This window comes from Halichoeres trimaculatus, unplaced genomic scaffold, assembly GCF_033239565.1.
Source record: "Halichoeres trimaculatus isolate MK-OKI-2021-1 unplaced genomic scaffold, fHalTri1.1 fHalTri1_scaffold_6, whole genome shotgun sequence".
Classification (NCBI taxonomy): domain Eukaryota; kingdom Metazoa; phylum Chordata; class Actinopteri; order Labriformes; family Labridae; genus Halichoeres; species Halichoeres trimaculatus.
Genome location: NW_027437184.1, coordinates 26,137,230 through 26,418,954, shown reverse-complemented (window position 1 = coordinate 26,418,954; position 281,725 = coordinate 26,137,230). Strand labels below are relative to the sequence as shown.

At 39.9% G+C, this 281,725-nt stretch overlaps 10 protein-coding genes across 18 annotated transcripts; 1 reads left to right on the top strand and 9 right to left on the bottom strand.

Annotated features, from left to right (window-relative positions):
* Positions 1-15,981: 15,981 nt before the first annotated feature.
* ckma (creatine kinase, muscle a) lies at positions 15,982-19,401 on the top strand. Its single transcript, XM_074671926.1, has 8 exons — positions 15,982-16,087; positions 17,253-17,460; positions 17,579-17,733; positions 17,843-17,975; positions 18,095-18,266; positions 18,393-18,516; positions 18,598-18,787; positions 18,902-19,401. Exons 2-8 carry the CDS (start codon positions 17,268-17,270, stop codon positions 19,078-19,080), a joined length of 1,146 nt encoding a protein of 381 aa, XP_074528027.1. The 5' UTR covers positions 15,982-16,087; positions 17,253-17,267; the 3' UTR covers positions 19,081-19,401.
* A 7,588-nt stretch (positions 19,402-26,989) lies between these two features.
* Positions 26,990-75,326, bottom strand: mark4a (MAP/microtubule affinity-regulating kinase 4a). 4 transcript variants are annotated; one of them, XM_074671728.1, is made up of 18 exons: positions 74,701-75,326; positions 66,539-66,736; positions 63,463-63,516; positions 48,979-49,027; positions 48,602-48,667; positions 45,428-45,498; positions 45,272-45,328; positions 44,486-44,722; positions 39,047-39,166; positions 38,859-38,958; positions 38,656-38,765; positions 36,067-36,253; positions 35,243-35,454; positions 34,397-34,500; positions 32,937-33,221; positions 30,013-30,095; positions 27,566-27,610; positions 26,990-27,190 (listed from the first exon to the last, which is right to left on the bottom strand). In XM_074671728.1, the coding sequence occupies exons 1-18, from the start codon at positions 74,752-74,754 to the stop codon at positions 27,126-27,128; spliced, it is 2,097 nt and encodes a 698-aa protein (XP_074527829.1). In that variant the 5' UTR covers positions 74,755-75,326; the 3' UTR covers positions 26,990-27,125. The 4 variants fall into 4 exon arrangements, with proteins under 4 accessions (XP_074527829.1, XP_074527828.1, XP_074527831.1 ...); XM_074671727.1 differs by having other exon boundaries at positions 30,013-30,108; positions 32,938-33,221; XM_074671730.1 differs by having other exon boundaries at positions 27,055-27,190; positions 30,017-30,095.
* Positions 75,327-115,855: 40,529 nt separating this feature from the next.
* Positions 115,856-134,622, bottom strand: exoc3l2a (exocyst complex component 3-like 2a). Of its 2 annotated transcripts, XM_074671489.1 has the most exons (13): positions 134,404-134,622; positions 130,699-131,267; positions 129,434-129,654; positions 127,080-127,824; positions 126,869-126,983; positions 125,871-125,981; positions 125,639-125,739; positions 125,413-125,523; positions 125,180-125,315; positions 123,970-124,092; positions 123,719-123,874; positions 121,684-121,805; positions 115,856-119,023 (listed from the first exon to the last, which is right to left on the bottom strand). In XM_074671489.1, exons 2-13 carry the CDS (start codon positions 131,241-131,243, stop codon positions 118,702-118,704), a joined length of 2,808 nt encoding a protein of 935 aa, XP_074527590.1. In that variant the 5' UTR covers positions 131,244-131,267; positions 134,404-134,622; the 3' UTR covers positions 115,856-118,701. The 2 variants fall into 2 exon arrangements, with proteins under 2 accessions (XP_074527590.1, XP_074527589.1); XM_074671488.1 differs by lacking the exon at positions 134,404-134,622 and having other exon boundaries at positions 130,699-131,818.
* An 8,249-nt stretch (positions 134,623-142,871) lies between these two features.
* On the bottom strand, positions 142,872-156,497 carry ppp1r14aa (protein phosphatase 1, regulatory (inhibitor) subunit 14Aa). Its single transcript, XM_074672562.1, has 4 exons — positions 156,248-156,497; positions 148,822-148,902; positions 148,673-148,705; positions 142,872-143,149 (listed from the first exon to the last, which is right to left on the bottom strand). Exons 1-4 carry the CDS (start codon positions 156,458-156,460, stop codon positions 142,973-142,975), a joined length of 504 nt encoding a protein of 167 aa, XP_074528663.1. The 5' UTR covers positions 156,461-156,497; the 3' UTR covers positions 142,872-142,972.
* A 4,424-nt stretch (positions 156,498-160,921) lies between these two features.
* Positions 160,922-166,305, bottom strand: dlb (deltaB). The gene is made up of 7 exons (XM_074672472.1): positions 166,077-166,305; positions 165,748-165,987; positions 165,504-165,561; positions 165,105-165,362; positions 163,552-163,913; positions 162,912-163,128; positions 160,922-162,360 (listed from the first exon to the last, which is right to left on the bottom strand). The coding sequence occupies exons 1-7, from the start codon at positions 166,125-166,127 to the stop codon at positions 161,651-161,653; spliced, it is 1,896 nt and encodes a 631-aa protein (XP_074528573.1). The 5' UTR covers positions 166,128-166,305; the 3' UTR covers positions 160,922-161,650.
* A 13,973-nt stretch (positions 166,306-180,278) lies between these two features.
* Positions 180,279-188,956, bottom strand: LOC141791715 (flavin-containing monooxygenase 5-like). Of its 2 annotated transcripts, XM_074672356.1 has the most exons (9): positions 188,825-188,956; positions 188,227-188,415; positions 185,996-186,161; positions 185,755-185,897; positions 185,435-185,631; positions 183,417-183,552; positions 183,088-183,307; positions 182,879-182,951; positions 180,279-181,424 (listed from the first exon to the last, which is right to left on the bottom strand). In XM_074672356.1, the coding sequence occupies exons 1-9, from the start codon at positions 188,954-188,956 to the stop codon at positions 181,034-181,036; spliced, it is 1,647 nt and encodes a 548-aa protein (XP_074528457.1). In that variant the 3' UTR covers positions 180,279-181,033. The 2 variants fall into 2 exon arrangements, with proteins under 2 accessions (XP_074528457.1, XP_074528458.1); XM_074672357.1 differs by lacking the exons at positions 188,227-188,415; positions 188,825-188,956 and adding an exon at positions 186,826-186,896.
* A 2,737-nt stretch (positions 188,957-191,693) lies between these two features.
* Positions 191,694-196,609, bottom strand: LOC141792276 (uncharacterized). 2 transcript variants are annotated; one of them, XM_074673146.1, is made up of 5 exons: positions 196,236-196,609; positions 195,360-195,581; positions 194,755-195,174; positions 194,497-194,550; positions 191,694-193,510 (listed from the first exon to the last, which is right to left on the bottom strand). In XM_074673146.1, exons 2-5 carry the CDS (start codon positions 195,493-195,495, stop codon positions 193,101-193,103), a joined length of 1,020 nt encoding a protein of 339 aa, XP_074529247.1. In that variant the 5' UTR covers positions 195,496-195,581; positions 196,236-196,609; the 3' UTR covers positions 191,694-193,100. The 2 variants fall into 2 exon arrangements, with proteins under 2 accessions (XP_074529247.1, XP_074529248.1); XM_074673147.1 differs by having other exon boundaries at positions 191,695-193,510; positions 195,369-195,581; positions 196,236-196,587.
* A 670-nt stretch (positions 196,610-197,279) lies between these two features.
* Positions 197,280-207,275, bottom strand: LOC141792209 (calpain small subunit 1-like). The gene is made up of 10 exons (XM_074673062.1): positions 207,144-207,275; positions 205,123-205,185; positions 205,006-205,042; positions 204,823-204,915; positions 204,447-204,504; positions 204,234-204,298; positions 201,807-201,954; positions 200,980-201,096; positions 199,206-199,264; positions 197,280-199,111 (listed from the first exon to the last, which is right to left on the bottom strand). Exons 2-10 carry the CDS (start codon positions 205,173-205,175, stop codon positions 199,085-199,087), a joined length of 657 nt encoding a protein of 218 aa, XP_074529163.1. The 5' UTR covers positions 205,176-205,185; positions 207,144-207,275; the 3' UTR covers positions 197,280-199,084.
* Positions 207,276-224,229: 16,954 nt separating this feature from the next.
* On the bottom strand, positions 224,230-267,596 carry nova1 (NOVA alternative splicing regulator 1). Of its 2 annotated transcripts, none has more exons than XM_074672004.1 (4): positions 266,940-267,596; positions 255,919-256,062; positions 234,104-234,270; positions 224,230-232,893 (listed from the first exon to the last, which is right to left on the bottom strand). In XM_074672004.1, the coding sequence occupies exons 1-4, from the start codon at positions 267,112-267,114 to the stop codon at positions 231,874-231,876; spliced, it is 1,506 nt and encodes a 501-aa protein (XP_074528105.1). In that variant the 5' UTR covers positions 267,115-267,596; the 3' UTR covers positions 224,230-231,873. The 2 variants fall into 2 exon arrangements, with proteins under 2 accessions (XP_074528105.1, XP_074528106.1); XM_074672005.1 differs by lacking the exon at positions 266,940-267,596 and adding an exon at positions 258,508-258,875.
* A 3,701-nt stretch (positions 267,597-271,297) lies between these two features.
* kptn (kaptin (actin binding protein)) lies at positions 271,298-281,191 on the bottom strand. 2 transcript variants are annotated; one of them, XM_074672296.1, is made up of 12 exons: positions 280,684-281,191; positions 280,227-280,309; positions 280,035-280,119; positions 279,896-279,950; positions 278,796-278,874; positions 278,583-278,656; positions 278,311-278,417; positions 278,016-278,120; positions 277,861-277,927; positions 276,796-276,931; positions 274,833-275,006; positions 271,298-272,356 (listed from the first exon to the last, which is right to left on the bottom strand). In XM_074672296.1, the coding sequence occupies exons 1-12, from the start codon at positions 280,907-280,909 to the stop codon at positions 272,195-272,197; spliced, it is 1,353 nt and encodes a 450-aa protein (XP_074528397.1). In that variant the 5' UTR covers positions 280,910-281,191; the 3' UTR covers positions 271,298-272,194. The 2 variants fall into 2 exon arrangements, with proteins under 2 accessions (XP_074528397.1, XP_074528398.1); XM_074672297.1 differs by having other exon boundaries at positions 277,861-277,924.
* Positions 281,192-281,725: the final 534 nt, after the last annotated feature.

The window sequence follows — 281,725 nt, the reverse complement described above, 5'->3', positions numbered from 1 at the left end:
ATTTACAGCATATTTGTTCAATCCAAAGATCTGCTTGGGCATAGCCCTGTGATCATCTTTTTAGAGGGTGCTGGGGTGAATTTTAGGGGTGCTTCAGCATGCTAAGAAAGGTCTAAACATGCCCATGATTACATATAAAACTGGTAAAACCAGACAGCATAAAAGTAGGAGATGGGGTGGAGCTGGGTTGCGATGTGGTTTGCAGGGGAAGCAACAAGATAAGACAGGTTAAGCCATTTGATTAGAACACCCTTTTCCCTGTTTGCCAGTTGGATACATAGATGTACTGTGGATGGAGCTTGACTTTGTTCATGCCTCATTCTCACGGTCACCTGACAAAGTATCGTTTTGAAAAGGTGGTCTTTTAAGGCTGCAGGATTTTCAGTCTCTGCTTTGCCACTGTTTCCCCCCTATGGTAGTACGCACAAACTTTCTACCCAACCAGAACCCCAGTATCTACTTGGTTTTGACTACCTTCCTCCTTTCCCCTTTAATCATCATTTCAAAATTATGAATTAGTCATTAGTACGTGATCCATTGACTTTGATCACCTAAAGTATTAAGATAAGATCACTGTCTTTGTTTTAGAGTGCCAGCAAACAGTACACATACTTCCACACTCATCAGTGATGTGTTCTCGAGTCTGAGAGTAATGTAGAATACAGCTGCGTGTTTTTGTTTTTTGATTTAATTTTTACAAAACAAAGCACTTTTGACGAAGCCTGTTGGCTTTTCAGATTGTTTGCAATCTAATATGCTTACAAATAAATAAAAGATAAAGAACACAATGATAAGTACTGACAGTCTCTGACACTCACGGTTTAACATCAGGAATACTGGGGGTTGCCGAGTGACGATTTGGCACAGCAAATATCCAGGAGCTTGAAGTTACCTCATGTATTCAAGGTAAGTAATTACCTTGAATACATGTGTATTTGTGAGATGAGGGAGACACAAAGCAGCAGAGTTTAATTCTGCAGGAGGGCAGCAGGGGGCAGCAGACACTGACAGCTGAGTGAACTGCTGCAGTCAGAGCATCACACTTCACTGTGGTGATTCAGTTTCAAAATCCACTCAACAGTAAAATGTCGAGGGTGGAGCAAATTTAAATTCACTGCCAAAGTTTTGCATATGGAGTGTGTGTTTTCAACCTGTAGCTACAGGCTGTGGTGTCAAAGTGGGACAGCAAATTGTGCATTACATAACAGACATTTGATGGTAACAAGATCCCAGCCGTCAATTGTTACACATGTGACTTCAGGGGAAGGTGTGATTTTTTTAAGTAATAGATTAACAAGTGCAGCACAAACAACAAAACCAAAACTCACAACTCTTCCACATTTTTTGTGAACTTGAGGGAGAGATTAAACTATGTTTTATTTTATTTTTTAACTGTAGCTCAGAAAAATGAACTGTAAGAGCTCTTTAGAGCGGAAGCAAACCCTGAGGATTGGAGCAAAGTATGAAAACATTGATTGGAGGAAAGGGTATTTATTTGTAATCTTTTAATTTAGGACCAGAGTAAGAATATCTTTGAATTTGATGTTTTCAACATTTAGTTTTGCTTTAATACAGACAACTTGGTCGAGACACTTGGACATGGACATGGACACTTAGATTTTTATTCTGGACACCTACATAATCCTGGAAACCACAGGTTTGTTTACAACACTTGAACTTCATGCAAAACTATTTGACTTTAATTTTTAGAATTTAGTCTTGTTAAGTCTAAAAATGCAGTTACAAATCGATGTGGGAAAACATTATTCTTGACCCTTAAACTTAATGCTAGGCTGTTGAACTTAACAGTACTGATACATTTGAAGGACACCAAGAATGAAGCTGATCTCACACAGAACTCTGCATCATTTGCCTGCACACGATCTATCCACACTATCTATGTCAGGGTCAAGCTCACAAAGCATATCACCTTATTCATATTCCAGCATAACTCTGACTATGTAGTTCTAAAGCTCTGTGCCCTCTCTCTAAATATACGTCTGATTGGGGGATAAGAATACTTAACACTTCACCATAGAGTTCCTCAGTTCAACCGCATATCAGTGTCCTGCTTGATTTCATCAACTTGTGCCAAAAACTCTGCCATGATCGATGACCAGCTGACCTTAAAGGTTCATGTGGCCTCCATTGCTTGATCTTGTTGATATGCCCTCTATAACATCAGGAGGACCAGACCCTACCTGACACAACAGGCCACGTAGCTTCTGGTACAGCCCCTTGTGATTTCACACATTGACTACTGCAACTCCCTCCTAGCAGGCCTCCCTGCGTGTACATCTAAACCTCTGCAGATTATTCAGGATGCAGCAGCATGTCTGGTCTTTAACCAGCCCAAAACAGAGCATGTCACTCCACTGTTAATCTCTCTTCACTGGCTTCCAGTGGCAGCTCCAATCAAATTCAAAGATCTTCTTTTGGCTTATAAAACACGGACAAGAACGGCTCCTGTCTACCTGGGATCCCTCTTCCAGGTCTACACTCCTTCTCTCCCGCTACGCTCTGCTTGTAAAAGACAAAAGAAAAAAAATCTCCTTGCACTTAATGGCAACACCTATAGCCAAGTAATTTTTAGCACTTTGTCTCACTAACTAGGCTTTTCCTGCCTTCTAAATTTTTGCTTTTGTTGTATTTAACTTTGGACAAACGCGTCTGCTAAATGAACTGTAAAACTGTTAAGTCCTAATGAAGACAATCATCTGAACTCAGGATAAAGAATACAGTATAACCTAAAGCTGGAAGGCATGTATCAATAATCAATTATCAATCAATGACAGAGGTTTGTAAAAAAAAAGGCAGTGTGGGAAGACATCTTTTAAAGGACTAAACCAGGAGTTAGGCCCCCCTTGTTGAAGCGCATTTTAGTATTTCAAGCACCTTCTGTTAACACACACACACAAAGACAATGAAACCTATTTGGTATCATTGAAACATTTGGGCTTGGTTATGAGACCTCCCAATATTACTCTAAGACACTCTGGCAGGCCACCGCTTTTGTAGCTATTTATCCCCCGTTTCTAAGGAGGAATAAAACTTTTTTTTCTGTGACTACAACTTTCTGCATTCTTTTCTTGATACTTTCCATCCATAAAAATATGCGGGCTGTGTGACTGGCTCCACCTGGTTGTGTCTGTAAGTCTGCACCTGTTGTCTACCCCTGTGCATTATGGGTAACAGTGTGCTAGAGGTGAACTCTTGCTGCCCTTAGATTCACAAGTTGATCAGCTCAGGCGGAGCAGCAGTTGAACAAACAGATTTACAGGAGAGAGCTTGAAAACATTTGCTCCTGTTGGATGTAGGTAAATCCCTTGTAATGGAATTACTACTTTAAAGGGTCAGGCCACCAATTATACACAGAAATGTCAATCGACTCACCACAGGGAGGACTGCACAGCCTGTAAAAGCCGGTCTTTTAGACTGTATTAACTGTTTTATCAAGGTTGTTCCAGTTAACATCACACAAAACTACAGATGGATTAACGGATTAAACATGCTTAAGTGCTTATAAACCCCCAAAACATGTTAACCCATGTTAAATTTATTTTTTAATGACATAAAAGTCTGTTTTTTGGCTTGGTGTGTGGGTGGTTTCTGGTCTTTCTGCAGCCAGCCTCAAGCAGACAGTCAATGACCTGCAACTCTCAGCTCCTCTTCATCGGTTTCTTTTTTTAAAGCCAGTGTTGCCCTTTTGTACACAAACCTGAATATTTTAATTCCGTTTGACACAAAGTTCATATGACTTTTGACTTATCAACTGAGCTAGCAGAGAGTTTTCCTTCGAAGAGACGTGTCTTTCATTTGTGATGCACAGGGGTGTTATTTTCTATTAGGGTGGTAGCAGGACGTTGCTTCAGCAGCTTTATCACAGTGTCTTAAAACAGGGATAAAATGTCGTATTGGATGAAAAAGATGAACATTTTAGACTTCAACTTTGATTTCAGGTCTTTATCATAGTACAGTTAATAGCCAATGTCAAATATGTGTTTTGTAAAAGCTGTATAGGCTATCATTGTGAGAGGAATGTGATCCACTGGTTTCTGGAGATGAATTATAAAATCTGACGATTGTTAGCCGTAACGGAAATACCGACTTTAACTAACCTACATTTAATAAAAAAAATAAATAATAATAAAATAAAAAGATTTAAAGGTACAATGAGGGGTTTAAAACTGAATCTGAAAAAGTGTCACTCTTATGCTAATACCGCTCCATGACCTTGTAGACTAGTGATGTTACGATCCTAAATATTTGTTCAAAGTGAATGAATCATCTTAGTGAACGAACTGAACCAAATCTCTTACTGAGAGGATTCATTCATGTCTGAGCTTCTGGTGCACTTTTGTCTCTTCCTCCTTGTGTTTCTCTCTCTAGACCGTGAGGTTTGCCCAATCACTCACTGACTGTTGTTCAGTGACTGGACGCACTGCACCTCCAACAGAATCACTCAGTGACAGTCATTCAGTGTACAAACATACTGAATCTCCCCCCTCTTCTCAATCACACAGTCAGTGAGTGATTTAAATACTGAACGTAATAAACAGAATACCGTAAAATACCAAATAGTAGCCAGGGCGTTTATTTGTTTCAATCACTGAGCAGACCAGGCGTTTATTTGGGAACGGGCATTTATTTGGAACAGGCGTTTAATTCCTTTCCCAGAAAATAACATTCAGCGGAAGTGGTAACGTCTTCTTCTTTGACTCTTCAAAGCCTCCTCATCTTTACGTTGTTATTGCATAATTCGTCCTGGCAGACTACCTGTGTTTGTTTATATCTAGCACGCCGCGCGTGGACTGATACACTGAGTGGCAAGTGCCGATCGTACCCAGCTGTGGCTCTGCAGCGGAGGTAGCGCCATTTTACGACACAATGAGAACTAGAGCCTTATTTAGCGGTGTTTTTGTGTGAAAGTAACGCGCTGAAAATTCTCTAAATAAAGAATGAATGCAGACTGATATCAGATTTTTTCGGTGGGAGTCCGTTTATTTGTGTTTTGGGTCAAGTAGAGGAGGACGAGCAGGGAGGGGGTTTTTGGTGCAAGCGCTCTGGGCTTCTGCTGCACAAAATCACTGCTGTAGGGTCATGTGTGTGCCGAACCGATTACGTCGATCCGAACGGATCACAGACCAATCATGATCCGTTGCGCCACTACTAATAAGGTGCAGTCTGATTATGTTTCTTTTACAAAAATCAGTTTTCAAGAGTCAACTGTCAGTTGTGAGCTCAGCGTTTGCATGTGTGTTCTGTAACTACGACTGTGGAATGAAAAAAAAAAGAAAAAAGAAATTAACTGTGGCTCGTAGGCTGTGCCGAGTAACTTACCATACCCCCGGCGTTTATTTGGAACAGGCATCTATTTTTCTAAACGTGCTGCTACACCGGGCGTTTATTTGGAACCCGGCGTTTATTTGGTATTTTACAGTAGTAACAGTAGGAATTTGGTTGTTTTAGTAGCTTTCAGTAAGCAAAATGTAGCTTTATCCCACTAAATTCTCAGCTCATTGGCTTATTATTCATCACCGGTGGCGTTTCAGCTTATTAAATTCTGATTTACACGTAGAGCTGCAGAGAGTACTGAACCTTTCAATGAATGATTCATTGTACTGAACTGATTCAAATGATTCAGTACACCAAAAAAAAACTGCTTTTCACTTCCCATCACTTTAACAGGCTGACTACTGGTGACAAATCAGAGTTTACAAAGTAAATTTGTTGTTATGTTACAGTTGATAATTTGATGTAGCTACAAATCAAAAGATGAACTCATCACTCTCCAAAGCTGCCTTGAATAAAAAAAAACTAGATCTGTATTTATTCATCTGCTTCCACATCAGCAAATGTGTGATTTAGCAAGAGCCACACCTTCTCCACAGTGAGTAATGGTGCTCATGGGAAATGCAGTCTTCCTCCCACAGAAAACATGAAGTATTTCCTCCAAAAGGGTCACCAGAATGAACTACATATGGCGCCTTTAAGTCAACTTTGTTGCATAAATCACGAGTCATTATCCACTGATTTTATTAGCAGCTTTTTTCTACAACATTGACACAACATGGAAAGACGTCATATGTAACGTATGAAACTGTTACATCACTGAAATGACATCAGACCACATATCACCACTACTACCACATACATCTGTGACTTTTGCCTTTAGTCCCACATTTCTGATGAGAGGAGTTAATCTTCAGCACTTCCTGTCAGACAGACTTTGGTAAGCAGATGATGAATTTGAGGACTAACAAAGATCACTTAGTGGAGGTCAAAGGAGATAAATGAGTTAAGCACAATTCATCCTGGGGACTAGGGTTTGATTCCTCTCAGAAACAGGATTATCCACATTAAGTCAATAAAGACAATTACATCTGTTAAACAAGAATAATGAGATTATTAGTTCTGAACCACTTCTGCAGATATTTAAGGTTCAATAAATGTGAAAATCACCCTGTGTAAAACAAAGTGAAGACAAATCTATCAAGGTGAAAAGTACAGTCTGTAAAAATAAATTTTCCCCCCGGGGTTTGGCTCAGAGCCGGATGAACATGCATGTTCTGTACAGTGCAGCGTGTCAAATGTGGTCACATCACATGTGCAGTGATCCATGGTAACATACTGTACTCCCAGCCCTGGAATGTGGAGACTTTATTCATTCAGATGCACTGAAACATGCTTGGTACGCTTAAATTAACATCCCCTACACACAGCACATGGTGTTCATATATGTTTGGTTCAGTTAATCCTTCTGAGAAGACCTCATGTGTTGACTAAGCAACATCACCAGAATGACTCATGTGTTAATGCTGTGATAAAGGGATGAAGAGGAGGACAAACGCCACGCGTCTAATCTCACTTTACCCAGCGCTTCTTAGAAAGCTGGTCAGTACAAACACAAGTTGTCTAATCTCCCTCCCAGCACAATGGCTACTGTCTGGGTTTGCTTTTAGCACAGTCCATGTTATTATCATCAGGTAATGTTGTGTTGATGCCTGAACTGATAAAATAAAACAAAATAAAACAAAATAAAACAACATAAAATAAAATAAAAATAAATAAAATAAAATAAAAAATAAATAAAAACTGCCAACAGGGAAAGAAAAAAATTGCCTTTGAAGCTCCTTGAAGTAACAATTACAACTTAGTACAAGAAACTAACAAGATATTTTTCCTTTTACAGTTTAGAAGCAATATAAGTGTAATTTTGCCTTTTAATGTGTAAAAATTAGATACTTTTTGTACTTTTTAGGCGAATGTCAAAGTCAAAGACAACTTTGACTACATATAATTAAATTGGAAAAAGTGGATAGGGTGATTGCAGTGGACAACTATTTAAAATTAATTTTCTCCTAAATCCAATGGTCTCTATAGTGGAACTGCTTACAAGCCTCAGATTGCTCTCTGCTGCTCCACTCCATTGAGGTCCATTCAGTGGTCAGTTCTTGTAACTGCAAGTAAATTTTCTCTGACTCCAACAGACTGCAAAACTAGTGGATCCCTGCTGGTATATCCTGTTAGTCCTTCAGTTGCAAAAAGAATCCTGGAGGCACAAAAATATGACGGTACAGTAACATCTAAAAAATGGTATTACTCCATTATTTTTGACAATTTTGTTTCAGATATACTGTAAATTATGATGAAAATTATAAACCATGTGCAAAAATCACCAAGTATATTTCCAACACCAAGTTAAAATGTGTGAAAATATGAAAAAAATAAAACATAAAAAAACAATTATCAATGGAATTAACAATAATAAAAAAAACAATTAAAAAGAATTAAAAAAAAAAAAAAAAACACAATTTAATTATTGAGTTCACATTGTTTTAGGTTGAATGCTCAAGTGCACAAAATTCACTGGAGTGGATATGTATATTTGAGCATGGTAGTATCAGTCCTGCATCCTTAAAGAACTATTGATCACATTTTTTTTTCTTGTTAGACACGTTTTTAAATAATCACTTGGCTTGGTTCTAAAATAAATTCAGGCAAAGACTGAAAAGTGCTGAAATAAGTTTGCTAGAGTTTAAAGAAAAAAAAGAAGATAAATAAAGTCGTTGTAATTTTTAAGCTGCAAATCATTCAGTGCTACATTTTAATTGGAAAATTAAAGTAGAAACAAAGTCTCTGCTTTTGGTTTATTAGACTGACTGGTACACATTTATTATTATCATGAAGGAATTTCAGATTTTAATCTTGCTGTATTTAATTCAAGCTTTCTCTGCTCCAACTACTGGTCTGCATGTTTGATCCTAAGGGACAAAGTTTACATTCACTTGTGCTCACTGGCTTCCAAAAAAGATTCGCACAGAAGTTTCTGACAGATAAGAAAAGCTAAGATGTCTGCCCACCAGTACAAAGATATAAAAACACAAAGAAAATATTTTTAATTTTTTCACAATGGCAATGCAAAAATATCAGTAAAAATCAACAATACTAACTTTGAGCGATTGTCAGGAGTTCATTTCCTTTTTGTTTTTTTTTTGTTTGTTTTTTCAAATAGTACAACTTCAAAGATTTTTGTCCAGCTTAAAAAAGGATTTTTTTCTGTCTCTGAGAAAATACTATTGGCTCTTTATCTATTTGTTCTTGTTCCAAAGAAAATTCAATTTATTCATTTGTTTCTTACTTTTTAAAAGCAGAACACAAATAATCTTTCTCTGCACTTTTTTCTAAACCCTGACCAAACTTTCTCTAGCTCAGAGCAGCTCAGTTTTATGAGAGTTTAAGGTTTAGTTGATGGGTTTACCTTCTATGGAGAGTTTGGCCAAAGCTAAGAGAAGTTTGTTCAGGTTTTATATGGATAGATAACTGACTCTGTGAAATTGAAGCAGGGTCTTGGTTTGGGAGGGGGCTCCTGTTTGACAGGGTGCAGATGGACCTCTGAGCCTGATTTAATTATAGCCTCCAGCGGACCACACTATGTACACGAGACCCTGCTGGGTTGGGTTTCAATGGAGTACGACCAACGAGTTACCCACCTTAGACCTGTGGAAGAACGTTTAGCTTGCAGAACGTTAGACAGAGACAGTTTAAAACCAGGACATTTATCATTTAGAGGCTGAATTTTCATCCCTCAGAGCAGCATTTGTGGATAACTATATTTCATAGATAGCTATATTTGATAACATTTTCAGTTAATGGTGCTAAAACCCTCAGTTATCTTAAAATATGTCTCTCTGAGGATAGAAATTTTCACTTTATCATGATTTGGGCTCTTGATCTGTATCTCCAGGCAACCTCCACACAGACAGGTGTTGAATTTAATGTGGGAGAGAAGCTTTAAATACACACAGCCATAAAGGCGTTATTTATAGAGGCTCTCCCTGTCATTGTATGTGGTTGCCAAGCACATAATGTTACTTTCCCTGTCGAGTGTCATAATGAAGGAACTGCTGACCACTCTGACTCCTCGTGGCAGAAATCTGAATGATAGATTTTTCCCGTTCCTGTCCGGTGTGACACAATTTTCTCTCACCTAGTGCTCGCGGTGTTTCGCAGGACGCAGCTGCAGCCTGACACTGAGCTATTCTGACGCAGGTCAGTGCAGTTGGCGTGGATTCTTTTCACAGGGGTCAAGCTGTATATGTTTCAAGTGGTGTCCTGCAAGGCCATGAACCAATGCTCACTTCCTTTGACACACACTCTGAGGGAGGAGAAGTCAGAAAGTGTTTAAGGTCAACTTGATAAGGTTTCAGAAACTCTGTTCTGTGTAATGAAAGTGGACACCGTGCAGCCACAGGGCCTCACCACCAATGGAGCACGCTTTTAAACACTACTGTAATGTCACAATTAAAAGCTAAATGTTCTGCAGACGGTCTAACGCTGTACTCACTAAATACCTGATCAGGCTGATGGGTGTTTCAGCATCTTGTGAAGCTGGAGGAATCCCTGGCTGACATAAGGAGACGACACATCATCATATCAGTGCACGGTTGCATAACTGTTCTAGACCAGTACCAGTCAATGGCTCTGGGTAAAATGTCAGCTAGACACTCGATCTGGTGTCTCATTTGCAGGTGATACTACTTCCTTCTACAGTTTAAAAGTTTAAAGAACCTTCATGAGCCTGCTTTTACATGTGTACGTTTATCATCATAGTAGCTCATGATGGGAGAAGGTTTAAAGGGTGAACCTGCACAAAGGCCCTCTGCAAGCACAGCTTTAGATCTACTCAGTGCAATCTGTATCATTTCCTAACACATTTTCAAAATGCTGATCCCACTTTGTGGACCTTTAGGACATGGTTAGCGTTTTTTTTTAATTTTTTTAACATTGGTTCAAACTGCCCCAAAAGTATGCAGATCTAGTTTCTCACCTGATCATTCAGCCATCTCGTAGCCTCTATTCATTTTTACCAAAAGGCTGTTGTGTTTCAGAATACAGATTGTAATAATGCATGAATCCAGATCAGCTGTTACACTCTTACTGCTAGGCTAACTGAGAGACAACGCAATCAAAATTTGGGTCCATATTTGAAGGTGAGACAATGACATTTATACTGTACATGTGGATCTTAGGTGTCTCATGTCTGTGCGTCTCCAACTCCTGCGTCAATGAGTTTCCAAAACTGATTGTGTAAATAATTTCTGTAGGTTGCCTAGTCTTAAAAAGATATTGTTTTATAAACACTGCAACACGGGTAAATGCGATCCTCCCAAATTTACACGCAGCAGGCCTCAACATATTGCACAACAAACTATGCAACTACTACCCAGGCTGTAATTATGAGGAGGGGGTTGCTTATTATCTCCACCAAGAACATTATGTTTTAGGCAGAGTTTGTCTTTACTGTGAACAACATAACTCAAAAAGTAACGAACAGATCTTCATGAAATTTTCAGGAAATGTTCAAAATGAGATAAGGAAGAAGTAATTGCATTTTGGAGGTGATCCGGATCACTGTCTGATTCCAGGATTTATTTATTTTTTTAAGGATTCTTTGTCATTGTGAGATAGGGCTGTTTTCCCCATGTGTGCATATAACTTCATCATAAATGGTTGCATTGTTTTGCAAAACAACACAAGACAAGGTCACCATAATTTCTGACAGATGTAAAAGTACGATCCAGATCCTGGCAATATTCAGGATATCAAGATCTGGAATATGAAATATGAACTGGTTCATCATAATTTTCAACACTGTCAGGAAACAAATTATCGTACAAACCTTCAATTAACACCAAAGTGTAGCAGACAGTCTGCTGAAAGGGAGTATAACATTAAAGTAGGACTAAAGTGTTGCGTGACAATCACAGTATGCTTGGCGGAGGTCTGCGCTCTCTGAGTGCTTTTCTAGTTGGCTATGTGAATTGAACCTTAAGACAGAGCAGATGAAAGAAGACACATTCTTGGTGCTTTGAGTGGCTGAAATCTATTCTCAGTGAGGATCCTCCTGAGTCCTTTCTTGCCAAGAACCAAACCACACAGAGGTTAATTGCTGTGAAAATGATCAGCCACAGAAATTTAAATCAACCCATAAAGAAGAAAGAATCAAAAAAGTGAAGACAGTTATTAGTTAATAGCAGATGTTAGTAACTGAACCAGCAATGAAGAGGCTCTCATATCTCACTTGAGACAGACCTGTTGGACACAACAATGCAAATGAAATGGACACCAGGAGTTGATCCAGGAGTATAAATTGTGCAGATTCATACTTAATCAGTAGCACAGATTTGGTAAAGTCCAGTATCTTCTTGGACCATGTGGACCAGGTTTTGGGCTAGTATGACAATTTCAAGAGATTCTTAACTGGTGTTAACAGCTTGTGTAGGGATTCACTGGTTCATGTAGGTTGGACTAGCTGGTTATGAAACAAACAAGAAGCTGTTAGTATTGAAGTAGACTACTTTAATGAAGTAACTTTGGATGTTAGAAACCACTGGCAGGGGTAGGACCCAACTGTAGTGATAAACGGCTCACAACTGTAACATTTTTTCAACATAATCATAATAATTTTCAATATAATCAAGCTGTACTGAAACTGAAGAGTGAAATCAACACAAAGGTTTCAACAAAGATGTGAACTCAGTGATTCATAAAATCCAACTTTTTTTCTTTTTCTTTTTTTTTCAGTTTTTATGTCATATTTTGAAGTTAAAAGAAATTCTTTTTATTGAGTTGGAAAATCAGTCCCTGTCAGGGAAGCACTGAGACATCATGTTGTTAAGTAAAGAGGACAGGCAGTGGACAGGTGTGTAACAAGAGACAAAGTTTCAATTTAGGGCAAAGGCAGTGAGAGCAGCCCATACTCTGCTCACCAGTTTCTGCACGCTGCAGAGTGGAAAACAAAAAAAGGGGACAGAGAGTGTCACCGTACGGCAGGAGAAGTGTGAGAGAACATAAACAGACGCTCAGAGGGTGTGCAGTGTAGGCTTTAGACATGTTGCAGGCAGCACTCTGTTGTATATTTGAAGGAGTGGGGGAAGGTCCTCCTTGCTGGGTGAAGAGGGGGCTGGTTATGGTCAGTGGGACTGGAAAAAGCAGGTGTGAAGCAGTCAGCTGTCTGTCAGAGACAGCTGGGACGACCCACAGAAGCTGCTCCATGGGAAGACCCCTCCTGGAAATGTGCCTGAGATAACACACCCATGGGTCCTCAGTGTAATCACTAATGTACCAGCACTATTTCACACATGGACCCTGATGAGTTTGATCTTTGTCATCCACGTTCAAGCTAACTCCTGTGGGGTCAGTAATTTGTGTATGTGCCCTAAACCTGTTACATTTCTAAGGACCAGCAGGGGGCGACTTCACTTGTTTAAAGGAAAATGAAAGTCTATGACATTTTACATTTAACATCAGATACAACATCAGTGAAGGATACAAGGTTTTCATCAGTGGTGTGACTGTCAGCTGATTGGCTGACGTCTATCACCTGACAGTCAGGAGAGCTAATATGCAGCGGAGAAGAACACTGAAATACCCTTGGAAAGTCAGGAACATGCCCTTCCCAGGTCAACTTATCGTCTAAACACTACTTTTAGAAAGCAAACACCTCTTCCTAAGAGAAGTAGACAGTGAGTGACATCCTGATTTTCATCAGTATAAGATGACCTGTGAGCTGGACCGTGGACAGTGACTTCTTCCTACAATAGGCTGTGACTTGATGAAGACAGAACACCTTAAAAAAAAAAAGAAGAAAAGAAAAGAAAGAAAAAAATGAAAAAAAAGAAGAAGAAAAAAAATTCTTTACTGCTTTCTGAGGTCGCAGGAGACTGGAGCCTATCTCAGCTGTCACTGGACAGGGCCATGACCTGTACGAGCCCTGAACAGATTGTAGTCTATTACGTAACATCTAGAGCTAATATAACAATGTTCCTGGAGAGAACAAACACATCCACAGGAATAACATGCAAACCCATCACACAAAGGCACCTGATAGAAATTGAACCAGAGCCTCCATTGCTATGAGGCAAAAGCACTAACCCCTGGACCGACCACTTTGCAGATCCATCCACAAAATGACTTACTTAAATAATAAAAAGCAATCAAAATATCACATTTTTATAGCCTGGATTAGTGTCATGTAAAATAAACACCCTCTACATGTTATGGGTCTTCTACTAGTTTATGACAGTTAACTTCAGAAAATATAATTTTACAAAATTATGGGTTTACATCTTATTTTTGAAACCCATGTCACTCCCTATCCGCTGTGTTAAAAGTTGCTTTGAGACAATTTTGAATGAAGTACATCTTCTTTCCTTAGAGTAGATTCACAGTCAGTGAGTTTATAATATCACTGACTTTCCTGCACTTTAACTTGACAGTAATGTTTTAGTGCTCTGTCCGTACCTGCACTGTGAATAAGTCTACGTCTTGAGAAAAAGCAGAGGCAGTTAATTTTGTGTAAAATGTTATTGGAACTAATGAACTAGTGCCAAAAAATCTGATAAACAACTGAACCCATTAGCCACTTTAAAACATGTCTTCTTAAACTAATTTTATCACTAATTTCTTGAACATACTTATTATCATGTATATTTTTTCATGGAAGTTTGTTAAAATGATTGTAAAAAATTACCATACACAAGTGAACAAAGTTACAAAGTTTTTGTTAAAGTATTAACTGCATAAAGCACATTTCAGTGACACTACACCACGACTAATAATCCAACCGAGAGATACAGGAAGGAGTTTAATCTTTGGCGCTTTTGTTTCCACTTTGATCATAACAGCTCTGAAATACTAAGGCTTTAGGGATGGGTAACGAATTAGGTACTTTTATAGGTACCAACCGAATTCTGTCAAAAGTACCGGGTACCGATTCACGTAAAATCAAAATGCATCCTTATGACTGAGAGAAGGTGGAAGAGCAGGTGATCTTTCATGCTGGACATGAACACAGCATTGCAAGGTCATAGATTATAGAATAAAAATCTAAAATTGAATTTATATATATACATAAACATATATATAAAGTGATATTTTTACCCCATAAACACAAAACAGTACTGAAAAATTGGTACCAATGAGTACCAATATAGATTGCAAGGTACTGGGCATTGGTACTGTATCATTTCAAATGTGAAAGGTGCCCATCCCTAGGCTTAACTAACACAAAAACTGCAACAGGAAAAAAAAAGAGAATGCTAATGCTACATTTATGTCAGAGAGAGCATCAGCTTTCATATAAACAGCATTCATTGTGCAGTCTGTGTTTCCATCTGAGCAGAAACAGTCATATCATTGAAAGAGGCACTGGTGCAGGGTTGGTCTGAGATGATTTGCTCTGTTATTCAGTAGGAATGGAGAAATGAATTGACTGTAAAATCCTCTATCAAGTCACTGATTTATGTGGTTTGTCTTCAGAGCACTATATGTATATATACTGGTTTCAATTTTTTTTTAAATACAAATCCACGAGTAAAAGTGTGAAAGCAGTCCATGTGGCAGGCAGAAGTTGCAGAACTCAAACCTCAGAAACACAATCCTGGCAGCCATCTAAAGATAATTTAGCTCTAATTGATGTCCATAAATAGATGGCTGCATAAAAGTGCAGCTAAAAAAGTGCTCATTAGATTTTGTGTCTCTACACGAGCTGAGCGTTAGCAAAAGGAAATGCAGGGGAAAACATGTTTTATCTTTATCTGCTGGCTACATCATAAGCCCTGGGAATTTCTATACTTCTTTTCTGAAACTATGGTCTCCACAAAGAGCTTAGACTCTCTATTCAGTCCAGTTTAGTTTATAGTGGAATTTGCATGCATACAAGCATGCAGCCCAGGATGCTTTACAAAAGAATAAACATCAAAATTGTGGCAACCAATAAATGACAAAAGACAAAAGCAAGACAGATGATGTCATAATAGTATATAATTACATCAATTTATGATGTTATTAGTTTACATAATTTGATTTATATGTGTTCCTTTTTGGTTGAATTGGCTTTAGTTTGTGACTTTGTTTAACTTTATTTACTGAATTCCCATCAATCAACTGTTAAGAACAGACCGATCTTGGTTCAGATGGTCTTTAATTATTATTAAATAGGTATCACTTGAATGCTAACCAGCTGAGATTAGCAGCATCCACAGCTCAGAGTGATACCTGCCTGTCTAAGTGCCTCTGGGCATGGCAGTCACGTAATAAGTTCAGAAACACCAACTCTTCCAACCTTCACACCTGACTCAAGGGCCCCTGGTCTCCACAGTGTACTTGGCAAGAGTGAAGCTCAGCTTCTAACTGTTACTTCAGCTCCCCCACGCAATCGGTTAACAACCCTTGTGACCCCCCCTCCCCTCTCAGATACTCCCACAGTCCAACTGGCGCTATGTATGGGCCAGAAGGGGGAGGGGGTGACAGGGGTGAGGGGTGGTGGGTACAGCTGCAGCACCCGTCTTGGATGACTGAGATGTAAATGCGTCCCTTTCATAAACTGTTCAGAGTATCAGTGCAGACGAACTGGCCAATGAGGGCGCAGCAGGCACTAAAATGGCAAAGCCAATGGCTGAGAGTCTGCCTGGTATATAAGCAGGGAGCAGAGACCCCACGAGTTGGGTGACCCCTATTTTGGCCGTGGTGAACAGGATCTGATCCCAAGGACTGTTACCTCTAATTCTTGTCTGGTGTGCAGGTAAAGAAATATCAGAGATGATTCATTTCGTATGGAGAGAGGAGCAGATATCTGAAGCATGGGTAGAATTTAAGACCATACAGACTTTTGAAACAACAAATATGACTCTTTATTACCATAATTTGTTTCTATACTGAAGATGCTTGACACAAAGTTAAAAAAATGCACAATAATTATCTAATTCATCTATTATTAGATTAAAAGTAATCTGATGAATGCCAATGACTTTGACTTTTTTCTGGATTATTCTCTGTGATGAGATCTGTCACAGCAGGAGGCCCATTGCTGTTACGTTAGCTTATGTCGCTGCATGTATTTATGCTCTGTGCATGTGATCTGTCATGTGGACAGTGATTTATGTGGACAGGTGCCTCACAGTTTGAGACATGTAAGCCTGCAGGCCGTTTGTGTCCTGTAATTAAGCTTAGCCATTTAAGGGTGACACACTTTACAGCAGATTTGAAGGCTTAAGCTTTCAGGACAATTAGCTTTAGCAAAATGAAACTTGCTGCAGAACAAAATTAAAAAAAAAAAAAAAAAAAAAAAGAAAAACGATTGTTGCAGAAAATGTTTTGGCTTTTGAATTTCATGTCCTAGGTGTGTCATCATTTGCGTCATTCTTTCATTCATAGGAGTAATTCTAAAAAGTTACACATATAGGATAAAAAATGTGATTGACTCTTGTTGGATCCTGGTTGAATGCACTGCTGCAAAGCCTCTACAGCCTGTCAGACTTGTTCCAGGCGTTTAACACATTTTACAGTGTTTGGTCCTGTAGCTGGTTCAAGTGTGGTTAAAAGAGGGTGTGAAGTAATTAGAAAGATAAGTTGTTAGAGAAATAAGCCTCATTTGTATTCACATGCTAACTCCATGCAGCTAGAAAGTTAAGAAGCTAATGGCACAGCTGATGGCACGCTAAAGAAAGGGAATACAGTCAGATGTGCAGCTGCTAAAAATACCCGACCAACCCTACCCCCAAACTCTATTTCAACCAGACACTTGAGCCTCTGCGAATGGAGTGACACTTGTTACCAGGATTCCTCTGACGACACCCACTAAACTCTGCAGCTGTCTCACAGAATATTCCATGTCTCCATTCAGATTTTTTAGGATCACACGGAGCTTTTGTTGAATTCGCCTCTTCTGTCTGTTTTCTTTTCCACAGTGTTAGAAAGCAATCATGCCTTTCGGAAACACCCACAACAACTTCAAGCTCAACTTCAAAGTTGAGGAGGAGTTCCCCGACCTGTCCAAGCACAACAACCACATGGCCAAGGTCCTGACCAAGGAAATTTACGGCAAGCTGAGGGACAAGCAGACCCCCAGCGGCTACACCCTGGATGACGTCATCCAGACTGGTGTGGACAACCCCGGTAAGACTGTGATAGCGTTAAATCTGGATAAGGAGCTTATTTTAAGAATCAAAGAATCATTCAGACACAGATGCTGCTGAGTTTGCTCACATCTTCTAACTCGTGCTGCTCCATGCAGGTCACCCCTTCATCATGACTGTTGGCTGCGTTGCTGGTGATGAGGAGTCCTACGAGGTCTTCAAGGATCTGCTGGACCCAGTCATCTCCGACCGTCATGGTGGATACAAGCCCACTGACAAGCACAAGACCGACCTGAACTTCGAGAACCTGAAGGTGTGGTACCTCTGTTTAATGAAGTTGCACGTTTATGCCTTTGCCTTGATGACCCATCCCCATTGTTTGTGGACTCGGTTTAACATTATTTTCAACCATTATTCGACAGGGTGGTGATGACCTGGACCCCAACTACGTCCTGTCCAGCCGTGTCCGTACTGGACGCAGCGTCAAGGGATACACCCTGCCCCCCCACAACAGCCGTGGCGAGCGCAGACTGATTGAGAAGCTGTCCGTTGAGGGTGAGCTAAGAAAATCTTGAAAATGCTCCTCAAGCTAGGTCTTTGCAAGCAATAACAAACACTGCAGAGGAACATTCAGTCCTTAATGTGTCCTAATGTGTCCAAATGTGTCTCTCCAGCTCTGACCAGCCTGGATGGTGAGTTCAAGGGAAAGTACTACCCCCTGAAGTCCATGACTGATGCCGAGCAGGAGCAGCTGATCGCTGATCACTTCCTGTTTGACAAGCCCGTCTCTCCCCTGCTGACCTGCGCTGGTATGGCCCGTGACTGGCCCGACGCTAGAGGCATCTGGTGAGTGTGGTCACGAACTATGAGTAGCAAAAAAAAGTATACGTTTCTTCAACTGTGAACATGGGTTTGATGATGTTTGCATGACATTAATGCCCTGGGTTTAACATTTTCTCTTACTTTATCCAGGCACAACGATGAGAAGTCCTTCCTGGTCTGGGTGAACGAGGAGGATCACCTGCGTGTCATCTCCATGCAGAAGGGCGGCAACATGAGGGAGGTCTTCAGGCGTTTCTGCGTTGGCCTGCAGAGGGTAAACCTAAAAAAAAGTCAAACTTGGTTTCCCTGAGAGTGGAGGGCGGATGTGTGTCTGACTCTGCTTTGTTTCTACCAGATTGAAGAGATCTTCAAGAAGCACAACCACGGCTTCATGTGGAACGAGCATCTCGGCTACGTCCTGACCTGCCCCTCCAACCTGGGAACTGGCCTGCGTGGTGGTGTCCACGTCAAGCTGCCCAAGCTGAGCACACACGCCAAATTCGAGGAGATCCTCACCAGGCTGCGTCTGCAGAAGCGTGGCACAGGTACTAAAATGTTAAGCCTCAGGTCTAAGCTCAGTTAGACCTCGACTAAGACTTCACAGCACACTGAGCTGCAGAGTATCACGTATCTCACGCCTTTCTCTTTGTACTCTCCAGGTGGTGTGGACACTGCCTCCGTTGGTGGCGTGTTCGACATCTCCAACGCTGACCGTCTGGGCTCCTCTGAGGTGGAACAGGTCCAGCTGGTGGTTGATGGTGTCAAGCTCATGGTTGAGATGGAGAAGAAGCTGGAGAAGGGAGAGGCCATCGATGGCATGATCCCCGCCCAGAAGTAAAGAGGGACAATGTTATGTTTTTCTCGTGACCATTCATGTGCAATCGAGCCAGCTGACATGGCGTGCAGAGAAAACAGCCGCTCACCAAGAGACTCTTGACTCTGCCCACCTCTTTTTCTTCTTTCCAATTTTTTTTTTCTTTCTCCGTCCTTTGACTTTCTTTTTTCACGTTCTCCAGTGCTAGTTGGTAACATCTTGGGATCAGCCTCCACTGAGCTGGGCTCGCCTGGCAGACGTGGCATCACCTACTTTTTGTTATAAAAAGTAAAAAGTATTGAAGCTGTTCATACTGTTCAATAAAAAGTGCCCCATTTAAACAAACCAGTGAATCATTTTGACCTTTTCTTCTGCTGCATGAAAAACGAGAAATTATCATTTTAACACAAACTTTCCAGCAAAACTCAGCATAAAGTTGCTTCACTCATTAGATAACCCTAAATTATGCACCTATCAGCTGAAATTACTATATATGGTGATAGGTGATGTATTAAACAAAGCTTAAGTAGCTGGGGGTTGGCAAGTCTGCAGCACATGTAAGTTGTTGGTGGTGTGCACTGGTATTGATTCATTACATACAAGAAAACCGTCCGGATTGCAGGACAAGGTGTTGCCCCACTCTTCCCTACCAGAGATGATAGGTTGCTCTCACATCTGTGTCTGATAACTACCATTTTCCCCATCTTTTAAAACCAGCCTGAGATAGAAATGAATGATTTTGCTACAGTGTCAACAGACAGAGCTTGAATATGTTGGACTCCTTTCTCCAGTCAGATTTTACACACTTTAATAAGAGAAATTAGTTCATCCATAACGCCTTCTTTGCCATCAAGAATTCATTTTTGTTGTAATGGGATCTGAAACAAACACCCTCCCAAGCTTTTATTATATATTTCTTATCATTTTGTGACTTGGCATTATGTAAATATAGATAGGTTTATTGAAACATGAAAATGAGAAGAAAACTGCCTTTGATGAAAGAAACAACAGGAGAAAATTTTATTTGAGTTGAAGGAGACGTCTCCTCTTTGTCCTCAGGGGTACTGTACCAGATGGCCAAGCCCCATGTAGTAATATAATTACTAATGTTGTGGTAAATTTGTAAATTGTACAATTGTTGTAGAATTTTGGCTAACACTTAACTGTAGAGGTGCGCATATTTCATTGCGCTTAGGTAATAATTAGACAAAGTATTTTCTTATTTCTTTGAAATTTCATAAGAATTTGGTAAAAATTAGCACATAACTTCTGTCCAGATTCTGTTTTGCTGTGCGCCTGTACTTGCTGTGTTTATCAGAATCAGGTAAGGCTAATTAACAATCCCACTCTTCGTGAAAATCACATCTGAAGACTTCAGTTGTATCATGTCAAACATTATAGGCCAAATCATAAAGGTTTATCATTTTACATGTGATCTCATTTATGCATATCAACAAACTGGGTACTAAAAACTTGGTGAAATTAAATAACAAATAGCTAACTATCAACTGCTTATTGTGAAACTGAATTATTCACTTAACATTTCAAAGGTAATTTTCAGAGGAAACAATGAACCTAACTTCTGTTTTCAACAACTAAGCAGCTATTTATCACCTGCTTCTCTGGAAATAGCAGAAACATTGGGATACTTCTAAAAACATTTAGTGGTAGGTTGTGATTTTATTTCAAATAAATTATTTGCTATATCCATTATTTTAAAGAAGTTATGTGCAAATTTTAAAGAAATAAGTAAAAACTTTGTCTAATTGTTCCCTAAGTGTGATGAAATTTGCAGACCTCTAAAAGAAAGTGTTACCCAATTTTGAATTTTCAAGTCAGCCCCATGTCCCATCTCGCTCTGTGAACTGCACTAATTCCAGCTGCAAAGGGGCGCTCCAGATATTTTGGCTTTGCTTTTGGAGAGCTGTCATGTTTTTTTTGTAACCCTGAAAAAAAGACAGACACATGAAGGAAAAAAATGCCAACATCAGTGAATTTTATTAATCTTCAGCTCCATGTTCTCCTTATTTACCACAGCCTCTCCATCTCAGTTTACAGTCTGTTTCTGAGGGGAGGAATTCAACAGTAGAGTATGTAAAATTACTCGTACAGGTCAAACTGTGTGTTCCTCAGTCTCCTTTACAACATCAACTGTTTCCAAAGATGACAGTGCATGTTCAATACTGTGCCCTCTGGGGTCCTAATACTGTACCATCCACCATCTAAACCAGACCAGTAACACACTCAGGTACTCCACAAAGCTCTTTTTAAGAGGTTTCACAGTAGATTCCACCTTAAGAAAATGTTAATCCATCTTATACTAAGAGTGAGTTGTTGCACACCTATTTATTAGCTTTTAAGCCCATTTCACAAACAACCTGATTCAAATTGTCAAACAGGGTCAGTGACAAAACATTTCTATGGCTTGAATGCAACCCAGGGTTTCACGCATGTCAGGGACGTTTTAGAGTGAATTCAGGTTTATTTACGACCAAACAACAACTTCAGCTTTCAGTGTCCTTGCAGGACGTTTTCCTCCTGACTAAACGTTGTGGTTTTGTATTTCATGGCATTTTAAATTCTTAGAAGAACTCAGGAGCCCTCTTTAGCTTACCGAATCAATCCTGAAGTCACTGTTATATCTGTTGCTGTAAAAGGGGAAAGGACCTGGTGCAACATTTGGCACCATTTCCACGTTTTAACTCATATTGAAAAAAAATCACAAAGCTTCCAATCCTGGGTGTGCATCTTGTTTCATTTTTTCTTCTTTAACCCAAACTCTGAAGTCATGCAGGATTGCAGGTTGGTTTTGTTCCCCATTGTCACTGACAGAATCTGCTTTAAACTAGAATTACTTCCCTTGCTCTAGCTATAAATAAACCTTGAGCTCTAAGATATATACTATATTCATATATTTTATATACAGCCATAAACTGACTGATATAAATCCTGTTTTTTTAAATGATATTATTCTAAAAAATAAATAAAGTACCTGTGCAAATATCCACAAATTGAAGTGTTTCACATTTAAGACATTGGCGCCCTCCAGTGGCTAGTTCTGGGTATTACCTGTACAGGTACACTGGAAGGAGCTGATTCAAGTCAAAGCAAAGTGCATTGAGGTCTATATTACCTAATGCTAATATACACCACAATGAGAAACGTCCAGGGAGAGGACAAGGACAGACTCCTGGCGTCCATGTTGGCGTGTGCTTCGTGACACAGCACACGCCAAACAGGACCATCGAACATGGGTCTACAGTGTAAGAGTGAGGATGATGGCTGAGTGCTCTGTGAGAAAACAGGCTCTCAGGCAGAGGAGACGCTCATTGTGGCAATAGAAAAAGTCGGTGTTACATATGAAGGTGGAGGACGGCCTAGGTGTGCGTCCCGGTTCAATGTGAAGGAGGGTGGGAGGAGATGGGTCAGGGGGATGTCTGGGTCACCATGAGCAAAGCCACAACTGAGAGATAGTATCAACAGTAAATCAGCAGCCAAACAACATGATCTCTGTAGCCTACGTAAATATCACAGTACGTTATTCACTAAAAACAGGGAGGGAGAACAGAGAGCGTCCTCACGCTTCTCTGCCTCTCTTTTTTTAATACATTAAACATGTTTCTGAATGAAGGCGCTGGGGGTTGTTCACTTTAAAGGCAACTGGACTAAGAAAAGAAAACACTGTGCACACGCTGCCTTCATCGTGCCTTTTCCAGCGTCAAAACACTCCCCCCTCTGATCCCCACAGATCAAGGACAAGGTGGGCATGTGGAGGTGCGCGTGTGTGTATGTGTGTGTGTGTGTGTGTGTGTGTGTGACGTAAGGAGATTTCCCTGTTTGGCTGATCTGCTTTTGGTGTTCCCCATTAACATACTGAGATGACGACTGTGAGGTGAGATTACGTGGCACAAGATATCAAACCAAAACAAAACAAAGTCGTATCTGCACAGGACGAGCATTACGTTGGTAATTTGAGTTATCTCACCTGGTTGGTTAGGGGTCGTATTTTTCTTCTCTTGTGCAAGATTTTTTGTTTTGTTTTGTGCATTTTCTTGTCCTCTGTCTCAGTAAAGAATTAAAGAGGCTGTGCTGGCAAAACAAAAAGTTCTGACAGGGCACTCTTCTTGCTACAAAGCATCAAGACAGACTTGGACAAAGTGCAAACTCAGAGGATCTTAAAGAGATCAGGTGGATAAAATGATCAGATACGTCTTTTTTAGGGTAACGATGTAAACTTGTGAATTTGCTGTGCAGGATAGATCCCAGGTAATACTCATCCTGTGCTTTACAGTGTTCCTGCCATCAGAGGACTTTAAAGACAGATGTTTTCAGCTTTGTGTCTCTGCTGTCCTGTCTTCAGCACACTGATCTGAAGACAGGTAAAAAGGTAGAAACAATGGAGTGGGACATTTAAAAATCTGAAAGCTTGGACAAGTTAAATGATAACAACCAGCGCTGATAGGCGATGACCTTAGCCAATCAGAGAGCAGCATGTGTGCTTTAGTCTTTGCAGGTCTCTATTTACTCTTTAGGAGAGCCTGAAAAAAAGTAATCAGTTCAATGTAATGTGATAAAGAAGCTTTGCACCAATAAAATACTAAATCTCAACGGTCACAATGAGGAGTTTGATTGTACTTAAGTCTACTAAACTGGTTTATTATCTTGTGATTTTCTTTTTTAGAGAATTTAGTTGGCACCTAAAGCTATTTCAGTGACTTACTGACTTTGCAGTTTGTAAACTTTTGCGCGTTCTGTCACCAAAACAGACAGCGCAACTTTTGCGGCCACTAAACCTGTGCAAATGAGCCAAGGAGACATGGTCTGATCACAAGGCACGTGCAAAGGGTTATATGATCTACACACTGTTCTGCAACACCAATACTGTCTCTAGCATCATCAGGAAACATTTAAATGAGCCATCCTGCATTCATTTGAGGCAAAAATACACCTAATTAACCGAAACGTAGCACTAGCAGCCTCAGCTGGAGTGAGATTTTGGCTCGTCTACCTGGGTGGTGGTGTTTGCACGGGAGCTTATATAAAGGATGTCATACTCAGTGAATGCAAAATATCTATCCATCCATAAAGCCTGGTAAGATGGTTTTCTAGTACTATTTTCATAATCATTGGGGTAAATTAGTTTCTAGCAGTCTATGCAGTCTGTGTGAGATCCATTTATCTTAAAGAGCTACTTCTAGCTAACTTCCTCAGAAAGTAGCTGGATATTAACTGTGAAATCTGTTTCCTAACTGTTGTAAATGGACTCCTGCTAATCATACGTGTGCTGTAAGAGTAAGCGCAAAGAGCAGCTCTACACAGCAGAATGTGAAAATACTCACTGCCTGTCTCCAAAATAAGTTGTGAAAACATGGGCTTATTGTGCTTGATTATCAGCTGAATTTGCTTTGTGTATCAGACATCAAGACTAAGTCCCGCCCTCAAGTGCAATGAGCCAATCACAATGTGAATAGCTATCCCCATACACTCAGACATTCTCTCGTTTGGTTTTATGAAATTCCTCTAAGATTTCAAGTTAAAAATGGTTAAACAGTGTTTATGTGGTACATGCAGTTCAATCCTGAGGTATCCTGAGAGGCCGGGCACTGGGGTGTATTTTTTTACCCTTTCCTAAGGCCCCGTTTACACAACAACGTTTCATCTGAAAACATTAAAATGCAGTGAAAAAAATCTGCGTTAACACGGAAACGCTAACAGCTAAAAAACGCTGTAGTATGCATGCCAGGCCTGCAGGTGGTGCTATAACTGTCTTGTCCAGAAGCAGCTTTGGGGAGATCTACACCGAAGTAGAGTTGAGCCGATTATCTGGTGTATTGGGGAATACGAAGTGCAAAAGTGGAGCACATTTTGTGTGAAGACAGTCGGCAGATTACCGGCTTACCGTCTACACGTCACCAGTGTAGGCAACGTTTCAGAAAAATCCCACTCTGGAGGCCTTTTTCAAAAGTTTGCATTGTAGGTCAGCTGAAACGCTGTTTCCGTGGAAACGCGAGGCTGAAGCGCAACAAAACTTTTGCGTTTCACCCTAAAACCGTTGTCATGTAAACAGCCCCTAAGCCTCATCTCAACTAAAAAAAAAAGGTCTTCTTCGAATAAAGTTGTGCGGGAGACCACAACATCAATTCAACATGAATAAAAGTAGCAAGAATGTCATCATTGTATTGAGGCAACATATTGTCTCTATGCTGGAAATATCGCTAACGTTAGCTCCTAGCCGTGTTGTTCATCATGTCACTTTGTTTGTTGGGGGTTCATTGGCCTGTTGTGTTCTAGTTTTTGTACTCTTGCGATTGTGCATCATTGTGTACAACAATGCTGATCCTCTGTCTTGTCTGAGATGGTGACAGCAATAGGATGCGGTGTATTACGTTGTATTACGCACTGGGACCTGTAAATTTTGTCTTGTAAGCTCTTTTATCGGCCTTCTCAACAATAAAATGATTCATTAATCCCTCCAATGTATAATTTAGACCCTTTGGTGACTTCCAACTGATATGTGATCTTTCTGTCTTCAAAAGTCATCAACCGCCTCCTGTGAAATGTCTTCTACTGCGACACCTACCACAGCGCCTTTAAATGAATGTTTATTGTTTGTGCAAGTGATAGAAGGGGGCGTGGCTTAGCCATAGCTGCAATCTGTTCTCAGTGTACGTTTTAGGGTAGACTTGTCTCTAAATGACATACTCTAAACTGTGATTTTTGTCTGCACTTTAGAAGCAAGGACAGTGTTAGCATTGGCTAATAACCTGGCTTTAGCTAACAACTAGCACCTCTCCAGGGCCATCTTTCCACCAAACATCAAATTCTGGCCATAAATATAAAATAACTGGTGGCACAATCAAAAAGCTTGTAAAAAAATGACAATGTTAGAAGAAAAAGATCCCTTCCTTCTTGGCTCACTCATAGAAATCTACTTAAAACCAAGAGATTTTTTCCCAACTTTGTCTGTTTAATGCAGGTGAACTAATGTGACCGGGAGGTGATGAGTTTGTAAGCTGATGAAGTGGAAGATGTCACTGAATTTTACTCCAGGTCTGCCTCTGATTGGCTGCTTCAAAGCCTGTCAGCGCTGCTCTCACTGACCTTAATCCAGTGCAGTCGTCACTGCTTGTATGTACAGGAATCAAAGCAATGCAACCCTCTGCGGCTGCTTATCTGATCACTGAGTCGCACCATCTCCGCGTTAGCGTGCATGTGATCGTCCCCAGGTGATGAAGAGTCAGCAGATAATCAGGTCATCCGTACGGACAGGAGAAATGAGCGCTTTGTGTAAAGGTGACATATAAAAGAAGAGTTTAAAAAAGGACCGAGGGGTACACAAAGAGATGGTGTTTTCTGTAGCTGTGGAGGTGACAGTGGGTAAAAACAATGATCAGAGCAATAAATAACAAAATAAAGAGTCATTATGGCTAGAGTAGCGATAAAAAATATCAACTAGATTCTGTCTGATCCAGGTCCAGTGGGTGCAGACGCTCAGTGAAGAAGTTGGCTGAGCTCGGTGGGGTGGATGGGTGGAGAGGGGGTGCCTCAGTCTGCGTGACTTACGGGTCTGATGTGTCTGTGTGTGTACGTGTGTGTATCTGTGTGTGTTTGTGTGTGTGGGGGGAGGGGGGTAAGTCATGAAAGAGACAGAAGGAGAAGTCTTTTCTCTTGGGTCCAGCCCCTCGCCCCTTCTCCACAATTTTTTCTTCGATTGTATCCACCCCCCTCCCTGTGTGCACACACATCGACACTCGCTCACACAAAAACACACACTTTTACGCAAACACCCCCTCTGGTTCAAAGTTCAAGGTCCTTAGAGATTTGGGTGGCAATGTCCCGAAAAGCCAGGGGCGCCCCCCAGAGTCTTGTGTAGCGCACCCCGTTAGAAGTCTCAGAGGTGCCCGTAGAAAGATGGCATACCTCGGCCTCGAAAGCCACGCGGCCCCCCGCCACGCCGTGGGTGCAGGACAGTAGAAAGGGGCCGGCGAGGTGGACCTGGCAGCCACATCCGAGCGCCGCCTCCCGCAGAGCCAGTACCACCTCCGCAGGGTCCCGCCGCCCACTGCTTCTCAGATCCCAGCCACGTCCGACGGCCCGGGGCTCGGACGCTTTTTGATTCCCAGGTAGATGGCAACTGAAGAGGGGAGGGGAGAAACAGGAAGTGGTTACCATAGCTAGCTCTCAAAGGGCAAAAAGTGAAAACTCAAACATTTTATCAAACTTTTAATAATTTACTATAATCTGTGGACTAATATTTGGTGTTTTCAGGGATCTATAAACCTAAACGTGTACATTTATCAGTTTCACGAATCACAAGATGAAATTTTATTGAAAAATGACCCATTAACTACCTGAAAGGAAGAGAAATCAAGTTAGACAAAAATTGACAAAAATGACATAAACTAACATATTTTACTCAGCTTGGAGCTAACTTTTTAGAAATCAATGATGAACTTTCATCTTTTCTGCCAGCTGCTGCTGCTGCTGCAGTTTCCACACATGTACTGACCTTGTGACCGCAAATCTCCTGATTCCCTCAGATTCATTTGTGACCCTGGAGGATAAACAGGCAGGGTGAGAGGTAATCCACACGAGTACAACAAACCAAAACTCTCAGATGAGATGGCATTCAGTGAGACTGAGCAGGCATCAACAACAAGCATGTGATGAACTGAGCAAAGAGTCTCCATGGTAACTCACTCACCTGTGCTCGCGTTCACTATTCTATGAGCATGCAGGTACAAACACTGTCTGCTGACTTTTTATCTTTTTAGACATTAACATTCATTGTGATTAAAACTTAAGAGGCAAGAGAAAAAAAATCTGCCCATCCATTTTTTAAATCCCATTTATTTTCCTCTGGCAATGGCCCACAAACAGGTGAAAAAATTAAAACATGATCTTCCTTTTATTCCTTTTTTAGAATAAGTCAGTAAAAAGATTGTGCTAAGTTAGGAAAAAGGTTTAACAGAGAAAAACACGAGTTGATAAAATGACTTCACAGAATATGCAGGTGTTTACAGGGTATTTTAATTTTCTTTTACTTTTTGGTATCACAGCTGACCAGATTAAGTTTTCAAAGATTTTCGCTTTTTTAAAAAAAGACAAAAAAACAAAAACAGTAGAGATGTTAAACTGCACCCAACTCATGACTCACATTTCTGGGCTTGCTGTCTTTTTCAGGCATATATAATCCAGTTCATACCCAAGCCTGAGGAAAGATGCCTTCACTGTCTCACAAGTAATCTTTCCCTGTTTTGATAAAAAAAAAGTATATTTTTATATGGAAAAGATGGAAAACGTATTTCCTAGAGAGTGTAAAGTCAGGTCAGTAAATGGCCTTAAACTACTTTAAAAAAGACCACAAAGGGCAACAGTTGGCTCAGGCTAAAGTTCTTAATGCAGTGCTCAACTTCTGTCTGGACCATTTGCTGGAATCATCCCTCTCCTTCTCAACCTCCCACATTTTTGTTTTTCTTCATCTGTCTTGTTCAACACAGGAAAAAAAAACACCCAGAAAGTAACTTGAACAATAAAAACGTGGGATGTATTCACACCTCTGAAAGAGACAAGAGCTCTTACAGCGTAGTAACGCTGTCTGTCACATCTCTTTCTCTCTCCTACTTTATTTCCTCTAAGGCAGATGCCCAAATACTGGCAACACAAAATTTATACGACTATTAGACGTTTTCTCTCATTTATCATGTTTTGACTGAGGGTTATCCTGTTTATCATATTTCATCCCGTAACGTCTGTTTGCAAAAGAGGCTAATTCACTTACAGGTACAAATACAGTAACCCTGAATGTTGTGGAAACACTTGCACTGCATCTTTAATAACAATATTATTTGGTTTAAATGTGATACAAGTATTTATTCCAAAAATGAAATTCAAAAGCAGTTTTGACTTTTGTTACTTAAAAGGGGCATTTGATTTCAATTAGTATTTTATTGTTGTGCATTGTCCCTTGTTTGAGTTTTTGGTTTTAAATGTCTAGCAAGGAACCTTTTCACGCTAAGAAAAAAGTTTATAAAGTTTTTAGGAGCTGATTTTTTTTTTCTTAAAAAAAGGTTATTTTCTTTTTCTCATTTTCAGTGAAAAGGGAAAAAAAGTTAAATTATAGTAATAAAAATGAAAAAAATAATATTAATTAAAAAAAAACATTTAGAACACTTAGCATCCTCCAAGCTGTACTCTTAATATCTAAAGCTTGATTTTTCTTAATCTTATCAGTTTTAGTTTTGTTCTGTTTTTTTTTTTTTTTTTTCAATGAATAAGTTAATGGGTATTTTGTGTAAGTGTATACATATGTGTGCATGTATGTTCGTGTGTATAAGTAAATGTAAATTTGAAGTATGGCTAAAATTGCCTTAGATTTTTATCTTATTTTAATGTATTTTATTATTATTTTTGTCTCTGTATTTGAAAAAAGGACAAAAAACAAAAAATAAAGAGAAGTAAAAAAAAAAAAAACTTAGCTCTGTGGAGAAATTTTTCACCTGTTCTTTTTCAGCTTTTAAGATCAGACTGTTTGAAAAAAAATGGATCAGCACTTTCTTTTTCTCAGTTGCCTCTCAGGACTTCTGTACATTCTTCACAAACACAGAATAAACATTCAGTGACTTCAAACCACAAATACAAAATCCAACACTGTTTTCGAGGGACTTTGTGCACAGGCTCATAACAGGATTTTTTTTTTTCACTGACATAAATCCTGAAACTGTAGTCTAAAATATAAAATGAAATAAAATAAATCTCCCTTGATTGTAGCCATGCTTAAAAACCAAGTGTGTGGGATGTTGACAATATGAATTAACATTTCATGCAGACAATAATTCATAGATACAGAAATGAAAAGGTCGAGCAGGCACTTTGCACAGGCTCCTGTGAGCAGGCAGACAGGTGGGACGGCACAGGCAGGCAGACGAGAGAGAAGCGAGAGACATGGGAACTTACTAACTGTTTTTGATCCTTGTGGAAGAGTACAACCCGACACTGATTTGTTTGAGCCCTGGCGCTTGGACGGGTCAAGGTTGACCCTATTGCCATGACAGAGGGGAAAGCACAACAAGATAAAGATGGAGAAAAAGAGGGGATTCAGGGTAAGGGGGTAGGGTAAGAGAGAATAAAACTGGATCACAGGAGAGCAAGTGGAGGAAAAGAGCGCAGCGAGGGAGCTGATTGGCAGGGATAAAGCTGAGGTTTGATAAGATTAGACATGTGTGATTATGACGACCGGGAGGGAGAGGGGAGCAGAGGATAATCCAGGGCCACACAAGGGCTTGCCAAAAGGCCTGGGTGAATAAAATGTCTGATAAGCAGGGATCCATACCAGGCTGTGCACAGGCTGAAAGGAGGATGTGCACAACAATGCTACACGACATCATATCTTAATCTGACTCCTTTTGTTCCGAAGATATATTTTCACATTTTCATGTTTACGAACAGAAACAGAAGAAAAGTCACCAAATTTTACAGAAACGTCAGTAACAAAATCAGGTCTTTGAGTCTTTTTTCCCTGTGCCTTTATACCAACTTGTGAACACAAGAAATATAACAGGATGATCAACCAAACGCAGGTATAAAGGACTGTTGCAAAAAAAAGGCTCATAAATCAAGATCTCGGATGATGCCACAAAATGCAGAGTTCTACAAATTTCGGTAAAATTTTGTAGCTTATTTTTCACTCACATTATCATCAAGTGTCCTTCCTCTAGAGTGAAATCTAGAAAAAAAAGTAGCCCCCAGACAGAAGTGGGGTAGGTTTATGGGGGTCTAACTTTGGTGGGGTGTATAGTATGTTTTGGACACACTTGATTCTAGCTGTGAGATAATTACTGCACATACAGATACAAGATATGAGTACCTGTATGTACAGGGTCTCAGGTAAAATGGTGTAAACTGTGTTTCTTGTGTAAAAATTTTCATTACATTCAACAATGTGTGGCTTCTATGCAGATGTGTAGCTTTTGTGACACCATTGTGCTGCGACATGACTGCTTTTGTCAATTTACGTTGGCTGCATGTTCAGTCCAACAAGCAGCGTGACTGACAGACAGCTGGAGTCACAGACCAAGGAGTCTTCGCGCTTCCCACTCCATTGGTAAGTTTCTCTAGAATCATGTTGGGCTGTAAAAACCTCAAACCTGTCGACTCCTGGTCTGGCTCTGCTCATTATGTCCATTCGCTGTCAAAGACAAGCTGAATACAAACTGATTTTGACATGGTTTGTTTTATTTCGACAGTCATTAGGTGTTTTTGTGCAAATTCTAGTCATGACTTCCTGTCCCGCTTGATCTTCCCTTCGCTGAATTTATGCATCACAGCTCCACGTCAGTCAAAAAGAGCATGGCTGTGTATTACCTTTAACACGACGGATCAGCCACAGAACGGATCCAGTGTAAGTTGACACATTGATTTGAATGAAAACTATTTGATCTGTTTGCTGTACACTGCAGATACATCCGGTGTTCTTTAGCCATTATCTTCACCCTGCTAACTACTGTGGCAGCAGTTGCTCAGACTAGGGATGGGTACCAAGTTAAGTACTTTTATAGGTACTGACCGAAATTTGTCAAAAGTACCGGGTACCGATTCACATAAAATCAAAAGGTACCATGTTTAGGTACCTAAATGCATCCTTGTGGCTGTGAGAGAGTGGAAGAGTAGGGGATTTTCCATGCTGGGCATGAACACAGCATTGCAAGGTTATATATTGAGTGATAAATATGTTTACTTGAAAAAAAAAATTAAACAAATTGATATTTTTACCACATGAACGAAAAAAAAGGACAGAAAAATTGGTACTGTTGAGTACCGGTACTGATCGCCAGGTACCAGGTATTGGTACTGTATCCTTTTTAAATGTGAAAGGTGCCCATCCCTTGCTCAGACGCAGTCATCTCGGAAGAAGAGAGGTCAGGAAAGACCCACCCAGCACGCAACCCCTTCTTTACTTGACACCAGGTGTCTTAAACTGAGGTGCCTTTTCAATCAAACCAACTTGAACTTTATTAATAGCGCATAACCCCCTGCATGATTAAAATGGAATACAGGAACAAGAGGGAAAAAAGTCATATCATTGGAAAGTTCATAGACACACCCGTGGTACCCAATACTAAGATACACTTACAGTCTAACAGCTGTAATTTAATAGTAACTGCACAGATATGTGGGCTGTATTGATCCCATTTGAATCAAGTAAACAAGCGAAAGAGACTTCACAGTGTGAACTTCACTTGATTTGAAAACCAAAAGTACTGTTGCAATGTTAGCATGAGTCAAACCTATGACATCTGCAGCTAAGAGAGTAGTTCAACATTTTTAAACAAGCATGAATTCATCTTTTGGTAAATAATGAGAAAGAGACCATTTCCCCATTGTGCGGCTTAATCTGTTTAGCTTAGCTTCTGTTAGGAACAGAAAAAAACGCTAGCTTGGCTAAATCCAAAGTTAAATATAAAGACTTTGAGGGTTTACTTTATGTATCTGGTTGGTTTGGTGTTGAAATATTGTAAGTAAAATAAACAAACAAGTATTGTGCAAATCATGCAATAAGCAGCTACATTAAAGCAGAGTCAATATTAGTTATGACATGTTCAGTTTGAGGAAAAGTTTAGAATCAAAGAAAACAACTTTTAACTATGTAAGTTGTAATAACTCTTTGGATGAGAGTGAAATGATCAGAATGGTAAAACCCCCAAGTTTGTTTTGTTAGTATGACACTACAGCCAGGAGGGGGTTAGCATAGCTTAGCATAAAGACAGAACACCTGGCTTGTTGCTAGATAACTGAAATCGGAGATGGTTTTTTTGTCTGATCCAGAACTTAGCAAACTACTGAATCTTTTACACAAGGTGTGACAGGTTTCTTATATCTACCTGCGAGTGAGTTTGGAGGTCAGCTTGGTGAAGAGGTTGGAGGTGGCCCTGGTGCGGGCGTGGGGCAGAGGGCTGGCTTCATGGTGGGACAGGGTGGGTGAAGTAGGAGGGGCGGAGTAGACCGGGGGCCCACGGTCCCTCAGCTGTCCTCCATGAAAGGTGCTGCGGATTGTGGATCCTCTGGTCAGGCGGCATCGGTCTGAGGAGGAGGAGGAGGAGGCGGCTCCAGCTCCAGAGATGCTGAGCGTGGAGGGAGACGCTGCAGGCATGCGGTGACCGAGAGAGCTGAAGAAAGAGACGATTCATTTATCTCACAGACGACCATAAGCATGATTCTTTGGTTTAAGCTTCAATAAGTTTTTGATTTTAAAACTTAGGATAGCTTATTCATTTTAGATTTTTAAATTATATTTACCTCCCCCAAGGGGGTTAAGATTTTGAAAGAGTTTGTCTGTTTGTCTGTGAACAATATAACTCAAAAAACAAACAGATCTTGATGAAATTTTCAGGAAAAGTTCAAAATGGGATAAGGAAGGAGTGATTAAATTTTGGAGGTGATCCAGATCACCGTCTGGATCCAGGATTTTTTTTAAAGAATTCTTTATCATTGTAAGATAGGGCTGTTTTCACCATATGTGTTTATAACTCCACCATAAATGGTCAGATTGATTTCTGACAGATGTAAAAGTACGATCCAGATCCTGGCAATATTCTGGATACTAAGATCTGGAATATAAAATATGTACTGGGTCATCATCATTTTCAACACTGTCAGGAAACAAATTATTGTACAAACCTGCAACTAACACCAAATTGTAGCAGACAGTCTGCTGAAAGGGAGTATAACATTAAAGTAGGACTAAAGTGTTGCTGACAATCACAATATGCTTTCTGAGTGCTTTTATAGTAATTTATCAAATTAATAAAAGAAGATAGAAATAAAAGAAAAAACTAATGTTGAGACAAGTCAATGAATTCAATTTTTTTGAGCAATTTATGTACTTTGTTTTCTTATTTTACAGGTTTATCCCTTCTGATAGCATTCATTGGACTCTTTGCTCATTGACTTTCTTCAGTCTTCGGTATCAGAATCTGCTATATTTCAGCTTTGTAACACCCCAGCGCGTCAGATTTTACAGAAGGGAAAAAAATGTGTCGCTCTGTCTTTGTTGATTTTGAAGACGAGTGTTTAATCTTAGAAGAACTGCAAAAACTGAGGCGGCAAATTTCCAAGAAACGAAATGTTCTGGGAAGTTCTATTTCAGATTTTCACACGTCCTCCAAACGAGAGATGGACTGAGGGTGAAAAACTGCTTCCTCTCTTGAGTTTTAATGCTTGGACAAAAGGATCACCCATGTAATGAAGTGGATGTCTGATGTCAGCCTAGGTAATAGTTGTGTGTGTGTTGAAATCTGTATCTACATATGTCAGTTATTAGACATGAAACTCAAAGTGTTACCTGTTGTCTTTGCCATTCTGCAGAAGAGAGTGTCTATCACCACCCGAGCGATCTGTGCACACGTAAGTGTTCCTGCGTGTCATGGCGCTTCCAGGGATGTTATTCTACAGAGAGAATTAAGTAAGATGCAGATTTTACCTGACTGGGTTTTAAGATAAAAAAAGGATGGCTTAGAGGAAACAAGGACAAGTCTCCATCATAGAAACTACACAGACAAGTCATGTGGCACGAGAAGTTTTAGAGAACACATTACGCATGTGAACATCTTTCTGCCTGGATTTCTGAGCAGATCATGTGATTAGTAAGGGATCCCTTCCAAGACACCAAACAGACGGGTACATGAAGGTTGGAGCAAGGGAGCTCATCCACTACTCCACAGAGAGATTAAAAACAAAAATAAACCTCTAAGTGCTGCTGAGATCAAGATTTTTCAAGACATATAAAAGACAAGAAGCCACTGTGACCTTTGACCTCCAACCACTGATCACGTTTGTTCATTTCAGCCGTTTGTGCTAAATTTAGAGACACTTTCTCAGATGTCTATAAAACACTTCAAGTTCCTAATATTCAGTGGTCTTCCTTGGGACATCACGGTGATACAGTAAGATTGACCTTTGACCTTTTGGATTTCATCACCTCAGAGTGTATTCTTTAAAACTCTGTGGGGAATCTTATCTGCAGCTCAAGGTTGAAACTAAAACAACACCTGGATGAAGAAACCTTTCAGTCATTAAAAAAAGAAGATCCTAGGACTCAAAGATCCTGGTACTATTAGTAAAAGTTACAAAAACATCACTTGAGATCATCAGTCTGCTTCCTGTCCAAGAGTGGAATGCACATGGTTACCGTGGTGGCAGTCATGTCTTTGCGGCGGTCTGGGATCTCAGACTTGTTGGGGTTGTTGGCACTGCTGACCATGGGGCTGGAGGGGGGGAGGCTGTGGCTCCCCATTACGCTGCAGCTGGCCTTTCGTGAAGGCATCCGACCCTCCCGCAGCTCCCTGTCGCCCGTGCTGGTCGGGCTCCTCTTGGGGTGCATGACGGGCATGGAAGGCCCGCCTTTGTTGTGGAGGACAGCAGAGCAGAGACACAAAGGGACTCACATAAGGAATATTCTGTAGCTACAGGGACGTGGAGGATACACCTCATCCATACAGCCTTACTGGTTGTTGGGAGGATCCTGGTGAAGATACTTCATCATCCAGTACAGCTTACCATGTTTTTCTTTTACATTAACCAGGTCACAGAATCAAAAAATATTTAAAGAGGGGCTATTGTGCTTTTTTCAGGCTTTAATTTGAGGCTCCTAGGCCTGCTTGGGGCAAAGTTATGAGCAGACCTTGATGTTTGAGGCCCACGCCTCCTATGTGTCATGAACCAGTGAGGAGATCCTCATCATTTCAGCTAGCCTCATGAAGATCTTTTGCCATTTTAGGGCAACCATTTAGAGCACTTTACAGACAGATTTGGGGATTTCAATAACAGTTGAGTATGCAGTAGTTTGAAAATCTGCAGTTTATCAGTGTATGAACATCCAGCATTGTTACTTTATATCCATGTTTAAAATATGGGAAAGCTTAATACCCCCTCTTTAAATAAACTAACTGATATTTTTAAACCCGTGTAAGGCTCAGAAAGGGTAAAAAGAAGGAAGTCAGAGAAGAGGCTCACAGAAGTCGCTGTGCCGTCGCTGCCTGTGGTAGGTGGAGGCACTGCGCTGGGTCTTGCTGTGTGAGGAGGAGGTGGAGGAGGAGGAGGAGCCGGTGGCTGAGGAGTGCTTGTTGGTCCCGTTGGTGATGGGGCTGGGTCGCACCCTCGCCAGGGACAGGCTACTGGCTGAGCGGGCCTCGCTGCCCTCCTGAAACATCACAGGGAACGAGACAGGTGTCTGAACTTGGTATGATGTTCGGATACTGTGTGGTGACGTAAAAACTGAAGACTACATTAAAAATAAAAACACTGATGGTTTGAGTATTGTATAAAACCTTAATACTTTGAGATGTGACCGCTCAGTGCTTTAAGGAAAAAACTGCTTGGTACAAAAAAGGGAACTAAATGTAAAAACTTTAAGTCTGATTTCTAAATGTGAGTCATATCTTAATTAAGAGCTTGTGTTTGCGCCTCTGCAAGAGGTCAACGACTTGTGCCCTTTATTTCTGTTACAAACCAGACCGAGCTTACACACTGGTTGATGATGGGGTTCCTATACATCCATGTTGAGCTCTGCCAAAAACAATAAAGGTTAAATTAAGGTGGATCTTGATGGAGCTGTGCAACATTTTTTTCTATCCTTGGCTCCTTATAGATGATATCAGGCTGTTAGCAACAAGCAAACATTAACAGTGTCATCTGCTCTGCAAAAAGTTAAATCAAAGCAAATGTTTTTCTTTTTTTTTTCATCTTAGGCATTATATTTTGTATAATACTTTATTGTATCGCTGCTGTGACTCTGAACTTCCCTCCAGGGATTTATCAATTGCAACGTATTGTAAAGTGTTGTATTTACCTGATGTATAGAAAAATGTGAATATATCAAAAGACAATAATAAGATAAGATAAGATAAGATAAGATAAGATATACTTTATTAATCCCCGAAGGGAAATTCATGTTGTTTGGGCTCTCTTCCAAGCAAAGAATAATAACACCTGATTTGCATGAGAGGGTGAAAAAAAATCTGCCAACAGGTAAGAAAATATAATTGTTAAGTTTTTTGTATTCAGATGTAATCCTATATCAGGGACCTTGAACTGTCCTACTCCATGGATGTATTTTTTCTGATTTAGCAGCAATTACCGTTTCTTATTTTGAAACAATACATTTTTCTGGACTTTTCAGGTGAATGTGGCCCCTTATAAGTGTTCAAAAAATAAAAAGTGTGCAGCAAAAAAAAAAAAGAAATAAAATAAAATAAAATAAAATAAAATAAAATAAGATAAAATAAAATAAAATAAAAATAAGATAAAATAAAATAAAATAAAATAAAAGGAAATAATATAAAATTTGATAATATACAAAAAGAGAAATAATGTGCAATAAAATAAAATAAAATAAATTAATAAAAGGAAATGATACAAAATAAAATGAAATAAAAAAGAGGGAAAGGCATTGTGGTGGACTTTGAAGTAAAATGTCTTCACATTTCTGGAGAGGTCTGTGTCAAGCTATAGCAGCTAGTGGTTTATTACTTTGATTTATGATTTTCTGTTTTCTATTTCCTGACCATGCCTCACTTCAACTATATCAAATAAACAGTTATACATTCTTCTTAAAATACACACACTGCACAGCATTTACATGTAGCCTCACACCACCTCAGGTCTTTGGTCATCTGACACATACTGGCCCAGTACCTCCATTAATGTCCCATAAACTCAACTTGTTTTTCTACCTTGTTGATGCTGCTTCTCTGTAAAATGTGGTTGGATTGATCAGACCCTAAGGCTTTGAATGTGACAGAAGCTGAAAGGACATTTTGTTTGATTGGCTTATTACCCTCACCAATCAACATTTTGGGCCTTTTTTTGCCTTTAGTGAATAAGAGTAAGAGTCACAGCTCAGAGTCAACCAGCTGCAAGGGCTTAAGTGCATGGGGGTCACACTTTTACCACCTTAGCAAAAGCAGCACCTCATGTTTGCCTTTTTTGTCACTTTATAACTGGACTGAATTCTCATTTTCCCTTTTTTATTTTTTAAATAAACAAAAAAGTATTTCAAGATGAGAAAACTGCATTTGTATGTGTCCAAGCTTAGTTTAAAAAAGTACTACATTTGGCAAAACCAGTGAAATACCTGATGGCTGCCAATTCCCAGGATGAGTAACTGATTATTTATAAATGAGGATGAATGATTGGTCAGTCTGGTGTTTCATTTATTGCCAACTTTTCCAGTAAAAAAGTTGAGTCAGAGAGTATAAAAACTTCATGAGGGACATTTTCCCAGAAAAAAAGATGAGAAGATGTTTCTGAAAAATTACATTAAAATAGATATATCTGTAAGTAAATTTGGTCAAAGCAAAGGTGAATGAATAGAACAAATTTTCTTTAAACTCTGTAGGTGGAAATTCAGTGCGCTTTAAATAAAAGTTAAAAAGGTAAAAACAGGTAAACAAACATGGAAAAATAAAAGAGCACTTATCTAACTTATCTAACAATATGAGTGTAGTATTTAAAAATGTAGCTTTAACATTAAGGTTCAGGAATAAAAAGACAGTCAGTCTTGAGTTGCACACACAGAATATTATGCAGGAGTGAATAACTCACGTCTCCTTTGCGGCCCAGCAGTAAGTATGTGGCTGTGACCTCGTTGTACTTCTGATTGAGCAGAGAGTCCTTGATTTCCTCTGGAGTGAAGCCCATCCCCACCATCACCTCTGAGGAGCGCAAACACACAGGTGTGACAGGTGAGGAGAGGCTCAGAGAGAAAAACAACACCCTGAATCAGACAGATGGCCTCCGTGACTCACCGATACGAGCAGGATCACTGTAGTCCTCCACAGGCTCTATGTGGGGCTTCAGGTCTTCCCCGTCGTACCCTGCGTTGATCCACTTGTCCTTCATCACTTGCTGCAGAGACAGAAGCACAGGAGAGCTCCAGCTGTGGGTTTTAGCAGGTGAGTGATGCAGCTTGTTGTGTTTTTTGGGCATGTTTTACCTCCAGGGTGCAGCGCTTGGAGGGGTTGAGCACCAGGAACCTGCGAAGGATCCCCTCACAGTCTGTGGACATGTAGAAAGGGACGCGGTATTTTCCCCTCAGCACGCGCTCCCTCAGCTCCTGTTAGACACACACGTCAGCAAGTTACACATACACAACTTTATTACTTATTTTTAAATAATGAGCACTTTTGGAACTCTGGCATAGAAGAAGACTTAGTCGTCATTCTGCTTCATGTTGATTTTTGTATAACAGAGTATTTTAATTTGTAGTTTTTTTTAATCCCTGACTGATGTGATGTCGTGTGCTGCGTTAAAACCTCAGAGTTCCCTCTCTGCAGGCAATCTGCTGCGCTGCAGTCAGACAGATGAGAGGGGTTAAACACACATTAGTCTCCTCCCTTTGGTGGAGCTTTAGGGGGCAGTCATTGCCATCTGCTGGATTTTAGATTAAAAATAATGTTTAACTCTTTTTTTAGGCAGCAGGTTGGATTCACGAGTACAAGATTATAGGAGGTGAAAACAGAGAGGACCGTTTTTCTACAGAGATATTTACAATGGCCTGATACTACTAATATTATTTTAAAGTTTGATCTAAGATTGTTTGAGCATCTGTTGTAGATCTCGAGAGATTAAAATAAAGAAAGGGCAGGATATTAGGGACGGGCTGATATTTGGCATTTTAAGGCATAGCTGCATCTGCCTTTTTTTTAATCTGACGGTCTATAAGAAATCAATTGAAACTAGGTTATTTGTCTCTGATTCAAAAACAGAGATATGAGGACCATACAATATAATTCGGTTCTATCAAAATTTTGGAAAACTTTTTTTTTTTTTTTTATCGTAGATAGGGATAGGTACAGAATTAGGTATTTTAATAGGTACCAACCAAATTCTGTCAAAAGTATTCTTTTAAAGTCAAAAGGTACCATGTTTAGGTACCTAAATGCATCCTTGTGGCTGTGAAGAAGTGGAAGAGTAGGCGATTTACCATGCTGTACATAAACACAGCATTGCAAGCTTATACACTGAAGAATAAATATATATTAAATTGAAAAAGTATATATTTTATTATCAAACTAATTGACCGATTGCCAGGTACCAGTCATTGGTACCGTATTGTTTCAAATGTGAAAGGTACCCTTCCCTAACCGTAGAAAACTTTACGGAGCTATTTGTTTCCTTAAGTTTACTTTTGACTTTTTAAGACATGCTGCTGGGAGCTGTTCAATAAACATATGCTTAAATGTTTTAAAACAAAGTTGAATGTTCAAGTTTATTTTAGTCAAAATTTTGACGCCAATATTTTCACATTTACCACAAATTAACATTGGCTCTAAATATCATTTATCGACCTCCTTGATTAACAATAGGTATTTGTATCAGCCCTGAAAAAAAAAATATCAGTCTATCTCTACAGGATACACTGCAAAAAATAAAACTGAAGCAATCATTTATGTCTCTTTTTATAGAAAATCAAAATAAGTCAATAAACCAAAATAAAAAAAATGAGATAATGAAAATGTGTTTTTTTTTGAAAGAAGAATAATGTCGTTACAAACACAAAGGAACACATACATTCTTGAACGCTTATTTTCAGTAAACATATGCTCTTGCCCACATCCCTAAAGTATCACCACTGGCGAGCCAGACCAGTGTGGGCATTTTTTTTATTGATATGAGAACAAAAACTAAACAAATGTACATCAAAATCAAAAACATAACTAATTCAGTGTTTCATCATCACCATGTAGCTGTCAGGCTCTGCTACAGACAGTGCCGAGAGAGATATAAACTTTAGGGTCATAGCAACTTTCTGTCTTGACTCTATAGACATCAACTGTTTTCATAACGAAATGTAAAAAAAAAAACATATTACTGATGCACAGTTCAGTCAACTCATGTTGTATTGATCAGAAATCTGCTGCTGCAGCCAAACAAGGATACAAAGTAACCATGTTCACACTAAACTTAAATATTTAAAACCTCTATGCTATGCTGTAAAACCCCTAAATCTGCAAACTGCTCAAAGTGGTCTTTTCTAAAAATACCTTGAGATTTTCACAAGACTTGCTGAAACATAAGGACCTCCTAACTGCTTCATGACACGCTGAAGCAAAAGGCTAGAACGCCAATGTCTGCCCCAACAGACCTTGAGAGGGAAGGGGGTTTGTGGAGCAGGGAGGCTTAAAGAGACAGCAGTTAAACAAAACATTCAGGCTGACATCAGGGTTTTTTACACCAGTGTAAAGGGAAGAAACTGATTTTTATTTTTAGCTGTAAACCATTTAAAGCAACTATGTGTATACCAGAGGGATGGTATGAAGCCAAAAAGAAAACCCCTCTTCAGATATCCTGGAGTCTGACTCTCAGATGCTGAACTTGAAAGTCTGAGCCCAGGACTGAGGCAGGGGCCAGAAATCCTGCAGCTTGAATAGAGAGTCTGACTTCGAGGACACTTTGTCAGGTGGTTGTGAGAATGTTGCGAGGCAAACATGAAATTAGTGCAGCTAAGGTTGCTTGCCTGAACTAGCTTGCAGGTGTCACACTTACTTGCTGCAAAAGGCCAGGATTAGTTGATACAGATTTCAAACAATACCATACAGGCTCTCGTGTCCTGTTCATTTTATGACCTCAGGACAGATGTAAAAAAAAACACACAGAAAAAAAAAGGAAAACATTTCGTAGTAATCTTCAATGCTACATTCTTTGAACTGTTTGTCTTGACCAACAGAAAGACTAACACACACACACAGAACATTCTGTGTCTGCTGTTTCACAGAAATCAGATTTTCTGCTCATGGTAAATTTCTGATTTGACACAGGACATAAGGACCACAGAAGATCAGCTACACGCTGATCACTGCTCTCTGAAATCAACAACAGAAATCAGAGCTAAACTGTGAAAGAACGTATGTCACAGACAAAACATTAAGGACATCAGAAAGTTAACCTCAACTTCCAGTCTGTCTATGTTGTTTCTTGAAAAAAGTCTCACCAGATGTGATATAAATCTATTATTCTTTCTCATCCCCTGGGCAGTGTTTTTTAATCATCACGAGCAAATCCAGCTTTATTTTTTACTTTTAATATCTTGAAATAACATCTGTACTAGCCAAGTACAGATTAAAAATATGAAGCAATGTGGAAGTGCTCACATCTGCAGTTTGTCGAGTGTCCGCTTGGAGCTGGCTCCAGAAGCACTAAAAACCACAAACACACCAAACCAAAAAAACTGTTTCTAAAACAGAAATAAACCTGTTCACAGCTGTTAGAAATGTTTCCTGTCTGAATAGTTAGTTTCTTTAAGGGCACAGACTGTACGGGGGATGAATTTTGTTCTTACTCAGCGGTTTAGAAGTAATTAAGATTGCAAGTTCGTCCAATCAGAGGCACAGCTCAGCTGATTGACAGGCACCCAAAGCTGTGGAGGCTAAAAGCCCGCCCCTTTCTAATTTGTCTACTTCTAAAGATTTACTTCAACTCTCTGTTTCAGAAAAAGACGGGTGACGCCACAAAGACTTTTTCCATTGAATGTATAGTCTATAGTACTTACTAGATGAATCTAGCCTGGTTAAGTCTTTTGAGACAAAAACACTCGCATAGTGTAATCCTTTTTCAGTGTATATCACTTCATGTTTGTGTTTCTGGTACTTTTTTTGGTTCTACAACAAAATTCTGCCATTCTGCCAACAGGCAGTGGTGCTTCAAAACGCAGACTTTCAGTATTATCCCAGAAATGAACATTCCCAGTAACTCCATCATTAAAGTCTGAATATGTTTAATTTTTTAAGTGACCAAAAACTTGATGTTTCCTCACTGAGCTTTGGTAGATTTGGTACCACCTGTTGGTTTAAAGGCTTTGGTGTACTGTCCATGCTTTTACACTGTTTTAATGCAGACTACATCTCAAGCTATCATTTAAGCTATCACTTAAGCATACAACAACATGTTACCAGATTATATCCAAAGCTATTTTAACATGAGAGAGAGTGAGTGTGAACTGAGAGGGAGAGGTTTTGGATAGACAAAGGGTCTATGTATGATAAATGAGTATTTAGTTATGTTTATCTTAATGTGCTATATGACTCTAAAGGAAGCTGAGTAGAAGATGAGTTGAACAGGGTAGATGAAATAAGCAAAGGCTTCAGCCTACACCTTTTCGGTCCTGTTTTGTTATTTATTGTGTTGATTTCTTTTTATGTTGATTTTCTTTCTCAACTCAGCATTTGTTCATTTTTCACCTCAATGTGCATATAAGTCTTTATGTTTAAAGTTACCAAAATAAACTAAACTAAGCTAGGTAAGATACTGTACTCTGTTTCTAATGCAGAGGTGAAAACTACTTGAGGGGTTTATTTAGATTTGAGAGGATTCAGTTGGTTTTTGTTGAAAAACTATGCTATCAGGTGGCTCTTTTGTAATTGCACTCCCTCGCCACCTTCTGGCACGGAGTTTGTCGCACACTGTCATGAATTACTTTTAGCGAGGTGTGTGTTTGTTTTAGAATTAAATGGAGATCGGATTGAAACAAATTTTCTTTGTTCAAGACATCTTTTTGTTGGATGCAACGAGCCGAGGTAAGGTATTTGTCAGTATAGTTACGTAGCACTACGGCTTGAAACGTAACATCAAGCAAATGTTGTAGTAGTCGGCTATATGGATTGCGATCGGCAGCGGTGCTCTGATGTATCTGTAGGCTAACGTGACAACAAGTAAACACTGTCAGTTTGTGAGTAGTTTAGTAGCCGTCTAATAATGTGTATTGTTAGTGAATCCTGGTTAGCTATGTCCTGCCAGTCATCTACCAAGGCTAATGATGTTTTAGCTCGGGCTGTATCACTCTCCTGTTTAGCTTTCTTCTGCTCTTCTGTCCTTTTTCTGTCTGACAGTTAGGCTCCTGTGTCCACCATCACTACAAAATTAGTCACAGAAATCATTTTCAGGAGAGGAAAACACAGATCTCTGTGTTTTATCTCTTCTCACTACCAAACTTCGTCAGCTGGCGTGGAGTTATCATAGCGACCTAGACATGCCGTAAATCAATCCAGTCCTGGACAACCCGATCAGGAAGCTAAGAAGTAGTATTTTAAAATAACCTGTAACCAGCAATACTAGCGCTGATAATCTCATTTAAAGAGTGGACTACCATCCCCCTTTAAATAGTTTCTCTGTAATATTTGATGTTTTTGTCACATTTCTGAGGAATGTGTTGAAAATCACATAATTTTCCTTTGGAGATCAGATGCTTGTTGGAGACATTTTGACATAACTTAATAAACTGAATGTTTTGCGAACACAACCTGTGAGAGTATCTTTTCTCTCAAACACACACACACACACACACACACACACACACACACACACACACACACACACACACACACACACACACACACACACACACACGCACATAGACCCCTCCTCCTCCTCCACTTGCCTTCAGGTTCTGTCCATCAAACGGCAGCGAGCCGCTGACCAGCGTGTAGAGAATCACTCCCAGGCTCCAGACGTCCACCTCAGGTCCGTCGTATTTCTTGCCCTGGAAAAGTTCGGGGGCAGCGTACGGCGGCGAGCCACAGAACGTGTCCAGCTTGTTGCCCAGCGTGAACTCATTGCTGAAGCCGAAGTCGGCGATCTTGATATTGGCGTCGGCGTCCAGCAGAAGGTTCTCCGCCTGAGTCACAATTACATTGAAGTAGAGGAAGAGGGGGAGGGAGGAGGGGAGAAGGATGCCAGGGAAAGGGTCACATTCAAGGAACAAGGGGTTACAGAAGGAGAAGAGGGAGCAAACAGTTGGATGCGGAGGGCGAGGAGGAATGACAGAGTGGGCGGGAACAAGAATGTGAGTTGAGATGAAGAAGAAGAAAAAAACAGGAGCGTGAATGAGCGACAGATGGGGAGGGGGTTGGAGCTTGTGTGTTGTCCAACAACACAGATCCTGGACATGAGTCATACTGTATATATGTCACTGTGTGTGTTCAGTAATGTAATCATCTATTAAAACAGGAGCAGGCTCCCACTGCTCGGTAAAAAGCTGCATTTCCACTCATCACGCGATTAAGATGCTAAAGGGCTGTTTTCACAGACACAGATTAAGACTAGTCCCAGATTATGAATTTCTCTTTCACTGTAATCTGCCAGTGAAAGAAATGTCCTAGTCTTGGACTAGCCTTAATCCACTGCATCTGAAAGCAGCCCAAAAACACCCACTGAACTGCCTCACCTTCAGGTCTCTGTGGACAATGTTCTTTGTGTGGCAGTAGTGGACAGCGGACACAATCTGTGAGGAGAGACACAACAAACATGTTTTAAAAACCAACCAATAAATGTGAAGATTTTCAAACATCTGAATCGAGAGGTTTTTTTTTTTTTGTCATACCTGTCGAAATTTGGCTCTGGCTTCCACTTCCTTCATTCTACCGTGAGACACGAGGTAGTCGAACACTTCACCTGAGAGCAGAAACAGATCATCAAAACCAGCGCTGTTAAAACAGTGTCGTAACTTGGAGAGGATCCATCAAACCAAACACTGGACTCCACCTTAAGTAAACATTTTTACAATAATAACACGAGAACTATAAAACCACAATTCCCTCTGTCTATTTAAAGTAACGCTTTGAACCTCCATGTGTGACACCTTGGCATAGGAACAGGAAACAACGAGCCTGGCTCTGTGTGACGGTCCAAAAATCCACAACCAGCACCACAAAGCTTCACTTTTAAAGCCATGCATCATTTTTTCAGCTAAGAGGATGCAGAAAAACATACATCCGTCTTTTAAGGTTAAAAATGTTGAATCCTTAGGCAATCAAAATATCTTCCTTCAGTTCACCACCAGTCAAACTGATGCCGTCCAGTCATAACCATCAACAGTCACATCGATTTGAGACACACCACAGGTCAGAGCATGGAAAACAAGGTTGGTGACATTAAGTTGACACACAGAAAGGCACAACAAACTAAAAATGGAGAGCAGCACGAGATGGGCTGTGAGCTGGTTTTCCTCCTGATATTGTGTCTGAAGAGCAGCAGCAGCTTCACTGCACTGAGCCTGCTCAGTTATTTATGCTGAGGCTCTATGCTCTATTAAGTTTGAATACAGACCAGACAACACCTAATGGAGGAGTTTACAGTCATCCTCTGGTGACTGCAGTCCACATAACTCAGGGGGAGGATGGGCAAATAGTGAATGAACCGCAAGGGCTGTGAGGATTCTTGAATGATTACACTTAAAAAAAAAAATCAGGGGATAAAGTCATCTAAAAAGACTTCCTTTATTTTTTCCAAAGTAAAGTCTTCACACTATTTAACCTGCTCCTTCTATTCTTTTCTTTTCTTTTTTTGTATCTAAAAGGCCTTTAGGTCCAAAAAGTGTTTGAATAGCTCCAGCAGACTGTCTCAGCCTGCAGCCATGAGATGCACCACAGCAGCTGAGACACGTTCCTTGTATGATGAAACAGGCTTTATTAGAAAATAACATATTAGAAAACAAGAGCTTCAGTTCAACCTTTCTGTTTAACCTCTCTTTAGATACTTGAAAGTGATATTACTCAGTGAACTGCTCTCTTTGGAAGCTCCATGAAGACTAGCAGTTTGGCATTGCTTGTAATGATGTCTGTACTGCAAAAACTGGTTCTCATCAAGTGTTTTTGTCTTATTTCAAGAAAAAAAATGTCTTATTATACTCAATATAAGCTACATTCAACTGATCAGTCCAGAAAAATGTCTTGTTTCACGTTATTTAAAGACTAAAATGAGATCTGAATTGTTTGTAACAAGTAAAAAAAAATCTGCCAACGGGCCAGCGGGACAAGAGAAATTTGCTTGGAAAATTTGCTTGAAACTAGAATAATGTCTTAATACAAGTAACTTTTCTCTTGTTCCATTGGCAGATTTTTTTAACTTGTTAAAAGCAATGCAGACCTCATTTTAGTCTTATAATAATTTCGAGCAGGACATTTTTCTGGACTGGTCAGGTGAATGTGGCTCATATTTAGTCTTAAAGGACATTTTCTACTAAAAATAAGACAAAAACACCAATTGTTCAAGGAACACCAATTTGTTCAAGGAAACTTTTTAAAGGACACAAAGGGAGACGGTAATTTCAGTCAGGAACACTCTCGTCATTGAACCATTTATTGCCAAATGGATACAGTTAGAATTGGCGTTAAAGCTCTGCTTTTCAGAGTACTCCCTGGGTTAGCCGAGCAGCCTGCTCTAGCTTTCCAGGGGGTGCATAGCAAAACCCCCATACGTACAGATTAAAAAGAATGCATACAAGTCAATAAGATACATATATGGAGCCTTAAAGGAGGAGGCTGGGGTGGAGGAGGACGCAGCAGCAGCTTGGTAGCAAAGAGGTAGCAGGGATAACAGAGGGTGAGGACGAGATTTAAATACGCAGCCTTCGCGTAAGACACGCCCTGTGATTGCCTGAGGGGGGTCAGCTGACATATGACTGCATGAACTTTTGCTAACTCCATAAATTGTAGCTACATAGCGCTTTTGTTTGATACATGACAAAAAGAAATCTTTGAAAATCCAGCTTGTACCGTAGTTTAGTAGCCGACTATATTTAGTGATATTCACAGCCCAGTGCTCTGAACTGTGTTTGTAATGTGTAACTTTGGTGAATCCTGGTTATGTACTACCAGTGCTCACACTGCAAAAAACAGAAATCTTATCAAGTGACTTTATCTTATTTTCAGTGGAAAATGTCCCTTTAGGCTTCATATGAGCCACATTCACCTGACCAGTCCAGAAAAATGTCTTGTTCAAAGTTATTTATAGACAAAATTGAGGTCTAACAAGGTTTAAAAAAAAAAAGATTTTAAACATAGTTCTCTGGTCCCATTGGCAGATTTTTTTGTTATGGTTACAAGCAATTCAGACCTCATTTTAGTCTTAAAATGACTTTAAACAAGACATTTTTTCTGGACTGGTAATTTGAATGTGGCTCATATTGAGTATAATAAGACAAAAACACTTGATGAGATTTCAATTTTTGTCGTGCACCTACCAACTCCAACCTCACCAAGCAGCGCTAACATAACCTCACTCTTCATTTTATTGATAGACTCTCAAGTTTGAACAGACCACTGCAGAATAACTGCTGACTGTGGGTTGGAACAAACATCATCTCAAACAGTTTAGCCCGTGTTTTAGCCTGTGTTCTATCACTCTACTGTTAAACTTTCTCCTTCTCTTCTGTCGTTTTTCTCTTTCTTTGTCGACCAGCATACAAGCTGTGAATGGATTCGTATCCTCCAGGAAATACTAAGAACAGCACTTATAAAAAAAAAAAATCAGTGCTGATTTACTCATTTTAAATTATGGATGATGAAAGTCAAAAATTTAAAATTCAACTATTTTACGATTGTAAAGTCCTCACAGGGCCTTAATAATCATTTTTAATGTGCCTCTAAGAGTGCATAATATCTTTTATACTGGTTTTTCATCTCACCCATGATTGTCATGAAAGTTTGTGATCTTCTTGTGCAGGATGTATTTTACAATAAGGAATAACTTCTTCTATTCCCATTAATGTGCTCACCTCCACTGGCGTACTCCATGACAAGGTAAAGGGTCTTATCAGTCTCAATCACCTCGAACAGCTGCACTGTAACCCAAAACAGAAACAGATTAAAATCTCATGGATATAAATAACAACAGTTCCTGCCCACATTATAAATTATTGCACAGCCGTCTGCTCGTCTGTCTTAATACGAGGGGAACCTGCTGCTGATGCTGTGGGGGAGTTTTGATCCATATGGCACTGAGCTTTAGAAAATCCAACCCTGTGACCTCTATAAGGCCCGCAACCACAGCTCAGTCAATGAATCCTGTGTGTCTATTATACTTATATTTCACACACACACACTCACAGACATAAATACAAAACACTGCCAATGAGATGAGTGTGTGTCTTACCTATGTTGGGGTGATTCAAGCCTTTCATTATTCTCACCTCCCGAAAGAGCTGCAGAGAAAAGAAAAGAGTTGAACGTCATTATGATACCAGACAAAAAGTAAAATCTTTTGTTCAGCTGCTGGGTGTGAAAAACTATCTCCATAAATCTGTATTTTGAGAAAATAAAGGTCATTTCAAGGAAAAAAGGGTTGACATTAATTGAGTAAATGAAAAGCAGATAAGAAACAAAACAAAAAAATGCTGAAAATATGAAAAGACAAAAAGCAGTTAATGAAATATTTGACATAAGAAAAGTGAAAGAGAACAGGCATAATAAATTTTGGAGTCATTTTCAGCTTTTTCTCCATTTTTCAACAACAAGAAACCAGATCTAACACCTGAGACAAGAACTGTCATTACACTAATACAATTCCTACTATTTAAAACTGGAATCTGAAAAGATTGAAGTCCTCTGACTCTCAGATGTGAATCATCCTCAAAACCAGTCTGTCCAACAGAATTTGCTGAGATGAGAAGCTGTGCCGCTGACACACAAACAGAGTGTTATAATCTTTTCGTGGGATGAACAGAAACTGAACTCGATGTCTAATAATGATTACTTAAATTCATTCTTTCCACTATCAATGGACAGATCAGCTGAATGCACACCATGTAGGTGCAAGGCCATGAAAACAGCATCAATGAAAAAAAATCAACGCCTGCACAGTTAAATCATGCCAAAAAATATTCAATAACAACATGTGATCCAACTTGGATCCTCACACGATCTGATGGGAACATTTTGCACACCAACACGGACAAGCTCTGAGAAGATATGTGCGGTTAACATCCAAATCATCTATGCTGATGGGAAGACAAGTCATCTTTTGATAAGGACATTTATAAAAACCCAGAGAAACCAGGAGCATTATAGAACAAGGTCCATGTTTCAGACTAACAACATTACACAGACCTGACTTCAAAATCTACATGCATTAAGTTTAAGAGTGCCAAATCGGAGAGTATGAAGAGAGTCAGACTCAAATAGACTAAGGACTGGTGCACACGGGGGGCATTTTCAAAAACGAATATGCCCCCCTCATTCATTTTTAAAAATACGTTTGTCCATGGGCAACAGGGAAACCCGCCGATAAGTGCAGCTTGAAGCATGACAAAACCCATATTTGGCTGTGTCTTTCAGACGCCAAACCTGTGGCAGCCAATCAGAGTGAACCCCTGTCATTCAGCTGTGACATCTGAGAGCCAAAAACTCTGTTTCCCTGCATCCACATTAAACCATGAACCAGAGTTTCCAAAAATCATCACTTTAGCCAAAATTTTCAGAAGACGTTTTAGTGACATAAAGCTGCGGTTTCATGTGAATGACAGGCGTAAATGTCTAAAAATACATGCAGTTTCCCAGACATACAGCTACATGGCCTGAATCTGTAGACCTATTTGTTCACCACACAGAAACAACCATCATGCCATTTTTTCACAAGTAAGTATAGTTTCAGAGTTCTGAACCCATGCTTTTGCAGAAAAAAAATTCCAGCCACTAGGAAAAGTTGAGATGGAAGCTTTGTGGTAGATTATTTCTCATGATAGAGGCTTATTAAGAGGTGTTGCCTTTGTAAGATCTGTGTGCACTTTCACGGTTTATCAGAAATTTTGGAGCATCACCACCGGGCTCAACAATGTCACTCTTCCACTGACCAATCAAAATGAAGAAGGGGTGGGACTTTTCGCATCAACTTAGTCCACGATAATTGCAGAGTTCCATAGGGAGGAAAAGCTTTTTTGTGACAGGGTCCTGATTCCAGGTTTAGAGCCTCTGGCAATGCTGCAGCTTAATTTTTAAAGTTTTCTCTTATTTTTTAGGCAAAATCAAATATGAAGCAGAAAGAGCTTCTTAAAACAGATTTTAGACTGACTGCTAAGTGAAGTGAAAGTGCTACAAGACAACTTTTCTTTCCTACTGGAGCTAAGAACCCTGAAAACTAGAAAAGCACCCAGAGAGCGCAGACCTCCACCAAGCATATTGTGATTGTCACCAACACTTTAGTCCTACTTTAATGTTATACTCCCTTTCAGCAGACTGTCGGCTACAATATGGTGTTAGTTGCAGGTTTGTATGATAATTTGTTTCCTGACAGTGTTGAAAATTATGATGACCCAGTGCATATTTTGTATTCAAGATCTTAGTTTCCAGAATATTGCCAGGATCTGGATCGTACTTTTACATCCGTCAGAAATTATGGTGACCTTGTCTTGTATTGTTTTGCAAAGCAATCTGACCATTTATGGTGGAGTTATATACGCATATGGTAAAAAACAGCCCTATCTCACAATGATAAAGAATCCTTTAAAAAAATCCTGGATTCAGACGGTGATCCAAATCACCTCCAAAATTTAATCACTTCTTCCTTATCCCATTTTGAACATTTCATGAACATTTCATCAAGATCTATTTGTTATTTTTTGAGTTGTTCACATACAAACAGACAAACTCTCCCCAAAAACACAACCTTCTTGGTGGAGGTTATTAGGTTGTGAGAGCTGCCAGTGCAGAAAATGCTCCCAGTGTACTGAGGCCCTAAATGACCAGATCAAAACAGAAGAAGTTGTGTCTGGATCTCTTCACTGTGACGTAAAACATGAAGACTCTTGACTCTTGCTGCTGCAACCCTAAGCCTCCCCTACAGTAATTCACAGTGTCATTTCTGAATCTTTATTTTCATCAAGTCATTTTTTAAGTGTACGAAGATGAACAGAGGGAAGATGAGGGATGCCCTTACCATTTTTGGGGCGCCGATTGGATTTAAATTGCAATTCTTCCATATTTATGATTTTTTTTTTATTCTTAGTTTGCTTTTTTAACACCAGACCATGTGAAAAAGTTAAATGATGATAAAAATGCTACAGACCGTATCAGGAGCCATATTTTCCATGAAATGCACATTACGTCACGTGAGTCAGAGAGAAACATTTCATCCTCTACTGGAGAAAAGTGGAAACTCTTTTCCAATCCAGTTTAGATCAAAGACTGAAATGAAGAATCTAAATTTGGAAAAAAAAAAAAAAATATTATTTTTTAATATTGTCAAACAAAAAATCCTGTTATATTGATTTTCGTTTTATTTCTCCCACCCGTATTTACCAAAGACTCGCAGTTGATCTGTTAAGCTTTCTACAAAACTTACACAACACAAATTATGCTCCTGTTTAACAAGCTCTCTGCGTGTGTCCCCTGTAGAGGGGAGTCCCCCCTGTCAGACCAGGGGGGTGTTGGGGGTCGCTTTCATGACATCAAAAAGCGCACAGTGGAAGCCTCAGTGTAATGTTTACAACAAGCTGATAGAAGCAGTGGAGATCTACACTATGGTGACAGTTTTTGCCAAGTGTAAACAGACAAACATCTTCACTAGTTATCCTCCTGATCATGATTCTCCATCTTCTTCCTCCGATGTTCGGCTTCATCCTGTCACATGGTGCTTTTGTCGGGTTCACACTGGTTGGGTGACATAATCACCATCACCCCCACCTACTCTGTGAATTTCTCCAAATACCTCCTGCTCCTCCTTCTCTCACACTGGCTTTCTCAGACTTGTAAAATCACAGACGGGCTGTCAGAAAAACACTCAGGGTGAAAATATTCGTCTGCTCGCGTTCACACTTCACACCAAAAATTTCAGGAAGTTTCGAGGAATTTTGTGAATACAACTCTCACCTCAAAACAACAGACATCTCTGAACCTTTCCATTGTGAGGTGAGAGGCTGGAAACAGATTTCTGTCTTTTATTTCTGTGCTTAGAAAACAACATTTGATGCACCATTTCAACTATCTTTGATTGGGAATAGAAAAAAAAAAGACATTTTGGGGACATAAAACAATTCTGGGTTAATACTAACCATCTTTGTTTTATAGTTTCAACATAAAATTATTGTATTTTTATGAATCATATATAAAGTTTTCATTTTAGAAAGTAACAGTTACATAAAACAAATTTTGATTGGGTTGGTTGTCGTGTATTTTAACACCCGCTTCACTTGCTATCGTCATCCAAATACACAGCGCTTAAAGCCCTGGGGGAGGGGCAACGCAAGCAGATAAATTGATGCTTCCGTCCAAAAATTTAAGCATATTAGATTACTATTACTACTATTTTGGTCTGAATGGGATTTTGTGAGCACAAAAAGAAAAATGCATTATAAAAAAAACAAATAGCCCTCACACACAAATGTGATGAGCCAAAAACAGACCAACTTCCTCTGTGTGTCAGTGTCCTCTCTGCGTGTGATACTCCAGAGGATATATTTGTACACTTTGTCAGAGCAGAGCAGAGCAGGGGATTAAATTTGAGCCAGATTTCCTGGTTTTATGTTTATAACATTTAGACACTCTCTTTACAAAAAAAAAGGGCCATTGCAAAAAACGCGACACTCTCCCCTCACTGTGAGCCTACACTAAGACAACATGAAACCATCCTCTTTCCTCCATCCTCCCCCTCTCTTCTTCCCTCCAGTGTGTATCTCCTCCTTCATTCATTTCCTCCTCACCGCCTGCTCCTCTAGCTGTGCCCCAACGTCACTGTTGCCATAGCGACCCAGGTATTAAGACCAGGCTCTTTTTCCCAGCTTCTCCAGCTGTGCCAGAGGGGGATCTTGGGATACGTAGTGCCGCCAGAGCGTCTCATCACGCAGGCGTCCCAGTTAATTCCTTCACAGCCGGGGTTGAGCGGTCAGATCCGTCAAAACAAACAATCCCCATGCTCGGGTCATGAGTAGTGAATAAATAGTAATCCCGCGGTAAAGCTGGTGGACTCACATCTGTGGAAAAAGAGCTCTGTCCTGGACTGCAGTCAAAAAGTTGTGTTTGGTTCCTGACTGAGAGAAACAATCTGAGCGTGTCAGCCGTGGTGAGAGGTGCAGGAACTCTGTATGATGAGGAAAGGTTTCCTTTATTATCCCTCTTCACACCAGACACTTGACCTTCCTTTACAAAGCAGAAGATAATAATGATCATTATCCTTTATGACGCAATTCTCAGCCACTAATGAAAACGAGCCACCAACATAACAGTATGAGAATACCAAAGGAGAATTATCTACTGACAAAATGATAAAAAATAAGAAGAGATGCTGAAACTGTTGGAATACTGAATGCTTACATTCATAACTGGGATTACAACGAAATGTTGGACTAGATTTAGGTGTTGGGCTGCAACGACAAATCAATAAAATTGATAAAAATCGATTAGTAAAAGCGTCTAGAACATGTTTCCATAATCGATGCACTGTTGCATCATGACTGTTAGTTTGTCTTCAGTTTATTTGTCTTCTTCCTTTTTGTTGGATTATTTAGCGGTTGGCAACTAGCTGAAGGTGCATTACCGCCACCTACTGGACTGGAGTGTAGGTTACCTGGGCTGCGGGGCTGTATGTGTCACATGTAAACAGATCAGCGTGGCGGAGGAGAAGCCGAGCCGGCAGGTGAGGGAAAAAAGTGAACACGGGAATAACGGCAGAGCCGGAGAAAACCAAAAAACATCTGAGTTTTGGAGTATTTCACGCTGAGTAAAAGCACACAGCGTGTTAATTGACAATAACGACCCTAATGACGGCAGTACGACTTCAATGACCCAGCACTTAAAACGCAAACATGTTGGGTTCATCGATGACGAGCCGGGGAGCTCAGCAGAGAGGTGAGGAGCTACAAAATCTCACATACACTCCTTTGTATGTTGTGAAACGCATGGTATGTCTTTTAGGACTCGTTTAGTCTTTTTCTTAAATCGTCGACCTGTTTGAAAACCTCGAGGAGTTCGTTAAACTAACGTTAGCATTAGCATTAGCTGCTACAGATAGTGGTAGGGCAGAGGAGGTAAACTGTTTGACCTGCAGATGAAAAGATTGAGGACACATTTTTATTTATTTGCCTTTTTGGCCCACTAAGCTTTTAATCTGATGACATAATGTAGTTTCCATTATTTTGCCCAAACTGTTGCTCATTTGTTATACTTCATAAATGTAGCATCTGGTTATCTTAAACTATGTTCAAATATGTTTTTTCTTTGCATATATCTTAAAGCAAAAAGTAGTCATTAAGTAAAATAACAACACATTTGGTTTTGCGAATTTTACTATTGTGCATTCTCATCCTTTTTTCCCTAGTTCATTGATTAATCATAAATATAATTGTCAGAGTAATCGATTACTAAAATAATCGTTAGCAACATCAAAAAAAAATAGAATATCATGAAGATGAAGACTTTCATTATCATCTGGTGTAACTTGATTTTACTGGACATCAAGCTGTTTTGAACATTTTTCCATTTTCATTTTGATAATTATGGCCTCCAACTGGCTTTGTAACAATGCTCATCTAAAAATATATGTATTAAAAAAGGTTTTACCCTTTGAGAAAATTACTATTCAAAAACAGTCTTTTTTATTTTAGTCCAGAACGTTTAACCATAATCATAGGAAAGACGGCTAACTTGACAATCGTCCAGAAGATGATCGTGGACCCAGGCCTACGAAAGTCATTGCTGAAAAGGTTGACTGTTCATAAAGTGCTGTTTCAAAGCATATTATTATATAAAAGTTGAGTGAAAGGGAAAATGTGGTAGGAAAAGGTGCACGAGCAGGGAGAACTGCAGCTTTGAGTGGATTGTCTGGAAAAGTTGAGTCAGTAGCACCTCACAGGGAGGGACTGAGGCTGGTGTCAGGGCCTCAAGAGCCACACGCTCATACGTGTTTGGGAAAACAGACACAACTGTTGCATATGTAAAGCCAAGCCACTGCCCTGCTGGAAACGACAGGAGAGTCTTTCCAGGGCTGAAGAGTAAAAGAGCTGGACTGTTGCTTTGTGGTAGAAAGTGCTCTTTTAGAGTAAATTTTGTGTTTTGGTCAAAATCAAGGACCCAGGGTGTGGAAAAGGGGGGCACAGAATTCAAGTGTCTTAAGTTTAAGTGTAAAATTTCCAGTGTAAAGTGATAATTCCGGGTGCCATGTGATCTGCTTGTGTTTGTACACTGTGTTTAAACAACTTGAAAGTCAATGAAGCCGTTGACCAGAAAACTTCACAGCACTTGATGCCTTCATCTAGTAAAAAAAACTAAAAAAATCTAAATGGAGATGCTGATTTCCTTTTCCAGCAGGAATTACAGCCAAAATACACCAGATATATCTCCAGTCTGGCTCCAGTTAACACTGGGTCCACTCTATTGTGGTCCTGCTGCATCCCTGCTCCGGCAGGCTGCAGCAGATACGCAACAATCTTATTTTTGCCAGACGCTGGAGCTGGGACGTGTCAATTCACTGTAGAGCACATCAAGCGGGACAGGAAGTCATGCATTGAAACTACCTAGAACAGCCAGTGAATTTCAAAATAAAACAGACTATGTCAAAAGTAGATCGTATTTAGCTTGATTTTAACAACAACGGACTGACACAGTGAGCACAGCCGGGCCAGGAGTCAACAGGTCTCAGGTTTTACAGCCCAACATGAATGAAGAGCGGCTTATCAAAGGAGTGGGAAGTGAACTCCTTGGTCTCAAGACTCCAGCTGTCTGGTGGTCATGCAAGGTGCTGAACTGCATACCCAGCCAGTGTGAGTTGGCAGTCAACCCTCAACAGAGCTGAGACAGATTGGAGATGCAGCTGGTGTACTCCTGGAATTGGTTCCTGCCCACGGCGCCAAAACTTTTAACAAAGCTTCCCTTACCATGATATTGCTGCCCTTAATTGGTCAAGCCAATTGGCCTGACTTGAACCCCACGGACAGTCTGGGGATTATATGTCAAAGGAGAAAATGAAAGACTAGAGACCTGGTAATCCAGAGGAGTTGTAGGCTGCTTCCTCAAGATCAGAGATGGCTGTTTGGCTACGGCTAATCAAAGGTGAACTTTATACATAAAAAATTCACTTATTTAACCGATTTGAATCTAAAGCAAAGCTGCTGATTTTGAAAGTTTATGTTGAGGGAAATGAACACTTAAAAGTGTTTACTGATTTTCACATGGATAGCTTAAAGCTTTTGTGAGGAGCTTTTGGGTGGTTGGGAAAGAAATTCAAATCTATAATCTTGGGGCCACTCAGAAAAAGAGGGAAGGGACTTTTTTTTTAAACAGCCTGAGAGCAGCCCTGGACTTTTAAAATAATACATAGGAGAGGAAAATAAAAATACACAACTCTGCTTCATGGTGTTCATTTGAAGAGGTCGTTTAAAGGAACCTCCTGCTGTGATACAATATGTCCTCTTAAACAAATCCCTCCTCTTGGATGTTGAGGTTTAATTTCTCATATGTGATTTCACTCCCCCCTCTTATACTCATCTTATACAATACATCTCCCTCCCCCACCCCCCTCTACATACATTACAGTCCAGATTATGCTAATATGGGCTCTTTCATGTCTCAACTACTCAGGATTTTTCTAGCCCACGGGTATGTAAAGAAGCCTGCTATCATCACTGGCCAATTGTTGAGTATTCTCTCCAACCAGTGGCCAATCCTTCTTCTCTCTCTTCAGCCTTGTGCTCAGTGTTCAAACACTGTTTTTTTTTTTTTTTTACCGCTATTGCTACTGGATAAAATACAAAGCAGGGTTATAACTTCTGAAGCTAATAATCCAGCCAGGTGAGGTAGAGAAACGTAATCTATTTCCAGTCATGATAAGCTGCAGAAATGTGATGAGTCAAAGTATCGGGATTACAGAAAGCTAGTATTCACAAGGGCAACAGACAGCGACAGGAAGGAAAACAATGACGATGTTGTATTCAGAGCCTTGATAATGCTGCAACAACACAAGGTCACTGCTTTCATTATGATGCATGTGGCCTTCGAGTGCATGCATTTACACTTGTGGGCTGATATGTCTGCTGCTTGTTCAGTAATAACCCTGCCAAAACACTCGCTTTCACTGGATTTTTTTTGCCACTGGCAACTGAAAGTGAGCTGATGGAGCTGCAGTTGGACAGGCTCGCCGGTAATCTGGTATTTTGGGTGAATGCCAGAAATGGTCACTCCACCTAGAGTCAGGCACAAGGCTACTACCAGATATGGGGAAAAAACAGACCATCTTCCATCTGTAGCTTATTTGATGTTGACACTGCCTGTTTGACCAAGCAACATGGTCCCAGAATGTCCTTAGTGTACCTGCACTGTCAGGCAGGTCAAGTGGTCTATGAAGCTCAGAGGTCCAGGAAAAGATTGAATAAAGACAAAACATAATAGTGACAGAGTGGGAAAAAAACAAAACAACTAGTTGCATTAAACTTAAAAAGTGCTTCAAATTTAAAGCTCAAAGTGTTCCTCGTTTTATGACAGGGGTAGGCAATCTGGGGCACTGTTGCCATAGCTGGAACATGAGTCTATTTATGTTGGCACGGTGCAAAAAAATTACAATGAGGCAGAAGACAAAATAAATAAATTAAAATAAAAAACAATAAAACTGTTGTGTTTTATTCTATTTAACACTTCAGAAGAAACTGAGCACAGTATAAATGTTCTTACATAAAAATTGACCAAATAAAGTTGAATAATAAATTTAAATCATGACGCTACAAGTGCACAAATGTGTTCTGCAAGTGTGTCACCATAAATCTGTTGTGAGGTCAGTTTGCAAGCTTGCAAATGCATTTAGCAGCGTTATCATGGCAAACAAACAAAGTATCAGTTATCCTTTAAGCATAGTTGGTCAAGGGAGTATGCAGCCTGTGCTGTCAAAGTGTGGTCTGTAGGATATCAAGTGGGCAGTGTCTTTTTGAGATCAAACATAAAACCATTGTTAGCAAAGTTTGCGAAACAAAACAACACATTCAAAACTTTCTGTACTGTAAAAAAAACAGGCAATGGGAGAGGTTACACCATTTCTCACTGCATTGATAAGCAAGGAAACCATTCAACTAGACTTTCCCATCAGCTATCCATGACTTTTCAAAAGAAGTACATATTGGCACTTTGGGTATGAGTGTATTTTAAAGTGGCTCCAGTCATGGAAAAGGTTACCTACCCCTGTTTTATGCTTTTATGCTACAGTGAGGAATATTTGTTATTTTGGCCACGTCAGGCGCCCCTCTGAGGTTAAAGCAGTGTGCCAGTAGAGTGTTTTTTTTGCCGAATGAGGCCTGAAGAGTGTAAGGAGTGTAGAATAAAAATACAGTCAAAAATGTCTCAAACTGAGTTTAATGTTACAATAGTTGAAATACTTTAAAAGTAACTCTTAACATGTTAAAACCTGGATTCAGGGGAGAGGAGTAATTATCAAGACAAGAACAGAAAAGATACCAATGTCTAGTCCACTAAATGATAAAGCATTTTTAACACTGCTAGTTATCAATAGAATTACTTATAGATTCATCAGGCCCAAATGGCCACTGCCTTTATTTTATAATGCTCTAATCCTCTACTACCCAGATTTAAACAAGCACAGGTGAATGGTGGAAGCTAATAAAATGGTGCAGTCTGCCCCTTTTTTTGGCAGTTAGGCATTTGATAAAAAGGTTCCTTGTAGCCTGTGTATGATTAATCTAGCAGAACCAGACACTGCTGATGCGAGCCCTTGTCAGACATCATTAGCCCGTGGATTATGTGATGCTGTGTTAAGATGTTTAAAAACAACACATTTTAGATGTTTTCTGTTTCTTTCTAAGCTTTTTTCTTCTCTTTGGAGCAGCAAGTCAGGCACAGTTTACATGCAAACATTTCACCCCAACTGAAAAAAAAACAATGAAAAAATTCTGCATTTTTTGGAAACACTGAGGGACCAAAAAATGCTGCAGTAAGCATGCCAGGCCTGTAGTTGGTGCTTTAACTGTTTTGTCCAGAAGCAGTTTTAGTAGATCTCCATCGAAGTAGAGCTGAAGTAGTCATCTGGTGAATGCTAATAGCACAAGCACAATATGGTAGTCCACAACAATCATAACAACAGGAATGTTGTATTGTTGCATGTGCAAAATGGAGCGTGACACCAGTGTTTCCACTAAAAACTACTGCTTGCGTTTTAAAAAAAAAAACACTCTTGTGGCCATTTCCAAAAGTTTCAGGTCATCTAAAACACTATTTCCATGTACACAAGAGGCCAAAATGCAAGAAACATCCTTAGACTGTTGTTGCGTGACAACTTTATAAAACTTGGGAGGCAGAACTCTTAAACAGCTCTAGAAAATTTCAGGTGTATAAATGTGTAGAGGAGGCTGTTGTTGCTCGTAATATTTCCAGCAGTACGGCTGAAATAACTAATGGGGTTCACCCTTTCATGCACTGAAAAAAACCTCTGTGGCCATGCTACATCTTTCAAAGACACACTAGTCTTCACATCTTATGTATAAAGGCATGCAGACATCTCCCAGTTAAACTAAAATGCACAAACACCACACAAAGAGCAATTACTTCATCCCTGATTTGATCCTTCTGCTCCGCTCACTTCTTGCCCACAGGCAGAGGAGCTAACGCAGGCTGATGGAGGTAGAAAGAGATAAAAAAAAAAAAGAGGAAGGAGCAAAAGGAGTTACAGCTAAATGAGGGAGACACTTTGGCCTACATGTGAGGAGCATTCTGGGAAAATATGGGTTGACTGAATGCTCCTCTGCATCCTTTGACTCTTTTGCTCTTCTCTTTGTAAGTTTTTTTCACTGATCTTGCTTCAAAACTACATCTGAACAGAAAAGCTCCTGGTTGATTTGCGGAGACAAGGTAGAGACACAGGGGAGCCCATGATCAAAAGGACTTCCCTTCAGCCATGTTGGATCCCTACCAGTCCAGATGTGAACAATTTCAGCTCCTGAATCTGAGTGATGGGAAACTGTGTCACTTAGCCCAGATAAAAACAAGAATCCTTGGGCTGCTGAATATCTGTTCACAAATGGTGGGGCAGAGTGTTCAGAAATGCTTTCTTAGCAGCTGCTCCGAGGAAACCCTCAGACTGGCTGACAAGATCATAAAGGTTCCTCTCATGTGCTCCATGAGGAGGATCAGTTTTTACCATCAGGGAGATGTCTGAGGTGCCAAAGCGTAAGAAAGAGAAGTTCTCATTTGTTCCTATATGTTCTCTATATCTTTGTTAAACTAACACATCTGACACAGTTTTTGGAGATTTTTGTATTGAGACTTTATTTGTGCTGGGACTGTAGTTGTATGATTGGACTTTTTGACTTTTTATGACATGTCAAATGTGATACTCTTATTTTAAATGTAAGGGACATTGTGTTGTTGGATGAACTGGATGTTGCAAAACAAATTTTAGACTAATCGGACAATAAGTATTATTTTATTTAATCTTATCTTATCTCTGAAGCTGCTCTTGTGGCTGCTGAATCCAAAATGTCCACTGCTCTGCCTCTGACCTTCATTCACAAAAAGCCTGTAAGCTGCATAAAGGATGGACAGCACAATAGCTCCCCAAAAGCAAAGCCAGAACACTGAAAGCTCCTCCTTCTGTGGGGGCAAATAAGTTGTTCTCTAAAACATGGTCTTTTATTGTGGACAGTATTTATTTTGTTGATTTATGTGCTCTCCCCCCATCCGATAATCCTGACCTGTGGGTGGCGATTCTTTTTCAGAGCAAGGACTGATGTAAAATAAAATTTAAGGTTTGACAGTATTGGAGCTTGATTTCTTTAATTTAACTCTTAATTGTTGAGAAAAAGTTCAGACATCTTTTAAAAAGCAAGTGCAGAGTAGGGGGACTTTACCATTGATATATAAACACACTGCTCATAGTCTGTCAGTATCACCTTTGGTCTAACATGTTTAGGGATGGGTACCGAATTAGGTACTTTTTTAGGTACCGACCGAATTATGTCAAAAGTACCGGGTATCGATTCATGTAAAATCAAAACGTACCATGTTTAGGTACCTAAACGCATCCTTGTGACTGTGAGGGAGTCCAAGAGTAGGCGATTTTCCATGCTGGACATGAACACAGCATTTCAAGGTTATATATTGAAGAATATATTTGTTAAATTGTAAAAAATATATATTTTATTATTGAACAAATTGATATTTTTTACCACATAAACACAAAAAAGTACCGGAAATTGGTACCGTTGAGTACCAGTACCGATCTCCGGGTACTGGGCATCGGTACCGTATCGTTTCAAATGTGAAAGGTACCCATCCCTAAACATGTTGGTCAAAGTTTTACGTCAGTTCTCAAGGGGTTGATAAATTCACCTGCTGTATGTTCAAATGTACACGAACCGCATACTGAGGAAGGCCAACCAGTTACGTTATGGTCAAGCCCCTTTTTTGGGTTGGAGTGGTCATTATCCTGCTAGGTTGAATGCCTATTAGTTATTATTGAAGTAACACCATAATTGACAGCTCTTCAGCTCCTGCAATTTAGCCTGGCAACACCAGACCCATCAGTTAGCTTATACTCATTGGTGATGGATCCGGAGAAGCTGCCATTCTAAAAAATTTCCCTCCAATCGCAGGACCAATCAGAGCTATCTGCTGTCTCTTAGTTCACATATGCTTCAACCTTTTTGTGAACAGCCAAGATGGCACCATCTACAACACATGATATGAGGATTGTGATTCTTTGCCCTGCATGCTCATGGCTGTGTAAATTTTATGGTGTGTGACACGTCACATGCAGTTGCTCCTTATTTCACCTGAAAAGAGGAAATAAATCCTTTGGATCCAGAACCATTCACCAAGGTAAACTGGTCTGTCTCCCGCAGCACAGTGTGCAGCAAGTTTCAGTGCAGTGGAGGAAAGGCAAATGTACTTCACATTACTTTGAGTGTCTCCTAAAAACCCATGTGACAATCTAGTTTGCGACAGACTGTACCAGCTTGACAGTTATACGTTGTACTGTTAAATGCACAGCTTGTCTGTTCTGCAATAAATCACCACCTAGTTTTAGCACCAGAGACCAATTATTTTGGCTTCACTTTATTACTTTGCAAAGGGTCCATCTTTGCAGTACATAAACACACCAATCAGACTCATTCTGCAGCCTAGCTGGAAAAAAACAATGAAATCTCCACCCTGTGAAACACTCCTGAATTTCCCTCAAGGCACCAAACCTAAAAAACTCCCTGACCACCACACAGCGACAAAGAGATGGAGTTTTCTACCTGAAAGCCACAGCAACATGTCCAGGAAAGACAAATTAAGAAAACAAACACAGACAGAACGACGGGTTGGTTAGGCTGCAGTTTCTGAGATGAGTCACTTCTCTCAGGGCGGAGATTAACTCAGAGAGAGACGAGAGATGATCTCTGGAGCAGAGGTCTCCTCTCTCGCCTATCCAGTCTGCAGCACCTGCCAAACAGCATCACATCCCACAAACTCCATCTCTCTCTGGCTTTGTCTCTCCTTCAGCTGAGGATGAACCTGAACCTTCAAAATCTACATCACAGGAGGTCTTTGTTGACTGAACCACTCACATATCTGGTACCCGGTATCCACTCATGGAGAATCAGGGTTTTAAATGATGAGGCACTCATTAAACTTTCACTTTTGTGATGATGCAGCAACAGGTCAAACTCACCTTTTGTAGGCTGGTTGGGTTCAACTGAGTTTTGTCGATGATTTTTATTGCAACCTGGTGGAGACACAAAGAAAAGCTGTGAAGAAGAGAGCTACTCTGTGCTCGTGATGCTAACTAAACTGTACCACTTCTACCAATAACACCAAAAACATCCTCTTCATGACCCCATAAAACGCAGCACTTCTGATCCGTCATCAAAGTTTTTCAGATTTTAACAGAAAACTTACACTATGTCCTATGTATTTAAACTTCAAAGATCAGTTTGCATTAGTTCAAAATTAATTTAAACCTTGAGGAGTCATTCAGGGTTTGCCCTTATTTGGGTATAAAACTGATAAACAAGAACAAAAAAAAAACAGACAAAAAGAATTTGATCAAGGGTCACTGGACAATAAAAATTTAGAAAATCAGAGAGAAAAAAAATCTCTTGCAGTGAAAATAAAGCTCAAAAGAAAGAGTCAAACACTTTGTGGATTTGATTTGAAAAGGAGTGTGAAGACGATTTCATCAAATCCAACACCTTCTCTGCTCATCATCAACTGATTTTTATAAAATCCTCTCATAAATAAGCCTGGATGTGAAAGTTTTTAAATGAAATAATTAATATTTCCAATCTAGGGATGGGTACTGATAAGATTTTATTGATACCGACACCATTATCTATTCCTCCTGTGAATTTTCTTTGTACCAAAACTAGCTTTACAAGTTTTCTTTGTCAACTTCATTGACAAAGCTCATGACATTTGCTGTTTTGTTGTGTGTTATTGACTGAAGTAGGCCATCTAGTGTCTCGAAGTGTTTACCACAGTTGTTTAAGTTGTTTGGAACCTTTCCATAGTTATGAAGTCAGCCATGAGTCTGCACAAAACTTTTCTCTTTTTTGCCTGTTAGTTTTTTGACATTTTAAGTTTTCTGTCCAAAGAGTAGCTGTGATATGTCTCTGTGATGAAAGCTTAAATTCCATTCTGAAGCTGAAGTTATACCAGTGTATGCTAATTGCTAGCATATTGGCGCAATTTCCAATATGCATAAGCATCAAGCTAGCGTTAATTTGTTCATGCCGTTCATGGTAACTGAGGAGATTTATACCATGTTCAGTGTATAGAAAATGAATATCTTGTGGGAGAGTAATGTACATTACTTTGTGTTCAGTTCTTCAGTAAAATCTCAAGCAGAAAATCCTGAATCAAAGTTTTCTTGGGAGACTGTTATCGTCTGCTAAGCTAAGATGCTGCAGACTAGCTGATGTAAGGTCTGGCATTTCTGGCATAGTGTAAAGAATTGAAAAGGGAATTGTTTCGCATGAAGGCTAATGATGTCGATGGATTTAAACATTACTTATCAATGTTTTTTCTCAACAGGAACCGGTTTTCTAAAGAAGAATAAAGCCACTCTAGCTGCTGCAACACTGGAGGAAAATGGTGATACCACTGCACCTCTGTAGCTCAGGTCTGGGGTACCACCTATGAACAAAGCATACAGGTGGAGCTCATCAGTGGCAACCACATCACAGAAGGCAGCACGGTGATAAAAGTCTAGGGGGTGTCCTGGGGCTGGCATGTTGTGACCAGTAACATGACTGACTTTCTTAAGTATCCAAGGTTTCACAGATACTGGATCTGTATACGCTCTTTCCTTCCTCTAAGTCAGTGATTGCAGCATTAATTAAAAAAAATATCTTTATATTTAATATCTTTAAATAGTCTAAAATTTAAATCAGAAAGTACAATTCAATGCATTCATTTGATTTATATGTAAAAATACAGAATGATAAATATATGGAAACTAGAGGTCGACCGATATGGGTTTTTTGGGGGCCGATGCCGATGCCGATGCTTTCCAAATTTGGGCAGCCAATGCCGATATGCATAGCCGATTTTTCCAATTTGATATTCAGGCCGATTGTTAAATAAATATATATTTATCACATTTTTGTGAAACGCAGCAATTTCTGAGCAACTAAAAGAAATCTATTACAACAAGTCGTGTCCAGTCCTCTGAACATTTATTCAGCTTTCAAAACAATGAAATATTTTGTCTGAGTAAACACACAATGTAACAAGCAGTAGCAAACATTCACACTCTTCTTAAAATGTCAAAAAAGAAATTTAAACTTATTAATATAATTTGAACAAAAGTATGTAATGTATCCAAGTGGTTCCACAAGTTTGAGGTGCTCATCTTTTTTGTGCCTGATCAAAAATTGCGTCATTTTATACAACGGATCAAAAATTGGCTTTTTAAAAGAAAATACGGCCGATGGCCGATAGAGACAAATGTCCAAATATCGGCCCGATATATCGGCCGGCCGATATATCAGTCTACCTCTAATGGAAACCAGCACTGTTTAAAAAATGAGAAATAATGAAATTGTAAACAATTTGTTTTAAATGTGATAAATGGAGGTTAGCTTTCAAAATTCAGTGGTTAATTACAGTTGAAAAAAAAAAGTCCTGGTCCATTCTTATCCATTTTTGTCCGGTTAAATATGTACTGTGAGACAAGCTATTTGTTTATTTTCTTGTCTTACTACCCTAAGAAATAAAAATTGTTCTCCAAAATCTTATAAGCTTAAACTGAAGGTACATTTTTATCAAGATCCTTCTTTCCATTTAGTTATTACACAGTTATAAATTCAAGAAGTCCATTAAGAGGATGGCAAGTATTCAGACTGTGCAATCAATAAATTACCTTTTATCTTGCTGGTTGGTATTAATGGTGTCTGACAGATCTATAAAGCTTTATTAAAAGACACATTAATACTGTCCTCAGAACATTTAAATCATTTCTCTCATATAGTTTGCAGTTTCTTTGATTCCTTGAAGATATTACACATCTGCTGATGAGTAGGTTAATTTACCAAAATGATGTTACCAACACATACAGGCTGAGGAGTGCACACTGGAGGTGTCTGGAGGATTACTTTTTTATGATGATAAGAATGAGTTTTCAGAAAATATGACAATGCAGTGTACAGTGGCAACCAGCATCAAGAACTGCACTACTTCACTTTTCTAAACCTCTCTCATCTACTCATCCACCTCCCCCCTCAGGCCTCTGCTGCCCTGTGTCTCACCTCCCTGCCCGTCAGGATGTGGCGGGCCAGCTTGACCTTGGCGAAGTTCCCCTTGCCGATGGTCTTGAGCAGGCGGTAGTTGCCGATGTGCGGCTGCTCGTCAGAGCAGGAGGCGATAGAGTTCCTGCACCGGGCGCCCAGCGAGCGGCTGGACTGACTGGTGGCCTTGTCTGCCCGGCTGGACCCCAGGGACACATGCTGGAAGACAATGTGGAAGAGGTTGATGAGAAGAGAGGGGTCATTGACAGTGAAAACACAGATCTCAACAGTATCAAACAGAGCAGCTGCAGCAGGGTGCGGGAGCTACAGGACTGCCTGCAGTGAGGTGCACCGACAGTCTCACGAAGGCCAATCAACAATCTGATTAGTAGGTCCTGACTCTTAAAGCTGGTTACCATCCCCGCTCACCAAAGAACTCTCCAAAACCTTTTTCAGTGTTGGCTGTTCAGACAAAGAGCTTTTCAAGTCTCTCCAACTACCAGAAACACTTTCACATCATGTCACCTTCACCCGTTCAGAGGGTGTTACACTTAGTGAACATCAGTATGAGCTCATCCCATTCACACACACACTCACATACTGCTGGTTATGCCACCAGGAGCAATATGGGGTTTAGTATCTTGATTTTAATAACTTCAGCATTTACTCCAGTAGCTGAGATCAAAGTGCCAAACTTCTGATCAAGAGGTAACCTGCTCTACTACTGAGCCACAGCTACTATAACTCCCACTTCATGAAGTGCACATTAGGACTGCACACACATCACAACTCATTGTTAGTGTGATATAATTATTACCGGTTATACTTAGGGATGGGTACCTTTCACATTTGAAAGGATATGGTACTGATTCCCGGTACCTGGCAATTGGTACCGGTAATCAACTTGACCAATTTTCGGTACTTTTTTGTGTTTATGTGGTAAAAATATCAATTTGTTTAATAATAAAATGTAAATCTTTTTCAATTTAACATATTTATTCCTCAATATATAACCTTGTAATGCTGTGTTCATGCTCAGCATGGAAAATCTCCTACTCTTCCACTCCCTCACAGTCACAACGATACGTTAAGGTACCGAAACATGGTACCTTTTGATTTTACGTGAATCAGTACCTGGTACTTTTGACAGAATTAAGTTGGTACCTATAAAAGTATCTAATTCGGTACCCATCCCTAGTTATAATCACCTCACCACAACAGTCTGATAGTTTTCTATAAGAAAGCAATGCTTCGTCACTCAGCATGTGAACTTTTTACCTGTAAGACAGGGCTCTGGATATAACGCTTATCAACTGAAGCTGTTTGAAGAAACTAGCTATCCCCACTATCCTATATCTTTAATGAAGTCATTTATTTATGTAGTTTATTTTTTCCATTTCAAATCATTGAGCTCACTTACGTTTGTACATTTTAGTTTTTTACATGACACTTACATGGTGTAATCTCTCCCTCATCTAATTGTCATAACTCTGTATCAAATCACAGTTTGTTGATTTTAAAGGTCTTTTATCCACCTGTCATCTGAATCTGTTAGAGCTTTGTTGTCTATCTTTTAAAAGGCTCAATAACTGTGAATGAGGAATGGTTTCTTTTGATCTTTCGAGTAGAAGTAACAGCTGAATGACTGATTGATTGATTGGTTTATGTAATAAAAAAGAAAGTTATTGGTAAAACATACATAATAAAAATATGAATCACAATTAGACATGAAACTGTGATTGTAGCTAATATTTACTCTCAGATTTGGTTTCCTCGATTTACCCTACATCATCATCCAAATATCCTGAGGACTGTCGTATGTTGTCCCAAACGCTGTCAGTATGAAGTTGGTACTTTGGTAGCTGAGCCAGCAGTATGTTAATCGTTAAGTTAAAACAGAAAGGTGCCTTCCATAGCAGCGTCTGCCATCAATGTGAAAGTGTAGTGTGGATGTAGTCTGCAGTGAATAAGATATGTAATATTTCAGCTCTTTAAGGGGTTAGAAGATGTTGAACAGTGCCTTTGAAACACAGCACATTTCCTATGGCTAATGGAGTTATTTTTTTATTTTCATTTTTTGATTCAGCAGTTTTCATCTTAATAAGATATTGATTGATAGGATCCAGAGATAGAGCTTTAAGTATGGTTGGGTAGAAATACTAATTATTCAATGCATTGCAATATTTCCCGACTCAATTCAATATCGATTCAGCAAATCCTCTGAATTGATTCACCTCCTGACCAGTAGGGGGCGCTGTGCGTGTTTTGCACGTTGTATGGACGAGGGCTTCACTAAACCAAACAACCACAAAATGGCAACCAAAGCCAGCAGCAGCGTACAGCCACTTCCAACTTTCAAGTCTGAGCTTGGGTTGTTTTATTGGTCAAAAATATGAGTTGACATACGACATATGTTCACATGGGCATAAAAAAGGAAAATCTAAATTGTGTGATGAGATCAAGCTATGTGCCGGCTAAGAGGCTGGTACCTCAAAAACATGGGGGATATGCAAAGCTGTTCCACTCATGCACTGATAATAACGACGAAACCCTACAGACAGAATAGAGCTGAAGCAAGACGTGCAACATGACAGTAAATAATGCAGAAGTTTTATAAATCTCTGAAATCATTTGACAAGGCATCAACCAAATACAGTTTTCCATCTGAGGCAACGGCAACTTTAATAATGCAAGAATATAAGTCTTGTTTGTGGCTAATGTGCAAACATTTGAATGAAGCTGCCGTCTCAAAATTGTATGTGATGAAAAGCTAAAAGTCTAACAAAGTATTAAATACTGTGTGTGTTATACAAGGAAGACGAGCAGCCTAAAGTTGCCTTATCTTACAGGTGTTCATGGGTTCACAGAAAAGTTCGTCTGAAGAATAAAACTGTTTTAAGATCTTGAGAGTGTTCTTCATAATGTCAAATGCAAAAATAAAAGGAAGGAGAGGGAATGAGTCATCATTTGGCCAATTAGTAAACTTTCTCTCTCCACTGGCTTCAAATCTGGTTTTGTTTCCCTTAGTTTGTCACTTGTTGTGATGAATAAACATTTTCTTGGTTTAGTTAATGCGTGGTCTCTGTTTCATTGCTTAGAGTTAAGCCAGATTCTGACTTTCTCTTTCTTCCCCTTTTCTTTTGGTGTTCTGGTCACTATTTACAGTCCAACTGGCTGCTTTAGACACACTGAGTCCTCCCGGGACGCCGAGCTCAAGTCCAGTGAGGACTTCTACAACTGCTGAGATTATGAGTCATCAAACATGCTAGGTTTGCATCAAGGCTGGTAAGTTTCTGCCTACACTTCAAATATTAAGAAATCTTGAACAGATTTGACAGAAATTGGTTAAAAGTGATGGCCACATTTACAACCAGCCCATCCTGGACAGCCATACCCTCAATGTAAGCATTTTGAGCCTTATTTCACTCTTACTGGAACATAATCGAACCAAAAATCACACTGCATTGGTCTGCTAATCAACGATTGGTGTTTTAGTGTTGCAGTGCACAATCTGTCCAGTTACTTTGAGTTTTTTCATTTTAGATTTTATTTTGTTACTAATGGAGAAAACTTTGTTTGTATGGACTAAAAACATACCCAGATGTAAACATGACAATGCAATAGATTGTTGAGTCTACGGTAAAATGCACATTGGTCGTCAATAGACTTGACACTAGATTAAGGGTACCGGAAATAGAGGTGATTATAGAAACAATGTTAAAAGATGAACACTTGCCAAACTTATGTTTCGAGGTGTGTCAACTGCTAAGCTCTGGACAGAAGAAGAAAATTAAATGAGGAAAGACATGCTTGAAAATTCCTGCAAATGTCTTGTTTCACCTTCAGTAGAAGTATGTGGTTTAATGTGAGTTTGGACAACTAAGCTAAATGGGGTCTACATTGGATTTAACTGTAAATTGAAGTTTTCAGTGAAATGTTTTTGAGTTCTAGACGCAGGTTCTTTGCACCCAAACTTAAACCAGATTTGCGGTGGTTTGGCTCTGTGCTCCCTCTTCTAGCCCACCTACCAGCGGCGTTTTCAGAGCACAGGATGGAGTATCATCTTCAGGCACTAATAACTGTATCATTATCTTCTGCCTCCATTATGAGCTACTCCTCGCCCATGTCGTCCTCACTGGCCTCTGAAAACCTTTAACCTGTTGACTCCTGCCTGGCTCTACTCAGCCTGACAGCCTTTGGTTTTATTGAAGTCAAACACCATCCATAGCATAGCATACCATTAGGGATGGGTACCTTTCACAATTGAACCGATACGGTACCAATGCCCGGTACCTGCCAATCGTTATCGGTGCTTAACGGTACCAATTTCCGGTACTTTTTTGTGTTCATGTGATAAAAATGTCAATTTAGTAAAAGTTAGTAGTAATAAAATCTCAAATTTCTTTAACTTCACATATTTATTATTCAATATATAACCTTGCAATGCTGTGTTCGTGGCCAGCATGGAAAATTATCGACTCTTCCAGTCCCTCAAAGTCACAAGGATGCATTTAGGTACCTAAACATGGTACCTTTTGATTTTCCATGAATCGGTACCCGGTACTTTTGGCAGAATTCAGTCGGTACCTATAAAAGTACCTAATTCAGTACCCATCCCTACATACCATAGCATCAACATAAGGTGTTTTAGTCTGAAAATCCAACAGATATTTAGTTGTTGTTTATGAGCATGACTTCCTTTATCTGATCTGATTGATGGTTGCTGATTGATGCTTCATGCTCCAGCATAGAGAGAAATTAGCAGTCTCATTTATCTGCTATGGACAGATCTGGATTGTAAGAACTGAAAAGGAGAAGAAACCAGGGATGGGAATTTACAGCGATTCCTGTTTTCGATTACTCTAAATATCTAATGAAGGAATACTTGGGTACTTGCAGATTATCATTAATATTTTTTAACTGTAAAAAGTTAAGTTGGACACAGACCACCCGAACCATAATTAAAGACTTAACATACATCTTTTTCACTCTTGTAGATGTTGTTCTCCATGGTGGTGGCTCGTGCTCCGGCTCAACAAACTGCTTCCACAAAACTTAATGGGAGCATATCTCCAGTTACCACTTTGATTAATGGCAGGCTAATCTTCACTCTGGTTTCGTCACAACGACATGTGCTAACAGGGCTAACAGGGCTAGCAATTGATGTAATGCAGGACTGCCTGTTTTCTGTCTCCGCTATTTTTTCGTTGTCCTTTGAGCTCATGTGCTTAAGCATCAAGCTAGTTATTATATGGCATGCAACTTTAATGCCACATATCTTTCACTGCACATTAGCTTCATGGTTTTTGCCAAAGTACTTGCAGACATCACTTTTGTTGACTGACATGTTGCAGGTGCAGCATTTTTTAAGCTTTTGCTGTTGGTGTAATAGTATGTTCCTAGAGAGTTTCCGTTGCTGCCGTAAAACAGTTGATTTGCTGAACTCTGGCTTGGTGTGCTGAAGCCGTGGCCGGAGAACTCGCAAGTTTGTATCCTTTTAATTATTATTTCCCTACCTAGTATCTTCGGTTAGGTAGAGACAAAAAGCTGGGTCACACATGTAACGTTGTTTTGTTCAGGTTCTGTTGCCAAAAGTAGTGCAGTTACTAGAACAACAGTTACTAGGGTCAACAGTGAGTATTCAATTACTCGTACCCATCCCTAGAAGAAACCCAACGTAGTGGAGCCAAAAGCCAACACACACTGACTATAACAGAACCCAATCAGCTCTGAAGCCATGGCAAAATGGAGACGGACTGAACAAGGATCTGGTGAAAGTCAGCTGTGAGGATGTCCTGTCTCGCCAGGTCAGAATTCTATTTCACATAACAATATTCCAATAGGCTACAGCCAGCACAGGCCCTGGCAAAAGTGATAAAAAATGAAGAAAGGAATTCCGGTAGCATGAGCTATTCAAATTATACAAATGGTCAACTGTGAACACTGGTAGCATCTGGTTCTTGTTTCTCGGGGTCAGAGAATCACCTAGTTTAGGACGTCTCCATGCAGCATGACAATGGTATAAAGGTGACACTTTGGGTTCCGATTTTATTGTTAACCAGGAGTTCAAAACCCAAAGATTCTTCACTGACAAAACAACAAGAGCTGCAGGGCTGAAGGCAGCTGGATCTAAAACATTTTTGCTATATGTTGGAATAAAATCAGGACAACGATCTGTCGTTCACGAAACATTGAGCAGCTTGTTTTCTGTTGACCCACTCATAGGTAAACTGATGGATCTCTGCAGCTTTTTTACCACCTTGAACTGGACCAGAATACATCTGGGCACTGTTTTGCTGCAGTGATTAAGTTCAGAGCTAGCACTGATAGTTTTGAGTCAGGAAGCATGCAAGTAGAGAAAAAAAAAGGACAAAACATGCATTTTTTTCATCCAAAGTTTGATTTTTGATGCCATTAGAAATCCATTCATCAATCAAAGACAGACTCAGCCAATTATTTCAATTGATGAATCACAGGTGACTCCAAGCAACGATATCAAGCATTTGGTATTTGCTGATTTTGTAAATTTCCAGATTTCAGACAGTCTACTGTTTTACAGCCATGGGTTTGACAAGAGGAGTGGTTTAAAAATTGGGGTTAAGAAAACAGTGATTAAGCTGTAACATAAATTACTGCAATATTTAAGGAAATACTTGTTAGATGTAGTCATTTGGAGCATTTCCTTTAAATGTTACATGTCAAGCAACAGCACAAAGGAAAAAACAGAATACCATGTGGGGGTTGAGGGAAATGAATGGCAAAACCAGGAGATGGAGGAGGGAGGATGTCAGGTGTGAAAGGGTCAAAGACGGTGGAGAATGGCTGAGATGAGAGCGAGATATAGGAAGAAGAGTAAAAAAAAAAAAAAAGGAGCAGATGCCGGCACAGTGGTCCCTGGCCTGTTTTAGGCCCTGAGGCATCACACTTCCATCCCCCCAGCATGTCATCCTGCTCTCACAAACACAACCACACAGCCTGAGGCCCCACCCTCAGACACTCCCCTCCATCACATGCCTCCATCCCTGTTCTCACGCCCCACCTTTTTGAACCCCCACCTCTAAACAGTCAGGTGGATGAAGAGGAGTGCAACACAGTGAGGAAGAGGAGTGCATCGAGACTGTAAGGCCTCACCTGTGCCAACATGGCAACACATCACACATCACTTCACTCTGTCAATCCACTCCTCATGGCTTATTTGTGGAGTGATCACAGCCGATCAGACTCATTCTGATGGAAGATCTACATTCATCATCCATCATGTAGCTCTTAAACACACACATGATAACACACACACATGTACTGGCTTAACCATCCCTCTGTGTTCAAAGCTCTGCTAACAAACAGATGGGGAGGGAGGGGTGACTATTGCCATTACTGTTTAGGGGAGAGAAATGACATAATGCAACGTCAATCAGTGCAATATCTGAGAAGGTAGATGGATAGAATAACTGAATAGAAGAATAGCTGGATAGATAAATGTGTTATTTTCTGTCTGTCTCACATGAATGAATCTTCTCTGTACAGCAGCAGGCCTCTGCTCTGGACGTATGGCGCTGCTGTCTGACACCCACTGGCTGTGGGGTTGGGCGCTTTGAAGGCTGCGCAGCAACGGACTGCACATCATTTTACGCAGTAATCCCCCCTCGCTTCATACCGACAACCCAGATATTCTCTATACATTTATTTTGGCCTTCAATGCGCGCGACCCACCCATGCAATTTGAAGGGGAAACACGCACACTCACACACATGCACGAACATGCACGTTTATATAGGCGGCAGCAGCAGCAGCAGGGAGTATAATGTGACATCACTATCTCTCCACAGCCTTATAATCAGAGGTGACGGCTGGTTTTCAGGCTCTCTGCGCATATCCACCGAGTGTTATCGTATGCGGATGGACTCATTCCGGGCTGTTTGCCTGCCATCAGCTCTTTCCCTGCGCAGACACTCAAGGTTAGCCCATTTTGACAGAGCCTGTTCTGCTTTAACATCCGTCTAATATCACCCCCAGAGCCCTGTCACCTAATGAAGAAAAATAACACCCTCATCTGAACCGTGAACATGCACAGAGGATGCAAAAGGCCACACATACTTAGGGGGAGGTTTTATCATAAGGGATGCACGATGTACCTTCTGCATGCACACAAACAGACAGAGGCTATAGGCTGTAATTGCACTTACATGGTCTCCAGTACTCCTGTCGTTCCCAGACGGTAATGCAGATCGAGAGGACATGTTGTTTTCTTGCTTTTTTCCCTGAGTGAGATTCACTGTGTGTTCGCGCGGATGATGTTTTCAGGCTCCACAGACACAATAACATCCGAGGATGAGACCCACCGTCCCGAATCAATCCGCCTCTTCCCCAGCCGGCCGAGCCGCGGTCGAGAGGAGACCTCTGCCTGTCATGGCAGCAGCGAATATCTAGAGGGAGGGTGTCCTCAAACAGGCTGCATTTTCCACCATGCACCGTGCAGAAACAGAGGCCGATCAGCGATGCAGCAAATGCAATGCAATGCAAATCCCGAGCATCGAATAGGTGCTAAAATGCGGTGATGTTTGGCCGGAGCCCAGCGTCTCTGTGGCGGCTCTCCACCCTTTGCCTCATATCGCCATACCAAACAAACACGGCTCCACCAGGTTGATCCCCATCTCCGTCTGTCATAACACTGACCGATGATCTGTCACTCTAACCCCGCCACCGCCACGCACCCCGCTCCCCCTGCAGAAAACACGGCTTCACGGTGCAGCGGGGATCAGGCCGAGATGTTCACAAATCGGTATTCCCGGTCGGTGAGATGCGCACCAACACCAAGTGTGCTGGAGCGCAAGCAGACACGACTTCCGGACTGAGGTTTCAAAGTAAAAGCCCCATTATTATATATTTTTTAAAAATACATTTTTCAGTGGTTTTATATATTTTCTTCTTTTGACAAGTTTGCCTTGTCTTGGATAAGGCAAACTTTCTTAATTAAATTACTAATTAGTTTACCGTTGTTTATTAATTCATTCAGCTACTTAATTATTTGGATGTTTTTTTTTTTAAATTCAGCCATTTATTTCATAATTTTCATTTAGCCATTCAATACATTTTATTGATTCTCTCATAAATTGTATTTTATTCAGTTATTGATTTTTATTTTTATTTATTTATTTATTTTTATTTAGGATATACAGTTGTGGAAGTGTTTGTGAATGGTTTATTTATTTGTTTGTTTGGTACTGACAGTAAACACAGACAAGCTGGAAATAATCATCCAAGGTAATGATCACAGTGCTAATACCATTACCTATAAATACACTAAGATACGCGTATTTAGCGTATATATATATATATATATATATATATATATATATATATATATATATATATATATATATATATATATATATATATATATATATATATATATATATATAGGTTATTCAGAAAACACACAATCTGAACCTAATTTTAATATATGATATGAATTATCAATTTCTGTAAAAAAAGAAAGGTTTTGACGTAAAAATGACTTCTTATAACAATGTCTGTTTGTTATGCAACATGAGAAGAATAACTGACTGAGGCGAATTTTGTATTTGGATTTACACAATTTTAAACCACAAGTCTCTCAAGAATATGTAATGAATCAGAATCACAATTAGAAATACTTCATTTAGTCCTAGGGGAAATTTGGAGGTAATAGATTTCTTATGAACAGTAAAGTAAGACTATTTTTGTAGTTATGGACAGCATTACAATACAATACAATATAAATTAAAATGAATAAATAATTAAAGGAATAAATAGATTAATAACATACTAAATGAAAAATGCAAAGAGGCCCAGACTTGTTGGAATAAGCTATGTATATAGAACTAAGAATGAAAGATGTATAAAATGATATATATATATATATATATATATATATATATATATATATATATATATATATATATATATATATATATATATATATATATAATTTTTATTTATTTATTTATTTATTTATTTATTTTGACATTGCAGACATTGCAGACATTTCAGTGTATTAAACAGACTAAGGTATAGTTAGACTGTTGTTATGCCAAACAAGATGATACTAATGTATAAGAGCACCAAAGATCCCGAAGAACTTTGAATAATGTTTGGCAAATATATATATTTAAAAAGCAACCATTGAGTATCAGCATGTCTTGGAGTGTTCTTGTCAGCTTATCTTTATATGTTTGGGTTAAAAGTTGTATTAAACTCAGATTTTCTCTTTAATGGAGTCCCACTGTCATCAGACTGACCTCAACTCACAGTTCCCTTTTGTAACATTTATGTGTCTTCAATTTTCTACCATCTATTGCGATGTCCATTAGCCCTGAAGCGGTTTGTGCATTTTGCTGAGCAAACCATGCCAAGAATTCAGCATGATCAATTTTGTGGCCTGAACATTCAACTCATGTCACCCCATCACTGCTTTTATAACAAGGAATCCAGAGAGTGAATGAATCAATGCCCCATTTTTCCCCATCCCATAATCACACTTTTATTTTGGAAAGTACTCCTTTCTTTTCCTATTTTGCCCATCAGACAGTTTGTGTCTTGACGCAGCTGAGATGCGCCACATCAGAGATGCTTACAGGTCCACACACATCTCACAACCCACTGCCGGTTCTAGCAGCGTAGATTTGTGCGTAAATTTGCATAAAGTCTCCAAAGATGGCCGATGTACGGTCTCATCATCAGAAACTGTGATGATTTTGACCTTTCCTGTGATCTGTTGCTCATGATGGCCTGCACAGAGAGGAGAGACGTCTACATGGGAATCACTGTTCCTTCTCAGAGTCCAATGATTAAAAATAAGATGCACCTCTCAACAATAAACCCCTGAATCCTGTGTCTCAGGTGAATCTGTAGGACTGAGGCTAAACAGTGTGAGGTAAACAACAATAAATACTATCTGCTGCTTGATCAGTTCACTGTCCATGGTTATCCTCTACAGCTGCCTTCAAACACTAGCGCTTACCTCTCTTCTTCTCCCTGGAAACTCCAGACAGGAGGCGGGCTTGATCACCTTAAAATAGAGGAGCAACACGGCTTCTCATGTACTTTCCTCCACCTCCTGAAATCACAACATTTCCATAGATTCTTATGTTTTCAACCTGTTCCTGTCAGGCTGCCTGCTGTGCTCAGAGTACAGGCCCTCTCTGACCTGCAGATGTCATTTCTGTAGTTGGCAGATGGGAGAGGGATGAAGATATCACATTGAGATAGAGGGTGTGATCCAATCAAACAAATATCTTTCTCCTATAGCTTTTATCCTCTTTTCACTATGTTTGTTACTACTCTTCTGAAATACTTTCACCATTTGTTTAACTGGTTGACTCTATTCATCTCTGTTTTTGTGGTTGCTCACTGTGAGTTTGGTTCCGCTCGAGTTATCTGCCTGGCAAGAGTAGTTTTGTTTATGCTGGGGTTGTGAAATGTTGTGAGGTGTTTGCTCATGGTGGATTAATGTTGAGCCTATGTCAATAATAAAACTGAGTGTGGCCTGGCCAGCTCTTTTGATCTAGTGAACAGGTATGGTCTGTTTGGGCACTTTTTAATTACACTTAATCACCTAGCTTAATGATGTGTCAGACCACAGTTTAACTATTATTTGGTCAGTGCAGTGTTAGAGTTACGGCTCCAATCAAATGTTACTGCCTTTGACCAAATGTTACCCTTAGCTCAAGTCGAAGTTAAGATGAGGCTTTATAAAACTAAGTGCCAAATAACTAGAATTGTATTTTCTGTTTACAAAAGTAACTCAAAACCATAACTCAGAGAAGGTGTCTTTAGCTTTTAATTTTGTCAATTTAGTTTACAAAAGTGACACTAATGCACTGGTAACCATAATACACTGAAGGACACATCCTCAGATGTCCTCTTAACCAAAACAGCTCGTGAGGATGAGTCAGACAACTGATATGTGAGTCTTTCAGAGTAAACCTGAACTGAAACTTCAGCTTTAAATCAGAGGTTTGTGTAGACCTTTACAGCTTGACATCTGTAGGTAGCCTGCAAATACGTGACATATGTATCCTAACATGCACCTCCTCCTGAAATGTAACGGCATGTTGGAAAAATACATATCCCAAACCCTGTGATTGGTCCACTGGGTCCCATCACATTTCCCGGGTTTACAACATTTAGAGTCACTACCCTCATCCTCTGCTCACACTGAATCCACACTCTCCTCTGATGTCTCCTCACTTCTTTTGGGGTTAGAGTCTGCAGGTGTTACCTAAAAAGCAAAACATCAACTTTTACAGGAATAATCCTGCTTAATCAGCTGCTATGGGCCTGTATACAATTGTATCAGTGTCTGTGTCTGCCTCAACCCTCTCCTCAGCCTGTATGTTAATGTTTGGGTTGTTTTGGGACTTTTCTGGGCAGAAAGTAAGCGTGGTTACCGCAGCCAATCACAGCACGCCAAATGCATGAGTGACTTGGCGTGATAAGAAACTAGCAAAGAAGCTATGGCTGTGATAGTGGAAGTAGCTTGGAGAAGGAAAACACAACCAAGGTGACGCAAAAATGCCAAACAGATCAAGCTTTTTCCCAAACACCTGTGAGGCTTGGCTAAACTTTCACTCTCTTTTAGGCATTAGGGGAGCAGCTTAGGACAAAGAGTGATGTAAGTTAGCTTTTTGCTAACCAGCTTTGTGTCAAATACCTATAAATAGCTTGTGCTAACATGCCAAGTCAGGCGCCCAGCTCTCGAATCTCTCACACTTAGAAACGTGATGATGCAGGTGGTTGTTGGGCTAGTGAGTGTGTTCGTGTAGCTTTGGTTGGAGGTAGTGGGTGTGCGCTGCAGCTGGCACTGAGCCAAGGAGGAGAAGCCCAGTTTGAATGTTGTGTTTACTTCAAGTAACAAAAATTCCTGCACAACCTTTAACAGTGTGAACTATAGTCAGAGTCAGAGTCAATAAACGGGTGCAGTTCTTCAAGTGTCCACTTGGGCTGGCACTTTATGCCAAGAAATGTCCATTAGGTGTCATATTTAAACATTGATTTCGACAGCAATATGACACGTTTTCTTCATGGCTTCATTAGGGAGAAAGTTTAGGGAGGATGACCCTTTTTCTTTGATGCACATGATTTGAATCGAGGCTTTTGCGTCAATTTTCAGCTGATGGTGGGTGCATTACAGCTATTTGCTAGGCAGCTTGGGCCCCTCTGCATCACTTTTTTAGAAATCTATTTGGAGAGTAATTTACAAGGCACCGTGAGGAGTTTTTTACCGATTTTGGAATAATGTCACTCTTATACTGATGTCTCTTCATGACCTACATGGGGAATGAGATTATCAGCCATAATTTGCGCTGAATATTAAGGGATGTATTTAGATTGGATTTCCTGTGAAAAAAGCTGAGTTGATTCACTTTTTTATATCTATGTTGAGAGCCCTGCTGGAAGAGTAAGAGAGTGAGAATAGAGAGTGGGATATATATATATATATATATATATATATATATATATATATATATATATATATATATATATATATATATATATATATATATATATATATATATATATGTGTATATATATATATATAAAATTTTGGCACTGCAATACCACTGCACATCAAGGGTTTTGTGTGTGTTTGCATGTGTGCGTGCGTGCAAGCGTGCGCATGTGATGTGTGTGTCAGAGTAGGTCTGCCACCCTGCCCACACCTATTAGCCTACACCACTAACATTCAGCTAACGAGCAACTTTACAAAATGGCCAACGTTGAGGGTCCCACACAGTCAGAGGAGCAGCACCCATTGGCTAGAGAAGCTCAGTTATTTTCATCTGTAGTCCCTTGGTGTGACACTCACAATAACGCAACACTTGTACAGTGAGAAACAATTGTTGTCTCATGTGCTATTTAAAAAAAAGTACTAAAGTTGATCAAGAGTTGGGCCAATGAGCATGTTTTGTGACACCATAGTGTAGAAGCTAATCCTGGACCAAAGTTCAGTGTTCAGAAGTGTGATGTGTTAACCTCAAGAGTGCAACACAATTGCCTGAATCACTGTACATACATTAGGATACTGTAGGCAGGTAGTGTTTGTTTAAATTAATAACCTTGCTAAAGTAGATTCCTGTAGTTTGTGGCTGTTAATTGTACAATAAAAATACTTTTTACTTTTAAAAGTACCTTTGAGTACATTTGAGAGCCTGTACTTTTAACTTTTCCCTAAGTAGATATTTGGTACTTTTTTTCTTTTAGCCAAGTATTGTTTTTTTTTTTTTACATAGGTATTTACCTCTACTCAAGTAAGCAATCTGGGTACTTTTGCCATCTCTGAATACTTGAAATGCACTTGTATATCTGCTAAGACCGTCAAAGCCTTACCCCTTAGCCCTAGGTTTTGAGCATGCATGTCTCGTGAAGTGGTGTCCCAATTCTTCGTAAGGAGAAAGGGAATGGCTACACAGAACTTGAAACGAAGACAAACAGAGACTCCACTTGAAACCAAGGGGTATGACAAATTTCCCATGGTATCAAGGTTTTTTTTTATCAGATATCCACTCCTTTGCTACTTCCAATGAATATTGTCCATGTTTTGAACTGTTGGTTGTATTTAGAAATCACTCGTTACAACGATCTACGTAACACTGCCATAGCGACATCTATAGCTAATAATAGCTACACCGATGTCAGACCAGGGGGACAAACTCACAGCAAACAGACGTCACTACAATGAACTGCATTTCATGAATGATAAGACAGCTAAGCTGCATTCAGGAGCTGCATTAGCTACATTAGCTATGATAAGCAAACATCACTGTATTCAGAAGGTACATAATGTAGCCTCTGAGTACTGTAATGTTGGCTACATGTTTACATTTCATGGCATAGCTATCTCACCAATCATGTAACGCAGAACATCATAGTGAAGTCTGTTTGCTGTGAGTTTGTCACCTTTATCTGATATTGGTTTATCACTACTTTGTAAAACAGTGGTCGGTTTGGAAGTGAATACACAGTCACCCTGCCCAACACAGCTAGCGAGCGAGCGACTAGGGATCATGATGTAGCAGGAACTGAGTGGCACCTTGTTACTAAGAAATGTATTTTCACCTCTTTCCCTTGTTCCTTAAAACAGAGGGCCAAGGACAAAGGGGTAAGATGAAGGAGAAGGGGAAAGTTTACAACTGGGCTTGGCCCTAAGTTTCCTCATACTTTGAAGTATGTTTTTACACAGAGTTATAATCATGTTTTGTCCTCCACCTCCAAAGAATGTACTTCAACACTGCGTGTATGTTTTTCTTTTCATTATGGTAGAGATGTGTGACTGGGTATACCCTCACAAGTGTTTCTCTGTTTATAAACTGTCTGCTCACTTTTTTTTTTTATCAGAACCAAGGGATTCTGTTGAAGGAAACACCCATACTTCAGATGGTGCTCGGCCTAGTTTTGCCTCAGCAGTTCTCCACCTACACTCTCCACCCATTCCCAAGATACCAAGGTCTCTCATTTCCACTGCCGGTCTCGTGGCAATACTATGATCTTTATAATGGTAGACAAGTTCAGACAGATCCCTTCACTCCATCTGTCTGACTTCTGTAAGCTCAGGATGCAGCGCAGCCAGTGATTAGCATGCTCTTAGGTTAGAGAGTAGGGAGAGGATCCAGCAGGTGTTTTTTGTTCTCCAACTAGAGAGCCACCAGCGTATCGCCACGAATATCCCACCTGAATGTCCAGTTTCCAGAGAAACTGGAGAAGTAAGCAGCAAATAATGAGAAAAGAGTTTTAACAGTGGGCTCGTCCTCCTGGGGCGAAGAACATCTAAAGAAAATATCAAGCACATACACTTCATGATGCCAACCGTAGTCAATGACTTGGTAATTCTTGACCAAGGAGGCCAATGCAGAGGTGCAAAAAAACTGCAGTTCCTCAAATGTCCACTGGGGGCTGGCTGCATCAGTGAGTCAATTCCCACAGACCCCCATGTACTGTATAGATATTTTACTTTACAAAAGGACATGCCCATTCACAACTGGCAGTGTACACAATTTTTTTTTTTTTTTTTTTGCTGTGGACAGATCAACCTGACAAATATTTGACAAGCTGTGATTAAGATACATGTGTGCTCTGGTTATTGGAAAGAACACAGACAAATGTTAAACCAACAAAAGGAACAATTTATGCAGCTTGACAAAATGAGTGAACAGCATGGGTACCTGTTAATCTACAGCTAAAAGTAACTTTAAGTTGCTCCGACATGATGTGTACACATGAAGAGCTACATAACAAAAATGAAATTACCAATAAACTGTTGAACGAACTGTCTGAACAAACAAGCATACAAATAAATAGTCATCATTTGGAAATGTGCAAAAAAAGTTTTGTTTTGTTCAGTAAGAATAAGTTATATTTGAAAACTTCCTGTGGAGGCTTCCACCTTATAGTACCATGTTTATACTAAGAGCCAACATCCGGTTAGTGAAAATGAAGCCTATGCGGAAGTACTAAAAGTTGCTGTTCATTGAGAATCTGCTTGAGGCTGGCTGCAGAAAGACCAGAACTCACGTACACACCCAGCCATAAAAACAGACTTTTACTGCATTAAAAAGCAAACTTACAGCCTTGTTCAAAAAACGTCTTGGGTCAAAAACGCTGATTTTACTGTCAGCACACACTGCACAGTAAGTGATTTTTTTTTTTTAACTCGGCAGTTTGGAAGTTATTAGGATCGTTTAATTGTCCAATCAGAGACACAGCTCAGGTCACGGGACAGCCGAGCGCCCTGTAGCTGTTTGAAATGAAACTCACAGCTAACGTCATAATGAATGTGGCTGCTTTCGTGTACTGGCTTCATTTCACAGTTTTAGAAACAGACGGGTGGCGTCACGAAGGCTACGTCCATGTTTTATACAGTCTATGATTAATACACAGTGAGTGGTTACACAATATGCTACGGATTGATAAAATGAGGGAAGAAGAAAGCCCAGTTTTTATCTATGTTGTTTTATTTTTTGTTGTTGTTTCTTTCCTGGATTTTAATTCTTAACAGACCTGACTGCTAGTTTGCTTTAATGTGCAGACACTAGATTCTTAAAAGAAGGGTTGTCTTTTATTTATTTTTAGGTTTAAACTCCTTTTTGTTTTTTGTCCCAATAGGGTCCTACAATGTAGTTCTTTACCCATTTTTGTGCTTTTAAACCCATATTTCCTATAAACCCTGAGCTCTAAACCCTTACAGAATTAACCAAGTGCAGCGTTCAGGTATATGAGTTTCTGATGATTTAATATTGTATAGAAAGGAGGGGGCACATGAAATATCACTAACAAACTGGAAACAAGTATCAATGGTACTATAAAAAAAATATCAATCCTCTATTTTTCTTTTAGATGTTTTTATTATTTTGTTTATCATTTTGCTTTAACCATCTCAGAAAGAGTATAACTCTCATACAGATTTAAGATTTTCAACTCAAATCAGAAAACAGTACATCAAGTGTACATAAAAAAATCAAGGCTCTCATGTTTTTCTCAATTTAAGTTAAGCTTTTTATGGTCTTTGTTTTGTCTGTTCAGATTTCAGCTCTATAAGTGTTTGTGTTAATTTTTTCCGCATTAAAGCAAGAAAAACTATTTTGTAACAAAATCTCAAACATAGAAATTCACAAAATATAACAAGAAAAGATGATCAGCTGTAACACTCCACATAGTCAAACCACTGAATATGTGTATCACTGGGTGTGTCAGGATACTTGAACCATATTTAAAACAAATAACAAAGGCTTAGGACATTTCCTCTTCAGTTTTGATTTATATTCTGTATCAGTAACAGTGACATCGCTAATAACCACAGCATGGAGTCACTCAAGGGTGAAAATAAATGTTAAGTTCTATTACAATTGTCATCTATGCTTGCTTTGTTTACATTTAGCTGGGGATGGACATTGAACACTCTGTACGTTTCTCTTTGTGACCTCTATGACGCAGATTCACAGAAGTTCACTTTCTGGCAGCTGAAAGTTCTTCCTCAGTGCACAGCGGAGCGGCTTTAAGCCCCCACACACTCAGCAGGAACGTGCCTGAATGTCTGTGAGAGCGTGAGTGTGGAGGTTGGGCTCAGGCCACGGATTCACACACTCAAGCACTTCACTCCGGACGTCATTTAGGTCAATACGGGTTTAGTGCTGAGGCCTCAGGGTGGAGATTGGGACTGGGCCAATGACAGGACACGCAGGAGGAAGTCATGTCCCTGAAATCAGGTGTTGAAAGTTTTTAAAAGCAATGTTCATACTCTGTCATCATTTTGAATGTTGCTTTCAGTAAAGCGATTTAGTGATCCTGGGTATGTTAATACTGTTCACTCTAAATAAAGTTGGTTCACCCTCCCTCTTTTTATTTTTCTAACTTTTGTTTAGTTTTGTTCTGAGTCTTCAGCCTTATATGGGCTGAGCAATTTGACCTGCAATCTTGTAATAACACACAGGAGCCACAAGAGGGAAGCAACTAGCAATATTTTTCACAGCTCATGAGCATCTAACCGGGTGGTAGTCATAGAAAACAGAGCAAAGGTTACTGACCAAAACATTACTTTACTTAGATCAACAGGTAAAATATGTAACACCAAAAGTAATAATGAAGTGTATTCATGCTCTGGATAATAAATTAAAAATCCAGCACTTTTAGCGTTCTGTCCAATAACTACTGTGAAAAGGGTTTCACAGTTAACAGTCCCACAGCTTTGATTTTGAACCCACTGTGAACACTGCTTATGTGATTGACTAAGGCAGGTTTGAAAGGAATTGCAATAATCACCATAAAGGAGAGCATTTATTAGATTTAGCAATATTTCTGGGCTACATGAGGAGGTGTTTCCAGATTCTTGGCAGTAGGTTTGAAACTTGGATGAAAGATGAAAGTAAAAAGTTCAGCACCAGTGGAAAAGATGACAGGTCAGATAATGAGCATTTCCATTATGTCTTGATGAAGGGTGTGTTTTTTTTTAATCTATTTATTTATTTTTTGGGTCAGTGTGACAGTATGCTCTGTTAACAGACTTTTCAGAGTAGTGCTCAGAAAGCCTGTTCAATTTTTATATTGCAGACTCAACACATATAGGTTCTTCCACCTGCAGAGTGCTGATCAGCTGTTCAGGTGACACCAGAAGGACATGTTCATGGACCAGCGACTCAGTGGACTGATGGGGAGAGGGGCTTGACCAATACGGCCAAGCAAAATGGTCTTTTTTTTTTTTTTTTTTTTTTTTACAAAAGTTGGACCTGAGACCAAGCAGCAACCTCCGGTCCAAGAATATGAGACAATGCTGAGGTGCTAAAATCTGCTGTTTCTGGAGTGTTTGCTTGAGGCTGGCTCTGGTAGTACCAGAAGTCACATACACACCAAGCCAAAAAAAAAAAACATTTTCAAAGCAGAAATTAACCTATTTACAGCCTGGTTCAAAAAACGTCTCCTGTCTGAGTCGCTAATTTTACTACCTGCACCCACTGTACGGGGGGGGAGTGAATTTTTTTCTAACTCGGCCGTTCAGAGGATATTAAGATCGTGAGCTCCCCCAATAAGAGGCACAGCTGAGGGTCACGTGACCGACAGGCGCCCTATGGCTGTAGGCGAAGCCCTTACTATCAATAACGCAGCTATAGCCGATGTGCTTCATTTTCCATTTCAGAAACAGATGAGTGATGTCGGCGGGACCACGTCCATGTTTTATACAGTCTATGCCTGAGACCCAGTTTTGGAAAAAAAAAAACACTGGGGACCCTCCTAGTGACCTCACAGATGCACCCCAAAAGTTTCAGAGGCCTCGAGCTAGGTTTTGTGGAGTTTCAGCCCATGTGGTAATAGGCTAAAAAAAAGCCTATTTTTCCTTAAAAAGTGGCATGGCATAAAAGCCTTTTTCCGAAAGTTGGACCTGAAACCCGGTCTCAGAAAAACCCACTGGGGATGCTTTTCGGGACCTCAGCAACCCAGTTTAGGAGCCCTTGGGCAACATTTTGCAGAGATACAGCCCATTTGGTGAAACTAAAATTAGGCCTTTTTTCCCTGTAAAGTGTCTCGGCAAAAAGGTCTTTTTTTCCCCCAAATTTGGACCCTAAACTTAGTTTGAGAAAACCACTGGGGACGCTCCTAGGGCTATCACAGACAGACCTTAGAAGTTTGGGAGTCCTGCAGAGTTACGGCTAATTTGGTGAAAGGCCAAAAACAGGCTTATTTTTCCTGAAATCTGGCCCAGAAAAAGCCTTTTTTTCCAAAAGTTGGACCCATTGAGGATGCTTCCAGGGACCTCATGGACGCACCCTAGAAGTTTCAGAGCCCTTTGGGCTAGGTTTTGTGGAGTTATGGCTCATTTGGTGAAAGGCTAAAAACAGGCCTTCTCTGCCCTTCCAAAGTGGCCCCAGCAACAAGATCGTTTTTTCTGAAATTTGGACCCAAGAACTTGTTTTGAGAAAGCCCACTGAGGACACCCCTAGGGACCTCACGGACGTGCCCCAGAAGTTTCAGAGCCCTTGGGCTATGCTTTGTGGAGTAACAGCCCATTTGGTGAAAGGCAAAAAGGCCTGACCAGAGCAATTGTAGGTTTCCTGGTTGTTCAGGTGTGTTTATTGTCAGCTCATGGACTCTTGATCTGGACTGAATCACACCAGTACTTCAGGACCAGAGAACACCAGGGGCTTGTTTTTTTGGTAATGGTACACTGTAAACAAACTAGGGTTTAGATGTCTTAGAAGCACACTCGGTAGACCTATAACAGTTTTACCCCACAGGAACAGTTCTCTTTAAATTGAGTACCATAACTCTACTATTTAACTTTATCCTCTACCTTCCATGAGGTGTCACCACTGAGCTTCTACTGGAAACACAAATCCTCCAGAGTTCATCTGGTCCTCTGAGTCCCTCACCACCCAGCGGCTGGTGTCGTGCTCCTCATCAGTCAAAGTTAGTGTCCTGTTACATAACACAAACAGAAGACAGCGGGAGGTGTCGCACTGATGAACTGATGGGTGTGAAGAAGATGAGTGAGTTCATGTGCCAAAGGTCAAACACGCTGATTGTTAAGTGCAGAGAGGGCAAGTCTAAGGCGCACCGTCAGCAGGAGGGCAGAGAGGATGTGGAGTCATTAGGCCCAAACTTCAACTCTCTGCTGGTGAAAGGTGGCAGGAGGTTCATGAGAGGGTGAGGGAAGCTGCTGAGACTTTAAGATACATTCACAAACCTTTTTAATCTGAGGGGTCAGAGCAGCAGGGTTTCTCTTCTGATCTTCTGATGGCAGCAAAGTCATCCGAGGCTTGAGTTCAGACTTCTCAAAATTAAAAAAAACTGAAAAAAGAAACAATTAAAAGGTGATTATGTTTATTACCAGAGTGGTTTAAATACTTGATTCTGGTTGGTCCAAAAGTGGCAACATTTCAACACTCTGGTATTTCTGAAGCTGTGAAAGAGAAACCCAGCTCCAATCACAGACTCAGGCAGACCAACTAATAACTTCCACAGAAAACAGTCTGCTTCATCTGAACATGGACTTAGACATGGGAGAAAAATCCATAACACTGACGGTGACTCTGAATAGAATAAGGTTTAAGTGTTTACAGCAGCATTTAAAGGCTGCTAGGTGAAAAAAAAAGTCACAGGCAGTGACAGAGAGTGGAGAGAAAAACACAATGAGCTGCACTGATTCACGAGGTCCTGTCCTCCTGTCATTTCATGGCAACATCAGTTAAAATATTCAGTTTGATATAAGGCAAGCTAAGGCAAAACAGCTCAGTAAGGCTACTGAGTTAACTCAAATCATAACAGATGGCTATCAACAAGGGACATAAAGCTATTGTAGAAGAAAACACTCATTTTAACACATTTGTTGTAATTTTGATGATGAATACTCGTTAATCTGTTGTTGGAGAAAATGTACAGTGTGTCTGATGTGTCAAAATACAAGCCATGTGTTTTCACTGCCTCCATAAATCTTGTTTTTTTCATTGGGGATTTTTTCCACCTCTGGTACCTGGTAGCCTCATTCAGAAACCAGGAAGTGACAGGGATGTTTTTAACATTTAGGCCATTTTTTTAAAGTGTCACCTGCCATTCATCAAATATGGGTGCACTAAATGTTAATCCAGCACACCTGTCACCACAGACACAACTATAGACCACTATAAAACAGCAATACCGTCTTTATTTTATCTATAGTAAAGGGTCTGTTGTGGCTGAGGACAGAGTGTTGGGGTAAAGATATTTCCATAACCAACTTTATGTGTCGGATGCACTCTCCTTACAATAGTGGATTAATAGGGACAGCACAGCAGGGTTACATTGTGGAGAGTCCAGGATGAATTGTTTAACTGATGTGTTACTAACTGAATCCACACAACTACTTTAGAGGGCAAAAACACAAAGATGTGAGTTCAGCCAATAGGAATTTCCCTCAACACCCAGACAAATTTTTAAATAGCTGCTGAAATGACACATTTGTTTTACAGTAAGTGAGAGGTGTGTATCCGTTAGGTGCTGCACGTTTACAGGTGAGTCATACTCAGGACCAGCTCTGACTGGATTAATCACGTTTGAGCAGGATTGGCTGGGCAGAATGAGAGGTCTACAATAGAGAGATCCTATTGTTTTTGTTTATGGGAATCTTTTATGTGATTCATAATAAGTGTTGGTGAATTTCAATTTAGTCACCATGCCATCCCGGTAATATCGTTAACATAGTTTTTCCCCTCAAACAGCTGAGATCAGAGTCAGGATGAGGATGTTAGGCCATGGTTTTATGTTCACGTGCAGAGAAATGGGTCATTCATTTATTCAGAAACAGTGGTTGAATAAGAGGAAAATGCCTGAAACGTAAAATGAAAGAGAAATAGCCTTGGGGGAAAGTCCTAAGGGCAGAGGACCAATAAAATCAATAAAAACATCTTTAAAAGGGGCTGTGAGGAGTTTCTAAGTGAAAACGTCTCCCTTCTATATGCCTGTTTGTAATCCACTCTGTAAAATGAGATTATCAGCCCCAGTATTACAGGTTACAGGTTATTTCAAAATGCTACTCCTTATCTTCCTGATTGGGCCTAGCAGGACAGGATTGATTTATGGCATATCTAAAACTCTATGACAATACCACACCGGCTGATGAAGTTCAGTAGTGAGAGGTCTTTGTTTTTCTTTGCTGGAAACAATTTCTGTGATTAATTTTGTAATGATGGTGAACACAGGAGCCTAACTGTCAGGTAGAAGAGCAGTAGAAAGCTAAACAGGAGAGTGATACAGCCTGAGCCAAGGCTAATTAGCCTCTATCTCTGGATGTATCACTCTACAATACGGGGGTTAAGCTGTTTGTGATCATGTCCATTCCCACAGTCAGCAGTTATTCTGCAGTGGTCTGTTCAAACTTGAGAGTCTATCAATAAAATGAAGAGTGAGGTTACGTTCGCTCTGCTTGGTGGAAGACCAGACAGCTATTTAACTACTGCACAAACTGAAAAAGTTTGCTCGTCATCACGTTACCCTACAGACGTGTTATACCACCAGGCTGCTAGTAGAGCTACATATAGCTGGCTTCAGGCGTATGGTACAAACTTACAACAAACTTATTTTGTTGCATACTTGTCATCCTTGCTGCAGGATAAGTGACTGATGAGGTGATTAGCCTGCTACAGATGCAACCTTTTCATTAAGATTTTTCACAGTGAAGGTGTATAGTGAGTCACATGTTGGTGCAAGGCCTGATGTTTCCCACAAGGTGAAGAGAAGGAGGTGAGGACAACGTGCTGGTTCTCAGGTGTGAGCTAAGAAGTGACAACATGGACCTGTCCTTCCATCCATCGTTATTGGGAACATAAGATCTATCTCCAATAAGTTGGACGAGCTAACTGTGCTAACTCAGCAACAAAGGGAATACCAGAGGGTAAAGTAGCATCATGCTATTCACAGACATGGCTAACGGAGCTAACATCAGGCACCAACACCACATTGGAAGAACTTCACCTGCTGTGAGCAGACAGGATCCAGGAGACAGAGACTGAACAGACTGATGAAGAAGCTCAGTCCTGGACCCTGTGGAGGTGGAGACTGGATGAACTGGACAATGATGGACAAGCTGTCATCATCTGTTTTCTTATGGACCTTTTTGAGCTTTCTACACACTTTCTTACTTTTGTTTTCTTGATTGCTGCTGTGACTCCCCCTGAATTTCCCCTCAGGAATAAATGAAGTATATTTTATTCTATCCGACTCTATCCTATTCTATATTTTAACTTTCAAAATGAATAAAATTGAGTTTTTTGTTTTTTTTGTTTTTTTTTGGGGGGGGGTGGGGGGTGGGGGGTGGGGGGGGGGGGGGGGGGGGGGGGTGAGATCATCAGAGACAAAGGCCTGACTGTTTTCTCCACAGGGGACAGCAAATCCAAAACAGCGCAAACAATTCTTCTCAGGGGCTTCATTTTGGTTTGTGGTTTTTGGTTTGTCGTTGAGATTTTATTGTGCAAAGTTGTAAGAAATGACACAACTTGCATTTGTTATGTCATACAAACACACTCCAAAAAGAGGCTCAGGGTTTTCCATGAATTGGTTCAAATCTGGCAGCTCCTGCAAAGTGGGGAAAAGGTTATCCCTCTGTGCAGGGGGAACGTGATGAGAAGCCTTTTTTTTTTAAGTCACTGTTTGTGCTGATCACATTTATGAGATCATGTATTTTCTTCAGTCCAGTAAATAAAGGATTCTGGTTAGAACCTCTTTGTGTGGGGAACAATCATTAAGTTTCTTACGTTCAGTCTATTGTTTGCATTGTTCAGCATCGTACCAGTATGTTCTTTGAGTACAATGATTTAATATTTCTCTGTTTTAATGGTCTTTTGATGATGTTGTTTACTTTTTTCTAACCTATTGCTGCTGAAGGTTTAGAGTTCATCGAAAGCAGATTAATGACAGGTGTTCTTAGAATTCAGCACAATAAACAGGTTGTATTGTAGGTCAGTGCAGCCTCTGAGCGATGTGAAAACACTAAAACAGCACAGTAAAGTGAAGCTTTGGCTCCCTGTGGTGCACAGGTCATGCCTGTGTTTACCCTTTCTCTCACCTCCCTGTGAGATCAGACAAGCTCTCTTTTGGGGTCTAATGTTGTGAGTTTACTCTAAATCCTACCTCAGAATCGGTTTCCTGCAACACCTCTTCCTGATGGGGTACAGAACACAACCTGCTTACGTAAATAAGCCTGGGGAGAAGGCACAAGGAGCCAAAGGTGAGACCCTGCTGCCATATTTCACAAGACGAACCATTGTTTAGCTGCAGACTTATTCCTTGCCATGCAAAGTAGTTTCCTTTCTTGCAAATGGCCTGAGCCAATAAATTTGTTGTTAGCGGTAGGATCTGACTACTTGCTGCAGAGATCATGACAAAACAACGCGGGGGAGGCTTCTTCACAGAGACGCTTTTAGCCAGACAAACAGCGCTCACCTTTGTTCGTAGGAACGTACAAACAAGCTGTCATCAGGGAAACATCCAAGGACATTTACAAGTGAAATGAATGGGTTTGGTTTGTGGCTTGACTGAGCAACTCATGCATTTATTCTTTATTTTAACACTATACTAGTCCGGAAAAAAACACCCACTGTTTTTTTTATTGTTTTTTTTTCATGGGTTCTTCATGTCTTACTGTCTTTCTTTATTCTCTTTGTAAGCCACCAAGTTTGACACTCCCTAAATTATATAAATTTTGATCAATTTCATTTCTTTTGTTGTGATAGTACAAACGCCTTGAAAGGCATCTGAGGAAGAAAACAAAAAAAAAAGGGGGGGGGGGGGGGGGTGACTCAGTTTTTAATTCTGATCAAGTATTTTCCCTATGTTTTCTTCCAAATGTGAAAGACTGAAGGTTTTTTATCAACATGACTTCTCTCAGCTTGGTGCCAAAGTTTCTTGGATGGATAAACAACCTACAGATAAACCAGTCGATGACGAGGCTAAGTGACCTAAGTGACCACCTCCTGGCCTCATCCTGACCCAAACCAGGTTAAACTGAGTTAAAGATTTACAATATGGCACCTGCTGACAATAGACTTCAAGACTCTAGAATAAAAAACAACATTTGACTCGTGATAGATGATGATGCAGATCTAAAAGTAAAAGAAAAAAGAATGTACAAAAACAAAAACACATTTTATCACAGTTTATGTTTCCTCTTAAATTCAGCCTCTAGTGCCATCTCAAAGCTTGACATGTAGCATTGAAGAGTTGACTCCACAGCAGGCAGTGTTGCCAAAAAAGAGAGGGACATGAAGTAAGCTCAGAATCAGTGGTGTGCACAGGGGGTAGGCAGGGGGGACAATGGCCCAGATGTAAAAAAAAATAATAATAATAACCACGAAAGTGCCCTCTACCTTGGGTTCCAAAATATATGCCAAAGTGCCTTCTTGGGAGCTAAAACAAGTGCTTAAGTGCTCTCACAACAGATGGTTATTAGTGCCCTCTTCAGGGCAAATGTGCTATATGTGCCGGTTTTTATTTTCCTTTCTGCCCCTACCCTTAAAAAAGTCTGTGCACATCACTGCTCAGAATTATTTTGATGGCAATTTGTTTGTAGTAAGCTGTAGTGAGGAGGGTGGTCTCCCGGGTTAGAAGGGTCGAAAGCACGTCTCAAAACAGCTCGTTGCCGTCACACTGCACATTTATTGTTTGCAGGAGAGATCAGACATCCTTCATGTGATCTTCTAAGCACACGTTTGTGAGGGTAAAACAAAATGTCGAACAGCATGTCGATCCCTGGAAAACTCCTCGAAGTGTGTGTGTGTTACGTCGTTACGTCTGTATACATCACCATGGTAACCCAAAAGCATTTAAAGACACACTACACAGAGAGGCGATCATTACAAAGCGTTAAGACAAACTGAGAAGTTGATCAAACTTGTGAGACTAGGATCACTTAAGAGATCCCTTTTTTCAAACCATTTTCTCCCACTCCCACTCCCACTCTCTCTCTCTCTCTCACACACACACACACACACACACACACACACACACACACACACACACACACACACACATATATATATATATATATATATATATATATATATATATATCTGTGTGTGTGTGTGTGTGTGTGTGTGTGTGTGTGTGTGTGTGTGTGTATGTGCATACAGTTTCCTCACTTCAAGGATATATTTGTTCCTTAAACTGCACCTTATATTTAAAAGAGAACATGAGATTTGAAATGAAATGTGATTTTATTGTTTAAACTTACTTACATGTCTATGAGGTCAGTGGTCTACCAAAACCAAAAAATGTTGCTTCCTGTGTCAAATGTTGATATGCAATTAAAATGCAATTTCAAGTTACAGAGCCTCTAAGGCTAAGGTTTTTTTCTTTTCAATCGAGTCCCACCACTAATTTTAAGTAAGCACTTGTGCTCTGTCCCACAACAAGTAAACAACTGTTTAAAACTTTTCATTTTTTGGTTCGACTCATCTCTGATGCAATCTCAAGAAGTCAGAAGATTCTTGTGCTGACAGGCTTTCCCAGCACATCACCAATCAATAATATTACTACATATACTTATCAACAGGGGTGACTTTGCCTTTCCATCCATTTTCTTCCACTGATCCAGAGTCTGGGTGTGGTGGCAGCACTTGGAGCATGTTGACCCAGACGTCCCTCTCCCCCCCCGTCATACTTGTTACTTCTGTCTCTTCCTGAGGGACTCTGGGACACTCCCAACTAAATGGGGTGGATAATCTCAGTATAAATGTGAGTCAATCCCTGGAGTCTTCTCCCAGTTGTATGGGAAAAACCTAAGAAGGGAAGTGCAGGGCATGCATCCTAATAAAAAAAGTAGCAGTGCCAATGGTTGCAGGTTGCAAGAGTCAATGGTTATGTTACATCATATTTGGAATAATAGCAATAACCAAATATTTGGTCATGTATACGCCTGTTAGGATATCCCCATCCAAAGGAACATTAATTTATGTTCTGCACATGTTCTGTCCACAAGGAATCTTGGTCTTTTGAGTGCAGGAAGTCCGCCGTGCTGCTGCTGCTGTTGTTGGTGTTGTTGTTGCTATGGTTACATGAAGAAAAGGGGCATTGCGTAAATTTGAGTTTAGTACACACAACAGTTATAACTAAGTTATATAATATATATATATATATATATATATATATATATATATATATATATATATATATATATATATATATATATATAGAGAGAGAGAGAGAGAGAGAGAGAGAGAGAGAGATAGAGAGAGAGAGAGACAGAGAGACAGAGAGACAGAGATGAGAAGTTCAGCCCCTGGCCAATATAAATGGTGACATAGTGGATCTGATATGAACTTTGGTTTGTGTAGAAGAGTGTTACCCAACCCTGGTCCTGGAGGACCCCCTGCCCTGCATGTTTTAGATGTTACCTGACTCCAACACACCTGATTCAAATGATCAGCTCGTCATCAAGCTCTGCTCAAGCCTGATAACGAGCCGTTCATTTGAATCAGGTGTGCTGGAGTGGGGCAACATCTAAAACATGCAGGGCAGGGGTCCTCCAGGACCAGGATTGGGTAACACTGGTGTAGAGTATGAATCAGTAGGTAATAATGAGATACAAAAGTCATTTCAGTGGCATCAAGACCTGACAGGATATGTCACAAATATGTGACAACAGTTATCATTGGGTTGATATATTGGAAAGGTGGAAGAGGTGTGTTTGAGGAGCAGCTTTGCTCCTAAAACTTTACTGTAAGCATCTCTTGACGTGGAGTATAGCAGCCAGAGGTAGAAAGAGTACTAAAAACTTGTACTCAAGTACAAGTACTGTTACATAGCTTGATTTTACTCAATTACAAGTAAAAGTACTGGTGTTAAAATAAGTAAAAGTACAAAGTACTCTTCCTCAAAATCTACTCAGAGTATTAATTTCCAACGTTTTGGGAATTGATTTGACAAGATGTTGTTGCCAGAGTGATGTCATGGTGCTGCTCAGTCTTTGATGGTTGTTTCCACTGCAGAAGTTTACTATCACACTTTAGGTTCAAACACTCAGGCTAACTGATGCATCTGGAGGATGTCTCCTTTTCTCCCTCTGTACATGAAAAAATCCTCCATGTACGGCCACGCCCACTCATTGAGTATCAACCTGAGTATCAACTCAAGTTTTGTTGGTATTTTACCTGCTAGCAGTGACACAGTTTTCCTTTCCTTACGTCGTTGGCACTGTGGCAATCAGACAGCTTTATTGGCTCCAATATGCAGATGGAAAGTTTGAACATTAATTTAAACGGTGGGCGTACTCAATGAAGAAGATTACATGGTGTAAATTGTACTCAAGCATGAGCACAATTTCACACTTGGAAAAAATACTCATGAAAGTGCAAGTAACAAAAATATCAATTTAATTATAGTAACTCGAGTATTGGGAATTCATAACCTCCAGCCCTGATAGCAGCTCAAAGTTCCCGATGCTACTTTTTTTGGCTGAGTTTGGATTTTGCCATTTGTGTCTTTGCAAGATCTTGCATTGGAAATTTACTGTTTAAAACTTCTTCTTTTTTTTTTTTTTTCACAAAAGTGTGAACACCAAGTATTCATTTTTCACTGTATCCTCACAGGGTCCATTAGCAGAGTGAAACATGTGAAGATGAGTGACTATCTTATCCAAACTTTGTCATTTTCCTCATATGATAACACACACAGAGAGCTCAGCATATCAAAACATCAACTCCTGACGCTTTGTCTGTGAGCCGCTGCTATGACTGTGTTTGTGTTTGAGGTTATAACAACAGTTTCCTTCAGGAGAGAGTAAAGGTGAGGCCTCTCAGATGGACAGGCCGTGGACTTCCCTCACAAACACACAGCCTTCAAGGATGTCCGTTTGTCCACCCTGTGTTTTTTTCCATGAAAGGATCCGACGGCAGTCACCCACTGTCATCCCCGCTCCTCGGTTCTCTGCCTCTCGTCTATTTTTAAACACTTGTTTTTGTGGCGCTACTGTGGGAGCTGTGGAGAATGTGACAACGTGTTAAACTTGTTCTAACCATGCATCAGATCTCTCTGTGAGGAAGTGAGATCTTTCATTTTGGACTGAAAACAAATCTTTTAACATGATGCACAGTGAGTTTTCTCCACTTACACCAGCAAAGAAAAAAATGAATGTTGAGTGAGTTAATGTAAGTCTGTGTTGCATGTTCAGTAACAGAAATGCATGTAAATGTCATCATTCACAATTAGGCATCAAAAGTGTTTGTCATGCTCTCCCTTTCCTCTAAGGAGGAATCACTCACGCAGATTAGAGAAATGACGGCTGGTTTTAAGGCCAACAAAGGATACAGAGGAAATACCATGAATTCTTAATAAAGACATGGATGCTGTGCACCTCTCAGAGATTTTCTTCAATTGCCAAGTTGTTTTTCATCAAAAATGCAAAAGGCATTCTCCTCACGTACCCAAAATTTATCAGGACATCTTCAACGAGACTAGGAGGGCTCCTAAAACCCCAAACAAGGTGAGTTATGACTCCATTGTGAAATTGTCATCCATTGAGGTCTTCCTGTTTGTAATGTTCTCATCATTATGTAACATCTCTGAGCTGGAAAGCACGTTTCAGTCCAGACCAAGAAACAAATTCAATTAAGGTTTTGATGTTTCTCAATGTTTAAGTGATTTTTGTAGATCTAGTGGACTTTTTCAGGTCAGAGTCAGGTATGCAGGTCAGGAAGAGAGTGCCCTGAGGTACTGATTCTGTGATGACAAAACCCCAAACTAATAGTTTTCCAGGGGATTTATGTTGGGGTGGTAAGTGTTGGTGATCTGTCCACAGGGGGCGCCAAAACTATCACAGAAGCTTGAAAATTATAATAACATTTTCTTTTTCCGTGTAAGTTATTCTTTGGCCATATTTGTCCATTGATTGTAAAGTTGTAGAGAAGACAAGCAGCAAGGAGTTATGGTCAGGAAACAGACCAGCAACTGCTGCAAGGGTGATAACTACCTACGTTCATGAGGCACACGCTGACTCCAAACCGGTCATAAAAATACCCTCGCCGGCCACTTTATCAGGTACACCTTGCTAGTACCGGGTTGCCTTCAGAACTGTCTTATCCTTGGTGGCATAGATTCAACAAGGTACTGGAAACATTCCTCAGAGAGTTTGGTCCATATTGACATGATAGCATCAAACAGTTGCTGCAGATTTGTCGGCTGAACATCCATGATGAGAATCTCCCGTTCCACCACATCCCAAAGGTGCTCTATTGGATTGAGATCTGGTGACTGTGGAGGACATTTGAGTACAGTGAACTAATTGTCATGTTGAAGAAACCAGTTTGAGATGATTCCAGCTTTAAGACATGGAGCGTTATCCTGCTGGAAGTAGCCATCAGAAGATGGGTACACTGTGCTCATAAAGGGATGGACATGGTCAGCAACAATACTCAGGTAGGCTGTGGACTTTAACCATGCTCAGTTGGTACTAAGGGGCCCAAAGTGAGCCAAGAAAATATCCCCCACACCATTACACCAGCAGCAGCAGCCTGAACCGTTGATACAAGGCAGGATGGATCCATGCTTTTATGTTGATGACGCCAAATTCTGACCCTACCATCTGAATGTGGAGCAGAAATCCAGACTCATCAGACCAGGCAACGTTTTTCCAATCTTCTATTGTCCAATTTGGTGTTGCTGTGTGAATTGTAGCCTCAGTTTCCTGTTCTTAGCTGACAGGAGGGTCACCCGGTGTGGTCGTCTGCTGCTGTAGCCCATCTGCCTCAAGGTTGGACGTGTTGTGTGTTCAGAGATGCTCTTCTGCAGACCTCGGTTGTAACCAGTGGTTATTTGAGTTACTGTTGTCTTTCTATCAGCTCCAACCAGTCTGTCCATTCTCCTCTGACCTCTGGCATCAACAAGGCATTTTGTCCCACAGAACTGCTGCTCACTGGATATTTTCTCTTTTTGGGACCATTCTCTGTAAACCCTAGAGATGGTTGTGGGTGAAAATCCAAGTAGATCAGCAGTGTCTGAAATACTCAAACCAGTCCATCTGGCACCAACAACTATGCCACGTTCAAAGTCACTTAAATCACCTTTCTTCCCCATTCTGATGCTCGGTTTGAACTGTAGCAGATCATTTTGATCATGTCTACATGACTAATTGCATTGAGTTGCTGCCATGTGTTTTGCATTAACAAGCAGTTGGACAGGTGTGCCTAAAAAAGTGGTCGGTGAGTTTATGTTTTACATTTGTTATTATTTCCTCATGGTCTCATACCAATATCATTTTTGTTTTCTGCTCAAGCCATTTTAATTCTCATAAATCTAACTGTATCTAACTTTAGCAACAAAGTTGCTAAGCTAGCACTTCCTTCTCTGTCCGTCTGTCTCTCGTAAGCTGTACCACAGAGCGCCTCCACAGGATTGGAGCACTCCCATTTAAGGCTGTACATGCAGAATTTCTGTGTTTGCAGTTGTTTTCTCATTGTTTGTGCTTTTTGACTTAAGTTTCTTTTCGGTACATGCTGCACATTAGTTTTGCTTCTTGCAGCCTGTTCGTGTTAATGCAGTTGCTTCGCCTTATTTTAGTGCATTTGTTTCCTTTGCAGAATTTTTTAACCTTTGCATTTGCTTTTGAATGTGCAGCAGTTCTGAATAGGATGCGCGTTTATTACATGGATGCCATTTCAGCTGTTGCAGCGGCTATGACCTTTGTCAGCCACCGTAGACAGACATACAGGAAACAAAAGTACAATTGACAAGCAGAGAAGAAGATAAACCATGAGTCAATGGCCTGTCCAAGTGAAATAAAAATAATATTACTGTAAAGGATAATCTTCTAGGTCTTTCATTTTAGATTTAAAAAAAATTAATGGCCCCAGTTCCTTGAGTCTCAAGTTAATTTGGAAAAAGTTTTGGGTCAAGGGTGCAGAATACCCAGAAGCCCTTTTCTCAATTTCCATTCAAGCAGTGCAACAAATGCCTTCCAGTACTTTTTTGTGTGATATAAATGGAGAGATAGAAAGGCAACAGGCCAATACTCACTTTATAAGTAAAGGAGTACCAATGTATCAGCCTACAGGTTGTCAGAAACGGCCATCCAGCAGGAGTACAACCCACAGCAGTGAGTCAGGCTTTAAAGTTGTTAATGACATTATGGACACGTGGTAAACTGTATCAATCATGTGGAGACGTTGTGCAGAGGTATCAAAGTGCAAGCCATCACCATAATCCAAAATAAGACTCCTTCAGTCAGTGACCCTCAAAGAACCCCGGTCTTTGTAGAGACTGATTAATTAGCACATTGTCTTTTGGTATGAGACCATGTTAAACATTAGTCTGTTAGTCTTTTAAAAGTTGTTGTACTGTTGTTATTAAGTACATTGGAGTATTGCTCATCACTTGCATCAGCCATTCGGTTTTTGTCTTTTCATTACCGTTAAAATCAGTCCTGTAGTGAGAAATTTTCCATTCCATCGTTTACCTCTGTATCACTGGCCGATTGGCAGGGATGCCGAGCGCGAAACTGTTATGTTGAAGGGTCAGTAAGGTCGAGGGATGTGCTCGAATAAATACAGACACTCAGGACAGACCAAACCTCTCCTGTTTTTTTCTCACTATTATATAGACGTCAAAATCCTTTAAACAAAGGAAAACAAATAACCCTGCAGGTTGGGATGTTTACAGTCTCAGTGGCATCAGGCCAGCTCAGACCTGAGCAAAATATTTATATCAGTGTGTCCACCCCGGGTAGCATTCAGCGCAAATCAAATGTCTCAATATTTAAAGAAAAAGAACCACAGGATGCAAACTTTTCTCATAATTCTTTGGAGAGACAAATGATTTAAGAATTTGAGAAAGTTTATTTTGGATTATAGTCCCTGTTATAAACAGCTGTGAACTTCCTGAGCTGCCGCCTGAGACAGATGATTAAATGTTACCACTGATAACGAAACAAACAGGTTGGCGTGTCTGCGCAGTCTGCTCTGGAGCTGAGTGGGCACTGGCATGCAGGGCCACACACCTCCTCAAGGCTAAATTAAGATCCACTTGCTGGATAAACTGGGATAACATAAATCAGGATATCCCATCAGGAGTGACGAAGTGCACCATTGTTTTGGTTCAAGTGGGCAGCCATCCTGACAGACAGTGTACCGTGGACATGGGAGAGGACAGGAGGTTCTCTATTTATTCTTTTCCTGATGGGTCATGTCAGAACAGGTCGTCTGTACGTGGTTATGCAATGTGACGGCTGACAGGGACACACCTCGACCAAAAAGACCCAGACAAACCTTTGTGCTCAAATGTCACTCGAATGAGAGAGCCGCACAAGGGACACGTGAACATAAGGGTCCGAAAACTGTCCTCCAAACTCCTGCGTGTTAATTTAACCAATCATCTCAATTATTTTTTGTATCTACTGTTCAATATCTGATTGATTCAGTTGAAACTTTGTGTTGCAGGCATTCATGACTCCAGTACCTCCCTCCACCAAGCCCCAGCACCACTTGTGCCCAGCTTCTGATCTGCTGTTCAACCTGTGGCAGAAATATCCTGACAACCCATTCCTTGGTTTTGCATTTTAAGTGTCACTCAACTTAAATCAGCACAGATGCTTTTGCAAAATAAATGTAAAGAAAATGCATTAAACAAGAGTTACTGATCATAGCTTGCCCTTTCCTGTGATGACTGAACCATAGATTTGAACAAAGTAGTGTGATATAATCTATACCAGAAGATACACTAATGCCCTAAAAGTGCTGATACTTACTTCTTTCATAAGACATTTTGGAAATGATCTGTTTTAACAGTATTTTTGCAGTATTTAAACGTGCTCAAAGTGGAAAGTTCCTCTCTCATAACATGAATGTCGTAACATGAATGTTTCTGTTATTTCTGACTCACAAACCCTCATTGTTGGATTTATTTCTCATTTAGATGCCAAACGTGTGACAGAATCATTCCAAAAAGTTATGTTATTCACTCCCAATGTGTCCTGGATGTTCATCTGCCTCCATGAAAGCCCTTTCACGAGGAGGACTGGTTTTTACAAACTGGTGAAGGCTCTCACAACCTTTTCTCTTTTTGGTTTTTGTTTCGTTCCTCACTCTGTCTGCCCTTTAAATGGATTAAAGTACCTCTGAGCCCCTCTTGTCTGAGAAAATACAAGATTCTTTTCCAACCAGATCTAAGACCGTTTTTCTGTCTTTGACCCCTGAACCTCTCATGAACTTATTTGACCTTCTCCATCCCTCGAGAACTCATGTATGTGTTGGATATTTTACGCTCTAACAGACTGTTCTGTTGTTATTTTTCTGGACGATTCTGCAGGGTTGCATGGCAGCACCTTGCAATCATTTTCACATCAAAGTTGTTTTTCTTTTTCAGGGTTCTGTTTGACTTTGTCTGACTTCTGTTCTTTTCATCTCAGAACAAAATGGACTGACAGCATAAGATCAAATATTGCAACTTAAGAGAAGTGATGTTTCCGTTGATTGAAAAGAAGTTCTGTCTTTCATTTGTGACGAGAAAAAATCTGTGAAAGTCCACAGTGTTAACTTCTTAAAGGGCTTTCTTAAAGGGACAGCGTTTGTATGTCTTTTAAACTGACAAAGTCCTCTGAGTACATTAAGTAACAACAGAAAAATGTCTTCTTGTGCCATTTTAGAAAAAGTGTGAAAGCTTTTCATGGCAAATACTGTCTGCAAAGAGTGCCAAATAATCCCATACTGAGCCAAAAGGCAGCCAGCCTACATGACTAAATGTTAGATCACTGGAATGGTTACGTCCCATTTCCACTCCCCTTGAAAAACATCACCCTAATTGTATGATGTTTGAGCTCATGCACCATTATTGTTATGCTGCCAGTCTGTTTTCTGCTTTTGTCAGAGAAACATCTCAGAAGCAGTATATTTTCTAAATGAAACACTGTTGATAAACTGACAACAGCTACTATGGTGAGGGAATGAGAGGATTTTAAACGTGTCATTGTTTTTATTCTTTGTTGATTTGGACATTATTCATTAATAGATTTAACGGTAATGACTATTTAATGTAACTGTAGTACTGTGTTTGTAAAAGAAATTCAGTGAGTTGTGTTTTATGACTCGTGGACTACCAGTGAAGTCAGCATTTCAGTGTTAATAATTGAATTGTTTTTTAAAGATTATTTTTGCGACGGCAACAAAGAGTCATTATAAATGTTCATTTTAACATCACTTGCCTCGTGTTTCTTTTGTTCTGCACCCTGCCCCTCAGCTCCGGATCACCCCAGAGAAAGGTTGAGGGTTTATATAATTGCAACCAACACATTTCTATGAATAGATCAACATTTGGAGGGCTTTTACCATGAACAATGTCTGTCTGTAAGAACACAATGCTCTAATAACGAGAGATCAGATTACAGAGCATCAATTACTGAAATGATTTTCACACCTGGATTTCTCCAAGAGGTGAGTTTGTTTACCGCAGGGTGGAGTGTGAGATGATGGATGTGACATTAGCTACAGCTAAGCATGAAGAGAGGTTAAAGATGAGACGTTACCTGTGGATTTCACCACAAACTCAAATAAAACAGCAGCTTGTTAGCATGTTTAAAGAGAGGGTGTTGTTAGTCAGAAACCTGTTGACCTCACGGAGACTACATCCATGATTTATTCAGACACTTCACACACGTTAGATAAACAGATACACACACTTCATGTGAAACTTCAGACTGATTTGATCCTAACAACCCTTATTGTGTAAGTGTTACTCTGAAAGAATAAAGATTTATATCTCTTAATGATAAATCTTTTTTTTTTTTTTTTTTTTGCTTTTTATTCAGGGTACATTTAAGAGGAGAATGTACAGAAGGAGACATGGGTCTCCAGTTTAAGCTCTGCTCTTTGGTTCAAAGGCAAAACTTGGTAACGCCTGGAGGGAAACAGCCGTGCCCAGAAAGAGGGACCCTTGGTCTTCTTCTCTTCCTTCTTCTCCTGTTTTACGACGTTTTCAGCTGAATCCGTCTTCTCTGGATTCTCCTCTTTATTTTTCTGAAAGTATGAAAACAGACACAACAGACATGAATATATGAAGCTCACAGTTCAGAAAAGAAAAAAGGACTGACCTCTTCGAGTGAAAAATAATATTAAAATGATGCAGCTACAGCACAAAAGAATCTTTACATCGAAATGTGCATCTTGAGCCGACAAAATGATTTTTAGCTTGGATGTATATTCATCCTTACCTTTGAGAAGACTTTTCTGATGTCCTTTAGGAGGGATGTCTTTTTCCTGGGTTTGGTTGCAGGCTCAGGGTCTTCAGTCTCCTCATAGCCCTCTAGAGGCTCAGGATAGCTGGGCTGGTATTTGTCCATGTGTGAACTTGTCTCCTCAGCCACTGATGTGTCCTCTGACACTTCCCATGATGTAACCTGAGGGTCTGAGCCAGTCTGAGTCAAAAACGGCTCCACAGGTTCAGCTTCTGATTGTGCCTCGTCATCAGTCTCTGTGAAGTCCTCCAGGACTAAAGGAATGGACCCGTGGACTGCACCACTGCAGGAAGGTGGCTCTTGTGGACAAGCACAGTCCTGTTTGTCATCGACAGACCTGCAAGCTGTGGACCCAGGACTGGCTGAATTAATTTCACCATCCACGTTATTCTCTGGAGCTGGATTGATCTTTCTCCATGCTCTCCATTTTAAAAAGCTCCTCTTCCTCTTCCTCCTCTGTAAAAACCCTCCTTCCTCTGGTTTGTCTTTAAAGACCACAATGACCTTAAGGCTGAATGGGTCAGAGTTTAGCTCCTCAGTGACCCCTGGTTCTTCTTCGACAGCGTCCTCGACCGCGTCCTCTTCAAATTCAAGGACAGCGTCCTCTTTGGGGGCAAGGACAGTGTCCTCTTTAAGGTCAAGGAAAGGATAACCAAGGTTGTCACTGCTGGTGATTGACTCATTGTCCTTCATTTTCTGGTAAACCTCGGGCAACGTGTGGATGGAGGATGAAGAGGACCATCTGGAGGTAGACCAAGATAATGCAGACTTTACTGAGGCCCATGATGCCTCTGATCTGATGGAAAGTCTAGAGGCTGTCTCTTCTTCCAAAGTTTGGTCTTCCTCTTTATCTTTCAGGTCTTCTGCCTCAGTCTCCAGGTCTTCTGGGAACAGGGTTCGGCAGGCCTTTGAAATCTCCTCATCGAGATTCTGATCGAGACATGAAATGGTTTCAGAGATCTCGTAGTCAGAGGAACACTCTGAATTGGTGTAACCATCCCAGCTATCTTCACTGTCTGACCAGGAGTCCCCGTCCTGTTCAGTTGGTGAGGCAGCATGAGAGCTGGTGATGTCTTCCTCATTCAGGACAGCGTCTGGGTTCTTGGACTCATTGAGCCCAGCTGTGGTTTCCTTCTGGACGGGGATGCTTGTCTCAGCCATCTCAGAGGTTGTGGGACATGCAGTAGTGGCGCTGACTTTGTCCATTTTCTCTGTTTCTTTGTTGTTGGAGTCACGAGAAACAGGAATCTAAAGCAGAAAAACACAAACATCAGAAAACGTTGGACTGTGCTGAAGTGATGGAGAGGAACTCTTTGAAGGGGAGATATCATGTTCCTCTCAGGCTTCATTTTGTTCCTCTGAAGCTTTACATGATTCACAGCTTAAAAACCTCTTTTATTATCTGTTGTCTTTGTAAACCAACATTTTAGCTGCTTTTGTTTTTAGCTAAAGCCTTTTGAAAGACCCCTCCCTCCCCCTACAAACCCACTTTCTCATCAGTAAATGTTTGCTGTGAGCAACACATTTTGATCAGATCTGATATATATGTATTTTTTCTGTTGTAGCATCTACAGGACAAGACCAAGAAAACAATATGATGTGAATCTTTGCCCACAAGTGATCCAAAAAACAACGCAAACTTCAAGTTTTTAACAGGAGACTGACAATGATTGCAACGATTGGCTTCATTAATTTTGATATTCAATGCAAATATAGATGTCAGTGAAAAATATTTACAGGTAATATGAAAGACGGTTGTTGGGGAGAAATTAAGAAGCTGAAACAGAAAAAAATGTAGTTCATTTTGTGATATAGTGGGTTTATCCTTGTTCATTGAATCAGATTCGCTCATAAAAACACTGGGTATCCAGAAGTTAAAGCTCTTCAGTTTACACCTCATCCCCAAATCAATCAGATTAACTAACTTATTAACAGCAGAGTAAACTCAATTTGTAAACTATTTACCTCTTTTGAATGTATTTACTCAATAAAAAAAACTTAAACAACATGACCTTAAAGTGTGGGCACAGCTCACTAACTTACCTGTCTAGGATCAGACGTCGTCAAATGAATTATTTTTTGAACAAAGGTTGTTTCTCTTCCTCTGAGCTTTCTGGACTCAGTCAGTCAGTCTCAGTTTAGGTGGAGGAAAATGTTCAAAGTTTCACTGTAAAGCGTTTGTACTTCGTGCAGGTGAGGGCTCGATAGAGATCGTCTCTGTGAAGAAATGTGAGCTGAAATGCTGGTCTAGTCTAAAAACTGTAGAACATGTTCTGTGATGTCACAGTGCTGCTGGAACTCCTCACTGTGACCGTGTTCTGACGGAACTCTGTGTTTACATTCAAATCTCTCAACTCAGTTTAATGAGATTCAACTCAACTCAACTCAGTTTAATGTAATTCAGCTCAACTCAACTCAGTTTAATAGAATAGAATAGAATAGAATAGAATAGAATAGAATAGAATAGAATAGAATAGAATAGAATAGAAAACACTTTATTTAGGGGAAATTCAGGAGTCACCGCAGCATTTAAGAAAAAAAAGTAAGAAAGAGTATAGAAAGTGCAAAAAGGTCCATAAGAAATTAGATGACGACATCCCGTCCACCACTCGTCCACCACTATCCAGCCCAGCCAGCCTCCACCTCCACAGGGTCCAGGACTGAGCCTCCCCAGCAGTCTGTTCAGTCTCTGTCTTAATTATTAATGTGATTCAACTCAACTCAACTCAACTCAACTCATCACAATTCAGCCCTAAAGGCATGAAAGTAAAAACAATGTTTCCAAAACACCAGTTATATAAGACAATAATACACAATTATGTACACAAGAAAAGCAAAGATGGCAGATTTTTTTTACACAGAAAGTAAGGCCCCTTTGAAAATAGAATAGAATTTCATTGTCATTGTAAAAAGTACAACAAAATTGAAGTCACAGCAGCAATCAAGAAAACAAAAGCAAGAAAGTGTATAGAAAGTGCAAAAGGTCCATAAGAAAATAGATGTTGACAGCTTGTCCATCATTGTCCAGTTCAGCCAGTCTCCACCTCCACAGGGTCCAGGACTGAGCTTCTTCAGCAGTCTGTTCAGTCCCTGTCTCCTGGATCCTGTCTGCTCACAGCAGGTGAAGTACTTCCAATGTGGCGTTGGTGCCTGATGTTAAATCTTAGATCTGTTTGCCATGTCTGTGAATAGCATGATGCTACTCTGCCCTCTGGTATTCCCTCTGTTGCTGGGTTAGCATGGCTAGCTTGTCCTTCTCATTGGAGATAGATCTTATTTTCCCAATAACGATGGATGGAAGGACAGGTCAGTGTTATCACTTCTTAGCTCACACCTGAGAACCAGCACGTCGTCCTCACCTCCTTCTCCTCACCCTGTGGGAAGACATCAGGCCTTACACCAGTTAGCATTGACATGCTACAGGCTGCTAACAGCTGAGTTCACATGTAAACAATGCAGCCATGGTTACATGTAGGATCTCCAGACAAACACAGGAGAAAAAGTACTAAAAATATCACTGAAGTTTGGTGTCCATGACCAAAACCTGAGCCATACAAAGTAATGATTGACTCCAAATATAAAGATTTCGAAAAAGAGACATTGTATTCTATTCTATCCTATCCACCCACACCGGGCATATCCGGGAATAAGTACGACTCAAAGCATGCCAAACCCATTTGGCAGTGTTTTCAGACGTGAAACCTGTACCATCCAATCAGAATGAACCCCTGTCATTCAGCTGTGATGTTTGAAGACCAAAAACTCTGTTCCCCAGCGTACACATAAAACCATAGAACCAGAGCTTTCCAAAACCATCACTTAAGGCTGAGTTTTGCGGTTTTGTTTGGATGACAGGCTTAAACGTGAAAATGGTCCTATCTCACAGTGATAAAGAATCCTTTAAAAAAAATCCTGGATCCAGATGGTGATCCAGATCACCTCCAAAATTTAATCACTTCTTCATTTTCCCATTTTGAACATTTCCTGAAAATTTCACCAAGATCCATTGATAATTTTTTGAGTTATGTTGCTCACAAACAAACAAACAGGCGAACTCTTCCAAAAACATAACCTCCTTGGCGGAGGTAACAAGATAAAATACATTTTAAGTATCACTTATAATTTATTGTGTGAACAGCCAGATTGAAGGATTTTACAAGCTTTGAGAGACAGGACAAAGGAGAGCAATACTGAACAACAGACTGGTGAACCCCTTTTTAGTCAATGATAAAAAATGAACCAACTCGTGATTCTGAGGGTGACCAGGGTTACTCAGTTTAATCACTAAGTCAAATGTGCACATCTCTAATTATTAAGTGGCTTCACAGATTCAAGGCAATGTTTGAGACCAGGTGGAGAGAGAAAGTTGTCCGCCTGGAGTCAAACATCACCTGAGAGAAGGTGACACAGTGCAGCCCCCTGCCTCATGTATCCGTCTCACTCAAAGCCAGGTGTCTCTGTTGTTTGGTGAGGCTGTAAAAAAAAGAAATGTAACCTGGTGTTCCAGGGTACAGCCGTATAGGAAGCCCAATCCAGACTAAACAAGCCGTATCGCCCAGAGCTGACCTGACACATGTGCCCCCCTCAGCCACAACACACTCTGTATTCAGATCCCTGCGATATAAAGATGTCTGCATGAGAAGCAAACAAACAGAAGAGAGTGAACCATGAGAGTGCATGTCAGTGTGAACAAAGACAGGGCACGGCGAGCTTCCGAAAACAAACAGCAAATGCAGCCAGATGGATTTTCCATTGCAGCGCTGTGTTAATGAGAGGAAGCAGGGGAGTGCTTCCCAGGGATTGTATTGTGATACTCTCCACCGTTCCACCTTGAACAGCTTGATCGAGGGAAACCTCCAAGAGTTTGGCCCTCATTCCTACCTGCCGTCCTCAGTCACAAAGGTAATCCCTGCTTGAGCTACCTGGAAAACAGCGGTCCAACATCCGCCTTCAGCTGCTGTATGAAAGGATGTCTGATTCACCTCAGATATAGTTGTGACTCAGATGTCACCCTGCCAAACTTAACATCTAACTGATGCCAACTTCACTTCTTGTTCTTCCTGCTCTGTCCTCAAATTCTTGGAATGTAAAAATAAAAACAAGTGCAGTTCAAGGTCAGAGATATCTCCCATCTATTGTTGGCAACAGGGAAACAACCCAAAGAAATATTTTGAGGATGTTGGAAAATTTTCAACGCAAGAATTCCAGTTTATTGAATCATTCATCAAAACAGATCTACAGGATCTGAGGCATCCACGGTGGAAAATGTGAATGTGTTATGAAGATCTGTATTACGTAGTCTCCAGTGACTATTAATTAGCAGCGACTGCTTTCTGTTTCTGATGTCCTGCCCTTTATTTTCTGCTGTGCTAATGTTTGTAACTTCTCGTCTTCGCAATGCAAAATTTTCCACAAGCTAAGGTCAATTTATCCTTTCTCTGCTCCGAGCCATCTTAAACAGCAGTCTCTACTCTACAGATTAACATCTTGGAGGTTGAGAGGCATCAAACTAAGACTGGTGGGAACTGCTTTAAATTGCTGATAGTCTTTAAAAAATGAAATCATGGGATTAAAACATGATTTATTATGGAGTTCAATAACTAATCAGGATTTAAAACAGTTATTGTTTTGCCCCATATTATTATTATTTTACATATAGTTATGTTGTTCTGTCAACCCCAACTGTCACGTTTTATTCTTGATTTTTTTTTTTTTTTTTTTTGTAAGTGGTCATTTTAAGTATAAATCAGAAATTTTTAATATATTTGTGGTTTTATAAATTCAGGCTTACACAAATCTGCAAATGGATCATTTAGTACAGTATGGAGATGTTCTGCAGTTTACAGCCACACTAGGCTGAATTTCTTTTACACTGTTGCTCATATAGTTGGAATAACCTTTTTTTTTTTTTTTAACCTCTTGTCACAAAATAATTTTGGTTTGCAAAATTAATTGTGGTTTAAATTTCACAGTGATATGGAAGAGATCAATCGATAAAGTTTGGAGAAGATTTACAGATATACAATGATGTATTACTGTGTTTTCAGGTGAGCAAAAGTGAGAAGATGCTGTATAAACAAAGTCACACTGAAGAGTGATGTGTACGAGGGAAACTAGACCTATGTTTAAGCAAATCAGAAACTTTACATTAAATTATGGGAAATTATTATTATTATTATTATTGTTATTATTATTATTATTATTATTATTATTATTATTATTATTATTATTATTATTATTATTATTAATTATAATAATAATAATAATAATAATAATAATAATAATAATAATAATAATAATAATAACAATTATAATATACATTTTATATATAGAGCGCTTTTCAAAAATTCAAAGAGCTTTACAAGGTAAACAAAGATAAAAAGCAAGTTAAAACAGATACAAATATACAAAATAATAAAATAAAAGTAAAATCCATGTATAGAAAAAGAAGACGAGACAAAAACAGTTAAAAGGTGCAAAGAAAAAGCAAGGGCAGGACCGGGCTTTGTTAGTTTAAGTTAGAAGCGGTGTGGAATAGGTGAGTTTTGAGTTTTGTCTTGAAGGCGGCAGGGTCAGCAGTATCACGGAGGTGTTGTGGGAGTGACTTCAAAGGGAAGGCCAGCGACAGAGAAGGATCTGTCCCCCCAGGGTTTGGTGCTCGGTCTTAGGGACGATCAGGAGGTTTGTAACTGAGGAACAGAGGGTGCAGGAAGGGGTGTAGGGGTGGAGCATGTCTGTAAGGTATGGAGGGGCTTGGTTGTGGAGTGCTTTGTGAGTAAAAAGGAGGATTTTGAACTTGATACGGTATCAGACAGGAAGCCAGTGGAGATCTTGAAGGTGTTTTTGGTGTTTGTTTGTGTTGCCTTGTCCTGTTATAAACTGTGAGTTAGCAGAATATTGTATGGTCTGAGTGTGAGCTACAGCACTAACAGACCTGCATTATAGTGGGTTTGAGTGAACATCATTCAGTAGACGGTGTTTCTGTTTGTGCAGAGAAATGAGTTGTAGTAAAAGTTTAAAAAAAAATCAATAAATAAATCTCATTCACACCTGAAAATTCTTTCCTGTGTCCAATTGTGTAACAGTGTTTTCAAGAAGGTTTTAGCAGTGGACTCACTTGTAACACTAATTTCCCATTGCTGAAGTCATATGTCTGAATAGTATCTCAATATTTATCTCACACAGAATAATTCATCTCTTGCTTCTTCAGCCTTTGCTGCATTCTTCCCTTTTATTAAAGATAGATTTTTTTCTCTGCCTCCCAACCCTAAAATTATCATCTAGGATTTAGTGTTTTGCTACCTCACCATCAGAAGGTTCAAATGAGTTCCACCTCATGCACAGGATGCTAAGTTACAAATTGTCATAACTTCTGTCAGCTAGCAGGAATGGGGCTTAACCACCCGAACACAGAATGGACAAAACATTTAGCTTGTGGAAAAAGTAGGTTTACACCAAAACTTTATGTTTTGCCGTGCTTTTAAACGGCTGACACTCTAATTAACACTATAATAACACAGGGAGACACACTGCTGGTTTGCATGTCTGTGACTCTCTTTAGAAATGAGACCGTCAAGAAGAAGGGAGGTGGACAGGAAAAATTCTTGCGTTATCTTAAACTGTTATCATTCTCTTTCAAACATTATAAAAATGAAGCAATTCAAATGAAATCAAAGTATTTAATGTGAAACACTCAACTTCAAAAAAGTTTGAATGGGCGCCTGCTGAAGGGGGTCCAAAGACTGGAAGGCGCGACAAAAGGTCCATGGCCCATTCTACACAAAGGAGCTCTAATTAGGATAAAAGTTTTACTTACCAGAAAGGCATCCAAGGGTCAAACCCAGGAAGCCAGTGAAACTTATCCAACAGGGTCAATCATGAGTCTGTGGATCAAGCAGCAGGTCAGGCAGGCAAACAAAGGCTGGAAAGCCGGGCGGATATAATCCAGACATTCTGGCACTGAGTGGAGAGAAGAGGCTGGTACAAAAACTTATAGGTTGATCGGAGAACATGACGCAGGTTAGAAGATCAGGTGTTGGTCAATGGCGGGAAAGAGGTAACTTCAGGGCAGAGGGGTAGTGGCTTGGTGGCAGAGATGGTTGGACAGTTTGAGAGCCCCCTGGTGGACAGGTAGAGAATTGTAATAAGAGATAAAAGGGAAGTGTGAGCAACAGATGGGAAAGAGGTAGAATTTTATTACATTAGATTGTAAAGTCTTTATTAATCCCAATGCAGCAATACAACACATATGATTTAAATATGAAACTTCCTGGGGTATTATCATGAGAAATGAGTCAGATGTAACACCAAGTCCACAGTCCTCACTTTTTGTATGAAAGCAACAATTTCCAATAATTTCAGGAAAAAAAATGAACAAATGAACTCAAGTGTCAGTTTGGTTTGGCCATCATAGTGTTATTATTTATTTATTTATTTACTCATTTATAAATAAAAATCGATACAAAGAAAAAAATAAAAGATCCCCAAAACTGAATGAAAAGGAGTAGAAAGAATAAAAACTCTTATTGTATCTGCCCCTTCTCTCACAGGATACAAATCAAACACTGACATAACAATAATGTAAGTAAATAATGAAACAAAATATCTGCGGGCAAACATGCCTGTTAACATTTGATTCTTTTCAAAAAAAGAAAAAGAATAACAGCCAAAAAAAAGATAAAAGAACACAATTTTTTCCCCTTTATGCTACTCAACAAGACCTTATTTAATGGTGTCATTGGCAGGATTACCCAAGCAAGATGGCGATTTGACCCATGTAAGATGGCGATTTGAAAACCAGCACAGCCCCTCCTGTCCTGTGTTCTCTGACATCAAGCCCTCACACAAGTTTAGCCCCTCCCACAAGAACGCGCGCGACTCAGAGACGTGCATAGTTTAATCCCCCATACCAGTCAGTTTGCGGGACATCTTGAATATGACACGAAGTGGATTTCACCATAAAGGATCACGGAGAATGGTTGCGGGGGGGGCTTTCTACGACATTACATGCCGATATCTTACTGTTTTAGTCTCTAACAGTGAATCTAAACACATTTGTTTGTTTTATATTAGAAAACCGAGTCAACAACATAACAGAAACAACAAACACTTACCTGGCCAACAGAAATGTAGCTAGCTCTGCATCGGATTGGAAGCCCTTCAGATCCCAAAGGGTCCTCCATCTCTCGAGCGCAGCGCCGACATTGAGTCTTGTTCAGTTTCATGCGCGGTCCTCCTCCTTCTTGTAAACTTTCTTTTCAGTTAGCGTTTTTACGCTCTGTGACTTTTTGCTGGAAGCTGCCAGGGGTGAAGGGGAAATCGGGACCTTGCCGCCGCCTGCTGGATGATCGCTGACCGCCATTGTTCGAGTTTATGGTTCTTCTTTTTACTCTTCTTCTTCTTCTTCTTCTCCCTCTTCTTCTTCTTCGTGCTGTCCTCGTTTAACTCCTTGGTGTTTTGGGGGTTGAAAGTCCGACAAGGCAGGTAAATATGCGAGCCAGAACTTCCTCATGCCTGTTCACGAGAACGAAGAGCTTTGCAACCAATCGCAATGAAGGACGAAGCGCCGCCCCTTGGTTAATCAGGATAGAGCCTCAGGGGCTCTTCTGATTGGTCAAAGATACCTGAGCGGTCGAGAATTCTTGTCAGCTCATAACAGAGACAGATGGAAATGCTGCGGCCTCACGGTAGTGCAATTATACTACACTGATAAAGGGTTATCAATGAATACTCGTACATTTAATACAAAGAAAACACTAAAAACAATAGCATTGACTTGCTAAATCCTGCCAACGGCACCTTTACTTTCACTGTATCTAATGAGAATTTTTGATAATTTTTCAAAGATATTGATTAAATTTAGGTTCTTTAGTTTCTCTGTTAGGATCATTTTATACACTGACTCCCTTAACAGTAAGGTAACCCTCTTTTGATTTTATTCTGAAACTTGGTTTTTTGAATACTTCGAATCCTTTTAAATTATAACAACTTTGTCTTTTTTGAAATCTATCCTGAAAGTTGATTGGTAAAAGTTTTTTGTGAGCCTTGTGCATAATCCCTTGTACATAATCATTTTATGAGCCTTTTTTTTCACAGAAGTACCACTGCAGAACTAAATTGTGCATCAGCAACAAACAGTTTCCCACTATCCCACCAATTGGTAGAGCTGTGTCACTTCCAACATGGCTGCCTCCTTGGTTTCACCAAAACAGATTTCCAAGGCATCAATTTCATGTAAGTTTCACTACCGACCTCCATTAATTTGAAAACAAAACTGCATAAATAAATATATATATATATATATATATATATATATATATATATATATATTGCATGTGAAGGTCTCACTCAAATAAGTCAGAATTGTATAAAACTACCCGATCTAATATTTTTCCTCAAATATCTGATTTTTTTTTTTTGTCACTAACACTTAATTCCAGCCTGAAAGGGTTAATCTGTTTCAGACCCCATGTTTTGTTGTTTTTTTTGTTGTTGTTTTTTTGTCATTCAAATATTTATTTACGCACATGTTGTCACAGCTCAGAGTGGTACATCATACAGAATGCAGTAAGAAAAAAAAACAGGAGGGCCTCCATCAAAAGGGTACATTGTCCAAAATGTAGGTAGAACCTGTCAAAAGAAGTTGAACAGCAGAGAAGTCGAAAACAAAAACAAATAATATAATATAATAGTATATATGTAAACAAATATATATACAAATGTACCGTACAGATAAAAAAAATAATAATCCGGTAGTAAAAATGATAAGAATAATAAAAGGAAAAAATGAGGAAGACAGACATTTCATCAAGCAGGCCTCGCCATCACGGTTCTAGTTCAGACCCCATGTTGGTAATTAGGTATAAATGCAGGTTTAACATACTAACTTACTAGCATTTAGAATGCAAGGGGGCTGCAAGCACAGTATGTGGATCACGAGACAAAATGTCAGTCAAACAAACAATTAATTTTTTAAAAGCTTACATTTACTAATTGTGTGCCAAATTTATTACATTTCCTGGTGCACAGAGATTAGCTGCATGCAGACAATGAGGTGTGCAAGTTCTCAACTTTAGCCTTGTATATGCTCTATGGCTAACGGGACTAACATCATCTGGATGCATGTTTTAAAACTGACTGGAAGTTTAGGAACAATTTTTTAACTCAATTTGAATAATCTTTAAAATTTGGCTCTATTTTAAAAAGAGACACGTGTTAAGTCTCTAGTTTTTACTCTGAGCTTGTAAAAGAATATGCATCATTCTTGCAGCATCCGGAGGTGCAATGATTCATTTGTTGAGCTGTTGAAAGAGAAGATATCTTTTTCCACTATATGTCATTAAGCTGTTGCAAAATCTTGAAATCTTCTTTTCAAAACACCTCTGTACAATCTAACAACCTGGCAGCAGACTCCTCAGTTAGTTTTACATTTGAAGACAGCCAGCTGGTCCCTCTCTGTCCAGATCCACTAACTCTGAGCGACCAGTGGGCACAATGAACCCCGCTGAGGCCGGCTGACTTTGTTTTGAGAGGTCCACGAGCAGCTCTGACTTGAAAAAGCGCCGCTCCTGCTGCACCTCCACTGAGAACAGCGGAGGGGAAGTTCCCTCCTACTGCACAACGTAAACTTGGCTCCAATAAAAGCATCCGTTGGCACCTCGCTGACAACAGGAAATCTTTGTTTATCGAAAAACATCCCGTTGTTGGCCTCGGGGTGTATGACCCCTCTGGCTGTGGAGCTTACACAGCGTCACATGGCAGCCCTGTTGGAGCCTCGTATTTCATTCTCAGAGTTAGCTGAACAAAGCTGCCATATCCTTAAGATAAACAAGCACTTCATAATGTATGTGTGTATATGTAGTGACTTTACATTCTGCGTCAGACTCTCAGACCCTCGTCCGTTTCTTAAAGTGTCTTTTGCAGTGCATTGTTTAAATGGCACTCCCATATTCAGGGGCCAAAACTTCCGAAGTTTGAAGTTAGAAAAATACCACTGTACAATAACACTTCCATTCGTATGAGTGGAAATTACCCATGACAGTATGTATTTCCCCCTGACAAACACAGCACTGTATTTATAGACAGAACAACAGAGCAGCTGATCTCTTCAGTCTACCCAGTCAATGGGCTTTTATTTATGTTTCCAGCAACAGATCCATTTCATTCACAGTAAGAGTTCAACACATTTACATTTCCAAACAGTATATCCTTACATACATATGGACTATATACCAGAGAATGGGTTTATATGATTGGGTAAATACAGTTTAAAAAGAACAACTTCTTAAATCATATTGAACTGTCTGTGAAGAGTTATTTCTGCAGAGGAGTGGAGCAGAAAAGGCAAGAGAGACAACAAAGTTACATTTTCAGGATAGTCAAGACTCTTGTTGAGTGGTGAGTATCAGTGATGGGGAAGAACCAGGACAAGCTTCAAACTTTCTAAACCTCTTTTTAAAAGCTGAGAAGACTGACAGAAACAGAGCAGCATGACATCTGACAGGCTAAGGCCCCGTTTACACGACAACGTTTCATCTGAAAACGCTAAAACACAGTGAAAACACAGTGAAAAAAAATCTGCGTTTACACGGAAATGCTGATGGACTGAAACGCTGTAGTAAGCATGCCAGGCCTGTGGGTGGTGCCATAACTGTCTTGTCACCGAAGTAGAGTTGAGCCGGTCATCTGGTGTATTGGGAAATACCAAGTTAAAAAGTGAAGAGACAGTCAGCAGACACAGTAGATTGAGCAGCACAACACGGTAGTTCGCGACGGTTGTGACAACGGTACTGTTGTCCTGTTGAATGCTCGCACGAGGCAGAGTGTGATGTCAGCGTTTCCACTTAAAACGCCAGCTTACTGTTTACACAGCAACGGTGTCAAGAGCGTTTCAGAAAAATCCCACTCTGGAGGCCATTTTTAAAAGTTTGCAAAGGTCGGCTGAAACGCCGTTTCCGTGTAAATAGCAGACTGAAACGCAAAAAAACTTGTGCGTTTCACCCTAAAATCGTTGTCGTGGAAACAGCCCCTAAGACAGAGCTGTGTGACTACAGCCTATGGGCTCCCTGTGTGACTCCCTCTGCTCTAGCAACAACTTCTGTTTAAAGATCCTGTGTAAGAAAAGCAGAATCTGAATGTACATGACTTATTTTTAATGCCCAGTTTTGTTTTTAATCATCCTGTGACATTCCAGAAGGCTCCTACTGTGTGAAGTTGAAACACCCAATTTTGGACATAATTCCTTGACACAGTTTTCATTCTCGTGTTCCCGGTTTCTTATGAGACTATAAACAAAGGCAGAGCTCGGGATACAGAAATGTTGGCCGTAGGACCTCAACACTCATGACTCAGAGGCTACATCATCATCTTCATGCTAGCTTAGGGTTGAGGCATTAACTGGGCAGCACAGCCAGTCTATGTGAAGCTGAAATGTATGGAGCTCCCCCTGGTGACTGGCTGCAATGGAGGTGGAGGAAAAGAAAAGATTAAATACATTTTCCTCAAACAAGGTTTCTCTCATGATAGTTAATTTATATTTTACTGATTTATGTGTAAGCTTATTTTTCTGAGGTTTACTTTGAATAACTTATGTTACATTAACAAACTATTGACTTTATGATGATAAATGAAGCTCACTCTGTGTTATTTACCAGATTATCAAAACAGAGGAAGATAGAGGAAAGAAAATGTAACAAACATTGTATTAAACTTTTGATTGACCTTCAATTGAAACAATGACCTGTTCAATTGTAGAGTGTACCTACGTGGTAGGTCCTTTGTCTTTTTATAAACTCAAATACATGTTCTGGGTGAAAAAGGTGTGAATTCATAACCAACTTGGCTTGACTAGCCTGATCAGTTCTGTGAACCAGCACATTATGTCAACACACAATGGAAGGAGAGGTCAGTGTGCTGCCCATATCAATATACAGTCAGTAGTTTGAGGATTTAAAATTTTAAGTGGGACAATGGTAACACTGTATCACAACCCATAGTGATGCCTGAGATGGTAAACTGTGCTGTAATTTCATAAATAAGTACAAACAGGATGTAGATTTTATCTGGTTTAACTGTGTAAAAACTAGCTGTCCCATGCGAGATCATTTTTAATGCATCAACATGGCAGAGGGCATTTATTTCTGCAGCTACACAGAAGGTGAGTGTCATGTCAGTTCATACGGGACACAAAAATCATACGCCCCGCCTGTAATCAGCCAACAGCCTGATGATTGATTCATCACACAAATCACAGCAAACTCACACCACAAGGCGGTCCCTCTAAAACAACTTCCTTCTCACTCATCCCTGCTACACCTATGCTCCACACACATACACGATGATGCTCCTACAGCTTGCAAAGCTTGGTCTCCATCATCTCAGAGTCCTGATGCTTTTGGTCACTCTGTGCATAGAAGGGGGATTTATTTCATTTTCATTAGAAACAAAATTGTCTGAGTTGCATTTAGTTGCAGGGTACTGTATTTCACAGAGTCAGTTGTGTGGGGAGCCAAGATCATGTCAGTCCAAGTCTGATCAGCCAAGCCCAAACCGTCTGGAGTAATAGTCTAAACAGCAAAATTAGATTAACTGTGTTTTTAATCATTTAACATCTATTTGTACTTTTAGAGTCACTGATAATCTACCAGACTTAACTTTACCTTGTTGGGCAGGATTAGCACAGAGTCCTGGATGATGGACACTAGCTTCATTAGCTTGCCAAACTCTGCTTAATACCACTTATCTACTTCTGAAGTTCAACACCAACATACTAAAACTTATAAAGTCACACAGCCTGTTTCACATTTCTGTTAAGAATGCACATCGAAAGGTGGGAAAGATCAGGAAGCCAGAGTGTGTACAGTACGTGCAGTACCTGAGGTCAAGTCTCTTTAAGTGGCTGGTAGCAATACATGGTACAATCAGTCTTTCATCAAGGTGCATGTACATCTCATCAGTATCTTCACTCTGAATGCAACAGCTAGTCTTCCCTGTGCGGTTTATTCACGTCCTCCATGTTCTGGCCCTCAGCAGGATGAGGCGCTGCATTTCTGGCACTGGTCCTGCGGTTAATCCTCAGACGTTGCTCTGAGAACCAGTTAGTGATGGTCATGGCGAGGCGGAGGAGACCCAGGCTGATGCAGTGAACCTCCGAGGTGATGGGGATGTCAGAAAAGAGGGCGTGGTCCCGGCTCATGAGGGCACTGCGGCACTCAAAGTCTTTGACGATGTTGAGGATCTCTTGGCGCTCTGCCTGCCGCATCATGCCCCGTATGTTGAGCAGGGTGGAGACGTGCTTCTTCCTGTGGGAAGGAAGGATGCAGAGAGGAAGAGGGGCAGACTGGTGTTAATGGAAATCAGGTCTGTTTGGTGTCGTCAAAGGTTGCAATGTCTCTAAATGAGAATCACTTCTCTTTGAGTCATAGCAGATGTTTCTGGGAAACAGGAGTAAATTTAGTTCCACTTTCTGAGAAAGTAACCCCAAGCCATGATGGTGTTTCGTTATCAGTGTACATATGGAAAAACAAAACTTAAATGGATTAGTTTGAGGCCTGTAATAACAAACTGCTGAATCTTTACACACGAGGAAACAGTTTAAATGTGTTTGTTGTTGTTTCTCATTTCTTGTTCCATTTTTAACTGAAGTCTTTGACAAAAAACTGGGACCAGGTAATACTTTACAATCACTATCACATCCACAGGTATCATAAAAGGTACAAATAACCCCTAAGCGTGGCTTCTACTGCAACGCAAAACATGTTCGAGGAGATTACAAGTCTCTACCTGGAGAGGTTTCTTCATTATTTTTTTTATTTTTTTGTGAATTTAAAGATGCTGTGAGAAGGATCTGTTTTAAAAACACTCCATCGCCACCTTATGGTCCAGAGTCTCCGCACTCTGTCGTAAAGTACTTTTAGCCAGACGTGTGTTTGTTTTAAGAATTAAATGGAGATTGGATTGAAACTAATTTTCTTTGTTCAAGACAACTTTCTACTATATACAACGCACCGTGGTAAGGTATTTATTAGTAAAATTACGTAGCGCTACAGTTTGAAACATGACATCAAGCAAACGATGTAGCAGTTTGATATATGTTAGCAACATCTGCAGTGCTCCAACGTATCTGTAGGCTAATGTGACAAAAAGTAAAGACTGTAAGTTTGTACATAGTTTAGTAGCCATTTATATTTAGCGCAGTTAGCAGCCCGGTGCTCTAAGACATGTCTGTAATGTGTAACGTTAGTAAATCCTGGTTAGCTATGTCCTGCCAGTCATCTACCAATCAGAGCTAACGTAACCTCACTCTTTATTTTATTGATAGACTCTCAAGTTTGAACAGACCACTGCAGAATAACTGCTGACTGTGGGCTGGAATGAACATTAGCACAAACAGCTTGGTCCCTGTGTTATAGAGTGATACAGCCTGAGCTAAAGGCTAATTAGCCTTTATGGCTAATTAGCCTTTAGCTCAGGCTGTATCACTCTCCCTTTTAGCTTTCTTCTGCTCCTCTGTGCTTTTTCTGTCCGACAGTTTGGCTCCTGTGTCCACCATCACTACAAAATTAGTCATAAAAATGAAACAGGTCTCTGTGTTTTATCTCTTCTCACTACTCATTTTCATATGTTGGCGTGGCATTGTCATACAGACCTAGACGAGCTGTAAATCAATCTGGTCTTGCTCGACCTGATCAAGACGCTAAGAAGCAGCAATTTTAAATAACTTGTAGCCAGCAATACTGGTGGTGGGTTGTGATCAGGCATATATCTAGAAGGGAGACTTTTTCAAGATCACTTTCAAACTCCTCACAGCCCCTTTAATAAGAAAGGCGAGGTGTTGGTAGGTTGTTTTTAAGATTTTTCAAGAGGACTGGAAACTAAAGAATTAAATCATAAACTTCAAAAGAAAATGTTTACTTATATTTCTAAATCATTAGAAGACTGTTCTTTATTCCAATCTCAATTTCTACAGTAAACAGATTCTGCTGTGCACTTAGTTTACTAATACAATTGGCTGACATCTTTGGGCTCACCAAAGATAAGAATACACAACTTAAACATGTGTCTATCTTTAAAAAAAATGAACAAAGAAAGACAAACAGAGAGGCTATTGAAATGATAGACTAAAAGGAATCAGCTGGTGTGAGTTTTGGTAAATAGAGTTCACTCACACAAAACCTAGGTTGAGAAAATTCCACCATGTGACACTGTGACCTGATTTTCGCACTGTTACATGACTGTTTACTCATCAACAAGGCTCAAGCAGAGCTGTGTGTTTAGGGGATTGATTAAATACCCATGTGTAGATACAGCCATTTGTTCATGAATGGACTCAAGGAAGGTCAGCAGCCTTTGATCTCCAAAAATACCAGCAGGGGATGCCATACAGTAAACAAAAGGGGTGAGCCAAGCAGTGAGTTAGCATGTCTGCAGGTCTGAACTACTACGTTTTGCTCTCCTCCCCACACCTCTCCCCCTTTGATTCCAAGTGTGGCACCAGTCTGTCTCCTGCAGGGTGGCAGGAACAGGAAGTACTCGGCAGCAGCTTCCTGTCTGCTCCTCTGAGGGTAGTGCGTCACACGCGGTCGTAGGTTGCCAACCGTCACCTGAGTCTTAATCTTAACACAAACAGCCCGAGTGGCTGGGACTCCCCCCATGAGGCCTCTCAGCCTCATCCATTCTCAAAACAGACCCGCACTCTGCTCCAAAAATAGCAGAGTTAATGTAGATATGTTTCCGCGCTTCTTTTCCTTGTTTTGATCCATTGTGACAAAAAAAAACATCCATGCTTTTACATTTTTCTTCACTCTGGCTTTCGGCCAAAAACAGCACTATGAATGTGTAGCAGTAAGCAGAAAAGCAAATGGGACCTTTGAGGGTACAGTGCAGTGAATATCTGTTTTTATAGATGCATCCTGGTTGCAATAAATATGTCCCAACTCTGATAATTTGTTAAAGCCCCTACCGAATATCTGGAAACTCTTTGACCAGCACAGCAACCTCCATCTGGATAGAAGGAGTGTCCTCCAGCAGGATGATGTCAGCAAGGTGGCTGATGACGCTGTCCAACCAGGAGGAACTCGATTCCTGAAGACATGCATGAGACAAAAACACAGAGAGAACACATTTAGCATGCAAAAATAATTTTACAAAAAAGTTCAAACTTGTCATCGATTTCTGCTCTCTGATTAAAAAAAAAAAGTAACTTGTGGTGGATATGACCACCACGATGTCACCTAAAGGTGTCATAAGGACCTGAACAGTTTATGTCACTAATTTTGTCTGACACACTTACTAAATATGTTTATACACTTCAGGTTTGACTTCCAGCCTATTTCCAGCAAATCAGGACTTCTCCTCACCTGCCAGCACCCTTTCCTGCCCTCTCCATACAAGTTTCTCTTGATGATTCATGGTGGCACTATAAAAACATTTCCCATAGTCTGTGATTAAGCAAGTTATTTAAAGCGTAAATCTAATAAGTTTCGAAAAATGTCATACTAAGTGGAGAGAATGAGAGGAATACTGGAGCTTATGTTTCTCCTCTTGAAGCTCTGAATGAGTGGCCACCTGTTAAAATTGTAAGAGTTGCTATGCAGCAGCACTGTAGGTCTTAATGAAAAATATATTCAACCCATGTTCTGAACCTCATTGTTCAGTGTTTTCCCGACATTATGCTGTCTTTTAAGCCAATAGTTACCATATTTAGACGATTGGGTAAATACCCATTGTTTAGTCTCTATCCTGGTTGGCAGACCGCCGTGGAAGCGACTTGTCAATCACAGGTAGTTTTGCTCGAATGCATGCCCTGCATACTTGATGTGACGGACAACATCCGGAGAGAGAAATTCCACTATCCAGTGACTTTTTTGTTATGCGCTGTTGTTTGAAATGGGTTGCTTTTGAAAGAAACCGACATGATGCTAATGCAAGGTCACTTTGGCAAGGTGCCTCCAGAGAGAAAACAAAAATAGCAACCTTGGGTCTGTCCAAGAGCCAGAGAAAAGGGCTGGAAAAGTGCAATCAATTAGAGGACCAAAGGAAGACAGAAGCTGGAAGTCCCCTCCTGTCTGTTGTCAGGTCTCTTGTTTTTACTTTTGTGTTACAGAAATCATCAGAAGCTAACAAAGGTGACACACAAAGAATACTTAAATGCATGCAAGAATTGTTTACTGAGGACATACAGAGGCTTATTTTCTGTTAGACTAACATAAAATCACTGCACTACATCTATCTCACTATTCTTCTACTGATAACTGGAATTTTAAGATAAGCCAGGACGCACAGTGAACAATCAAACCTTCAGGGGAGGCTCAGATTAACGCCTCTTCAGGCCAGAGGCCAAACATTAAGATGATTTCTGGGTGGAAAACAAAACCCCACCTCTGTTTTTCTAGGTCCTGTTGTTCCTTCACACACAGCGGAAGAAGAAAGCAGGATTCTTTGGCCTGGCATTCTCTAAATATAACAACGTCTTTTTTAGACAGCCATTAAAAAGTCAACCCCACCTCCCACCCACAAGCTTCCAGTTTCCAGAGACACTTCTTCCCTCTCCTCTGCAGAAAAAAAGGCCATCAAGGCCATCCCAGAGCCACATCAAAGCTGGCCAGCTGACAGGAACAGGAAGTTCCTTCTGAACACAGCGGCTTCCTGTTGTCAGCCGAGGTGACGGACACTTGTTTGAACTCCTCGCAGAAAAGGGGGCAAATGCCAGGCTGTCAGGCCTGGATGTTTTACAAACTCTTCCCCTGCTCCGGCAAGTGCTAACGTAAGCGTAGTCCATCCATCTTCATCCCACTGATGGCAGCCATTTCTCAGAGCTCACTGTATCAACACTGTATGAGTTACTCCTGACCTGGGAAGTTTGAGGGTCAGGCTCCATTCACAGCCTTCACACTCTGCATCCCCTGTGCCAGCTCTAAGAATCAGTCATTCAGGAAAAGTGGTGAAGCTCTGCTTTGCCTAAATGTGCAACAAACACTGATAGAGAAAAGACTCACCAGATCCTTGAAGAGTCCTTTAAGCTGTTTGGCTTCATCTTGCAGACGGATTGCCATCCTCTTCCTCATCTTAGAAGATGTGCAGATGACCCGTCCTCGCATTATGGCTCTGACGTACTCCACCAGGACCCTACGGTGCACCTCACCCACCAGAGTCTGTACGTGGTTTGTAATAATCATTGGGTGAAGAAGTGTAGAAGAATAAAAAAACATGTAAGTCACCGTGTGTGTGTTTGTGTGCTCTGCATTACCTGATACGGTGGAGGGTCCATCCTCCTGAACTTCTTGAAGTGCTGTTTGATGCTGGCTTCGATGGCTTCAAATGCCTCTGTGTTGTTCAACCATTTTCTCTTGATCAGTTTGTCAAAGAAGGGCTGCAATGAGAACGAACCAACTCATGAACAACAGTTCTCACAAATACACAAGTTTAGTTCCTGTTAAGGACCATTGGGCTTATTGCACTGGTTGTAGGCACTTAAAGCAAAGAAAACGGTCAACTGGAAAACTCCAGAGAAAAAAAGTTTGAGACAAGCACATACTATTTGGTGTCCATTATTACTTAAAGAAAATCATTTCTATCCTCACTAAGTTTTGGGGTCATCTTTGTTTAAGTCCTGTCTTAACTGAGGAGAATAAGTAGGATGTGTACCTTTGTCCCCTGTTGCCCTGCCTATTCAAGACAAGTCTGTTATACTTTGCAAAGTTATTCAAACATTTATCCAGCATCACAAATGATAAAAGGGCAAATGCAAACACCCAAATGGTCACCATGACTTTATCTGGGCCCTTTCTTCCAGACCCTTTTGCAACTTTTGCAGTAAGTTGGGAATGAAAGCCCTGGTTTAGCCTAGTGTTGAAGTCAAGTACCCATTGTACAGTGGATATAGTCCTCAAGTGTGCGACCAAGGTTTAATTCAAACCTGCAGCCCTTTTCCCACACAAACCTGTAAAAGCCCAAAAATGTAACCTAACATTCTGGGATACTCACACTAAATGAGCAGGCAGAGATGTAATGTTTACATCACACAACCTAAAGTAGGAGCATGACCTAACAGGATTACCAACAAAAAAAGCTCTTTTTTTTTTTTTTTTAGAAAATAAAGCTAAAGACGTCCACACCTGTACTTTCACATGCAGTACTGCAAAAAAAAAAGAAAAGAAAAGGCAATATAGCGCCTGTCTCTTTTACTTCATCTGCCATCACACGGTACAAAATAGTGTTTGTTTGGACCCTCCCTTCACCACCACTTAACTCTGTATGTCTGATGCAAAGAGGAAAATGTGTGAGCATGCAACTTTTGAAAAGAGCCTCTAAAAACATCTTTAAACACTGAAACACTGATATCATGCTGATGCAGAGTTCAGTGTACAAGTTTTGAAGCGATGGTGCTGTGGCTGAATCTTATAATTCTTGCTCGTGGTGTGAGTCTGGTTGAAGGACAGCTGATGAGGTTGACGTACCCTGATGTGGTCAAACAGTCTGTCACAAAGCACCCTCACTGACTGGTTGAGGATCCTGTCCAGGGATGAGTTAGCTCTCTGGGCCGACTCCTCGCTGCACTGTGGGTCACACTGCCTGCAGCGCTCTACCAAGGACCTGAAGGATACATGAGATATGAGCTAAACTTTCCACATCTAAAACACTTTAAAGTTAATAAATTTGAATCAATCCAGTCAAATAAGTGGTTGCTCACCTGAGAGGAGGGCAACAGTTGACCAGAGCGATGGTCCTGGAAACATATCCATCTCCTCGATCTCCAAATTCTGCCTGAGTCTCATGAAACATCTCGACCTTCTTCTGGAAACTGGAGGCAGAGGTTTTATTAGAACAGGCGTGTTGCAGAAGAAATATTTGCTTGAATGAGATCAATAATTCTTCCTTCTTCCTGATTTGAATCCTTTCTTGAAGCATCTACTCACTTGTAAAGGAAATCTGCCAGTCCAATGAGACTACAGCGGGCCACTCTCGCTCCAAGAAACTGGTTCACAGATGTAGATCTGTCCAGGTCCAACTTTATTCTCTGGAATCACAACAAACATCATGGATTAGACAGTTACATCATGAACAAGTGCTATAGTTTATTATACTAGAATAATAAATAAGGTCTTTTTCTGAGAAGTATTTCATTGTGAAAATGAGGTGTTCATGTACCTGGATGACTGAGCGTGCCAGATGGGTCTGAAATTCTTCTATGTGCAGAGTTTGGGCCCATCGTCTCTCCTCTTCATCCAGAAGCTGGATCAGCTCCACTGTCACCTTTTCCTGAAAGTCACAGAATGAATTCAGCAAAATGAGTGTGAGAAGCTCCTTAAAACGAAGAATTTCCCTCAACCTGCAGATCTTCCATTGAATCCACATCCTGCTGAAAATATCAAGTTATGTTTCCCCTACAGGAAACCTAAAGTGGGTGCTTAGAGCATTTTAACCACGGTAACCAATGTTTTGATAAAGTAATTCCCATAAATACATTTTTATATTTAAGATGTTTTTCTTCCAGAAGTTCTTGGGACTTTTAGTTCCTGAAACCAACAGGAACCCCAAGGAATGCCACTCCAAGGGGCAGATCAATTACCCCAGAACTTCAAATAAGTCCCAGTTCCTGTGGTCGAAAAGCCCAGAGTTTGGAGAATATTCCTGCAGTTGAAAAGCTACTTTAGTAGGTTTTCTTGAGAGTGAGGCAGTGTAGCCTCTGGGTGCCTTTAGGCATGGGCCTGATGGTAAAGGTCTTGCAGTATACAGGGCACTCTTTGACATAGCAGCAGAACAACTTGTCTTGGCCTTTAGACCTCAATCAAATCACAGGCAACCAGGAAGGTAGTTTTTTTTTACTTTTTTATTGTAATGAAAAGTAGTTACCATAGAACAATAAAGATCAACATAAAAGTGTATATTCTTACCAGGCCAGACATGACTTTCTCTGGGTTAAAAAACAGTTGCCAAAATGACACACCTGTTGCTTTGAATATGGTCCATGAACTATGACATCTCAGGTACATTGTACATTTATACATCTTTTTAACCCCTTCTGTGTGTGTGTTTTTCAACGCTGCTTTTGCAAAGATCTGCAAAACAGCCTTTTTTATGCCAATAACTGAAACGACCGATGTATACCATCCAGTTTCTTAAAGAACAGCGCTGAGGTAACTTACCTGAACGATACTGATGCAGTCTTGCTCCAGCCTGTCCACCGTGCCTTGGGGCAGAATGGGCTCCAGTGGAGAGTAACTGATTGGTGTTGTTGTGCTGATGGTTCCCAGGACATCCCTATGAGATAAACACAGGTGATTACCTAACAAGTTCAGATTTCAGGTCTGTTGTTTCAGTTTAAAACTTCATCAGTCCAAAGAGATGATACCCTACCTGTTGTAGATGTTGTAGAACCAGTCCAGCAGGGAGTAGACGTCTGTGATCTGTAGCGGGCCGCTGGTGATGGTTCGAAGGCGTTTGGCTACAGCTCGATGGTAACTTTCCACATAGACCTGGAAGGCAGCAAACTCCTCTGGGTAAATAGACACAGCATTCCTCCTCGCTGCATCCAGGTCATCCACCATCCGACTTCTCAGTCGCTCCAGGTATGACGCCAGCTGGCCCGCCTGGGTGTCCACCTGATGGGGTAAGCTCCAGTCTGCAGCCTCCGCCACAGCCTGCCTCCACTTCATCTTCAGTCGCCTGGGACGATGGCTGGGCTGCACCTGAGGAGCCTCTCGCTCCAGTTTTGTCTCCTCTCTCAGAGCCCAGGCAGCGTCAGCATGCTCCTCCTGCTGGATCACCAGCACCACCAGCCCGAGGTTGGGCCCAGCGCTTGGTTGGCGGAGAGATTCCCGTACCACATCCCACATCTCCCTCTGCAGGGCCTCGTACAGGAGCTCCACATCCTTGGCTTTACGCCTGCTTGAATCCAGAGTTGCATTAGAGCTGAGGGATTCTTCTAAGGATAAGGAGGACATGATGCCAGGAGGCGGGCTGGGACTAAGGGTTGGAGTGAGGCTTGGAGAAGATGTACTTGGAAGCAGAGACAGCAGCTCACACTCCCGCTCCAGCTCCTGGATGTGTGTGTCAGCCAGGAGAAGGTCTCTGTGATTGACCAGCTGCAGGATCTCCAGTACTGTGGGGAGCAAGTTAAAAAAAAATGTGATAAATGGCTCATGAGTGCCTGTTTTTATTTGTACTGGGTAGCGCTACATGTGTCTGACAGATAAAGCTGTTGTTGCTCATTCTTCTATTCTCAGGAGCTCCCCTGTGGAGTCTGTGAACGGTAGCTTGGTTGAACTTCTATCTAGAGGAACCTCAGAGGCTGGAGGAAGTGCAGTCATTTCCTGATTTCACAGTCTGGTGGTGATTGAACCCAGTGACTCAGGGACCTTGGGACCTCTCAGCCTCATCAGAGAGTTGTCTAGGATAAGGAGGAAGTGCTGCTGAGGCTTAATCAGGACGCACAAGTTTATCTAATGTAATTGAAACTCCTTGCAAAGGATGCATCATGCTCCAAGATTTTTTTTTAGGTCTACCTTGGTGTGGTTTCTGTTGTTGATTTGGGAGGAAAAAAACTGGTGCAAAAGTGAGATAAATCAGCAGATGAAAGATGGTTTCTATTTCACTTGAGTTTGTATATCTCTAGCACTTTCCACTTTTTGTTTTGAGAATAAAAAAATCAGAGGATGTTATTAAATCAGCAGTAAATGTAAGAGGCATATTTTGAAGATATATTGCTGTGAAATTTTGAAGAAGAATAAAAAAAGACAAAAGAGAAAGGTAAGTTAAAATCATGACCAAACCATAGACTGTAAAAAAAACATGTAGTTTGTGTGATGTCAGTCACTGTTTTTGGGACATTTTGAAGTCCAGTATTATCCCTTTGTATAACCTCAATACGTATAGAAATATTTAAAAACAAAACCTTAAGTGTGCCATGTGCACTAATACGTAATCGATTCAAACAGCCAAAATTGTGGGTTTATTAGGTTGTTGGTGTGTCGGCTGGATAAATGGTCTTTCTAACATGGCTCAAACTGGGGCTCCTCAACTTTTGGAGCTAGCCTTTAGTGGACAGTTGAGGAATTGCAGCTTATTTGCACTTCAGCATTTGCCACAATTTTTAACATCAGAACTTGCTGCTTGATACTGACAAAGGAAAATTAATGCACTGATTGAGGGAGAGGGGTGTGATGTACGCACAACCTTCAGCCACTTTCACTTTTGATACTTGAATTATGTAAGGTTGTTTGCACTTGCAAGCAAATCTACCAGTCCTTAAAGGTAAAGTCCGTAGAGCTTTTTCCTAAATAAGGATGAAGCTTGGCTTGACTTCCACTTGCTTTCTGGCACTTGGGGAGCAGTTTGGAACAAAGAGCGTTTCGAGCTAGATTTCCACAAACCACGTATGTGTCAAATAAACCATTGATTAGCTTGTGCTAACATGCCCAGTCAGGTCCATGGTTCTCACGTAGAAACATGATGCCACAGGTGTTTGCTGTGCTAGTGAGTGTGTTCATGTAGAGAGGCAGTGGGTGTGGGCTGCCGCTGGCACTGAGCCAAGGAGGGGGAGCCAAGTTTGAAGGTTGTTTACTAACAAGTAACAAAAATTCACTCGTCAAATTCAAAAAGTTTTTTTCCTGATATGATATCTGCACTTCTTACTCAAGTATAGCATTTGACTCCTCCATCCAAATTAGGTTCAGTCTGATCCAGATTTCACTTCTCGACTTGTCTGTTACCTGAGAGGGGCTCTCTGGCTTTCACCACCGGCTCCTCTTCAACGCTTTCCTCGTCAGCCTCCTGGGAGGATGCCTTGTCTGACATTGACTCCCTCTTCAGCTTGCCCAGACTGACCATCCTGAGGAAGGAGGGCCGCCTGGAAGCCTCCACCTCATTGTCAGCGCACAGGTTTCCACATGGCAGGCTCTCTCTGCGCTCCTCTTTACGTCGACCTGTGAACCTGTAAAATGCAGACACACAGCAGAAAGAAACACCATGAATGACCGCAGCTTGTAAGAATACATAACATCAAGTTACGTATGCACCCCTGGGCTCACAATAGGACTTACTGTTTGTATTGGACAGTTTGCCTTGTTAGCAGCTATGTTTGGAATGTAACGCATTCACACATCTGTAACTGTTCCTAAATATAGCCCCATTCAGCAGGAACACAACATGTCAACGACAAACAAAAGAGGTTCCGTTTATCTACAAGTTACTATAACACATTACATAACTCTGCAGGAAATAAGCACACTATAGGCTGTTCTATTATTGAGCTACAGCACTCAGGTTGTCCCCTCTAAGAGCTGGAGGTTGACTCCTCACATTCACAGAGCCCAGCTGTCCTCACAGGCCTCCCGTCTCTTATTCATGCAGTGATTGTTACTTAACTGGTATTTCCTGAGGGTGAAAGAGTTCTACTGATTTCACTGGATGTTTTTTTGTTTGTTTATTTTTTCAATCTTTCCAATATTTATTGGTTACCACTTTCTTAAACTGTGGTTTTTGGACCATAGGATGCGCATTAAAAAAAATCATTCAACCCTTTCATGTTATTTTAACTGCTTAATTATGAGCATAGATTAGTTTGGCAGTGCAATTAAGAAGGCATGTTTACAGCCTGGTACAAAAAAAAAGGTTCAAATTTTGTTGCTGATATAGTCGTAGCACATTGTATTAGGCTATAAATGTGTTTATTCCATCTGCAGAGAGGCATTTTTTTATCATGGGTGTTTTAGGCGAGCCTCAAGTGGACACTCAAAAAACTGCAGTTTTCTCTTTCACACTGTCATCCTTTTAAACAATGCAGGTTGCCACTTTTTTATGTAATGTATGCAATGAATTCTAGATTTTGGCCTGGAACTGAGTAACAGCTTTTAATTCTGTACAGTGTTCTTATTAAGGTATCTCAGGTCAGACTCCGAAAGCCCTCAGAAATTATGACAAACGATTCGTAAATCTTTTAAGACTTTGACTCCTCTTCCTCCTCACTTCTCCTTACCTTAGTAGGGTCATAATTCCTTCAGAGCTCCTGCGTATTCCTTTCTTTTTCTCCTTCCCATGCGGGAGCGTGTTTGAGTCTCCTGGACTATAGTGAGGAGTGTTGTGCCCCCATACATTGCGTCCTGATATGCGAAGCCCCTTCCCAAGTTTCCCAAGGGTTTTCAGAGGCGATGATCCACAGATCCGCTCCAGAGTCCCCTTCAGAGGCTTCCCTTTAGGGTTCCCGGCACCATGCCTCTCTGCGTTCACCTCGTTCTCCTCCTCTTCACCATCACGGGAGGACCTGAGCTGGAGGTTACCCCTGACCTCCCCCATGATGAGGCCCATGTCCCCTTCATTCCTCTCGTCGTCATCCAGATCCACATCATCGAATGGGTTCAGGCTCTTGTTCAGGTCCTTGAGGTCATTCAGCTCCTTGAGATCATTCAGGTCATTCAGGTCCCTTAGGTCCAGGTCCAGCCGGGGGAGGATCAGTTCTCCGTTGACTCTGGGGAACTCATGGCAGCTCTTAGACCGTCCTGGGAGTTTCTTCAGAATGGGCATGGTTACAACTGATTCTTTAACAAACTGAAACATAAAGATAACGTCAGATTAATTAACCAGGTATTAGTTGGTCGAAGGTCAAAAGGTTAAAAGCATCATCTGATTATCAAAACTATTGTAGACCTCAAACAAAAGAATGAATCACTCCATTGATAATTCCGGTGCAAAGGTCTGAAATGTGACGCTGGAAGTTGAACTTATGACTTTTGGCAGAGACGATTTTGGCTCCTCATCCATCAGACGGTTTATATAACCAGAATCTAAAACATCCTCTCACACAGTTATGTAACGCACTTCACTACGCAAATAGGAAACATGTGCTCAAAATATTGTCGTGTTTACACGTGCCTTATGTAAATAATATTTATTGCACAGGAATTACGTGAATGAAGCAAGAGAACAAGCGCAAGGAAACTCCTCCACCGTTTACTGAGCCAATGATGGATGTCTTCAACAGTATTAACTTTAAATTAAAGAAAAGCAAAATAATCGGCTGCTCTGACCAACTTGTGCTCACTTCGTGGAGTCCAGTAAGTCTGGTTGTTGCTGTTTTTTCTTCTTAAATGGGCCAACAGTTTTACATGCAAATTACAATAAAACTTTTTCTTACTTTACATAATCTGGAGAATTCTATTTCTGCTCTTTTTTTTTCTTTCAGTTTTTTTGGGGGAAGCAAAATTCAAACATACAGTTAATGGTATTTTGTTCAAATCCAACCTAAAAATGTCACATGTGTGGAACTTTACAAGGGGGTATATGGTGAAACCAGTACAGATTTTTAAATGTCTCCGATGAGGTTTTCTTTTTTTTATCTAATATTGTGATAAAAAATCTCAATTCACCATCCTGTTTTCACTGATGATGCTCACAGGGATGGCACATAATGATTACATAGTTTTCAGTGCATCTGTTTTGAGTCATCAGTTCTGGACTTAAGTTTGCCAAACAATGACGGGTCAACATTTCGTAAGCATGTCCTAAAAACGTGTCTCCTGTGTGCTCCAGGATAAAAAAAACATACAAAAGGGAATACAATAGGTGGTATTTCATAACTTTGGATGATAGTCAATCAGATAGAGAGCTGAAGTCTGAAGTTTACTCCTTATATCTAACTCAGGAAAGCATTTAGAGTTATCACAACATTATTAAGAGTCTGGATGGAGAGAATCAACAATAACTGTTTCTGTGTTCCCATGAGCACGTCAGTAAACTTTGAGGATGGGTTTGAAGCATGTGAACTTGTCTTCACCCATGTCTAACGGCGCATTATCTCTACCCTACTGAGGCAGTTCCTTTGGTTTTGAGCTGGGTGATGGTTTCTTTAACAGAGCTTCAAAGGAGAACAGACTAAAAGCCTTCACCTTGGAAAGTAGGACAGGATTTGTTACATCATTTCAGGCTTTGTACACAGGACGCTCTAATAACTGTACTGTCCCTCACTGTCACTCACAGGAAGGTCTACCGACATTGTGAATAACACGTTGTGTAAAATGCTTGGTATGTTGGTCCAGTTAGCAACGTCCTTGGCATCGACATTAAAGCATCCCCGCTTGTTACAGTTTGTGCTCAGTTAGGAAGCCTACACGCCCTCATACCAATATTCTGAAGACTAGTTTTACAGACTAAGGTGAAGATGAAATCAAGACTGGGACGCCCCTGCCTCTGCGGGGCTCTACAGTCAGTTTAGGGGCTTGGATGCTGCTTTAGTCAGCACAAAAATGCTAAATTCAAACTTTTAAGGAGAAAAACTGTGTTCTTATCTCCACTGCTTTAGATTTTATACTTACTGGTATTGATTTATTCCTTTTTCACATTCTTACTTTAATTATAATCCAAAGGTTTTTTCGGGATTGAATAAAGTATTTCTGTTTCTGATTTAAAACACCAAAGCCACTTCACCATGCTCTGAGTACATATAGGGCTGTACCTCCCTGAATTTACAGTATGTAATAATAAAAAATACAATGCAGGATAATATTCATTCTTAAATGATCTAACTGGACATTTAAATGATGAAAACTCAAACTTATGAATCACTGCTTCTTTTGAAGCCAGCCTCATAAAACCAATGTTTCAAGTCTATTTTAGGCTTGTTTTCTTTTCTCAACGACATTTCCACAACGCTTTGTTTCCCGGTGTCAACACAGTGTCCTGCTGCTGTCCACTGAGCAGATTGAGTCTAAAAAGTTCAGATTACTGATTTCAAGTATTTAAGGGACTCCAAAAAATGTCTCTGCTTCTTCTACTGAAATCATGCAATAACTGTTAAGTATTGACTTTAGGATTATTTTGTCTCTATGTGAAGCGGTACATTAATATCCAAGAGAAGGAGAATGTATTGACACTGTCAACCACAAATACACACATTTTATAAGTCTTCTATTTTCAGGGAAATTCAGAGTACCTGTGTTTTTCGACTTACTTTTTGATGACTCTTGATTGACTCTGTTTGTTGCAACTGTAACCCAAACTGTGCCAGTTTGCCTATATGCATAAAATGATCCCACTTTACCTCTTACACTTTCATGAATGAGTGGTCAAAGCGTGCTCCATGAGCTTTTTCTTTCTCTACATTTTCATGCATTCAACTTTTGTTCCGTGCATTTTGAACTCCTCTTCCTCTGTTTTTCCTCAGCCTCAGACACTGAGCTGGAACTCCTTGTTACCTCCACTTTTACTGTCGATCAGATATCTCAGAAAAGTGCACGACAGGAAAACATTTGCAAACGGCTGTGAAGGAGTTTACGACCCCCCCCCTCCAAAGCAAAACATCTTCTGGAGCAAACAATAGGTGATATGAAGAGAGCAGACATCATTAAGAGGTCTTTACACAACAGGATGCTGAGAATGTCCCACAATAAACTATGATTGGTTTTCTTATGTTACAAAATTAATGGGGTTACACAATTTTTTTAAAACCCTATCAATGACAAAAACATATCAAATCTAATTAAGGAGCACAACAAATGTTCTGGTGTTGAATTCTAATTGGCTTCATGACACAGGAAAAAAAAGCAAACATAACCTCCTTGATGGGCACAAAAAAATGATAAACTCTGATAGTATTCCTGAAAGAAGCCACATGTTTCAAGAAATACATTTAAAAGCATTTGAGCCCAAAGTCAAGGACTTTTTTCTGGATTCAGAGACTGAGACTCACCTGATGAGATCTCCTTGCAGTCTGTCAGCACAATGTCATCCTGGAGTGTGCTGTCTGTGCGGGCTGCCAGGCTGTGGAGTGTGTGCATGTGTGTATGACTGATGAGTGTGAGAGCGTGTCTGAAAGTACTCGGTGACTCAAGAGAGCAATGTGGCTGCCTGTGGTTTCCTGACGGGCTCTATTGTGATGGAAGGTGATATGTTTTCCTGAGGAAAGGCCCGTCCCGTCCTCTCTACCCCATCCTACGCCATGGACCCCCCCAAACCCTCCCACATACACACACAAACACTCACACACACACACTGGGGACCTTTATAATTGCACTAATTGCATTAACTGTACCGCAGACGGACAGAGGAGGACAGAGCATTCCCGTGCAGTTTTAACATTTCTGTCTGCTATAAAACCTCACTCTGTGTGTGTGTGTGTGTGTGTGTGTGTGTGTGTGTGTGTGTGTGTGTGTGTGTGTGTGTGTGTGTGTGTGTGTGTGTGTGTGACAGTGTATAAGAAATACTGGGTTACAGGATGATTCAGTGTCCATGGCCTTGAGTCCAGATTCCATTCCTACAGCAGCAGCCGTGGATTTTTCCTCAGCGGAAGACTTGAGGTGCTCTGACCTGCGCTGAAATGACCATCCACTCGGCTATATTGTCTTTTCTTTACAGCAGCTCCAAGGTCAGAAAAGCCATGCAGGACTCTAAAGGCACACAAACAACAGATAAAACAAGTGACGGATATATGGGAGTCACGTGTGTCCATTTGTGCGTGTGTATGTACCTACATATGTGTCTGACTCGCATGCAGTTATAGAAAATTACCAGTCAAAGCAGAACATCAGCAAGAGAAAGAGTCCTTAAACATCCTTACATTCAGCATATGGCTTCTCCTGCCCCCTAGTGGACAGTCAGGTGTATGATGACGGGTGGAGTCTCACTGTTGTGTTCGTATAAGACCTTTTAATTAGGAGGAAATACCAGTTCAAGTGGGGGTTCAAATTAGACTATCAAAATTTTCATTTTGTCTTTATTAGGTATTAAAGCCTTTGTGAGGTGCTTTTGGTCTGTGTTTCAGTGACCATGAACAAAGTGATTCTCTTTCATCTCCTGTCTAATCCTGTCCTGTACATGATTAGAAAGTGCATCTAAGCTGTTGTAGGAGGAAGTGGAGCTGAAAAAAAGCACTTAAAGACTCCAGTTCTGTAAAGGTACAGTTACTTTGAGGAAAATTAACAGATGTAGATATACAAGTCAGTGAATCTACAGGTAGGGATGCACGATATACTAGTATCAATATCTGTATCGTCCAATATGTTATCAGTATCGGCTGATATTGACTCATTAGCTGCCAGCATTTTCAGAGCATCTTGAACTAAAATGGTTTTCATGTCTATGTAAACACCAAAACTATCTAAGAAGAGCTGACCCTCGTCTTTTATGTGTCTCTTCCCGTTTTTGATCCAAAAAACAGACAAAACATACTTTTTTGATGGCCTTCATCTTGGGCGCTCCATTTTTTGATCCTCTCCATGGTCGTATTATATCATGATTGTGCCGCTCTGAACTACCTCAACACATCATCTCAGATTGTTTTTGTTGTTTGAATCGATATCCGTAAACATCCGTTATCGGGCATGACAATAATATCAACATTGGATATCGTATCAGCAGATATCTAGTGTGAAAAATTTTCATATCGGTGCATCCATTTCTACAGGCAACTGAGAAATGTCATTGTCTGACAAAAAATAAATGCTCAATTTAAATAGACGCCAGCAAGAGAATTGTTTATCATTGTGTTACGTCTCCTCTTCTGTAACAACCACAGATGGTACAATAAACAGGCGTGGTCTCTGTGACATCACCCAAAACAGAGTTTAGAACAAATCAGCTGGCATGGCCATATTGGAAATGGGGCGGGCTTTGGATCTCTACACAGTTAATGGGTGCCTGTCAGTCACATGAGCTGAGCTGTGCCTCTGATTGGGCAAACTCTCTTTTTAAATGTCTTCTAACCTGCTGAGATAGTTTTGTTTGTTTGGGTTTTTTTTTTTTCTTTTTGCTTGGTGTGTATGTGATTTCTGGCCTTCCTGCAGCCAGCCTCAAGCAGACACTAGACAAACTCCAGATTTTAGGACTTCTGTATTGTTTCATATTTTCAGACCGGAGGTTGCCATTTGGTAACAACACTGTTCTACATGTTGGGGAACCAAGGAAACTAGCTCCTGGACGTTTGATGGTGAGATGTTGTTTCATTCTTGTCTAACAGTGTTTCAGCTGCTCAACTGTCTCTATTTTGGTGTTCTTCATTTTATGGTGCCACAAATGTTTTCAATAGTGACAGGTCAGGCTGGTTTAACACCCAGACTCTTCAACTACTGAAGAACGTGGTTTGGTGTTGACTTGCTGAAATTTGTCAGGTCTTCCCTGAAAAGGCATGAGTAGTGTGTGTTGTTCTGACATGAGTTGAGTGCTGATAACATGCTGGGTGGTTTCTTTCTTCTCCTGAGTGAAGGGTACAACATCTCTGAATGTTTTTAAGTACTGTATGTAATGAAATTTCCAAACTCTAAGATAGTATGCTATGAAGAAAATGGCCTGAAATTGTTCAATAAATTGCTCACACAGTCTTTCATCCGACCTTTAGTTTGGAGAGATTCAGACTCAGGAATGAGTTCTTTTTTTAATAACTAGTCATGACACAGCTTTTTCAACAGTCTGTTGTTCTTTCTTCTTTCACATACTGAAACTTATTTACAGATGTATTCCCTATAATATCACAATCATACCTGTTTGCACTCATCCTGTGCAGGAAAAGGGATTAAGATATCTCTTTCATATCTGTTTAGCCAAAGTATTTGTACTTATTCTCAAAGTCTTCCAAAACTTGAAAGGGTTTACAAAAGAGGAAGGACAGAGAACAACATAGCTCTCTCTTTTTTTTTTTTTTTTATTTATTCATTTTTCATTTAAATATTTCATTGCCCACACAGCTACACATAACCATTAGTTTTAGCTAATACCTTACCTTAACAATCTCCCCTCCACTGATCCAGGTACGCTAAATAAAGCCCATAGCTCCTTATTGCCTTACACACCTGGACCTGTGCTGTTGTCAAATCAACTCAGTGCTGCCCTCTCCTGTTCCCTAATGTAACTCTCACCATAACAAGATCACTTCTGTCTCAAATCGGTTTCACCCGTTACACTACATACTTAATAGCGAAGTGCACAAATGTTTACAGGGTTGTGTTTTCCCAGTTTAAACACTGCTGTTTTGCACGTACCATAAATGAAGACCACATTTCACGACCAATCACAGGCATTCTTCTTCTCTTCATCATTTGCAACCATGGTGACCGTTGAGGATGAGAAGGGTCCAGTGTTCTGCACTCGGCTTTTTGACCCTTTGGACTGCGCTGTGAAGCTGTGCAAATAGCAAACAGTTGTGAAATATAAGTGTAATACAGGAATTGAGACACAGCCCACCTTTTGCAGGCAGAGCTGAATAACTCAATGAGTAAGCAAAAACAAATGTTACTCAATTTTTTTTTTTTTGCCATTTCGTGTCTATTAAGAAAGAATCTCACTTTTTATGTCAACAACATCATTTCAAACATGCAAAACATCACTTTCAAACATGCTTAAAGCTGCTATGAGGAGGACCAATTTAATTGGACTGCATCACCACCTCCTGGCCCGGAGTCTCATGCATACTGCCATAAAGACATAACTTTTGACCAGGCATTTGTTTGTTTTTGGACAGATTTTCTTTGTGCAAGTCAACTTTTTTCTAGATACAACACATAAAGGTAAGGTATCAATCAGAACAGTTATGTAGCACTACAGTTTGAAAAGTGACAACAAGCAAACTTAAGTTTGTATCGTACATCAGTAGCTGGCAGTGTAGCACTGCTAGCAGCCCGGTGCTACGACATATTTGTAGGCTAACATGACAACGAGCAAACTGTCAGTTCATACTGTAGTTTAGAAGGCGTCCATATGTGGTGCTACTGACAGCCTGGTGCTGTGAGACGTGTCGGTAATGTGTAACGTTAATAAATCCTGGTTATGTTCTACCAGTCATCTACCAATCAGAGCTAATGTAACTTCACTCTTCATTTTATTGATAGACTCTCAAGTTTGAACAGACCACTGCAGAATAACTGCTGACTGTGGGTTGGAATCAACATTAGCACAGTTAGCTTGTGTATTAGCCTTTAGCTTGGACTGTATTACTCACCCATTTATCTTTCTTCTGCTCCTCTGTCCTTTCTCTGTTTGACAGTTAGGCTCATGTGTCCACCATTGCTAAACAAAAAAATGAGTAAAGAAAGCTTTTTTTTAGCAGAGAAAAACACATTTGTCTCTTCTCACTGTTAACCTTCATCAATCAATGGTGTTGTCACAGAGGCTTTGATGTGCCGTGGATCAATTTAGTCCTACATGACTCAATGGATAAGCTAAGAAGTAGCATTTTAAAACTAGCACTAATAATCTAATTTTAAGGTGTGGATTACAATCAGGCATATATCTAGAAGGGAGACTTTTTCAAGATCACTGTAAACTCTTCACAGCCACTATATTTTTTTATCCTGAGCTGTTATGAAAGATTTGAAAACATATCAAATGTAATTATCCCCAAAAATAATCATGAATTAGGTTTTATTGCTAACAGAATAAAAGCAAATATCTGGATACCTTATCATAAACTCTGTGATTTTGAAAAAAAAAATTCCTTTTCTTGTTTTTCATAGTTAAAATTTATCTTAAGACCAAAAATAAATTAAGGATGCTTGTGATACATGTCTGTAAAATGATATGATAGAATGACATAAATCTGATCTTTAAAGACACTCAAAAAGTTTGCAGTTCACTTCCAGGGGGCAGGTTTTCCATCCATCTCTTTTTGGTTGCAACAGATTTCACACTAAAAGGACACATTCTACTGAGATTTGTTTCACTATGCTTCAAATCACAAAAATCTTGATTGGCAAAAATATACCACATTAAAACCAACATCTCAGACCTTTCTCAAAGTGATACTCCGGGATGGAACAAGTTGGGTCGTAAAACGGCACTACCTCCGCTTCAGAGCCACAGCTGGCTACGAGGCGCTCGCCGCTAAGTGTATCTGTCCGCAAGGTGTGCCCGATATAAACAAACGCAGGTAGTCTGCCAGGACGAAGAGACATGATGAGAACTAGAGCCTTATTTAGCGGTGTTTTTGTGTGAACGTAACACGCTGAAAATTCTCTAAATAAAGCGTGAATGTAGACCAATATCTGATTTTTTCAGTGGGAGTCAGTTTATTTGCATTTTTGGTCAAGTAAAATATGGCCCCGTCTGAGTGCAGAGGAAACCGGCAGAGGAGCAGGGAGGGGGTGTTTGGTGCGTGCGCTCTGGGCTTCTGCTGCACAAAAACACTGCTGTAGGTGTAATTTCTGCCCTAAACCTTGTGATAGGACCCAACTTGTTCCATCCCGGGGTATCACTTTAAGATCAAACAAAGGCCAAGTGACACTAATTCAAAACCATTCAAAGTCTCTTGAGTTATTGTGTCAGAGCATTAAATCATACATAAAACATGGACGCATGAAGAAAGAAAAGTTTATTAACTGTTTCTTTATGACTTCAGACTCTAAAGTAAGTGAACATTCAGACAACAAAAAAGCAGTAACAACACATCAGAATGGCAGAAAGACAGTGAAATATTTATATTTAAAAGCCTAACTGTGTTACAATGCAATGGTTTCCAGTGTCACATCGTGCTGTTAAAAAGATCACTCCCTGTTCTCTTTAATCATGACAATAAATAATATTCATGACCTTTACAACAAAACTGATGTTCTTTCAGTCTCTATAAAAATGGTGAAGCTAAAACACATTCAGTGGAAGGTGTAGAGGACTGAAGCTTTGTCACAGTTAGTGTTTAACTTGATAAGGTTTTATTTTACATGAAGTATCTCCTCTGTTAAACTGCTCAGACTCTACTCAACCTGATGTGTTCTCTGCTGTTAGTTATTGCCATAAACGGTTGTAGAAATGATGTGCACGATGAAAGAGTGAACGTAAAATGACTTTCAGCTTTGTGACAAATTTTTACACTGAATCTTTCTGTCTTTGGTGGATACTGAGTGGAGGGTTTAAAGATTGTTTTTCAGTAATATTGATGATTTTTGTATTCAACTTCTTGAGTAAAGCTGTTTGATAAGCTTTTATTGTTCAGTTATTGACTGTTAATCAGGTATGTCAGCTCACTGATAACTTGTTAGTATCACAGTCAGTGATAGTAGTGTGACCAGAGTGATAGAAAGGTTTAGGGGCCTGAATCTGTTTAAAACATAATCTACATACCAGCACCTCTTTGCTCACTGATTCACACTTCATGTTTGGTATATCCGTATAAAATAGTGAGATGGGAATATTAAATATTAAGGTTTAATAGCATGTTACTGTAACCTATGAGCGAGACTTCTCCACGTCCTCATCAAAGCAGAGTCAGCCTTGATAAAACATGTCAATGAGCTTTCTTTAAAGAAGGGGTATTATGTGTGTCATATTTTAAACAGGATTATAAGGTAATAATGCTGAATCTTCATACTAAATCAGTGAAAAATTTTAAACCGCTACGTGTTCTAGAAATCCCTGATTCTGTCTGTAAACTCAAACAGTCCACTCTAAAATTATCACCAAATTTTCAAGAGATTTGCTGAAATGATGAGGTCATCAGGATCTCCTTACTGGTTCATGAAATGTTTGAGGGGCAGGCCTTAAACACCAAGGTCTGCCCCAGACAGGCCTCCAGCAGGGAGCCTTAAAGCAGTGTTTCTCAATTCCAGTCCTGAGGACCCCCTGCCCTGCATGTTTTAGATCTTACCCTACTCCAGCACACCTGATTCAAATGTATGGCTCGTCATCAGGCTCGAGCAGAGCTTGATGACGAGCTGATCATTTGAATCAGGTGTGTTGGATTCGGTATGGTATGACGAAAAACTGACCCATTTATCATTAACCATGGGTAACAGAAATTTTAACATTAAACATAAGAATATACGAGTAATTGAATAAAATAACGAATAAATTAGAAGACCCAGAAAATAACCAAAATAAATCGAATAAAAACAGCAGGAGGGGAGTCCGGAATGGACTGATTATATTGGAGATTTTAGATGCATTCTGATACGATACCAATACTTGTTTTTTTGCTGATATCGGACCGATATCCGATATCAATATCGGACTGGGACACCTCTAGTCAAGACCCAATATTTAAGCTTGTTTTAATGCTTAAAGCAATTTTCTTTCATTGTCCACAATGTCAAATAGATTTCAGTGCCATCAAGTTAAACTGAATTTTTTTTTAAATTAACCCAACTCAGCATTTCAGCATTAACAATAATGACAAAATACATGTTGGATTCTTTTAATTACCTCTGTCAAGGAAGTTGTGTTTTTTAGAGAGTTTGTTTGTTTGTCTTTGAACAGTATAACCCAAAAAGTAACAACCGGATCTTCATGAAATTTCAGGAAATGTTCAAAATGGGAAAAGCAGAATGGATTGAATTTTGGAGGTGATCTGGATCACCATCTGGATCGAAGATATTTTTTAAAGGATTCTTTATCATTGTGAGATAGTGCCGTTTTTACCATATGTGTATATAACTCCACCATAAATGGCCGGATTGCTTTGCAAAACAATACAAGACAAGATCACCATAATTTCTGACAGATGTAAAAGTACGATCAAGATCCTAAGGATATTCTGGATACTAAGATCTGGAATATGAAATATGAACTGGGTCATCATAATTTTCAACACTGTCAGGAAACAAATTATCGTACAAACCTGCAGCTAACACCAAACTATAGCAGACAGTCTGCTGAAAGGGAGTATAACATTAAAGTAGGACTAAAGTGTTGGTGACAATCACAATATGCTTGGTGGAGGACTGTGCTCTCTGGATGCTTTTCTAGAGTTTATTATGATTTTCTTGTTTCTTCCATATCCCATTAGTTAACATGGTGGAGGCAGCCTTTGGTAAGCATACTGCTGCCAGTCACCAGATAGAGCTTTAGGGGTTTGCTTCACTCTTCAGGGGCAGTCATGTTGTCTATCCTACAGTGTGTGGGTGAAACTCTTACTATCAGATGTTCTGGGGCTGAACTAAACCATATGTCATAGTCCCTACCAAGAAAGCAACCTTGAATGGTGACATAAATTGAGGGTAGTGTGTGTGAATGCACACTGGTGTCATACTTCTGCCTTTAACTTGTAGTCACATCTGACTTACGACTGACCTGAGCAGAGCTTCAAAAGTGCTGGTAGGTAGATTTTGTTGCACAGAGCCTGCTTCCTGTTTAGCCTGTATGCTAAGCTATAGGGAATTGCCCATTGCTGTACTTTTATGGTTAGTGTTCAGACATGACACTGATGAATTATCATCTTGACTATTTTCTTTACTTCCACGGTGTGTGTGTGTGTGTGTGTGTGTGTGTGTGTGTGTGTGTGTGTGTGTGTGTGTGTGTGTGTGTGTGTGTGTGTGTGTGTGTGTGTGTGGTGTTGGAAGGTGTCAGAGGGTCTGGTTCTGTCCTCGGCTGTGGTGCATGTGTTGGTGTGGGCTGTTGAAGTGGTACGGCTCGTGGCGGTAGTGGCTGTGGCTGATGATGGGATGTTCGATGCCTTCGCTTTGCAGCTCCTCCTGTTTGTGGACTCCCTCCAGCTTCACCACCAACTCTTTGATGAAGGGCTGAGGAGGAACACAGCACAAAGAGTGACATAAAAATCAGTTTTGTCAGGACTATTGCAGCGTCTATTGAAGATGCTAAAGTTGCTAAACATGCTGTTTTGACCAACCTGTGAACAGGCCTTTGCCGTTATCTAAACTGGTAGAAGTAAAAGCATGTATCAACATCTCAAGGTTTGTCTGTGACATCATTGCTCTTATTCCAACTTTAAGGCCTTTGCACACCAATGGAGACACACAATAAACGGCACAAAATTGTAAACAATTAGGAGGCATCACATTTAATCTCTGCAGCTATTCTCCTTCAAACAATGTCTTTGTAACTGTCGTCTTTGTAGTTTTTATGTCTTTTGTCCTGAAGAATTGGGTGCTGGGACACAATCACAATCAATGTTGAATGTTTTGGACTCGTCAACAATGAGCGTTTGGATTGGTCAGATGCGTACTCGTCGCAAGTGAAACTTTGGAAAAATCGACCTCGGTCCGAATCGTTAAATAATTCATTGTGGTGGCGCAAGGGTCAGTGCTGCAGCCTCACAGCAAGAAGGTCACCGGTACGATTCTGAGCTTAGCCTGTGGGCCTTTCTGTTGAGTTCATGGATACCTTAAAGAGTTCTGTATTTTTGAAGGTCCCCACAAAGCAGTTTTTCTCCCAATTAAGCAAATAAACACTTTAACAAGGATTTTTTAAGGAAACCACCAAGGTTATAATAGTTAACTAAAACGAAACTAAAACCGAAAACTACAATTTAAAGTACATTGCAGTTAACTCAAACTAATAAAAACTAGAAAAGAAAACAAAAACGATAAGTAAACAAAAACTGTATCTTGTGTTCACAAAACTAACTGGAACTAACTAAAATGATAGACAAAATTCCCTTAGTTATAGTTTCTGACAATGTTAATAGCCTTTAGGATTTAAATTAGTCCGACACATTATTCCAAACAATTTTAAAGAGTTTTCGGCAGTTGTCAGTGCCGCGCAGCACCATCATAGCAACATACTGGGACGAGCTTGTTTACTGCACTGACTGGCTGTGCACTGTGCTGCAACGAAACGTAGTGGAGCAATGAATCAGAGCATCTGTAATACCCTTGGAAACCACAAAGCCTATTAAGATCAAAGTACAGGATACTTTGTTAAATTCAAAGCTAATGAGTTTGGAGCATAGACTGTATAAAGTATGGACGCAGTCTCCGAGAATGTTCCTGAAACAGTGAAATGAAGACTAACAGCTCTAGGGCGCCTATCAGTCGCTGAGCTGTGCCTCTGGTTGGACAATCAGATAATCCTAATATCTTTGAATCTGCTTAGTTTGAAAAAAATTAAACCCCTGTTCGGTGTGTGCTGACAGCATAATTAGTGTTTTAGACCCAATGCAGTTTTTTTAAAACCATTCTAAATATACTTTTTCAATGCCGTAAAGGTCTGCAAACTGCTCCAGTGCGAGCTGGAGATCAGTGTTTGATGAGGCCAACAGGACCAGATCATCTGCAAAAAGCAGAGATGAGATCCTGAGACCCCCGAACCTGACTTCCTCTGCCACTTGACTGTGCCAAGAAAAAAAGTAAAGTAATGTCACATAAAGGTCTATTTTTTGGCTTGGTGTCTACATGGTTTCCAGTCTTTCTTTAGCCAGCCTCTATCGTGTTCTCAATGTACAGCAACTTCTATCATTTCTGCACAGGCTTCATTTTTCTAAACCAGGTGCTGCCCCTTGGTTTGGAGCTTTGATAAACAAGTTTCACAATACTACGGGCCAACACATTATTGGTTTTGTCTTGAGGATTTGGCAACAGGTCAAAATATATGAGACATTATAATTCTTATTTTCTAAAATGTTTTGATTCCAAAGCTTTTAATTCATTTTTCTTGCTTGTGAATGTTTACCCTGCACCCTGAAAGCCTCACAGGCTGATGACGGGCTGCCAGTTTGTTTGAAATGACAATGCTGCAGTGTGGGTTTGTGGACTACTCCATGGCCAAGTAGTTAGTTGATGGGATGAAAGGATGAAAACCTGTAAAGAAACCCTTTTCTCTGATCAAAAGTGAAAAGAAATCCCCCTCCAGATATAACTTAAGAGGAAACAGCATCATTTCTTAGTTCCTTTCTTTCCCTTCCTTTTTTGGTTCCATCAGTTTGTGTCTGGTGAGTCAGTTTCACTGGAAAAAGTATGTTTCACGGAGCTTCACAAGCATCTTGACTCACTTCAGTGGTCTTAGTTAAAACAGGAACAAATCCTCCTGTGGTTTATTTCAAACGGGAGAAGTTAACATCTTTGAGATCACTATGGGTGGTTTGACAGTTAGAGCAGGCGTCACACGTACAGAGACACTACTGGGAGGATAAGTTCTTGGTCCAATCATGATTTGATGCATGTCAATACAACCAAGACTGCAAGTATTACACAAGTACAAACTAGAGCACTTTACATAGTAAAAAAAAATGTCTGCCAACACTTTCTACATTTTTGTTGAAAATTTGGGGTCCGTGAAATACAGAAAATAATGAATCCACTTATTTAAAAAAAAACAGCTGATATCTTGTTATTCTCAGTTGTTGACTCGTGTTTTTCACTATTTCCATTTTTTCTCTGGAGTTAAAGGAGTTCAACACCCCTCACTTTGGCCTGACCTGAACTTTGAACAAACAAGCAATCAGGAGTAGAGTTACAATAATCTTTCCAAATGAGTGCTGTATCAGTCATTCTTCAGCTCTTTTTGTTGGCTGTAAAAGTGTTTCCATAACTGTAAAACAGACATGGGGGATCAGAGAGGTCTCTGAGTTCCCAGCTGTCTGCTGTCTGCTGCTGTCTGCTGCTGTGTTCGTTTAAGTGTTGCAGATAATTTCCTGTTATAACACAATAAATAAAAAAGAAAGGGTAAAACTAAGTCAGCAGACATGAATCTAAATGTCACACATCATGTTTCACTGCCCATTGGTTCTGATGGTGTTTTAGAGCTTTAAGAGCATGGCTGAAATAAACGAAGTAAATATAATGAGTTTAGTAAACAATAAATACTCAGTGACTGTAAGCAGGCTGGACTGTGGACCAGTGTACTCTCTTTTAAAGGAAGTGATCAGCAGTATTTGTTTAGGTTCATTCCAGTTTTTGCTGCAGCTGATTTTATTCAGACTATTTCACAATAAAGAAAGATTTACTGGGAAGTGGAGGCTGCTGTGGTGAAATCTCTCATTAGTATAATTTCTAAGAAACTCAAGGCAGTGAGCTGCCAGAAGCTTTAGAGGGGAAGATTTTCCAGCCAGTCAAGCACAGCAGTCAAAATTCTCTCTTTAAGCTGCTGTGAAGGACTTCCTGTTTGTGTTGATTTTGGCGCCCCCTGTGGACAAAGGTGGACCTGTTTTTGCTTGTACATCCACAGGTTGTGTGTCCTGTCAAAAAAAGGCTCATCCTTCTGTCTTTAAACTGAAATATTCCACCTGACGTGAATATTTGCTGTTGACAGTACTTTTTTTTGCTTTTTTTTAACTCAGTAAGAGCCATCCAAATAACAGTTGAATCGCAGGATTTTCCTAAAAATTAGAATGTCAGCTTTTACAGGAATACCCTCCTCAGTCGTCCCTCCTCGGCCTCTATAAATGTGTGTCAGTGTCTGTGTTTGCCTCAAACCCCCTCCTCTGCCTGTATGTTGATGTTTGAGTTGTATCAAGATGTTTCAGGGCAGAGGGTTGACGTGGTTACATCAGCCAATCAAAGAACACTCAGTGCGCAAGTGACTTTGCCTGTTGGATTATCGTGTGGAAGAGGCTATCCCCAGCGGCTACGGTAGTGGATGTAGCATGGAGTAAGAAAAACAACTAAAGTGAAACAGATAAAGGTTTTCATCAAATGAGGGTGAAACTTGGCTTGACTTTCACTCACTTTCAGGCACTTGGAGAGCAGCACAGGACAAAAAGCTTTCTGCTAACCAGGTATGTGTCAAATACCAGTGATTAGCTTGTGCTAACATGCCGAGTCAGGCGCTCGGGTCTCGAGTCTCTCCCACGTAGAAACACAGTGCTACAGGTGGTTGCTCCGCTAGTGAGTGTGTTCATGTAGTCACTGTCGGAGGCTGTGAGTGTGTGCTGCCGCTGGCACTGAGCCAAGGAGGAGGAGCCCAGGTTGAATTTGTTTTTACTAACAAGTAGCCAAAATTTCTGCAAAATTCTCTTCAAAATTCAATACCTTCATAAAGCTCTTTCTGAAAGTTTGATTTTTGAATCTTTCAACCCAACTTTATCTTAAATTTTGACCTTGCGGCAAATATCTCAGTCTGTTTACTGCGAGGGAAAAGGGTGGGCAGGGTACATTTACTTATCATGTGAGTGGTGTAAACCTTAAAGAGCAACATCTAACAGACATGCAGGACTCATTTTCTGTTTGTGCTTGTTTATGTCTAGCATTAATATGGCTACTTAAACTGTTTACACATATCATAGGCTACTTTTGCTGTGTCACTGTGTTGGAAACATGACACTTTGGCTAACACAGCCTGCTACTGATCTCATGTCCTGATCCCCCATAAACCTCTCATTCCCAACGGGAAACATCTCATAACATATTTAACATATTAATTTCTGATTATTTCTTGATTGCAGAGGTCCTGAGAAAGACCTAAAAGTGACAAAAAAAATGTTGGCGTGTATGTGTAAAAGAGGCTTTTATTTGTTTACTCAGACTGCTAAAACCAACAGAGGATTGTCAGGATTACAAGTGGGGAAATTTTAATCTCTTAAATTCACTACTGAACTGCTGAAAAAAAAGATCATTATGGATTTTATAATTACTCCTGTCCATTAAAGTCCTGTGTAACAGAATCACATTAGCTTCATATAAACCTTTACTTGTAGTTTTATGTGCAGGGTCAGACTGTTAATCACTAACTATGACCTGTGATGTATATTAAGAAGAGGTCTGTTAATGTTCATAGTGTTGATATTAAAACATAATGAAAAGAAGAATGACATGGATACTGATTTTTTTATGATATTTTGAAAATAAATATGAAATATTGAGAGAAATGTCTGACTTGTGGTTTTAATAGCAGGTATAAAACAGAGAGGAGAAATCCGACCCTGTGCTTTCTTTTACCTGTCCTTGTAGATTTGATTTCTGAACACTACAGAAAATAATTTGTTTACAGACACTGCACATCCGAGCATAACAAACACAAAGTGTGAGTTGGACACACAGCAGCCTCTCTGACCCTCCCTGCTCTTTTGCCTGTGTTTGCATCCCCGAGCAGACCGCAGCGTGGTCGACGTCTGAGTCCAGAAAGACTCTTTGTTTCTGTTCAAATGTGAAGACAAACGCAGAGCAGCACAGAGAGCCTTTGTGGTGGTGGCATGTGGAGGGACTCTGAGACGAGAGGTCAGAAGATCCAGATTCAGTTAATCTCCACCAGTGTTTGTGTGTGTATCTATGTATGTGTGTTTATTTATGTGTACCCTCAGGTTCACTGTGTATTTGCATGTGTTAAGTGCAAACCATAACTCAGGCTGGGAATGTAAAGTTCAGACGTACCTCTGTGTTGTTTCTGCAGTTTTGAAGAAGCTCCTGTTAAAGACAAATATGTGTCAAAAACAGGCCGTGAGGTTATACAAACACTTTTCAATGACCCAAAAAATGTCCATAAAATAATCTTTACAGAGTCACCATGCAGATAAAGTTACCTGTAACTTCCTGATTCTCTCATCATCATCAGGCAGATCAATCAAACCATCAATGTTCACCTCTTCTGGCATGTCTCCTTCCTGGAGTAAACACACAGACACACAAAATGCACAGAGAGCATTTGTGAGTCGTTGATCGTACACTGAGCAAACATTCATTATTCACCTGGATCAACCAGTTAAACTCCAAACTTTTAACCCAGACATGCATCTTTAAATTTCCTCCTTCCTCACAGTCCTGAGCATAGAAACAGATTTCTCCCCACATTTGACCTTAACCATCTGCAACTATGTTTGTTTATTTTCCAGTCTTTTAATGACTGTTTATTTTAGAAATTTATTTCAGTTTAATTCTCAAATCCATTATTACAGTACAAGGTCAGTCAATAATCTCCATCCAGCCTTTTCCAGGGCTTCACTCTCGCAATTCTCAATCAGATTTAGAGGAATTTAGGGGAACAATTTACCTAGTCACATCAGAAACACCACCAGTTTCAAGTCTTTCAAGAAACAAACATCACAGTTTTTATTGGATCAATTAATCATTTTAACACCATTATATTTTTCTTCTTTTCCCATATTTTGCTAGCACTATATTGATTTTTTTCCCCTGTTTAACAGTATTTCACTTGTTTGAATTACTGTAATATATTTGTGAATTTGCGTGAATGTATAGATATATTTCTTTCTTGGAGGGTTTTAGGGAGGGCACTCGACAAGCCCCTATGGGTTTTATTGGCCCCTCCTGAACATTACCTGATGTTACTGTTTGTTGCTTTGTTCAGTTTTGTTTTGTTAATTTACTAAATCATTATGCATGGTTCATTTCGTGTTTCATTTCTTATGTGCAGTAAATAAATTTAATATATAAATAAATTTAGACATGATTTGGACAGGCAGACAAAAATTTATTCGAAAATTAGGCAAGTTTAAGGAGTTTTAGCTGTTTTCTTTGAATTACCTGTTAAAATACCAATAGAATGAATAAACTACATACAAAGTCATCATTATGCCAATCTGCTTTATATACTAGAGAATAGAGCTGTCACACAGACATTTGGTCATTCTCCTTATAAAAGGAACACTGAAAATGATGGAATGACCCCTTCAAGTCTGGGCCTCAACCCCATCCATCAAATCAGAGACGAGTTGGAAAATAAACTGGACAGATCTATTTTAGATTCAAAGCAAAGCCTTCGGTTTGAGTTGAAGAAGGCATGAGATAACATTATTGTCTAAGTTCGCAGGAATGATATTGACACTATGCCAGAGACATGCTCTACTATAATTAGAGATGGGTACCAAATATGGTTGGGCACATTTCGCATTTTAAATGACATGGTAACCCTGCACAGTACCTGGCAATAGGTACCAGTACTCAACAGCACCAATTTTCGGTACTTTTGTGTTTTTATGTCGTAAAAAATATTAATTTGTTCAATAATATGTATTTTTTTCTATTTAACACATGTATTCTTTAATATATAACCTTGCAATGCTGTGTTCATGTCCAGTATGGAAAATCACCTGCTCTTCATCTCCCTCACAGTCACAAGGATGCATTTAGGTACCTTAACATGGTACTTGATTTTACATGAATGGGTACCTGGTACTTTTAAAAGAATTTGGTTGGCACCTATACAAGTACCTAATTCGGTACCCATCCCTAGTACCAAATTCAGTCATTTTATAGAAATTGACCGATTCTGTCTGTCGTACCAATACATCCTTGTGACTGTGAGGGAGTGGAAGAGTAGGTGATTTTCCATGCTGGACATGAACACAGCATTGCAAGATTATATATTGAAAAATAAAACTGTTACATTAAAAAATTTTGCAATATTATCATTAAACATTTAATATATATAACCACATTAACACACACAAAAGTACCAAAAATTGGTACTATTAAGTACTGGTACTGATTGCAAGGTACTGGGCTTGATACCATATCATTTCAAATGTGTAAGGTACCCATCCCCAACTGCAACTGCTGCAAAATATGGACAAACCAAATATTTAAATTAAAGTAGATTTTAAAAAAGGAAAACTTACATCATTTGATATTTAATGTGCTCAGAGCAACAAGACACATGTTTCATGATCATGTTTATTAATGCAAAAAAAATCAGATCTGTCAGGTGTTCTAATAATTCTGGTCACCACTGTTAATGTGTACATGGAACAGAAAACAATACCCAGAATTCCAACATAATAAAAATAATTAATCAAAGTCTTTTTAATTATACAAACTCACTTTACAACTATTGAGGCCTAGGATTGACGAAAAAGTCAAATTTAAAGTCTTTCCTTGGTAATCAAAAACAAAGTCTGTGTTCCAATGACAAAGTTATAGAAATGATCAACATGCACAGAGATGTGTACCCGTAATGGATCAAGGATCCACAGGAGCAGATCACATGCATGAGACATGACATTTCAAAGGATTTCCCTCTGGGGCTTATTTTCACGTTTGCTTTCAGCTGCTCAAAACAGTTTCTGTGTAAAAGAAACAGTTTATAGTCTCTGAATTGTTAGCCTGTTAGCAGCCTGTTAGCCGTACAAGCACACTGTCACACTGACTCTGAGATTCCCAGCAGATGTTATTATTTTGACATATTTAAAGCAGAATTCTGACCATCATATTTTCAACATTTCAATACTTTCAGATACACTGAATGTCACAGGGAACCCCATAGGAATGACAGGTCTTCTGTATGACTCTGTACTCATGAGGAAGTGCAAAAGAGGTTTGAGAACTATGTCTGAAATATGAGTTGTTTGTAATAACAAGACTTTGCTTAAGTATCATTTAAAGGGCAACTCCAGTTTTTTGACACCTGGACCTTATTTATAGGTGTGTGTATGCTCATATACTCACTCAGACAAACATCGTGCAGCTCTGAGTCCTTCAGAAGTTATTTAGATCCAACCGTTTTTAGCCGCACTTAGCGGGGGCCACGGCAAGGGAGCTTCAGCGCGGGACGTGATCTCTGCAAAATCGCTCATTTCGGCTATATTCTTTCATCCATCGCCAGTGTTATCATAAAGTCAGCTCGTCTACCGTCTTCAGACTACGACTTCGAGTTTGACGGTTGTCCTTACCGGTTTGAGCCTGAGTACAGGGACGAGGAGCTCCATGAAAGAAGGATGCAGAGGGAGAGAGACGAAGAGCTGGCTCGAGAACAACAAACAGGAGCACGTCCACGACTCAATGCCAACAGGTGGTGTGTTTGTGGACCGTGTTCGCCTATGGCAACAGAAGAGGAGTGTGTTTGTGATAACGATGGATAGCGATGGATGAAAAAATATAGCCGAAATGAGCGATTTTACAGAGATCATGTCCTGGGCTGAAGCTCCCTTGCCGTGGCCCCCGTTAAGTGCGGCTAAAATCAGCTGGATCTAAATAACTTCTGAAGGACTCCAAGCTGCACGATGTTTGTCTGAGTGAGTATATGAGCATACACACACCTATAAATAAGGTCCAGGTGTCAAAAAAACGGAGTTGTCCTTTAACACAAGCCTGTGTTGCCAACTTCATCTCATATAGAAGCAACTGTGGCAGGAATTTTTTCACTTTGTTATTGATCATGATATGTGGCCTGAAAATACACGCGTGCACAGCCAGGATCCTACAAACATTTATCGATGGAGAGACATCAGAGTAAGGGGGCTGTACCCCTAGCAGTTTCGGTTTCTGTGCCTTGCTCAAGGGCACCTCTACAGCCCTACCCATACTTGCAGCTTCATCACCTCCCCACCTCCCCAGGTAGACACATAATGTACAGACTCAAAATGTTCAATCTCACAGCGCTTGTTGTTTGGGAGTATTCACTTGTACAACAGTAAAAGGTGAACACATGTGCTGCATCTCTATAAACAGAGCTAACTACTCAAATGTAGTCCAGCAAACTTTAAGCTCTCTGTGGGGCACACTTAAAGCAGATACTGCGTGTGTGTGACATGTATCTACACCGAGTATTACTAGTGGATATTTTCTGCTGTAAAAGCTGAGTTCAGCCTGAACTTATTTCCTGTCCATCATTTGAGGCAGAACAGAACAATGTTCACGTAACACTGTAACAGTGGCTCTTTCTGTCCAAACAAACAGCCATTGTACCAGCTAAATGAAGGGACAGAGCCAGCCGCCCATCCACAACACGCCACACCATATCTCTGCTCTGCTCTGCTCTGCACAGCCTGCTTCATTTATCAGGCCCCTGACACAAACAGGACACCAAACATCTCCACAGCTTACTCAGGCAGGTCAGTCCTTCCTCAGGACGACTTTTTAATGTCTCACATGACTTCGTTCAACTACACAAGCAGCTATTTAGAGATACCAGATGATTCTGTTGATTCTTACGACACATTTACTAAAAAAAAAAATCCTTCAGTGTTTTGAACAAACAAAGAATCTCTGCATTACTATGCTCCTTTCAAATTTACAATTAGGCTACATTGCTTTGGTTACTCTTGGTAAGATTAGTTTAATCTCAGGGGAAAACAGATAAAGGAGTGTCACACCAACAAAAGGACACGAGCATCACCCAGTGCACAGTTGGTGAACTTTAAGCACAGATAACAAAGCAGCATTGCTACATCAAACAGATCTATAACTTTTACATCATGTTCTGAGGATCAAGCTTTTTATTCACCCCCCTATTTCTTCAGATCAAGCAGCTACAAAACATGCACTCTTCAACAAGTTTCTAGATGTTATCAGTGGCTTTGCCCCAAAATTTGATGTAATGCCCCCCACTCAGCAGCTCAAGGGTCGTAGCTCAAGTGGCTGGACATGACTTCAAATAGACTCTGTGGCTTTAAATTTCACAATCTTATCTAAGGCTAAAACTGCTGGTTTTTTAATTTTACTCCATCAGTTTACTGTTTTAAATTTCTTTCTCTATAGTTTTCTTTCATTTACCCCCCCCCCCCCCCCCCCCCCCAGACCTCCACCAAGCATAGTGTGATTGTCAGACATCACTTTAGTCCTACTTTAATGTTATACTCCCTTTCAGCAGACTGTCTGCTACAATTTGGTGTTAGTTGCAGGTTTGTACGATAATTTGTTACCTGACAGTGTTGAGAATTATGATGACCCAGTACATATTTCATATTCCAGATCTTAGTATCTAGAATATTGCCAGGATCTGGATCGTACTTTAACATCTGTCAGAAATTATGGTGACCTTGTCTTGTATTGTTTTGCAAAGCAATCCGACCATTTATTATGGAGTTATATACACATATAGTGAAAACCGCCCTATCACACAATGATAAAGAATCCTTTAAAAATCCTTGGTGGAGGTAATGAATAAGTGAAAACTAGTAAGCAAAAGGCAGTCTGAGACGGTCTGGCTATGTGTGGATGTTTTGTCTTTATCCTGTTGAGAGTCAAGCTTTCTGACCACACCTGTCATTCACATTCAGACAGCGCTTACTGACTGTGTGTCTGACTGCTGCTTTGTGCATACACTCGTCATCACTTGGAGCACTGTTTGATAGATAATATCAGAGTTTCCGAAGCCAGGTAACCTTCTCCTGAAATAAAGAGCACTAAAAGACACTTGTCCTATTTCTACAGTACTCACACCCCTGTGTGAATGACACAGTGATGCTGCACAGCAAAGTCTGAGGAACAGACCCACACTTAACCAGAGCCTTTTCAGGGATTCTCTTCAGTTCCAACCTCCCCCCTCTTCCCTCTACCTCTCTTCTCAGTTTTTCCCTGTCCTCTTCTCCTCAGAGCCCCAGAAGGGATTTCTGTGTCCAAGAGCAACAGATCCTCAACTTAGCTCTCCCAAAATAACAACACCAAGTTAAACAACATAGACAGATTATGAAATAAAATATAAGTTAGTATCTCTACTTATGGAGCACCTTCAAAATCTGCATCACAAAGTGTTTTACAGTGATGCAAAAAGATTCAAACTAGGTCATCCATAAATTTAAACATTACCATTAATATTTAAATGAAAACAAAAAAAAGATATTTCATCATCAACCTTTATCTAAAGTTCTTGTTCTGTCATTGAGGGTGACCCTCATTTACATTGAGGCCAAAAGTGCACAAAAAATGAGATCAATATAATCAATAAAAATGTGTTGAGCTTTATTCTTTTGATGGTTTGGCCCTTGCCAGTAAAACATGAAATAGTTTGAAGAAGCAGGCTCTGCTACTGATTCAAAAACTTCAGAGAAATCTGGTCACATGGTAAAAACATTATCAATACCTGCTTGCTTGAGGTGAGTTTTGTGTAACTTTACCTGCTTGGTTCTCAGATGAGCTCACTCTGACAACTTTCAGTTTTTTTACAAAGAAGAAATCTGGGTAAAGTCCGGGTCAATCTGTTTGCATTTATGTACGCAGCCAACCCAGAAAATTTCTTTGTATGTTATTTAAGTTTTAGACACACTGCACTGTCTCCGCTGGCTTCAGTAGTTCACAGCACCAACTTCTCAGACTTAAAGAGGGGTACGATGCTTCCCAATGGATAATAACATGGATCTGAAGTAACAAGCAGGCTGGCCAATCAGAAGGAAGGGGGTTTGTGGAGCGGGAAGTCTTGAAGAACCAGCAGCTACAACAAAGTGTTTTAGACAGAAGTGGAGAAATGTTTTTTGTTTTGTTTTGTTTTGTTTTGTTTTCTTATGCTAAAATCACATAAAGATACTACTGGCATACCAGAGAGCCAGTGTTAAGGTTGAAAAAAAGCCCAATACTCCCTCTTTAACTTATCTTATTAGGTATTGTGATTTAGTCTGATCTATTACAGAGACTAATCTATTGGTTTGTTAGATTACCGACTTATCCCAAACCAGCCTAGTTTTATTGAGTTGATAAAACATAGGACAAGCTTCAGACCACTAATACTCATGATGCGGCTTCTATTGCATATAATTAAATGTCTTCATTATAAAAAAATTTGGCTCTGACAGCAGGATCCTGCACTCCCCTCCCTGCATGTCTCCTCCTGAGACACCCTAAATTCAGCCAGCTGCCTGACCAAACACATGCTAAGTGTTTATCTCCTGGGAGCAACAACAGCGCTTTCTCTGCACTGTTTTCATCCATCCCCTCTTGCCTTTTCTCATTATTCATCCTGGTCTCTGTCCCACGCTGCCCATGTAAGGCAGAAAACCCAAAGACAGACACAGATCTCTAAGGGAGGACAGCTGTGGACCTCTGGGTGCTTAGCCTTGTAAGGAAAACAAGCTGCCCCACCTCTGCTCGTGTAAATACCACATTCTTCATCAATTATTATGTCACAGTTGAAGATTTCAGCCTTAAGTGTTTTATTTCTCTCCTGGGAGGAACTTCTGCAGGGTGTTCATCCAACCAACTGTTAGGATGTTGAGAAATTTAAAGGAGAGCACAAAAATCAACCTGATTAGTTGGGACACATTAAGGTCCAGCACTGACCTGTCCTTCGTAGAGCCGGTCCAGGCTGTCGTCGATCCACTTCTCCACATCCAGCCGCTTCTGCAGCTCCTTGCGGTTGTATTTGACGGTGACTCGCGCGTGCCTCTTGGGGATGTTACCGCTAAGGCCTTGACACAAGTCCGGGTCTGATAACTGAAGTCCCTCCGAGTCCTCCTCGACGCGCGTCGTCTGGGTCCGGCCGTCTGCTGCCATTTTTAGTCTGCACTAGACCGACTGGACTGGTTTCTCGTCTTTTTACGCACAGCTGATAAAGAGAGGGAGAGATCAGCTGACAGGGGTGTTCCAGGAATTTATGTACGGGCTTTCTATGTAAATGCTGCTCCCTCCCTGTCTGTGTGTAGCCTACTGTTTATTTGGTTTTCTTGCTTCTGCCTCAGAACGTAAAGAACAAATTTTTTTCTCATGATTTCAGCTTTACCACCTTTCATTATTTTATTTCCAGCCCAAGTGACAGATTTAATCAAAATTGTGCAAAACTGAACATATTTTTCAGGATATTGGTTCTAAGTTTGAGCAGTTTTTGATAGGCTAAATCTTGTTTTGTCAAAGTTTTATTATGCTTTCAAATAGTTTTTGGTTGTTTATTATTTTTGCAGTATTTATTCTTTTGATTAATCTGTTAGCATTGGGAGCTTCTGGATTGTTACCTTGAAAAATCTTTGTAGAATCATTTCAAGGCTTGAAGATGATGATGTTTTTACTCTGCCAAAACTCAAATAAGCACATTATTTTGATAATATTATTATTCTTTCCTGTCAGTAGGGGAGACTGGGGACAGTTGCAACAAGGGACGGTTGCAACAAGCCTTATTTCTCTAATCAGAAACATGCTAGAGTGATGACACTCACACTGCACATGCTCAGTTAGATCCTCTACCCACCAAGAAGAGAGGCCATATTAAGCATCTGGTCCTGCTTCTATCAAGTAAAGTTGTTTTGGAGGTATGAAAGCAGCTTTTTTCATGAGCTGTTTTTTTTTTTGTCATACTGTCCTGACCTTATGTATGAATGAATCCAAACCTATCTAGTTTGAATCACTGTTTGTTGACTGTTAAATGACATGGTGAGCATGTGTCAATGTCAATGTGGCTAGCTAGCACATGGCGTTTTGTCATGACTGGTACCATAGGGACAGTTGCAACTGTTGCAACTGTCCCCATGCTATTAGGTAAGTCATATTAGAAGAGACCACACAACCATATTTTTTAAGATTTTTAGTTCAAAATAGGCAAAATTAATATATTTTATTGATCATGATGAACAGAACAGGCAATCATATGGAGAAACTAACGCTACTGATAAACAGAATAATTTCCCAAATAACTTGTTAAGCAAAAATTAGCACTTAGTTATTGTTGTATGTTGTATGTGTCATATAAGCTTGTCATAGAGTGAATGAATCTTCTAAATAGAGAAATTGTATTCTGTTTATTTTCAGTATGCAAAGAGTGAGGAAGAGAGTCACTAACAGAGGGGTTCCCCTCAGTATTTTGCAACAAGCCTCAGATATTATTACAGTTGAGGGCAAATCAGTGAGGGCAGTGGCCAAGGCCTTTGACATATACCACACCACATTGTTCAGGTTCCACAAGAAAAAAAAGAATCTTGCAAGCACAGCATCAAAAAATAATGTTGCAAGTTATTCCAATCTTTTTGTTCCAAAATGCAATATTGAGTTTTTATAGCTTCAGTAACATCTGCACATTGACTCAATTTTTTTTTTTTTGTACATGTTGCAACCATCCCTGATCTGTGTTGCAACTGTCCCCAGGTTTGGGGTCAGTTGCAACGTCTGAATTCCTCTATTCAAATGGATATTCTGATTGATATGTTATATTTAGCCATCTTTAAATGGTATGGGCATTTAGCAGACAGATGTAGGTTTAATATGTAAAGATTTGGTGAGACTAGTCCGAATATTCTCTGAGTTACTGAGAGTAATGTAAAAAGTGTTGCAACTGTCCCCAGTCTCCCCTACCTGTTAATTCCTGTTAATACAAGCTTAAAAGTGGACTGGATTTATTTCAGTGAGGAAAACTGTCTGCCGAAGCAGTTGGCATAGTTTTCTGAGGATGTTTCTTGAAACGCAATATAACATGCACGCTCAGGCAAGATGATGTGAAGCTGGATGCTGTCCACATGAGTTCACTGATGATGTCATCTGAGGTCGTTGGAGCAGTGATGGGAAGGTAGAGGTTTGTGTGCAAGAATGGCAGGGATGAACAAGACAAATGAAAAAGCCATATTTTTAAAAGGACAGCAATATGTGCAGCTTGCTCTGAGGTTTGGTGCACTGCTAATGGATACATGATAGCAAGTGTGAAGAACAAGTAGCAAAGTAACAAATTGTAGGCAGGAATGTCAACTTTAGGCTTCCATAGTTTATCAAAACTTCAAGATTCTCAATGTTTTATTTATTTGTATTGCATTTTGATCATTTTAATAACTATTTTTCAGACCCGTTATCTTTATTTTTGGAAGTTTCCCAATAATCTGAGAGTGAAAAACTTATTGTTTTAAACTAAATCAAGTCCCTGTTTTGAAGCTGTCATGGCTGCCTTTTGCAGCCCGAGTAAAAATTTGCAGTTGTTTTGATCTAAGCAGAGCTTAACATGTTACATCATAGAACTAGAGGATGTCAGCAATTTTAAGCAACTTATCTACAACTCATTAAGAAAATCTTTGTTTTTTTCATATATAGTTTTGACACAGTGTACCATTATCAGGATTTCATATTGTTCTTTTGTGACAGACCCTCACTCTGCATACACTTACTATCTTTACAAATTTTCTTCATATTTTTAAAAATCAAGTACTGGTAATTCGACAGTGTTGTAATTAAACTGAATGAGCTGGGCTGTACCAAAAAGAAAAATAGTTCAAAAAACTGTATATAAAAAGAAAAATTTGAACCCATGGATGTGTTATTTTTTCTTTTTCTTTTGCACAAAACAAGGGTTCAACATAACTAACAATGGACATGGAGTAACAACCCAGAATAAGGCCAGCACAGGAGATGCAGAATAATTTAAGGGGTGTGTTTGTTTATATCTCAGTTTATCAGTTGGACTGATGATGTTGCAAACACAAACTGTTTCAGGCTGAACGTCAACATGAACCCACATGACCTGCACATTTTGTAAACAGCTCTATTCCTTCAGAAAACCTCATGTTAGCAGATGGAAAACTTTCTTTTTGTTTTGGAGAGGATGCAGTCTCTCATATGAAACTTGGAGCTCTGAGAAACAGGTCAGGTAACCCAGTTTCTGTTCCATATTTTTTAATCATCTGTGTTTGTAAAACTTCTGAAACATATCTTTCTGCCTCCATGGTCTCACCCACTTTTTCGTCATTTCTGGAACACTTCAACCTTGTGGGAAAGACAGGAGCTTTCAATTCCTTACATTCAATACCTTGGGGGGAAAAAGTGAAAAAGAAAAATTATTTCTCTGCATAATCTTTTGTAAACTCTTTAAATGTGCAAAAAAAAATGAAAAATTAAGGAATTAAAGCAGGGGGTAGTTGATTTCCTGTCACATTTTTATCATGTGTGCTATTGTAATACTAAACCCTGCCAACAGAGGCCGCTGTTCATCTTCACTCCACCACCAGAATAAAGCTGGCAGCATTGATATGTTTGTGTTGGGATGTTTTACGCTCACTTTTTCCACACCAAGCTTTCTCACTCACCAGTTTTATTATTATTATTATTATTATTATTATTATTATTATTATTATTATTATTATTATTATTATTATTATTGTTATTATTTATTTATTTATTTATTTTATTGTTGTTGTTGTTGTTGTTATCATTGTTACCAAATGTTAAAGTTTTTTAATGAAGTCTGGCAAAAATATTTCCAGTGTTGCCAGTAAATATATTACAGGAATTCATGTTTTGACACCACAAATGTTTTTATTCACCATTTCTTCATTCAAAAAGAAATGAAGATCTACAGCCTCTCAGTTTCTAACCTTACTATCCATACAGTGATCTGATAATAAGAATATCATAATGTGCTGCTGCACCTATTGGCTTCCTTCAAGTTGTGCAAAAACAGTACTGACCCTCATGACCTCCCTCTGGTGCAGTCTGAAGTGAGATAGTTAGCACAAACAAACAAATCAGATTACGGACTGATTATAAACCAAGGCAACCACTGTTTTCTTTGGTCCTCTGGAAGGAATACAGGGATTTGTTTTGGTTTTTACTACCAACAGCAGATCACTTGTCTGTCTCTGACCTTTGACCACATCCTGACTCTGCATGCAGAATAAAAGTTACAGGAGGAGTGCTGGGAGGACTAGGAGTTGGAGTGGTTTTCTGGGTCTTCCTATGCAGATCGTGTGTGTTGTTCAGACACCATAGGAACAAATTTAGATAGTCTCATAAAACTTTGTTTTTCTTGTTAGATGAGCAATAAAAACAACATTGAGGGTTGCAGGGCCGAAATAGGACACAATCTTATACGTAAAGGTAAAAAAAAAACTTTTTGATGCTGATGATTAATTTCCACTAACTAAAGAACTTAATCTATGGATAAATGCAAACACATAAGACACAGAAACCGAGGATCGCATTAAAGCAAAACTTTATTCGACATTACAAGCACAACATGATGAACTTAAATTAATGACAATGGAACGTAACATAAACTTTGGCATGAACACAAAATGGCACATGAAGAGCGGTGTGATCAGTAGTAAATAAACTTTAAATATAAATAATAGTACTGGCTGACTTTCTTTCTCTTTATATCCCTGCACTGAATCTCTTTGGGATATCTCACACAGCCTTCAACCTACAACATCACGTGTCGGTCTTCATTCAGCATCATATAAATAGATCTCTACATCTGAGACAATCAAAGTGGAGCCATTAACGCAGGTTTTCAAATAAATAAATAATATAAAGAATAAAAAATGATGGTGCGCACAATAAGGAAAGAATGGCCAAAGGAAGATTGAAAAGCAAAACAAAATATCTGGTCAAAAATGAAAAATAATTAAACAAAGTGGATGTATCAAAAACAATCAAACATATTTTTTGGGCATTTTTCCAAAATTTTGTCAGTTTCGTGCTGTCCTGCATTTGGTTCGTGATGTAGGTCCTGAAAAGTGTTTCATATTTTTGTTTCTTTGGGTCTTAAACATGGAAGAGCTTTGCCCCATATACATTTACAATAATCTTTGTTTATAATCTTCATCAGAAAAGTTCATTTGTGATATTTTGTTTCACATTTTTATGTTGGTTTTTTTATCTTCAGCATGAGCAGAGCGGGTTCAACTCATGGGTTTTGCTCCTGTCTTCACTGTGCCTGAAGAGAGGGGAGCAACAAGTGCTAATTTCATCCTGCTCCGCATCAGTGTTTTTTCTGTTTCATCTCAGTCCTGGAGCAGAGCCCAGCCCAGCTTCGTCCCTCCACATAAAGTCCTGGCGCTCCCCTCGGACCAGACTGCTCTCCACTGGTCTGAACCCGGAGCGTCCGTCTGGGCAAAGTGAGAGGCTGAGGCGGGCTGTGCTGTTGCTGATCTTAAAGAGGCCGTTTGGAACAAGGAACGAATCTCTTTCGCTCCCTCCCAGGTTGTTCACAGTCTCAAAATCATTGTACACTGCGCCGTCGCTCAGCTGCTTCCTCCCCTGCAGCCTCCTCCTCCTCCTCAGGAAGATGATCCCTGCCACCAGAACCAGCGCCAAGATGGAGAGAATGCAGGAGACAGTGAGGGTGGCAGACGACGGCTGGGTGGACTGACGTAGAGCTGGTTTAAAGCTGGGCTGCAGCGTGAACTCACAGCTGGGACCCATGAAGCCTTTAGGGCACTGACACACAGGCCCAGTGAAGTGGGTGAAGCAGGTGCCGCCATTCTGACACGGTCTGGCCCCGCAGGCGTCAGAACGTACGCTGCAGTTTTTACCAGTGTACCCAAGGGTGCAGGAGCAGGTGTAGTCATTTACACCATCCTGGCATGTCCCAGCATTCTCACAGGGGCTGGATGCACAGTCATCGATGTTGACCTGACAGTTGGCACCAGTGAAGCCGGGCTGGCAGCGACACAAAACACTCTGACCAAGATCCAAACAATCACCTCCTGCAGAGGAGAGAAACACTCAGGTCAGCATTCAAGAGATCAGAGGGGAGACTGGAGCCAAAGCTGGGTGATAATGGGATTATATTTCGCACTTTAACTCCATTAATGTAGGGGTGTTGACAGTTAACAGACACAGTATTGAGAAGGCAGATTTTTTTTTCTCACATCCAGGGTTACAAGATGGATACTGGTGATACTGGGGGAAAATTACAAAAGGTCTTTCTGAAGTTGTATACACTTAGTAATCTACCAAAGAATTTTCAATTAATTCCCATAAATGTGTAGAGGTGTTGGGCTATTGGCTACTTTGAGGTAAGAATATTTTGGCTCTCAGATTCAAAGTATAACAAAAAATTGAAGTTTCTCAAAAAGTGATACTTGTTCTTATCGAATTTCTAAATCAATTCAAGCTCATTTCTAAATGTATTCCCCTTAACAAATGCTCAGGGACGATTTTGTTTGCTAACAATCAAGACTCTCAATACAAGTTACTTGAAACTGCAGTTCTTCGTTTCGGCCACAGGGTGTCGCCATAGGAGCTTGTGACTCACCGTTCAGACAGGGCCTGTTGCTGCAGCGGTCCAGTTTCTTCTCACAGTTGGATCCGTCGTAGCTGGGCGGGCAGCGGCAGGTGTAGCCTCCGGTCATCGTCTCCACACAGGTGCCACCGTTAAAGCAGGGCCCGTCTGCGCATGTCATGGCGATGATCTCACAGTTTTTACCGTAAAAGCCCTGAGGACAGGTGCAGGAGTAATCGTTCTCCAGGTCCTGAGGAGAGAAGGAGGAAAGTTCTGCTGTTAGAGGAAATTCGGCTATTGTTTTTTATCTATTTATCTTATTTTGTTTTTAATTTATTTAATCATTTAGAGGTATTTTTTGTAAAATTAGAACAACCTAGGCTGTCGTGGCGTGACTCAGCATTTATACATGAGCTACAAGCCATACTAGCTGAGTTTCCATGGGTTCCTGTGAGATGATGTTTCTTTTTTTTTTTAAATGTACTTATGTTAAAAAAAAAAAAAAAAAAGTAATTCATGTTAGTTGTACAATGTTTTTCTAGCTGACAGTGTATTGTTTACTTGTTTGTTGTTGTCATTTTGGCTGTATGACTATGTTTTTTCCTTCCTATATATAGGCATGGATAGATTTGAACTTGTGCATCTTTAATAGAAAACCACTGTATATGCTTACATTGCAGCTGCCTCCGTTCTTGCAGGGGTTGCTGTCACACTCGTTGGTCTCCAGCTCACAGTTGGTTCCTCCGTAGCCAGGCCTGCAGGAGCAGGTGTAGCTTCCCTGGCCTGTGTTGGTGCAGGTGGCCCCGTTGGCACAGGGCTTGTGGTTGGTGCAGTAGTTGAGGTCCTGGTCACAGAAGAGGCCTCCCCAGCCCTCCTGACAGTTACACTGCCATGGCTGGCTGCAGGTCCCGTGGAGGCAGCCTGGGTAGCGGACACACTCGTTGCAGGAGGGGCCCTGCCAGCCCATACGACATGTACAGCCCCCAGGGGCCTCGCAGTAACCGTGCCTCTCGCTGCAGTCCGCTGAGCAGATGGCTGCAGAGGAGAAGGAGGGTGTGTGATTACAATGGGCACGTCTGCACTGTGTATAACACACACACACACACTCACACACACACACAAACACAGCCCCCCTAGTCTGACCCCAGCCCTGTTCTAGACTTCACTGTTGGTTAAGTATTAACCCAAGCAGCTGGCAGGCACACTGCTGGGGAGGAACGCTTTCTTTTATCTTCTCATGTTATCTAACACACACACACACACACACACACACACACACACACACATACACACACATACACACACACACACACACACACACACACACACACACAGGGAACAAAAGGCTGATGAAGCTGCACAGACGGACTTGTTGAAGTAAAAAGACAACACTACAGGACATCAACTCACAGAGAGAGAGAGAAATATCTTCAGACTCTGAAAAGTTCTCTGAAGTGTTTGGATGTTTTTCCAAAAAAAAAAAAAAAAATCCTTAACCTCTCTTTTTTTCCATCTTTTTTTAAACTTTAACTTGCTTTTCTAAACTCTTCTAATTTGTAACTTTTTTCCTTGTGAGGCTTACAGTATGTGTATGAGGTGTGTTTGACAATGTTGTCATGACTACTTACAGTGTTAGGGACTAGCACTTTAAATAATTTTTTCCATGATAATGTTTGCAAGGTTCATGACATTTTTTCTACGTGTTTTATTTATTTATTTATTTATTTATTTATATTATTAATTATTAATTATTATAAAATTAATATTTTTTATTCATTTGTTTTGTTTTTGTTTTTTGATTTATGTTTGGGACTGTTAGCTCAAACAAAAACTTTTTTTCTTTTCAAATCATGTAAAAATGTTTTTCTTCAAAACCTTGTTTAACAAAGTGCCTCAACCCTTTGCACTCTTGCTATTCAAAAGCTTAACTTAATAACTATGTACTCCAAACACTATTTGTTGTTTAATTTGTTGTCTTTGTGAAGAGTTGGACTCACTTGCTCCCTCTATAGGTTCATCCCTGAATAGCAACCAGGGAATTATAAGCCCTTATTTTGATTACTGACAAACTTTCTAACTTCGGCCTATTTTTCCTCTTCCATACAGTCTTGTATCAGTACCTTAAATCTTAACTTGAAACTTTTTGTACTGATCTTCATTGTGTTCTGGGATTTGGTATTCGATGACAACATTTTTTTCAGAATATCACCGGTGATGTAAACGTACGTTCAGAGCAGTAGTTTCCCTTCCAGCCCTCCAGACAGATGCGGTTCCCTTCCTCGTCGCAGGTGTAGTGTCCCAGCGTGTCGTCCCTCGGTCTGCAGTAATCCGCGCAGCCGTCCCCGAAGTAGTACTCATCGCAGAAGACGTGGTAAGAGTAACGCAGCTCGCTCTGCTCCCCAAAGTGGACATCCTGAGACCAGTCCTCTCCGATGGCCAGTCTCCTGCGGGTCGCCAGGCGGCTCACCAGATTGTTTTGGTTGTCTGCGGAGGAGAGAGGAACACGTTTGATGGCGTGAAGAAGCTGCGTGTGTTGGATGGAGAGCTCATTGGCTCTTTGGAATTTGGTTTATGTTGGCTTGGAGCTATTGAATGTGAGTGAATCCAAGGATTTGAACAACTTACCTGTGTATTCAGTCGGAGATTCAGCGTTCCAGGCTTCAATGATCAGTGAGAAAGTCCCCTAGGAGAGAAAAAGAAGAGCTATCAGTGTCGGGGCAGAGGACAGTAAGATGACTCAAAGTTTGGTCACTGGCATAGTAACTGCACTTGGAATTGAAAGAAGTGATTTTAAAATTAAGAAACAGTAAAATTTCTTTCAACTTTTAAAAAACATATCTGTCGCTTGAATGAATGAACCTCCATTTACCGGCCACTTGAAGTGAAAGGGCACTCTGATTGGTGCGCTGCTGGAAATCGACGTGTGGTCGGCTCTGATGACGTTGGTGTGACCGGTGCCAAAGGTGCAAGGTGGTTCCGCGGAGATCACATCCTCCGGGTGTTTTAGACAAATCCTGAAAAATATGTGACAGTCCCGGTGTCTCCTGCAGATCCGCTGTGCCGTGTGGAAGGAGTGAATCTTCAGCTCAAAGACGCCAGAAGACAGAACCTGCGAGTATTACAAAAAAAAAATCAATTAGATGCTGTGTGTTAAGACAATTCAGAGACGTCGAATCCGTAAAACAGAGCTAAACTTACCACATTCACCAAGGCCAAAGCCAGGAGGTATCTTAGGTGTAGATGTGCCATTTCTTATCAGAAATCTGCGTCAAAGCTCCAAGTAGATGTCCGCATTCGTGGTGCGCAAAAAAAAGTATTCCCAAATGACGTTAAAGAAAACTCAAAATATGTTTCATCACTTTGGACCTCGTGCTCTTGTTATTGTCCTTAAATCCCGTCTCTTCTCCTGCTGGTCTTTTCTTCTCTCTTCTGTCCTCTTCAGTTTCTGGTGCGTAAAGACGCGCAGAGTGTTTTATACCCTCTGTCGCTGCGCGTCACGGGCAGAGAGGAGGAGGCGGAGCAGACCTCAGGGGAGCATCCTGACACAGAGCGCCCGTCTGGGGATTTCGACTGCCCACATTACACCTGGTCTGCTTTCCTATAGGAATATGCATTAGAAGCTGTTGCAAGGCAGATATGTTTATATGAATCTTAATCCAAAGCAAAAATGTCAACAGCTGTGGATGACTGAGCTGAATCACCATGTGGAGCATGACAACACAGAACTCCACCAGAGACCAGAGTGAGCAAAGTATCCAAGTGAAGTGATGCCAAGAACGTTTGTACGTATTTCTGTACGTAAATTTGGTCGTGGGTATGTGACAAGAAAATTCAGAAACATGTAATTCTAGAGAATGTGAAGGGCTGTAGCCATACGATTTGGTTAAAAATAATTCTAACAATAGACAGGGTAGAAGATGATTGGAGTATACTTCCTCCATGTCATCAAACTTCTGAGAACTTGAACACTTCTTGGGGCTCATAGATCATTGTTCAGAAAGTTATTTTTCCTTTATGGAGCTGCCTCGCACTCTGAACAAAGATCAGTAGGAAGCAGAGAAGAATAGCAGCAGAACTTTTCTTTCTTTACACCCAACATTGTAATTGCTCTGACGCGTGTGAGGTGACAATAGAAGGGCAGCTCCGATAAGACCTCATTGTGCTTCTGGCTGCTATTCAGACCTCCTCTGTGCGCCCTCGGGTCTGTGAGGGAGGGAGGGAAGGAGAGGGGAGGGGAGGGGGGTATGTTGGTCGCGTGCGTGTAAGGGGGGGTGGGGGTCCTGCAGAGTTTGGACTATCATGTTGCTTTTGTCTGGACCTCATACGAACAGCTGTATGGTAATCAACGGCACATGGTCGACCGTGCGCGGGGCGCCAAACCCAGCTATTGTCTCCCAAAGCGTCCATAGCGACTACACACACACACACACACACACACACACACACACACACACACACACACACACACACACACACACACACACACACACACACACACACACACACACACACACACACACACACTCACTTATTGAATCACGGAGGACTCTGCTGCACCTTTCGCCAGCAGGGATGTGGTGCAGAGTAAACACACCTTAACTGTTATTTACACACCAGAGCTGACCCAGACTGTTTACAGATCAGGTCAAGGCCCGTCTCTCTTTATAAAAACAAACAGAAATGTCAGAATTAACGATTTTGTCTTTTATGAGTTAGGAAAAGTGTAGAAAGTCGAGGTAAAGATTTATTTTGGGGTGTTTTCTTTATGACTTCCGTTGAGAGAAGATTTCCACCATATTTCCACTTTTAGTCCAAAGCCACAAATAAAAAGTTAAGTTTACAAACCAGATGTTTGTAGAACTATCTAATTATTTGGTGGTGTAGTTTCCAAAACTAACTGTCTGACCAACATGTGCGTTGTTTTATCTGGTGTTTATGGTGCTGTAGGTGGGCGGGACTGGGGCTCTATTCATATTCTAACAAGGAGTGAGGACGCGTGCCTGCAGTGGCCCCTCAAACATCCTGGCACGCTTTCCTGCAAAACAACACGGAGAAACGAGGGAGGGAACTTATTTCACAGTTGTATGTAAAATAAGTGAGATGGCTGCTGTGAGGATTATTCGTTGACCCCAAAGCCAACCCTTCGTTCAGTGACTCCAAAACTACAACCAAGGACCTTTGTCCTTTGGAAGAACGAGCAGTTTCACTACCTACTGTTTAACCTGCTCCTTAAATAAATTTTTTTTTAAATACTTCTCAACAAACCAAAGCCATAGTCTGATATTATTTCACCCGTGAAGGTGGTCTTTCACTTTGGTCATCTTTTTTTTGGGTTGTTTTTGGGAGTAAGAAAAGAAGAAGAAGAAGAAGAAGAAGAAGAAGCAATATGTTTTCTGAGGACAGTTTATCCAAATTTTCTCTGCAGAGCTGAACAGCGCTGTTTGACCTTCTTCACAAAGGCTAAACTAGTAAACAGTTCAATGTTCAAGTCTCAAGTTAAGACCCCAACAGGCCAAACATTTCTACAACTCTTCTTGATAATTCCACTATGAAACTAATGTGTATGAAAAAGATGGAGGAAACCTAGTCATACCAGATCCCCTACCTGTAACTTTATCATAAACCCACCACTAATGGAAAATTATAAAAACAGAAAGTTCTTAAGTGTTTTGCAACTGAAAACAAACAATGCAGATGCCATGAAGAGATGTAAAGTTGATAAGAATAGACCAGACAACTTGTTATTTATCATGATATCCGTCATTCCAACTTAAAAACCCATTTGTTACATTTTAATTACAAGCAAATTTGTCTCTACCTATTGAAATGAAACTTTATTTAACCAGGAGAGCCTCATTGAGATTGAAAATCTCATTTGCAAGAGTGTCCTGGCAGCAGCACAATTACAAGTTTACAAACATAAAACAGACACAGATATAGACACAGACATTTCAAACAGTTAACTCAAAGTCACAGAGCAGCACGTTTGTCAGTCAAAGCATCTACAACTTGCTTCATGCTCCTCTAAAGCCTTTAATCTGAATTTTAGTAGATTTAGAGACCAGCTCTCCAAGGCACAGTTTTTCTTGAAGCAGATTCCAGTCTGCAAGAGCAGCATATCGGAAACTTCTTTTTACCCATTTCTATTGTTGAAGTAAGACAGAGATTTACTGTGAATTTGAGACTTTCATGAATCAAACAAACGGTATTTATCTGTGGCAAGGTTAAAATAGTTTTGGATTTGTCATTATAGGTTAATTTTAGTTAGTTTTGACATTTTTTTTCCATTGCAGTTTAGTTTAAATTAGTTTTAGAGCAGGCATTCTAGTTTTTATTTAGTTTTAATTTTTGCAACAAGGCTTAGTTTGAGTTTAGTTTTAGTTTTTCATACCTTATTAACTAGGTGCAGGATTCAAAAAGGTCAGAGTTAATATTTTGTCATACCGTTTATTTTCCAGTTCAACATAGTGCTCACTGCTCAGTCAATGCTGTTACCGAAATGTTGGCTTCTGCCTTAAACACATGAAAATAATTTAAACTTAAAAAAAAACATAAACATAAATTATTTAAAATAATGTTAACATGAATTAAATAAAATAATAAAAACATAAATTATGTAAAACAATATAATATGAGCTTTAATTATAAGAAACTTGGACTCTGTAACAATTAGGTCAGACTCACATGAAATGAAACTATTACAGATGCTCTGATTCATTGCTTCTCTACGTTTTGTCGCAGCACAGCGCACAGCCAGTCAGTGCAGTAAACAAGCACGTCCCAGTACGTCACTATGATGGTGCTGTGCGGCACTGACAACTGCCGAGAACTGTGGCAAATTGGTTGGGAAAATGTGTCGGATTAATTTAAATCCTAAAGGCTATTAATATTGTCAAAAACTATTACTAAGGACATTTTGTCTTTAATTTTGGTTAGTTTCAGTTAGTTTTGTGAACACAAGATACAGTTTTAGTTTACTTATCGTTTTTGTTTTCTTTTCCAGTTTTTAATAGTTTGAGTTAACTGCAATGTATTTTAAATTTGAGTTTTCCTTTATAGTTTCGTTTTAGTTAACTCTTATACCCTTGATCTGTGGATGTAATAAACTGAGAAATAATGGAGTCATCATGCGGAAAAGGAAGGGGAATACTTTATTTTAGCCTTTGATCTGAGCACATTGTCACTTCTCAAGTTTCATTGGCTGTATTTTTTTTTTCAGACAACAGCTGTTCCACTCCCAGATGAGTATATTGTTAAGAGGTAATGGATGATCAGTTCTGATTTTGTTGTTTCACTGATGTTAAGAATGAGGTAATGACTGGTTATCAAATCTGTTGTTTTTTTTATAAAACCATAGATGGACCTCAATATTTCAATGTGAAAAAAAGGCCAGCTACAATTTTGCTTGTATCTGTACTGCCCAGGTGTGTTTGATACTTGATTCTGATTGGTCAAAACCTTGTCACTGGGGTGAACTGATCTCAGCAACAAGAGACTAAAGGCTACCATATCACAGTCTGGTATCAAATCAGCGGTAAATAGTAGACAGGTACGTGTCACCTCTGTCTGTTGACAGTGTGGGAAGACCAGTAGTTGGCAGTATGGCTGTAATGAAACATAACTGAAGATCATTAAATACTGAGGAATTGTAGCATTCTATCACATTATAGCATTTCATTAACTGGTGAGAATGAACTGAGTGGCAACTTCCAGCTGCAATAATTGAAGCTGATGAAGAAGTGTTAGGGGCTGTTTACACGACAACAGTTTTAGGGTAAAACACAAAAGTTTTGTTGCGTTTCGGCCTCGCGTTTACACGGAAACAGCATTTTAGCCAAACCTAAAACACAAACTTTAGAAATTGACCTCCAGTGTGGGATTTTTCTGAAACTCTACCGACACCGTTGCTGTGTAAACAGTAACCTGGCGTTTTCAGTGTAAACACTGATGTCACACTCTGCTCCATGCGAGCATATACAACAACCCAACAGTACAGTTGTACTGATCGCCGTTGACCACCGTGTTGTGCTTGTGCTGCTGAATCTGCTGACTGTCTTTAACAAAATGTGCATCTGTTGCTCCACTTCTGATCTTGGGGTGTATTCACACCTGGATTGTTTGGGGCAGCCTGAAGAACAGAAAAAATTAGTTGTGGGCTCAGGTGGAACAGCAAGGAAATAAAACGCCTCATTAAAAAAACTGCACATGTTTTTCATGTAGTGCACACTGGTACATGAGCCAGATAAAGGCTATAAAGCAAACTAGCCACACACGTTGTTGATGCTCCATGGCGGGTAAGAACATGAATGAATGAACGAAGATAAGGAAATAAAATTGATCACAAGTGACATTTGTTTACAATTTTGGACCGCAAGAGACTTTTGCCATGTGAGCATAAAACAAACCAGGTGACAACTGCTACAACTGTATCATTTTTCGCTCCTAAATCGGAACAAAGCAAAAAACCACAGGTGTGAATACACCCTTAGCCAATACACCAGGTGATCAGCTCAACTCTCGGTGGAGATCTACCAAAAGCCGCTTTTGGACAAGACAGTTATAGCGCTGACTACAGGCCTGGCATGCTTACTACAGTGTTTTCAGTCCATCAGTGTTTCCGTGTAAATGCAGATCTTCTTCACTACGTTTTCACTGCATTTTCAGATGAAAAGTTGTCGTGTAAACGAAGCCTTAAAAGCTACAGTTCATCAAGAGTCAGCTTAAGGCAGGCTAAAGACGGGCCATAAACCAGATCCGCACTAATTCAAATTATCAGGTTTCTAAACCAGCAATAAACATGCTTTTGTAGCCTGATTAAAAAATGGCCACAGTATAAAAATCTTATTTTCTCTAACAGCACAATCAGAGGCACAGCTCGCCTAACTGGTAGACAGGTAGCCTGTAGCTGTTGGTGAGGAGGCTTAAAGCCTGCCTCTGTACCTCACACTGCCTTGACAAAAGCTACGTTGAGTTTAGCATTTCCAGTATGACCTCCAACGACAACAACTGGCTTCAAAACTCTGTATCAGAAACCAACAAATGACATCACAAAGACTATGTCTATGACATAGACATGTGTGTGTGTGTGTGTGCGCGCGCGCGTGTGTGTGTTTGTCTTTGTGTCAGGAGAGCAGATGGACAGTGCACCCTCATCTGTATTACTTGCAGGAGTGTGACATGAGTGTGCCACGGGGCATGGGAACCAGAGAAGAGTCATGTCATCCCCCCTCCAGACCTCCCATTACTCTAAGTGGCCAGCATCTGCCTCTTCTTCCTCCTCCTCTACTTCAGCCTGCAGCAGCTTGGAGATCTTCTCCCTGAGGACCTGAAGAGGAGGCGGAGGAGAGGGGGAGCTGCTGCAGACCTGACCCTCGCAGGCCCTCGGGGGAGAAGTCGGCCTGTTGTGCTGCCTCTGCTGCTCCAGCCTGCTGCTGTCTGAGTGAGGGACAAAAGGAGGTGTGGAGGGCTGTCTGGTGGGTGTGATGTCCTCTGTAAGTGTATGAGTGTGTGTGAGTTAGTGTGTACATGCAGCCTCATATGTATGCAAGTCATTTGGTTGATTGGTTGATCTCATTAAGATGCTGCATGCTGAATAGTACCTAAAAATGCATGCAGCAACCCCCCGTCTAGCAAATTTATGGGCTGAAACAAAGAGGAGTGAGGCGCCTGGGGGAGCATTATCAGGCAAATTACAGAATAACAAAAACAAAGAAAGAAATACTGTAGTTTAAATATTTTCTTACTGTCTGTTCCAGGTGGTGAAGTCAGTGATTTGAAACATTTCAGGCTGTTTTTGTTTCTTCTGACCATCTGTGCCTACTCAGGAAGCCTACCTATAGCCCTCCTATACCACAGCTGTTTACAGTAACACAGACAGAGCTATTGTAACGTACTAAGTGAGGCTGTTTACAGGTTCTTAAATTAGTGTTTGTAACCACTTTAGACCATCTTTTTTTATGTTTTCCCTTGTTACTAACCGGCCATTTTATAAGGCACACCTGTCTAACTGCTTGTTAACGCAAATTTCTAATCAGCCAATCACATGGCAGCAACTCAATGCATTTAGGCACGTAGACATGTTCAGGATGATCTGCTGCAGCTCAAACTGAGCATCAGAATGGGGAAGAAAGGTGATTTTAGTGACTTTGAACGTGGCATGGTTGTTGGTGCCAGACGGGCTGGTCTGAGTATTTCAGAAACTGCTGATCTACTGGGATTTTAACCCACAACCATCTCTAGGGTTTACAGAGAATGGTCCCAAAAAGAGAAAATATCCAGTGAGCAGCAGTTCTGTGGGCCAAAATGCCTTGTTGATGCCAGAGGTCAGAGGAGAATGGACAGACTGGTTGGAGCTGATAGAAAGGCAACAGTAACTCAAATAACCACTGGTTACAACCGAGGTCTGCAGAAGAGCATCTCTGAACACACAACACGTCCAACCTTGAGGCAGATGGGCTACAGCAGCAGAAGACCACACCGGGTGACCCTCCTGTCAGCTAAGAACAGGAAACTGAGGCTACAATTCACACAGCAACACCAAAACTGGACAATAGAAGATCGGAAAAACGTTGTCTGGTCTGATGAGTCTGGATTTCTGCTCCACATTCAGATGGTAGGGTCAGAATTTGGCCTCAACAACATGAAAGCATGGATCCATCCTGCCTTGTATCAACGGCTCAGGCTGCTGGTGGTGTAATGGTGTGGGGGATATTTTTTTGGCTCACTTTGGGCCCCTTAGTACCAACCGAGTGTGGTTTAAAGTCCACAGCCTACCTGAGTATTGTTGCTGACCATGTCCATCCCTTTATGAGCACAGTGTACCCATCGTCTGATGGCTACTTCCAGCAGGATAACGCTCCATGTCATAAAGCTGGAATCATCTCAGACTGGTTTCTTCAACATAACAATGAGTTCACTGTACTCAAATGGTCTCCACAGTCCCCAGATCTCGATCCAACAGAGCACCTTTGGGACGTGGTGGAACGGGAGATTCTCATCATGGATGTTCAGCCGACAAATCTGCAGCAACTGTGTGATGCTATCATGTCAATATGGACCAAACTCTCTGAGGAATGTTTTCAGTACCTTGTTGAATCTATGCCACAAAGGATTGAGGTGGTTCTGGAGGCAAAGGGGTCCAACCCGGTACTAGCAAGGTGTACCTAATAAAGTGGCCAGTGAGTGTATTTTTCATGAAACAATATCATTTTACAGTATCAGTATGTGTTATGTTGTCTTTGCACTAATTTCACAGATACAATTCAAATTATTTGTAAATTAAGTAAAATTGATTTCAATCAACATTTTGTTCAATGTTACAACTCCCTTGGATTTGGGGCTGGTCCAGAATCATTCCTTTAACCCCAGATCTAAAACTCAAAAAGGTCTAATCTTTCAAGCAATGTATTGTGTAAAAAAAAAAAAATCATTTGATAGACCCTGGGGTCAAAGTTCTGTTCATAGAAAAGTTAGTTTGCAGAAAAAATATTAAACATACCCCCATGTGCCTTATTTAATGCACTAAAACAACTAGAATGTTCCACGACATACGTTCACATTTTGTATGCTAGGTTCAGACATATTACATGTATTAGTTGAATGTTCAAGTTCAGGCTCAATGTTGTGATCAAACAGCAACATCAATCTTATAATAACAACTATGTTTTTTAAACAAACACTATGTGAACTAAAGCCCATTTGGAACCTGCAGTTCCTTAAGTCTCCACTTGAGACGGGTAGCAAACTAACCAGAAACATCGCTTACTTCTGTAAGGACACTTACATGAAGTGCATTGCGTAACTCTGCACTTACCAGAAAAGTGCACAAAATCATACAGGGTAGCGTTGTCCCAAATCAAACACTGCTGCTTTGCATTTGTCAGAAAACTCAGTTGCATTTCACAGGCTTCTTCTGCTTTTCATTGATTACATCCATCAACTGTCATTTGATCCATTCCCGCCCTTTCTCTTCATAGCCAATATGGCCAACCACAGTCAGCAGTTATTCTGCAGTGTCTGTTCAAACTTGAGAGTCTATCAATAAAATCAAGAGTGAGGTTATGTTAGCTCTGCTTGGTAAATGACTGGCAGGGCACAACTAACCAGGATTTACAAACATCACACATTACAGACATGTCTTAGATCACCGGGCTGCCAGCTGCCCGCTAAATATAAACAGCTACTAAACTACTTACAAACTGACAGTGTTAACTTGTAGTCGTGTTAGCTTACAGATACATCGGAGCACCAAACAGAGCAACAAACTAACACCGTGGCATATACGTCCATGAAAACATACACCACTGCTGCATCCATCTCAGTCATTGTCGTTGCTTCCTCTCTTGGAGAAACTAAAATTAGTTTGATACCCACGTAGCTTTGCTGTTCAAAAAGACACAGCACCACATATTGAAGTGGGGTCGGACGTTCTTGGCCATAAGTCCAATTCTGTTTTTTCCATGTACATGCAGCCAGGAGTAGATCCCCACTGTAACTTCACAACTAGGGTATGACCTTAGTCTGACTGCTGGTGCATGTTAAGGAACTGAATGTGTGAAAACAAACTGATGTTGTCCTTTTATATAGATTAATATTCTATGTTATGTAAGAAAATATTGATTGACTGATTGATAAGACACATTTCTGTTACACTTATTATTACTTCTTTGTCTTTAGGTTACCTGACTGCCTGGGGAGAGCACTTCTTGGTTGGAGCAAAAAGTGAGGCCGAGGGCATTGAACACTCCTGTGTTGCAGGTAGCTCAAAGCATAATTCCAAGTTCTCTGATTTCATGGAGGGTATTCAAGTTTAGTTCAATGTTTATAGGCTTAGGTTTAGCTTTAGGTTAGGGATAGTTAGGGGTAGGGTCAGCAATATGGTAGCACTTAGGGTTAGGGATAAGGTATTTACTGATTAGTGTTAGGGTTAGCAAGGTTAGGTTGGGTTGGGGTTAGAGGTTTTACAGATTATGGTTTGCAAGGTTAGGGTTGGGGTTTTCATGGGTTTGGCTAAGGGTTAGGTTGGGGTAAGAGTTAGAAGTTTTTATAGGTTAGGGTCAGAATTAGGGCGTTCGTGGGTTTGGGTTAGGGTTGGAGGTTTTATAGGATTTCACACAGTGTACACTTTGTTAACCCCCATTTTGTTGAAGTGGTTTGTCTAGAATTCTGTATTTGCTGTACTATTGTCTCATTTAGGAAGGGTTGTTTGATGCGTTAGCACTGTTAGTTGTCATCATTAAAAATGAAGCAATGTTAATTTAACTTCTTTTTTTATAGGCCAAGAAGTTATAATGATAATAATAGTTAAATTTGATACTCTTTTTGATCAAATGAAAACTCAAATACAAAGTAAATAAATAATTAAATGATACAAACATACATACATACATACATACAAACATACATACATACATACATACATACATACATACATACATACATACATACATACATGCATACAAACAATCATACATACAAATGTTTTTGTTTTGCGTCTTATTGCTCAGTCTGTAATATTTGTTTCTGGTGTTTTTGTATTTCCTTCACCACAGAGCATTCTTGAGGTTGCTGGATTTCTAGAGCTGTGATTAGTGTCAACCAGCTCCACTAAGACACTCAAGACAGTCAACCTAGAAACACTATCTTAAATGTGCCGTAGCATCTCTTTTCAGGTTGTAGGAACTACAACTCAACAAGGGGGAAATGGTAAGGCAAATTTTCCTCCGATGTACATCACGTTGTTAAGTTATGTGTGAAATAAATGTGTGTGACCCCTCATACATTACCAAGCACTATCTTGTACAGTGTTGGTGTGTTGCATTGTGACAGTTTTTTACATTAGTTTAGTTTACATTAGCTTATAGAGAATACTTGTGATTTTGTTCAGCAAAATTAAACCCAGGAAAGATTTATGGACTGTTTAAAGATTGTTCAGATTTTTTTTCTAAAAGTTTTGAGAAACAAAGAAAAACATGGACAAAATCTGCAGAATCTATGAACATGAAATCAGAACAGAGCAATGGGTCTTAAGTATCGTTTTTTTATACTCTACAATTAATTTAATACAAAAAAAATTGTTGCAAAAATCCTCGACTTTTTGTTAACCAGAAATCCACAATTTTATTATTTCACATCTTTTTTGATAATGTCCATACATGGTTCTAAGTTGCTGCTGCTGAGATGATGCCTCAAACTGGCAAAAGTTTGCACTCAAAGATCCAGTTACACCATGGTGGCTGCACTATATCAGAAATTTCACAGTTTTAGATGTTTGTTTTCAGTCAGGATTAAAACAAAAAGGCACACGTTCAAATATTTGGCTCAGCTGTTTCCTGAGTCACAGTCAGATTAATCCCTGAACATATGGAGCAAACAGATCAGACAGAGTGAGTCAGTGCTGGCATCAGAAATCCTCCCTGAAACAACAGATAAGATGATGTAAATAAAACAGAGTGTTTTGGCTCAGCAGCGCATGTTTAATGACTCTTTTGTTGTGGTCTGAAAAGCGGAATAATAATTTTCTTAATCCCTAAAAACCTGAGCGTCAGATCTGCCTTCCTCCAATCCATACCTTTCCTCTGCAGCAGTAAACTCTGTCTTTCAGCAGCTCTGGTGGCAGATGGGACATGAAAGAGGGAGCCGGGGGAGCGAGGGAATGAGAACAGGTGGGGGTGAAAACTGAAGAAAGGGAAAAGGGCACAGGGGTCAACTGGAGCAATAGAAAGGGGAGGAAACTTACATATAGACTCGAGGAGGGACCAATCGATGGATAGATTTTTCCCCCTTTTCTTTGTGCCTCTCTGAATGTGCGTTTCTTTACGCCAGATGTCAACTAACTGCAGAAACGTGAAAATATGCTTACAGGATTAGACATGGAGGAGAAGACTGGAAAATATTTTCATCCTGAACATTAGTTCTGCTGATGCTTCATTCATTTAGACTTGTACAAAGAAAATCAGCCTAAACTGTAATTTGATAGCTTAATTTCTCTTAAGTGCATGTTTGGGAAAAGTATTTCTGTTAAGGCACCAGACGCATGCTTGTATTTTACTCTGAAGGGGTTAGGTTGCAGTTTTACAGGCTCTTAAAGTGAATAAGGCCTGTTCAGAGAGGCTTTAGTCTCAGGTTTATGTGCTCTGTAAAGAACTGAAGGTGAAGGACCAGCTCATAATGTGAATACAGCTGCCTATTCAGGACCCCAGCCCCCCTCAGACGACACTAATGCTGCCTCCTGCCTCCCCGTGATGGAGGAAGAAGCCACAGCAGACTGTTGAACTCTCCAGCTTCCCTCCCCCTCCCCTCCCTGCTGCGGCACGCGGGGCCGGCCCCTGGCAGCTGTTTGAGGCAGAAGGGGAACAATGCAATCTGACTTAACTCAACCATTCTGTTTGTGTGCGTGTGTGTGTGAATGTGAGTGTGAGTGTGTGTGTGTGTTTTATGATGAAGAAAGGCCCCTCATTGATCAGGGAGCCCCCGTCCTGAAATGTAAATGTCCTTTCCTGTTACATCAATGTCAGAGAGAGAATATACGGTCATTTTATTCTAGTGAAATGATTAGCATTTGAATGAGATCATAGCTATGTGTCCAAACAGAACATTATTTTTTTTTCTTATGAAAAAAATCAACTATGACCTTCCACAGTCTCAACCAAAAACACCCACCCACCTTTTCTCGCTTTCCTTTATATCATTTTTATCAGTAGTTTGTTAAATATTTCCTCTCAACACCTTGTAGTTTTGTCACCTGAGCATGGTGCACCCTGTCTGCAGAGATCTCTCGTTTTTCTTATTCTATCTCTGAATCTCCAGTTGCACTTAATTTGGATCAAGCTTTGGTATGCCATGCACACTGAAGTGATATAAATGTAATTGTTTCTCTTTTTTGCCATTTTGTTTGTTTGTTTTACATTTTTGCCACAATCTATATACTGAGCTGTGATAGGATGCACTTTTTAATGCAAGTGAAGAGTGAATGAGTGGATGTACACAGAAGGATGCACAATGATGATCAGCTGAGTCTAAATAAAAATAGTCTACTCAGTCTCAACTGAAGCTTGTAGAAAGAGTAATGGTGGTATTGAGACTGCAACACTGACCCTGACCAACAGAATTTTTAGACAGTGCAACAACAACAACAACAACAAAGCGTTATGTAGCCCATCCAGCAAATTATGTTTCGTTATACTAATAAATTAAAAAAAAAAAAAAAGAGGAAATGAGGATGTCCCACTTGTGTTTCACAAACTTTCTACTAAAAAATCATCATCACCATCTAGTGGTCAGGAAAAGAAGTGTTTTTACACATCCTCCCATACTGTTTAATCTGTGTTTACAATAATGCTATTATAGTCTATTTTCAAACAGTAATAATAAATCAGTAAACACAAATTACATATGTAATGCTTTTTTAATTTACTCCCTTCATTTTAATGCTATTTTAGTGGCCTGAATCAACATTTTAAAGCAAAAGCGCACAATTAATCAAATTAGACAATAGTCATACTACAACAGCTGAGATTTAATCAGCAAACAGGAATACTTAATTAATCCCAGGGGATATTTGGTATTGCTCTAGACATAGTGCAAAAGCTGAAAATAAGATGAATAAGTAAATACAATAAATAAGTAGTAAGTATATAAAATACACAATTGAGTATCAGTAAGTGCCAAGCAATAAGTAGTAAACTAGATAAGAGCTATTCACATAAAGAGGTAGACAAAGTAAGATGAACCATTCTGAATGAATATTGCAGTGAAGGTATTAAACAGAATATTGCACTTATTGAGATGTATCAAACAGATATTGCTCATAAATGAACTGTTTTTAACAGGGTATTGCCTTTAGGTGTGCTGAGATTAGATAGTATGAACTCTCAAATTCTCCTTCTGAATAACCACAATGTTTTTTTTCTTTTATTCCCCTTAACAGAATCTAAAACTCCCCAAAATTAAAAGAGCCTACATATCAGTCATAAGTCAGATCACTCTTTCGCTGTTTTGACTCTTGTCTGTGTGCAGCTGTGTACTGTCTCTGCTGTAATGCTCTAAATTAAAGCTGGAGGAATCTGTGGACTTCACTTTTTCAGTGACTTACAGCAGCCCCTGCTGGTGAAACACTGAGAGAACAGTTTCCCCCACTGTCACTGTCCTCACTCAAACACACTCATACAGTGTTTGAACCCACTGTATGTGGGGCATCATATATAAAACATAGGTGGCTATTCAGATGAAATCCTTACAGGGTGAGCCAAGTGACTAGAGAGGTCTTGTCTTACCCTTATGTGATTACATTTTGAGAGTAGTAAACAAGTGAAAACAAAATTGATACAAAGTGAATTTTATTGATTTAAAACTGGGTTATTGGTACATGTTAAAAAAAAAACAAAAACAGCTGTAGTAGTGGATTATTTTCAGCTTACTAATGGTCAAAAATCAGCTTAACACTTTAAATCACAGTCAAACAGAAGCCTTATGGTTACAAGTAAAATCGTAATAAATCAAGAGTTTACAAGTGTTTTGCCTGTTTAACTTTATATAACTTTTGTTGCAGGGTTGTGTCTTCTTTGAAGCAGCTTCACTCTTAGCAACATGAGCTTCAGTGATGTGGGAGGCTGCTCTGCTGCTCTGTTGCAGCTAGAGGGGACTTTCAACAAAATGAACTTTGATTACCTTTGAACAGAGTGAATGGATGAAGTATTGTCAAAAGTAACAGATATTTAATTTTCATTAAAAGACGCTAACTTTTGATTGACTGTGCCCAAAGTACGCTATTTGTTTTTGACCTAAACATATCCCCTCCTTTGTGTAAGACATTACTCCTACTTTCGTAACACAACAATGGCCTAAGTTTAACAGGTGCACAGGGTTTAACTATAAAAGTGAAATATTATACTTTTAAAAAATCTTAAAAGTCATTTAATGTTGAGTCAACTTTCAGCTCCAGATCAGTAGAACATGCGCCCAGGCCTGTGCCCATCCAGACCACTCAACCCCAGGGTCCCAAAAGCAGAAGACTTCCAACCTGAGGGCATCAGCGTCTTTGGATTTAAAAAACAAGCAGTCTTGTGATGCTACACTGAACAAACACTCACTATATCAGAGGAAAGTATCTAAATAGGATTCAAAAATTTTAGTGCAAAGGTTTTTGGCTAAACTATTCAAAATGTAGGTGGAAATTTGAGGGAGAAGGAGGAGGGGCTGAGTTTGTTCATGAAGATGTAACCCAGCACGGCAGCACCTGAGAAAACCACCATGATGCTGGATATGCGTGAGGGTCCAGGTTCTTCCTCTGGTACCACTCTGGTCCTGAAAGGCTGAAGCACCCTATCCCATTGAGTGAGGATGGCCTGACGGGCTCCAGCCCACTGACCTGGTCCACTCAGACGGTACTGATAAGAGGTAAAAGGACCCAGAAAGACCTGCAGGGCCAGTCTGGGGTCCGTCAGGAAGAGCCTCAGAACGTTTGGTCGAGCCCCAACCTGCTCTGCCAGAGAGTCCATGTACGGGATGACGTCCACCTGGAGGGGATTTACCACTGAGCATGCAAACCTGTGGAGAGAAAATAATTAAAGAAGCAAGAGAAAAGAGAAAGAAATACTAAACAAACAAAAATAGTCAAGGAAACTATCTTAAATTGTCCTGTTAACCCTTGTTTGAGTTAACCTCTTACACAGGTACAGTGATAAACAGTGACAGAAGCATTTGACAAATCCTAAAAAAAATGTTGATTACCTTTGATATTTTTTGGGACATATTTATGTGTCTAAATTCAATTTTCTTTGGATCTTTAAACTGTTTATTGTATGTTGTGACTTCCTGTTGTGGAAGTAAAACCGTAAGGAAAAGTGAAAAAAACGTCCCACGATGGTTTGTAAAAAAAATAATCTATTGGAAGAGGAAGAGAAGGGACATAAACGTTAAAGGGGCTTTTTTTTCTGATGTTTTATTTATTTAAAGGGGGGGCAGTATTTTACTGTACCACAGGTACCCCTTTAAGTAGCTTTACATGATTATTTACTCCAATAATAATCCCAATTTTTTCTCATGCTGGCGTTTTAGAAAACTTTTCTTTAAGCCTCTGACTGAAACCCTTTATTTTAACTGGTGTCTCTTTAAGGCTCCCCGCTCAATTAACCCCCTTTCTTTTGATTGGCCAGCCCTCTAGAGCCCTGTGAGGGACAGATTAGTATTTGAAGCATGTCAATCTTACTTGCCTTAAACCAGTTAGGAAACCCTTATGTGAAGACCTAATAATTTCAGCAAGTGTCATGAAGATCTTGTACTATTTTCAGAGCAGACCATTTTGAACAGTTTACAGACAGATTTAAGGACTTCTACCTCATATGAATACGTAGGGGTTTGAAAATGTATACACCTTTGAAATAAACGTACAGCATTGTTACTTTGTACGTTGAAATTCAGAAAAGCATGAACACTCTTTAAAAATTTTACAATTATCAAGAAAAAAACATCTTTGGATCAATTTTTATGAAAATTGGGATTATAAGCAGCCGGCCAGGTGAAGAAAGTTCACCCTGGTGAATCTTCTACTAAGCAGTGTTTTCTGGCCCCTCCTGGGTGATTCTGAGGAATTTCTTAGCCAGATGCAGGGTATAATCCCTGCAGCAAGCTGAGGGTTTATCTTTTTGTCTCCCCCAATTTTGACCTGCCTGGGAAACTCTTTAAAGAAAAGCACCCAGAACAAATCCTGGTTAGAGGCCCACATCTCATACCAAGCTAGCTCCTTTTGTTGAGAAAGAGCAGCCATGTAGTATTTTCTGCGAGCACAGCCATGTATAGTTTGTATTGCAAACCATGTCCAGACCTTTTCCTGCCAGAGAAGTTAGTATATGCTGCCAGGGATCAGCTGCTAAGTTCCATCTATACTCGCCATATGGTTCACTATCTCCCTGCCACTGTGAAAGTTTTTTGCTTTAAAATATCCCATTCAGTCTCCACAGCCAAAACTTAGGCAGCCTGTGCAATTTCTGTTAATGTCGTACCTCTCATGCATGATGGCCGTGTCTTTATGTATTTCCTTCATCATGGTCTCTTCTGAGGGGAGGATAATGTAGCCTGGAAAATAAAATAATGTTTGTTAGTGTGCTGGATCTTAAGGACACAAGAAACAGACTAAATCAGACATAAAAAAAAAAATATGTATTATGTTATGAGCATCAGATTCATTGTTGGTTTCTGTGTTCCTCTTCACCTTTGAACACTCTCGTAGCCCAGCGAGCTTGAATCTCAGCCTGAGGACCAACAGCCCCGAAACCATTCACAAAGCCCACCACAGCCAGTGTGGGTTGGGCCAGAGAGGGAGGAATCATGTGTTTGTAGAGGAGCAGCCTGTAGCCACATGTAGCTTGAAGATCTGCAGGCAGGAAGGGAAAGCCGTAGTTGTAGCCCGTGGCAAACACCACCACATCCACCTGTAGACACACACATGATGTAGGAATTCAACAACACGGCTGTACATCATATGACAACAATCACAATACACACACTGATAAAGTCTGTCAGAACTGTATCAATACACACTTTGTCGAGGATGCTCCCATCTGCAAAGACCACACTGGACCCCCTGAACTCCACCACGTTTGGTTTCACTCGAACACGACCTGTGATTATCCTTCCTGGGAGGTCATCGTTCACCACAGGGATTTTTGCAAAGAAACTGACAGAAGGAGAGTAGAGCTGTGAGAGTTTTAAGGTCAAAACACCAATCATGACTATTTTAATCAGTATTGAGACGATGATTACAAATGAAATAATAGCAACAATATTTTGGTTGTTTATTTTAAAACTCTGGAACTCAGCTGTTGCCAGACCTGGACTTTGACAGAAAAAAAGCTCTGACAGCATTTAGATTCAAAATATCACCAGCTCAAACATCAAGTTTGGTTATATTAACACTTTGATACAGAGGTGCTCAACAGGAGGTCCATGGCGCCTTGGAGGTCCATTGGGGTACTGGGGGGGTCCCAGACATTTTTGGTCGATTGGGCAATTTTTACCATTCTAAACTAAATAATTCCAAATATTTCAATTTTTACTCATGTTATTGTCTTTGAACACATATCAGTGGTTATATGGAGGCCAAACACTCTCTTGCCCTATTTAAATCAAAACTCAAAATCCATCTGTTTCATGTTGCTTTCTGCATTCTCTATGATCCATTTTAACTTCTTGTAACTTTGGTTTGTATATTGGTTGTATTTGTGGCTGTCTCCTTTTAAATGTGTTTTATTTTAACCAACTGTAAAGGGACCTTGAATGTCCAGAAAGGTGCTTTTTATTAAAAGGAATAATAATAATAATAATAATAATAATAATAGTATTAATAATAATAATAATAATAATAATAATAATAATAATAATTATTATTATTATTATTATTATTATTATTATTATTATTATTATTATTATTATTATTATTATTATTATTATTATTATTATGCTCTGTCTCTTCATCAGTTAGGGGATTGTTGGTCTAAAAAAAAGGTTGAAGCCTCCTGCTTTGCATGAATGTATTACCTGTAGTTGTCAGACACTGCCAGGGACAACTAAGTTTAGCAACAAAGCTTCTAAATCTAAACAAAATTGAAGGAATCCCACCTTACTGTCAGACGGCACATTAGTCAACAAAGCAAAAGGATCGTTAGACAAAAATTACTTTGGACTTGAGAATATCAACTAAAACCAAACTAATTTTCTGACTAACAGGCCTTCTCACTAATGGGCTTTCAGATTTTGGGGCATTTTACTTTGCATTTATCTTGTATTATGTCACAAACCCATTGTCCCTAATGATTAAGCTGTGCTATCGCTAACTTGTTAACATGAATTAAGGCTGTTGCTTCAACCTCTGCTCACACACACAAGATCCTCCTGCTCCTAACCTGCCTGGTTATGAATATGACTCTGCACTCTCTGTTTTATAGATCCATTAATTCTACTTCATCAACAGAGTATAAACTTTGTATTATGTAAAATACATGCAATTACTTGTTTGGATCTTGCGGCAAAACACTTTGAATTTTAAGCCATTAGTAACTAAGTATGCTTATTCAAAATGGTCTTAACATTTGCAGATCTGTGTGTGTAGTTACAGATTATTATACACATTTGTGGATTCATGTTCGCAGTTGTGAATCTTTGTAGGCATTTGGTGATTATTTCTACACAGTTACAAATTGTTTTTCTACGATATCTCCATACACCTGACTCTCAACCAAGGATTCAGCCTCATAGAGGAGAAACTGGCTGTGGGGTTAAAAAAGGAGAGGTGGTTTTATGTCACGTACATCACGCAGGTGCAGGGATCATCGAACTTCCATATTCATGGTGTCAGATTTTTGCATTATGCTTCATTTCCTTTTTTGTTCCCCTCTGTTTGATGTAAAGCACTTTGGATCAACTGTGGTATGCATGAAGTGCTAACTAAACATAGAGCATTTTACTGGATCTCGGCATTTCTGTTGTTTTCTTTATCCCCAATCTGACAATTGCACGACACAGTGAAAACAGAGACATTAATGTATGAGTTAAGTCTTTACCCATGTTTTGGTTTCAGGCCGTACAGTTTGTGGCAAACCGCTCCATTCAGCATCTTCTCAATCATTCTGTTGGTTCTTGAGGGAAAGAGATTCCCCATGATCGTATCCATGCGGGACAATCCTACAAGATCACCAGGGATCCCCCCTGGTCCCACCCGTCCTACAACCCACGCTCCACTCCTGGTGCTGAGGTAGACCTATAGAAAGATGGTTCACATTCATGTGTTCAGCTTTTACAATTAAGTGTATACATCCTGAGTTGGTGGTGATTAAAAAATAAAATGTCACAATAGAACATGCATGTCGCTCGGCTGTCATACCTTTTCAGCAACTCTGCTGATGTCTACAGCAATATCACCTCCAGAGTTTCCGATCCCGATCACCACCACTCTTTTCCCCTGCAGACCCTCAGGACTGCGGTAATCCCAGCTGTGGAAGTATCTGCCTTCAAAGCTCTCAATGCCTTTAAAAAAGTTTGGAAATACAGAACACAGGCGCTTCATTTAAGTAACATTTCCAGGAGAGAAATATACAAAATATTGAATAAATTGATTGTGCTACCCGGGAAGTCTTTGAGTGGCAGGTGAGGATGGGTGAAATGTCCAGTACTGACTATGACTGCATCGAAAACATGAGTGTCCCTCTGACCCTGCCCACTCTCTGTCTCCACTTCCCACTGGCCTGTAGTGGTAAAATCTGCTCTTTGCCTCACACTGAGCACCGTCATCTGAAACACAAGACCACAGAGATGACATCCTGTATCCATATTGTCTTAAACAACAAACTAAGGTATATCAATAAAATAATAACCTTGATTTTATTCATATTTACTAGGGATGTCCTGATAAGGTATTTTTGCCCCTGAGTCCGAGTCTAAGTCGTTTGATTTTGTGTATCTGCCGATACAGAGTCCCGATCAAGGTTGAAATAGTTTCGGATTTGTCATTATAGTTTAGTTTTAGTTAGTTTTGGCATTTTTTTTCCATTACAGTTTAGTTTTAATTAGTTTTGGAGCAGGCATTCTAGTTTTTATTTAGTTTTAATTTTTGCAACAAGGCTAAGTTTTAATTTAGTTTTAGTTTTAGTTTTTTCATACCTTATTAACCAGTTGCAGGATTCAAAAAGGTCAGAGTAAACATTTTGTAATACAGTTTATTTTCCAGTTCAACATAGTGCTCACTGCTCAGTCAATGCTGATACTGAACTGTCGGCTGCTGCCTTAAACACATGAAAATAATATAAACTTAATATTAGAATATAAACATAAATTACATAAAATAATGTTAACATGAATTAAATAAAAATAATAAAAACATAAGTTATATAAAACAATATAATATGAGCTTTATTAATTAGAAACTTGGACTCTGTAACAATAAAGTCAGACTCACATGAAATTAAACTATTACAGATGCTCTGATTCATTGCTCCTCTACGTTTTGTCGCAGCACAGAGCACAGCCAGTCAGTGCAGTAAACAAGCACGTCCCAGTACGTTGCTGTGACGGTGCCGTACGGCGCTGACAACTGCCGAAAACTGTCGTAAATTGGTTGGGAAAATGTGTCGGATTAATTTAAATCCTAAAGGCTATTAATATTGTCAAAAACTATAACTAAGGACATTTTGTCTTGAATTTTGGTTAGTTTTAGTTAGTTTTGTGAACACAAGATACAGTTTAGTTTACTTATAGTTTTTTTGTTTTCTTTTCTAGTTTTTATTAGTTTGAGTTAACTGCAATGTATTTTAAATTTTAGGTTTTGTTTTTAGTTTCGTTTTAGTTAACTATTATACCCTTGGTCCCGATCCGATACTTCTACTCTAATACATCGCACTACCAGCATAAAGCTCCTGCTATGTTCTACTTTACAGCATTCAATCAATAGTGTCACTGTTGTGATGTCATGCCCTGCGTTGTTTCTGTGTGGGACTGAGACAGTCTGACTCTACCACCTAACACCACACAATAGTAGTAAATACCAAGATGTTATTTCTCACATTTGTTCTTAAAAAGTTGTATATATATATATATATATATATATATATATATATATATACACATATATACATATAAGTATTGGGATTGGTGGCACTAATGAGCTCGCCCCTATTCATTGTGTATTACAAGCAGCCACAAGCAGCGATACCTGAAACTGCTGATTTAGCTGACCGGGCTTTTTTTGTGATGATGGTGACAGAAGTTATCCCCTCTCACATGAACACTTATTCATGTGGCCGTATCATTCCCGTTCTCCAAGGATTGGGGCGTCAAGCAAGTTCCGCTTGAAGCTCCAATCCTCAGCCTGTCCCTTGGACCGGGTTGCTTACATCAGCTCCCACCTGATAAAAGAGGCTCGGGCCAAAACCAGCCCAGGGAGGAACAGAAAGACAACTTTTAGGAGGGAGGCAGCAAGAGCTAGTGGAGCTGATCTAAGGATGTAGGTAGGTTTTGAACTATGCAAAAGTCCTGCACTAAGGCTGCTGAGACTGTTAGGAAGTCTGCAGAATCTTTCAGAGGATTTTGAGGACAGCGTGGCCTCCTTCTTGTTTTTCATTGCCCTGTCTTTAAAATAACAAACATTTCCCTGAGTGAAAGACACCTTTATCTTTTAATTTCAGAGGACTTAAAAGACTGAGGTCACCATACCCCCACAACTTTGAGTTCAAACAGTATGAACAGTTAATGAGTCCAAGTTCCTTTGATTATTGTGGTTATTTACCTTTGCAGGGTTTTTTTGTTATTGTTTTGTCTATAAAAGGGAGTTCGAGCTTAGTGTAAGCTGATTGTAACAGACCTCAAAGCGGATGTGTGGTAGAAGATTGAAGGCCTGAGCGTACAGCCGCAGATACTGCAGCATCTCGGAGTGGTGCATGTTGTTGGGCAGCTCGGCTGGAGGGGGGAAGTCACTGAAAGCTATCATCTCTTTGGAGCTGTTTGTGACCACCGACCGGTAGATGTTTGCTCGTCCGGGCTCAGGCTTCTCCTGCAGATGAAGAGTGGACAGGGTGTTTATTATTGTTTCATTTTCTTTTTACAGATGTGACATATAAAAGCAAAAATTAAGATTACAAAGCATTTATAACAAACTTAACAATTACAGCTAACACTAGCAAAGGTGCCAAAGGACAAATTTATAGAACTTAGAAAGTAAGTGCCAGTGAAGTGTATTCTGAATTGAGAAGGCACAAAAAGTTGTTAGTAGAAGACCACATCCAGCTTTTATACACTCTATTCCCCAAAGCAGCCTCACAAAAACTAGATTAAACCTTTTCGTGTTTGTGTTAAACCGTCAGGTAACATCTGACAAATCCTAAGAGATCTGTATTCAAACAGTGCATGACTTTGAGAAAGTGTTTATATAAACTTATTCATTTAAAAGCATCAAATCTGACCTTAAACCTCCAGAGACCTCCAATGTCATGGCTGCTCTCAAAGCAGGTGGGTTCCAGACCTTCATCCAAACAGGCCTTGATGCTGGTCAGACCAGAAACCCCAGCACCGATCACCAACACCTTCTGCACCATGGTGGGCAAGAACTAGTATGAGCTGTAGCTGGAGTAAAGACCTGAGTGAAGAAGAGGAAGAAATGTGGAAGTGGTTTCATGGTGACTGCATTAATGGCTGTCTCAGTTTCTGGGGGATTCATTTGCATATGACATGAAACTTTTGGAGATGATTGAGTTAATCAAGGACAATGACATCAGCCTGGACTGGAGTTTTTGTATCTCTTGATTGAATGAAAGTAAAAACTGGAAGAATGTTTCTAACATCTGTTTCAAAACCAAGCTCATTGAACTATTACCTGTACATGACTAAAAACAACATTCCTTCACATTTAGCTTTAAAGCTTCTCAGAGAAACATGGTGTGAACTTATTCTTTGATCACATCAAAAGAAACAAAGAAACAAACTCAGATTAATAATAAAACATCTGTATAACCTACAGAGCATATGGCTATTGTATTACACTGTGATTTCTGATGCCCACAACCTCTGCAAGGAGCAAAGGGCAAAGGGACCCCCTGCCCCTTTATTTATTTATTTATGTATTTATTTATTTATTTATTTATTCAAACAATTTATTTATTTGTCTATTATTATTATTATTATTATTATTATTATTATTATTATTATTATTATTGTTATTATTATTATTATTATTATTATTATTTTATTTATTTGTTTATTTTATTTTTAATTTTTTTTTTTTTTTTTGGGGGGGGGGGGTAATTTTTTTCCCAAAACATGGTATTTTGAAAAACACAGGAGATAACAAGACTGTCAAATCCAAAAATTCAGTTCCAAAACAAATTTTACAGAAAATGTGAATGTTAGATATTGAATCTTATTTTTAATCTAAACTGTAATTGCAAAAGTTAAATATCAATATGTGAATGTTAGATAATACCTGTCCATTTAGAGAAGAATTGGATTTTATTGGCTAGTACATTTACACATACAAGGAACTGGACATGCTTTATTGGTCTTAAGGAAATTATGTGAGACTAATGACTATTTAAACATTACAAAATTAGAAGCTTTACACTCTTTTAAATAGAATGTATGAAAAAAATAAGATATAGGAAAATATAAGAAAATTAAAGAACATAAAAAAAAATGAAAACACAAAATATACAAGTTGCTCTGTGTAGCTGTGCAATTCAAAGTCCAATGGGCGTTAATGTAATGAGTGAAAAGAAAGAAAACCAGTTCCATGAGAAGGGTCTGGGTTATGTGGGAGGAGGAGGGACTTTGTTCATCAGACTGACAGCAGAGGGGAAGAAACTGTGCTGGTGGTGAGAGGTTTTGGTCCCGATCGACCGCAGCCTCTTACCAGACTTTAGAAAACACATCCACATACTCACTGAAAAACATTTTGAGAATAATCTTTTTTGTGCTGTTTTCAAATTTCAACTACTAATGCTAATAGTTAATAAATAAGACTTTATTCTATTGCATGATTTTAGTGTCCAGTCCACACCCCTGCTCCTCCATATGTAGTGATCAATTTAAAAAAAATCTAGGTCAGGACAATTTCTGTGTGTTTTTACTTCAATAACTTCAATAACTAGTTTATGCTACAAAGAGTTTGACTGCTGAGATTAAAAATTGAGAGTGTTACCTTTACAGAGTGATGGAGCTTTCATATGTACTTCAAAGGATTTAAGAACAGCACCTAATTTAATTTGGGCATGCCTTTTACAGACACTCTTTGCATTGTGAAGAGATGATTAAGGAGTTCATCTTACTTCACAGATCAAACTCTATGAACAGCAACAACAAAAACCTCAACGTTAACTCCACAGCAAGGAGGACTTATGGAAAAAGCACAGACACATTCAAAGAACTTGAAAGTTTTGCAATGATTGAAAAAAAGGTTTCCTTAACTTTCACAAAACGTTGTCAAAGGACAACGAGTCCTTTTGGTGTATATCAATCATGACATCTGCCATAACTTAATGCCAGAGTTATCGTAAAATGTAGGTAAATCTCTCTTACCTCAGGGTCCCCAGTTCATGTAAGGCAACGCAGCGTCTAACTGAGAGTCTGAGTTGGAGATCGCCTCTAACTGAGAGCATTCTCTGTTTAATAAGTACCATATGTTGCAAGACACAGGGAACAGGACAACATACCATAGCTCCAGCTCTTTAAGAAGCCCTATAAGAGCTATCTGCTGCTGTGCTCATGTATTCAAATCAGGGTGAGATAAAGTATCTAGATTTATTATTAGATAAATCTAAAGAAATCAAAACAGTTCTGTCATTCATCTGAGGAAAGATTTTTTTTTGTTTGTTTTTGGTGACAAAGTGAGGATCCTGCATTCAGACTTTTGACCTGCAGGATCAACCAGGCATGACAAGCTTGTCCCAGAACTAGGTGTGAAAGTCCTTGTTGCAGCTTGTCTCTTGTTCACAATGCATGCTCCTCAGGTTGTGACACAGACTTTGATGAGACTGAAAAGTTAGGCCCTGGCCTCAGGAAGAAAGAGGTTACAAAGAAAGAAGCCAACATAAGTTTTGTCACCAAAAAAAATTACAAAAGTCCCTCTGGGAACTTTCCAACACATTCATCTGACAAGGTTGACATACCCTCATCTCTCCATTAAGGCAGGCATGATGAGCAGGCTTCGACCTGCTGTGTTCAAGATTCACCCAAATTACAAGACTTTTATCATCATCATTACATATAAGAAAAAGTCTGCTTGTTGTTTGGTTGAAACAGAACAGCAAAAAAAAATGAGCAGTACGAGTACGAAAGGAACTCAGGTCACTGTGTCTACAGCTGGTTAATTTTTATTTTCTTTTACATCCAAGACAAAAAACCCATCCTGATGCTTTGCTCTTCACACATACCTGATTTCCCTTCGACAATAAGAGTTTACAACGGTCACATGAGCTGCAGGAAAACAGAGACAGAAAGTAGTTTTGATATTTTGTATTGACTGAAAGTGACCATGTGACCTCTCTTTAATGAAGGCCACTTTGATCAAGATGTCAGAGCCAATTACCACAGTTTCTGCCTACTCTCTGTATGTAAGTGTAATCATTGTGCTCATACACTTCATCCCATGTGCCTGTGGGGCTACTTTAGCTTATGTGTAATAATTACTCTGCAGACTGAAGTCATAATTTTAACTTTTTTTTCCTTATAACTCCTGAATTAAAGTCATTACCTTTATTTCTCAAAATTCAGAGATTTAAGTCACAAAAATAACAGTTCTCAGTTTATGGTCAAGTTTCTATCAGCTTCCCTCAAAATTCAGAGATCAAAGTCAGAATTGTTTCTTTTCTTTCAGACTTTTATCTTTAAAGTCAGAATTTAACGATAGAATAAACCGCCACAATCCGAACAGCCTCTACTATTTTTGCAGGACAACAGGGTTTCTAGATTACTGACACTGACATTAACTGCAACAGGATCAGCTGGCAAAGGCATACAGCCATGATTCAAAGTTCAGTCATGACTGTCCTAGCTTGAAGCTTTCAAATGAGTCCACCAGAGAGCACAGTCTGCAGACAGTTTGGAAAGTGACTCCTGTTGTGTAGAGAGGGGTTTATTCCATATCTGAAGGGAAGTATTTAAACTGCCTTTTCAAGTGTTCATGTTTGCAAAAAAAAAACAGACAATCACAACGTTTTCATGTACAGGTATTTTCAAAAAAACTAACACAGCGTTCACACACAGACACACAGAGACTAGAGACTGTGAAGTTGTTGGGTGAGGGAATCCATTCACCGTTACAGTACATGTGATAATCTCCAGACACGGATGCAACAACTTGAACAAGGACACAAAAATGGATTTGAGCGACTTTTCAAAATAATAACCTCTTCTTTGTAGATCAACAGTGAAATAACGAAAAGGCATACAGTGTGGTGTACAGTCAACAAAAAATAATTTACAAAACAAGTGGTTGGGGACTCAGTAGTAAAAAAAGCTTCTAAAGGATAACTTAAGTTATTTCTTATTCTGTTTTCATGTTGCCACACAGGCAGAAAAAATCTGTTGACGCAATATTACTACAAACACAGCTTTAAAATCTGTAGAGCACTATCAAAAAGTACAGTAACCAGTAGTGGAGTCCAGAGGAACATGAAGGTTCCTGCACCTGAAGGCCATGGATGTAGTCAATAATGTAACCTAGCATCTCTGTCTGCCTCTCTGTTGCTATAACGCCGGCCGTCCGTTCAGTTTGTCGTGCATGAGTGCGATCGCTCCGCCTGTGAAGTCTCTGAGAACCGTAACCGTCTCCCGCTGGAGCTGCAGCGACTCTCTTACAAACTCCTGCTGAGTCTCTGCCAGCTGCTGTACCGACTCAGAGAGGAGCTCCAGGGAGCGTGAAACCGTCTCCAGCAGGATGTTGGTGGCGTGCTGCTCCTGGAGGCTCAGTGATGCATTATGCAGCATGCTTTCCTTTGAGTTCTGTGAAGGCTGACCACATGCCGATGATGTGGAAGGTGCTGAGGTCTGAGGTTGTTTATGGATGCCGTTGTTTCTGAGGTGATCCTCGGCTGGTTTCGATGTTTGATTAGAAGGAAGCATGTCATCATCAGAGTCCCCAAAAGCAGCGTCAGCATCTAGAGTTTAAAGAGTAATAATGGTCAGTGTATTCTTCCTTAGTGCTGAAATAGAGAGATGTTTAACACCATGAGTGGCTCATGATCCTGTTTGTGATACCTCCAATGGTCAAATGTGATACCAGGTTCTGACTCAGTATCAGTGCTGCAGTCAGTAAAACAGCTGCTCACTCATCACCCTGCATTGATGTGGAGGGATTTCTGTCGTTTTGTGTTACCTGGCTTAACAAAAAACAACTTTTTACAAGTTTTAACTGCATTTTTTTTTAAAGCCAGAGACTTTTGTGTTTGCCTCCTTTCATTCAAAACAAACAGAAAACCAAACCAAAGTACAAGCTGTGCACCTAGACACAAGTTTAGCCAGCATTAGTTTTACAGCTCCTCTGGGTGTGCATGGCAGCAAAAGTGTCGGAGGAAACAGAATTTAAAGGTAACTGTTCTTTTTGGTTTTGCTCTGAATAATAATTTCTGCTTGCACTGCACAACACTATTTCATTCTAGATAACTTAGGAAATTTAAGCCAAGATATTTTCTGAGACTTGCCTCACAAACAATCACACAAGCAGAATATTATATAGCTGCTGGACATTGAAGACTATGACCCACTGCAATCATCCTTAGCTTTAACCCCTCTATCTCCTTGAATTAGCAGGGCTAAGTTGTGGTCTAAGTTCATTTGTTTGATTCTTGTGGTGCTTGAGTCCCCACATTGTTGGGTTTGATATGTTGTCTGGGTTTTCATGGTCAGGATTTTCTTCTCTCTTTGGGATTCTGGGATTGGTTGCTCTCTTGTATAGATTTGCTTTTCTGTAAAAGCTTTTAAAAACAATGTTAAAGCTCAGCTTAACCCACTGTGAATCCTGCTGTCTGTTTTTTTTTTTTATGGCAAAAAAAATAAGCAGACTTGTGAACCTTATTTTCGGAATCTTGAATACTGTATTTTGCTTTAGAGTGTTTTTTACTGGAACCCTGTCCTGAAAACTTACCTTCTGTGGAAGGAACTTCATACTGTACATCATAGGAAGGCTGTGACGAGTCTCCTGCAGCATCAAGAGCAATTGAATCAGTTCATTTGCATGCATGTCTCCTGAACAGCTTGTGTACCCATATTATTAAATTTTGACTAACAACACACCAGCCCCCAATGCAATGTACATGTGTACACAAAACAGTGCTCAATGGTGTTAAGCTTAAAATAACTGTGAGTAAACATGGGACATAATAAAAACTACTGAAGCACATACTTGAGCTGAAGGAGGCTGGAGGGGGCATAGATGACATCTCCAACCCTCCGTTGGGAGAACTCTGCATTCCCATTATCTCTTCCTCTTCCAGTTCCTCTTCCTCCTCTGCCACATCGTCATCATCTCCAAGTGGACCAAAGTCAGCGGTGCTTTGGTCTTCATCTTCCATCTCCAGAATTTGGAGTACTATTTTCTCTGTCGGGTTAAGGTCCCTGGAAAGACGTGAGTTGAGGCCTCTGTGGGGAACAGTCCCTGATCGCATGGCTGCCACTTTCCGCTTAGTGTCACACTTTAAATCAGACCATTTTTTGATGACCTCAATAACCTCACGTTGGCACTCCCCGATCTCATTGACTCGAGCAGTAATCTCTGCCCATGTGCGCTTCTTTGCATCTGTTGGTATGCCACGATTAAATTTGCCTATCAAGAAAATACAAATGGACAACAAGAATTTAGAGTTTTTAGTGACAGTCACAATTTTGGATTCACAAATGCCACCTTGACTAAAGGTGTAAATGTCCAGACCTCTTTATCTTCATGCAAACATTTTCTACCAGGTAGGAAAACCTCTTAATTTGGTAATTGTGAGTAAGATGAGCACTTACGACACGTACCCACGACGACCATACGATGTTTCCTCACTTCGTCTAGCAGTATATGGACTTCACTGAAGGTGAAACGAGCTTTCCTTTTTCTTAAGCGTGCACCGCTGTCATGATGGTAGTATAGTGGTGAAGACATCCTCCACACACAGTCAGCAGGTTTCCAGTAGTTTTTTCTCCACGGTGTTGAAATTTCTGCAACTGGTTTTCAATTATGTTAAAATCCTGATGAGAAAAAAATGAGAAAGCACGATGGAAAAACTGCTCATGTGCCAGATGACACAAAAAAGTTTCCTAATCAAAGTTGTAATGAACAGTTGGATGCAGATTCATTCAAGCTCAACAGCTGGGCACTCAGATGAATGCAAGTCTGATTAGTTTACCAATTAGCTGATACGCCATAATTAATGCATGCTATCAATGCATATGAAGGCAACGCGTGCTCGGGTATATATTTTAAATATCACGAGTGCAGAAAATGAAGCAGAGTTAACTTAGCGTGAAAACAATGTCAGCGCATTGCGTGAATGAACAATGGACGATGCTAGCCTCCTCTCATACAGCCTGGCTAGCCACGTTAGCTATATTTAAAGCACAACCGTTACAACTGTGAATACCTGACAATACAAAATTCTAATAATTTGAGATCAATAACAGCCAATGTGTCTGTCTTGTTAATAAAAACACTCAGTTAGCGCCGTATAGTCGGCTGTAGTAGAATGTTACACAACAACACGCGCTGTGCTAGCTGTCTTTGCAGGAACGTTTGCTAGTGCGAGGTTAGATCCAGAATCGGCTAACAAATGAGTTCAACGCGCACCTTTGATACAATGACATATATACACACTGAGAAAGTAACTTATTTAATGATGATTATACCTCAAAGTCAAGAAAGTTGGTTATTGAGTCCAAAAGCGCAGTGACAAACTTCCTTATCGACAAAATAGCTACCGTCAAGTTAGCTTGTATGAAGCTAATGCTACAGTGCAGATATCCGGTGTTCTGTTCGATTGTGCTACCTCGTTGAAATGTTACCACAGCGTGACCCAGTAGCAGTCCATCTTGCTTGATGTTAATGATTTGGTCAGTGAACATCGCAAATAAGAGGACATGTGTTGTGAACTATTATAGTGTCTTTACTTGATAATTCAATAGAAACGTATTTTAATTCACTTGTGATGCTTCTAGTAAAAACAGTGTATTCACCGCTCCCGACTCCATTTGCGTTGTCAGAGATGGGTTATATGTTTTTAAACCTCGATAACATATTTTCTGCGGTTTAGAGAAAAACGGATCGGCATACACTACAATCCTGTAACATATAATGCTTCTAATGGTGACTTATGCCCTGGACCGTGGCTGTGCGCAAGCATAGAGGTATTTAAAGGCATAGCTCGACAGGTAACACAATTGATCAGTACACCGGTTAACATGAGTTAGTTTGGTCACTATACAGTTAACTTGAGAGTTTTTGACTAACAGAGTGGTATTTGTATGACAATGGTAGATCATCTGAGAGTATTTCTTTCATTTTCAATTTATGAAAAAAAAAAAAACGAAACAAAACGGTCAATTTTTCAAACTACAATATCTCATTTCACTTTTCCAATAGAGTTGTCTTGATGTGCTTTTATTTTGAAGGTGCGCGCCTATAGTGTGATAGGGGTTAGCTTGCTCTATCGTCCATCAAAACACACATGGTGGAGATGCTGTGGTCTTGATAAACATCATTAGTGGCCTTTCATAGCTTCCCCAACTCCACTTGTTCTTGACTTTAGCGACATAGTGTTTAGATGTTACATTCAAAATCATCACTGTTATTTAACAACCCTTTTAGGAACAGTAAAGAAATAATTGGTTAAATGGTCAAATGATGTAGGGAAAGTCATTCAAACATGTTGAAATAAGACAGAAACATTAAACATTTTTATTTCAAAGATGGCACAGGTATTTATTTTTCCAAGCATTTTCAGTAACAGTTGTATGACTTTGGCTATCACTACATCGTTAAAACTTTTAATAATGGCATCCTTCCAACTAGCTGCATGCATTAGTGGCATATTCATGTGAATAGTATAGATGCACACATTGCTTTGGTGTTATCTTGTGCAGTCATTTCAGTAAGTACATAATAAGAAGTAAATAGTGACAAGTAAACAGAAAATGTTATGATCAAGTTGCACAACCTGCATTTAACATGAAATTGCAAAATAAAAGCCTGCCTAAACATGCAGTCTCTATTGGGGTGTGAATATTGTTCTAACACAAAAACCATGGAGTTATATAGAGTACATATAAACTACAATGGATAAATGGCTCTTTAAAAAATTTTTTATAACTTAGTTATTTGTTAAATGCTTGGATCCTCTAGAGGCTGTAAAACACATGAAGACTCCTATCTGCTTTAATGCAATACAGCAAAAGTGCAACTCTACTGCAAAATAAGGCAGTGTTCAAATCATTAAACCATGATCTGCATGTGTACCAAACATAAATTTAATATTTATTATCTTTCAATTACTGTGTCTGTAACCAAAGTGACAAGATATGCAACTTTGTGACGTAAGTAAGAAAAAAAAACAGTTGGAGTCATCTGGGATAGTTACACAAAGACACAAAACTGTGCATAGACATGTTTCATCCACAAATTTAAATCCTATGGTGGAAAAAAAGGTGTCTGGTAAAATGTAAGTCACTTAATTCCCTAACGCTAAACGCTTCTATTCCAATAGGTTTTGTTGAAATAACAGCGGATATAAAGTGATGTCACTTAAGCAGTCTACGTGTACCTTTACATGTTTACCTTTGCTCCCAACAAAACAAAACTTGTGCCATGTTAAAAAATATTTACAGAGACCAGTGAACCAGGCTTTCCTGTTTTTATCTGCAGGTGTCCAAAATAAAGTAGTGGATACATCAAGGGATTTAGATGCCTAGCATGTCAGTTTTTAATTTAGTTGAAACATTTTTAATAAGCAAACTAGACTTGGGGATTTTAAACACACTCTTCTTGCGCTGTCAATCACAAACTGGCAACAAACCATTGGGGTAATAAGTATTTTAGAGTTTTAATTTCTTCAAAATTTCAAGAAAAGATAATGCCCCATCCCACACCACAGTTTTTACCCCTCCACCATGACACATCACAGCTTCTGTGTGTTTGACTTCCCTCACACTTAACCATTAACACCAATGATATGGCAAATCGCTCCCGAGGTTCCTATTTTAAAAAAGTAATATTGCAGTATGTCAGCTGCTTTAAAAGTTAGACTATCTCTACTGCAGACATTCCGGTTTTCCAAATTTTCAGGGTGCAAGTACTGTCTTGATTTTGGCTTGCCTATTCTCATGACAGTTTGGCTGGAGGGCAATAAGCTGATTAAAAGCAAAAGACAATCAAAGTGTGCCGCTTAAACATATTTTTATCTTCCTTGAGGTAAATCTTATTGGCTATAGGCTTTTTCAGAGGACTCAGAGGAGTACATTTTTTATCCTCCTCTCTGTTGTGCGCCAGTGTGAGTGCAGATTTGTGGCTTTCTTGGTGACCAATACAGTATCAGTGCTTGTATTACGTAATACACTATCAAACTTGCATTACAATCAGTATAAATCTGCACTCACATTGGGCTGGCTAAAGAACAGAAAGTTGTGGGGATGAAGAAAAGGTTCGGTAATGTGTACACAAAAAAAAGTGGTTCCCTATGCTGAGCAGGAGAGACCATCCAGACTCAAGAGTACATGGTCAGCTGAAGCCACTGAAAAGACAAGAGCAAAGATGGAACGTTTGATGATAACATTCAACTGTGACAATGCTTTAAATGGAAAAATCAATTACTGAGATGACATTACCTCCTGAACGTTGACCTTGATAGTCCCACTGTCATCTTTATCCAGGGTTTTGAAGGCACCTGAGTCAGAAAAGAACAGTTTAGCCAATGAGCACTGGTCATATTCACACACACCAGCGACAAGAATCAATGAAGACTTTGTGTTGTTTTTACATCTGGCAAGCTGCTTAACTGCAGACCGTATCTGAACTATACTTTTTTTTTTATCCAACATGCCCAGTTGTACTTTGCTAGTTTTAATCACTGAAATATCCTGTCATTCACTAGCCTCATGACGATGAGCCCACTGAAGTTGTTTTTGAGCACATACTTAAAAATGGTAAAGAAAAAAAACAGAAACAAAAAGTAACCCTGCATCATTGACATGAGTGACATCAGACAGGAATACAGGTCAACTTGTAAGAGATACTGTAGCTCATAGAGGAAAAAGACACTCCATACCATGCTGCGTTGGTGCAATTTATAACAGATTTTGGATCTAATTTAAGATATAGCTACTGTGCTCTGGACCTCATTGACGTCAAATCATCAACCCCACAGCCTGGATTATATAGACACATGGAAGTTGAGTGCTAATTGAGACCAAACTATGAGCACGTTACATCCTAAGTACAACAACTCTTGTTGTCTAGTTCGGCAGACTGTGCACTTGAAGGCAGCCCAGTCTGCTGATAAAAACAAACAACTAGCATGGCTCCCCACTGTAATTTAAAAGCACATGTTGAGTTAAAGCTTAACACAAACATTAGAATTAATGCTAACAATAGAGGCATGAGTCATGATATTTTTGATGTTTAATTGAACAGCCCTTCTTTGATTTTTTTTTTAAGAACACACTGACAGGTGCAACTAAGGCTGTATTCAGACCAGAAAAGTCCTTTGGTCCACTTGTTTGGTCCGGACCAAAAGTGGACTTAATTTTTTTCCTTTGGTGCGGTTCATATTCAGGTTGTACTTTTTGCAAGTGGACTATATTCTGTAAACACATCCACGTGTGTGACGATCAGTGCTCTCATTGGACAGCACTGACTAAGGGCGGCACACAGAATACAGACCCAGAAATGGAGGTAAACGTTTGTTTGTGCTCTTATTAGAGCTGCAAAATCATTTTCAGTTTCAAGAGCAGCTCCATCAAAGAAGGCTTAACAACACCATTTCAAATTTTGGAACAGCGAAGACGAATGCGCGCAGCAAGGAGACGCTATGCTCTGCGTGTCCTGACCCACAACATGCTAGCAACAGCGTGGCTAAACAGAAGACGGAGGATCAGGTATGAACCAAAGACGGTTAGGTTACAGAGGCCCAAAAGGCGCATGTATCCTGCAGTTAGTTTGGATGGACCTTGGTTTGTATTTAGACCTGCACCGGAGAACCACAAACCGCACCAGAGTTCATTCAGAAGCGGACCGAGACCACCTCAAAAAGTGGGTCTCGGTCCGGTTGTTTGGTCCGCACCAGGGTTCGTTTGTGTCTATTCACACCTGCATGAAAAGTCCGTACCAGCGTGGGAAATGAACCCTGGTCCGTTTGAAGTGGACCCAACAGTCCAGGTCTGAATACACCCTAAAACAAGATAGTCACTGGTATTCACCTCATCTCTCAGTGGTCATTATATTACAGGTAATGAGTGTTTATTCTGTCTGTACACTTCACAGCACTGCCCTGAGCTTTGTTATCATCCTCCCATCTTTAGTCTGAGTTAATTACTGTTTATTACTGACAAACCTGATGGAAACACGTGACTATTAATTTCAGAACTGGTCTGTCAAACTTACGGCACATGGCATCCAGCCTCACAAGGCAGCCAATGTAGTTGTCAAAATCCATGTTTCCACACTCATCGCTGTATCTGCGGATGATCATGTTGAACAGCTGGTCATTGAGGGGGAAGCCTGAGGAAAAGGGAGACAGATGTAACCTCTTTATGTTAATATTTATCAGCTTTTACATAAAAGAGACGTGCACAGGCTTCAGGCTACACAGCTTATCACAAGTGCATAAAAACTGGAATGATAGTCAAATTATTAACCCTTTACACAAAAGCCCAAAGAAAAGGAATTTAACTGCCTGATTATTCATTTATACAAGGTGTTTTGATCCAGCAGCTCATCCTTTAACTAATGTTTGACGAGCAGGAAGTTTGTATAGAACAGTTTTAGTAGAAGCTAGAGCTGACTTGAACATCTAAATATCAGGTTTGATTTAACAATAACAGCCAAGTATAATTGTGAAGTATATGCATTTTTCAAAAAAGACTCACCAATTAAGTGAACAGTTTATGATATTGGACCAAATATCAAAGGGCTCTGAGAAATTGAGCTTGGTTTCTCTTGTCCCCTTACATCAGGCTACTGCTGAAGGTGGAGCCAGTTTTGAAATGCCAAAAACCAAGGGTGACCTCATTCTTATTTCCCCGCATGTCTACTTTAACTTATCCCTGGAAGGGCCAATAATAATACAACCCTGAGACTGACACCAAGGTCCTCATTTTACAAGTTTCATTAAAACCCCCACACACCTTCAAATTCAACACATCAGGCAGGGAAAAAGTAAGCAAATGTTTTCACAGCATCTTTTATAATTTCAACAAGTGACAACTCACCAGCAGCTCTGAAAGCGTTAGGCAGCTCATCTGCACCGATGACACCAGAACCATCAGAGTCATAGCTTTTGTAAATTCCCTGCCATTTCTTAATGTTGTTCCACAGATGTTTGAATTCATGGAAGCCAAGTTTTCCAGTGCTGTCACTCTGAGAAGGCATTAAGGACAACAGGCACAAGTCTAACAGGTAGAAACCCAAAAGAGAAAAACAATCCCATGGCTAAAAGTTTGAAGCTTTTATCCTAATTCATGGCACGGGAAAGGAACATTTAAAATTAACAGTGACTGCATACTCAGCCTTATTTGTGGTGCAGCTCTAAACACACTTTAAAGCACTGAATTTTAAGCAGAATCAGTCACCTGAGCAAGTTTTACACCTTGAAGACGGTGTTTTTGAGGCTAGTATTGTTTCATGGAAGGTCATTATTTTTGCTCCAGACAAGTTTTTTTGACTGGCTCAAGTTGAGTCAAACACTTGCACAACTTGTGGGGAGGCTGTGTTTACAAAAGGCGTGCTTTGTGTGCCGCCCTTATTCAAAAGGTGCAGAGCAAGTTATTAGAAAACACTTATTGCAGTTGTTGACAACACCAACGGCTGACAACTCTGGAGACTTGTAGCAGTAAACCAGATTTTCAGTTATTAGTGTAACTCCACGTTACATAATCCAGTTTTGAGTAACCAACAGTGGTTTACTTCTTAAGGCACAGGGGATGGGGATGGGAATTCCACAGACACACACTTTTTGTCGAGGGTTATTTTTTCCCCACCATACACAAATCCTACATATAGAAAATTTTGATGCTCCTGAATGCACCATCTGCAAGGCTGAAAAAACAGGCAGGGCTGCCGCTCTAGATTTCAGTCTATGCCAGGTTTTAAGATTTCAAGAGAGCTCTGCCTAGGTGCCTTTTTTCTGATAACACCTCTGGTGAGTGAGAAAACTTACAATAAACAACACTTAAAGCATAAAACAAGGCTACACCACAGATGCATTTTATAGTAGCCTTACCTAAAGTAAAATCAACTGTAGTCATCATCCCAAGCACTTCTTAAATGTCACTTTTGCAAATAGTTACTTTTCTAGTAAGTTGATAGTTACCATATCTATAATCAGGTTCAGGTTCAAGTTACTTTATTTGCATCCGTAGGTAGATTTGTTTTGCAGTCAGTGGAATTACCAAGAACTATTCAAGCCTTTCAGCCACTCTTACCAAAATGTGTGGACTTTCTTTGATGCTGGTGCACCTGGATTGACCACATCAGCATCACAGCCTAAGGGGCTAATCCCAATTCTAGCTATGAAAGCTATGAAAAGTGAACCTTACGGTATTCAGAAGCTACATGACATGGCTCAGCTGCCTCGTTACTCATGTGAAGCAGTCCGTCATGGTGGTGTCTCTTCGCTGTGAGTTTGTCACTCTTATCTGACTGAATCAGTTCTAAAAAAAAACGTGTTTTGTTTGAATGTAAAGTAACAGTCGCTCTGCCTACCCAGGGGTGATGACGTAGCGGGGATCAAGTGGCATCTCGTGGATGTAAGAGTAAGACAAATGAAAAGGGGTAAGAATGACAACTGGGATTGGTCCCAGGAGTTACATTATCTGTAACATAAAAAGAATCAGTGCTGTCTCTATTTTCTCTCTTCAGCTCTAATTCGTACATGACAGAGTCCTGCAGTGAGAGGGAGGTGTTAAATGCTGATACTAACACATTTAACTGTTTTTTAAGCATCTGACTACACAGGACAGTGGTTGATTAGTAATGCCTGATAAGAGGCACTCATCACTCTAAACTGATGCGGTAACACTGCTCCTTTCAGACAGCACAACTTATCAGCCACTGGTCACTAGCAAATGTTTTATCAAGCTATTGAGAAAAACAACGACAGTTTGAACTCACATGTGCTGCAAATTTTTATGGCTGCTTGAGCTTTGCCTCATTCTCATTTCTCTGGGATACATTTTAACATTAAAAAAGATAATTTTCTTATCAGCACATTACTCACATTCAAACATAAAATATACAACCATTTTGATCCTTGATGTAAACCTTACTCAGCTTTCTACCACTGACTCTAACACACAGGATAAAGAGCGAGGGGACAGGAGGGAGGAACAACATGTGTGTTAGTGGATTTACAAGTGGACGGCCATGTCTCAGTTGTGGAATTTACAATGGAGGATAAACAGGCCTGCTGGCGCCGCTTAGGACAGTAAACTTTCAAACAAGCCAAACAGTCTCCAACTTAGCCCTCACAATTCAAACCTGCAGTACCAACTATAAATATTTTCTAATAATCAAATGTTTGATGTCTTCCTCCAGCCTTAAAACAGTTGCAACGCTTTCTTTGCTGTCGATGTGTTTGTGTTGTTACTGTCACCTTGATACACAAGGCAAGCAAAGCCCTTGAATCATGCAAAGGATACATCCATGACTGCTACCATGCTCCTGCAAGACTCAATGCTGAAACCATCAGTCTTCAGGTCTCCATCTAAAAAGCAAAAGAATTATTCATCATTTTGTATCTCAACAAATAGGAAAATATGTAAACATTGGATAGCATTTCAACAGAACAAGGACGACTTTGGGCGAACTGGAAATGAAGAATTGTAAAGATGTCACACACAGACAGTTCTTACGTTTTCCAATGATTCTGTTCAGGATGTTCATCAGCTCATTCGGGCTCACTTCCATGTCCTACATGACAAAAACAAAAACATTATTAGGAGTATTTTGACATGGATTAATTTCTTTCTGCTAAATAAGTTCAAACAAAGCTTTCAAAATTGTTCCAGTGAAGCAGCTGGGAAATAGTTGCAGCATAATCAGCTCCACCTATCATCCATGTCAGACTGGACCACTAACCCCACTGTACCCATCCTGTAAAGTATCTGATGTCTCAGGTCATTTTGGAGGATTGCCTCTAAATTTAAAAATCAGTTTTGAATATTTTTGTGCTACAAGCATTTACTCAATTACAACACACTCTCAAATGCACGTGACTGTTACACTCACATCTCCAGCAAGCTGCTGGAAGACTCTGCGGAACTGCTTCTCCTCATCGCTCTCATGCTGCTCTGCAAACACTGCTGGTCTGCGAGGTGGAACCTGTGGGGCAACGTCAAAGCAAACGTTATTTACCTACACAATAAACAACATAGATATTCAGGTGGAGCTGGTAGTGATACTGTTACTCACAGGATCCGTTGGCACAAACTGGGAGATGTCGACATTGCTGCAAAGAATAAAAGATGTTAAGCCACAAAACTACAACTGTTTTTGAGGCATTGATGGATGCTCTGAGTCATTTCTCACCTGATAACTGTATCGATGACAGTACTGAGAAACTTTTTGGCAAAAAAAGCCATCTTCTGTCAGCTGCAAACACACACCAAAACAAACAAACACAATTACTAACTGCTAAATGACCATCTGAAGATTTAAAGTTTACAAGAATTTACTCCTATGGGCTTATGTTCAGAGTGTGAGGTATTGTCTCAGATAATATCGCTATTGGTTCTCTTACTATGACAGAGAGTCTCTCATTTGGCATTTGGCATTTGAGTTAATGCTATACCAGAACCAAGGTCCCCACATAAACCAGAAAACATAAACAGCACTACACACAAAGCATTCCCAACCAGTCTTGTATGTTAACAACACACGTTGATGATTCAGAAGCCACGTTGCATTTTTCAGAGTACCTATGTGATTGGATGTATTCAAAGCTACACTAGTAACAAGTTTGTGATGTAAACTAAAACAATAGTTACCTTTTATCTAGCATTCAGGTTTGTACCAAAAAGGGCCTTTAGTTATAAGCCCTAGGATATTGTAGGGTATTGTTGCTCTGATGTATTGTAGAGCACAAGTAGGCTGTCATTTCTTGCAGCACAAGTAGCTTTTCAAACAGAAAATTCACAACGGTGTGACTCATATCTGCTTTCCCAGTGGCAAAGAATTTCTGAAAATAACTTCTAAATAAATGAAGAGTGAGATGCAAACTCTGCAAGCTAAAACTAGACTATAATTTGTCAAATCCAACAGGCATATCTACAACAATTTTGAGCAGCCAGTAAATGTTTCATCTACCTGGGGGTGGTAATCATTCCAATAACCACTGAACAGTTAGCAGTGACTATTGTTGTTTGAAATGCCCACCCCTCATCAAGATGTTCTTATGTGTGCGTACATGATTTAAAGCGAGCCCCTTAACCTTAGCACTCTGGAACTTAGCATTCTAATAGCCTCCTCCACTGCGGCCATGTGAGAAAGTCCCAATTCTTTATTCACATTTAGTGTTGACTTGAAACATTTTTACCTGATATTTCCTAATGATATCGTGAAAAATAACAATGTCACCTCTTGGTACATGGGTTTTTATATTTGACAAATGACCCCATCCTGTTTATTATTCACATAGTACACAGTATCCCAAGTGTTACACAAATAGGTTTCTACCGCAATAATAAACCTTGAATTCACACTCATTCCTCTCCAGGCAAAATGTATTTGAAGTAAAATGTGCTGTCAAGCAGTCATAGAGACGAGTTATGGTTATAGTCTAGTTTGTGTTGAACATTGCTTTTGTTATTGGAAAATTATTGGTTACACCAGGAAGCTGGCATGCAGACTAATAAATGTGCAACACAGGCCTGTAAAGAGAGTGTCAGTCATTAAAGCCATAAATTACTGTGTCCAACGCAGTTTACTATTCCTCCCTGTCCATGTAACACTGGTAGCTGTTCGGCAACACTGGTTGAGCTAGTTATCTACCAGGAAAAAGCACCTTCTGTGTAGTTCTGATTACAGGCACACCCAGCAAACCATTTTAAATTATTTCCTGTTATGGAAATAAATAAAGCCTTGATGCCACACCCAAAAAGATCCTATTTCAATGGCAATCGGAGTGTACCAAGCATTAAAATAACTTTGAACATTTACAAGCTTTCAACTTTTGGGATTTTAATTAAGACAGGGTCCTTCTATGTTTATGATCTCATCAACACCAGACACTAAACTCTGGAATTAGCATTACATTGCTCAACTCATATTACAGTTCGCATCCACCGCAGAACTGTTCTGCTGGACGATACTGTCTAATATAAACTCTGATCTACGAACCACAAACGGGCTAAGCCTGACATTAGCATTAGCTGCTAACTAGCTTTAGCGAGGGGTAAAGCCAACAGCTTCCCTGCCTAGAGCTAACTTACATGGGTAGGAAGGGCGTTCTGGTACGCAAATGTCATTTCCCCGATCAGCAACGGTATGATGCAATAATTTTCTATCAACTAACTATATTCTGCCAGAATAAAACATGCGATTTTACGTACCGTAGGGAAACAGCGATCCGCAAAGTTGAGTTCGGGATTTTTTGGCCGAGTTCAGCTGCCAGGAGGGTCCGTCAACACACCCCAACTAACGCTGCAGAGAGTAGATGGGAACGAGAGGAGGGGTTACCGTCGTTTCCGCCTTCGTTAATTTATTGAGAAAATAACAGCGCAGTGGCTGTATGGTTCAGGTTGAACCTACAGTCTATGGGTTGAACAGGTTATTACGTGTTTGACAGTAATTTCTGGAGAATTTTCTGACAGCAATTAAAGACGAGTGTACGCTTGTTTTGGACCAGCGCAGAGTGACAATGAACATCCCTCGGGTTTGAGATGTAGTGAGAAAATTTTCCAATCAACTGAAACTGAACCTATCACACACACACATACATTTCCTTATCACATTGTGCAAGAATTTTACTTGTGACACATCTCTTGTACTGCAGTACAATGCAATGCAGGGGCCACAAGAGGACCCATGAACTGTCCTACCGCGCTATTTCTAGTGAAGACAATCTGCTCTTGACACATTACATCATCTTTGTTGTGGTTCACATAACTTCCTCAAGTTTCCCTCAACATTTACGCCCCCCATGTCAGGAGGTTTTGGCTGGTTACAAAACAGATCGAAACTAAAGAAATGACTATTCAAGACATTAAAAAGTCAAGTAGGCCAAAATTGCCAATGTCTGCAATTGTTGTTAAGTGTGTGTAACAGCTATTTTTGGGTACGTTTCAGACAAGAAACATACCCCCCCCCCCCCCCCCCTTATTTCTGATTTAACTTAGTAAATTTATTTCCTTTATTCTTCTGCCATATCCAAAGTGTTTCAGCATATCAATTTTGAATATCTCAATTCATAATATACCAGCTTTCCCATGCAGTTTATGGTAGCTATAAAAATCTCTGTCTTGGACATATTTCTTTGTTATCAAAATCGCATCACTTTCAAATCATACTTCTTATGTCAATATATTGCGGGGAAAAAAGTGAGTCCTCTGATTTAAGAGATTCACATATATTACATGTCAAAGAATCTGGCGAAAGGAAAACTGGTCTGGTCTCTTAGCTGGAGCGTCATCATACCAAGGTGACAGCTGAGGCCTTTTTTGTCTTATAATTGGATGATACAAGCTGACTCCAAACCTGAAAGGCACTGTGCAGAATTACCACAGGAGCCTTTCTCTTTTTGTTTCCAGGACTGTGTTGAATAAAGTCTTGGTTTCTGTGGATGTTATAGTTTGCAGTTTGATTGCAAGAAGTGCCTTGTATAGGCTGTAAATATGAACCACAGGAAACCGTCTTGCAGGGGTGTCCACAGGGGAGTCTCTGGTTCCCCTTGAAATGTCTACTTGTCACCCCAGGTAACCCCAGGGAAAATCCTATTTATCTTTAAATATATATATATATATATATATATATATATATATATATATATATATATATATATATATATATATATATATATATATATATATATATATATATATATATATATATATATATGAACTACATTTCCTTTTATGTTAATAAATCTGATATTAGCAGTGAAGAAAAAAGAGGGGTATCTATGCCACTCCCACGTGAGTCCGTGCTCTACTTGGAGGACTCAAGTCATAAATCCTATTTGAAAAACATTGGCACATATCTCTGTCACATCACATTTTATTACATTTTTTGTCAATCAACTAGTTAAGGCAAAACAATACAAAAATCATTTAAAAGACTTCACAGAGTTACACAGTGTGGTAGGTGTATGCATACGATAAATCACTATACAAGTTTTAGGCTGTATTATCATGGGTCATTACTCTATAGCTGTCAGCAGCTTGACTCACAGTCACTTGTAGACCCACTGTGATGATATCAATTGCTGAAAGACAAATGGTAGAAATAGATGAAAAAATATAAAAAGGTAGTTTTTATGGCGGGAAAACATGAGAAACTCCACAGAAGAGAGAAAAGGGAGTAGAGGTTGTGAACCAACTGGCAACCTCCAAACTTGGCATCAGACACAAATGGGTGGCAGGACAGAGACTAAGACCATTTTTTATGCAGTTTGTGCCGTAAACACAAAACTGTTGGCAAAATTAGAGAAACTTATAATACAAACACCATTTCACAGAGGAGATTTTGAGCATTAAATGGTTTCATTTGTCAATGACCTAGTTCATTAAAATTCTTATTTGATAAAAACATGATTAAAAAAAATTTAAGTTACAAAATATTACCGAAATAACTTAAAACTAGAATTTTTTTCAAGATTTTTCACAAAACTACTGGGGGGTTGTTAGTTGACTTATTTTTGCCATACGATGGAAAATTTGAAGTTAAAACACATCAGATGGTCAATAAACTGCTTTCTTGAAGGAGTTTTTCCAAAATGTCAAAAAAATTAATAATGCAGGAAAAACTCTTGACAGAGAACTTCTGAGTCACAAGCCCATAGGAAAAGGTGGTGCAGAGAGGATTTCCCTGTTATGTGGTTTCTAAAGGTTATTTTTCTTTCAAAGCAAAACAGATGATACAGGGAACAAAATTAGTACATGTGGGAAAAACTGAGACGAGTCTCAGGAGTTCTACACATCGGCGTGTAACTTGTGCATATGGTCTGTCATAAACACAAAACAACACACTATCATTAACTCAACAGTAGTCAGTGTATCTCAGAACAGCAACACTCTAAGTTTCATGTGTGCCATTACTGAACCTTAGCTGAAGGACTCACACTTTGTGATAACACATTATCTAGAAAGTGTTTCATTCAAAACGACATCTGATGATCCCCCAGTAAGCATGTATTAATGTACGTGGTTGCAGGTGCTGAATAAAACCAGCAGGTGGAGTCAGAGAGCACGATAGGGAGCAGACACTACTGTATGTTCTGTATTCAGCCTGCAAACACTGTAGGTACAACTCATTTGCATAAATGTTGATCTGTCTGCAATCTGCTGAATAAATATGAAACAGCGTCTGCACTGCTACATTTTCTCAGGGCCTATAAGAACTGTCTGACTGTCTGTCTTTCTGCCTGCATATATAGATACATATTATTTTTGACACAGAGATGTGGAGGTTGGCATATTAAATTTCAATTTTAAGCCTGAACGGATTACTGATGATGAATGACAATATTTATGTTATAAATCAGTCAAAAAATGGATCCAATAAACACACAGACAGACTAATCTCATTCAGTGACATCAATCCTGTTTCCATTGATCTTTTTCAATGAATTCATAACAAAAATGGCTCCAATAGCAAGTTTATATCCAGATTGGACCTCTGACTTTCTCACATTTTGATTATCTAGTCTTTTGCTTTGACTGGTATCGTTTTGTGTCAGCGGTGTTCTGTTTGTATCATAGCTACCTCTCTTAATCCCTCGTGGTTGGTGCTATCATGGTTGCCTTGACAGTGGAGACACTTCCTCTGCTCTCTCCTCAACTGATAAGACTCGAACACTATAACTCCCCACCACCACGACAGCACAAAAATATGACTTATTAATAAAACATGAACAATGTGGACTCATCACTGCTGCCTCCTGAAATGATAGACCGACAAACAGAGGGACATTCTGACATATGTGCTGTATTGATTGCACTCTTAGATTGTGTTGCAGAGCAATTTACCCAGGCTATTACAGAACAAATGAATACACAGTTATAGAGTAATAACACTGAATGAAAATAAAGAAAATTTCAGCATTGGCAGTTTGTGGAGCTGATTTATCCCATGCCTAAATGACAGGGTAAATAATGAGATCAACCAGAGAGATTTTTCACTCAGTCATATCTGTGTGTTGGAAATCTACAGCATCTCTGATGACCCTCTATAAGCACGTTAGCATGCATGCTGTGAGGAGCATTTGTACATTCTGATTACATATTAAATATGGTTATCAAATGTTGATATTTGCTTAACTACCCGGTGATAGCCAAGGTCACACATTGGTAATATTCAGCACCTCAGGTCGGTATTTTTTTAGCCCATGGTGAAGTACAGAAATAAATGAAGTGCCTCCTTACATCATTTAAACTTAAACAAAGATAGATTGAGCTCAGAATTTTCAATTTGGCCCCTGTGGATGAGGTATCATAAACAAATGGATGACATTCATAGACTGCACAATTTATGGATGTTGCCCCGGTGAAGCCACCTGTTTGTTTGTGATACAGAGTTTTCAAGCCCATTGTTGATGAAGGCCATATTGGAATTGCTAAACTAAGCATAGCTTTGTTAAAGTTTAAATGAGGTTAAGAGGTGGGCGTATCTACTTGATTAATCCACAAAGGGATATCAGCTTGCAGGTAACACCAGTCCTAGCACCGGTTAGCAACAACATGCTACAGGCTGCTAACAGGTGAAATCTTGTGTGTGAACAACACAACTATGGCTACACGTAGGCTCTCTGGACACAAAGAAGCAAAAAAAAAATTTAGAAAATACCAATGCAAATGCAACCAGTTTGGTGTCAATGGCTGACAATTTAGATGTAAAAAAGAATGACAGGCTCCAAATACAAAGATGACTAAAAGATAAAAATAAAAATAAAAATAAAAATAAAAATAATACCAAAAGACAACAACAAAGGGAGAGAGCTGCAACTTTAGCCCCTTCACAGACAGCTGTATGTTGGCCCCCTGTTAATCAAATCAGTCATGCCCTTATCCATGGAATGTTTAATGACTTCAAAAATTAGTCAGGTGAAAATTCACCCCATACAGTGTGTGCCAATAGAGAAATGAGCTTTTCAGACCAAAAAAAGTTTTATTTATTTATTTATTTATTTATTTATTTATTTATTTATTTATTTATTTATTTATTTTAAAGAACTGCAGATTTTTGAGCCCTTCTGCATGGGGTTCATATTTTCAGACTGTAGGTTGCCACTTGGTGACATCACAAGAATTAAACTAAACTGTTATTTGGGAATGCAATTATCAGAGATAAGTTATTATTTGTCACACTAATCAGATCATCAAATCTATATTTCCCCAAACTGAAAGCTAAAAACCATCTGAGTAAAGGCTTGGTTTTAATGATTGTTGTTTATTAAAGAATGTAATTATAAACAAGTCAAGTCAAGTGATTTTGTGAATGCACGATTGAAAACATCTCACATGTCACGCTGTCATTGTGCAGTTCTTATTATCCTCACACCACGTCAGCCACACATTTACTTGGATGCATGTTTTAATGTATCTGTAGTGTAACAGGATATATCCTGGATGTGATAATATATGATGTGCAGTGCAGAAACAGTGATATGTATCCTTCAGATCCCACTCCAGCTAAAATTACTCCATCCATGAAATAGAGGTATCCATGGTTACATCAGGAGCCATGTTAAAGGGTGCCTCAGAGTATCTCTATTCTCTGGCAGTCCCCACCTTCCTCTTCATTCATCATTTGAAAGAAATCACAGTGCAAGCCCCAAGGTTTCTGACAGCCATGCTTTGTAAAATGAGATTTGTGGTGAATAATTTCAATAACATTAATGGAGATGGAGCGCTTATTAAATATCTCTGAATTATAAATGCAAACCGTATTAGAGCTGCGGCACCTGCCTGACTTTGAGGGAGTGAAACACAGAGGCTGCACACTCAGACATCGTATAGGAGCATCCCCAATACGACATATTTGCAGTCTTAAGAACAACCTGTTACCTTGACAACGCAATTTTATCATTCAAGCCCATTGCTACCTTCTCTCACAGCAGGAATCAAATGTGCCTTAAATGTATACCGCTGCAGGGTTTTTACACCTCAATTCAGTGTAGAAATGACACATGGGATGGGATGAGAGGTGCAGAAAATTTTGAATTATGTTTTCTCACCTGCACAGGGATGATTTGGATGATTTTCATGTCTTTACAACATCATGGGATGATCTGAGTCTTTAAGAAAAGCTGCTGTGTGAGTGCAGTTATTCCAAAAATACTGGCTGGTTTTATAATGAGGTAATTAAAGCAGAAAGAGCTGCTGTTTTTTTTCATACATATACGGACAAATATTCTAAGTATTCCACATGTCTGAAGAATAGACTGCAAGGGATAAAGAGAGGAGCTTATCAATTCAAATTGGCAGCATGTTAGTCTCCAAATACCTCTGACCTCAGGCTGGTTACTATTTCCACTTGCTTACTCATGCAGCCTAATTGTCGTGCCACATTTGTGTTCGTTATTCATTCTTATAATTGTTATGCAAACTACTTGCATGCTCTACACCACACAAGTCCATCTGCTGCTGTCTCATTCACTGATATCACCCAGAAGGTTGATTAAAGTCGCTATAAAACTATGTATCAGGAAACTTAAAACATTTAGAGGGGTGATACACAGATGCCACTACATGTTTGATATAAATTTTGACTGAGACAGGCATTCAAAATTTCTTATTCAGTTGTGCTCCAGCATCAAAAGCTTTAAAAAGGGGGTATTTGGGTTTCCCATACTTCAAATTCCCATATATCCATCACAGTAACGGTGCTGGACGTTTATACTAAATGTGTTCAGATTTTCAAACTGCTACATACTCATATGTTGAAGAAATCCTTGGTTCTGTCTGTTAAGTGTTCAAAATGGTTTGTTCTACACAAAGTACAACATCTTCACCAAACTTGCCAAAATAATGAGATTATTGAAGAAGGATCTCTTAACTGGTTCATGACATGTTGGAGGAGCAGGCTACAAACATCAACACTTCAAAATACAGTTTATGTTTAAACCCTATAAGACACTTATTGTTTAGTTTACCAAAAAATTGTTATGACAAGTGATGAACAGCCACATGAAATATGAACTCCTTTAAAGAGTATCCAAAATGTGCTGCTTTTTGATCCATTTCATAGTGTACCTCTTTTTTTAAGAGACTAGACTGAAATCAGACTTGTCTTTTGTCTCTGTACTGCAATTCTCAACCATTTTTGCTTTGGTACAAATTTTTCCACAATTTGTTTTGACTCTAACAGCTACAAACATCATCAGTTGTACTTACCAGTAGGGGTGCACCAATCACAATTTTCTGGCCAATCACAGATCATCCATCTTTATAAAGCCTGACCTGCCAATACCGATTTGGGCCGATACCGATTTTTATTTCTTATTTTTATAACTGACAGCATTACCCTTTAATGTTTCAATCTTATTTTCTTGAAAATCATTGAACAATACCTGTGAAACAATAAAATCTTTATGTTTTAACTCAAACAACCAATAAAGTGCCCTGAGTTTTAGGTCTCAGAGCAAAAAGCAACAATGGCTGGCTGTCAGTCCTTTCTGGAGGTATATAAGATCAGTTTCATATGTAGGGATGGGCCGATCACAGATCCCCCAAAATTAAGGAAATCCACACTAATCTATTGGTGCATGTTTACTTACCAGCATAGTGTATAAGTAATAATGTTGCTGATATTGTATACATTTTATAGCAACTGACTTATGGCTAAGTTCCACCCACAAAGTGATGAGCCAATTACAGTGCGTATAGCCTTGCCATACACTCTGACATTCTCTGCCTGTACGTCCATTAAAATGCATGCAGAATTTGAGTTTTTGTTTGGTTTTATCAAGTTTATTTTGTTTTACATTTTGAGTTTAAAAATGGTTGATCAATGTTCATTGGGTACATAAAACTCTGACACAAGGTATCCTGCGAGGCTGAGCAATGGGGTATTTTTTTAACCTCTTTCAAGCCTCATCTCAACCAAATCAACTCAACATGAATGAAATTAATATGGATGTCTTCATATATTTTCAGGTAAGCTGATACTCTATGAGGCAACATATTGTCACTTTGCTGTAAAGAAATATAAAATTATCTTTAGCACCACTGCAGTCTGATAGACAGTTTGGGATTTTGTCGAACATTAGCTGAAGTTAGCCTAAGGTTAGCCTACTGTTAGCTGCTAGCTAATGTGTGGCTTTGTTTGTTTGAGTTCCTTGGCCTTCTTTGTTCAAGTTTTTGTTCTTTGGTGATCGTATATCATTGTTAGCTGTATTCCAGAGGGCTCTAGTCAAACTAACATTAGCTTCAGGAGCTTAGCTTCATTAACTTATCTTTAATAGCCAAGATAGCAAGGGTGGCAAACACTGAATGATTCAATGTAAATACTGTAGCACCAAACTAATGGAGAGACACTTTTGGTTCAGGTGCTGAAAAGGACATTATATTTTTTCTCATGACTAATGCTGATCCTATATTTGTTGTCTAAGGTGATGATGGCAATGAGATGCGTTTTTTAACTTTTGCACTGGGACCTTTAAATTTTGTCTTGTAAGTGAAGCTTTTTATCGACCTCTTGGACAATAAAATTGATCCCTCTTGTGTATTGTTAAGATCCTTTTGGTGACTTCTAGATGAAACGTGACCTTACTCTCTCTATTATAGCAACATAATCTATATATATTAAATCTATACTATAAACAGTATCCTGTGAAATGTATTTGTATACATAAGTTTTTATAAGATGTTGCTGTTTGTTTACTTCTGTTTATCTTTCTGGCTTTCTGCCCAACACAGTCAAGGCTAAGTCTGGTTCTGCTTAAGGTTCCTGTCCTAGATTTTTTTTATTTTTGTTTTTTGTTTTATTTTATTCACTTTTGTTGCCAAATGTTGCCAGAGGCTCGCTCAGGTTGAATTAATGTTGGACATAATCATATTACAGGGTACAGTCTAGACCTGCTCTGATTTAACAGTGTCCTGAGGTGGCTTTGTAATGATTTTTTTTTTTTTTTTTAATAAGAAATGCTTATTGCGTGATACATCTCCATGTTTCATATTTGAATTTCAGAGTGAGCTCCATCTCTCAACACTAAAAACTAACTAATTACTGAGTAAAAACACAGACATGTGACTGCATGGCCATAGTCTTGCGTCTATAAATGTGTGTGTGTGTGTGATGTCACCGTCCTCCCTGTAGCTAAGCACAGAAGATTAGAGTTGTATTTGCTAGATAATGAACAAGGTCAGATGGTGTAGGAGGAATGACTGTGTGCTGGATGGCTCATAGAAGACATTACATAAAAGCCATGGCAGAACTTTACACTGTACCCACTTAGTTCACTGTGGGTTTATATGGAAGGGAGTGAGATAAAACTGATCTCAAATGTTGTATGTTACATCAATTCTTTTCTCTTATTAACTCTGGATTAATACATATATGTGCACTAAATGTAGACATTTATATTGTCCTGTTTTTGGCTTTCACGGGATATCAAATGTTGAACAAAAATACTCTCTACCACTAACATAACAAATGGTTTCCCTCCACCCACAGCTGCAAAGAATTCTCATATTAAATCTAATTTATTCAACTTGATTAAGCAATAACAGTCTAATCAGTCCCAGAGTTGCTGTGCTTTGAATAGAGTAGTGAGTCACTCTGCAATAAGTAGCCTGTAACACTGAAAGGTTTTCATTACCCTTAATGCTAAATAAATGCTATTCACTTCCCAAAGGGAAGAGACAGAGAAACTCCTGGAGGGAACAATGACACTGAATTAGGATGGAAAAGTCAAAAAACCTGGCTACCAATTTAGTCCATGTTTTGATGCATTGCCATTAATATTTGTTTATCATAGACAGTTAGCCCTGTTTCCACCAAGCAGCCCAGTTTAGATCAATACAGTTTGGTACGGGTTAGATCGGTTAAGCCAGATCCTGTTTGCGTTTCCACAGCCAACAACAGACTGCAGTGTTTTATCTCCACCTTCTGGGATCAGACCAGTTTAGTCTGGCACCCTAACACAAGGGTCCCAAAAAGTGGGATGGTTCGTCTTGGTTATTTGGGGATCCGTCCTGGGATTAGTCAGTGGAAACACCACAAAAATGCATGCCGTACCGAGACGAACCAAACTGAACTGCTTGGTGGAAACAGGGCTGTTGATGAAAAATAGATGTAACCTTTTTGATACCTGCATCCACTGGTTTGTAGGCTTCTATTTGATTTACAAGTTGGAGGATACATATTGCTTTGCCTGTTTTGATTTAAATCTTGGCTAGGCTACTTATCAGTCCTAATGTTGCTGCACTGGGAAGCATAAGATGATCCACGATATATCATCTACTCCCAGTAAAGAGGCTGTAATGAAGAAGACTAGATACAAGAGACAGAGCATCTGAACATGTTTGATGTATGAACTGGGAAGTAAGCACATCTTCTGGTGGACTTTCAAACCATTTGATTCTGTTTTTGCGGACAGTGAAATTTTTTGAGTGCGGTCGCTGCTAGCTATGAAAGTGAATGCAGGTCAAAGACACCTCCACATTTGGCTCATTGGAAGAACCACTTCTTAAAGTATTAACTCTCTCCTAAATTTATTATTGTCTCAAACCTCATGATCCCTTACCTGTTGGAGTGGCCAAAAAAAAGCTGAGCACAAAGTCTGGATTGAAAATGTGGTAGGATCACAATGATTCAGCACCCACAGGCTATTTATTCATTTATTTATTTATTACTTTTTATGCACATTTACATTTAGAATATCAAAAATAAATCTCTGTTGGGGGAGATTCGTCCCCAAAGATACCAAGTACAGCTATCACTGAATACTAACCCTTGTTCAATAAAGACAGTCTGTGCTGCTTCTGTGTAAGGCAGGACTGTGTTTGTAGCATAAATCACAGCATCATCATTTCAGGCGTTGGATGATTTATTTTTAAGTTGCTCAATAACTTTTTTCTTTTTTTTTGCAACAATAAATAAGACAAACCACTTTTTTCTTTTTTGTTTTTTTGAGTGCTGTCCCACACTATTTTTGATACTTGAACACCCACACGACACCGAGGCTGAGCACGGTTTTGATACCAGCTAACCTTACCAAGTGAGACTTCACAGAATGTGTGGTACTGTGCCAGCTGAGCCTCACAACATCACCTTCACTCTCCTTTTTTGGATCTAAATGATGTCTGTTCTGTTGTTTGCCAAACTTCAACAGGGTTCCCGCTCTAGATCATTTTTCCAAGACTTTTCCAGGACATTTTGTTTCATCATTTTTGAAAATACCTGACTACATGTGTACCATGCCTTAATCATGATTCTGCCATTTTTTAACAGATGTAGAGCCTCTCCAACAAACTAAACTCAGAAATTGGGAACAGCTTGTTCAGCTCTTTTGTATGTTGAACTCTACTAATCATATCTTGTCATGGCTGAGCGCCGCCATGTTTGCTATGGCTGCCTTTTGCTGCAGCTCTCTCTTCTTTGTCCGTTTCTTGTGATTTTTTCATCTCTTTTCCGTAATCTTTGTATTTGGAGTGGATCATTACTTTGTATGGCTCATTTGTTGACCATGGACACCAGGTTTTTTTTGTGGCTTCATAGATATTTTTACTACTTTTTCTCCTGTGTTTGTCTGGAGATTCTACATGTAACCATGGCTGCATTGTTTACATGTGAACTCAGCCTGTCACATTTCAATGCTAAATGGTGTAAGGCCTGATGTTCCCCACAAGGTGAGGAGAAGGAGGTGAGGACAACGCGCTGGTTCTCAGGTGTGAGATAAGAAGTGACGACATGGACCTGTCCTTCCATCCATCGTTATTAGGAAAATAAGATTTATCTCCAATAAGATGGACAAGCTAGCTGTGCTAACCCAGCACCAGAGAGAATACCAGAGGGCAGAGTAGCATCACGCTATTCACAGACATGGCTAACGGAGCTAACATCAGACACCAACGCCACATTGAAAGACACATGCTGAAGAAGCTCAGTCCTGGACCCTGTGGAGGTGGAGACTGGCTGAACTGGACAATGATGGACAAGCTGTCAGCATCTATTTTCTTATGGATCTTTTGCTCTTTCTATACACGTTCTTGCTTTTGTTTTCTTGATTACTGCTGTGACTTCAATTTCGTTGTACTTTTTACAATGACAATAAAATTCTATTCTATTTTCAAAGGGGCCTTACTTTCTGTGTAAAAAATCTGCCATCTTTGCTTTTCTTGTGTACATCATTGTGTATTATTGTCTTATATAACTGGTGCTTTGGAAACATTGTTTTTACTTCCATGCGTTTAGGGCTGAACTGTGATGAGTTGAGTTGAGTTGAGTTGAGTTGAGTTGAGTTGAGTTGAGTTGAGTTGAGTTGAGTTGAGTTGAGTTGAGTTGAGTTGAGTTGAGTTGAGTTGAATTACATTAAACTGAGTTGAGAGATTTGAATGTAAACACAGAGTTCCGTCAGAACACGGTCACAGTGAGGAGTTCCAGCAGCACTGTGACCTCACAGAACATGTTCTACAGTTTTCAGACTAGACCAGCATTTCAGCTCACATTTCTTCACAGAGACGATCTCTATCGAGCGCTCACCTGCACAAAGTACGAACGATTTACAGTGAAACTTCGAACATTTTCCTTCCACCTAAACTGAGACTGACTGACTGAGTCCAGAAAGCTCAGAGGAAGAGAAACAACCTTCATTCAAAAAACAATTCATTTGACGACGTCTGATCCTAGACAGGTAAGTTAGTGAGCTGTGCCCACACTTTAAGGTCATGTTGTTTAAGTTTTTTTTATTGAGTAAATATATTCAAAAGAGGTAAATAGTTTACAAATTGAGTTTACTCTGCTGTTAAATAAGTTAGTTAATCTAATTCACTTGGGGACGAGGTGTAAACTGAAGAGCTTTAACTTCTGGATACCCAGTGTTTTTATGAGCGAATCTGATTCAATGAACAAGGATAAACCCACTATATCACAAAATGAACTACATTTTTTTCTGTTTCAGCTTCTTAATTTCTCCCCAACAACCGTCTTTCATATTACCTGTAAATATTTTTCACTGACATCTATATTTGCATTGAATATCAAAATTAATGAAGCCAATCGTTGCAATCATTGTCAGTCTCCTGTTAAAAACTTGAAGTCTGTGTTGTTGTTTTTTGGATCACTTGTGGGCAAAGATTCACATCATATTGTTTTCTTGGTCTTGTCCTGTAGATGCTACAACAGAAAAAAATACATATATATATCAGATCTGTTTAAAATGTGTTGCTCACAGCAAACATTTACTGATGAGAAAGTGGGTTTGTAGGGGGAGGGAGGGGTCTTTCAAAAGGCTTTAGCTAAAAACAAAAGCAACTAAAATGTTGGTTTACAAAGACAACAGATAATAAAAGAGGTTTTTAAGCTGTGAATCATGTAAAGCTTCAGAGGAACAAAATGAAGCCTGAGAGGAACATGATATCTCCCCTTCAAAGAGTTCCTCTCCATCACTTCAGCACAGTCCAACGTTTTCTGATGTTTGTGTTTTTCTGCTTTAGATTCCTGTTTCTCGTGACTCCAACAACAAAGAGACAGAGAAAATGGACAAAGTCAGCGCCACTACTGCATGTCCCACAACCTCTGAGATGGCCGAGACAAGCATCCCCGTCCAGAAGGAAACCACAGCTGGGCTCAATGAGTCCAAGAACCCAGACGCTGTCCTGAATGAGGAAGACATCACCAGCTCTCATGCTGCCTCACCAACTGAACGGGACGGGGACTCCTGGTCAGACAGTGAAGATAGCTGGGATGGTTACACTAATCCAGAGTGTTCCTCTGACGACGAGATCTCTGAAACCATCTCATGTCTCGATCAGAATCTCGATGAGGAGATTTCAAAGGCCTGCCAAACCCTGTTCCCAGAAGACCTGGAGACTGAGGCAGAAGACCTGAAAGACAAAGAGGAAGACCAAACTTTGGAAGAAGAGCCAGCCTCTAGACTTTCCATCAGATCAGAGGCATCATGGGCCTCAGTAAAGTCTGCATTATCTTGGGCTACCTCCAGATGGTCCTCTTCATCCTCCATCCACACATTGCCAGAGGTTTACCAGAAAATGAGGGACAATGAGTCAATCACCAGCAGTGACAACCTTGGTTATCCTTTCCTTGACCTTAAAGAGGACACTGTCCTTGCCCCCAAAGAGGACGCTGTCCTTGAATTTGAAGAGGACGCTGTCGAAGAAGAAACAGGGGTCACTGAGGAACTAAACTCTGACCCATTCAGCCTTAAGGTCATTGTGGTCTTTAAAGACAAACCAGAGGAAGGAGGGTTTTTACAGAGGAGGAAGAGGAAGAGGAGCTTTTTAAAATGGAGAGCATGGAGAAAGATCAATCCAGCTCCAGAGAATAATGTGGATGTCGATGACAAACAGGACTGTGCTTGTCCACAAGAGCCACCTTCCTGCAGTGGTGCAGTCCACGGGTCCATTCCTTTAGTCCTGGAGGACTTCACAGAGACTGATGACGAGGCACAATCAGAAGCTGAACCTGTGGAGCCGTTTTTGACTCAGACCGGCTCAGACCCTCAGGTTACATCATGTGAAGTGTCAGAGGACACATCAGTGGCTGAGGGGACAAGTTCACACATGGACAAATACCAGCCCAGCTATCCTGAGCCTCTAGAGGGCTGTGAGGAGACTGAAGACCCTGAGCCTGCAACCAAACCCAGGGAAAAGACATCCCTCCTAAAGGACATCAGAAAAGTCTTCTCAAAGGTAGGGATGAATATACATCCAAGCTAAAAATCATTTTGTCGGCTCAAGAAGCACCTTTCAATGTAAAGATTCTTTTGTGCTGCAGCTGCATCATTTTAATATTATTTTTTACTCGAAGAGGTCGGTCCCTTTTTTCTGTTCTGAACTGTGAACTTTATATATTCATGTCTGTTGTGTCTGCTTTCATGCTTTCAGAAAAATAAAAAGGAGAAGCCAGAGGGGGCAGAGAAGACGGATTCAGCTGAAAACGTCATCAAACAGGAGAAGAAGGAGGAAGAGAAGAAGACCAAGGGTCCCTCTTTCTGGGCACGGCTGTTTCCCTCCAGGCGTTACCAAGTTGTGCCTTTGAATCAAAGAGCAGAGCTTAAACTGGAGACCCATGTCTCCTTCTGTACATTCTCCTCTTAAATGTACCCTGAATAAAAAGCAAAAAAAGCAACAAAAAAAAAAAAAAAAAGATTTATCATTAAGGGATATAAATCTTTATTCTTTCAGAGTAACACTAACACAATAAGGGTTGTTAAGATCAAATCAGTCTGAAGTTTCACATAAAGTGTGTGTATCTGTTTATCTAACGTGTGTTAAGTGTCTGAATAAATCATGGATTTAGTCTCAGTGAGGTCAACAGGTTTCTGACTAACAACACCCTCTCTTTAAACATGCTAACAAGCTGCTGCTTTATTTGAGTTTGTGGTGAAATCCACAGGTAACGTCTCATCTTTAACCTCTCTTCATGCTTAGCTGTAGCTAATGTCACATCCATCATCTCACACTCCACCCTGCGGTAAACAAACTCACCTCTTAGAGAAATCCAGGTGTGAAAATCATTTCAGTAATTGATGCTCTGTAATTTGATCTCTCGTTATTAGAGCATTGTGTTTTTACAGACAGACATTGTTCATGGTAAAAGCCCTCCAAATGTCGATCTATTCATAGAAATGTGTTGGTTGCAATTATATAAACCCTCAACCTTTCTCTGGGGTGATCTGGAGCTGAGGGGCAGGGTGCAGAACAAAAGAAACACGAGGCAAGTGATGTTAAAATGAACATTTATAATGACTCTTTGTTGCCGTCGCAAAAATAATCTTTAAAAAACAATTCAATTATTAACACTGAAATGCTGACTTCACTGGTAGTCCACGAGTCATAAAACACAACTCACTGAATTTCTTTTACAAACACAGTACTACAGTTACATTAAATAGTCATTACCGTTAAATCTATTAATGAATAATGTCCAAATCAACAAAGAATAAAAACAATGACACGTTTAAAATCCTCTCATTCCCTCACCGTAGTAGCTGTTGTCAGTTTATCAACAGTGTTTCATTTAGAAAATATACTGCTTCTGAGATGTTTCTCTGACAAAAGCAGAAAACAGACTGGCAGCATAACAATAATGGTGCATGAGCTCAAACATCATACAATTAGGGTGATGTTTTTCAAGGGGAGTGGAAATGGGACGTAACCATTCCAGTGATCTAACATTTAGTCATGTAGGCTGGCTGCCTTTTGGCTCAGTATGGGATTATTTGGCACTCTTTGCAGACAGTATTTGCCATGAAAAGCTTTCACACTTTTTCTAAAATGGCACAAGAAGACATTTTCCTGTTGTTACTTAATGTACTCAGAGGACTTTGTCAGTTTAAAAGACATACAAACGCTGTCCCTTTAAGAAAGCCCTTTAAGAAGTTAACACTGTGGACTTTCACAGATTTTTTCTCGTCACAAATGAAAGACAGAACTTCTTTTCAATCAACGGAAACATCACTTCTCTTAAGTTGCAATATTTGATCTTATGCTGTCAGTCCATTTTGTTCTGAGATGAAAAGAACAGAAGTCAGACAAAGTCAAACAGAACCCTGAAAAAGAAAAACAACTTTGATGTGAAAATGATTGCAAGGTGCTGCCATGCAACCCTGCAGAATCGTCCAGAAAAATAACAACAGAACAGTCTGTTAGAGCGTAAAATATCCAACACATACATGAGTTCTCGAGGGATGGAGAAGGTCAAATAAGTTCATGAGAGGTTCAGGGGTCAAAGACAGAAAAACGGTCTTAGATCTGGTTGGAAAAGAATCTTGTATTTTCTCAGACAAGAGGGGCTCAGAGGTACTTTAATCCATTTAAAGGGCAGACAGAGTGAGGAACGAAACGAAAACCAAAAAGAGAAAAGGTTGTGAGAGCCTTCACCAGTTTGTAAAAACCAGTCCTCCTCGTGAAAGGGCTTTCATGGAGGCAGATGAACATCCAGGATGTGCACATTGGGAGTGAATAACATAACTTTTTGGAATGATTCTGTCACACGTTTGGCATCTAAATGAGAAATAAATCCAACAATGAGGGTTTGTGAGTCAGAAATAACAGAAACATTCATGTTACGAGGCCACTCAAAGTGTGTTAGATTTCCTCTGTGATTTTCTCATGTCAAGGTGCAGGGACAATCTTCACGTTTGCTGGTGCCAGACCTGACTGGTACATCAGCCAGCGCTTCAATGCTTCTCAAAACTTTTGTGTCTTTATTGTGCAATCGAACTAGAGAGTTGAAGGAGTAAAACTTGCAAAAACACATTTTAGAGATCAGAAAACCATCAACACTTTTTTCAGGTTTTGTCTTTTGCTGAGATGAATCTTGAAACACCTACACTGACCATGTGCACCTCGGCTCACATGGTGGCCATTTTCTGCTGACATCCCACTCTGGGTGGGAAGCTCAAAAGCTTTTAAACTGTTGTGGTGCTCTGTGTCAGGTTGTAGCCCAATAAACAAAGCAAATCTAAAAAAACTTTAACCATTTAGGGCCTATCGTTTAAAGACAAATAACTAAGATGAGCTGAAAGGGACATTTGCTCATGTTTAAAGTAGGGATTCACTGATCTGATCCTGGTATCGGGTATCGGCCTGATCCAGCCCCTCAAAGCTGGATCAGTCCAAACTTGCAACTAAGGTGAAACTATGATTAAGTCTCCAGGGTACAAAATTTATGATTGAATAGTTGTTTCTGTAAGTTTTCAAGCTTTTTTTTTTTTTTTTAACAAACTGCTGTTTAACATTTTAACACTTAAAGTTTAAATATGCATCAACTTCAGTTTTTCCATATGTATTCATTTTTTGTCTTTTACACAAAACATTACAAGTCTTATCCCACAGTAGAGCATGCAAGCTATTAGTTAACAATGGTATCAGATCAGTGTCAGTATCAGGACCAGAGAAGTTGGATCAGTGCATCCCTAGTTTCAAGTTATAATAAGAAAATTTAAGAGCATGTCAGTGACAGTCAGATGACAGCTTTTGCAACAGCAACTTCCTGTTAAAATTTTGCCAGGAAGTCACTGAATTCTGATATTACCATATAAAATTGTAATGTGATGACAGCAAAAATGGTGTGCACTGACTTGTATTTGTAAACAAGAAAAAAAATTAGTAACCGACTAGGTCCTAGCTAATACCACCAAAAGCCTGGTATGCTGTCAGCCTGTTCTATGGGATGCTGCGACAAAATTAAAAAGTTGTTATTAGCCGCTATCTTGCTAATATCAGTGACTGAATGGTAACAGCTGTTGTCTAAATTGATTGACAAATGTGTTGCATCTCTGGATATTTACTATCCAAATTTTTCTGGTGTTTTCTCATCAAAAGAAATTTATGATGATGAATTTCAGATTTCCAGATTTCATGAAACTCACAACATGAGGACATCTGTACAACCACACAACAGCATTTGAGCTTCCCACACTGAGTGTGACATCCACAGAGCGGATTGATGTTGGGCGTATTGTTTCCCACAATGCATTGTGAAAAATAGTAGCAGTACAACTGTTGGTCACTTACCAAACATATCCCATCATGCATTGTGCTGTAAGGGAAAATAGCAGACGGACGAGGGAGCACAGTTGTTTGTCTTTGTTATATCTGTTTTTTTTCTTTTCGTAACGACATGATCTCATTTTGACTGACAACATGCAGAATAGTTTTACTGACATTCTACAGAAATTAAGACCGTTTAATACAGAGTGAAGGGTTTTCTGTGGAGTCTCTAGTGTAATGATGATGACGACAGATGGGAGTTCACTTTGTAACAGAAAAATAAGTAGATGAGTTGGTTCTTTGATCGACTTCTTGATCGACTCTTATGATTATTTCTGAAAATATGCGAAAGCAGTGACATCATCAATTGCGAGATGGCAAGAAGTGTACCAAATGATGTTTTGCTAACTACTTAGCTCTCGAGAAGGTTTTTCCGCTTCTAGATTTCTGTAATAATAGATTTCTGGTCCCTCGTTTGTCCACAGTTTACTATCATGCACTGCTGTACATGATTTTAAACATCCCTCGGTCAGACACCAGTGATTGTTCGTTAATTTTCACAATGCATTGTTGAGGTAATTTGCTATACAAGGTTTGAAACTTCCACAATCAGGCATCACTACAGTATCCCTTTTTAAGGGCATCTTATAGTTGATATTTGAGACACAACCAATGGCTCACAGTGGCAACAGTAACATAGTGGATAAATTAAATTGATTTAATCAAAAATGTGTTTTGCAATAAGAGAGATAATTCTTATATCAGTGTTCATGATCTCAAATGTATTGTTGAGTTTTACTCATGTTTTATGCAAACTAAAGACACAAAACTGACCTCATAAAGCTTCAGCTTCCATCCCTCAGTTCATTCTCAACATATCCAATGAAATACAAATCAGTTAAATTTGTAGTTGAAAGCAAAAGGTGTACAGATCCCTCCTGGTTTGACGTGTTAGTTAAAAACAAAGCACTCAGTGACTGACACAAACCTCTGCTGAAGGGAATGTGAGGAAACAGGTGCTACTTTTTCTGTTTTGTCTGAGACTCCAGCCCTTTTCCATCATTCATGAGACCCAACAGGATCAGGGAATAAATAAATAAAAAGTAACATCAGAGCAACAGCAAAAAACAAACAAACAAACAAAGAAAAAAATCAAAATAAATCAACATGGTTTGCTTCATTTTACACCCAAAATGACCCACTGATCAGTAAAGTGCATTTATGCAACACCAAACAAACAAGATAATGTTGACAGCGAATCGGAAGTTGTGTTAAAAACGTATCTGGTTCATGACTGTGGCCGTGTGAGGCCTACCTGACTATAGCTGAAATCTGTTATTGACATAGATATTAACTCTACATGTATCTGACATTCCTGCCCTGAATTTACATTAAAGACTGATAACATTCGACAGAAATAAAATGACTCAAGAAAAGAATATATGGGTACATTCATAGATTAGATCTGGGCTTTTTAAGCTGTGACATAAGAAATCTAGAAACATCATGGGACAGGTTACATGAGGTTTAACCTGTTTGTCAAATAAAAGCATGCCTGATAGTTAAAAAAAAACAATAACAACACAAAGAGCCAATGCACTGAGTAACATTTTCACGTTTGCTTGTTTCACATTTGTAATACTCCTCACTGTACCTAAAATCAAAATATCTCCTTTGATGACGTATAGATGACAACTTGATCTGAGATTCATGTACGTGTAAGTGTGTGTCTGTGTGTGTCTGTGTGTGTTTGGGCCAACATGACAATAATGAGCTCCCTCCCAACTCACGACATAAGAAAACAACTCTTTTTTTTTTTTTAAACATGAGGCGAGAAAACTTAAGTGCTTTTACATTTGACCGCATGCAGTGTAATGTCTTTGAATGTTGCGAGACACCCTCGCAATAATTTTTGTTCTTTTTTTTCCTCCATAATTTTTAACTTTTTGATACCATGCAATAGAAGACGTGCAAAAAGATAACACCTAACTCCACAAACACATTTTTGATTGTTAATGGTATGTTATGAATGCTTATAACATGTTATGCTTTAGTCCATGCTGGCCTATAGAGAGACATTTGTGAGACAGCAGTACTTAAGCCACAGGTCAAACAAACACACAAGGGATGCATGGAGTGTAAAACAACATGGATCCATAAAAATCACAATCTTTAACTCTTACTCTATGTACCTATGGGATAAAACAATGCACAAAAAGTTCTTTGTCCTTTGTTTTCTTAAGTAATGTATTTGATTATCTTTTCTTAACTTAAAAGACAGTGTTTGATTGGCACTTGATCAGCACTTCTAAACAAGTTAGTGATATCTAACATTTGATCGCACATCTACAATTTCAGAAGCTGCAGAGGTCTAGTTTGGCACAGGTTGTACTATGGAGTCTATTATTACTTTTACTATCTTACCAATACTGTATAGTATTTCTATACACCTCGTTTTATGCTCCGGCCGTTCAGAGCACGTTTCTAATCAACAGACCAGACATCTTTTCAACTAAAATATTTTGTATAGTTTACTTATCAAATAGCAGCATTTTCATAACTTACAAAAAGTACATGTAAACCTATTCATTCAAAATCTTAGTAATTTCAAAGGTTCATACAACAGACATAAAACACAAAACAGGACAACATGCTACTATATTGCTTCCAATATTCTTTACATTTTCTTACTGTCAAACTAAATCATCAATGACAGAAATATGGACACCACCGGCTGATGATGAGTCATCATAATGCACAAACAAATCGCGAAGCTAATCTTAATCAGGCTTAGTTGGCACTCTCATCATCCACACAAATATAACATAGTTCACATTGTATCGACAACGCTGGACTGCATTTGGACTACAAACTAGAATAGCTACAATAAAGTACATATAGATCATATGACATGACATATTGTATTCCACAGAAATGAAGTCTAGTCATTTTTCAGATAAGAGGATATGCATAAAGGATGTCATTGTTTCGGCTTGAGGTCACAAACAAGTTCCCACCCTACTCTCGCTATCGCTCTGTCCTTACTATGCTTCGTTTAGAGGCTGAAACTTGAGCTCAGTTTGTTCAGCTGACAGATGAGTATTTATTCAACCAAGATTCGCCTTCTTCTGGACGGAAAAAAGGCCATAGTTCACGGTCTAAACTCACGGTCTAAATGTTCTTCTCGGAGAGGGAATTTGATACTTGGAGCTAATGTTGCTGGCTGGTCTTGTGGGTGTCACAGTATTTGGAGGCAGGTGTTTTCTGTGCATTTTAGCCTTGTGAACTCTACGGCCTGGGAAAATATTTTCATACCCTCATGACCTATAGTGCATAACTCCCACCACCACCAGCACCACAACCAGCAGCAGCAGCAGTAGCAGCAGCAGCACACCACCCATGAGAGGACAAGACAGGAGGAAGGAGAAAGAGGGGGAGAGCACAGTGTAGGTAGAGGGAAGAAGAAGAAGAAGAAGCACAAAGATAAGAGACACAGGAGGGTGAGAAACAGTAACATGCAGGGGAATAAAATGTTGAGAGAAAGAGGAAAGTTAATGAGGGGGCAGAGAGAAAGTATTTGGCACAATGTAGAGATCGAGAGCTTTTGACGGAGAGCTCTGTAGTCGAGCAGTCCGGTTGCATTGATAAAACATCCCTCTTGTTTTGTGCTTGTATCTTATTATAATGCTAAAATCTTGGGCAGTAAGAGGTTTTCTTATGCTTGGCCAGATTGGAGTTAATGGATGACTGTGAACCTTCCAGACACATAGTGAAAGAAAAGATTTCAGTGTTGCCACGGTTAATGTTCGCACACAAAGAGTTGTTGCTTTCCAACGTGAATCATGAAAATGAAAAGGCTATTTTAAGTTCCACCGAGGAAGAGAGGTTGGTTCTGATTTTCCTGAACACTATAGTCACAGCACTGACGAGGGCTGCACAAGACGGATATTTTGGTGACAGTGTTTTAATGTGTTAATTAACAACTAATCGTTTGAAGTCTCAGAAAGATGTGAAATGCACATCGCTCTTTCCAAGAGACCAAAGTGATGTCTTCAACTTTCCAATCCAGCTGTTAAAACCCAAGACTTTGGTTCACCAGTGATAACAAAAGGCAGAAAATTCAAACACTTTGAGACTTAGAACCTGCCAATGCTTAAGATTTTCTCTAAATAGAAAAACTCAGTCGTTCATTTTCTTAAAAACGTCTGATTGATTAATCGTTGCAGGCTGAGCGCCAGCCCTCACAGTCTTGTGTCCAGAAAGCTGATCTGAAGAGGGGGTGGGATGTGGAGGACAACTGATAAATGTCTCTCAGACTTTATAGATGCACGGACATGTAGCGAGGATAAATTTATGGGTTTGAAAATGTCTGCTAATTTACGTGCAGTGCATTGGTACCGGTAAACAGAAACATCACAAGACGCTGGAGTATAAATGCTCTTGTGGAGATTTATCCCTTCTGTCAGTATTGGTGGGTTATGTGACATAGATGTGCACATTAAAAGATACTCACATCCCCAGCAGGGACAGACACGCTTTACATTGTGTTCTTAATGTCTCACAGTGCAGTCTTTAGAGACCCAGTGTACTCAGGATGAACACCAAGGATAGCAGCACAGAAGGAAGCCAAGGTAATCTTCAGAGTGTTTGGAAATGCTCGAGACAATTAGCCTCCCTGCATTAGACAAACAATTGCCCATAAAAGACAACGATGCCGAAACATTTCACCATGTTTTATTACGTGTTCCGACTCGAAGTTAGTGAGCGTTAACGCGTTTTGGGAGTGATAACAGGCTGCCTCGATGAACTGCAGAATAGTTTTTTTTTTTTTTGTCTTGATGCAAATTAGGAAGGACGGCTCTCGAGAAAAAGCGAGTCCAAACCTTCTTTTCAAGTGTCACTCTACTTCCCTTTCATTAGAGTATGTCTCTAGACTATTTGGTACCCTTAATGTAAAGGCAAATGTTTCTTTGTTCACAGATATTGGTTCATACAGCTTCTCTTATCAAAATGCTTTTTCATAGTGCTTTGTTCTTGTTGCAAACTGAACTGGTGAGACACTGCTTTAAGGTAGCTTTACGTTTTAAGTATTAGGTTTTTTTTAAGTGTGTGACTAAGGCAAAAGTATCATCAGGTAAAAAAATAAAAAAAATCAAGAGTGTGGCCAATTGTTGGAATAAAAAAAACAACCTGCAGCTGGACTTAAAACATTAAGACTGGATTGCTTTTCATCGTCAAATGCTGAAATCAATCCATTTTCATTAGGTGAGAGGCTGGGTCACATCCAATGGGCTACTGAAGGCTGGACGACACGTCAAACAAAAAGAGAAGTCGCCAGAAAGATTTGGATTGAATGGAGATATACATCTATTCCTATAGCACCAAGAAAGGGTTCAACAACAACACGTTTGTGTTTGTAGCTGTGACTGAAAATGCAAATATGTTTCTTAGTGTTTGTGGTTTTTGCGGGAGCATCATCTATGTGTGTTCTCATGTAAAATATAGTTATACATTCCTGTGTGTCTCCTCTATCCTCTCACATTGATTATTTAACCCCTGAACTATCCTTGCAGACAGCAACAGTGAAGTTCAGACTGGGTTTACAGAGTTATACATTTCTTTCACTGCAACACAATATTTGATCCCTGTAAATAAAAAATAGCAATAGGCTAATATTGTTTTTACATTCAGATCAACCTGCAGTCACAGGTTTAAATTATCTATTTGTGTTTGAATGAGACCATGTCAATAAATAAAGGATGGAAGTATAAAACACCCAAATTTAGAAATGTCAATTATGATATGAGCCTGAATTTAACATATGTCAACATAGATGTGATTTCCTTAAAGAAATTATATTCAAGATTGCTTCCCCGTGGATGTGATTTCCTTAAAGAAATTATACTCAAGATTGCTTCCCCGTGGACTGAGATGACCTCAGGTGCTTGTCATAAACCTCTCCCCTGTATCAACGCGTCTGCATTGTACACTAAGAGCACAGGTTTGTAAAACAGCTCAATCAGCTGGCTGGAACTTTGCTCAGCTCACCGGGAGCCGAGGGTTTGCAACTAAAGTTATAACCAACAAAAAACCCAATCAGATAGAAAATAAAGTAAAAGAGCTATGAGGTTTTGGAGGAGGGTGAAGCCCTGCAGCCTCACCCTTGAATCTGCAGCTTGGCAGTGGACCAGTCCAGCTTACTCTGATCGCCATCGTCAAAAGGACTCGACACAGACTTTTAAAAAACATCAGGACATCAGTCCGAAAAACACATTCACATATCACACACACATATCTTGGTTGTCTCCCCCACCTCCTCCTTAGTGATTCTCTCATTTGATACTGAAATATTGAACAGATATTTGGACGTTTCTTTTTTCTATCCATCGTGACCCTCTCATTTCCCTTCTATCTCTGTCTTCATCCTTTCCTCTTCTTTTTCTTTTTAGCCCACCTTTTGTGGGTTGGTAGCACGCACGCCCTGCTCGTAGGTGATCCGCTGGCTGATCAGATACTGTGCTGCTTGCGTAGCGGCTGGCGACCCTGTTATGGTAACTTTACGGTTCCGAGTACCAGGAATGAACTCTCCTTTTTTGGAGATCTGGATGCGGGCTCCTGTTAGCTCCTGGTACTCTACCAGCGTTTTCCCTCCTTTCCCCAAAATGGCACCGACGAGATTTTCGGGCACAGCTATCTCAACCACGTCCTTGGCCCCATCTGCCAGCTTCTCTGTTGCCAACAGGGAGGAGGCCATCAGTGGGGATGAAGCATTTAGATAACCGTTGGAAGCCCCTGTCGCAGCAGCTAAAGAACCCAGGGAGAAGCCCCCAAGGCTTGTTGCAGGGTGGCCAGCACTGCCTGAGGCATCACTAGCATAGGAGGCCAAGAGGTTTGCTGCAGCAGCAGCAGCAGGGTTAGCACTAGCTGCTACTGCAGCAAGGACCCCGGATGCAGCTGCAGGATTGAGGCCAAGGCCCAGGGTGTTAGTGTTGTAGCCATAACTGGCCAATGTATTGAGGGCTGAGGTGATGGCCAGCAGGTCATTGCCGGAAAAGCTCGACATGGCAGCAGGGAAGGCCCCCATCCCCGTCAAGCCGGCCTGGCCCAGGAGACTGGAGGCAGTGGCGGCTGCTGCGGCGGCATTGGGCAGCACCTCTGCCGTGTTAGCGTAGGGTGAGCCTGTGGGGTTGGAGTTGGCCACCGGGCCAGAGACGTTGGAGTAACTGATGTTGAGGCAGCTGCTGCTCTGAGGGTCCTCCTGGATCTTTTGTACTATGATCTCCACAGCTTTGCGGTTCTGTTCGGGCTCCCCACTGATGGTCACCACTCGCTCCTGCAGGTTGATGCCCTCAGGCTTCTGGGAGAGCTGCACCCACGCCCCTGACTGCTCCATCACTGCTTTCACTGTGGCTCCACCTTTTCCGATGATCAGCCCAGCTGTACTATTGGGTACGATCAATTTGGCCTGTGGAGGAAAAAAGAGAAACGAAGTAGCAATAAAAGGAAGCAGGAGGATGATTTAACAGCATAAATGGCTGACAGAAAGAGGGATATCTCACTCTGAGTCAGAGTACTACAGCGGCTCCCGCTTTACTCAGCAGTTTGTTAATCCCAGGGGTTTAGGCTGCAGCTGCCACACGGCTCTGTCTCGCTATGAAAGACTGTAGGTAAAAATAACCACATACCCTCACATTTTCCTGACCCGACCAGTCTCTAGGTCACAGCACAGAGAACAAGACTGTTGACCAATAAACAAAGCGTCCTGGCAGTGGACGCTTATCCACCACATATTGGCCTGTTTGATGGTTCAAATCAACGTTGATCCAGGAGCAAGACTCTGATTTGGCTCTCTCTGTTGATCCAAATCTGCCTTTTTGATTCAGGTGTACATAAACCTTTACAGAAGAAACCTTAAAACTGACTTTGAACTTTACATGATAGGTCACAAGATGAACCATGAGTGTTTCACAAGTCAAATAATTTGAAAATTTGCACTCTCCAATACTTCTCAAAATGCAAGGAGGGTCTGCCAGCCGGGCTGCTGCTTGCTTGTTTACTAAAGGTTTAATCTCTTTTTGGCTGTCCTCCCATCATGTTTTACAATCCCCGAAAAAAATACACAAGAAGGGCAACTGTCAACTATTGTTAAATGGGAAGTTCCAGAAAAAAAGAGGACTTGAATACAAGGCAGCCAAATGATATCTTCAAATCACTACAACAATCAGACGTGAGAAACATTTCTTTGAGGTGTATTTTTTTTTAAGTTTGACCACAGCCCATCTGGAATGACTGGGGAGATTATTTTTTTGGACCTATACTGCAGCCAGCCACCAGGGGGAGCAGTTCTTGTGATGACCTCAATTTTAACCAAGCAAGATGACGTCCATTTTTTTTTTACTGTCTATGGTCAAAACTCTCTACTTATGTTCAACATCTTATGGGACTTGGGGGTCTGCGAGCTGAGCTGCTGCTAGCTCACCAGTATGAAACACTTGGGAATTAGTTGGTTAGAAATGTCCTTGTGTTAGGTAACAGCTGTCAGTTTTATGAAAGTCTGACAACGTGCTATAGCTATCATCTTCTGAAATAATATTAGCTAGCTAAGTTGTCCAGAGCGATCATATCTAACAGACGAAGAGTGGTTGAGGTGTTGCCGGGTGTTGACTGTATCTCACCTGTTTGACGCGGTCGGGGTTGACTGTGGTTTGTGGCTGCAGTATGCTGACTGGTTCTGGTTTCTGGGCGCTCTGGGGCATCTCCCGCACCTTTTCTGCGATGAAGTTGTGGACGCCATTGAGTGCTTCGACTGTACCCTGTATCAGACACACACGTTCTGTTGTTCCTGTAATGAGAGAGGAGCACAAACACAAGTGATCAGCTCCTGTAATGTGCTCTGAGTGGGTACTTGGCGAGCAGATTTGAGGGATTTGCTCGGGGCTGGACTAAAATCTACATTTATATTACGGTGTCTTGGCAATGAAGAACGTTCCTTGACATCTTACAAAGAGACCCAATTACTAAGCTATTCCTCGCTTCCTCCATTTACACAATCAACAGAGAAACAGCTGAAAGAAAGAAACCGTGCTCAGTTAGCAAGCCACATGGGGAGAGAAGGATTCCTCTTCAATGATGTAACTCTTTCACTGCTGGAGCGCTGAGCCAGGCAGCTCTTATAGACTAAACACACACTTGTTCCTCCTCCTGCTTCTTTCTACACCCACACGGACGACCCAGCCGGCATTATGTTGCCATGGCGAAGGGGCCGAGCCGTGGAAACAGGTGATGCAACAGCGAGTCCTTTATACTCGCTGAGACGATTTTTTAAACACTCTCCCTTTTGTACCAACCTCTCTGCCTCGCTTTCTTCAAGTTTCACTGATCTCTGGATGAAGTGAGAGGGAAACATCTCCCAGTTTCCTTACATGACTCAACAGACAGTGTAAATATGAACAAGGAAAATACTACAAAAGAGCCACGTTTGACACATCTGACGAGGAAAACTTGGAAACAGGAAAGATCAGACAGAGGAGTGAGACTGAATCAGGATGAAACATCTTTAAAAAAGGGTTTTTTCTTTTTCTGTGACATGTTGTCTTCATTGATCTGAATATCTTTACTTCCCGAGAAGCTACTACTTCAGAATAGCTAAATGAAATATTAATCTGTTTGATCAATGCTGATAAAATGGCTTTGTCAAAACCAGTTTGTCATTTCAGATATCCTATTCTTTGCATCTCTTCAGATCCTGAGAACAGGTAATGACCGAGTGATTCACCGATTCACACAACAGAGGATGCATTATGTATATCAAGAGACGTACAGACCCACAGCCCTTGTCATATCTGCTGAACATAAGCTGACTCATTTTAAATGACTGTTCAGTTGCATCACTTGACTTTTTCCCACAAAGAAATAAATCTTCATTTCTCTCATTTCTTCCTTCAAACGAGCCAATCTCATCCCATGTTTGAGCAGATTAAGTTGGTTTCTAATTCTGAACCCTGTGTGCTACATTCTCAGTTATTCCAGGATTAATAAGCTTATTTAACAGGACACATCATAAGCAATGTATTAAAATATTAGCAAGTCTAGCTTTAAGTTGAGAAAATGTTTCTTAAACCTTTCTTGTTTTTGTATTTTTCACTTTCTTTGCATGTAAAAATGAATTGTTTTCAGTCTCTGTGTTCTTGTTAGATAAGATTTCTGTGGCTTCTTTGACACTAGAGTTTTTTTTTTTTTTTTACTTGTTCTCAAATATCTTGGCAAGATAAAGTTTCCTGTTCTGTTGGAAGATAATTTATTCTTTGAGTATTTCCCCAGAGTTATTGCTCTGTTTTTCTTCAGGGCTGACTTTTTTCTTCACACTGGAAGAAGTGCTGCTCTTCTTCATTGTTCCAATCGAAACCTGATATCTAGATCTGGTATTTACTGTCACTATGAAATGTTAAAATGCACACCAGACCAAGTCATTCCTGATTGGTTCAGCTTGTCAAATAATTGATTCAAAGAGTCAATCGGTCACTTGATGTTAATCAGAAGGAGCACTCTAATTAGGCACAATGGTAGCTCCTGACCTATGAGTGACCTTCTTTCTTTAGCCCTTTGTTTCCTATAACAGCAGACATAATGAGGCTAACAGAAGACAGAAATAAAACATACAAGCAAAGAATTCATGTCCTTCATGATCATTGCTTTGCCACTTTCACTGCCAGTGGCCAACAAAACAAACCAGGAAACACACGCGCCTGAAAGACATCCAAACAGCCTATAAATGAAATCTGTGTGTGTTTCACACTGAGCCTCAGTGTGTGCCTCTCAGTGTCACTGCTCTGCACCTGCCTGTCATACTAAAAGTGACAAAGTGACAGACTGCAGGCACTTGACCCGTTGTAGATTTTTATGTCCTCGAATGCATTCATCACAGAAAATTATGACTGAACATTTCAAAATGACAGAAGATGCAATTCATCAAAGTAATCAAGAGTATTGGCTGCAGGAGGCGTTTTCAAGTGTTTCCAAAAGTCAGAGTGTTTTCAACAAAATCTGTGTGACTTCCAGTTCAGCTCCATTTTTACAGACATTCAAGGAGAATATCAAAGAAGGAATCCAAAAAAGTGAAGATGACTTTGGTGGTTTGGTTTCAGGGCCTCATCGGTCGCCCAGAAAGAGTCTTGGCATAAAATGCAAGTGTCATTCATGTTTTCTACCTGATTCACCCACAGTTCAATGCCAGCACCCATGTTGAGTGAATAGCTGGTGAATTTATGCCCATCTTAGCATGCATGGGGGTGTTGGTCTCAAAACGAAGAAAAGCAAGACACAAAGGTGGCAAATGCAATAGCACTTGGGATGGGTACGGAATTCTGTCAAAAGTACCGGGTACCAATTCGCGTAAAAGCGAGAAATACCATGTTTCTAAGGTACCTAAATGCAACCTTGTGACTGCAAGGGAGTGGAAGAGTAGGTGGTTTTCCAAGCTGGACACGAACACAGTTATCTATTTAAGAATAAATATGTTAAGTTAAAAAATAAATATATTTTATCATTAAGCAAATTGATATTTTTTACCACATATAAACACAAAAAGTACAGAAAATTGGTACCGTTGAGTACTGATACCAATTGCCAGGTACTGGGTATCGGTACCACATCGTTTCAAATGTAAGAGTTACAACAAAAAGGGGCCAATGGGAAAGAAAAATCTGTTTAGTTTCATGTGTTAAGACATTATTCTTATTTCTAGAAACTGGAAAAGTAAATTTTCTCTTTTCTTGTTCTGGACCAACAAGATGATTTTTATGTTTTGTTTAAAAACGCAAAAAAAAACAATGTTTGATTGTTGGACTGCCATCTCTGTCTCCTTCACTATGTAGATGATTCAGTAGCCATATGTTCCATTTATTGAAGTTAATGGTGTTCAATTCCACTTTTTTTTAGGACGGATACTAGTACAAGTACTTCCTCCTGAGAACTCACTGATACCGAGTACCAATACCACCAGTACTTTCGATACATCAAATTTTCCTTAACAGTGACAGGTCATTTTAAACAAAGACAGCACAGTCACTTCGACATGAAGTCCAAATAAAACACAAACAACTCTCCCTGAGTTTATGATCTGTTTTTAACAAATTAACACAAGTGCAAAATAAAACAGTTTAATAATTAACTCTCTCTGGTTCATTCATGTTGTCTGATTAGGATCTGATTTGGTGTGGTGTCAAACCGCAGCAATGTTGTGCCAACCACTGGCGAGGAGGACTTACTCGATGTAAGATATTTTTGCCTTGAGTATCGGCTGCCTTCACGAGTATCGATACCTTTAAATAAGACTAGTATCGGCCCAATACCTAATACCAATGTTCAGATTCAGATTCAGACAATTTTATTAATGCCACATGGGGCAATTTGTGTGGATCAGCTTGCACAAAACAGATACACAAAAAGAAGCAAAGATGAGATGAAGCAACAGTAAAAAAAACACACAAAGAGTTAAAAGTTAAGAACTTAAAAAAGACTAAAGGAGATGGTGACACTGGGAAAGGTTAAAAGTCAGCCTGACTGAATTACTACAAAGTTCCAATAAATGAATAAATAAGGTAAAAATAAAAGATAAAAGATAAGCAGCGGCAAGATAAAAGACCGTTAAGAAAGATTCAGTAATCTGATTACAGAGGGGATGAACGACTTAGAATAACGGTTTGTTTATCGATACTGGTACTTGCCCATCTCTATTTAATCTTAATTTAAGTGATTGGATGTGTTAAGAGCCACACTAATAACCCAACTATCAGATGTATGTAACTCATTGAGTCTAATTTTACTAAATACAAGACAAAAACACTTGCTTGGATATCAGTTTTTGCAGAAAATGGTTGTGGTTTAGAAAAAAAAACTGGTCTAAAGGTGCAGCAGTGCTCTTACTCATAATACAATATCACTAATCTTGCAGCTAAGGTGAATTTAAGTTTTTATCGGGACAGAAGGACACAGGTATTTTTTCTCGTCTCCTTACATCATGAACCTGCTCTATGCGCGGTGGTGATCCATTAAGTCTAACAAACAGGGACACCATCAGTCCTACTGCTCCAGAGACATCAGGTGGAGACGTCACAGAGCTCTTCACCGTGCACGCTCTGTTTGATATGTGTCCTCACAAATACAAGCTTAAACACACACACACAACCACACACACACATATGAATACACACTCCACCACAACTAGAGTATTTTTTTACTAGCCTCAAATATAACTTTGGGTGGCACTAACCATGGTAGTCTTCAGATATTTTGAAACCACAACTGACCCACACATCACACACACACAGAAGAAAACACACCCATGTGACCAAAAGTAAGAAAATTACAATTTATCCCTCTCTGACATTAATGCACACATCAGATTATCAAGAAATTCCCTGACTGTTTCTTTTTGTACCGACAATTACATGAGCAGATACACCATCAATTTATGCATTGACAAATTTCAAACAGTGGCATTTGTGTTTCTTATGTCTATGAGGTAAGGTGGAGGGAGAACAGCTAAATGTGCCTGATCTTGGCCAATTTAAGTAGAAAAGCTAAAATCCACAATGTAAACAGTGACACACCTGCCTGCAAACACACCCGTCTTGTGACAAAAAAGAAACTAGCAAAATTTGTTCAGACACGCCCTGATTCACTTTACTTTAAACTGTGTGTTTTAAGTTGTTTGAAAAGGGCCTTTAAATTTTGCGGCCACAGTTTGGAGTGTAGTCAGGATCTGATCCAAGTATCTGAACACAGAATTACAATAATCCAGATGAGAGGTGATAAAAGCATGAATAATTCATCAAAGATTGTTCAAAGTGGTTAACTGTCTGATGAGGACTCTGAGGAGGGCTGTTCATTTGTTTGAGTTGTTCTGGTATAAGCAGCCAGGGTACTGATAAAGTGTACATTAAATATATAGGCTACCTGCAACCATTGTTCAAAATGTTAAAACATCGTACTACATGTGCTCTTTAACACACTGCATGCTAGGATCAATGAGAGTAAAGACACCAAGCTGTTAAAGTTAACAAGTCAGATTAAAAAATACACAGATGTAATTTTTGTGAGTGACAAGAATTGGGTGAAAATTCATTGATGACATTGAGAAGTATGTAAAGAGGAGGTAAGGAGTTATTACCTGTTCTTGGTCAAAGATAAGAGACAAAATAAAGGCTGTCCCCCTCACAGAGCTGCAGTGCTTTGTATTTAGACAAGTTAAATGTCTGGTGAGGGATTTACAAAACCTGGGCTGATAACAGATTTTGCTGGACGAGATATTGTCCATCAATTATTAACGATAAACGATATTATTGACAAAATTATTTTGAGACCAAATTAACCGCTAAATCAAAAAATAAATATGTCATAATAATGTAATAAACCCTTTAAAATGCAATAAACTTTTATTTCTTATGAGTATTTTTTTACTAATGTAACTGGAATATTAATAAATTTTAAAAATCCCAAAAACAAAAAATAAGAATATAAAAAATGGGCCCTTGGTCAAAAATTGCATTTGAATAAAAAACTGAGTTAAAAAAAAAAAAAAAAAAAAAAAAATTTGATGTAGCAAAGTATTCTCATCATCCAGGTCGGAGTTATTTTGAATGCTTCAAACCAAGACAACTGGACTGTTCAGAGTTTGTGAAGGCCTTTCCCCTCTCCTCCTTGAGGCTTCATCAGCCTCATCAGCTTCATCCTAAACTACAAAAACAAACACACATGCACAGGCCGGCAAAATTATTGAGTTCATTTCATTAATTGAACATTTTATTGATTTACTGACTATCAGCCCAGACGTAGGATTTACCTTAGATTTTGAATGTCTGACAACATTCTCTACTCTTAAAATTTCCTTAAATTCTTCCATCCATCCATTTTCTATACTGCTTTTCCTGTTCAGGGTCGCGGGTGGGTGGAGCCTATCCCAGCCGTCTCAGGGCGAGAGGCAGGGTACATCCTGGACTGGTTGCCAGCCAATCACAGGGCTGACACAGAGACAGACAACCCTTCATGCACACACTCTCACCTACAGACAATTTAGAGAGACCAGTTAACCTGATGAGCATGTTTTTGGACTGTGGGAGGAAGCCAGAGAGACGTCCAGAGAGAAGTCCACACAGAAAGGTCCTCTAGGCAAACTGGGAATCTAACTGGTGAGGCTTGCTGTGAGGCTGCAATGCTAACCACTCCACCACTGTGCCGCCCTGATACTCTTCTTCCTATTCAAAAACAGCCAATGACTTTCTGGCACCTTATTTTTTAAGCCTATCAACCATTCAGAGGCCATGTTCCAAACTTTTGGGGACAAAATGTGAGATTAGTTTTTTCTCATTTAAGATTCAGTCTTTTTTTAACCAGTCTCAACAAAGAAAAGCTGAAAAAAAGACAGGAGACAAGCAGCTCTCACACAAGTGTTTGTCCCAGTCACTCACAGATGACGCTCAACCAAAGAGCCTAAAAACTTGCAGATAGAAATGAGACATTTTAGGCTGCAAAAATAAAAGTAGACTTCTAAAGACTGCAAAGCTATGACCAAGGCTTATTGAACAAAAAGAAAAAAGATTATTTCAAGGCATTTTTTTTTTAATTAACAATCAGTTCCAGGGAGGAACATTCTCTTCTCATCTTTATTTCTTTTCCTTAAAGATGCCATGAGGAGGATCTGTTTTAATTGCACTCCCTCGCCACCTTGTGGCCCAGAGTCTCCACACACTGTCGTAAATTACTTTTAGTGAGGCAGGTGTTTGTTTAGGAATTAAATAGAGATCAGATGGAAAAAAAAAAATTCTTTGTTGAAGACAACTTTTTACTGGATGCAGTGCGCCGAGGAAAGGTACTTATCAGTACAGTTGTGTTGCAATATGGTTTGACACATAACACAAAGCTGGCTATATGTTAGCGGCATCGTCAGCCCGGTGCTCCGACGTATCTGTAGGCTAACATGACAACAAGTAAACACTGTCAGTTTGTAAGTAGTTTAGTAGCTGTTTATATTTAGCACAGCTGACAGCCCAGTGCACTAAGACATGTCCGTAATGTGTAACGTTAGTGAATCCTGGTTAGTTATGTCCTGCAAGTCATCTACCAATCAGAGCTAACGTAACCTCACTCTTCATTTTATTGGTAGACTCTCAAGTTTGAACAGACCACTGCAGAATAACTGCTGACTGTGGGTTGGAATGAAGATTATCACAAACAACTTAACCACTGTGCTATAGAGTGATACAGCACGAGCTAAAGGCTAATTAGCCTTTAGCTCGTGCTGTATCACTCTCCTGTTTAGCTTTCTTCTGCTCTTCTGTCCTTTTTCTGTCTGACAGTTAGGCTCCTGTGTCCACCATCACTACAAAATTAATCACAGAAATCGTTTTTAGCAGAGAAAAACACCGATTTTTGTGTTTTATCCTTTCTCAAGCTTAGTCAACCGGCATGATGTTGTCATGGAGACCTAGACGTGCTGTATATAAATCTGGTCCTGGTTGACCCGATCGCAAAGCTAAGAAGTAGCTGTTTAAAATAACTTGTAACCAGCAATATTGGTGCTGATAATCTCATTTTAAAGTGTGGATTACGATCAGGCATATATCTAGAAGGAAGACTTTTTCAAGATCACTTTCATACTCCTCACAGCCCCTTTAAAATCTAAAAGTTTGACCTGAAACACAGCTCTGATACATAGAACAGTATCTGTTCTATATCTGTTATTGAACGTGTGCAGCCATCATGAAACTGGAGTTTAACATGGAAAACTTTGGCCTGCACACTGTGATTTCACTGAAGTCTGAATTCATTTTGATTGGGCAATCGCTCTGTGTGTGTTTGTGTGTTCGGTGTGTGTGTGTGTGTGTGTGTGTTACCCTCTCCACAAAGTATCTCAGTGACACAACAGTTAGAAAACCTCTCTCTTTCTCTGAGAGACAATTTCTGCATTCACTTTTGGGTGAGAAGGTCTCGTATTTACTCAATACAGAAACCTTTTACTGACTATTTCTCCACCTAAGGTTTTTAAAGAGCGACTAGTGTGTTTACTAAAGGCAGACACTATGACACAACTCCTCTCTCTCAGATGAGATGCCATTAAGAGGACACGAAACTGTCTGATGTTACATTTTTGTCCTCCACCCTTTTCACTTCCTAAATTGCATCAGCTCCTGCTTTCTCTGAGGGTGGAGGATTTCATAATAAAAGCTCACGCTGCTTTGAGTAGCAGTAAAAGTTATCTCGTCCTCCTGTTGGCAGAAGGAGTGAGAAATGTGTCAGAGCCCACGAGAGCGACACTTCCCAGCCTTCAGCTGCCCCAGAAGAGCAGACACTCTCAGGTCTTCAGTCTTGATCCTGAAGTAAGAAAGTTTCAACACTGCTGCCTTCTTGCCTGAGCCCCTCCTAGAACAAAAACTTAGTCTGATTTATTCAGAGCATGTCACACATAGAGTGTCACCGGTAATTACTGTCATCACATCAGCACATTTTTCAACTAATTATTCACACTACGAACTGAGCTCGAGAATTTTGTGCGAAGATCCCAGAGCTGAACACGTCCATCATGTCACGTTGTTGCCATATGGCAGCTTTTCCAAAATGTAAACACTAATTTATAAAGTGGGGATTTCTGCAGCAAGTCATTTATAAGCAGTAAATCAGAAACAGGCTCCTGGAGAACTTTCACATTACGTCACATGCCAAACAGCTCCCAGCAAACACTGTTGCAATCTTTGAAAAAAAACGACATAAATCCCAATTGCCTGTTTTAGAGTTTTTCTGGTATTTACAGAGATTTAGGCACACTGCTTTTCTTTATTCAGTCAGATTCTTATGTGGTGTAAGTCAAACAAAGAGATGGTTTGAGAAAAGAAGTACACGAGTGTCAGCAGAAAATGAAACTGTTGGAACATTTTGGGAAAACAGAAACTATCAAATGGGACTGCACTGATCTGATGTGAGTTTTTAACTTAAAAATTAATGTGATTTACGTCAATACTGCAACAAGACTTAAGATTATTAATGTTTAAACTGGCTTCACTTTGGTTATGATAAACAACTTTAACGTAATTATTCAAACCAATGACAGGGGTTTTTTTTTTTGTTACCTCCCAGAATCACCTGTTTGAACACGTAAAACAGCCGCTCAACTTCAAGTGACCAACACATTAGATCTCCCATCATCATTACATTTCTGTAAGTAGATTTGTTTATTATATAGACCAAGCCTGTGTTAAAAGAAACTATTTCAAGGATGCACAATATTGTTTTAAACAAATCATATAGGTTGTAAATAAAGATGTTAATAGGGGTGGGAGAAAAAATTGATGTATCGTAGCATCAGGTTTTTTTATTTAACGATTTTAAAATGTGATTTTTTTTTTGTTCAAAAGTCCTTTTTTATAAATTAATTTATTGTTTGATTTATTTTTGTCCTTGGGCTGCACGGTGGCGCAATGGTTAACACTGCAGCCCCACATCAAGAAGGTCACTGGTTCGATTCCCCACTCGGGGCGGTGGGCCTCTCTGTGTGGAGTTTGCATGTTCTCTACTCCGGTTTTCTCCCACAGTCCAAAATCATGCTCATCAGGTTAAGTGAGCACTCTAAATTGCCCATAGGTGTGAGTGTGTGAGTGAATGGTTGTCTGTCTGTCTGTCTGTGTCAACCCTGTGATTGGCTGGCGACCAGTTCAGGGTGTACCCCGCCTCTCGCCCAATGACAGCTGAGATAGGCTCCAGCCACCCACAACCCTGAACAAGATAAGCAGTTTGGAAAATGAATGAATGAATGAATTTAAGTCCTTCATGTAAGTCTTTGTTTATAAGGTAGGTTGGACAGAAGTGGAGATGTCAGATCCCCTGAATGAATCTTAAAAACTGACTCACATGTGATGGGAACATATGGCTCCTGGTACAGCCTACAGATATCATTATCATTCAATTTTTTCTCTTGGTCTGATGATAAAAAAGCAAACGAAAAACACAAAAACCAGAAATATCAAATAATTACATTTTGAATTGAAGCAGCACCCCAGAAATGGCAAAAGAAGATCATTCCAGCCCAAGTAAAAATATTGATTAATTGATGCATCGCAACATTTCCTCACCCGATTCAGTATCGATTTGGCAAACCATCTGAAACATTTCACCTCCTGACTAGTGGGGGGCGCTGTGTGTGTTATTCACGCTGCATGGGGCGCGCTAGACCAAACAACAAAAAAATGGCAAACAAAGCAACCAGCAGCAACAACAAAAACTGTAATTATTAGTGTTCTTCTGCTTCTTACTGAGTCGAAATTAAAGCATCTTAAATATCTAACTGAATTGTGACCGACAGAATCAAAATAGGATTGATCAGTGATGTTCTTAACAATACCCAGCCCTAGCTGAAGACTTATTCTTATGGAGTCAGCCGGCACCAGTACAAAAAGCAGTCAGTACTGTTTGTGATCTTGGGGACCTGGTGATGCTTTGGCATGTCTCACCCCAACCCAAATTCTACCACAACCACCGAACTTTATTTCACAAGACTCTGTTTCTTTTTATTTTAAAGTTTGTTTTTGTTTTGTTGTGTGATTTTTTTCTTCCTCTTCTAAAAAGGCTGCAATTCAACTTTTACATGAGTGTTTTTTGTTGTTCAGAAGTTTTGTCTCCCTGAACAGCAGTCAAAGATTCCCAAAAAGGTACAAATCAATAAAAGAACAGAAATCTAGATGGATAATGAGATGGATGACATTCAGCAGCTGGAGACAAGGCAGTTTATTTTGTATTTAAGACACTCAGGAGTTATCAAAGGGTGGTTTGGTTAAAGAGAGTACAGGAAGCACATGGCGGACGTCTGACCCAGGGAGATGAAACAAAAAAATTCCTTTCTTTCTTTTGCCAATCACTCCATGTCAATGATCATGTGGTAATCACAGGTAAGGAAAATTCTGTTAAAACATACAGATGTCACTGATGTGTTGTAAATTTCAGTTAAGTCAAATGTAGACCATCATAGCACAGAAGAAAAAAAAGATATACAGGGATTTAAACACAAACGCATCACTCTCAAGATGACCCATGCATTGGTGATCACGTCTTTAATGGGTTTGTTCCCAAATAAAAAATATATTGTATCACAGACCTATCATCAATCGCACATTCGACCCATAAAGACAAGCAATAAAACAGCAAAGTGCACATCAGAAATGCAGACCTAATTGATAACACTGATCAAATAGCAGAGAGACCTGAGAGTTGTAATAAAAAGCAGACTCAAGTGAAACAAGATGTGGACTTGGAAAAGCAACGGCCGGTCATGTGACACGGTTTTGTTTCATGTGAGGAGATCTGGCAGAGAGGTGAATGAGCCTGACTGTGACAAATGAGGATTGACAGCGTGGCTGGGTTTCTGACTCTAGTGCTGACTGAAACCATGTAGAGACGCAATGTACAACAGGAACCGTGGACCAACATCAAGCTAATTCATCCAGTGAAAAAAAAGAAACATAAAAAAATCATCACAGGTTAACTACAATATGATACCATTTTGCAGAATTAGAAAAAAGGAAACGCAAAAGGACATGTGTCCACGATGCTGTGTTCTGTTGTCGCACCCACAAGTCAGTCAACTCAGTGTTTCTTTCTAGTTGTTGCTGTCACTCGGTTACAGAGTTGTCTTGCAGCACTAAGTTGTTATGCACTCTTAGTGATTGGTTCAATTTAATGAATTAAGCCCCACCTTTTCTTGATTTTAATTGGTTGTTGAGCAAAGGAACACAAAGCAGCCTGAGCCAAGGTATTTATGGAATAGAATAGAATAGAATAGAATAGAATAGAATAGAATAGAATAGAATAGAATATGTCTTTATTGTCCACCAAAGTGGAAAACTGTCTTTGGCTCACCAACACAATGATGTGGGGTGTTGCTGAAAAATTCTAACTTCACTGGTTTTGTGCAGGAATAGACTCTACCAGCAAAAATAGAGCTGTTAGGAGAAACTCCATAACCTTCAGTTAAACTTGCCCATGGTAAAAGACATACTGTTGAGTTTGTAGGTCAAACTAATCTGCTAAAACCCAACACACACCAAGTGAGACAGAAGAGGTGATTAAAATCTCAAAGTGTCTGACATTGCCATACACTGTTAATTTCATACATATTGCCATATCCTCACCTCACAAATTTTTTTAATCACCAAGTTCACAAAAAATGGCCTAGTTTATAAATCAAAGACATTTGCATCTTAAAAGGCTAGCTTAATTGCTAATAGAGCCTCGTTAGCCACCAATATTTTGCAAAGAATACTGGAATCCCTTTTCTACCTAATTAATGAACTTAATACTTAACTTAATAATTAAAGAAAATGTAAAAAACAGCAGCTGAAACTCAGATATTCTGATTTTTAGTCTCTGGTTTGGGGTCAAGCTGCGGTGAGAGGATGACCCCATTTATTTGTCCCAGTTTCAAAGTGAATATCAGGACAGAATACTGATCTCAGTTATGTCCCCGTTTTAAACATCTGTTAGAAAATTGACCCAGATTTTGGGCCCATCACAGTGTTGTTAATGTGATAGTTCCTTCACTGGTTTTGTAGAATACAGTTCTGTTTGTGTCCATCTATCAGTTTGATAGCTGTCACGCTATAAGCACACGGCTATCACACTGTTAGCTCTGTTTACCATGCTAATGCTAATAGATAGCTGTGGAGGAGACCTCTGTTTCAAATCAAAAATGTACTCCTGTGCCCCAAAACTGAGAAATTTCTTAGTTCTGTTCTTATTTCTTATTTCCAACACTGCTAACAAAATAGTTCAAAAAGGACAAGCTTATTCTTTTGAACTAATAAGTCAGAAGCCAGGTGAAGTGTGTCTGTTCTGCACTCTCACACCATTTTCTAACTCTCATTCTCTTTGGACATTTTACAGCTCCCTTTAGCTGCCCACTGGTCAGGAATAAATAAGGTCTTAAAGAGAGCAGGTGACATCACTCTCTCATCTGGTCTGAATCAGCAGTGGAAATCAAAATCATGAGTGAATCTAAGGAGAAACCAAAGGAACATAACTTTTAGGTTTTTCAAAATAAATGTTTCTCCGTCCCAGGCACAACACAGAAACAATTGAAAACGCAACACAACAATATATGCGCACCAGGTCAGCAGGTGGCGATGATGAGTGACTACTCTATCACATCAAACACCACAGAAGAACAGTGCGCACATCTGTATTCAGCAGCAGCAAACGAAATCAGCATTTTTTAAACTCAGCGCCATACGTTTATTCATCCCCACGCAATGATATAATGACTAAAAACAGTTATGTTACCTTGTTAACATGCACAAATCTAACCAAGCAGAGGTAGGAAAACAGTGGCACATGTGTAATACATGTGAACAACAATTGCCAAGTTCTTGATTTCTCTGTTATTTACAGGTTGTTGGTATTTTCTTCTTAAAATAGTATCCAGTGACTGGAAACTGGAAGCAAATATGCAAATAAATAAATAAATAAATAAAATAAAATAAAATGGGATAAGTAAAATAAAGTTAACTAAAATAAAATAAAACAAAATCAAATAAAATAAATTAAAATAAAATAATATAAAATAAATAAAATGAATTAAAATAAAATAAAATAAAATAAAATAAAACAATAAAAATATCACCATGCATATGGATGGGGCAAGAGGCACGCGGAGATAAATTCTGAGAACAAAATAGCTGCTTTGTCTCTTCATTTGAAACCACCATCCTGATGTCGTCCACGTCAGGAATCAAACGATCGAGCAGGAAGCATCAGAAAGAATAAACTGAAGAGAAGTCTGAAAACAACACTCTCCCTTTAATGTGTCTCATTCTCTCAGCTTCTCTCTCCTGGAAATTCCTCACCTTGAAATTTATTGAATAGTGTTGTTTTCCATCATAAGGTCAGATATTGTGATAGATATTTTAATGACCAGATAATAGAAACCATACACTCAGTGTTTCTCTGACATCACAGCAGCTTTATTTATTCGTGCTGTACAAAGAAACTCGATACATGAAGCTGGCCGGGGCCCAGCAGCACGAAAGGGTTTGAAGTTTAGTTTCTAAGTTTGTGTTCAAATCGTGAACTCCCACGGCTCTCTCTGCAGCTGCTTAAATATGCGGATGTGTGTAAGTAGGTGTGAGGAGGAGTGTGTACGTGTATGTGTGTGTGCGTGCGTGTGTGTGTGTGTGGGCGAATGCAAAGCGTGCTGCGTTTATGAGGGCTCGAGTAACGCAGCCATGCAACAGTTCAGTCGGGTTCAAACCGAATAATAGAAACAAAAACAATCAGTGTTGATGTGTTAAGAAGCAAGCATGCAAACAAGATTTTAAGAGAGGTATGATGTCATCGTATCTGGACTGAACTCTCCCAACTACCAGGAACTGAATCAGAGAAAAGAGTGAGCAGGGAGGAGGGAAGAGGAAACTTGGCGTGCACCGAAGCAGCTTGAGTACAGCTGGGAGAGGGGTCATGTCCACAGAGAGAGATTGAAACAGGCTATTTCTGGGCCTGCCCCCCTGTCCCCACGCTCACATACAATCATGCATCATCCACACCCTTCACTATCTCGGCTCATCCATCTCAGGCCGCCACAGCACAGCCCGGCTGTACAGTTCCTATCAAGACCTTTTGAATTCACAGTCTTGTGTCTTACAGTGATGGATGGGAGGTGTGAGGACAGTGGGAGACTCAGACTGAAACATCAGAGGGAGGATTTCAGGAAAAAAAATGGCTGCATCGCTTGTTGTCCTTTGATTTCTCTGGTGTGGGATTGTGCTGCGGTTTGAAGCCGCAGCAGGAGAGCAGAGGGCAGGGAGAGTGCGTGCTGGATTAGCATGCTATATTAGCCCAAACTGCTGCTGATTCAACGATGAACGAAGGTAGAGCACATTCAAACGTATGCTCTTTAGAAATCAGCTCCAAATGTCTTTTTAAAGAGCCATTTCATTGTTTATAACCTTAATTCATCGTCAGGTTTAAGACATTTCAGAATTATCCAAGCACATCAACTCAACCCAAAGCTGGGACATAATAGCTGCAACATAATCCTTTTGGGCGAATGCCTAGATCAAAGCAGGTCCACTAAAAGCTCTTTGGCGTTAGCAAAGTGTGTAATGAACATGGCACAGACTCCCACAAAGCATAGCTTCAAATAACCAAAATGAAACTCAACAGGTCATATTTATAATCCCAACACACAGATAAAACTCTAAAAAAGGTCAGTGGTCTCAGAACTACCAGTAATAGAAAGTACAAGATAACAACAGGTCTAAATGGCACGATATTGTTGATGATCACATTAAATAGCTACCAAACAAACATGATGTGGTTTTTTAATCCACTGATAAAGCACTTTAGCTCAGAGATGTCACAGTGTCAACATGCTCTTAAATAAGTCCAGTAGCAGTTTCTTAACCATAGGTCCTGCAGCTGAAAAATGTAAATCATGTAGATATTGAAGGCACACAGAAGTAAGACTCCCAAGCCGACATTGTTTTAGAAGGCACAGACTTGATCGTCTCTTACTGGAGCCACAGCCCTGACTAGAAATGAGTGTCAACCATAAAAAAAATGGACGCCATCTTGCTCAGCACGCACTGAGGTCGCCACAAAAAATGCTCCCCCTGGTGGCTGGCTGCAGTGTGGGTCAAAAAATCTATCTCCCCAGTCATTCCAGATGGACTGTGATCAACCTTTAAAAAATTAATACTCCTCATAGAAATGTTTCTCACGTCTGATTGTTGTGGTGGTTTGAAGATATCATTTAGCTGCCTTGTATTGAAGTTCTCTTTTTTTCTGAAAAGTTTTGTTTAACCTTAAAAACAAGGTTTTACGTCACGTTTAACAATGAGAGCTGCTGTTCTTGTGTATTTTACTAGGGGATTGTAAAATCTTTCAGGAGGTAGAGTCAAGAAGTGGCTAGACTCCTGAAAGAAAAAAAAAATGTTATTTTTGTCACCCAGCTCCCCTCATATTCTCCCAGAATCCCTCAGTCTCTACTGCGCAGACTGGCTGCAAAACTGCTACCTGGCTGCACCTTTGACGGGGATATTTTGGCTTCAAAAACATACAATGGCAAATAGTGGTGCCATGCTGTCCACTCTATATACAGTCTATGATGTCAACGTTAGAGCCTCAGTATGACAGTTCACCTGCATTTTTAGCCAACATTACTTAACATATAGAAACTCTATTTAACCTGCTGCACAAAGGTTGGAATAGAAGACACAAAGACGCAGTCTATGCTCGTGGATCTTCCTTTATAAAAAAAATATTCATACATTTTTTTCAACACTTTTTCAATTAGTTGATGTTTTTTTCCAAATGCATTCAAAACATAAATCAATCAGGGATCCAGTATTGCTAAGAGGATGCATGCCCTGTAAGGTTAGCCCTTCAGCAGTTGCACTCTCATGCTGTTTTCTGCTCTATACTCTATAATTCACACTCTGTTTTCCTCTTTTAATAAAAGCAAAAAAAAGCTTCATGTATCTTAATTTTTAAAAAAAAAAAAACTTTTTACTTTCTGATTAGGTCCAGTTCGATTACAAACCATCTTCCAACGTAGTGATTGTCATTGCATTCAGCTAGGTCAGCAGCATACACTTTCTTTGCAGCTGTGTATTCAGTATTTGTTATACTGAATATTTAGAGTTCATAACCCTGATAGCTACTGGTGCAGGCAGAGTTCAGCCCACTGTGACTTTTATGGCTGTGATGAAGGAAGCTGAGTTTAGGATCTTAATGGCACATGTCTATGTCTATGTTTTAGCAAGTAAAGCGCCATCATCTGGGTAAGAGACACAATAAAAGCCTACTTTCTAAATGGCATGAAGGCAGTTTAGGTCTCTCTTTTGTACCAAATCTTGCGGTGCTCATTCAGTCAGTTCATTGTGCGCCATCCTAAGTGGGGATCAAACCTGTAAGACTGTCAGCCAGACTGAAAACCAGCACGCATTGCAGCCACTACTGCCTGTTTCCCTATTGGCTAAACCTCCTCAAAAACTTTTGTCATCTAGACCTAAAATGTAGGAAGCAGTTTGAAAATGCAGAAATTCCCTTGTAACATATAAAAGCTTGCCTTCAAAACTCCAACTTCTGTCTAGTACCAACCACAGCTACAGTTTAGTCTCCACTTACTCCTCAGCTATTGTGCAGTTTACAGTAGCAGCCGCTTCGTTTTACTTGTGTGGGCCAGAACAACCACCCAATCAAATCCTTGCCAGCACCCTCTCCCTGAACTCCTCTTCTCACTCATCACCATAATGAGTGGGGGGGATGGGCAGAGCAGGTGCTGGCCTATGAACACATCCACAACTCAAAGAGAGAAATAAGAATACATGTCACCCCCCCTCCTCATTTGTTCCTGAAGAAGCCATATTTCACTCCCTAAAACACAGGAGAATTTCAAGACATGCCCCCACACCATCATGATGAAATCAGGGCTAACAGAAACATAGTGGAAGAAAAAAAGGAGAGGAAAAATATTTGCGAGCACATCCCTCCTCTTCCTCTCCCCCCCAGTGCTCTGTAATTCTCTGCCACGGTTCAGTCAGTGCAATATATCACAAGTAACTCCCTGCAGAACAGGTCAAATTCAAGCCACGCTGTGCATTAGGCGCTAGTGAAGTATTCTGTGCTCTAAATAGATGCTCCGACTCCTTTTCTGCTGCAGCCACAGAGGTTACAGGTAGAGCCGCACATGAAATTAATTTCAATAATTAATTCAAGTTTGTCATATTAAAAAAAACAATATTAAGTTTTACTGTGATAGTTAAGGTGATAACCACAAGAGTTTTCACAGGTTAAAATGTCAAAATGGCGGCATGCAATAGGGCTAATTCAACCGTGGACTTGTGTCGTGAAGTGACACAACCAATTTATTGTAGCACATAAAAAAAGAGATTCTCAGGTGAGTGGGTGTGGTGGTGGGCAGCCCAAAAAGCAGGCAACATAAGCAGCAGGAGCAATAATCTGGATTGGAGCTCATAAAGGAGACACAATTTTTTTCTCTGTACATCAAACCTGAATCAGAGAAACATGAAATCTTTCTTAAGTCGTGACTTGTGTTTTATTAGCACAGTTTGGATTAATGATTCAGGGTAATGATACCCGGATGGCCCACACAGGTCGACTTCAGATACCACAGTCTCTCTCCTTTCTGCTGCCCTTGGCCAGGTGTGTCTGCAGAGAGCAGGAAGCATGTAGGAGACAACCAGCCAACATTTTTACTACTGATACTTATTTCAGCTGTTTCTGTAATTTGCATCCCAGTGGATGTAGCTTTAGCATCCTGTTAGCATCATTTGTTATCAGAACAGGACGTACAGGTGTAAGGCATCAAAAAATAAAGACTGATCAAAATCATTAGAGAGAACAGAAAAGCTTGAACACATAAGTTACTTTAAAAAAACAGAAATATTTTCATCATGATTCCACTTTTGTAGGCCTGAGTTAAAAGTAACAGTACATTCTGATTTATGTATTTTTGAAGACGCGTATCAGATGGGACAAGATACTGACACATCCCTAAACCTATAGCTGAAAGCATTTTAACTTCTCTGCGTCATTAGTTGTGTAACATGTTCAGTTTTGAGAACTGACACTCTTAATTGCTAAGTGTGTGTATCGCAGGTTGGCACCTGTAATACCTTGAAGTTATCAGAGCAGAGCACCTCACCTCGTTGGTTTGAGTAGCTCAAGGCACAAAACAAAACTGACACTGAACCAATCTTTTTATCTCCCTGGGGTGTCTCATGTTTCAGAGGCCATGAGAACAGCTTCCTATCTTTCATTTAATTTAATTCATGTTTTAAAAATAAATACATTCAGCAGAAAGGAGAACTACTACTACACAGGTATTACTGCTTCAGCTATCACAGAGAACATCTGGAGCTAATAAGCAGCGAGACGCTCAGCACCTGTTATTTTTCAGCAGGTTGAAGCCTCCTCTGAGGCATGAAGGACAAACACACAGACTCCTCTACAACTCAGGCTTTTGTGTTCAGAGGAGATGAAGGTTCGGCTCTGACCTTTATGAGATAAGGGTCAGCGAGCTGCTTCAGCATCCTTCTCCTGTTGCCTTTTTTTCAGTGATACTCTCCAGCAGTTATGGCCTTCGATGTACATGATGTTTTCTCTGCGGCACAGAGTCTTAGCTCATGTTTGGGGAGAATAAAATGGCGGCACCATGCATAAAAAAAAGAAGGGCTCTGATATGAAGGTTGCAACCTGAAATCCATACTAAGTTACAGAAGGATTTGAGATCACGACCAAAAAAAGAGGAAGTAACGGTTAGGACCGCAGTGAGAGCTCTCCTCCAGTCTGCAGTGTTAGCTAACTTTGTGGCACTTGGCTCACCAGCCTGAAATTTTACTGCACCTTCCTCACACATCTTCTACACACTCATAGCTCGATGCTCCCTTTCTCACCCCTCCTGATGGTGACGCAACGATGGCCTTCGGGAACAAGAAGCTCCTGTGATGCATGATAAGTGCTGTCCTCCATTTATAAAGACCATCAATACAAATGAAACGGTCAATGCCAAAATAAATGTACGCGACAACAACTGAGCTCCTCTTCTGCTTCGCTCTCTGTCTGGTGCATTTTGCTCAACCACTTAGCAAATAGGAAACTGTGCATGTCACTGGTTCATCTGATCTACTGCAGAAACATGGCAGTGCAAGATAGCAGCCTCCACAAGGGGCCTTAAAGTGGATATAAAAGTCTTACTGTAAGTTAGCTAAAAATAAAAAAATACCTGTGGATGGTTACATAGGGTAATTTAAACTAACTTGAATTTTTTATTTAGTTTTCACCAAGCCAGATCTGCTACATGCCACTATATACCACACACTGTATCTTTAGGTCATCATTTTCAGGATGAGATGGCTGATTACTCGGCTACAGTGGAAAGACAAATTGCTCACGGATGAGATAATAAAAAATAAACTTATTATAAACTTATTAAATTCAGCAAGCACTTTTAAATGTCACTACGAGTATTTGTAGCAGTGGCTCAATCCATAGGGACTTGGTATAGTGATCAGAGGGTTGCTGGTTCAAGCCCATGCATAGACTGAGATTGGGAATTGGGCTTAGTTGGGGAGGTGTTGGCTCACATTCCTGAGCACTGTTGCAGTGCCCTTGAGCAAGGCACCAAAAAACCCAACTGCTCAGGCTCACACTGAGAGTGCAGCACCATCACTTTGACCTCTCTGATCATTGCATGTTTCTCGGGATGTTCAATACCACTTTTTTTCAGACCGATACCAGTACGAGTGCTCCCTCTTAAGTATTCACCGATACAGAGTACTGATACTACTAGTGCTTTTGAAACATAAAATTTAAATTAACAGTGACGGATCATTTTGATCAGACAGCACAGTCACTCTGCTGTTAAGTCCAAATAAAACACTAACAACTCTAGAAATTTTTAGATTTTTTTTTTGATAAATATTTAAAATATATATATTAAAAGTGCACAATAAAACTAACAACTGTCAGAGTTTAAGTATTTTTTAAAGTAAACTTAAGAGCACAATAAAACAGTTCAACTGTTGAATCTCCCTGTTCATTCATGTTGTCTGAACAGGACCTGACGCACATTTGCCGTGGTGTTAAACCACAGCAATTAGCAACTAGTGACGAGGAGGACTTGCTCAACGTAAGATTTTTTTTTTTGCCTGCTGGTATCTGCAGCCTTCACAAGTACTGATACCTTGAAAAAAGGCTGGTATCAGTACTCGCCCATCCCTACATGTTTCTGTGCAAAAAGCACTGTTTGTGTGTGTGTGTGTGTGTGTGTATGGCATGATCAGAGTGTAAAAACCAGAATTTTCCCCAAGGGGATTAATAAAAGTAAAAAATCTTAATCTTAAATTTTTATCTTTCAATGACAGAGAACAACTAGCAAACACCAGCATTAGTCAGCAAACAGGGTTATATGGCCTGTTGTCTTTTTTGAAACATACTGACTTTTAAAGGCTACTAGGTAATCACAACTACTCAGGTATGGGTACAAACATTCATAACTTTTACGCTTGCTGGTTGCAAACCGATGTGCCAGGTAAGATCTCATGATATTCACCTGGTTGTATGAAATGCTACAAGCTGCAGCCTACATTCATGCTTTCATTGATTTTACCACACATGAACAGACTCATTGTCCATCACTGTGTCAAGGACCTATGCCAACGCTGCGTCTCAAACATCATCCGTGTGAAGACCTCCAAGGACAAAAGGATAATCAAGATCAGAGTGTTTACGATTGGCTCGTCATTAAAATGGACCACAATAACTCATGGGAAACTAAATGAGGAGGATATATCAGATGCTCTCCTGCACCCAAGCATCACTTTTCAGCTGGGCAATGAGTCAGATGACTCCTCTCAGAGATCTACAGTATATATAGATTTATATAAGCCTCCGTGCCCATCAATTTTAATTACAGAGCGTTCATTCTTACCTGGGTAGAAGTCTTTGGATTTGGACAGCTTAATGGTGGCACCCGTCTCTTTCTGCAGTTGTACGATGGTCTGGCCGCCCTTGCCAATTATAGAGCCGGCTGCATAGCTGGGGATCAGCACCTTCAGGAAGTACTCACCCTCCTCTGGGGAAGAGACACACAAAGTGGGAGAGGGTCACATCTTGTAAAGTTGCAGCACACATCACCGTATACACCACACACTTCATACCACAGAGCCACCCCACCCCACCCCATCTCACCTCATCCCATAGCCTGAGCAAGCAGAAATTTACACCAGGGAAACATCCTTTACTGTGACATATGTGGAGGAAGCCAGTTACGTAATGTCTTTATGTGAACTCGTCTGTTTTTCTGCAGTTTCATCTCTTCGTTGCTTTCTTTGGAGCTTTCACAGCATTCACATTTTATCAGAGATTGTCGACATGTTCGTTGTCCTGTCCCAGATTTCTCGTGGAGTAAATGATGACCTCCTTTCCAGTTTGCAGAGGTCTAATTTTAACTGTTTTCAAGGAGTTTTACCAACCCTGTGACTGAATACAAAGCTGGGTCCACTGCTTCAAAGAGACTAAACCTGTGTTTTCTTTTTTTTTAAAGGGAGGAAAAGTTACACGCAGGACTGTACGCAAACACGCACGGCTCACGATCACCACCACAGACTGATCCTTCTTAATGAACAGACGTGAGAGGAACATATGGGAACCAATCCTGCAGATTTGTAGGATGCCACACTGCCAAGACAGTCTAAATCTCCTCCATTTTGAAAGGGGCTTCTGTGGCTTACTGAGGCTTGTAGCAGGAAGTGATTGACAGAACATCAGCGCTGAGGACTTGCAGCAGAACATGTTTCCACCTTATAGTTGGGAAAGTTTCTTTGCAGTGCGGTGCCAATTAAAGATTAATCAGTGCTGAAGTGGGCAAAGTGTGAGTCCAGGAGAATCAAATTAATTGCGCTACTTTACTTAAAAGCAATCAGCCACATATTGAGCTTAGACCTGGATATATCTGAAGAACCAAAAAGCGGTATTTATAGATGTGGTGCAGATGAGATCCCCAAATATTAGATCGATGACATCATAGTAAACACTCAGTACAGGTGCATTCGTAGTGCTCTCCTCTGCATGCTGATACCAATGCAATGACGTCATGTTTCGATCCTCTCCAGCTGCCTCAAAGGTGACGTCACTCCAGCGGACAGAGATGTAAAAAAGCGCCTTCCATCTTTCTATGTTTGTGATACGAGCGTAGTTCAGGGCAGATTCCTTTTCTCCGTGCCGCTGCATCATGTTTTGTGGAAGGTATCAGCTTGGGAGCTTGACCAGCATGTTGGTGGAGGGAAAATGGAAATGGATGGGTGAAGGTGGACCACCCTGCACTGAGACCAACCTGTTGCCTCAGTAATACACTCATTAGATTCAGATGTGAATGAACATGGCACTGTGACATTAAGGGATTTCACAGCCTGGATGTTTGCTCCTCTCCTTATTGCATTAATATGCCTCTCATGTTCCATTCAGACACACACTTGTTTGGCGTGCAATGGCTCTGACAAATACATGCACACAATGACATGACTCTTAATGGGGTTCACTTTTAATTTGGATTAATTAGCAGCAGGGACACCCAAATTGTTGAGCATAGTGTACCTATCTTTACCTGAAAGCACCATCAAACAACAGTTAACACGACAGGTGTTATACGTTTTTCAAAATAAGAACTAAACCTTTACACAGACGTCTCATAAGTGGGGTTTTTATCTCGAAATGCTCGTCCTGTTTTGATATTTTTGTGATTTATTGCAGTCTGCTCTCTGCTTTCGCCGCAACGAATCAGAATAAAATGACCTTGGTGGAAAAATAAAGATCATGCATGTAAGACATGGGTGCCGAAAATCTTTTCAGTCCTCTTTTCTGTGACGAAAATGTCTGATTTCACAGCCGCACAAAGACTTTAATTTGAATGACCGCATAATCCAAACATTCAAGGACCTGTTGTTGACAGACAAGCCAAAAAACCACTGCGTAACTTTCTGCTGGTCTTTAACCAGAGTAAAAACCAGCAGAGGAAGACCCCCTCTGTTGCCCTTACAGCCACGTTTGCTGTCATTAGTCAATAATTATTCTGTCCTGGTGTCTGAGATCACAGTAACAGGTTTAAATGGCGTCATGTGGTAGAGTAAACATGGCAATCTGTTGCTGCAATCCGCCAGGGAACGAGAGCAGTGGGGCACGTTGGGAAGCAGAGCCAGTGGGGTGTTAGTTCAAACCCCTGCTTCCAAGACTGGAAGGATGGCTTGGAGCAGAGACATGGACGCTGAGCCAAATGTGTTTAGTTAAGTCACTCAAGGGGGGTGGGTCAGGAGGAAATGCCTTGTGACCGTCCTCCCTCCTTCTCACTACCCCTGCGAGTACCCATTCTGCATTTCAATGGACTAACCTGCTGCTGTCAGGCGGCAAGGACGATGGAACAAAAAATGAGCAAAAATGAGATGTAGGTGTGTGAAACTGCACATAGGATGAAAGCATGAAGGAAAAATTCAACAAGTCAGACAAAAAGAGTTCTGAGGCTTACCCATTCTGAGATCTGCTGCTGCTCAAGTCCTCTGTCAGATCGCCATCAATGCCGGGGCACAATCTCTAAAGGGGATCTTAACATTAGCCTCGGCATAGGTGCAGTGGTAGTGTTGAGGAATGCGGCCGCTCGACTTTTTTCACCGAGGTCTAATTCATCAGTGGGTGCAGAGAAAGAGATTTCACCGCAGCATCCGAGCCATGCCTGCAGCTGGCCAGAGCCTCAATTGTCTGAGAAAATGCTAATGCAGGCTCTCAGTGTTTTCAGTGAAAGACGGCACGCATTGTTCAAGCCTGCATCGGTTTGAAGGAGGGGGGGGTCTTCCCTGCCGCATCACCCTTTTCACTGCTCTCATCCATATTCATCGAGTGGCCTGTCCGTCTGCAGCAGTACGCAGGACTGACGCCTCGCCTGGCCAATGGGTGGCCTCCTCCCCTCTCCACGTCATATCCCCACCCCCCGATGCCGGGCCCGAAAAATTGAATTCTCTTCCTCCACTCCGCCTCTTTTGACGCAGCACTATAAAGTATGGCAGCCCATTCACTCACTTTTTTTAGCGGAAAGTGACAAAGGTGAAGAGGCTCGGTGAGCGGGCTTCAGCCGCGAACGAGGAGGCATGAAGAGTGACCTTCAGCGGCGCCTGAAGAGGTGTAGGGATAGCATGAGCAGATGATGGAGGAGGTGGAGTGATCTGAGACAGCGTGCCTTACGCCACCCACCCTCCTTTTTACTCCTTTCCCCCACCCCCAATCCCTTAGACGGCCATGTTTGAGAGGGCGGAGGGGCTCATCAACCATTGCAAATGGCAGTGCCGCAGAATGGTGGAGGGGGGTGATGAAGCCAATCACTACGCCTATAAATCTTACACCGAGAGGTATCTTAAGTGACTGAATGTGTGTAAAAATGATTGTGCGTGTGTGGAGTGGGTCTGTGTGAGCGTGGACATGAGGAGGGGGGGGTCCAGAGCCATTTAACAGAGCTGTAAAATAAGACTCTTCCCAGTCCTGGCTGCTGATTAGTTTCATCCACAAATCAAACCCTCAAATTGTGGCCCGTTTGGTTTGTTGGAGCGAACACCTTCCAGAAAATTCTCCCATCTCTTTCAGTGAGAGATGCTCCGGTCTATAGACACAGCCTCCCTGTAGACTCCACTCCCTCTCCCACTCCATCTATCTCTCCTCTCCTCTCCGCTCGGCTCTGTCTTCATTTCTATCGCGCTCTCCCGTCCTCTCTTTCACTGCCACCTGGCAAATTCACAGTCCACTCACGTCACATCGCTCTGCAAGGGCACCTGTGTCCTTCCCACCAAAAAAATAAATAAAAAAATACAGCCCACATTCCTGTGCCAACCTTTCCATTAGCAACATTACGAGATCATACCTAATCCCTCAGCCTCACAACCTTTTGGAAGGCGCATGCTTGCCAGAAACATGGGCTCAGAGTTTGGGTAATTAGAAAGAGGAATGAATGAAAGATGTTCATTTTGAGGAGAGAAGGGCAGCGCTGATAAAAGAGGAGTAATTTCCCTCATTCAGTGTCCACGGCTCTTAATGCACAACGAGGGGGCTCGGCTTTGAGGGAGCACAGGCTTTCTTCTCTTTGTTGTAACTGCCAGTCACGTTAATGATCAGTTCTGGAGGAATAACGTGATCAATATCAGACGTGGTGGAGGGCTGGTGATTACAGGGATGGCTGACGATTATCAGCCTGTCTCCCAACACTGTCAGCCAAGCGGGCTGTGAATTTGCAGTGTTACACATCATGCATGCAGAACACATGGAATGACGGTGATGGTAAAACGCATTACATAAAGCGCAGAGATAGCAAAACGGATAAAATGACAGTTTTATGCTGCAATCATGATAAAAGTGGTTAAATAAATGTGCATTTCATTCAATCATTTTCACACACAGTCCCTGCTCCTGAGCTCAGCCTGCAGCACAGAGCGTCAAATTAGCTGCAAAGGCCTGCATTTTTAATACCAATTACATACTTGTTAGACTGACCGCTACATTCACTGCCATGCCACCTCTGAGTAACACTGTGGTAGACTTTGGCGTTGCACTACAGATATCTTGCACCAAAGATGTGCATTATTTACTGGAGGATAAAATCTATTAACTCTCAAAAATCTGCAAAAGAATACGTCTGTCAGTGCTCTCTGTGTTTCTTTAGCTTTTCATAAGGTCTAGAGTAGGGATAGACCAATTATCGTCCAGGCCGATTACCGGGCCAATATTTGGCATTTTGAGTCATATCGGCATCTGCCTTTTTTTTAATCCAACGGCCGATAAGAAACAAATTTAAAACTGTGTTGTTGCGGCTTTGATGCAGCTGCGCAGCTGTCTGCAGTCACTACTCAGTCCCCAGCACTGTCCCACCCACTGCACCATCTGATTGGTTAAAAGCAGAGCCATGGCTCAGGTAACAGCCAATCAGCACTTATTACAGTTATTGTAGTTAGATTGAAATTTTGGAAACTTTATTTACTGTAGAAAACTTTAGCTATTTATTTTTTAAGTTTTCATTTAACTTTATTAAACATGCTGTTTAGCCTGGGAACTGTTTACTAAACTCATGCTTAAAGCCATTTGAATGAAGTTAAGTGTTGGAGTTTGTTTTGTTCAAAATTTTGACACCGAAATTTTCACTTTGACTGCAAATTAATATCGGCTTCAAATATCGGTTATCGGCCTCCTTGACTACAAATAATCAGTATCAGTATTGGCCCAAAAAAGTCCATATCGGTCTACCTCTAGTCTAGAGCGTCATCCACAAAAACCTTACATGACTTGAGAGTGTTATCATACATTTTAAAAAAAACAATTTATGCTTCATGGACAGAAACAGACAAAAAATGTTTCTTATAACTCAAGAGTTTTTTGAACTCGAGGTTCAGAGTGATGAAAATATGCACGAACTGAGAGCAAAAGTGACTTTATCTGCATTACAAATCCAACGCCTACATCAGTGTTCCTGCCTACTTTAATATGATCTCTAAATATCTACATATGCTTCCTCATCATTAGCTGTGAACTTCCTAAAGGTTATATCAGCTATGCTCCAGCTGGCTTGAGATCAGGTTAAACAGGATTATACAGACAAAGATCTCCTGCAGCTGCTGCGGCGGAGGTCTGTTTGCATAGAGTCAAACACTTTTATAGGCTGACTTTAGAGAGCAATAAAGAGCCGTGGACTGTTACTACACAACGAGACGGAACATGGATCCTGCTGGGATCAGCCGCTCGGGTCAATTTACACATTAAATAAGGTTGACACACTAAAAATACCAATTTAGTGACTGGATTCACCAAAGTCACCTACATCAATGTGGCTGCACAGATTATGGATGTATCACTTTGTATTCCTGTCGCTGCTCTGACATTTTTCAGCAGCATTAAGATTTATTTTTGACACTTAGAGTTCAGCATTGAAAAACAAACTGCTCTCTTTGCACATTATGAACATGTAGGCCAGAAAAACAAGGATATAAATCTTCTCATAAACTGATCTCATATGTTGAGTCTGTTAATTTTTTCATCTTACATAACACTTTAACTTTATTGCACATTACACGCCAAACACTCCTCTATAACACCCAGAACTGCATGCATCAACCACATTCAGTTAAAGACACAAATGTTAACCAAGGCTGCCTCATTGTTCTGATTAAGCAGGATGAAATCTTGTTTTACAAACACTCCCTCAGAGTTAATCCATCATCAGGAAACTATTTATTCCACAGCTCCACATTCATGATGTATCCTATGGAGAACATGGACTCCAGCGTGTAAAATGTAATTCATTACACAAATTGGAGCGGCCGAAACTGTAAGAGCTGCCCCGTTTGAATCAAAGGCTGTTTTTGGCAAGAGTGTGGCAACACGATACATCAAGATACGCTTGAGTTCAGCTTCGTGAATTACTATAAATTTTCCAAGTGGAGAGAGGGAAATGTTTCAGCCTCATGTTTTTTGCAGTGAGAACATTTAGTCTTGATTTGTGGTTATCGCAGACTGTAAAAGCTAATACCCTAGCATTCATTTTTCCTGCAGCTCAACAAAAAAAGAAATAATAAAGATGATACTGGTGTGTGTGGAAAAAAACTATTTGCATTTTAGATATGATGAAAAGGTATTTCTGAGATTCAATTTCAGAAAACATGTAAGTACTGCTGCAGTTTTTTTTTTAAATCTCCTGTCTGATTGGTGAATTTTCTGCATTCGATAAGCTTTCCCAGGTACAATCCCCAGCCGTCTCGTCACTCATATCACCTCGAAGATAATGGTGAAGTCTCTGTGCTGCAGCTGAACGGTTAAATCTCTCATCATCTCTGTTCTTCAGTGCTTTTCGGGGTGCTAATGGAGGACATCCGGGGGCTGAATCTGCACTAAAATATTATCTTGTGGCACAAGGGTCCTTGTGTGTCTTGCTGAAATCTGAGGTGCGGCGACGGCACACCGGTGCTGTTAGAAATGGGATATATTACATGCCGCTATCATCGACTGACTGAGACACAAAGACAGACAATTTTCAGCAACATATGGTGTAGAAACTGGCTGTTCTCTGCGGACGTCTAATTAACATTAAGCTCCAAAATAAGTGGTCCCTCTGAGCTGCAGACTGTAACAATGACAGGAAATAAGATGTACAGAAGCTGGCACACTGAATCAGCTGTCATCCTCGCTGCTGCACCCCGACATTACACTGATGAGTAATAAAGCAACTGTTCACACATCTCCCCTGATCACTGGACACCACTCATTCTCCCTCCAGAAAAAGAGGTGAGGAGGAGTCTTTTAAAATGGCGCTGCAGTGGTTTTGGAGTCTGACTTCTGCTGTTTGATTATCTATCGTGCATCTGTGCTGATCCACCGTCTGCTATTAGCCTCTGAATGTAAACATGACTCAAGAGCTTGACGTGAGGATGGATTAAAGGTTCCTCTTTTTTCAGATAAAACTTCTCAACTTTCAAACATCCTTCTGAAGACACTCTGACTTTAAGAGCCATGTTTTTAATTTGTATTGTATTACTTTGTAAAAGTTAAGAGTGCCTTGGAGTTGGAACAGGGTGCATCATGACCGCCTAACAAAAAAATACCGAACAGATGCTGAGATCTGGCTGACCCTGCGCTCTATAAATAACCTCACTTTGATCGGAATCTAGGCTACCAGTGGCGATCAGTGTGTACCCTACTTGCTCGACAGGGATGGACAGTTTTCACCGAATGGTTTAACTTGTGCATCTCTAACGTTTTATCATAAACACACAACGAACAGAGCTAGAGGCAAATGTTTTTTTCAGTATGTTCCCCTTTTCTAAGAGAGGCATGACCAGAGACTATCATAGCCTCTGTGATGTCAATCACTTATTTCTGATACAGAGTTTGGACCATTGGATTGATTGGATAAGGTAAAGAAACAGGCCTTTGCCTCTTTGTCTGCCAAACCTGTCACTTCAATCTGCCATGACCTTACAGAACGCACAAGTTTCAAAAACCACACGTTATACATTCTTTTTGCTGGAAAGGATTGTCTTTTTCGAGGTCTCTGGTGTTTCTGCAGCCAGCCTCCAAAAGACTTTGAAAGAACTGCAGTTTTTAGCACTTGTGAGGACTGAAGAGTGGATGGAGGGGATGAAATGCAGCAAAGGATCTCGACAGCAAAGTCTACAGTCTCTGTGTCCATTGTTCATGCTTTAACTAGGGATACACTGATCCAACTTCACTGGTTAATAATAAATAACAATAATAATACCAATACCGATACCTGAGCTTTGGGTATTGATACTGATACCAGTGTCAAATAATAACAAGGCATGCACAGATTGATCGGTGCTGGTTTCCTTAATTTTGGAGGACTGGTGATCAGGGATCGGTGATCAACCAATCCGTACATATGAAACTGATCTTAAATACTTCTGGGAAGGTCTGACAGCGAGCTGTTGTTGCTTTTTGCTCTGAGAGCTAAAACTCAGGACACTTTATTGGTTGCTTAAGTTGAAACACAAAGATTTTATTGTTTCAAAATTGTATTGTTAAATGATTTTCAAAAATAAGATTGGAAAATTTAAGGTATATGCTGTCAGTTATAAAAGAATAAAAAAAATCGGTATCAGCCAAAATCAGTATTGGCAGGTCAGGCTTTCCAAAGATTGGTGATCAGTGATTGGCCCAAAAATTGTGATTGGTGCACCCCTGATTATAACCTGCATGCCCAACTGTAAGACTGGTGATGTTTTGGGTAAAAGGCAAAAGAAAATGAAATTACTGAAGTCAATATTTATTTAAACTATAACATATTTAAATGATTACCAGGAAAATAAAGCTTCTGCATGTACAGAAGTTTATATTCAAATGTAAACCGATACACCTTGTAGACTGGTGATGGTAACATTTCAAATCAAGTAGCCAAGAAGGATAGTAATAAAAATATTGATACAGATCCAGCTTTGAGGGGCACAGACATCTGATACCTGATACCTGGATTGGTATCAGTGCATCCTTAGCTTTAACCTCAACTAGAGCCTCAAAAAGTCACTTTATCCGTCCGCCTTGTATTTGAAAAAGCTGGACCATTTCAACAGCTGGCATATGTTACATACCACTGGTTAAATGGCATGTCTTTTTACCTAAATGCACCATTTAAGCCAAGTTGTTTAAACTAACAAAAATAAATGATCAAGGTGATTAAGAGATGGTGTCATCAGAGCATGCTCTGTGAAAAAACAACGTTCACAGTATGTGTGCAGAACGTACAGCTGAGCACATGATGGTTAACACTAGAGCTAGGTATGGGTACCTTTCACATTTGAAACAATACGATACCGATGCCCGATACTCAACAATACCTATTTTCGGTACTTTTTTGTGTTTATGTGGTAAAAAATATCAATTTGTTAAATAATATATATATTTTTTAATTTAACATGTTTATTCTTCAATATATAACCTTGCAGTGCTGTGTTCAATCCCAGCATCACCTACTCTTCCACTCCCTCACAGTCACAAGGATGCGATTAGGTACCTAAACCTGGTACCTTTCGATTTTACGTGAATCTGTACCCCGTACTTTTGACAGAATTTGGTCGATACCTATAGAAGTACCTAACTTAGTACCCATCCCTAACTAGAGCTGGTTGATGATGTTTTTTAATCGTGTCTCTTTAAAGCTCCTGAAACAAACAACAATTGATATTCATGCTTTAGTATGAACGTCCGAAAACAAAGAAATTATGAGTAATATAAGAGGAACGGTTATTGCTTAACATTAGCTCTTGAGACAGATATGTCAATAAATTACACAACTGCAACAACTTTATTTGCCTACCCAAAGCAAAGACTCAACGTGAGAGATGTGTTGGACTGTTTAAAGAGAAGGGAAGTATCTGTGCTAGAATACACAACTTTTGCATGAATAAGAGGAGGATATTAGCTCCTCATAGGAAGTTTGACCATTTTTTAGATGAAGTAGCCCTGTCAGCGTGTTTACAGAGCTGTATCGCTGCAGAATGAGCTCATAACAATCACAAAGAACACGTCTGTTTTCACTCCAGCTAAAAAATAATTATCATAATGTCTTTCATTTTAGTTAACTGTGATATCCCCTTCTCAAATCAGTCACTACTGACAGAAAAATGTCCTTTTGGTCGCTCCTCGTGTGAGGCATCATTAGGCTAGAGACTACAGTATCTGTGGGGGACATGTTTGATCTGTAACAAGGCATGTCATCAGCGTGTGGTTCCTGAACTACAGGATCCAGAAATCACACAGGCCACAGCAGCATGTGTGGCTCCCTAATTCACATGGTGCCAGAATTAGAAGCATCTACAAAGCAGTTTCTCTTACATGTTCCCTCCTTTCACTGTTCCTGTGTTGACAAAGCGCATCTGTCAATGTGTTTCTCAGGAAAAGTGATGATTTATCTTTGGCCTCGACACAGAGAGATAAGAGGGGATCCCTGTCTGAGTCTACCATCAAAACACCACCCATGAACACAGAGAGGACTTCTGATTACTGGATCTTTTTGATATCAAAGCCTCTGCACATAAATCCCCCTGTCTTCACAGTATTACTCCAGATGTAGATGAAAGAGGTGGTTTGGGTCAAATTCAAAGCTGACCTGAGCTGAGCCGAGGAGGCCACTTACTCACTCAGACACTCAGCCTGTCTCCCTGTTAGGATATGAAGTAACAGCTATAAACACAGTCAGTGTTTTAAGTGCCAACTGCACAGGTGCTGCGTGTTACAGCCCAATGTGCAGCCAAAATCTGCCTCCATGCTGCATGGACTTCCTTTGCATACATTTGAGGATCATACTGAAAGCAGTGCTCTGCCATTACACTCCAACCAGTGCATGCGAAGGCTTCTCCAACAGCAGCTTTCACTTCATGTGGAGGAGACACGGTGCACTAGCTGCGTCTTGACTCTTACCTCCAATGTTGGTGCGCTTGGTACAGCCGGCCTCCTCCTCCGGAGTTTCCAGCGGTCGTTTGCGGGAGTCCGGGTTATCCGCCTCCATGAGGGGCTGCTGCAGGCTGTGGAGGTTCGGGTTTGAGTAAATCCCGTTGTGGTCCACGGCTGCTCCGCCACCACCGGCCATCATCATCTTTTCCCCCGGAGGTGTAGGTAGATTTGCGCTATTCCTCCTCTCACACAGCACCCTCCTCACCACCACATAGCCTGGTAGCGCGCACCGCGATATGGACGACAAGTTTTAGGGGGCTCGAGACGGTCTCAAAGGGATCAAAATGTCAGACAACACCGGGATCAGGGTCTCCTCTTTCCGCTCTCTCACAGAGCTAAATATAAAAATCCCATTGAGTGAAACGCGCTCATTATACGCGCTCAGCGTCGCTCCAGCAGCAGCAGCATGCTCCTCATTGTTGACGCGCAAAAAAGAGCCTCAAAATACAGCAGCAGAGCGAGGATCAGCCATTAAAACAAGTGCAACAGCTTCAGCAGAGGGAAGGAGCGGGAGGACAGCTTTCTTCAAGTCATCTCCGCGTCATGTCTCAGTGAGTCCTCAGTGTGATCAGAGCAGCTGTTGTTATTGTTCCTTTGTAGTGAAGAGGGCAGAAATATAGTTAGAGAGCCGCACAGAGGACCACAGTGCCACTGACCGGCCGAAGACGAGGCCAAGAACACATGAGAACAAACTGAGAACTGTACCAAAGACAGTTTCTATATGTTACCTTAAAATATAGATGAAGGGTTATTTTCTTTTTACCTCATCCTTACGTTCCCCACAATAATTTTATTTCCCAGTTACAAACAAGGTGAAAAAAACAATCAAGGAAGGTTTACCTGAATTCAGGTCTAAAAAAAATAAAGAAAATAACTCTTAAAAACAGCTGTAATGTGCCCACCTGCCTGTATACTTAAAGCAAAGACAATACATTTTTAAAAGGGCAATTAAAGATTATAATTGATCCTCAACATCATCTTAAATATTTCCCAGTTTTGTGACTCAAAGAAACTGATACAACTCTACTGAGCTGCATTTCACGTTTATGTAAAACTATGTGTGTTTTTATGTTTATGTTGCATATAACTGTCCTTTTGAACAAAGAAAACTGATAACACTCTTCTTACCAAGAGGCTTAACAAATAAAGATGAAATTAGATTGAACTGTTGAACTGAACTGAGTTCTCATTCAGGGATATTTGAGAGCAAACTAAACTTAAAGGTCCAGTGAGTGAATTTTATACTGGTTGGGAAACAGAAATTATTGCTGATCTACAAAGTCAATGAAACCATCAGCAATAAGATTTATTCTACGAATTACTAATGTATTTGACTGTAAGAGGACCGATTTTGTTGTTGTTGTTTTGTTTGTTTGTTTTAGGGGGGCACTCGCACATCTGCAAGGAAAATTCAGAAGAGCTCTAAAGGGGGCGCCAAAGTCAACTCAAACAAAAAGTTCCTCACAGAAGCTTTTCTTGCTTGCAACAGAAATTTATGAACACTTCAACAGACATTGTTGGAGCCAAATATAGTTTTCTGTTTGTTTCATTTTTTTCTATTGTTTTTTTTTTATTATCATTTTAAGGAAAAACATATTGTTGAAGGTTTAAACAGTAGGTGGTGCTTGACACTATCCAAGCTCAGGTAATGAGCCAGTTGTGTGTGGCAATGTAGCAGCATGAGCTTCCTTTGTGTTAAATTAAAACATTTGTGTTTGGATTTATACGGACATTAACATCGCTTCAGGCAGAGATGTATACGAACCAAAATAAAAGAGTCACAGCACTCAGAGAGATATTGTTGGACTGTTTTTTTTTGGTACACCAGAGCACGCCTTAGTTCATCTCATGCACATCTTCAAGACAAATCTATTATTCTTATTGGAAGACTCTGCAGACATATCTGTGTGTCTCAGTGTTTTTATTTTAATTCATCACACCTTTCAGAGTCCTCTGTATTGATCATTTTGTGTGTGTGTGTGTGTGGTTTTGGGTGAGCATGTATGTGACTGTTGAGATGAAGGGCGGTTTGGTTGACGGCCATGTGTTTTTAACTGGACTGTAAAGCACTTTTGTATGAAAAGCACGTGATGAATAAAGTTTGATCTGATTAGTCTTTTGTTGCTTTCTTTGTCTGGATTTTAAATCTGTATGTTCCCCTCCCTTTCTATGTGTTTTGGAGTTGGATTTTATTGTTTAAAATGTGCTCTAACATAAATGTACCTGCCTTTGACAAAACCGAAGTAAAAATAAATAAATAAATAATAAAACTCCAACAGCATCCACTGCTCACAGATGTAACTTGTTGCCATGGTTGCTCAATCTTCCAGCTCTGAACAACTTAAAAAAAAAAAAAAAAAAAAAGAGTCATGCTGTATGATGTCAAACACAGCTCTGTCTGTGCTTTCACCACAGAAAGCAGATCTGAAAACTCAGCTATAGAGGAAATGCAGAAGACACTTACCTGGTGGTGACAGGTCAAATAAGCAGTGTTGTTACTGTGCAGAAAGGCCTTGACTAATTGGATTATTCATATTTGCGTATTAACAGCCTCATCTTGTAAAGCATATAAATAATGGGACTCTGGTTAGCAGGTGGTTGTGGTGTGTGCTCCATATATAAAGGCTGTGGTTCTCAGTGCAGTGGTTGCTGGTTTGATTTCCAGTCATGTCTCTTTGCCGCCTGTCTGTCCCCACTCTCTGCTCCCATATTCTCTGTTTCTCCTCAAATATCCTATCCATTAATAAAAGGCAAAAGATAATCACTTTTTTTTCACAGTTTGTAGAGAATAAATAAACTAGATAAAGAGGAAGAGGCCCCATTCAAAGTTTTAAGATGAATATGAACGATCTAGATGTTAAATCCACTTTTTAGAAACAACCTGGCATTGGAAGTTTGCATCATAATCCAGATACAAAATTTTAAAAAATGTGCTTGTACGGATAAAGTAAAAGTAGGCATAACAGTCCACTAAAATAACATCTGGGCTCATGTTTGTAGTTATCTCATGATGTGTAATCATCTAATAGTCTGTATTAGCAGATTGAGCAGCGGATGAATCGCTTTTGCTCAAAAACTTAAACTTGAGACACAAATTTGTTGAACATTAAAAATCCAATCAGTGATTACACTTCCAAACTTATTTAACATGAGGTTTTCTGTTTTAGATTTATGTTGTTGAAGTAAGCCACGGCGAAGCCTCTGAATAAAAGTATTTACTGCTCAACAGAGACCTACTAAAAACAGATGAACTGGGGCAACCGCGAGGGATCTGACGCGCCAAAACTGACTTTTGTCTATTCTGTACCCACTTAGAAAAGAAAGTCGTGCTGGGAAGTCTTTAATGGCTACACCAGAGTTACTGGAAAGTAGGGCCGAACAGTTTTGGGAAACAATGTAATTGCAATTTTGGGATTGTGATTTAGCATGCAATTTTTTTTGTTTTTTGTTTTTTATTTATTCATTTATTTATTTATTTATTTATTTATTTATTTATTTATTTTTTTAATCTTTTTATTTATTTATTATTTTTTGGGGGGGGACTACATTATTCAAAAACACAAGCAATAAATCATTGTATAATATGACCAATACAACAAAGGATACTGTCAACATATAAACAGTTATTTACTGCACTGTTTGGTTGAGAGACAAAAAGAAACACTGTGAAGTTTTTCTGACCTCCAGTTGTCAGTAAGAGTAACAAACCATACAGAGTTAAGTGAACATGGGGTAAAGCTCTGCCAGCCACAGTCACTCTACTGGATGGATGTCTGTAGCTCACAGAGTTTTTGCTAGAAAAAAAAAACAGCATTTTGGCTTTTGCTGTTGCTTTCTGGAAGAAAGAGTACTGGTTACTTTGTTCCCTCCAGGTCTGTGAACATGAAACTTTTTCCTTTTTTGATTGCAGCCTTTGTGATTTGAAACTTGCATCCTTGAGAATGACATTGTGATGTCAGTTTCAATTCGATTAATTGTTCAGTCCTACAGTAAAATTAGCATCAGTCTCTTGAGGCATATATTAACTCTGAAAGCATGACCCAACAAAACTAAGTAAGAAGATTTTACATTTTAGGAACTGAGACCTTTTAACAGAATCCACAAAAAAGGAATTGCTATATTCTTTTGTTTATAATATATTTTCATGTCACATTTGATAAATTGGTCAGTTTTGGCAACTTTTTAAGTAAATTTTTTCAGATAATATGTAATTTATTAAGGCAGAAAATAAATATTTTGTAAAATGAGTAAAATTTAGATCTTATGCTTATTGCAACTTCTTGAAAATTAGCAATGATTGTCCTCAACAAAAAGCATGTGATTTCATAATAGCTATTTTAATATTTTGACAGGTTTGTAAGGAAACTGTTTACCACTTATCATCATTAAATATAATTCAGACACTGGCAGAGTCATTGATGATTCTAAGATCATCCGTTCTCTAATATCCCTTTTTTTTTTTTTTCTCAGGAGCTGTCAAAGCTCACGCAGGCTCTAAGACCAGTTTGGTTACTTTATATTTAATACCAAAAGTCTTATGGATACAGCTTTTTGGTTCTTTATTTTATCACAAAATCTTTTTTTATGGCCTTAAAAACTTGTTCAGTGTACTAATTAAGCATCTGAATAGTAAAAATACAGTTTGAAGTCATTACTATTTAAAATGTTTGACCACTCTGAAAGTTTTCATCCTCTTGTTCCTGTATTCTGGGCTGTATCCAGCTCTATCCAGATTTTTCTCTTAATCCTTCTCAGAAGTTTAAATCACAAACTGGATGAATTTCCTCTCTCTGTCTGATTTTGTCGTAATCATTTTCTTTTCAACAACCTGTTTCTAAGATTTCATCTAATCTGACAGCTCTCATCTGGTCAGATTACTTTTGTGATAACTGTGCCCAGAAAATTAAAAACCCAACAACAGTATTTTTGTGCTCACTCAGATCTTTCATTTATTATCTCCAAATGACTGTCTTTAATCTACTGCTACTAAAAGATTCAAGTGAGCTCTTCAGTCAGTTTATTTCGCCTTCATTCAGAACAAAACAGAGTGTGTTTGTTGTCAGTGTTGAGTTAATGTTTGCTCTTATAACGAGTGTCCATCATCACCTTTAATTAAAGTGTTCATCCTGATGATGTTCTTCACATCACACCTGTGAATGAGGTCAACTCCTCGCTCTGATCCTCTGGTACATCCTTGTGTAAACACCATGCTCCTCGTTCCTCTAATTAGATGTCGTCTGATCTTTACGCTCCTCTGTCTCAGCTGCAGCATCCTCCTGAGTGTTTGGAGATTTGGCCGAGTGCTTCTCAGAGCCAGCTGTCAGCGCTGACACCCTGTGGGCGAGCCGCTCCAGGACCAGTGCAGCCGTGCTGGTCAGAGAGTGCTGAAAGGAGGACAAGGAGAGAAGATTTGTTTTATAGAGTCTGATCCAGGTTTCTCTGTGGGGTTTGTTATGGGCTGATACTGGAGAGGTGATATTTAATATTCTTTATAACAGAGCTGAGTTCAGTGGTTGATTTTGATTGGTCGTTACACAGCAACAAGTCTTTGAATGGTTTGTTTGTTCTTGAGTGCTTGGTTTACTTACAGTGAGAAAAATAAATAGGAGTAAAAAAACTCAAGGTGGGTCAAGGACACAAACACTTGAGGCGTCAACAGAGAAATCTACAATGTCAGCCAACTTAGCTCATTTGAGGAAGGCTGTGGTTGGCGATGATAAGTGATTTAATTTGAAGTGTTAATGAATTAAACTATTGTCAACAAAGGAAATATCAGTTTTAAATGAACAAAATCTTTAGCTAATCAATATTTGGTGCAAAACAATAGATTGGCCCCAAGCAGAGGAGTATTATCTCCCTCTGAAGCGGTTCCTCTGTTAAAAACAACCTGTAAGATGTGGCTTTTAGCAGCTAATTTTTATCAGCTGTTGGATAAGAAGTGACAAAACCCTGAGTGCATCAGCAGCTCTGCTGAGGAGGTGGTCTGCTACAACCCACCATCTCTCTTTGACCTGTTCACCTCCCGCACTCTGAGACATGCAGGTGAGTTTGTGGGCGACCCCTCTCACCCCACATATGTACTGTTTGAGACCCTCCACACATGTGAGAGGCTGCAGGACATCAGGACCAGAACCTCTTACCACAAGAACAGTTTCTTCCTCTCTGCTTTCAGCCTGATGAACAATGTCCCTGCCCTCCTCGTCCTCCTCCCACAAAACCAGACTCTCCCCATGGGACTGATTTTCTGTCCTCTTATCCCTTACATTGCACCTTATATCCTTTGTTTCTCATTATTAGAATAATTATTATCTTCTTTATAATGAATAAATATTGTTTAATTTTCTATGTTTTTCTTTATTTTTATATTTTATATCTTAACTTTTTCTTTATTTTATTTTTACAGAGTGATAGCTTGCGATTACTTGTTATTTAAGTAGTTGCTAGTCTCATATTATTTCCTTGTTAACGGTTCGCACCAACACACAAAGTCAAATAATAAATATATGTGCAAATGTACTTGGCAATAAAACCTGATTCTGATTTTAAAAGACTAGTAATAAAATTATCCAATGGTCATCCATTAAGTTTTTACTATTAAGTAAGTACTACCTATTACGCTTTTTTGCTATTACCCTGATTTTGAATCATAAACACAGAAAAAAAGTTTGCTGCCGGCATATTTTCATCATGAAACAGTTATTAGAAAAAGTGAGGGAATGTCTTTTTTAACTTTTCTGTCATTTCCAAAGCTAAGTAGATTTCAGTCTCTGTTGTTAAAGTCTACGTTGTTTCATACTCCTTTGGTGACTGACAGTTTATTATTGTCAGCTATGTTTCAATACTAAAGCACGAACAGAAGAGACAAGGTATGACTGTAAAGTTATATAACATGCATCATGGACATGACACCCCCACCCTCCAACTGACACCAAACATTACATTTACTTTAAGAGCCTGATGTAGACTGTACAGTAAATATGTTTTTGTGGTGGACTTGAAAAGTTGCACTCAACATTGTGTTTCACATTTCTTAGAAACTATACAGCTCATTCATTCAAATTCAGTTTCTGGTCCTGTATCTTTAATTTTTCTCTTAATCTTTTTAAACGCCTCAATGGTCAGAGTAGTGGTCTCTAATTTTAACCCTACTTTTTGTTTCATTTTTGTCTTTTTGGACAAAAACCCATCAGACATGATTACTTCTGTGTAAACCTGCCATGCAAAAAACCTGGTTTTGATTTTTGTCTCTGATGACACAAACTGAACAGAGGACATTTATCAACACAGGGAACCCAAAATGTACTTGAAAGACAACCTGAAGTCTCACAGTCCCATTTAAGACATGAGGCAAGATGCTGCCAAAGTAAGGTTGATTTCACCTAATCTTAAGCCTAAAGCTCAGGAGGAGAGGGGAAAAAAAAGTCTTCCTTTAAAAAACAGGATATTTTTTCTCTTTCAGAGTGTCTTTATACATAAAGTATCTGAAAAATCTTTTAGTTTTAAAAAAATAAGAAAAGTCACCATTAAGTAATTTGTCACTGTGTGTTGTCTTAATTTGAAATTGAAATATTTATGATCGATGCAGGAGACCAAGGAACCATCAAAGACTGCAGACAAGAGCTGTGAAAATGTTTTTCACTCATTCTGTTGTAGTTCCTCCTTGTGGCCAGTAGAGGGAAGCGAGTAGCTGATGCTTGTTTCAGTCAGTAATATTTTCCCCTCTGTTTCTGAGAATAATTTTTATGCAAATGAGCTCTATATGAAGATGAATTTACAACAAAGGCAGGATTATTAACAGAGAAGCACGGCTGCCATATTTTATTCAAACTCATCGTTTTTTCACAGCCCTCTGCGGCGTACCTGTAAGATATGCAGCCCCTTCAGTGTGAGAACAGCCAGCTCCCTCAGCCCGTCCCCTGTCAGGTCTAAATAGATGATGGACAGCAGAGGACTCTTGAAGCTCCGCCTCCACTGCAGCTGAAACTGTCCGTCTCCTCCACTCCCCGCCGGCTGGAATTTATAACAGAGAAGTTCCTGCACGACGGAGCGGCAGGTAACAATGTCATCAGGATGTCACAGACACGTCTCTTCTCCTGATCAGTTAAAGCACTTGCAAACATGGCTGTTTCCCAACATCAACACATCCACATGATTTAATCCACTCCTGATAGGATTTGTCTGTCAAATGCAGAAATCTGGAATATCAAGGTGTCCTTCAATGTCTAGTCGTATTTTGCAGCAGGTATCCCAGTGTTATTCTGACCCACAATCCTCTGCAGCAGAGGTTGCATCACACAGAGGGAGCCGCAGGTGGACAAGAGTTGGTAGTTTCAAGTCACCTTTTTTTTACTGCTGTGGTCTCTGGGGGACATTCATCTTAATGCATCCAGAATAAGGACTTTTGAAGTGTGGGGCTTGAGTTATTTTGTTTTTTTAAAGCATATTTATTTGCCCTGGATCCAGTTCACTGTAAGAGTTTTTCTGCTGATGGTTCTTTTCTTTTCGTCAACAACATTAAGCCTCACAGACACTTTTCCTTATGTGCCACAGAGCTGCACTGTTGTATACAAACCGTTTAAAACACATCAGTGCACAACAACTGTTGCACTGAAATCATGTGAAACACTCTGCAGCTTGTTTTAGATTAAAACCTTCATTTTAGCATGAAAATATGTGCAGATGGGAACACAGTCTTTGGGAAACAAAAACATCTTCAGGGCTTGGCTTTTCCAGATTTGCACACAAATGGCCTTTTCCCAGCCAAAGAATATCATCCTTTATTGCCAAATCCTCTATTTTCTCATGTTTGAGTGAAGTAAATTCAATGGACAGCTGTAAGAAAAAATGGACTCTATTTGGAGCATTAAATTCTAGCTTGGGGAGAAGGAAGGGTTTGTTCTGTTTAATTTATCACAGAAGAGAAGCACATTTAATAAATCAGCGCAGATTGATCACACTCTGATATATCTTACTGATAATACAACCGTCTGCAGCTGCTTTACAAATGAGGCAGAAGCACAAGGCACAACTCAACCTGGTGCTCAGTTTGTACGATAATGATGCATACAAGAGAGTATTTCATTTATCATCACTATAATCCGTCAATCGTCTGTCTCTCTGTACCCCTCAGGAATAAGACCACTCACACTATGGTATTTCCCAAACACCCTCTATGATGTTTGTGCTGTGAAAATTGCATTCACAAGGAAGAAAGAATTTCATGTTCATGTGGACTTTGCAAAATGAACCCCTAAAAGGTTTTCTTATAAGTCCACACATGCAGAAGAGACAAAAAACACAGCTGCACAGGAGCGCAGGTGTGTGTGGGAGTCAACACTGAGAGGGGATGTGATGAAATTCAAGTATTTTGTGAATTAATATATAAAAAAGTACTTTTCTACTTTTATTAAATAGCACAGGCTAAAGAGAGACAGGGGAGTGAATGTGGGGAGCAGAAAGTCTGGAGTGAAGTGTACGAGCGAGTCAACGTTGGGAGTCAAATCAGAGACTTAAATCAGTGGGCCAACCATTGCTCCAGAATGGAAACTTTTTCCAAAAATTAGTGAATTAATTATAAACAAAGCGTATGACTCATTGGATTTTTTTTGCTGCCTAGAAGCAAACTTTAGACCCAAAGTTGTCTTCAGAAGAAACCCTTAAGCTCTGATCTACAGATCAGCAAATAGAAAGTATTTCAGATGGAACTTTCTTTTTTTTCTTTCCTCATGGAGCTCCTTAGAAATATGGATATCTAAAGCGACAGCAGCTTTTGTGTTTGATATCTGTCAGTCAGTCAGATATTGTAGAAAAGAGGAGAACTAACCTGGCCATATGTTCCCAACAGCACCTCCTTCTGCCCATCAAAATCCAGATCAATGACCAGAGAGCAGAGCACAGCATCCCACTGATCACTCTCTGAGAGGCACACCGGGTTTGATAAACCTCGATCCTGCACGTCTCTGAGAAAATGCACAAACACACCGTTCTGAACTCAGACGGATAAAGGCACATCAAATAAAGTCAGAACTGGAAAATACTGAAATCTCAGAGAGCACAGACCTTCGCCAAGCATATTGTGATTGTCACCAACACTTTAGTCCTACTTTAATGTTATACTCCCTGTCAGCAGACTGTCTGCTACAATTTAGTGTTAGTTGCTGGTTTGTATAATAATTTGTTACCTGACAGTGTTGAAAATTATGATGGCCCAGAACACAATTTCATATTCCAGATCTTAGTATCCAGAATATTGCCAGGATCTGGATCGTACTTTTACATCTGTCAGAAATTATGGTGACCTTGTCTTGTATTGTTTTGCAAAGCAATCTGACCATTTATGGTGGAGTTATATACACATATGGTGAAAACAGCCCTATCTCACAATGATAAAGAATCCTTTAAAAAAAATCCTGGATCCAGACAGTGATCCAGATCACCTCCAAAATTTAATCACTTCTTCCTTATCCCATTTTGAACATTTTCCTGAAAATTTCATCAAGATCTATTGGTTACTTTTTGAGTTATGTTGTTCACAGATAAACAAACAGACAAACTCTCCCAAAATCATAACCTCCTTAGCAGAGGTAAAAATCTGCCAACGAACAAGAGAAAAGTTACTTGTATAAAGTCATTATTTCAGTTTTAAGCAAATTTTCAAGTAAAATTTTCTTATCCTATTGGCAGATTTTTTTTTTTACTTGTTACAAGCCATTAAGACCTCATTTCTGTCTTTGAATAACTTGAAACAAGACATTTTTCTCGACTGGTCAGGTAAATGTGGCTCATATCAAGTATAATATGACAATTTTAATTTAAAATAAGACAAAAACACTTGATACGATTTCAGTTTCTTGCAGTATGCATCTGTATAGTTTCATCTGGTTCTGACCTGTAGACAACAGCCATCTCAATGGTGCTCGTCACCAGAAGGTTATAGCTTTGGATTTCCCCACCTGCTGAAGAACAGACACAAACAGCTTGTCCGCACCAAGAATAAAACAAAGCATCACCAGAATGACACAAACAAGTTCAGCAGCAGCTTACTTTTCTCTGTGCTGGCCTGGCTTTGTTCAGTTTGGCAGGTCAGAGGGAACAGCAGCACAGAGGAGATCGGACTGTCGAACTGGAACCTCCAGCTCTGCAAAACCACTGACACAAAACACACAAAAAATCCATGTTTCATAATATAGGTATGATCTTTCCTCTTAACTGCCAACAACTTTATTGATAAGGCTTTGATTACGAAACACTGGTCCTTATGTTCTGTGAGTGTTCTGATTTTTGCTTGTAGTGTTTTTGTTGTCCAAGTAGTGTTGACCAATCATATTTTCTGCTTCACCTGGTCCAGTCTGGTCAACCAGAGCCAATCCAATGCAGCCGTTTTGACAGCCAAACGCAGAGAGCCGCCTGCCACCAGAGATACTCAGCACATCCAACCACAGCACACTACAGGACGAATCAAGAATGAAGTTCACTGTGATATTGAGGACACTCATTGAAGTGATTAACTCATTGCTGACTGGTATCATATCAATCACCTGATCATCAGCCGAAAAACAATCAAATATGAAAAGGTTCAAAGCTAACAGAGCCAAAAGGAGGCACACTAACTTGCTGGGTAATTCGTGTAGTTCAGGGAAGAGTCTCTCCACTGGCTGCTCTTCAAACTGGTGCAGGGAGGCGTTCTGTTCAAATCAAACACAGACTGTGTGATGCTCTGAAGTCACATGAATCAAAGTAAAAGTTTCTGAGGCAGAAAACATCTGCATCACCATGCGTGTACAAAAAAAAAGCCTTGTTGTGCAGTTTAACAAAGCTCCTGACCTCTTTGTACAGGTGGATCCTCTGGTCATGTGCGCTGAGCAGGAAAACCGTCTCCCTGCCTCCATCGTCACACTGCACTCTGAGTGAGGAAGACAAGATTGCTGACATTTATTATCTGTCATGTTTTTGCCACAGTCTATCTAAACAAAATCTGCTAACTGACCATGTGATAACCATAAAGACACAAAAAAAACCTTCAAAAACACCTGATCAGCAAAGTGGGATTGAAGAAAAAGCTTTAAAAGCATTAGCAGCTGTGTATTAAACAGGAGGAGGTGAAAGTACGGAACCCCGCTATGGACTAACTTCACAAATAAAAGGATGTTCATTCCAAGGTTATAATAGTTAACTAAAACGAAACTAAAAACGGAAACTAAAATTTAAAATACATTGCAGTTAACTCAAACTAATAAAAACTAGAAAAGAAAACAAAAACGATAAGTAAACTAAAACTGAATCTTGTGTTCACAAAACTTACTAACTGGGACAAGCTTGTTTACTGCACTGACTGGCTGTGCACTGTGCTGCGACGAAACATAGTGGAGCAATGAATTAGAGCATCTGTAATAGTTTAATTGTTACACAGTCCAAGTTTTTATTTATTGAAGCTCATATTATATTGTTTTTTTATAATTCATGTTAATATTATTTTATGTAATTTATGTCAACAATATTTTATATAATTTTTGTTTATATTTTTTATTCTAAGTTTATATTAATTCTTGTGTTTAAGGCAGCAGCCAACATTCCAGTATCAGCATGAACTGAGCAGTGAGCACTATGTTGGACTTGAAAATAAACAGTATGACAAAATATTTACTCTGACCTTTTTGAACCCTGCACCTGGTTAATAAGGTATGAAAAACTAAAACTAAACTAAAACTAAGCCTCGTTGCAAAAATTCAAACTAAATAAAAACTAGAATGCCTGCTCTAAAACTAATCAAAACTAAACTGTAATGGAAAATAAAATGTCAAAACTAACTAAACTAAACTATAATGACAAATCCAAAACTATTATAACCTTGGTTCATTCGCAGTAAGAACACTGTAAAGCCAAGCTAACACTAACACCAGCTGCTGAACTTTCCCATCACTCACTCTGTGTGGTAGAGCTGGAAGGGGGTGAACTGCAGCTCCAGGTTGAGGCAGCTCTCTGTTCAGGGATAGAAACAAACATGAATGCATCAATCCTGTTTGTGGGGGCACCGTCAACACCTGGACTCTGCTTTTTACTTACGAGCAATGGACTCCAGGTTAAACTCTGATCCGGGCTCATAGTCACAGTAGATATTTAGGAATGGTGTGGCTTTATCACCAGAGTCCTACAGAATATCAGACATAAACAGTACTTATTCTATTAATATACATAAGTATTTGGAGTCATTTTAAAAGTTTGCACACTAAATGACTTTAGAAGATTTACCAATACCTTTACAAATGTGATTCCCACCACAAGGCCTCTGTTTGGTGGAGACTTGTTAAAGGCATCGATTGAAACTATCTCTGCATCAACTAGATAAAAGAGACATCATCAGATTTATATCATTTATCACAAGTTTCAAATGAAAATTTTCTACAAATCCATTAATAAAATAACACTGACTCAGATGCTGGGTGTTAATAACTTCAGACACACTAAAAAAGGTAGTAAAATTGTTGTTGAGTCCAGAGGGGGCGCTAAAGTTTACACAACCAAAACAGCTTGTAACTCAAATGTTTGCTTAAATAAGTGAATATGTTTAGTTTTTAATTGTTTTCATGCACTGTTTTATGCCAAAACGGCCATTTATAGATTAAGTCATCCAGCTCTAGTGACTTTCTTCTGTCTCCTAGTTCTTGAGGCATCAAAAGCTGCTCTTGCTGTATCCAGCTCTCTCATAGGTTACCTGGTATGTAGGTGAACTGCACCTCCTTGGCCACAGGTCTGATCTTCTGCTGCAGCTCCTGGTACCTGAAACACACCACCTTCCCTTTGAGAGTGGCCGCTAACAGCTCCTGCTCCCCGGCCTGACACAGCCCGTAAATGTTACTCTGAGAGGGGAAACGACTAAAACTGTCCTCCACGAAGGGATACAACTCCCGGAGCATCTTGGAGGAGCTCACAGCAGTCATTAATCAGAAAGTAAGACTTCGTATTGTTGCTTCACAACTTCATGTCGGATTCAACCTTCCTTTATGTTTAAGGTGAATGAGCGGAATATGTGTTATTGTTATAATTTTTAAATCATTGCTTCGACATTTCAATAGACAGCTTCTAAGCAAGAGAAAACCACTCAAGAGGTTTGTGTTACTCTTATTTCTCTTTCTGAAAAGCTCAAAGGAACAATCTTATGGCAAAACATCCGGGTTTGTGACGAGCTACGTTCAAAGTAATTAGTTTTTAACATTTCGATGTTCACTAATATCCTGTTTTGTCTTTAAAAGAGGATAATTCAACATTTCTAAACGGAGGTGTCTTCCACTTGAACCAATATTCTTGAATCTGCGCTACTGACGATTTCTTTCTACTGTTTCAGTATTAAGTGTTTAAAAATACATTCCTGTTTGGTATCAAGTTACACTATTTTTCAACAACGCTCAGTTGTCTGGTTATCCTCCTTGAAACAAAAATCGTAACTATTTTTTGAAAGGTTGAATAAAGCAGGAAGAAATTCTGTTCTTTCTAAGAATCCCCACTCAAACTTCAGAAGTGGCAGTTAGAGTTAATTTCCTTATTTCCCGACGCCTCTAAATGCAACACTTTTCTGCTCTTCTTCATGTTGTCGACAACCATCAGCTCTGACGCATGCGCTTCACTATGCTGCCATCTACCGTTTATGTTTCCTCACTTCTGTTACTATTTGTGATGCTTTTATTGAATTTAAACTGTTTTATTTATCTTTTTAATCAGTTTATTAACTATTTATGTATTCTTGCTGTTATTTTTGG

Coding starts and splice junctions, on each gene's coding strand:
- mark4a (XM_074671727.1), bottom strand. CDS start 74,754: ATGTCCTCTCGATCTGCATTACCGTCTGGGAACGACAGGAGTACTGGA. Junction 66,737..74,700: donor ACAGGAGTACTGGAGACCAT/GTAAGTGCAATT, acceptor ATTGTCTTCCAG/CATGTGTCCCTGGGGTCCAG. Junction 27,191..27,565: donor AGGAGATTTGCGGTCACAAG/GTCAGTACATGT, acceptor TCCCCTCTTCAG/TTGCCATCTACCTGGGAATC.
- kptn (XM_074672296.1), bottom strand. CDS start 280,909: ATGACTGCTGTGAGCTCCTCCAAGATGCTCCGGGAGTTGTATCCCTTC. Junction 278,875..279,895: donor TTCCAGCTCTACCACACAGA/GTGAGTGATGGG, acceptor TTCCTCACTCAG/AGTGCAGTGTGACGATGGAG. Junction 278,418..278,582: donor CTACACGAATTACCCAGCAA/GTTAGTGTGCCT, acceptor TTCGTCCTGTAG/TGTGCTGTGGTTGGATGTGC.
- LOC141792209 (XM_074673062.1), bottom strand. CDS start 205,175: ATGGCTTTTTTTGCCAAAAAGTTTCTCAGTACTGTCATCGATACAGTT. Junction 204,299..204,446: donor GAACAGAATCATTGGAAAAC/GTAAGAACTGTC, acceptor TTTGCTTTTTAG/ATGGAGACCTGAAGACTGAT. Junction 199,265..200,979: donor GAGGCTGGATGCCATGTGCC/GTAAGTTTGACA, acceptor TTTCTGACTCAG/GTGCCTTCAAAACCCTGGAT.
- dlb (XM_074672472.1), bottom strand. CDS start 166,127: ATGGCACATCTACACCTAAGATACCTCCTGGCTTTGGCCTTGGTGAAT. Junction 165,363..165,503: donor ATCTCCGACTGAATACACAG/GTAAGTTGTTCA, acceptor TCTCCTCCGCAG/ACAACCAAAACAATCTGGTG. Junction 163,914..165,104: donor GGGAAACTACTGCTCTGAAC/GTACGTTTACAT, acceptor TCTCCTCTGCAG/CCATCTGCTCAGCGGACTGC.
- nova1 (XM_074672004.1), bottom strand. CDS start 267,114: ATGATGATGGCCGGTGGTGGCGGAGCAGCCGTGGACCACAACGGGATT. Junction 234,271..255,918: donor ATCCAAAGACTTCTACCCAG/GTAAGAATGAAC, acceptor CTCTCATTACAG/GAACAACAGAACGTGTGTGT. Junction 232,894..234,103: donor ACCCCGACCGCGTCAAACAG/GTGAGATACAGT, acceptor TTTCCTCCACAG/GCCAAATTGATCGTACCCAA.
- LOC141791715 (XM_074672356.1), bottom strand. CDS start 188,956: ATGGTGCAGAAGGTGTTGGTGATCGGTGCTGGGGTTTCTGGTCTGACC. Junction 188,416..188,824: donor GAGGTCTCTGGAGGTTTAAG/GTCAGATTTGAT, acceptor CTTCATCTGCAG/GAGAAGCCTGAGCCCGGACG. Junction 183,553..185,434: donor GGCCTGAAACCAAAACATGG/GTAAAGACTTAA, acceptor TCCTTCTGTCAG/TTTCTTTGCAAAAATCCCTG.
- LOC141792276 (XM_074673146.1), bottom strand. CDS start 195,495: ATGTCTTCACCACTATACTACCATCATGACAGCGGTGCACGCTTAAGA. Junction 195,175..195,359: donor GGTCGTCGTGGGTACGTGTC/GTAAGTGCTCAT, acceptor TTTTCTTGATAG/GCAAATTTAATCGTGGCATA. Junction 194,551..194,754: donor TCCAGCCTCCTTCAGCTCAA/GTATGTGCTTCA, acceptor TTGATGCTGCAG/GAGACTCGTCACAGCCTTCC.
- ckma (XM_074671926.1), top strand. CDS start 17,268: ATGCCTTTCGGAAACACCCACAACAACTTCAAGCTCAACTTCAAAGTT. Junction 18,517..18,597: donor TCTGCGTTGGCCTGCAGAGG/GTAAACCTAAAA, acceptor TGTTTCTACCAG/ATTGAAGAGATCTTCAAGAA. Junction 18,788..18,901: donor TCTGCAGAAGCGTGGCACAG/GTACTAAAATGT, acceptor TGTACTCTCCAG/GTGGTGTGGACACTGCCTCC.
- exoc3l2a (XM_074671488.1), bottom strand. CDS start 131,276: ATGTTTCAGTTTGTTAAAGAATCAGTTGTAACCATGCCCATTCTGAAG. Junction 126,984..127,079: donor TTCTACAACATCTACAACAG/GTAGGGTATCAT, acceptor TTTATCTCATAG/GGATGTCCTGGGAACCATCA. Junction 119,024..121,683: donor AAAGAGTTTCCAGATATTCG/GTAGGGGCTTTA, acceptor TCCTTCCCACAG/GAAGAAGCACGTCTCCACCC.
- ppp1r14aa (XM_074672562.1), bottom strand. CDS start 156,460: ATGGCAGCAGACGGCCGGACCCAGACGACGCGCGTCGAGGAGGACTCG. Junction 148,903..156,247: donor ACCGGCTCTACGAAGGACAG/GTCAGTGCTGGA, acceptor TGTTTACTCCAG/GAAGGAGACATGCCAGAAGA. Junction 143,150..148,672: donor ACTGCAGAAACAACACAGAG/GTACGTCTGAAC, acceptor GTTCCTCCTCAG/CCCTTCATCAAAGAGTTGGT.